The sequence below is a fragment of the Coregonus clupeaformis genome, chromosome 7 (assembly GCF_020615455.1).
Source record: "Coregonus clupeaformis isolate EN_2021a chromosome 7, ASM2061545v1, whole genome shotgun sequence".
Classification (NCBI taxonomy): Eukaryota; Metazoa; Chordata; class Actinopteri; order Salmoniformes; family Salmonidae; genus Coregonus; species Coregonus clupeaformis.
In genome coordinates this window covers 12,710,160-12,986,943 of record NC_059198.1, presented here as the reverse complement: position 1 = coordinate 12,986,943, position 276,784 = coordinate 12,710,160, and the positions used below count along the sequence as shown (strand labels likewise).

General features: G+C 44.2%; 10 protein-coding genes and 1 pseudogene across 22 annotated transcripts; 7 read left to right on the top strand and 4 right to left on the bottom strand.

The window, feature by feature from the left end:
• The first annotated feature begins 34,184 nt into the window (after positions 1–34,184).
• penkb (proenkephalin b) lies at positions 34,185–37,672 on the top strand. The gene is made up of 3 exons (XM_041880295.2): positions 34,185–34,511; positions 34,822–34,962; positions 36,465–37,672. Exons 2-3 carry the CDS (start codon positions 34,825–34,827, stop codon positions 37,098–37,100), a joined length of 774 nt encoding a protein of 257 aa, XP_041736229.1. The 5' UTR covers positions 34,185–34,511; positions 34,822–34,824; the 3' UTR covers positions 37,101–37,672.
• Positions 37,673–54,705: 17,033 nt separating this feature from the next.
• On the top strand, positions 54,706–72,444 carry sdr16c5b (short chain dehydrogenase/reductase family 16C, member 5b). Of its 2 annotated transcripts, none has more exons than XM_041880294.2 (7): positions 54,706–54,811; positions 55,498–55,838; positions 56,652–56,783; positions 60,673–60,772; positions 64,345–64,489; positions 65,637–65,762; positions 71,383–72,444. In XM_041880294.2, the coding sequence occupies exons 2-7, from the start codon at positions 55,518–55,520 to the stop codon at positions 71,474–71,476; spliced, it is 918 nt and encodes a 305-aa protein (XP_041736228.1). In that variant the 5' UTR covers positions 54,706–54,811; positions 55,498–55,517; the 3' UTR covers positions 71,477–72,444. The 2 variants fall into 2 exon arrangements, with proteins under 2 accessions (XP_041736228.1, XP_041736227.1); XM_041880293.2 differs by lacking the exon at positions 54,706–54,811 and adding an exon at positions 54,988–55,123.
• Positions 72,445–75,933: 3,489 nt separating this feature from the next.
• On the bottom strand, positions 75,934–78,537 carry chchd7 (coiled-coil-helix-coiled-coil-helix domain containing 7). 2 transcript variants are annotated; one of them, XM_041880301.2, is made up of 4 exons: positions 78,403–78,537; positions 77,353–77,420; positions 77,127–77,225; positions 75,934–76,488 (listed from the first exon to the last, which is right to left on the bottom strand). In XM_041880301.2, exons 2-4 carry the CDS (start codon positions 77,404–77,406, stop codon positions 76,384–76,386), a joined length of 258 nt encoding a protein of 85 aa, XP_041736235.2. In that variant the 5' UTR covers positions 77,407–77,420; positions 78,403–78,537; the 3' UTR covers positions 75,934–76,383. The 2 variants fall into 2 exon arrangements, with proteins under 2 accessions (XP_041736235.2, XP_041736236.2); XM_041880302.2 differs by lacking the exon at positions 78,403–78,537 and adding an exon at positions 77,642–77,924.
• Positions 78,538–78,858: 321 nt separating this feature from the next.
• Positions 78,859–87,212, top strand: plag1 (pleiomorphic adenoma gene 1). 2 transcript variants are annotated; one of them, XM_041880280.2, is made up of 3 exons: positions 78,859–78,981; positions 83,505–83,867; positions 84,094–87,212. In XM_041880280.2, the coding sequence occupies exons 2-3, from the start codon at positions 83,617–83,619 to the stop codon at positions 85,316–85,318; spliced, it is 1,476 nt and encodes a 491-aa protein (XP_041736214.1). In that variant the 5' UTR covers positions 78,859–78,981; positions 83,505–83,616; the 3' UTR covers positions 85,319–87,212. The 2 variants fall into 2 exon arrangements, with proteins under 2 accessions (XP_041736214.1, XP_041736215.1); XM_041880281.2 differs by lacking the exon at positions 78,859–78,981 and adding an exon at positions 82,748–83,146.
• Positions 87,213–91,651: 4,439 nt separating this feature from the next.
• On the top strand, positions 91,652–93,468 carry mos (v-mos Moloney murine sarcoma viral oncogene homolog). Its single transcript, XM_041880289.2, has one exon. It carries the CDS (start codon positions 91,818–91,820, stop codon positions 92,829–92,831), a length of 1,014 nt encoding a protein of 337 aa, XP_041736223.1. The 5' UTR covers positions 91,652–91,817; the 3' UTR covers positions 92,832–93,468.
• Positions 93,469–94,136: 668 nt separating this feature from the next.
• Positions 94,137–96,041, top strand: rps20 (ribosomal protein S20). The gene is made up of 4 exons (XM_041880300.2): positions 94,137–94,244; positions 95,072–95,171; positions 95,372–95,445; positions 95,820–96,041. Exons 1-4 carry the CDS (start codon positions 94,242–94,244, stop codon positions 96,000–96,002), a joined length of 360 nt encoding a protein of 119 aa, XP_041736234.1. The 5' UTR covers positions 94,137–94,241; the 3' UTR covers positions 96,003–96,041.
• A 104-nt stretch (positions 96,042–96,145) lies between these two features.
• On the top strand, positions 96,146–104,954 carry zgc:56231 (uncharacterized protein LOC406257 homolog). 3 transcript variants are annotated; one of them, XM_045221172.1, is made up of 19 exons: positions 96,146–97,717; positions 97,800–97,933; positions 98,126–98,233; positions 98,435–98,554; positions 98,705–98,843; positions 99,585–99,769; positions 99,901–99,997; positions 100,107–100,289; positions 100,429–100,540; positions 100,631–100,693; positions 101,558–101,704; positions 102,012–102,177; positions 102,528–102,704; positions 102,863–103,002; positions 103,289–103,454; positions 103,701–103,845; positions 104,042–104,148; positions 104,267–104,386; positions 104,467–104,954. In XM_045221172.1, exons 1-19 carry the CDS (start codon positions 97,702–97,704, stop codon positions 104,719–104,721), a joined length of 2,580 nt encoding a protein of 859 aa, XP_045077107.1. In that variant the 5' UTR covers positions 96,146–97,701; the 3' UTR covers positions 104,722–104,954. The 3 variants fall into 3 exon arrangements, with proteins under 3 accessions (XP_045077107.1, XP_041736207.1, XP_045077106.1); XM_041880273.2 differs by having other exon boundaries at positions 104,039–104,148; positions 104,488–104,954; XM_045221171.1 differs by having other exon boundaries at positions 104,039–104,148.
• Positions 104,955–109,581: 4,627 nt separating this feature from the next.
• Positions 109,582–219,467, bottom strand: LOC121569373 (rho GTPase-activating protein 21). Of its 4 annotated transcripts, XM_041880269.2 has the most exons (26): positions 219,054–219,467; positions 217,763–218,004; positions 170,451–170,642; positions 167,414–167,435; positions 148,230–148,322; positions 142,687–142,765; positions 142,067–142,121; positions 134,025–134,048; positions 130,109–132,137; positions 126,258–126,404; positions 125,940–126,033; positions 121,752–121,785; positions 120,725–120,847; positions 119,934–120,233; positions 119,319–119,383; positions 119,052–119,200; positions 118,723–118,865; positions 116,853–117,011; positions 116,597–116,675; positions 116,143–116,216; positions 115,973–116,062; positions 115,723–115,848; positions 115,533–115,574; positions 115,339–115,444; positions 113,114–113,145; positions 109,582–112,446 (listed from the first exon to the last, which is right to left on the bottom strand). In XM_041880269.2, exons 2-26 carry the CDS (start codon positions 217,835–217,837, stop codon positions 110,770–110,772), a joined length of 6,009 nt encoding a protein of 2,002 aa, XP_041736203.2. In that variant the 5' UTR covers positions 217,838–218,004; positions 219,054–219,467; the 3' UTR covers positions 109,582–110,769. The 4 variants fall into 4 exon arrangements, with proteins under 4 accessions (XP_041736203.2, XP_041736202.2, XP_041736200.2 ...); XM_041880268.2 differs by lacking the exons at positions 217,763–218,004; positions 219,054–219,467 and adding an exon at positions 208,740–208,914; XM_041880266.2 differs by lacking the exons at positions 217,763–218,004; positions 219,054–219,467 and adding an exon at positions 174,273–174,521.
• A 5,711-nt stretch (positions 219,468–225,178) lies between these two features.
• LOC121569390 (hypoxanthine-guanine phosphoribosyltransferase-like) lies at positions 225,179–241,309 on the bottom strand. Of its 3 annotated transcripts, none has more exons than XM_041880296.2 (10): positions 241,035–241,308; positions 240,812–240,918; positions 240,463–240,569; positions 239,723–239,906; positions 233,978–234,043; positions 230,894–230,911; positions 227,889–227,971; positions 227,424–227,470; positions 226,991–227,067; positions 225,179–225,628 (listed from the first exon to the last, which is right to left on the bottom strand). In XM_041880296.2, exons 2-10 carry the CDS (start codon positions 240,881–240,883, stop codon positions 225,581–225,583), a joined length of 702 nt encoding a protein of 233 aa, XP_041736230.1. In that variant the 5' UTR covers positions 240,884–240,918; positions 241,035–241,308; the 3' UTR covers positions 225,179–225,580. The 3 variants fall into 3 exon arrangements, with proteins under 3 accessions (XP_041736230.1, XP_041736232.1, XP_041736231.1); XM_041880298.2 differs by having other exon boundaries at positions 240,812–240,855; XM_041880297.2 differs by lacking the exon at positions 230,894–230,911 and having other exon boundaries at positions 241,035–241,309.
• A 108-nt stretch (positions 241,310–241,417) lies between these two features.
• LOC121570191 lies at positions 241,418–242,915 on the bottom strand (annotated as a pseudogene).
• Positions 242,916–244,374: 1,459 nt separating this feature from the next.
• Positions 244,375–249,414, top strand: LOC121569377 (threonine synthase-like 1). Of its 3 annotated transcripts, none has more exons than XM_041880275.1 (3): positions 244,375–244,468; positions 246,545–247,990; positions 248,301–249,414. In XM_041880275.1, the coding sequence occupies exons 2-3, from the start codon at positions 246,569–246,571 to the stop codon at positions 249,111–249,113; spliced, it is 2,235 nt and encodes a 744-aa protein (XP_041736209.1). In that variant the 5' UTR covers positions 244,375–244,468; positions 246,545–246,568; the 3' UTR covers positions 249,114–249,414. The 3 variants fall into 3 exon arrangements, with proteins under 3 accessions (XP_041736209.1, XP_041736210.1, XP_041736208.1); XM_041880276.1 differs by lacking the exon at positions 244,375–244,468 and adding an exon at positions 244,489–244,596; XM_041880274.1 differs by lacking the exon at positions 244,375–244,468 and adding an exon at positions 244,489–244,703.
• Positions 249,415–276,784: the final 27,370 nt, after the last annotated feature.

Sequence of the window (276,784 nt, the reverse complement as noted above, 5' to 3'; positions counted from 1 at the left end):
AATAAGTGGTAAAATACCATTTGCTTTTCTAAAAAAAAAGAGCATTTAATTTCTTTCTAGCATTAAAATAGATCACTGCAAAGTACTACCCAACCGATCTGATATGGCACATTTCATTTTGCTATGAATATGCACACAAACGTCAAATAGTCAAGAATACATGGTGTAAATGCAAAGACTATAAAGCAGGAAAAATTGAAAAATGGTTACGTCAGAATTGGGCCATAAATGTATTAGAAATGAGAATCAATAATGCCTCTTTGTATTTTCTGAACCATACGCAAGCCTCAGAAGGCTTTCACTTTGATCCTCATGTACTGTACATTTACATTTTAGTCATTTAGCAGACGCTCTTATCCAGAGCAATTAGGGTTAAGTGCCTTGCTTAAGGGCACATCGACAGATTTTTCACCTAGGAGGCTCGGGGATTAGAACCAGCGACCTTTCGGTTACTGGCACAACGCTCTTACCCACTACGCTACCTGCCGCCCTACATGCAGGGATGGAATATGAGAAGCCAAGCAAGACGATTCAATTTAATGGTAGTCCTTCTGTGCACAGCATGGTATTGAAAGAGTCAAATTAATGGTTTCCCATTGTTCACTTGACCAGTTGTTGTTTAAGTGGCAATTATTTCCTGCTGATTCAAGATTGAAATCCTGCCCCTGGAGTGATGGCCGGTCAGATTGGAGTGAACCCCCAGCCATGCATTTTCAATAGTCCATTTCTGGTTATAGTTTTAAAAAATCGGTAGGTCAACATTGACAAAAGGTGTGGAGGGTGGAACAAAATTAAGATTGAAGAGACATTAAGTGGAGTGTCAAGTTTTGCTTTATTAGTCAATGAAACAGTCTACTGAAGAGAGCTCTTTGGCTGGGTTGTGATCTGATCTCAAATCGTTTTCTCTACGTTGCATTTGTGGCTGACTGAATGTGTCAAAACACACTTTACCAAAGCAGCCATGACCTCTGTTACAACTTACACACCAGCTTGGCCCAACACACACACAAGGCCATTACCACCGTGAAGACCAAGTCTGTGCCTCCTAAGTGTCAAGAGATGAATTAGACATTTTTTCAGTAAACAAGGAGCGAGAGAGAAGGGAGAAACAGAGACTGAACAGTACTACCACAATAGCACCCGACCCACCATAGCCCACTGAGCCGACCAGCCAGACACCATGGAATAATGCATGCCAAAATGTCTTCATGTTGCCTGGCAACTAACTCACTGTGTTGTTTAGCAGTGCTTGAGGCAATAGATCCATGCAAATTGTTTTTTTTTACATGCCTCTCTCTATCTGTCCCCTAGCTGGCAGCGACAAATAAGCAGCAAGTGGATCTATTCTCACAAGTCAGCACCCTTCAGGGATTGTTGCTGTTATTGATTAATGTGACAGATTTACTTGTCAAAAGCTATTGCCCAAGTGTGAATTATAGCACATGCATCTCTGCGTTTAGACCTCACACTGCTTTCAACTACAGCTTGCGGACATCAGTAGTTGTTTCAGTGTGAGGTACAAGAAACATGTTCAGTGGATTGTACACAGCTGGTTCCTCTCAATAAGCATACCATGCATCGCCAGCCACCACCTATAGCCCTTGTATAGATAATTTCATTAAACCAAGTTTATCTTTCATTTTACCAGCTGTCAAAGCAATTGTAGGCTACTATGCAGACCCCTTATCACTAGTTTCCAAAGACACAAGTTGCCATTATGGTGTTTAATTTGTATTACGATGTATTTATCTATGTCAGTCACTTTGAGGATTACCTCTCTAAGTATTTAAAAGCATTTATTATAGATGGGGGAGAACGGGAATGAATATGTGTGTGTTCGCCGTGTATGTGTGTTTGTGTGTCTTGTCTCTGCAGGTTTATTTAATAGAAACATAGCCAACAGATGTTTCCCTCCTACGATGTAGGCCTATCTAAATAACTGACTCTGGTCCAATTATGAAAATGTCTCTGAACAGACCAACTGATGAAGCTGATATTTCGCCATTCTGTCTGTGAAAGTTGACTAAATGGATGATGAATTTACTTTCATTACTGCAAAACACTGTGTTGACAACCTGAACTTCATTGATTTACAGCAAATGTGAAATTAATTGTGTTGTTTTTATTTTGTTGTCTGAGTCAGTTGTTGGCTAGCCACATGTAACTGCATAACAATTACTTGATTGTGCTATTGTAAAAAAATATATATATAAGTATATTGTTTAGCAATGTTTCTTTTTTGCATCTTGCAGGCTGCCTATTTTTGGACTGCTGCCTATGTAAGGGGCCCATACCTAGGTTGTTTTCCTTCAAATACTCTAGCTGCACTTGACTGAGCCCAGCCTGGCACAATGGAACCAATGGAATAATCCCAAAAGTGCAAACCCTTCCCATCTATAATTTTTTTCTTATATAAACAGGACCACATTATTGACTGAAAATTACTGTATGCGCAAAGAAAAACGATTGCTTGTTGAAAATGCTCGACCTACCGTACAGAAGAACAAAGTGTGTCATTTCCACACAATGTTGAATGGACCAACCTGCAGTTAGCAGCTGTTTGACAGCATGACAAACAGAATAACCTATTTTCCTGTCCCTAAAAACCATTAATGTTCTGTAACAGGTTACCTCAGAAGTAAGGACATATTACATTCGAAATGTTGCGTAGTAGAGCAAACAAAAATTATAAATGTGAACCAGTTTTTCGATGGTATTTTCAATTTCTGGCAGTATTCATTCAGCAGGGTCACGGCATTGGGCCGTAAATGTATATTTTCCCAGTGGGTGTGCTGATTGGTCTATCCTAGCCACACTGACATTATGATTTTTAACCAAAGCTAGTTAGCTTAGTTAGCCAAATAGGTACGTATATGTTGGTACTAGCGCACGTTAACGTACTACAGGGTAATACTACTACTATTGAATTTACATTTACTTAGAAGATGTGTTCCAAGTTGCATACGATATATTAGCAACTACAGTGTAACTAGTCCCTCAACCTCACATGGGTGCTGGAGGGAGGGCTCTGGTCCTGGTAGCAATGCGTTACACATAAAGATATCTGAGTGTCAGGTGTTTGTTTCAACCCGTCAACCTCTATTAGTGTACCTCCAGGGCAGTGTGGCAAACTCAGACACCTGGTGTGTAGGTGGGGGTGGGGTGACAGGGTGAGAATGACTTGCCGTGACGAGGGTGCAGAGGTGAAACCTCTTGGGCCCAATCAGGACTGCTCCTACGGGCCCCATTGACGTCAATAGGTTAGGGACCCAATATCGTCAATAGGTTAGGCCACATCCAGACAGACATTTCGTCTTCCATTGTTCCTTAATGCGGTCGTGCTCGGTCTGTTGTCGTCGCTGTTGTTTTGACCACTGGCCCTCCAGGGTCGTCGTGTCTGAGTGTCTCACCCACAACCTGAATAATTACCCAGCCATCTGCTCAAATAATTCAAACAGACGGAAATAAGAAAGTACTCCATGCTCCAGTGTCATGCCCAGAGCTGCAGAACCGCGGAGGAATATGACCTCCCTCACGAAAAGAAACTATTAACTCGGAAAGATAGTCTCCTCACTTGCCTCCTGTGAAATATTGATGTTAGCTAAGATAGTGAGTATGTAGCTAGCAAGTACATATAGCGAGTTTGTGGCTAGGTATAGCTAGCTTGCGTATGAGAACTTGATCTTGGTAGCTAATATCAACTACAATTGTAGTTAGTTCTTGGCTACTGGTACCCTATAGTTAGCTAGCTTTCTCACCTACCTACCAAACAACTACAAAGAAGTTAGGAAAATTGGAGAGGAAGACAGTGTAATAAAATTAAAATAAAAGGTGTATTAAGAGAATTAAAAAGGCCAAAGGAGTAAGACAGAGACACATGCAAATCAAACCTTTGTGCTTTTATATTTTGAAATATAACACAATGTGGCCTCCTCGAAATCAATTGCAGTCACTTCTATCTGCTCAAGAGGATCAAGGTTGGTGTGCTTGAATTGATGAGTAATAACTTCTCCACATTTACCCTAGCTAGCTACACTTGTCAAAGGCAAAAATAGCCATATTACACAGAGCTGGAATTCTCCGTAGGCTGTCCCTGTGTCCTGTATTCAAAAAGCAATAGCACTGAAGACCGGACCGAAGGACAACTGCTCCTCTTTAGAAAATACCTTAAAATTAAGTTGGGTAGTTACAGGTAGCCCGGTAGCTAATGTAAATCATATGCGATTTCACTGCACAATAACCAGTTGAGCGAGGGGAGGTTTTGCAAGGTAACGTTCACATCCTGCTATTGGCTAAGAAAAATTCAGCATGCTGCTCGAAAGAAAACCCCCCACAAAGCAATCATTGGTGACTGAAATTAGCAGTGAGATTTGGAGATTACAGAGCAGTAGGGATGACATAGTAAAACCTAAACATTTGTGTTTCATTACTGGCAGAAGCCAGTGTGAGCTATTCAAGAATAGCATAAGTTAAAGGTAGTCTTAAAGGGGCAATCCGCAGTTCAAACAATAACAGTGGTTACCCCTCCGCTGTTTTGGTAAACAGCTGATGGATGGGGCTAGAGAAATGTAACCACTCTCAAATTCATAGATTAAGCTATGGATGCAACTGACCATCCATGATATACACAAAATAAAATAATAGCTTTATCGATGTTTTGAGGCTATACAGTGTTTGTTTATAATTGTGTTGTTTACAAACAAAGGTGTAAAACAAGCGTATATTTTGGGTTCTGATGGGGTATGACAGTTGAACTAAGCTCATGAGGCATTTACAAGTTATATTCTTCAATAATCAGTCAGTATATACGGTATCATATATTTTTTTTAAAGCAGATTGCCCCGTATATAGATATAGAACAATATTGTCTAATAAATCTCTATACAACAAAGACAAACTCCAGCAGCGATCCACATCAACAAGCACGAAAAATATGCCATCAATTTAATTGGAAATTACCTTGAGGACAAAAACATAATACCAGTGGCCCGCATTGTTAAGCAAACCCATTTATCCAAAGCTAGTAGATAGGTTAGTTGTTGGAATATTGCCATAAAGCAGTGTGATAACCAAATTAATTTAGAGTTTAGGAGGTTGTTTTGATCATTTCAAGGGTCTTTTTCTGGTCGGCTGTAAAATCTCTGTTCTCTGTAGTGAACTCCTCATGATATTACTTATATGCTACAATATTATGCTTATTTTTGACAAATGTCCAGCGTTTCTGTGTTCAACTGGTGTATGGTTTGTCTGTAATGTATTGAGTAAAAAGGACTACTATTCTGTCATTTGATATGACTGTATAGGAGCAGAAAGTCTGTTCTCATGCAAATGTTGACAGACCCCAGTATGTCTCAAATGATCAATTATGCACCTGACAAAAACCCTATTTACATTTCAAATTCCTTCCCCCATTTTGACGTGATGTCTGACGAGGCGTACTTCAAATCTTCAGTTCATTTTCGTAGCATGCGCGTATTAAGTAGAAAACCACACAGTGTCCATAAAACGTAAGCCGTTAAAGACATTATTTTATTTTAATTAATCACTGTGTTTGCAAATTCAATTAGCATTGTTGAGGATATTGGCTCAATATTAATTAACTTCTTCTATAGCTTAGACTTTATGTGAGGACATGCTTAATTGGAACTTTGTTATCTGTGTTAGCAGAGGATTAGCTTGCTAAGGGGATGTATTTTACAGGCTACACAATTACAGGCTCAGGAACTGGTTGATGTTATGTAGCAGTTAACCTATGACTTATTATTGTCATTATTATCCAGGCTCTGTTGTAGCCGACCGCGACCAGGAGACCCATGGGGCGGCGCACAATTGGCCCAGCGTCGTCCAGGGTAGGGGAGGGAATGGCCGGCAGGGATGTAGCTCAGTTGGTAGAGCATGGCGTTTGCAACGCCAGGGTTGTGGGTTCGATTCCCACGGGGGGCCAGTATGAAAAAAATACAAAAAATATGTATGCTCTCAGGATACGAGCGTCTGCTAAATGACTAAAATGTAAATGTAATTGTAAAAACCCATTGTACTGAAAACAAAAGCAAATGATCAAGAGGTAAACAAAATGGTGGTAAATTGTACAACATACAGTACATATTTCATAATTGTGTCATCTTTTATTTACCATGGAAGTAAATGTCACCTGTTTAGTGTTAAGAATTGTCTGAAATGCATGCCTAAATCTGGAATGTGTCAGTAGATGTGAACCTCTACTTCATTTACTTCAGAAATGTGTGTATGCGCGTGCGGGTCCACCATCTACACTTGCATTGAGACAAAGTGCTACTCAAGGAGGCAAGGTGTGACAGGGCTGGTCTCTGACTGTGAATCATAATGAGTTCATCTCCTGAAGAGGCCCTTGGGCCTGGAAATTAAGAGTGTACGCTGCTACCCTGCAGACCAGTTCACTATACTGAGTTAGAAAAGTCTGTTCATTCTCCCTGTTATAGTTCCCCTTGACCTTCCACAAACACACTGTGTCTCTGTCCCACATTCTCATGACTGTCTGCAAATGTCATGCAAAGGGTTACATGCACAAACTTTCTGTAAACCTGCCGTTAGTTTACCATCGTTTGTTCTTATCTATCCTTTGATGCACACAAAATAACATTTTTCACAGTGTTCATGTATGCACTCTCATTTTCAGTTTGAGAATGGCACGGAAGAAATGTCTGACATACAGTGATGTATACAGTGCCTTCAGAAAGTATTCACACCCCTTGACTTTTTCCACATTTTGTTGTATTACAAAGTGGGATTAAAATTGATTTAATTGTCATTTAACTGAGCTACATCCCTGCCGGCCATTCCCTCCCCTACCCTGGACGACGCTGGGCCAATTGTGCGCCGCCCCATGGGTCTCCTGGTCGCGGTCGGCTACGACAGAGCCTGGATAATAATGACAATAATAAGTCATAGGTTAACTGCTACATAACATCAACCAAAATACTCTGTAATGTCAAAGTGTAAGAAAAATTCTAACATTTGTAAAAAAATATATATATCAAAAATAAAACACTAAGATATCTTGATTAGATAAGTATTCAACCCCCCGAGTCAATACATGTTAAAATCACCTTTGGCAGCGATGACAGCTGTAAGTCTCTAAGAGCTTCCACACCTGGATTGTGCAACATTTGCACATTATTCTTTTCAAGATTCTTCAAGTTCTATCAAATTGATTGTTGATCATTGCTCGACAACCATTTTCAGCACTTGCCATAGATTTTCAAGCAGATTTAAGTCAAAACTGTAACATTCACTGTCTTCTTGCTAAGCAACTCAAATGTAGATTTGGCCTTGTGTTTTGGGTTATTGTCCTGAATTAATCTCCCAGTGTCTGGTGGAAAGCACACTGAACCAGGTTTTCCTCTAGGATTCTGCCTGTACTTAGCGCCATTCCGTTTATTTCTTATCCTGAAAAACTCCCCAGTCCTTAACAATTACAAGCATACCCATAACATACCCATGCAGCCACCACTATGCTTGAAAATATGGTCCCCAAAGAAAACACTTTGTATTCAGGACAAAAAGTTAATTGCTTCGCAGCCGGCCGCAACCAGGAGACCCATGAGGCGGCGCACAATTGGCCCAGCGTAGTCCGGGTTAGGGGAGGGTTTGGCCGGCAGGGATGTCCTTGTCCCATCGCGCTCTAGTGACTCCTTGTGGCGGGCCGGGCGCATGCACGCTGACTGCGGTCGCCAGTTGTGCTGTGTTTTCTCCGACAAATTGGTGCAGCCGACTTCCGGGTTAAACGAGCAGTGTGTCAAGAGGCAGTGCGGCTTGGCAGGGTCGTGTTTCGGAAGACACATGGCTCTCAACCTTTGTCTCTCCTGAGTCCGTACGGTAGTTGCAGCGATGGGACAAGACTGTAACAACCAATTGGATATCACGAAATTGGGGAGAAAACAGGGGTAAAAAAATATAAAGTTAATTGCTTTTCCACATTTAGTGCCTTGTTGCAAACAGGATACTTTTTATTCTGCACAGGCTTCCTTCTTTTCACTCTGTCAATTATGTTAGTATTGTGGCGTAACTACAATGTTGTTAATTCATCCTCAGTTTTATCCTATCACAGCCATTAAACTCTGTAACTGTTTTAAAGTCACCATTAGCCTCATGGTGAAATCCCTGAGCCGTTTCCTTCCTCTGTATCTTTGTAGTGACTGGGTGTATTGATGATACACCATCCAAATAGGTGCCCTTCTTTGAAAGGCATTGGAAAACCTCCCTGGTTTTTGTGGTTGAATCTGTGTTTGAAATTCACTGCACGACTGAGGGACCTTACAGATAATTGTATGTGTGGGGTACAGAGGTGAGGTAGTCATTCAAAAATCACATTAAATACTATTATTGCACACAGAGTGAGTCCATGCAACTTATTATGTGACTTGTTATTCACATTTTTACTCCTGAACTTATTTAGGCTTGCCATAACAATGGGGTTGATTACTTATTTACGAGACATATCAGCTTTTCATAATTTGTTAAAAAATAATCTCAAAAAATAATTCCACTTTCAAATTATAAGGTATTGTGTGTAGGCCAGTGACAGAAAAATCTACATTTTATCCATTTTAAATTCAGGCTGTAACACAACAAAATGTGGAAAAAGTCAAGAGGTGTGAATACTTTCTGAAGGCACTTATGGGTAAATATTGGTTTTGGACCGATATTGGAGGAGGCATCATCTTTGTATATTCAAGATTGTACACAGCAACTTGTCATTTAATTTAATCTTTGTCCTGACAGGACATGCTAGTGTCAAACAGAAAGATTGAAAAACTATTTTAGAACTTAGTCAATGACATGTGACATACTTGTAGGAATATCAGACCTGATTCATACTTTTGAGTATGTTACAAGCACTTCTTGTATTTGCAAATGCTTGAACAGTCAATTAATGGTTTTGATTGTATTTGCAAATACCTACAAATAATTAGTATTTCAAAATACATACTTCCTCATGTATTTGACCTATGTAGGTCTGCAGAATAGCTGTAACATAAACTCAGATACGATTATTGAGATCTAAAGAAAAAAATCATGACTTCTAGCATTTCCAAAGTGCTCTGCTCTACTGGTGGTGATCAACCCACTCCTTTGTGTGAGGTGATTATCATTGGGATTATTCCCATCTTCACAGTAGGTGAAATTGACATAATTGGATTTTCTGTGATGGTGCGGGAGGAGGAGGATAAAGAGGAAGCTGTTACATATTCATAGGGAGACAGGGAACAGGAGGAAGACACACTCCACTCCATTGTGGCGCCGGGTGGCAATCTTAAATTCCGCCCAAATCCAGTCACGAATCTCTTTATTTAAAAAATGAATGAAGTGAGATGAAAGAACAAAGGTGCATGGTCGGGGAAATTTCCTTTGATGGCTTTGAGGACGCAGGAGTATCTCAGGTTGACTTTCTCCATGATTAACTATTTTCTTCTCATGTCAAGAGTTAGAGACAAAGAGAGACTGTGGGAGAGATGACGTGTGCGATCGATGAGAGGAGGCTAAAGAGAGAGAGACAGAGCCAAACAACCCACTGGGCACACACTGGTTGAATCAACGTTGTTTCCACGTCATTTCAATGAAATGACGTGGAACCAACTTGGAATAGATGTTGAATTGACGTCTGTGGTCAGTGGGAAAGGTCTGACACCTGCATCTCCCTTTAGGCACAGCAAATTTCTACCAGCATGTTAAATGTGCAACCAGAGGAAAAATAACTCTAGACCACCTTTACTCCACACACAGAGACACATACAAAGCTCTCCCTCGCCCTCCATTTGGCAAATCTGACCATAACTCTATCCTCCTGATTCCTGCTTATAAGCAAAAACTAAAGCAGGAAGCACCAGTGACTCGGTTAATAAAAAAGTGCTCAGATGACGCAGATGCTAAGCTACAGGACTGTTTTGCTAGCACAGACTGGAACATGTTCCGGGATTCTTCAGATAGCATTGAGGAGTACACCACATCAGTCACTGGCTTCATCAATAAGTGCATCGATGATGTCGTCCCCACAGTGACCGTACGTACAAACCCTAACCAGAAGTCATGGATTACAGGAAACATCCGCACTGAGCTAAAGGGTAGAGCTGCCGCTTTCAAGGAGCGGGACTCTAACCCGGACACTTATAAGAAATCCCGCTATGCCCTCCGACGAACCATCAAACAGGCAAAGAGTAAATACAGGACTAAGATTGAATCGTACTACACCGGCTCTGACCCTCGTCGGATGTGACAGGGCTTGAAAACTATTACAGACTACAAAGGGAAGCACAGCCGCGAGCTGCCCAGTGACACAAGACTTCCAGACGAGCTAAACCACTTCTATGCTCGCTTCGAGGCAAGCAACACTGAAGCGTGCATGAGAGCACCAGCTGTTCCGGATGACTATGTGATCACGCTCTCCGTAGCCGATGTGAGTAAGACTTTTAAGCAGGTCAACATTCACAAGGCCGCAGGGCCAGACGGATTACCAGGACGTGTACTCCGAGCATGTGCTGACCAACTGGCAAGTGTCTTCACTGACATTTTCAACATATCCCTGACTAAGTCTGTAATACCAACATGTTTCAAGCAGACCACCATAGTCCCCGTGCCCAAGGACACTAAACATGTACATATTACTTCAACTACCTCAACTAGCCGGTGCCCCCGCACATTGACTCTGCACCGGTACCCCCCTGTATATATAGCCTCCCTACTGTTATTTTATTTTACTTCTGCTCTTTTTTTCTCAACACTTTTTTGTTGTTGTTTTATTTTACTTTTTTATTAAAAATAAATGCACTGTTGGTTAAGGGCTGTAAGTAAGCATTTCACTGTAATGTCTGCACCTGTTGTATTCGGAGCATGTGGCCAATACAATTTGATTTGATTTGATTTGAAAAGTCAGCACCACATTTTATGATGGACATTGACACAATTGACACAGTAAAGCATACACAAATATTTACTCACATAAGAGATTTTAACTGTAACCAATGAAACGTTTACATCTATCTGTGTAGATAACTTTTGTTAATATAATGCACAATTAGTTCTCACTAAGTAAATCTAATGAAATGACATTTTGAGACTGCATGGTGAAATTGGTAGCCATTATGCTCCCCATAGCAGTGCCTTTTGTTTGGATGAAAAATGTGCATTTGAATCAGTGAATGGGCATGGCCTACTAAACAGCCTAAACAGATGGAGACATAATTACTGTAAAGTCATTAGAGCTGAATTGGAATTGTGATTAATACTCTGTTACTCTCTGATCTCCATTTGGATGTATGGTTCTGTATCTTCATGCAGATGTCACATGGTAGATAAGTGACAGGTTCTAGGTCTGGGATTGAGCAGGAAGCGTGAAGCAGAGGCAGAACACAAAGTACCCTTTTCAACATTTACTTTGTAAGGCATGATTTTCAATCAGTCTCAACACAAAACAGTGTGGTTTAATTCAAAATCACATTATATTTTAATCAGCCAATGAGATCACTCGTTAAATTAAACATGTAAACAAGTCACACCTGTGACACAGACAATACAACACATGAAGTATCTAATTTATGAAGAACGACTGATAACAAATTGCAAAATGTATCCAAGGTAATGAAGACCAAGACTAGGTACCAAATATGTCCAAGAGCAGGAGGACGACGCGTTCATTTCAAAAGGATACAACGATCCTCTAAATGCACCACATTGCAATCTGTCTATCAGAACTGTGACTATCATCTAGCCGTCAGCTGCACATCTGCATTCATTCCTCTAGCACGTCCTTAACCGTAGCAACACACAAGGGCAGCAGGGGGAGGATATGTGACATGTCTTAACACGAGGAGCCAAACTCCTCTGCATGTCTCTTCCTACGCAGATAACGCTCGTTCTTCTGAAGGCCGCCAGTGCTTTGAAGTAGGTATGGAGACTATGGGGCTAAGTATAGAAGCAACCAACAAAAACCTAGAACATTGCATGGTTATCAATTGCCTTTAAAAGCCCAGTGAGGTCAAAAATGTGATTTTCCTGTGTTTTATATACACTCAGTTTATGAGGTACACCCATCTAGAACCGTGTTGGATCCCCCTTTGCCTCCAGAACAGCCTTAATTCTTCAGGGAATGGAAACGTTGCTGAATTGGTATCAAGGGACCTAACGTGTCCCAGGAAAACATTCCCCACACCATTACACCACCAGCCTGTACCGTTGATACCAGGCAGGCTGGGGCCATGGATTCATGCTGCTTATGTCAAATGCTGACTTGCTATCAGCATGACGCAACAGGAACCAGGATTCGTCGGACCAGGTGATGTTTTTCCACTCCTCAATTGTCCAGTGTTGGTGATTGCGTGCCCACTGGAGCCACTTCTTCTTGCTTTTAGCTGATAGGAGTGGAACCCGGTGTGGTCGTCTGCTGCAATAGCCCATCCATGACAAGCACCGACAAGTTGTGCGTTCCGAGATGTCGTTCTGCACACCACTGTTGTATTGCGCCGTTATTTGCCTGTTTGTGGCCCACCTGATAGCTTGCACGATTCTTGCCATTCTCCTTCAACCTCTCATCAACAAGCTGTTTTCGCCCACAGGACTGCTGATGACTGGATGTTTTTTGTTTGTCGCACCATTCTCGGTAAACCCTAGTGTCTAATTGTGCATGAAAAGCCCCGGAGGCCGGCCGTTTCTGAGATACTGGAACCGGCACGCCTGGCACCGACGATCATATCACGCGCAAAGTCCTTTTGCCCATTTTAACATTCAATTGAACAGCAACTGAATGCCTCAATACCTGTCTGTCTGCTTTATATAGCAAGCCACGTGACTGTCTGTAGGAGCGGCTATTTTTATGAAAGGGGCCACTGAGGCATTCGTGGAAGATCTGCGTTAAAATGTAAAGGTCATTTCTGATTGAACCGACATATGCAAGGTTTACCGTGAATGCACGAACCCAGGAACATTGCCTTTAAATTTCAATCGAGCTTGAGGTTGGAATAATACTGTGAAATTGTGAAAATGATGATAATGCCCTTTTAGTGTAAGAACTGTTTGAATAGACCGCCTGAAATTTCAGCCTGTTTTGGTGGGATGGCGTTTTGGCCTGCCTGGCATCATCACCAGGTGGTATGAGTTAATAGACCAATAACAAAGAGAGTTTCAAACCTCTCTGCCAATAACAGATCGTTTTCAGGTTACATATCCCTTCCATTAGGCTCGTCCAATTAAGCCCCTCACTCAGACCACTCTCAGACAGTACTAGCAAAATTCTTGCTTAAGAAATTGCTCTTTTGTAAGGGTAAGGTACTTAATTGTTACCCAGAAATGATTCGATATTGAGATTAAAACAGCTGCTTTGGGCCTTTAAATCATGCTAAATACAGTATTAGATTAGTGTTTCCTAAGCCTTGGTACAGGTACTAACAGGGGGTATGTAAGCTTTCTCCAGGGGGTACTTAGAGAGTGAGGTTGGTGTCTAATCCACTAATTCACTAATTCAATTCCCTTTCCCATGAAATGCAGTTCCATTCTGTAATTCACAATATATGGCATTTGCTTCAACTAACACCTAATTTCTCTTATTTTTCAATCTATCACCAGTGACTGTCCCACGTTAGGGGACATGAAGAAAATAAGATTATAGGACGCCAATTACGTGTATTTCGGGATGATCAGAACACTTCAAGGGAACAGCATTGTACCTCTGATAGGTGGGACTGTATTTCATTATCTGTAGCATCTGTCATTTGACATTTTATGATTCTAATCATCATTACTGATGTCACTCTTATTGAAAACCGCTCCAGGTTAAAAGAGCTCACCTAAGGAGTAATCAGCTCTCATCAATGTGGGAGGCAGATGGGCTGATGGAGAGAGGAAAGCAGAGCGAGGAGGGACACCTGCAGCGCTCCACTCTGTGGGATCCATACCAACGGGAAACGCATTTCAGCAAGCAGAACGATAGATAAAAAATATATTGGTTGGATAAATGTTGATTTCGGAAAATTGTATCTTCAATCATTTTTGGCTTATTCTACATGGGTGTTTTCATGTATTTCAACAAAAATTAGGAATACCTATTTTGATATTGGAAACATTGGACAATACCGAGACAAAGATCAAGTTATCATAAAACTATTGAGAGGTTGAGAATGATATAACTTTTTTTTGTCTAGACTGAAGAATATTCCAAGAAAGAGAAGGCTCATCTTTTGGTGGGCAAAGCTGAGCTCTCTCTGATTTAATGTATTTCTGTCTGAGAGGTAGTCTCCATCAGCAGTCAAGGGCATGAGGTAACTGCCTGACTTCTGTGCTGAGCTCAAAGTTTTGATCAGTTGTAACTTTGCTGAAAATTAGTCACTGGTCTATCTGTGGACACAGAGAATTCCAGAATGCACAGTATGCTTTTACAAGATCCTTTCTTTCTTAAATAAATATCTATACTCTACTTTTCATAGTTATATTGGGGTCAACGCATATGCCAATAGTGTAAAGCAATTCTACAACTGTCATTTCAGTTTTGTGATAAACACAGCTGTGTTTGAAATGACCGCAATATAACAGTCATGGTCTAACATGTAATGGAAAATAGCCTTCCTATCTCTGTCATCTACAATCGTTGGCTTTGATCCAACTATAAAGATGGAAGTAAGGCCTTGGGGGTAGAGTCATTGACTGGATTCACTGACCACTATAATAGCACCACTCACTTTAGCTGACAAATAAAAGTCTTGAGGCATATTTGAACATTTAAAAGTGGGGTAACAGTCTTTCATTAGCCATTGGAAAACCACTCTCGAGTTACATTAGAGCAAAACTTCTTGCCATTCTCCTTCAACCTCTCATCAACGAGCTGTTTTCACCCACAGGACTGCCACTGAATGGATGTTTTTTGTTTGTCGCACCATTCTCGGTAAATCCTAGGCACTGTTGTGCATGAAAAGCCCCGGAGGCCGGCCGTTTCTGAGATACTGGAACCTGCGTGCCTGGTATCGACGATAATACCACGCGCAAAGTCAGTTAGGTCATTCGTTTTGCCCATTCTAACATTCAATCGAACAGTAACTGAATGGCTCGATGCATGTCTGCCTGATTTATATAGCAACCCACGGCCACGTGACTGATTTTTGTGAAAGGGTACCTAATAAACTGGCCAATGAGTGTATATTTCCAAACTATGAGGTTCGCGGAAGATCCGCGTTAAAATGTAAAGGTAATTTCTGATTGACCCGACATACAGTGCACTTGGAAAGTATTCAGACCCCTTGACTTTTTCCACATTTTGTTACGTTACAGCCTTTTATTCTAAAATGGATTAAATTGTTTTTTTTCATCAATCTACACACAATACCTCACATTGACAAAGCAAAAACAGGTTTGTAGAATTTTCTGCAAATTTATAAAAATAAAAATAAACTACTTTTAAATAAGTATTCATACCCTTTACTCAGTACTTTGTTGAAGCACCTTTGGCAGTGATTACAGCCTCAAGTCTTCTTGGGTATGAAGCTACAAGCTTGGCACACCTGTATTTGGGGAGTTTCTCCCATTCTTCTCTGCAGATCCTCTCAGCTCTGCAGGTTGGATGTGGAGCATCGCTGCACAGCTATTTTCAGGTCTCTCCAGAGATGTTAGATTGGGTTCAAGTCCGGGCTCTGGCTGGGATACTCAAGGACATTCAGAGACTTGTCCCGAAGCCACTCCTGCGTTGTCTTGGCTGTGTGCTTAGGGTCGTTGTCCTGTTGGAAGGTGAACCTTCGCCCCAGTCTGAGGTCTTCAGCGCTCTGGAGCAGGTTTTCATCAAGGATCTCTCTGTACTTTGCTCCATTCATATTTTCCTCGATCCTGACTAGTCTCCCAGTCCCTGCCACTGAAAAACATCCCCACAGCATGATGCTGCCACCACCATGCTTCAACGTAGGGATGGTGCCAGGTTTCCTCCAGACGTGACTCTTGACATTCAGGCCAAAGAGTTCAATCTTGGTTTCATCAGACCAGAGAATCTTGTTTCTCATGGTCTGAGAGTCTTTAGGTACCTTTTGGCAAACTCCAAGCGGGTCTCATGTGCCTTTTACTGAGGAGTGGCTTATGTCTGGCCACTCTACCATAAAGGCCTGATTGGTGGAGTGCTGCAGAGGTGGTTGTCCTTCTGGAAGGTTCTCCCATCTCCACAGAAGAACTCTGGAGCTCTCTCAGAGTGACCATCGGGTTCTTGGTCACCTCCATGACCAAGGCCCTTCTCCCACGATTGCTCAGTTTGGCCGGGCGGCCAGCTCTAGGAAGAGTCTTGGTGGTTCCAAACTTCTTCCATTTAAGAATGATGGTGGCCACTGTGTTCTTGGGGACCTTCAATGCTGCAGACATTTTTTGGTACCCTTCCGCAGATCTGTGCCTCGAAACAATCCTGTCTCAGAGCTCTACGGACAATTCCTTCGACCTCATGTCTTGGTTTTTGCTCTGACATGCACTGTCAACTGAAGGACCTTGTATAGAGAGGTGTGTGCCTTTCCAAATCATGTCCAATCAATTGAATTTACCACAGGTGGACTCCAATCAAGTTGTAGAAACATCTCAAGGATGATAAATGGAAACAGGATGCACCAGAGCTCAATTTCAAATGTCATAGCAAAGGGTCTGAATGTTATTTAATTTTTTTCACCTTTATTTAACCAGGTAAGCCAGTTGAGAACAAGTTCTCATTTACAACTGTGACCTGGCCAAGATAAAGCAAAGCAGTGCGATAAAAACAACAACAACACAGAGTTACATATGGAATAAACAAAACGTACAGTCAATAACACAATAGAAAATCTATATACAGTGTGTGCAAATGTAGTAAGTTATGGAGGTAAGGCAATAAATAGGCCATAGTGCAAAATAATTATAATTTAGTATTAACACTGGAGTGATAGATGTGCAGAAGATGATGTGCAAATAGAGATACTGGGGTGCAAATGAGCAAAATTAATAACAATGTAAATAACAATATGGGGATGAGGTAGTTGGGTGGGCTAATTACAGATGGGCTGTGTACAGGTGCAGTGATCGGTAAGCTGCTCTGACAACTGATGCTTAAAGTTAGTGAGGGAGATAAGTGTCACCAGCTTCAGAGATTTTTGCAGTTCGTTCCAGTCATTTGCAGCAGAGAACTGAAAGGAATGGCGGCCAAAGGAGGTGTTGGCTTTGGGGATGACCAGTGAGATATACCTGCTGGAACGCATACTACGGGTGGGTGTTGCTATGGTGACCAGTGAGCTAAGATAATGCAGGGATTTGCCTAGAAGTGATTTATAGATGACCTGGAGACAGTGGGTTTGGCGACGAATATGTAGTGAGGGCCAGCCAACGAGAGCGTACAGGTCACAATGGTGGGTAGTATATGGGGCTTTGGTGACAAAACGGATGGCACTGTGATAGACTACATCCAATTTGCTGAGTAGAGTGTTGGAAGCTATTTTGTAAATGACATCGCCGAAGTCAAGGATCGGTAGGATAGTCAGTTTTATGAGGGCATGTTTAGCAGCATGAGTGAAGTTGCGAAATAGGAAGCCGATTCTAGATGTAACTTTGGATTGGAGATGCTTAATGAGAGTCTGGAAGGAGAGTTTACGGTCTAACCAGACACCTAGGTATTTTTAGTTGTCCACATATTCTAAGTCAGACCGGCCGAGAGTAGTGATTCTAGTCGGGCGGACGGGTGCAAGCAGCAGAATATTTATGTAAATAAGGTATTTCTGTTTTAAAAAATGTCTAAAAACCTGTTTTCGATTTGTCATTATGGGGTATTGTGTGTAGATTGATGAGGATTTTATTTATTTAATCCATTTTAGAATAAGGCTGTAACGTAACAAAATGTGGAAAAAGTCAAGGGGTCTGAATACTTTCCGAATGCACTGTATGCAGCATTCACCGTCAATGCAGTCTCCATGAACGCGGGAACATTGCCTTTAAATTTCCATTGAGCTTGAGGTTGGAATAAAACTATGAAATTGTGAAAATGATGATAATGGCAAAAAAAATTCTGATTGTCTCAGAAAGACAAATACAAACACAGACTAATAAAACCACAGTGACTGAAAAAACAACTGAGAAATGTTACTGCATTTCTCTCGCTGTGCTGGGAAAAATAGATTTCCAGCTATCCCTGGAAACCTGGTTAGCTACTGGTTTAGATTGAATAGGGCCATTGGCATGACCCCCTTTGTGCCTCCACTCTCACCACCTCAACTCCCCCCTCTGTAAAATCACTGTAATGGGATCACATTGGGCCTAATTGCCTCAAATTACCCCCCTTCATCTCTGCCTTCCTCCTCATTTTCCAAAACAAACACAGTCGGTTTAATTATGAGGCTGGTACACAGGTCTGGTAATGACAGGTGGGTTCCCTTTGTTCTCTCCTGCACCAAGATAACCCGCCTTTTAGATCAGCTTTTAGGATGATGTGACGGTCATTTGGGGAAAACCAGGGCTTTGAAAACCAGCATTTTAGGTATATGGTAGGATCGTCTGTGTCCAGAGGAGTGGGTACTAGACCAAGTTTTCATTTCTGTAGCATCATCTCTGTAACAGAGACCTTGCAACTATTCCAGAGTCAAAATCAAGTATTACCCTTTAGACTCTCCCACCAATTCATTCATTCAAATACCAATATTTCCTTTAAACAATATAGGCACAGCTATGGGGAGCATGATGGCTCCCAATTTTGCCTGGCAGGCTCAACACACCAAGCTAAAACTAAGTCTTATCAAAAGTATATAAAGATGGCATATCCTGTATAGCGCAAGTGGAGCGTGTTTTATAGATTTCATGGCACATAAAACGTTTAAATTAAAATAATAGACATTAAAAACTGGCATAATGCCAAGCAGCTACCTATATTTTTATGCTAGAAGCTTGGCAAATGGTAGTTGGTAATTCTGGGTTTTGCAGAGAGTGGTTCATTCACAGGCTAGACAGAAGACTTGAAACATACTTTTAAAAAACAAAAATAACTAGGTAAGTCAGTTAAGAACAAATTCTTATTTACAATGACGGCCTACACCGGCCAAACCCGGACAACGCTGGGCCAATTGTGCGCCGCCCTATGGGACTCCCAATCATGGCCGGTTGTGATACAGCCTGGAATTGAACCAGGGGGTCTGTAGTGACACCTCAAGCACTGAGATGCAGTGCCTTAGACCGCTGCGCCACTCAGGAGTATACCATGAAGGCAATCGCGTCAGTCTAAAACAATCACAGGAAATAAACACACTTCTTAATCCCTCCATCAGGAAAAAGTCAAACCCATAAAGCCAGCTTTAAAAAAAGCAATGACACTCGGACATAGATGTGACCCCATATTTCAACTATAACATACTGTATATGTTTAGAAGGCCAAATGATAGACTATTGTGACTGAAATGGCTATTGCACTGAATTGTATCAAAATACATTTGAATCCAATCCTGCGAGAACTGGTGAAAGTTTATTGAGAGTGGATTGAAGTTGATAGCAGCTGTATTGATGTTGACAAAGGAGATCTGCCTAATCATCCATACTCGTTCTCCTGATTGTAAGGAAGAGAGAGGAGAGAATGCTACAGTAGGTGTTAAAAAGCGGCAGTGACTGGCACAGCACACTGGGCACACACTGGTTGAATCAACGTTTTTTCCACGTCATTTCAATGAAATGATGTTGAACCAACATGGAATAGACATTGAATTGACGTCTGTTCCCAGTGGGAGGTTTCGTTCAGCAGCCTGTCTTTATGAGCTAGGCTAAATGGATCATGACTATACTAAGCTCTGACTATGCTGTGATACAAATACCTGAATGGTACTTGATCTTCTTCTTTCTTTCTCAGTGCAGTAGCACGTCACATCACACTCATTTGCTGTGACTTACATGCTGACCACTTACTTATTCAAAGTACACTGAACATAAATATAAATGCAACATGTAAAGTGTTGGTCCCATGTTTCATGAGCTGAAATAAAAGATCCCCAAAATGTTCCATACGCACAAAAAGCTTATTTCTCTCAAATTTTGTGCACACACTAACATCCCTGTTAGTGAGCATTTCTTCTGTGCCAAGACAATCTATCCACCTGACAGGTGTGGCATATCAAGAAGCTGATTAAACAGCATGATCATTACACAGGTGTACCTTGTGCTGGGGACATTAAAAGGCCACTCTATAAATGTGCAGTTTTGTCTCACAACACAATGCCACAGATGTCTCAAGTTTTGAGGGAGCGTGCAATTGGCATGCTGACTGCAGGAATGTCCACCAGAGCTGTTGCCAGAGAATTTAATATTAATTTCTCTAACATAAGCTGCCACCAACGTCGTTTTAGAGAATTTGGCAGTATCTCCAACCGGCCTCAAAACCGCAGACCACGTGTATGGCGTCGTGTGGGCAAACAGTTTGCTGATATCAACGTTGTGAACAGAGTGCCCCATGGTGGCGGTGGGGTTATGGTATGGGCAGGCATAAGCTTCAGACAACGAACACAATTGCATTTTATCAATGGCAATTTGAATGCAGAGATACCATGACGAGTTCCTGAGGGCCATTTTGAGGCCCATTTTATTAAAGGTATCTGTGACCAAAAGATGCATATCTGTATTCCCAGTCATTTGATATCCATAGATTAGGGCCTACTGAATTTAGTTAAATTGACTGATTTCGTTAAATGAACTGTAACTCAGTAAAATCTTTGAAATTGTTGCATGTTGTGTTTATATTTTTGTTCAGTATAATTACACGGCCACCTCGATAACTTGCTCCTCAATATGACACAGATTCCGATAACAAACTCATGGGTGTGGACATGTCTCCTAATTTCCCATAGGTATATTTCTAACCTGAAACACATTTAAGTATTCAAGTATTGCACTGAGGATAAAATGTTTCTTGTAGCAGCTTTTCTTGCCAAGGTGTCCATGAACCTGCAGCCCGAGGGTAATACTGTAACTCAGAAGAGATGTGGAGTGGGCGGGACTGGTCCTCCAAAACTTTGTCTGAGGTCCTGCTGACTGCTGTGAGTCTGTTGTGGTCCTGAGTTGGTTATGTCGTTGTCCTGTTATTTAATTTGCTTGGTTAACAGTCCTTCACAATCTCATCATGTTTTTGATGAGTTTGTTAAACCAGGAAACCGCATAAAAGTTGATGCTCTCAGTTGCTGTAATGATCTAGAATAGCGTGCAAATCTATTTTCTCAAGAGGCTTTGTTGAGCCTTTTAAAAACAGAAAAGTATGGTTTCATCCTCTACCCCATGATTGTCTGATAGTGGTTGTGATGTGCTGTCTGTCTCCTCCCAGGCAAATCTCTATTATCTTGGTAAAGCTCAGTTTAAAAGAAAACTAGTGTCCATAGTCAACAAATCTGTTTAAAGAAAGGTTATCAGAGGCATCCCACTAAAAGTCACATCATCTGCATATTTTATCAGAGTTAAACCATCTCCATTTCACATTATTCCATTTGTTTATATGGAAAATAATTTACAAGACGAGCCTATTGAAATTGCTACCAATCCTGCTGTATGCCGCATTGCAATGAAAGTTAATGTGGTCCTCTGTAGCTCAGCTGGTAGAGCACGGCGCTTGTAACGCCAAGGTAGTGGGTTCGATACCCGGGACCACCCATACACAAACATGTATGCACGCATGACTGTAAGTTGCTTTGGATAAAAGCGTCTGCTAAATGGCATATTATTATTATTAATAAAAGTTTATGGCTGAGATGGTGACTTTGCCATCACCTAGATGTGATTTCCTACATTCTGAACTCAGTGAGGGCATGCCCTGTATTGTGTTCCTGAACTATGCAGCTCAGTTTTATTATTAAATAGAGCTACGAATTAGGCTTTTTATTATCAGCCTTTATTCCCAGTTGTTCAATATTTTTCAATAAGTCGCACACCTCGCTAGCTTTTTTGATGGGCTATACAGCAGTTAGTATCATGGTGCTGGTGTATCATATAAAGGCCCATTCATTAAATGTTCAAGTCAGAGATAATCTTAAGTGTTCACACTTAGTATCTCAATTCTACACCAGTTTTTTGCCCAGTGGGATGTGGGTAAATCATTCAACCAAGTGCAATGGCTCTAACCAAGTGGGTGCTTGAAACCCTCTCAAAGTAATGTTGATGTTATTAAAGGATCAGGTTAGAGATGATCAAGTCATTAAGAGTGGCTTGAGTATAGGTACAACACTACTATTGATGTGACTGCTGAATTGTGAAAGGAACCAATAAAAACTCTAAAATAAAAAAAGTTATTTCAAAAAAGGGCCTGAAACCTGGATATCAAAGTATGCATTTATAACACGCTTAAAGGGAAACTTCATATTCATAATCTCCAGCATCACCCCAACATCAACATATGTGAAAATGGTACGTTTCTATGTTTTGTAGTGAAAATAAGATAGAGGAAGATAAGTGTTTCCAATGACATCGTCTGTGTGCATTGTGTGATTTTGACCAATTATGAGTAGGCATTGCCTACTAATTGTCTACTAATTGGTTGATGATGTCATTGGAAACACTTATCTTTATCTTTTTAACTACAAAACATAGGAACGCGCCGTTTTCTCATATGTTGATTTTGGGGTGGTGCTGGAGATGATGAATATGAAGTTGAATGTTTTATTTATTTGCCTTTCATTTGAGTTAGGCAACCTCATATATGTAAGCAAACAAACAAACAAACAAACAAACAAACAAATGTAAAATTATGACTATAACTACTGTTCCCTGAAGGAGGGAAACGAGGTACAACCGAACTATAGGGGGAGTCGCACTCTCACGACTTCGATTGAAGAACAAAAATCACGCCTGACAAAGCCAACGAAATACACGCCTCGCAGGAAGCCCCGCCTTCCAAAGGTTATAAACCTGAGGCTCGGATTCATTTATTCAATTCAGTACCGCTCTTCAACGAGCCCAGAACCAGTTGGCGTGGGGCCAAACAGGTGTTGTACCTCAATTCCCTCCTTCAGGGAACAGTAGTTATAGTCATAACATTCCCTCTCAGTTGGTACTCTCGGTACAACACAACAATGGGTAAATGGAATCCCGCCCCAAGTCTGCCCCAATGGATACCAAATGAAATGGCTCATTGCAGACCACCCAGATCTACACCCCACAAAATGTGGTAGTCTGGGTATTCCACACACAGCGCGCTGCCTAATGACCTTCTCCTGTCCCAGCTCTAAGCACAATGTGGGATACACTGGGAGCAGTGACATCTAAGCAATCTCGACACGGAGGACGAGACGCAGGACGATCCGGGTGGAGACGGTGAAACTCCTGCAGTAAGGAAGGGTCCAGGATGTCCTCCACCGGCACCCAGCCTCTCCTCCGGACCGTACCCCTCCCACTCCACGAGGTACTGAAGGCCCCTCGCCCGACGCCTTGAGTCCATGATGGCTCGCACAGTATATGCCGGGGCCCCCTCGATGTCCAGCGGGGGCGAAGGAACCTCCCGTACCTCAGACTGCTGGAGCGGACCAGCCACCACCGGCCTGAGGAGAGACACATGGAACGAGGTGTTAATACGGTAATCAGGGGGGAGCTGTACATCGAGGGTGTACAGCAGTCTCCTCTGGACTTTAAATGGCCCCACAAACCGCGGACCCAGCTTCTGGCAGGGCAGGTGAAGGGGCAGGTTTCGGGTCGAGAGCCAGACCCGGTCCCCCGGTGCATACACCGGGGCCTCACTGCAGTGGCGGTCGGCGCTCGCCTTCTGTCGCCTGATGGCCCGTTGCAGGCGCACATGGGCAGCGTCCCAGCTCTCCTCCGAGCGCCGAAACCATTCATCCACCACAGGTGCCTCGATCTGGCTCTGATGCCACGGTGCCAGGACCGGATGATACCGTAGTACACACTGAAATGGAGACATGTTAGTGGAGGAGTGGCGGAGGGAGTTTTGGGCCATCTCTGCCCAGGGCATGAAAGCCGCCCACTCCCCCGGCCGGTCCTGGCAATAGGACCGCAGAAACCTACCCACATCCTGGTTAACTCTCTCCACCTGCCCATTACTCTCGGGGTGAAAACCCGAGGTCAGGCTGACCGAGACCCCCAGACGTTCCATGAACGCCCTCCAGACCCTCGATGTGAACTGGGGACCCCGATCAGACACTATATCCTCAGGCACCCCGTAGTGCCGGAAGACGTGGGTAAACAGAGCCTCCGCAGTCTGTAGGGCCGTAGGGAGACCGGGCAAAGGAAGGAGACGGCAGGACTTAGAAAACCGATCCACAACGACCAGGATCGTGGTGTTACCTTGTGATGGAGGAAGATCCGTCACGAAGTCCACCGATAGGTGTGACCACGGCCGTTGTGGAACGGGTAGGGGTTGTAATTTCCCACTGGGCAGGTGTCTAGGTGCCTTGCACTGGGCGCACACCGAGCAGGAGGAAACATAAACCCTCACGTCCTTAGCTAAAGTGGGCCACCAGTACTTCCCACTAAGACAGCGCACTGTCCGACCGATGGCAGGATGACCAGAGGAGGGTGATGTGTGGGCCCAACAGATCAATCGATTGCGGACATCAAACGGAACGTACAGACACCCAACTGGACACTGGGTGGGAGTGGGCTCCGTACGTAACGTCCGCTTGATGTCCGCGTCAACCTCCCATACCACCGGTGCCACCAGGCAAGAAGCCGGAAGTATGGTAGTGGGATCCGTGGACCGCTCCTCTGTGTCATACATCCGGGACAGAGCGTCTGCCTTAGCGTTCTGGGAACCTGGTCTGTAGGATAGGGTGAAAACAAAACGGGTGAAAAACATGGCCCACCTTGCCTGGCGAGGGTTCAGTCTCCTCGCCGCCCGGATGTACTCCAGATTGCGGTGGTCAGTCCAAATGAGGAAAGGGTGTTTAGCCCCCTCAAGCCAATGTCTCCACGCCTTCAGAGCCTTGACAACAGCTAACAGCTCCCGGTCCCCCACATCATAGTTTCGCTTTGCCGGGCTGTGCTTCTTCGAAAAGAAAGCACAGGGGCGGAGCTTTGGTGGCGTACCCGAGCGCTGAGACAGCACAGCTCCTATCCCAGCCTCGGATGCGTCCACCTCTACTTTGAATGCCAAGGAGGGATCAGGGTGAGCCAGCACGGGAGCCGAGGTAAACAGAGGCTTCAGGTGACCAAAAGCCCTGTCCGCCCCAGCTGACCACTGCAGTCGCACCGGTCCCCCCTTCAGCAAGGAGGTAATGGGAGCCGCTACCTGACCAAAGCCCCGGATAAACCTCCGGTAGTAGTTGGCAAACCCTAAGAACCGCTGCACCTCCTTTACCGTGGTTGGAGTCGGCCAATTACGCACTGCTGAAATGCGGTCATTTTCCATCTCCACCCCTGACGCAGACAGGCGGTACCCCAGGAAGGAGACGGACTGTTGGAAGAACAGACATTTCTCAGCCTTGACGTACAGGTCATGCTCCAATAGTCGACCAAGCACCTTGCTCACCAGGGACACATGCTCGGCGCGTGTAGCGGAGTATATTAGAATGTCATCTATATACACCACTACACCCTGCCCGTGCAGGTCCCTGAAAATCTCATCTACAAAGGATTGGAAGACTGATGGAGCATTCATCAACCTGTACGGCATGACGAGGTACTCATAGTGCCCAGAGGTGGTACTAAATGCCGCCTGGTGCGTATCCCTCCCGGATACGTACCAGGTTGTACGCGCTCCTGAGATCCAATTTGGTGAAGAGGCGCGCCCTGTGCAATGACTCGGTCACACTGGCTATGAGAGGCAGCGGGTAACTGTACTTCACCGTGATCTGATTTATACCTCGATAGTCAATGCACGGGCATAAACCTCCATCCTTCTTCTTCACAAAAAAGAAACTCGAGGAGGCAGGTGAAGTGGAAGGCCGAATGTATCCCTGTCCCAGAGATTCAGAGACATATGTTTCCATAGCCGCCGTCTCCTCCTGTGACAGAGGATACACGTGACTCCTGGGAAGTGCTGTGTCTACCTGGAGATTTATCGCACAATCCCCCCTTCGATGGGGTGGTAATTGAGTCGCCTTCTTTTTACAAAAGGCGAGAGCCAAATCAGCATATTCGGGGGGGATGTGCATGGTGGAGACCTGGTTTGGACTCTCCACCGAAGTTGCACCTATGGAAACACCTAAACACCTCCCTGAGCACTGACGTGACCATCCCTTCAGAGCCCTCTGTTGCCACAAAATAGTGAGGTCATGATAGGCCAACCAGGGAAGCCCCAACACCACAAGAAACGCAGGAGAATCAATCAGGATCACGATCTCCTCATGACCCTCCTGCGTTATCATACATAGTGGAGCTGTGACCTCCCTAATCAGGCCCGACCCTAAAGGACGACTATCTAAGGCATGTACAGGAAAGGGCACATCAACAGGAACAATAGGGATCCCAAATCTAAGTGCAAGGAACGGTCAATAAAGTTCCCAGCTGCGCCTGAATCTACTAGCGCCTTATGCTGGGAATGTGAGGAAAACTCAGGAAACTCTATACAGACACACATGTGTGCAACAGGGAGCTCTGGGTGAGTCGGGTGCCTACTCACCTGGGATGATCCACCAGTGCCCTGCCTGCTGCCTCGACTCCCTGGGGAACCTCCCCAGAACCGACCAGCAGTGTGCCCTCTGCGGCCACAGGTGGTGCAGGAAACAGCCTTAGAGCAGCACCTCCGAGCTCCATAGGTGTAGACTCCATAGGTGTAGAGGTGCTAGGGGATGGAACGGACGGACCCCAATCCGAGCGTCCGCAGGTGGCCAACAGGTTATCCAGCCGGATGGATAAATCCACCAGTTGGTCGAGGGTTAGGGTGGTGTCCCTGCAGGCCAGCTCCCAATGAACGTCCTCCCTTAGACTACACCGGTAATAGTCGATCAGGGCCCTCTCGTTCCATCCCGCGCTGGCAGCCAGGGTCCTGAAGTCCAGTGCGAAGTCCTGTGCGCTGCTCTTCCCCTGTCTGAGATGGAACAAGCGTTCCCCCGCCGCTTTCCCCTCAGGCAGATGATCGAAGACCGCCTGGAAACGGCGGGTGAGATCCTCATAGCGAACCAACGTTGCGTCTATCCCTCCCCATTCGCCGTTGGCCCACTCCAGCGCTTTCTCCGACAAACAGGAGATGAGGGCGGACACTCTCTCGTATCCCGAGGGAGCCGGGTGGACGGTCGCCAGGTAGAGCTCCACCTGGAGCAGGAACCCCTGGCACCCGTCAGCCGTCCCTTCATAGGCCTTCGGGAGCGAGAGCCGGATCCCACTGGGTCCAGGTGACGGAGGGGTGGACAGCGGTGTGGGTTGAGGTGAAGTTGATGGGGGTGTGGGAAAACTCTCTCTCTCCCATCGCTCCATGGTGTGCAGCACGCGATCCATGGCTGTGCCCAGATTGTGGAGCATCTTCGCATGCTGCTGGACACGCTCCTCCACCGGTAACGGAGGACTGGGTGCACCTGCTGACTCCATATGGGGTGCGTGATTCTGTCAGGTGTCAGTGTGCAGCGATAGGATGGAGTCAGGCGCAGGACACAGAACTGAGTAACAGACAAACTTTACTCGGAAAGAAACAAATACTAATTCCACGCAGGGAAATACACCAGCTCACAGCAGTCATAAACACCAAACAAAGAACAATCATGCACAAAACCATGAGGGAACCAGAGGGTTAAATAGGGAAATAATCATAACGTGATGGGAACCAGGTGTGTACAATCAAGACAAAACAAATAGAACACAGAAACGTAGATCGGTGGCAGCTAGAAGACCGGTGACGACGATAGCCACCCGCACAAGGATAGGCACCAACTTCGGTGGAAGTCGTGACACCCAGCATCATCCTTGTTAGGGGAGGGTTTACTGGGGGGACTTTACTTGGCTCATCGCGCTCTAACGACTCCTTAAAAAAATACAAATACAAACAAAACTATATCCCATGGAGGTTACCCCCCTGACCAGTTGTAGGAACTGGCAACAAAGTGCCTTGTAACCTACCAGGAATGGGACAGACAGCTCTGAACAACGGACCCCTTCTGTGGTAACAGACAGGAATGAAAAGCGTTGAGCTTGAGACATTTAAACCCCAGAGACTGTGTGTGGGATAATAGCATGGTCGCGTCCAACTCTGCTCGTTCCCTAATCTCCGCTACCAACAACCAATCGCCTATATAGCCCATAACCTGTATCAATTGACGCCTCATAGGGACTGGTGAACAACAGGCTGGAATCAGCAATGTATAGGAACAGGGGGCTCTGGCAATGGCTGACGTAGTACCCCGTTTGGCCATAACCAAATGTGGGGGCACTGTTGTCACAGTAATGTTTTTGTGGAGGGGCGCATTGGTCGCTTAGACCCATTCTAAGGCCCCTCACTCTGGGGGTTACCCGAGCCAAGTGCTCGGGGCTGCTTCGTCATCAGAGGTGCATGCAAGCCCCACTTCCTCAACTCCCTCCAACTGGAATTGGAAATAGAAATGGGGTTGCCATAACACTGTGGGACAGCTAGTAAGCTTAATTCGCTGGAAGTTATGCAGGGGGGTGTACCCAACGAACCTGGGTGAGTCTGGCTGCCCTTTCTCTTCGAGTAGCCTCCCGTAACCGGAGGCAGAGTGCACAGGAGCCAGGTTGAGCATAGGCAGCTACCGCTTAAACCAATCCCAGGTAGACAAGACATTTGCTCCAACCAAAGACCCAATCCATCTCTGCGTCCCGCAACTCAGACGAGGTACAGGCACCCGGGAGAATGATAAACGATTATCAAGAGAACCTGCGCCATGGACTTGGGGAACAATGCCACCGTCCCCTAGTCCCGGGCACAAACTGATTCAAGCGAGGGCAGCCAGAGCACTGAGTCGAGACATACAATACAACAAGCCTGAGTATCTTTTCATTAATTTGGGCATGGTCGCAAACCCGAATCCAGCTTGTTAGCCTTCGTCGTTTCGGTCATGTTAGCCATCTTGCTCATTGCTACAGCCATGGCAAGCAATCCAAAGAATAACTAATTGGTTTGTGGTTAGGAGAACAATTACAAACTCCAGCATACAACATCAAGGGGGTGAGCAAGCTTTACCACAAAGGGACAGTTTAGTCGGTGCAAAGTCAAATGTTTGTTTTTGGCGTGAATCATTCCTGCTCACATCGAGGTGAAGAGCGGAAGAATTGAAGGAATGAATCCAAAGCTCATGGTTATCACCTGTGGAAGGTGGGGATTTCATTGGCCTTATCAGGCGTGATTTTAGTTCTTCAATCGAAGTTGCGAGAGTGCGACTCCGCCCTAGTTGTGTTGTACCGAGAGTATGACTGAAAGGGAACCACAACCTCTCCAGGAATATCAAACTGGTCTATAATTATGGTCATTCGCTGTTGCTTTTAACCCTGGTGGTCACTGACTCATGAATAGACTAAACAGAGCTCTACTTTAATATTATTGTGATTTCTGAGGTCGTTTTATGCAGAAAATGAAAACACCAGCAATACTATGACATAAGAGAGTTCGAGACACTGCGATTATTCAAAGATAAATACTTAGTTGTGGCATTTTATGTACAATGAGCTTGTTCTTTGCTCCTGTCCTGAAATACATATCTATGGCTTACAACCCTATTGTCCTTGCCTAGAAGGAATTGAGGCATGTATATGAATCTATCTACTCTCTCGTCCCATCATTCAAAGTGTTAACATTAAGGTTATAGTTTGAGTCACTGGAGCCCACATACAATGGAGTTTACATCAATTGCTGTGCATTGTATTGCACACCTTTTAAAACGGCATCTTAAATCAATATGGCATCTGAGTGGTCTATTATTTTCTCAGTGGTTGCTCTGACTGCAGGCTTTACTTCAGATGAGATTGATTTGGCGACATAAATGACTGCTCTATTACTAGAGGCTGGGCCATGTGGCGATGGCACTATCCACTCCGCGAACCACTATCTACCGTCATTGGTAATTTCAACTCCATCTACCCAAGCACCAAGCAATCAACAAACTTTTAGGGGACCTCTGTGGGCTGTGACTAGACCTCGAGGCTCAAGATATGCAGCTCAGATGATCCACAGTGATTATTCTATCTATCTATCCTATGTCTACGTCGTCCTCTCAGTATTCATAATAAAAAAATACAGTCTTCAGCATTAATCTACTTAATATGCTTTCTTTATTGAGATAAATTGAAGACATGTTTAATTAAAAGGGGCCTGTGTTAGAATTGGAGAACGTGATTGGAGAATTTGATTAGAGAACATGATTGGATGCTGAGATAATAGCTTTGCCCTATAGGAGTACAGTCACTGACATCTCTTTCCTGCCTGAGAGGACAGGTCAATATCCCTTATAGGGAAATGGAATGGAATTACGAATATTCATGTTATTACTCATTTAAAAATTAGTCTGGGCATCAGTGCTGTTTTGTCATATGTGTCACATTTGGAGATGCTATCTGCGCCAGGATAAAAAATTATTCTGATAGGGTCAGGCATTACATTGAACATTTACACATTGGTATTTGCCCTAGGGGAGATATACCACAGTATAGTCATAGACATAACTGGTTAGGCGAGTACTAAGCTAGACCGTGTTTGAGATGTGCTAAAAATTGGTTGTATTTCAACATATTATAAGACACTGACGGGATTACAAATTAACCAATTAATTCTAATTGGATAATTCAGTACATCAATAAGCAGCATACAGACTGTTCACCAATTCATTCTAATACATCATCAACTCTTAATACATGTGAGTACATGAACTTGATGCACCTTTGACATTTTACACATAAAGAGAAATGTTGAACCCTCTTTGGATTGTCAGGTAGTTCTGTTAGTTAATCAATCAATGTCCTCACCTTTTACAGTGAGGTTACTTTTTCTCCCGGAGGGGCTCTTGTACTGCCTGTTGTGTCTCTCCAACAAACACAATAGCAGTCTCCCGCTGAGCCAAACAAACTGCATTGCGTGAGCAGAATGCATTTGGAAATAGTTATTTCAATCCCCCCTACAGGAGAGTCTAGGTGGGATGTTGGAAATGTAGGTTGGACCAGCAGCCTTACAAAGTATTTATTTTTATATGACTTAGTACGGCTTCACCTATAGCTGTATAGAAAGTGTTTGCAAACACAGTGTGGTATGTTTCCAACTTTATTAGTCCTGAGATTATTATGGAATTACTTAAAGCTGGAATGCTTTATGGTGAAAGCCACATCCATTTGCGATATTACAACAATAAATAAGTTACTGCAAACAAAAAACACTGTTTTTTCCCCACAGACATCATTGCACGTGCGATAGAAGAGCACAATATGTACTGCCATTTTTTTTACCATGCTGCGCGATGCTCCACAGCTCAGGAACAAAAAGTATAACAACAGTCCCAATGGGCACACACTAGTTGAATCAACGTTGTTTCCATGTAATTTCAACGAAATTAAGTTGAACCAACGTGAAATGAAGTTGAATTGACGTCTGTGCCCAGTGGGGTGGGGGTGCGGCCAGTGGCACTTTTTCCCCGTACTGCGGATTCCATCTTTAAACCTTACAGACAAATCAATAGATATGTAGCACATGGTATTTAGGCAAAGGGACATACACTTTCTGAGGGCAAGCTTAAAATGGTATGTAGGGGAGAACGGGGTTGGTTGTCACACTTTTTACTCTTGTGTGTATTTCTCAAGTTGCATGGACTCACTCTATGAGCAAATATATACTGGAGTTACTTACCAAGACGGCATTGAATGTTCCCGAGTGGCCTATTTACAGTTTGACTTAAATCGGCATGAAAATCTATGGCAAGACTTGAAAATGTCTGTCTAGCAACCAACTTGCATGATCAACAACCAACTTGACAGAATAATAAATAAAATAAAAAAGTGCAAATATTGTACAATCCAGGTATGCAAACCTCTTAGAGACTAACCCAGAAAGACTCACAACTGTAATCACTGCCAAAGGTGATTGTCAGGGGTGTGAAAACATTTTAATTTCATTTTCAATTAATTTACAAAAATGTCTAAAAACATATTTAAACTTTGTCATTATGGGATATTTTGAATTCAGTCTGTAACACAACAAAATGTGGAAAAGTCAAAGGGTATGAATACTTTCTGTAGGCACTGTATACCAATGTGGATGATAATTCTGATTCTGATTATTATTATTAACTCCCAATTCTGCATTGTCACTCAATATTAGATGTCGAAATAGCAACCTCTAGCATGCTAGTGCTCAACCATGCCAAAAATATAATAAATGAAACTAATGTAAGCAATTTAGAAGCAGCTTTAGAAGCCTACGATCATGATTGTTGTAGTGTTTCCAAAACCAATCTATGCAAAGCATCAACAACGGTCTGCTTACTAAACAAATGTACTGTACTGTAGATTGTAATACTTATCACCATTATGCTCTGAACAAACAGAACTCAAGGCTAAAACTAAAACATTACCAAAGTATAGGCTTTAAAAAAAAAAATTTGGGGGGGGTATTTTCCTTGCCGAATTCCCTGCTGATATAATATAAAAGCTATTCATGAAATCTACAAAATGCTTTAGAGCATGTACTGTAGGGGAGCAAAGAAATCAATATTGCTATTTGGAATTTATAGAAATCACAGCCATGGAGCAAGTACCACACGAAGAGCGGAATGCTTTTAAATGTCGAGTTGCACTCACTCCCACTTTAGTCAATTTTAAACCAGTACTTGATTTGTATGGTTATCTAAAGGGCCCATGCAGTCCCCGTTGCCTTCCAAGTAAAAATTGTTCAGATATCACCATGTCTACCTGGCATTTTGCTTAGAAATGATACAAGGACTTGTAAAGCAAGGTATTATGGCTACAGTATTTGAAAGCTGTTTATCATGTAAGGTAGATTGGGGTTGGTTGTCTCACAGGTTGGTTGTATCAGTGCTTATTACACCCGATCTACACCATGCTCAAAAGGATATTCAATGTCTGCTTTTTGTTATTTATTTATTTTCATCTACCAATAGGTGCCCTTTTTTGCAAGGCATTGGAAAACCTCCCTGGTCTTTGTGGTTGAATCTGTGTTTGAAATTTACTACTCGACTGAGGGACCTTACAGATAATTGTATGTGTGGGGTACAGAGATGAGGTAGTCATTCAAAAATCATGTTAATCACTATTTTTGCACACAGAGTGAGTCCATGCAACTTATTATGTGACTTGCTAAGCACATTTTTACTCCTAAACTTATTTAGGCTTGCCATAACAAAGGGGTTGAATACTTATTGACTCAAGCTTTTCATTTGTAATTAATTTGTAAAGATTTCAAAAAACATAATTCCACTTTGACATTATGGGGTATTGTGTGTAGGCCAGTGACACAAAATCAAAATGTAATCCATTTTACATTTTGTCTGTAACACAACAAAATGTGGAAAAAGTCAAGAGGTGTGAATACTTTCTGTAGGCACTGTAAGTAGTATGGTTATGTGGAATTTGCATGATTCCCTGCTGCTGTTAGCTAATCCAGGTAATTCCTAGGCCCTCACATTTTAGAAAGAGTTGCTTCTGCTGCCCTGTATTGTAAATCAGATCAATGCATTGTCACAGCACAGGATGCTGTCCAGGCACCACTAGGCTGTGGTGTGGAGGGGTGATTCAGTTAACTTTGTGTCGTGACTTAGTCACTTGTGTAAGGTCCGATGGCGCAAAAGTAGGCCTACACAAACAAGCTGAGATTCAGCACCACATGACAGTGAACACAGCGACCATCTCAGGTGCAGCCACTCCAGTAACTCCACACTGGGAGAATCCCTGGAAATAAATTATCCAGGGGGTTAAGGCCTAAACCTACTCTATGGATATTGTGGATGGTTTACTTTGGCTGAGGCTTAGATCAGTTAGTGGTTAAATACAAGAACAAGTAACTGGCACTTTTGGAAACTAAACTCATGGACTGTGTTTATAAACACAATTATCCATTGACATGGCAATGAAAATTTTTTGCATACTCAGCCTGTAGGCCTACAGTATTGTGTAATCTGGCACAACTACATCACATCTATAAACATACAATGCAATATAAGTGGGAGATCCCACTCACCTTGAAAAATATTAGTTCCAGTACTTATCCCCATAAATGTTACTTACCATTATGCTGAGCACCTCACTTGATGTTGTGTGCGTCATTCATCATACGTCAGGAGGAGCTTTCCCGTGACAACGAGGGATCACTTCACGGTTGTTGGCGGGTCTCCTATAGTACAGCATTTAAGGGGTGTCTTGATCGCACAAGCAAGACAGAGAAGTCCGCGCACTTATAACAAGCCCACATTGAAACGTTTCGATGCTGCTATAGTGACTGAAGTGGCAGGTGCTTTGCCTGCGTTCTCTTCCAAGATTCGAACTCAGAAATTAAAGTGATCAAGTTTGTTTTAGGGATATACTAGCCACGCAGTGACTGACTATATAGTAGTTTGCTAAATCCAACCGTTTTTTTCCTCGCTACAACTGCAACAGAAGAACTTGGAACATCAGTATTATTTTGAATTAGTAGGAGGCTACACGACAAAACGAGAAAGGTGAGTTAATAATTGTATTCATTTTATTTTGTCCCTGACCCATAACAGTTTAATGTTGGACTTGAAGATACTTCCATTAATGTGTCTAATATGTCTATTCATTTGTCTAATATGTTCATGCCTAATTTGTTTAGGCTAGTTCATGTCAAATGTCTAACAAAACTAGAAGAAAATTTTTTATCCTTTGTGAATTAGGCTAATATCTTCTGCATTTAGTTTATAATTCATATAAGCCAACATAGTTTAGACGCGCAAACTTCATGATTTGGAAAGCATCGATCATTTCATTGCTGACTCTCTTGTTTCGCAGCCCATGGCGGTATCTATGCGTTCCTGCTGGACGCTGGCTCTGAGCGCGTGCCTTGTGTTGACGGTGAGTGCGGACTGCGGGGCAGACTGCGCATATTGTATTCATCACCTACAACTTCAAAAGACAGACATCAACTCTCTCGTAAGTAGGCCTACAACTACAACACCCTTTTTGTTCCTTTTTCATGACATGAAGTTTGTATTAATAGGGGATTACTGAATGTTCGCTCTCTATTAGGCTATCTGCACGCGGGTTTCTCAGAACTTTTTTCGTAGAGCCGCTTAGATTTCCAAGAATTTGCTACTACCACACAATAGATTTCATACCAGAGATGAATGCGCATCACAATCATTCGCTGGTTTTGTGATTTGGCTACTTCCACTGTATTGATCACTTGGGAATTGAATAAATAGATGTATGATTTAATTATGACACCTACAAACTATAAGTTGATTAATTAAATTACAAAAATTATGAGAAGCAGCTGTAAAATAGATTTTGGGGCCAATACACTAACTAGAGCGAGTCAAAAACAGTGGGCAAGGACTTGTCAGGAAAAAACGACTTGAACCACAAACCACCGTTGACTAAACATTTGGCAAATTGTGTTTCTGCTGATAGCATTGATGGCTATTATTTTGTAGCCTACAAAGAAATATATTGTTTTGTAAATGCATATTTATTTGCCAAGGGAATCTCGGCATGCCTATAATTATTTTGGAAACAATGCAAGTCTGGTTTAAAAAGTTTACATTTAGGAAAATGTTGATTTAAAAACAGTATGGCTACTGTAAGTGTACAGAGCAACCTAAAGCATATGCTTAATTTTTGTTCAATTATTTGGGTCTAAATTGTGCCAAGAATGACATGCAAACTTGCATGATTTCTCAAGAGAAACCCTAAATCATTTGAATAGGAGAGTATGGACCGCCTAGTTTGAAATAGTGTACTTTCTATTTTCCACCACTAGATTGCAGTTAAGTATCAGATTTGATCACATGAATATGGCTCACTTTGACTGACTCTGTAGAAACTATTATCTGCATTATGTCATAATGTTGTTTTAAATTCACCAAAGTAGAATTATAGCAGATGGGGAATACCCTCCCCAATCGCCTCCTAAAGCTTTGCCTGAGGCAAAGGAGGGGGTTGATGGTGGTGAGAAGCAATGTCACAGACCATTAGAGATTGAGCTTTCTAGATGCTCAGGATTGATTTGCTTCTGGTAAATATACTACATGGAACGATGAAACACCCAAGGCACTGTGGTGTTTGTGTGGAGCCCCCAGCCTCCCAACTCCCACGACCAATGGCACTGTGCTGGCGGATTTAGAGTGACATTTATCACCCAACAGAGAGCACTTAACGTCTGATTGGCTGTGATCACTGGGTCTCTCTCCATCAAGCGTACTGTAGTTCTACCGCAAACCTGAGCATTGTGCTTTTCAAGTGGATAATGAGATTTATGGGTTATTGGAAAGGAGAACCACAAAGAGACAAATAGATTTCAAGGGTGGACAGTTGAAATATTGGATAGAGGAATAACCTGGTTTATCATCCTATGTGATCAATTTAAATGTAAAGAAAATAGTTTCATAACACTGATATTGCCTTATGACTTCTGATCTCAATCTCTCCCCCAGACATGTACGTTAGAGTGTGAAGGAGCTCTTAGCCCCAAGAAGTCCTGGGAGCTGTGTGAGGATGTCCTGCAGGCTAGAAATGCCGACAGTCCAACAGAGGAAGACAAGGCTACCACAGAGACCTCCAAGCTGGACAACAACGACCCACATCAACTAGTAAAGAAGTATGGCGGCTTCATGAAACGCTATGGGGGCTTCATGAAGAAAACGGCAGAACTGTACGGTCCTGAACCCGACGATGTCGACCACGGCAGGGAGATCCTGTTCAAACGCTACGGCGGGTTCATGAAGAAGAGTGGCGAGCCAGAAGACACACTGAGTCTGCTCCGGGAACTGATGAGGAATGTGGATGGCGGCGATGGCGGGGTGGAGAAACGCTACGGAGGCTTTCTCAGGAGCGCTAGACAGAGCTCTGACTTAGAGAATGGTATCCAAGAGCTGCAGAAGCGCTACGGCGGCTTCATGAGGAGGGTGGGCAGGCCCAAGTGGAGGGAGGAGCAGAAACGCTATGGAGGCTTCCTCAACAAGCGAGCCTGGGGGGAGGAAGAGGAGGACGAGATGGAAAAGGAGCGTGTGGAGTTGGAAGATGTTCCTGACGTGGTAGAGAAGAGATACGGAGGCTTCCTGGGATACTGACCTTCCTAAATACCTACCACTGCTCAGTCATGTTCTGTTTTCTTGTCTTGCCTGCATTTTTACTGATTGGCTGTAGTAAACATACTGAAGCCTAAATGGTTATTTTAGTGGTGTGACATACTGTAACATTCACTCTCCATCTCTAAGAGACTTCCCTAAGCACTTCTATGACCTTTGATCTCTGTGTGCAGTAGGCTTTATGAGACTCATTTTCTCACATGCATACACACAAACAAACACACACACACACACACACATACACACACACGCACACACACATTCAGTTATTCTATGAATTGGAAAAGCACTAATCTGCTGATATGGGGACTGTTTTCATTGTAGTGACTGAGAAACCTAGATGTTCCCAAAATAAAGGCTTCTCAGGCTTATCAAACAGAAGAAATAGCCTACAGTCAGAATAAGATATTTGATAGACTGGAATACTTTTTCACACATCTTGCTTTACTGTAGTTAACAGCTGTCGATTTTCTAGATGCATCTATTTATTTCATTTTATTGAAATCATTGTAAACACCTGCTTATCTGTATGTAGAATAAATAAATTGCTCTAACTGCAGAATAATGTGTTTGTCATTAATAAAATGTCTAATTGCTCTGAATCGATGTCCAATTTTTCACTTTCTTGCCGCAATCATCCACTTAAGTGTATGCAATCATTTGAAGTATGCTACATTTCTAGCACTGCACATATCTCGTATTAGTTCTCTATAAGGTTAAAGGGATAGTGTGAGATTCTGGTAATTTTATTGTACTGCACATCACATGTACTTTGTACACAAAAAAATATCCTATAATTTTTACAGTAATTTACTGGCAGCACCATAGCCAGTAGGTTACTGTACGTGTACAGAACCTTTACTGAAGCACACATTTAGAGCATATTACTGGAACACCTGACTACAGCAACATGCTGTATTTCTAGAATTTACAGAGCATTACTGGAAGCACAGTGGTTAAACTAAACTGTTGCAGGCAGCTAGTGCCAACAATGCGCAGTATTTGTTGTATTTGACATAGGTATTTCAATAGTTTTGATACCTATTTTGTCATTTGTATTTCACTGACCTGAAGTACAATTAATGTATTTGAAAACAGTTTAATTAGAATACATGTATTTTGTTTTTTTCTAATACAAAAAACGAAACTTGCAAGTAGCCGGCTTAACTACAACAACATTCACGGTAACAATCTTTTTACTTAACAGTAAAGGTTTAAGGTACATTTATTTGGTTGTTCCAACATTTCAAATCAATTTAGTTACAATTTAAAACAAACAATTCAAACAATAAGTAATCAATCCAACTTACGCTAAACAAATCAAAAGAAAAACAAACAACAAAGAATCTAATGCATTCAATAAAAAAAACGGTAATCAGTCCATCAATTAGTTAATCAGTCAGTCAGTCATGGTTGGTCTGGTAGAGTGGTTGTTGGTGTGTTAGTGTCTTTGTGTTGGGGAAGGTGAAGCGGTAGGGGAAGTGGTGGGGTCTGGGCTGGCAGCTGCTGGATGGAGGTGGCAGTTGTGGTTGGTCGGTGCTGTGTCCAGGGTTGGTGCTGGTGTTGGGTCTGGGACTGGGAAAACCTGTGTTGGTTTTGGGGCCAGGTTGGAAATTGTGCTGGTACCAGGGCTGTAACCAGGGGTTGGTGCTGGGTCTGGGACTGGGGACCTGGGAAAAAATAGGAACTTGGAAACGGCTGCTGTGGGTGCTGTGTTGGGATCTGTAGAGGGGAGGAAAGACAGCCTGAGGAGCAAGCAGACACACAAGGGAGCCCTAGACCCAGAGGTCAATGGTGGTACTTCCCTGTGGCCTGCTTGCTCCGGGTGAAGGTGTGATCTTTGGTCCCTCATCGGCGTCTCATCTGGTGGTATTGTGCTGGGACTGGTCCTGGAAACCGGGATCTGGATTGGTGCTGGATCTGCAGAGGGGAGGAAGGACAACCTGAGGAGCAAGCAGACACGCAATTGAACCCTAGACCCGGAGGTCAATTGTGGCACTCCCCTGTGGTCCGCTCGCTTCAGGTGAAGGTCTGGTGTTTGGTCCCTCCTCCGCGCCTCTTCCTGTGTTCTGGTGCTGTGATTGTGTCTGGTACTGGAACTGTGTCTGGTGCTGGATCTTGGACTGGTGTTGGATCTGCAGAAGAAAGGAAGGACAACCTGAGGAGCGGGCAGACGCACCTGGAAGCCAAAGACCCGGATGTCAGTTATGGTACTTTGCTCGTTCCGGGTGTAGGTCTAGATATTTGGTCCTTCCTCTGCACCTCTTCTGGTGTGGTGATGAAAGGTTCCTAGTTCTGGTCTGGTTCTGTGAGAGGGATACGTTTAGAGGGAGCAGGGGGGTGGGGTGGTATGTCCATTGGCCTGGGCTGGTGTTGGAGGAGGAGCGATGCGGCAGCAAGGCTGGACACTGGAGGCTGGAGGACAGAGGGAACAAACAGGGCACAGACCCACCTAGCCAAGGAGCACTCAGTTGGTAGGTGTGTTCAGTGCGAGTGCCTCCGTGGGGACAGTTCTCTGTACGAACCTTGTGCCATCTATAGATGGATTTACTAGTGGGGAGGCGACTATGAACAGCCGTCTGAGGAAAGTCCTTCTGTTCAGAGTGTGTTGTCAGGGTCATGACAATGGGTTATTGGTCGGGGGCCATGTCTGATTATTTCATTGCGGATTTGGATGAGGGCCTCTAGCGCGTCATTTGTGTTGTTGGGTGGTTCTTGGCTGTTCACAGGTCTTGACATGCCTCCCCACTGACTGCCTGGTGGCCCCCTGTACTGACTTGGTAGTGGATTGGAGGGTGCTGGGAGGGGTAAAGGCGGTTCGGAGGGTCCGGACTGAGGCTGGCTTGCTGCTGTGCGGGATCAGGGGCAGGTAGGGCTAAGGGGGGGTGGATCTGGGTCGATAAGGAGCAGGGGGGATGAGTCAGGGGCAGTAAGGGGTATGGTAGGTGGGGGTCAAGGGCAGTTGGTGGTGGTGGGAGTGGGGAATCAGGGACAGTAAGGGGCAGGGAGGAGCGATCAGAGGAAGTAATGGACTGGGTGGGGGAAGGGGGTGGTATGGTGAGGGGTCTAGGAGGGGGAGATTGTTTCTCAGAGGGGATAGGGGGTTTTGCAGGTCGTGTTTGCTGGAGTCTGGGTTTGGGTTCTGGGGTGTTCTTCTGGTCTGGTCTCTTGTTGGTCTGTTGTTTGTCTGGTCTTTTCCGTTTGGTAATTTTTGTCCAGTTTGGGTCTTCATCATCTAAGGACTGGAGTTGTGAGGCGAGGGGGTTCTTCCGGTTGTATGGCCTCTCTCGAAACTGGCTCCCCTTTGACCAGGGGTTTGGAGGGGGTGGAGGTGGCAAGGGAGGAATTTGTTGGGGGGGCAAAGGTGGAGGAGCAGGCAGGGGTGGGGGCTATTTCTGGGACGTCTTGATGGTGGCTGCTAATGGTGGCTGCATCATGTTATGGGTATGCTTGTCATCGGCAAGGACTAGGGAGTTTTTTAGGATAAAAATAAATGGAATAGAGCTAAGCTCGGGCAAAATCCTAGAGGAAAACCTGGTTCAGTCTGTTTTACAACAGACTGGGAGAGAAATTCACCTTTCAGCAGGACAATAACCTAAAACATAAGGCCAAATATACACTGGAGTTGCTTACCAAATCAAATCAAATCAAATTTTATTTGTCACATACACGTGTTTAGCAGATGTGCTTGTGCTTCTAGCTCCGACAGTGCAGTAATATCTAAGAATTTCACAACATATATCCAATACACACAAAACTGGTAAGGAATGGGATTTAAGAATATATACATATATGGACAAGCAATGACAGAGCGGCATGGACTAAGATACAGTAGAATATTATAGAATAGAATGCAGTATATACATATGAGATGAGTAGTGCAAGATATGTAAACATTATTAAAGTGACTAGTGTTCCATTTCTTAAAGTGGCCAGTGATTTCAATAGGCAGCAGCAGCCTCTAATGTGCTAGTGAAGGCTATTTAACAGTCTGATGGCCTTGAGATAGAAGCTGTTTTTTATTCTCTCGGTCCCAGCTTTGATGCACCTGTACTGACCTCGCCTTCTGGATGATAGTGGGGTGAACAGGCAGTGACTCGGGTGGTTGATGTCCTTGATGATCTTTTTGGCCTTCCTGTGACATCGGGTGTTGTATGTGTCTTGGAGGGCGGGTAGTTTGCCCCCGGTAATGCGTTCGGCAGATCGCACCACCCTCTGGAGAGCCCTGCGGTTGTGGGTGGTGCAGTTGCCGTACCAGGCGGTGATACAGCCCGACAGGATGCTCTCAATGTTGCATCTGTAAATGTTTGTGAGGGTTTTAGGTGCTAAGCCGAATTTCTTCAGCCTCCTGAGATTGAAGAGGCTCTGTTGCGCCTTCTTCACCACACTGTCTGCGTGGGTGGACCATTTCAGTTTGTTGGTGATGTGTACGCCAAGGAACTTGAAGCTTTCTACCTTCTCCACTGCGGTCCCGTCGATTGGGTCTTTTCGGGGGTCGACCCAGAGGTCGGGGAGCATGAACATCCGGACGGTTACGGTGGAATGCCTGAATCATCTCTGGGTCAAGGATGTCCTGGTCGGGGACCCAGGACCGGTCTTCAGGCCCATAACCTTCCCAGTCCACTAGATAGTGGATGCGACCCCTCAGGCGTTTGGAATCAAGGATGGCCTGAATGGCGTAGGCAGGTTCCCCTCCAACGTTCATCGGTGGGGGCGCACTGCGGGTTGAGACTGGAGGATGAAGAGGACTGTAGGTGACTGGTTTTAACAGAGACACATGGAAGGACGAGGAGATCTTATACTGACGGGGTAACTGGAGGCGGTACGTGACAGGGTTGATGCGATGGGTTATCTTGAAGGGACCAATGAAGCGAGGACATAACTTTTTGCAGGGGATCAGGATGTCTCTGGTAGAGAGCCACACACGCTGTCCTAGGTGAAAGAGTGGCGTAGGTCGGCGGCGTCTGTCGGCAAAGCATTTCTGGGTATTAGAGGCTTCCTACAGATGCCGGTGAGCGGTCTCCCATACCCGCTCACTATGCCAAAACCAGTCGTCAACAGCTGGGATAGTACCAGGCTCCGCTTCCCAGGGAAACATGGGGGGTTGGTAACCAAGGAGACACTGAAACGGAGTAAGGCAGAGGGATGAATGCATGAGTGAGTTCTGAGCGTATTCGGCCCAGGCCATATACCGACTCCAGTCTTGTGGAGAGGCAGAACATTGTTGGCGAAGGTACTTCGACTGGGTGGTCCTCTGTAGCTCAGCTGGTAGAGCACGGCGCTTGTAACACCAAGGTAGTGGGTTCGATCCCCGGGACCACCCATACACAAAAAAATGTATGCACGCATGACTGTAAGTCGCTTTGGATAAAAGCGTCTGCTAAATGGCTTATTATTATTGGTTCAGGCGTTTACGTCTGCCCGCTGGTCTGGGGATGGTACCCGGAGGACAGGCTGAGGGCGACCCCCAGTCGGTCACAGAAGGCTCGCCACACCCGGGAGACAAACTGGGGCCCGCGGTCAGAGACGATGTCCTCCGGAATCCCATACAGACGGAACACCTGTTGGAACATACACTCAGCCAATTCCATGGTGTTAGGTAAATGAGGAAGAGGAACCAGACTACACATTTTTGAAAAACGGTCTACTATGACAAGGATGGTGGTGTTACCAGAGGATTCAGGAAGGTCTGTGATGAAGTCAACAGCTATGTGGGACCAGGGTCTGTGAGGGATTGGCAAAGGTTGAAGCTTACCGGAAGGGAGATGACGAGTGCTTTTGGTTTGGGCGCAGACTGGACAGGAGAGTACGTAATCCCTGACGTCGGATGCCAGTGAGGACCACCAGAATTTACGGGTTAGAAGTTCGGTGGTTCGTGTAATGCCCGGATGTCCTGACCCCAAGGACGTGTGACACCATTGCATCAGTTGGGGTCTAACAGCGGCTGGTACGTAACTCTTCCCAGCTGGTGTCTCAGAAGGAGCCGGGTCTGAGGTTAGGGCTTCTTGTATGGCAGAGTGAACCTCCCACTGTACCGGTCCCATAATGCAAGAATGGGGTCTGAGTTACTGGTCGGAAGGTCAAACTGGCGGGAGAGAGCATCAGCTTTTACGTTTGTCTTTCCAAGGATGTAAGTAAAATGAAAATGGAAGTGTGTGAAGAGAGCCCAGCGGGCTTGTCTGGAGTTTAACCTCTTGGCCCCTGTGATATATTCCAGATTATGATGATATGTTAGGACGTGAAAGGGATGTTGTGCGCCCTCCAACCAGTGGCGCCACTCCTCGAGGGCCAGCTTGATGGTGAGGAGTTCTCTGTTCCCCACATCATAATTCCTCTCAGCAAGGGATAACTTCCTGGAGAAGAAGGCACAAGGATGTGATTTTGGAGGTGTTCCCACCCGCTGAGAGAGTATGGCTCCTATTCCTACTTCGGAGGCATCCACCTCCAGGGTGAAAGGAAGGGTCGGATCAGGTTGGCGAAGGACAGGAGCTGAGGTGAAGAGGCATTTCAAGGTGTTGAAAGCAGTCAGTGCGGTATCTGTCCATTGAAGGGTCCGGGTTTTTTGGCTGGTAAGGGCAGTGAGGGGAGCGGCAGTAGAACTGAAGTTCCGAATGAACCGGCGATAGAAGTTGGAGAACCCAATGAAACGTTGGAGTTCCTTAACGGTGGTGGGTTTTGGCCAGTTACTGATGGCGGTGACTTTGTTCTCATCCATGCTGACCCCTCCAGGTGTCAGTACGAAACCGAGGAAGTTTACTGAGGTTACATGGAAGGTGCTCTTTTCAGTCTTCATATAAAGGTTATGGTCAAGGAGCCGTTGAAGAACCCTTTGTACATGCTGTATGTGTTCCTTCAGGGAGTGGGAGTAAATCAGGATGTCATCAATGTAGACGATGAGAAAGCGGTTGATCATATCCTGGAAAAACTAGTTCATAAAGGATTGGAAGACGGCGGGGGCATTAGTAAGGCCGTAGGGCATGACCAGGTATTTGTAGTGCCCTCATGCGGTGATAAAGGCCATCTTTCATTTGTCGCCTTCACGTATACGGACAAGGTTAGAAGCACTCCGCAGGTCGAGTTTTGTATAGATGTTGGCGTGGCCCACTTGTTCAAGGGTCGCTGGGATCAGAGGAAAATGGTTCTTGACCGTAACGTCATTCAGGGAACGGTAATCAATACATGGACAAAGACCACAGTCCTTTTTTCCAACGAAGAAGAAGCTGGACGCAGCCGGGGAAGACGAAGGACGAATGAAACCGTTTGAGTGCTTCATCAATGTAGTTCTCCATTGCCTCATTTTCCGGGATAGATAGGGGGTAAACACGGCCCTTCGGTGGGAACACTCCAGGGAGTAAGTCAATAGCACAGTCCCCTGGGTGAAGTGGTGGCAGAGTGGAGGCCTTGATTTTGCTGAAGACATTGCTGTACTGGGCATATTCAGATGGTATGGTGGGTGGCACTACAGAGGCAGAGTCCTCAATGGTGGTGGCTCTGCAGGGTAGGCTGAGACAACTGGTGAAGCAGGTAGAAGACCAGGAAAGTAGTTCACCTTGTCGCCACGAGATGGCAGGGTCGTGACGACAAAGCCAGGGGTGTCTGAGGATGAGTGGCTGTTTGGGAGATGAGAGTTCCATGAGTTGAAGGGTTTCGGTGTGGAAGACTCCAATCTGGAGGGTAACGCTCTGCGTCAGGTGCGTAATGAAGCCTGTGCCCAATGGCTGCCCGTCCAGGGTGTTAATCCTTAAGGGAGGGGTGACAGGTGTAAGATCAATGTCAAGCTCTTATACTAGCTAGTGATCGATAAAACTACCTGCTGCTCCCAAATCTATCAAGCCCTCTACGTACTTCGTAACCCCCTTCACGGTTATCAATACTGGGATGGAGAATTGCTTCTGGGAGATATTTAGAAATACGGACTCGCCTACCTGCATGGCAGCGTAGGGACCGTTCTCATCTCCGTGGGGGGCGAACAGGGCAATGGCTGAGTAGATTATCTTTCCCTCCACAGTATAGGCAGAGCCCTTCTTGGATCTGCCTCTTTGAAGAGGGTGTGGAAATGGGTTCTGTGCTGTTGGCAGTCCATATAGCGGTGGCCCAATCCAGGGCTTTGCCTTTGAGTAGAGACAACAAAATCCACCCTGCTCTTGCCGGTGGTGAAGTTAGTGGGGTTGTGCTCAATGTATTTGCTGCATTGCATCAGAAATCCCTGACATTTCCCAGGTGAACCGTCATATTTTCCAGGCATGGATATGAATGAAGGAGGGCTATGGGTTACGATACCTGGCATCGGAGGAGTAGGGATAGGTTGGCGGAGAAGATGGCCGATTACCTCCATACGCTCCTCTTGGCGGGTTAGGCGCCACTGTAGCTCCGCTGAATCCATTCCATTTTAGGTGAGGTATTCTGTAATGAATACTCAGGGAGAAAAATGTATAGATTCACGCGCAGAGTGCGGCAGGTGTTTATTACGCCTTCGCAGAAGGCAGGAATCGTGGTCACAGGCAGGCAATGGTCATACACAGGTAGGCAAACAGGCAGGTGAAACAAAACTAGGACTGAAGGCTAAACTGGTTCTCACAAACGAGCTAGGAAAAGGCTTAGTAGAGTCAAAACTAACAATACCTCACAAGGCACAAACAGAAAGAACTGAACTAAATAAGGAGCTGATGAGACCAGGTGAGTAACTAACACAGGTGAAATCAATGAACAAAAATGAAAGACAGGGCTACGTTCAAGAACACAAAGAAACAGGGCTACGTACAAGAACACAAGGTGAACTAAGAAAACAAATACAGAACCTTACAGATTGTGTGTAGATGGGTGAGTAAAAAATTTTTTTTAATCCATTTTGAATTCAGGCTGTAACACAACAAAATGTGGAATAACTCAATTTTTTTATTTTATTTTATTTAACCTTTATTTAACCAGGTAAGCCAGTTGAGAACAAGTTCTCATTTACAACTGCGACCTGGCCAAGATAAAGCAAAGCAGTGCGATAAAAACAACAACACAGAGTTACATATGGGGTAAAAAAACATAAAGTCAAAAAATACAACAGAAAATATATATACAGTGTGTGCAAATGTAGCAAGTTATGGAGGTAAGGCAAGAAATAGGCTATAGTGCAAAATAATTACAATTAGAATGCTAGATGTGCAAATTAGAGATACTGGGGTGCAAAAGAGCAAAATAAATAACAATATAGGGATGAGGTAGTTGGGTGGGCTAATTTCAGATGGGCTGTGTACAGGTGCAGTGATCGGTAAGGTGCTTTGACAACTGATGCTTAAAGTTAGTGAGGGAGATAAGAGTCTCCAGCTTCAGTGATTTTTGCAATTCGTTCCAGTCATTGGCAGCAGAGAACTGGAAGGAATGGCGGCCAAAGGAGGTGTTGGCTTTGGGAATGACCAGTGAGATATACCTGCTGGAGCGCAGACTACGGGTGGGTGCTGCTATGGTGACCAATGAGCTAAGATAAGGCGGGGATTTGCCTAGCAGTGATTTATAGATAGCCTGGACTCAGTGGGTTTGACGACGAACATGTAGTGAGGACCAGCCAACAAGAGCGTACAGGTCACAGTGGTGGGTAGTGTATGGGGCTTTGGAGACAAAACGGATGGCACTGTGATAGACTACATCCAATTTGCTGAGTAGAGTGTTGGAGGCTATTTTGTAAATGACATCGCCGAAGTCAAGGATCGGTAGGATAGTCAGTTTTACGAGGGCATGTTTGGCAGCATGAGTGAAGGAGGCTTTGTTGCGAAATAGGAAGCCGATTCTAGATTTAACTTTGGATTGGAGATTCTTAATGTGAGTCTGGAAGGAGAGTTTACAGTCTAACCAGACACCTAGGTATTTGTAGTTGTCCACATACTCTAGGTCAGACCCGTCGAGAGTGGTGATTCTAGTCGGGTGGGCGGGTGCCAGCAGCGTTCGATTGAAGAGCATGCATTTAGTTTTACTAGTGTTTAAGAGCAGTTGGAGGCTACTGAAGGAGTGTTGTATGGCATTGAAGCTCGTTTGGAGGTTAGTTAACACAGTGTCCAATGAAGCGCCAGATGTATACAAAATGGTGTCGTCTGCGTAGAGGTGGATCTGAGAGTCACCAGCAGCAAGAGCGACATCATTGATATACACGGAGAAAAGAGTCGGCCCAAGAATTGAACCCTGTGGCACCCCCATAGAGACTGCCATAGGTCCAGACAACAGGCCCTCCGATTTGACACATTGAACTCTATCTGAGAAGTAGTTGGTGAACCAGGCGAGGCAGTCATTTGAGAAACCAAGGCTATTTAGTCTGCCAATAAGAATGCGGTGGTTGACAGAGTCGAAAGCCTTGGCCAGGTCGATGAAGACGGCTGCACAGTACTGTCTATTATCGATCGCGGTTATAATATCGTTTAGGACCTTGAGCGTGGCTGAAGTGCACCCATGACCAGCTCGAAACCGGATTGCATAGCGGAGAAGGTACGGTGGGATTCGAAATGGTCGGTGATCTGTTTGTTAACTTGGCTTTCAAATACTTTCGAAAGGCAGGGCAGGATGGATATAGGTCTGTAACAGTTTGGATCTAGAGTGTCACCCCCTTTGAAGAGGGGGATGACCGCGGCAGCTTTCCAATCTCTGGGGATCTCAGACGTTACGAAAGAGAGGTTGAACAGGCTAGTAATAGGGGTTGCGACAATTTCGGCGGCTAGTTTTAGAAAGAAAGGGTCCAGATTGTCTAGCCCAGCTGATTTGTAGGGGTCCAGATTTTGCAGCTCTTTCAGAACATCAGCTGTCTGAATTTGTGTGAAGGAGAAGCGGGGGGGCATGGGTATGAATACTTTCTGAAGGCACTGTATATTTGTATTAGAAAATGTATTCTAATTAAACTGTCATGAAATAGTAGAATTGTATATAGTTCAGGCCAGTGAAATACAAATTACAAAATAGGTATTGAAAGTGTTGAAATACATATATCAAATACATGTAACAGAAATACTGCCCGTCGTTCGCACTAGCCAACTGCACTGTAAACCTGCAACAGTTTACTAACCATGTCACGAATTCCGCCGAGACTGCTCCTCCTCCTTGTTCGGGCAGGCTTCGGCGTTCGTCGTCCCCGGAGTACTAGCTGCTACCGCTTGATGTTCTCTATGTTTGTTTGGTTTTGTCTTGTTGGTGCACCTGTTTCGTATTATGTATTGATTAGGTCACCTATAAGTTTCCTTTGGTTTTGTTTGCAGTTGTGTGTTGTTGAACGCCTGTCCGTTGGTGTATGTTTATTGTTTTCTAGTGTTAAGTGTTTTATGCGTTATGTGTTTTGAGGCCCGTTATTTTGTATTTGTCTTTGTGACAATTAAAGTCGGTTCGACTAAGCTTCTGTGTCCTGCGCCTGACTCCAACACTGCATCCACATCAGCACGTGACAGAACAACACACCAGAATATGGAGTCAGCAGGAGCAGCAGCGGCGACCGAGTCGCTGGAGGATCGGGTCAGCTGCCAGGACGCCAGGATCCAGCAACTCGGCTCCGCCATGCAGGAGGTTATGAACACCCTGCGCCGATGGGAAAGGGGAGGCGTGCCCACACCTCCTCCTACATTACCACCACCATCGGCCAGCCCCACCAGACCAGCTCCAGAATCCAGTGGGATTCGGCTCTCGCTCCCGAGGGCGTATGATGGCACCGCAGCCGGGTGTCAGGGGTTCCTCCTTCAGGTGGAACTCTACCTGGCCACCATACACCCGGCGCCCTCGGGATACGAGAGCGTTTCCGCCCTTATCTCCTGTCTCTCCGGCAAGGCATTGGAGTGGGCCAACGCCGAATGGAGGGGAATAGACGCCGCCACCATCAGCTACGCGGAGTTCTCCCGCCGCTTCAGGGCTGTTTTCGATCACCCTCCTGAGGGTAAAGCGGCGGGGGAGCGTCTGTTCCACCTCCGACAGGGGAAGAGGAGCGCACAGGAGTTCGCCCTGGATTTCCGGACTCTAGCGGCGGATGCGGGGTGGAATGAGAGGGCCCTCATCGACCACTATCGGTGTAGCCTGCGTGAGGACGTTCGTCGAGAGCTGGCCTGCAGGGACACCAACCTGTCCTTCGACCAGCTAGTGGACATGTCCATTCGTCTGGATACCCTGCTGGCCACCCGCGGATGTCCCGAGTTGGGGCCGTCCATTCCATCCCCCAGCACCTCCGAGCCGAGCCCTATGGAGCTCGGGGGTGCTGGCGCTAGAGAGAGAAGGAGAGAGAACCCGAGGGGGCCGTCCCCTGCACCAGCTGTGGCCGTGGAGGACACACTGCGGCTAGGTGCTGGGGAGGGTCTCCAGGGAATCGGGGCAACAGGTCGCGCACTGGGGAGTCATTTCAGGTGAGTAGGCGCCCCACTCACCCAGAGCTCTCTGTTGTTCACTTGTGTATACCTGTGGTATTTCCTCAGGTTGCATCTCATTCCCAGCATAAGGCGCTAGTCGATTCAGGCGCAGCTGGGAATTTTATTGATCGTAAGTTTTGTTCTAAGTTAGGGATTCCCCTCCTGCCCGTTGATGCACCCTTTCCTGTCCATGCCCTAGATAGCCGCCCGTTGGGATCTGGGTTGATTAGGGAGGTCACAGCGCCACTAAAGATGAAGACGCAGGGGGGTCATGAGGAGATTATTCAGTTGTACCTAATTGACTCCCCTGCGTATCCCGTGGTGCTGGGGCTTCCTTGGTTAATCACCCATGACCCCACCATTTCGTGGCAACAGAGGGCTCTCAAGGAATGGTCTGGCCAGTGTGTTGGGCGATGTTTAGGTGTTTCCGTTGGGGCGACCACGGTGGAGAGTCCGAACCAAGTGCCCGCAATGCACATTCCCCCTGAGTATGAGGATTTGGCACTCGTGTTCAGCAAGACGAGGGCGACGCGATTGCCACCTCATAGACAGGGAGATTGTGCGATAAACCTCCAGACAGGTGCGGCACTCCCGCGGAGCCATGTGTATCCTCTGTCTCAAGAGGAGACGGCGGCTATGGAGACATACATAGCTGAGTCCCTGAGACAGGGATACATACGGCCCTCCACTTCCCCTGCGTCCTCGAGTTTCTTTTTTGTGAAGAAGAAGGATGGAGGGTTGCGCCCGTGTATTGATTAACGTAGTCTCAATCAGATCACTGTGAAATACAGTTACCCTCTTCCTCTGATTGCGAGTATGACTGAATCATTAAGTGGAGCGCGTTTCTTCACAAAACTGGATCTCAGGAGCGCTTATAACTTGGTGCGCATTAGGGAGGGAGATGAATGGAAGACGGCATTTAGTACCACCTCAGGTCATTATGAGTATCTTGTCATGCCATACGGGTTAATGAATGCTCCTTCAGTCTTCCAATCCTTTGTGGACGAGATCTTCCGGGACCTGCATGGGCAGGGAGTGGTAGTGTACATTGACGACATCCTAGTGTACTCTGCTACACGAGCCGAGCATGTAGCCCTGGTGCGCCGAGTGTTGGGGAGGCTGTTGGAGCGTGACTTGTATGTCAAGGCAGAGAAATTTCTGTTTTTCCAGGAGTCCATCTCCTTCTTGGGTCATCGGTTGTCAGTGTCAGGGGTGAAGATGGAGATTGACCGTGTGTCAGCCGTGCGTAACTAGCAAACCCCAACCACTGTTAAAGAGGTGCAGCAGTTTTTGGATTTTGCCAATTACTACCGGAGGTTTATCCGGGGTTTTGGACAGGTAGCAGCTCCCATTACTTCCCTGCTGAAGGGGGGCCCGGTGCGTTTGAAGTGGTCGGCTGAAGCGGACAGGGCGTTTTGTAAACTGAAGGACCTGTTCACTTCGGCTCCGGTGCTGGCGCACCCGGACCCCGCTTTAGCGTTCCAGGTAGAGGTGGACGCGTCAGAGGCCGGTATTGGGGCAGTACTGTCGCAACGCTCCGGCACGCCTCCTACTATTCTAAAAAGCTCAGCCCGGCGGAACGTAATTATGACGTAGGGGACAGGGAGCTGTTAGCCGTGGTTCAAGCCCTAAAGGTGTGGAGGCATTGGCTTGAGGGGGCTCAACACCCTTTTCTCATTCTGACTGACCATCGTAACCTGGAGTACATCCGGGCAGCTAGGAGATTGAACCCTCGTCAGGCTAGGTGGAACATGTTTCTGACCCGGTTCGTTTTTAAGATCACTTACATCCCAGGGTCCCAGAACGGTAAGGCAGACACCCTGTCCCGGCGGTATGACACAGAGGAGAGGTCCATTGAGCCCACTCCCATACTGCCGGAGTCTTGTCTGGTGGCACCGGTGGTATGGGAGGTCGATGCGGAAATTGAGCGGGCGTTACGCACCGACCCTACTCCCCCAGAGTGTCCAGTGGGTCGGACGTACGTGCCGCTCGAGGTCCGTGATCGTCTCATCTATTGGGCTCATACGTCACCCTCCTCTGGACATCCAGGTATTGGCTGGACAGTGCACTGCCTTAGTGTTAAGTACTGGTGGCCAACATTGGCTAGGGACGTGAGGGCTTATGTCTCCTCCTGCTCGGTGTGCGCTCAGTGTAAGGCGCCTAGACACCTGCCCAGGGGGAAGTTACAACCCCTGCCCGTTCCACAACGGCCGTGGTCTCACCTCTCGGTGGACTTTGTCACGGACCTTCCCCCCTCTCAGGGGAATACCACTATTCTGGTCGTTGTGGATCGGTTCTCTAAGGCCTGTCATCTCATTCCAATGCCGGGTCTCCCTACTGCCCTACAGACCGCTGAGGCTTTGTTCACCCACGTCTTCCGGCACTACGGGGTTCCCGAGGATATAGTGTCTGATCGGGGTCCCCAATTCACCTCTAGAGTCTGGAGGGCGTTCATGGAACGCTTGGGGGTCTCGGTTAGCCTTACCTCGGGTTACCACCCTGAGAGTAATGGGCAGGTGGAGAGAGTGAACCAGGATGTGGGTAGGTTTCTGAGATCATATTGCCAGGGCCGGCAGGAGGAGTGGTTGGGGTATATCCCCTGGGCAGAGATGGCTCAGAACTCTCTTCGCCACTCCTCTACTAACCTGACCCCTTTTCAGTGTGTGTTAGGGTATCAGCCGGTTCTGGCACCATGGCATCAGAGCCAGATCGAGGCTCCTGCGGTGGATGAGTGGTTTCGGCGCTCGGAGGAGACGTGGAACGCTGCACACGTACATCTGCAGCGGGCCATCCGCAGGCAGAAGGCGAGCGCCGATCTCCACCGCAGTGAGGGTCCAGTATACGCCCCTGGAGATCGCGTCTGGCTCTCGACTCGAAACCTGCCCCTTCGCCTGCCCTGCCGGAAGCTTGGCCGGCGGTTTGTGGGGCCATTTAAAGTCCTGAGGAGATTGAACGAGGTGTGTTACAAGTTGCAACTGCCTAATGACTATCACATTAACCCCTCGTTCCATGTGTCTCTCCTCAGGCCGGTGGTAGCTGGTCCACTCCAGGAGAGTGAGATAAGAGAGACCCCTCAGCCCCCACTGGACATCGAGGGGGCTCTGGAGTACTCAGTCCGGTCCATCGTGGATTCGAGACGTCGGATGGGGGGTCTACAATATCTCGTGGAGTGGGAGGGGTACGGTCCGGAGGAACGGTGCTGGGTGCCTAGGAGGGACATTTTAGATCCATCCCTCCTGACTGAGTTCCACCGGAGTCATCCTACGCGCCCTGCTCCACGTCCTCCTGGCCGTCCCCGAGGCCGGGGTCGGCGCACGGCTGGAGCCGCGCGTCAAGGGGGGGGTACTGTCACGAATTCCGCAGAGACTGCTCCTCCTCCTTGTTCGGGCAGGCTTCGGCGTTCGTCGTCCCCGGAGTACTAGCTGCTACCGCTTGTTGTTCTCTATGTTTGTTTGGTTTTGTCTTGTTGGTGCACCTGTTTCGTGTTATGTATTGATTAGGTCACCTATAAGTTTCCTTTGGTTTTGTTTGCAGTTGTGTGTTGTTGAACGCCTGTCCGTTGGTGTATGTTTATTGTTTTCTAGTGTTTAGTGTTTTACGCACCGTTTGCGTAATCGCTCGCCTCCTGTGTTTTGAGGCCCGTTATTTTGTATTTGTCTTTGTGACAATTAAAGTCGGTTCGACTAAGCTTCTGTGTCCTGCGCCTGACTCCAACACCGCATCCACATCAGCCCGTGACAAACCACTGTACTTCCAGTAATGCACTGTAAATTCTAGAAATACAGCATGTTGCTGTAGTTAGGTGATCCAGCAATATGCTGTAAATTTGTGTTACAGTAAAGGTCCTGTAAATCTACAGTAATATGCTGGCTTCTGTACTGCCAGTTTTACTGTAAATGTACAGTAACCTACTGGGTATTGTGCTGCCAGTCATTTACTGAAATAATGACAGGCTTTTTTTTTTTTTTTTTTTTTTTTTACAGTGTATGGCTCCACAAAAGCCACGGCTTCAAGATATTAGAGCGAGTAACATCACAGATTGAAACGTTACAAGCGTGCACCATGGCAAGATTAAAAGACAAAGCCCTAATGGAGATGAATACCTTGTGTCAACATTTGATGGCAGAACAGATGGCTTCTTCCTCAAATTAGCTGTTTGAGGGATTTGACATGTTCGACTCATTTAGTCAAAATTGTAACAATGGAAGTTGAAAGGCAAATGTTTCTTTATTGTTGAGAACTAAAGAAGCCTTTTCCTCCATCCAACTTCCATTGTCTTCCAAGAGTTCTGCAGTAGTGGGAATAAATAGTCAACCAACACTCATCTACAATTATTTAATATTTTTAAAACGTTATAGATGAATAAACTATGCAGTATTAGTTAACAGTTTATCAACTACTTGTAAACACCTTCATGTAAAGTGTTACCGAGGTCCCCCACATCTCCCAACACCCACTGACCTTGCATATTACCAGCACAGTTGAGTAGCCTAAACATCTAGGACTTGGCAATACAACAGCAAGGTACGGGGAGGCCAGTCCGGCTCAACATGCAATCAATAAATCAATAGATGTTCTCACAAAGAAACCTCAAACTACACACTAGTAAATATTATTGAAATACATTTAAAATAATAAAAATCAAACCGTCAATCTTTATTGTCCCCAAACATGGTCTAGGCTCCTGCTTTATACCATAAAGACACACTTTTTTCACGCCACTTTGATATTTTCCCTAACCCTTTTCCTAACATTAACCTCAGTCTCCTAACCTGCTATGTTGCATCTCCTAACCTGCTCCATAAATTATCCTAACCTACTACTTGAAGTGGCGTGAAAAGATTGTTTCCCTTATACCGCAGTCATAAATGAGATCATCATCACAAACATCACATTGCTTCCTGTGTCATGATTATTGTCTTGGTTTTAGGATACGAATAGATCTTAATTGTCTGGGCAGTGAAGATAAAAGCACTTGATTTATTAATGTTAATTTATTTAATTAATAATTCAGTTATTTTGTAAGTGGACCACGGATTTGAAGTGGACACTGGACAGCGGTTCCTTTTGACCGTAGTTATACACTGATTTCCTAATGCATGAATCATTAGGAAATCCTCAGGGCATCATCATGGCTTATCTTACCAATGGCTTATCTTACCAATGATTCGCACGAATGAGTCGCGTGTAGGAAAATCGACGTCTCCCCACAATGCCTCTTACTAGGTCAAAGTTAAAAGGTAGCCGCGACTGGCTGTGGCGATTTGGATGCGTTTCGCGCGCAGAACACAGACAGTGTTTCAAGAAAGGGAACCAATATATAGCCTATAGATTAAGGTAAGTGTATCTTTCCGTTAAACTGAATGACAACTGATTAAACGGGCCGTTTCTAAATAGAGGCTACTTCCATCAACTCATCACACAGAGAATGCAGAGCAAATGGTGCATAGGAGACGCGCCCTGTGTGTGGTTAAAGCCATAGCCTGCCATATAATATTGAACTTTGTCCAGAGGTAAACACGGTGTCGGTCACTACTACCTCATTGTGCAAAGGTCGGAAAAATTATCCTATAATAGGATAAGCGCTATAATTTGTTATACTTTGATGCTCAGTATCGGTTTCTAACACTTGTTCTCGTAAGGAAAGGGGTAAGTTAAACGCTGTGTAGCCTTATTTGAAGCGATAAACTGAATTAGGAAACGTAGTATTTGTCAACATGCTATTATTGACGTTTGAATCCTTATTAGTTTTCTTATTCTAAACCGATTCTGACAGTGAAGACAGAGGGAACGAAAACAATCAACATAGAGGGGAAGAAAACAATCAATTGAAATGGTTCTACTTTTATTAATTCAGAATAAGACCTATGGAAACCAATAGCCTAACAACAGGCCTGACAATGCTATATCATTTTGGGAAATGAGAGACAGTTGCCTTGAACCATACCACCAGAATAGATTATAGCCTATGCATAACGCATCATTTTCATTTTAACCCAACTTTAATCCATGCGGTTTGATAGGTCCTCTACTTCTATTCAAGATGAACTTCGCTCTGGAGACGCTTCAGGTGCTGGCCATGTCTATATATTATAACCTGGAGGCACTTGTAAAACTCTTCATCCCTTCGCGGAAGAAGAGTGTTGCGGGAGAAACTATCCTCATCACAGGGGCGGGTAGCGGCATCGGCAGGCTGATTGCGCTTGAGTTCGCCTCCATGGGCGTCACGCTGGTGCTGTGGGACATTAGCCAGGATGGCAACAAGGAAACTGTTCGACTGGTGAAGGAAAAGGGCGCTGCCAGGGTGCACTCATACATCTGTGACTGCAGCAACAAGGCAGAGGTGTACTCAGTGGCTGACCAGGTGAGTTTATATGGTCTATATACCTGGCCAGGTATGGATGTTATCAACCATGTTCTACCACTTTCCTACAGCAGGTAATAGTTTGAAGGTCTGTAGTATTAAGCCTACAGTACTGTATTTTCCGAACATACACTGATCTTCGTAGTTGTAATTTGAGCTGTTGCAAATATACCGCAAAGCTCCTTCCTGAAACCATGCAAATGTATGTGAGAGGGAAGATATTTACATAAATGAATGATCAACCCAATGTCTATTATACTGTACAACAACTCAAAGGGCCTCCATGCTTTTGGGGCAAATGCTGAAAGACTCCCACACATTCCATGTATGCTCTGTTCAGGTCCACTTCATGACTACAGCTCCTTGTAAACCAGGAGATTCCTAACACCACTGTGTTAGGGTATAATTAGGCCCTCAAATAAAGGCCTTATGATATATGTAATGTATTGTCATAAATAATTACATTTTAAAGTAAGGCTGGTGGAACCGTTCATAGAGGATTCTAGGAAGAACCCTCCAAAGATAAAAGGGTTCCCGGTAGAACCGTTCACAGACGGTTCTAGGAAGAACCTTTAGATGATAAAATGGTTCTTGGTAGAACCCTTCATAGAGGGTTCCCTATGGGGACAAACCGAAGAATCCTGTATGGTTCTACTTAGCACCTTTTTTTCTAAGAGTGTAGAGGGCCTGCAGAGATTAGTTGTAATCTGTGTGACCTCTGTGCTCCTTGTATGGTATATTTAGGCCCAGTTCCATTTCTGTTCTTAGCCTGTTACTTCTATACAACATGCTATATTATGTGTTGATTGACAGGTGAAAAGGGAAGTGGGAGACGTGACAATCCTTATAAACAATGCAGGCATTGTCACAGGGAGGAAGTTCATGGATGCTCCCGACAGCCTGATTGAGAAGTCTATGGAGGTCAACTCCAATGCTCACTTCTGGGTGAGTTGGAATTTTTATCATGAACATTTTGGCTTTTTACACGACAAGTCAAATCAAAATCTAATCTAATCTAATTTTATTTGTCAAATGCCTCGTATACAATAGGTGGAGACTAACAGTGAAATGCTTAAGGGTCCTTTTCCAACAATGCAGAGTTAAAGATAAATCTAAAAAATATAAATAGTGACACAAGGAATAAATACACAGTGAATAACAAAAAACAATAACATGGCTATATACAGGGAGTACCAGTACCGAGTCGATATGCAGGGGTGCGAGGCAATTGAGGTAGCTATGTACATATAGGTAGGGGTAAAGTGACATAGATAATAGACTGAGCTGTAGCAGCAGCGTATGTGGACCAGTAGCAGCAGTGTATGTGGTGAGTGTGTGTGTGTGTGTGTGTGTGTGTGAGAGAGTGTGTGTGTGGTGTCAGTATGCATGTGTGCGCATGTAATGTGTGTGTGGGCATATATAGTGTGGGTATGTGTGTGTTGGGGTGTAAGAGGAAGTATGTGTGAGTGTGTGGGTATAGACCAGTGTGTGTGCATAGAGTCAGTGCAAGAGAGTTAGTAAAAAAAAGGGTCAATGCAGGTAGTCCAGGTAACCATTTGGTTAGCTATTTAGCGGCCTTATGGCTTGGGGGTTGAAGCTGTTCAGGGTCCTGTTGGTTCCAGACTTGGTGCACTAGTACCGCATGCCATGCAGTAGCAGAGAGAACAGTCTATGGCTTGGGTGTCTGGAATCTTTGAAAATGTTTTGGGCCTGACACCGCCTGATATAGGGGTCCTGGATGGCAGGGAGCTTGGCCCAGCGATGTTCTGTGCCGTACTCACCACCCTGTGTAGCGCCTTGCGGAATGGGTGTCTTGCAGTTGCCGTACCAAACGGTGATGCAGCCAGTCAAGATGCTCTCAATGGTGTAGCTGTATAACTTTTTGAGGATCTGAGGACCCATGCCAAAAAGTTTCAGCCTCCTGAGGGGGAAGAGGTGCTGTTGTGCCCTCTTCACAACTGTGTGGGTGTGTGTCAACCATGTTAATTCCTTAGTGATGTGGACACAGAGGAACTTGAAGCTCTCGACCTGCTCCACTACAGCCCCATTGATGTGGATGGGGGCGTGCTCGCCCCTCCGTTTCCTATAGTCCACGATCAGCTCCTTTGTCTTGCTAATGTTGAGGGAGAGGTTGTTGTCCTGGCACCACACTGCCAGGTCTCTGACCTCCTCCATATAGGCTGCCTCATTGTCGTCGATGGTTAGCTCTACCAACGTCGTGTCGTCAGCAAACTTGACGATGATGTTGGAGTCGTGCGCGGCCACGCAGTCGTGGGTGAACAGGGAGTACAGAGGGGGACTTAGCACACATCCCTGAGGGGCCCCCGTGTTGATGGTTAGCGTGATGTTGCCTACCTCCACCGCCTGGGGGGGCGGCCCGTCAGGAAGTCCAGTATCCAGTTGCAGAGGGAGGTGTTCAGTGCCAGGATCCTGAGCTTGGTGATGAGCTTGGAGGGGACTATGGTGTTGAATGCTGAGCTGCAGTCAGTGAACAGCCTTCTTACATAGGTATTCCTTTTGTCCAGGTGGGTGAGGGCAGTGTGGAGTGCAATAGAGATTGCGTCTTCTGTGGAACTGTTGGGGCTGTATGCGAATTGGAGTAGGTCCATGCTCACGTCGCTGGGCAGCTCGCGGCTGGGTTACCCTTTGTATTCTGTGATGGTATGCAAGCTCTGCCACATCCGTCGAGCGTCAGAGCTGGCGTAGTAGGATTTGATCTTAGTCCTGTATTGACGCTTTGCCTGTTTGATGGCTCGGCGGAGGTCATAGTGGGATTTAATTTAAGGTTCCAGATTAGTGTCCCGCTCCTTGAAAGTGGCAGCACTAGCCTTTAGGTCAGTGCGGATGTTGACTGTAATCCATGGCTTCTGGTTGGGGTATGTACGTATGGTCACTGTGGGAATGATGTTGTCGATGCATTTATTAATGAAGCCAGTGACTGATGTGGTAAACTCCTCAATGTTATCGGATGAATGCCGGAACATATTCCAATCTGTGCTAGCGAAACAGTCCTGGTAGCTTAGCATCTGCTTCATCTGACCACTTCGGTATTGAGCGCATCACTGGTACTTCCTGTTTGAGCTTTTGGTTTTTTAAGCAAGAACCAGGAAGATAGAATTATGGTCTGATTTGCCAAAGGAAGAGCAAGGGAGGGCCTTGTATGCGTTTCTGTGTGTGGAGTAAAGGTGATCTAGAGTTTTGTCACCGCTAGTTGCACAGAGGTGCTGGTAAAAATGAGGTCAAACGGATTCCAGTTTCCCTGCATTAATGAAAACTCATTTGGTAAATAGTATGGTCTGCAGCTTATCATGAGGTATTTTAACTCAGGCGAGCAAAAACTTGAGACTTCCTTAACATTAGAGACTGCGCACCAGCTTTTGTTAACAAAGAGACACACCCCTCCTCCCTTCATCTTACCTGAGTCTGCCGTGCGGTCTAGACGATGCATAGAAAAACCAGCGAGATTTATATTCATGACCTCGGTCAGCCAAGACTCTGAGAAACATAGGATATTACAGTTTTTCAGGTCCTGATGATAGGATAGTCTCGAACGGAGCTCATCCAGTTTGTTCTCCAGTGATTGCACGTTCACCAATAGAACAGAGGATAATGGGGGTCTATTTGCTCGCCAACGTAGTCTCGTCAGGGTACCAGGTACATTTTGTTTGTGACATGCGTCAAATACAACAGGTGTAGACTTTATTGTGAAATGCTTACTTACGAGCCCTTTCCCCAAATTCCTAAAAAGTAAGAACATTTGCACACAAAATAAGGAAATAGTAACACAATAAAATAACAATATCGAGGCTATATACAAGGAGTACCGGTACCGAGTCATTGTGCTGGGGTACGAGGTAGTTGAGGTGATTGAGGTAATATGTACATATACTGTAGGTAGGGGTAAAAGCGACTAGGCAATCAGGATAGATAATAAACAGATAATAAACAGAGTAGCAGCATCGTGTGTGAAGAGTGAAAGAGTGTGAAAGTGTGTCTATGTGTGAGAGTGTGTGTGTGTGTGTGGCGTCAATATGCATGTGTGTGTGTTTTGTGTGTTTGAGTGTGTGTGTGTATGTATTGGACTATCGGTGTAGTAGGTGTGAGTGTGTGGGTAGAGAGAGTCGAGTGAGTGTGCATAGAGTCGGTGCAAGAGAGTCAGTGCAACAACAAAAAAAGAGGTCAAATAGTCTGGGTAGCCATTTGATTAACTGTTCAGTAGTCTTATGGCTTGGGGGTAGAAGCTGTTCAGGAGCCTTTTGGTCCCAGACTTGACACTCCGGTACCGATTGCCGTGCGATAGCAGAGAGAACAGTCAATGACTTGGTTGGCTGGAGTCTTTCACAGTTTTTAGGGCCTTCCTCTGACACCGCCTGGTATAGAGGTCCTGGATGGTAGGGAACTCGGCCCCAGTGATGTACTGGGCCGTACACACTACCCTCTGTAGCGCCTTGCACTTGGATGTCAATTATTTACCATACCAAGCGGTGATGCAGCCAGTCAAGATACTCTCAGTGGTACAGCTGTATAACTTTTTGAGGATCTGCAGCACCATCTTTTCAAGTCTAAGAGTAAAAGAGTAGCATAGGGAATGATAGATGGCCCAAGGCCGCAGGATGTGCCAGACCAGCCTATGGAAATAACTCTAAACACAACACAACATGCTTGTATCAATATAGGTGTAAGATAAACATAAAAGACTTAGACAAGGAGAGACGAAGAACATGTTCAAATATCAGTGCCCATGGGGTATTTTTACTTCCAATGTGATTAAATGATATGCATAGCATGTCACCAGCAAAGTAATTCTCAACAATGATCATCTGTTTTCCCCCAGACTTACAAGGCGTTTCTCCCTGCAATGGTAGCCAGTAACCATGGTCACCTGGTGAGCATCGCCAGCTCTGCTGGACTGATTGGAGTCAACGGCTTGGCAGGTTAGATATACTCATCTCACTCACTGCCCCTCTAAAGTGGGATTTAAATGTTTTACCCAACATCACTTACCCATGTACTGGTTATTTTGTGATAGCAAAAACAGGTTATTTTGTGATAACAAAAACAGGTTATTTTGTGATAACAAAAAACGCTAAACCCCATAACTATGCAATTACTATATAACACCATGTCATTAGATACATTAGATACAAGAGGAACTTAATGTTAGGTGGAAGTTTTGGTGAGGGAGGCCCTACTCTCTCCTTTGCCAGATGTTTAGTTCATTTCATTCCGATCTCCTCTGCATTATTGTAGCCATTTGCTACAGCCTGTCAACTATGTCTCTGCCTATCCCTGTTCTCTCCTCTCCGCACAGGCTACACAAACGCCTCACACCGCGTGGCTGCTGCCTCTCTAACCTGGTGGTCCCTGCACGCACCCCACACCTGGAGTTCCAGGTCTCAGGCAGCCTCTGGAACTGCCGTTCTGCTGCCAACAAAGCTGACTTCATCCCAGCCTATGCTAACCTCCAGTCCCTCGACTTCCTGGCGCTGACGGAAACATGGATTACCACTGAAAACACTGCTACTCCTACTGCTCTCTCCTCGTCTGACCATGTGTTCTCGCATACCCCGAGAGCATCTGGTCAGAGGGGTGGTGGCACAGGAATCCTCATCTCTCCCAAGTGGACATTCTCAATTTTTCCCCCTAACCCATCTGTCTATCTCCTCATTTGAATTCCATGCTGTCACAGTCACTAGCCCATTTAAGCTTAATATCCTTGTCATCTATCGCCCTCCAGGGTCCCTTGGAGAGTTCATCAATGAGCTTGACGCCTTGATAAGTTCCTTTCCTGAGGATGGCTCACCCCTCACAGTTTTGGGGGATTTCAACCTCCCTACGTCTACATTTGACTCATTTCTCTCTGCCTCCTTCTTTCCACTCCTCTCCTCTTTTGACCTCACCCTCTCACCGTCCCCCCCTACTCACAAGGCAGGCAATACGCTTGACCTCATCTTTACTAGATGATGCTCTTCTACTAATCTCACTGCAACTCCCCTCCATGTCTCCGACCACTACTTTGTTTCCTTTTCTCTCTCGCTCTCCTCCAACACTACTCACTCTGCCCCTACACAGATGGTAATGCGCCGCCGCAACCTTCGCTCTCTCTCTCCCACTACTCTCTCCTCTTCCATCCTATCATCTCTTCCCTCTGCTCAATCCTTCTCTCTCCAATCTCCTGATTCTGCCTCCTCAACCCTCCTCTCCTCCCTTTCTGCATCCTTTGACTCTCTGTGTCCCCTAACCTCCCGGCCGGCTCGGTCCTCCCCTCCAGCTCCGTGGCTTGATGACTCATTGCGAGCTCACATAACAGAGCTCCGGGCAGCGGAGCGGAAATGGAAGAAAACTAAACTCCCTGCCGACCTGGCATCTTTTCACTCCCTCCTCTCTACATTTTCTTCATCTGTTTCTGCTGCTAAGGCCACTTTCTACCACTCTAAATTCCAAGCATCTGCCTCTAACCCTAGGAAGCTCTTTGCCACATTCTCCTCCCTGCTGAATCCCCCCCCCCTCCTCTCTGTGGATGACTTCGTCAACCACTTTGAAAAGAAGGTTGACGACATCCGATCCTCGTTTGTTAAGTCTAATGACACTGCTGGTCCTACTCACACTGCCCTACCCTATGCTTTGACTTCTTTCTCCCCTCTCTCTCCAGATCAAATCCTGCGACTTGTGACTGCAGGCCGCCCAACAACCTGCCCGCTTGACCCCATCCCCTCCTCTCTTCTCCAGACCATCTCCGGTGACCTTCTCCCCTACCTCACCTCGCTGATCAACTCATCCTTGACCGCTGGCTATGTCCCTTCCGTCTTCAAGAGAGCGAGAGTTGCACCCCTTCTCAAAAAACCAACACTCGATCCCACTGATGTCAACAACTACAGACCAGTATCCCTTCTTTCTTTTCTTTCCAAAACTATTGAGCGTGCCGTCTTTAGCCAACTCTCTTGCTATCTCTCTCAGAATGACCTTCTTGATCCAAACCAGTCAGGTTTCAGGACTGGTCATTCAACTGAGACTGCTCTTCTCTGTGTCACGGAGGCTCTCCGCACTGCTAAAGCTAACTCTCTCTCCTCTGCTCTTGTCCTTCTAGACCTGTCTGCTGCCTTTGATACTGTGAACCATCAGATCCTCCTCTCCACCCTCTCCGAGCTGGGCATCTCCGGCGCGGCTCACTCCTGGATTGCGTCCTACCTGACCGGTCGCTCCTACCAAGTGGCGTGGCGAGAAGCTGTCTCCGCACCACGTGCTCTCACCACTGGTGTCCCCCAGGGCTCAGTTCTAGGCCCTCTCCTATTCTCCCTATACACCAAGTCACTTGGCTCTGTCATATCCTCACATGGCCTCTCCTATCATTGCTACGCTGACGATACACAACTAATCTTCTCCTTTCCCCCTTCTGATAACCAGGTGGCGAATCGCATCTCTGCATGTCTGGCAGACATATCAGTATGGATGACGGATCACCACCTCAAGCTGAACCCTGGCAAGACGGAGCTGCTCTTCCTCCCGGGGAAGGACTGCCCGTTCCATGATCTCGCCATCACGGTTGACAACTCCGTTGTGTCCTCCTCCCAGAGTGCGAAGAGCCTTGGCGTGACCCTGGACAACACCCTGTCGTTCTCCGCTAACATCAAGGCGGTGACCCGATCCTGCAGGTTCATGCTCTACAACATTCGGAGAGTACGACCCTGCCTTACACAGGAAGCGGCACAGGTCCTAATCCAGGCACTTGTCATCTCCCGTCTGGATTACTGCAACTCGCTGTTGGCTGGCCTCCCTGCCTGTGCCATTAAACCCCTACAACTCATCCAGAATGCCGCAGCCCGTCTGGTGTTCAACCTTCCCAAGTTCTCTCACGTCACCCCCCCTCCTCCGCACACTCCACTGGCTTCCAGTTGAAGCTCGCATCCGTTACAAGACCATGGTGCTTGCCTATGGAGCAGTGAGGGGAACGGCACCTCCGTACCTTCAGGCTCTGATCAGTCCCTACACCCAAACGAGGGCATTGCGTTCATCCACCTCTGGCCTGCTGGCTCCCCTTCCTCTGCGGAAGCATAGTTCCTGCTCAGCCCAGTCAAAACTGTTCGCTGCTCTGGCACCCCAATGGTGGAACAAGCTCCCTCACGACGCCAGGACAGCGGAGTCACTCACCACCTTCCGGAGACATTTGAAACCCCCCCCCCCCCAAAAAAAATAAAATAAAAATAAAAAATAAAAATAAAATATTGGTCAAGTGGTTATCCCACTGGCTATAGGGTGAATGCACCAATTTGTAAGTCGCTCTGGATAAGAGCGTCTGCTAAATGACGTAAATGTGCCCTTGAGCAAGGCACTTAACCCTAATTGCTCCTGTAAGTCGCTCTGGATAAGAGCGTCTGCTAAATGACTAAAATGTAAAAATGTAAAATGTCATTGCCCGATGTCCATTAAGGGAAGGCAATCATTGATTCTCTGCTGTGAACACTCAGAGTAATGCATTCCCATTCCTCTACTCTCTGTCTGTGCTCAGATTACTGTGCCAGTAAGTTTGCAGCTGTGGGCTTCGCTGAGTCTGTGGCGCTGGAGCTGCTAGCAACAAAGAAAAATGGAGTGAAGACCACCATTGTGTGTCCCTTCTTCATTAACACGGGGATGTTTGACGGCGCAATCACCAAGTGGGTCCACCATTCTGACGTACACACACACATACCCACACACGTTTTGCTACCAAAAGCTTTGTTAGAGGAAGTGCTGCCACAGTAGACACAATATGGAAATGTGTACAATGTTGCACTGTGCTATGTGTAGCTAGGCAATCAAATGCAATCTCTGCTTCACTTTGCTAGGCAGTGAAATTGTACTTTGTCAGTCTGTCTTGAGCAGTAGATTAAATACGATTTAGACCAGGGAGTGGAAATACAATTAATGGCAGTATACCATGGTGTGTAGATGACCTTCGATCATTGTCTAGGGGCAACCTCGCCCTACTACTTCTGTGACACCATCATAGACGCCATTGAGCCAGCTCTACCTGGACTGCCTAGGGCCATGTCCTTAGACGTCACTAGTGATCATGGTCGTTTGAGTGGCGTGTGTGTGTGTGTGTGTGTGTGTGTGTGTGTGTGTGTGTGTGTGTGTGTGTGTGTGTGTGTGTGTGTGTGTGTGTGTGTGTGTGTGTGTGTGTGTGTGTGTGTGTGTGTGTGTGTGTGTGTGTGTGTGTGATGTCAGAATGAGTTACAATGCTAGCATCGCTCAGTCTTCCTCTTTAACTATTTGGGCCCTTCCGTTTTTTCACTTAATTATTCATGCTGCTTGGTTCAATTCTTTACTGGCCACAGAGCAGAACAATGCCTACCACATCCTGTTACACACACACACACACTCTGTAGAATTTCAGAACGCAAATCAGGACCTAATCACAATAAGATTTGAATGAGATTGTGATGCTCTGATGTTGAAAGTTCCCACACAAAAGTCCTATGTTTTTATCACGTTGCTACGATGGTTTTTAAAAATTGATGGGTTCCTTTGAAAAAGTAACAGCCCTTGATTTCCAAAGAGATATTTGTTCTCCAAAGTTTATGGGTTTTATGTATTTTAAGGAACAGACTGAAGGCAGAAACTGATTACAAAGTGCAATGTTCATAGTGGCATAACATTTTAATGATTTGATCCATGAAGTGAAATGAAAAAGGGGCTTAGACAATCCTTTTTGAAGGCGTCAGTGCATGCAGTGTGTTTTTAGATGTAGATTCACACCATTACTTTGAACTGCTGATCAGTGAGAGAAATGTTTGTTTTTGTTTTGGGTGCTTCCTGCAGATGGCCAATTATCATGCCCATCCTGGAACCTGACTATGTGGCCAAAAAGATCATCCGTGCTATCCAAACTGACCAAGTGTACCTGTATATGCCTCGGATCCTCTACCTCGTCCTCGCCCTCAAGAAGTAAGAACTGTACCAAACACTATACATGATTTACATGAACCCCCAGGCCCTAGCCGCTACCTCCCCAGCCCAAGTCGTGTCTTAGGTTTAGATGTAATCAAACAGGTTTTCCATATATATATGCAGCATCTTTGTTTACACAACAGGGGCTCTACCTGCCTCTAGTACCCAAAAGCATTCTGCATTTTTGTTTGACTACTGGGTAAAACGGATACATTATATTCTACGTTAAATATACTAACTGAGGACTCCGAAAGAAAAGGGAAAGGGGGATACCTAGTCAAATGTGTCTTAAAAGTGTATTTATTTGTATTTATTAAGGCGTTATTATGATCCAACCAACACTGACTTTCAAACCTTTGTAATCAGCAATGATCTAGATTGGTGACACAGAAATAATGTATGGAGAGGACGAAACAGAGAAAACTGTTGACACTGGACTGAGAACAGTGGTGTAGTGAAGGGTAAACCTTTTTTATTTTGGCAAGCGGATACCCAACTTTTGCGCAGAAATGCATTGAAAGTATAGGGAGTGTTACTTTAATCACTGGGCTCAATTCAACCAAATCCACATTGCAGGATTTTCACAGCAAAATATAAACATAGTGGTTAAATAAAACAGCAGAATGGTTTAGGGACCTATGTGTGTGCAGAAGCGGGAGTTGTGTAAATAAAGCCACTACATGCATAAACATTGTTGTTTGTCCCTAAACTGGACAGACACCAACCAAATTGATCTGGTACTACATTGTGTCAAATGGTGTGGGGGCTATAAGCAAAGGTGCAATTAGTTATATCACAGTGAGTGAGTGAGTGAGTGAGTGAGTGAGTGAGTGAGTGAGTGAGTGAGAGAGAGAGAGAGAGAGAGAGAGAGAGAGAGAGAGAGAGAGAGAGAGAGAGAGAGAGAGAGAGAGAGAGAACATGTTTGTGGTGGTGCTTGTCTAAACACTACAGATTGCTCTGAGTGATTCATGCAGGCCTGCCACAGAGGGTACTTGACCTGACAGCTGCCTAGGTGGAGAGGTGCATGTGTAAACAAAGAGTGGAGAGGTGGTTGCGCGAGGGACAGAGAGTCGAAGGCAGGTCACGGGCACAAGCGCACATGCAAACACACAAATAAATGCACACGCATCGCACACATACTTACAGTACACTCGACCGCACGCACATACACAAACACCTTTCCGACATGTACATGAACTCGTATACACCCACCCATGTGTACTTATTTCACACAATAAACATGAACATGCTCACAAAAACAAGGTGACACACACCACACGATTCAATGTCAAAATAACTGTCTATGTACCTCTAGCCATTATGTCATGTTTATTTAGTGTTAAAGGATTTACATTTTACATATTTAGCAGACGCTCTTATCCAGAGCGATTTACAGTTAGTGAGTGCATACATTTTCATACTGGTCCCCCGTGGGAAACAAACCCACAACCCTGGCGTTCCAAGCGCCATGCTCTACCAACTGAGCTACACGAATGCTTTGGATAGTGGTTCATGTTAATAATTTATATCACAAACATATCAACACACAGGCATTGCCTTCAGAGGTGGTAGGGGAAGTTCATAACACGTGAGTGATTACAACACAGCCTAGACAGGAACTGGGAATGTAGACAGATATTTTCTCTACCACAGACTCTGCTTCTCTGCTGTAACACTGGGACATAGTTTAACTTTTTAGTAGGACTATTACCCCATTGCAAGAGGGGATTAATATTTCAACACACACCCACACCCACACTTACTAATCTGAGCACACTGATTCATCTAAGGATTCACTGACATTAATTCTAAACTGCATTTGAGCCCTTCATACAGGCCTAAAACTCCCACTCTTAATGCTGCATTTTTAAATAAATCCTATTGCTAATTGCAACTAATTTAATGAAAATGTATTCCTTGAATTTGATTGAAGTGCCAAAAATGCATAAATTGGAGAGATGATTAACTCACATAAGAGAACCTGGATTCTAAGGTGGACATTTAGTCAGTTGGGCTTTAGCTGGAAAGCTCTCCATGAAAGAAAGAGAGAGAGAGAGAGAGAGAGAGAGAGAGAGAGAGAGAGAGAGAGAGAGAGAAAGAGAGAGAGATGACTCACCTATTCCTCCACCTTCTTTATTTTTACTATTAATAATAGTGAAGACATCAAAACTATGAAATAAGGTATACAGAAGATAGCCCTATTTGGTAAAAGACCAAGTCCATATTATGGCAAGAACTGCTCAAATAAGCAAAGAGAAATGACAGTCCATCATTACTTTAAGACATGAAGGTCAGTCAATACGGAAAATTTCAAGAACTTTTAAAGTTTCTTCAAGTGCAGTCGCAAAAACCTTTAAGCGCTATGATGAAACTGGCTCTCATAAGGACTGCCACAGGAATGGAAGACCCAGAGTTACCCAGAGAGGATAAGTTCATTAGAGATACCAGCCTCAGAAATTGCAGCCCAAATAAATGCTTCACAGAGTTCAAGTAACAGACACATCCCAACATCAACTGTTCAGAGGAGACTGTGTGAATCAGGCCTTCATGGTCGAATTGCTGCAAAGAAACCACTACTAAAGGACACCAATAATAATAAGAGACTTGCTTGGGCCAAGAAACAATGGACATTAGACTGGTGAAAATTTGTCCTTTGGTCTGGAGTACAAATTTGAGATTTTTGGTTCCAACCGCCGTGTCTTTGTGAGACGTGGTGTGGGTGAACAGAAGATCACTGCATGTGTATTTCCCACCGTAAAGCATGGAGGAGGAGGTGTAATGGTGTGGGGATGCTTTGCTGGTTACACCGTCTGTGATTTATTTAGAATTCAAGGCACACTTAACCAGCATGGCTACCACAGCATTCTGCAATGATACGCAATCCCATCTGGTTTTGGCTTAGTGGGACTATCATTAGTTTTTCAACAGGACAATGACCCAACATACCTCCAGGCTGTGTAAGGGCTATTTTACCAAGAAGGAGAGTGATAGAGTGCTGCATCAGATGACCTGGCCTCCACAATCCCCCGACCTCAACCCAATTGAGATGGTTTGGGATGAGTCGGACCGCAGAGTGAAGGAAAAGCAGCCAACAAGTGCTCAGCATATGTGGGAACTCCTTCAAGACTGTTGGAAAAGCATTCCAGGTGAAGCTGGTTGAGAGAATGGCAAGAGCGTGCAAAGCTGTCATCAAGGCAAAGGGTGGCTATTTGAAGAATCTCAAATATAAAATATATTTTGATTTGTTTAACACTTTTTTGGTTACTACATGATTCCATGTGTTATTTCATAGTTTGATGTCTTCACTGTTATTCTACAAAAATAGTAAAAATAAAGAAGAACCCTTGAATGAGTAGGTGTTCTAAAACTTTTGACCGGTAGTGTACTTTATACCGAAAATGATTGTACAGTGAGGGAAAAAAGTATTTGATCCCCTGCTGATTTTGTACGTTTGCCCACTGACAAAGACATGATCAGTCTATAATTTTAATGGTAGGTTTATTTGAACAGTGAGAGACAGAATAACAACAACAAAAATCCAGAAAAACGCATGTCAAAAATGTTAGAAATTGATTTGCATTTTAATGAGGGAAATAAGTATTTGACCCCTCTGCAAAACATGACTTAGTACTTGGTGGCAAAACCCTTGTTGGCAATCACAGAGGTCAGACGTTTCTTGTAGTTGGCCACCAGGTTTGCACACATCTCAGGAGGGATTTTGTCCCACTCCTCTTTGCAGATCTTCTCCAAGTCATTAAGGTTTCGAGGCTGACGTTTGGCAACTCGAACCTTCAGCTCCCCCCACAGATTTTCTATGGGATTAAGGTCTGGAGACTGGCTAGGCCACTCCAGGACCTTAATGTGCCTCTTCTTGAGTCACTCCTTTGTTGCCTTGGCCGTGTGTTTTGGGTCATTGTCATGCTGGAATACCCATCCACGACCCATTATCAATTCCCTGGCTGAGGGAAGGAGGTTCTCAACCAAGATTTGACGGTACATGGCCCCGTCCATCGTCCCTTTGATGCGGTGAAGTTGTCCTGTCCCCTTAGCAGAAAAACACCCCCAAAGCATAATGTTTCCACCTCCATGTTTGACAGTGGGGATGGTGTTCTTGGGGTCATAGGCAGCATTCCTCCTCCTCCAAACACGGCGAGTTGAGTTGATGCCAAAGAGCTCCATTTTGGTCTCATCTGACCACAACAATTTCACCCAGTTCTTCTCTGAATCATTCAGATGTTCATTGGCAAACTTCAGACGGGCCTGTATATGTGCTTTCTTGAGCAGGGGGACCTTGCGGGCACTGCAGGATTTCAGTCCTTGACGGCGTAGTGTGTTACCAATTGTTTTCTTGGTGACTATGGTCCCAGCTGCCTTGAGATCATTGACAAGAGCCTCCCGTGTACATTTTACATTTTATTCATTTAGCAGACGCTCTTATCCAGAGCGACTTACAGTTAGTGAATACATTTTTTTTTTAATACTGGCCCCCCGTGGGAATCGAACCCACAACCCTGGCGTTGCAAACGCCATGCTCTATCAACTGAGCTACATCCCTGCCGGCCATTCCCTCCCCTACCCTGGACGACGCTGGGCCAATTGTGCGCCGCCCATGAGTCTCCCGGTCGCGGCCGGCTGCGACAGAGCCTGGATTCGAACCAGGATCTCTAGTGGCACAGTTAGCACTGCGATGCAGTGCCTTAGACCACTGCGCCACTCAGTTCTGGGCTGATTCCTCACCGTTCTCATGATCATTGCAACTCCACGAGGTGAGATCTTGCATGGAGCCCCAGGCCGAGGGAGATTGACAGTTATTTTGTGTTTCTTCCATTTGCGAATAATCGCACCAACTGTTGTCACCTTCTCACCAAGCTGCTTGGCGATGGTCTTGTAGCCCATTCCAGCCTTGAGTAGGTCTACAATCTTGTCCCTGACATCCTTGGAGAGCTCTTTGGTCTTGGCCATGGTGGAGAGTTTGGAATCTGATTGATTGATTGCTTCTGTGGACAGGTGTCTTTTATACAGGTAACAAGCTGAGATTATGAGCACTCCCTTTAAGAGTGTGCTCCTAATCTCAGCTCGTTACCTGTATAAAAGACACCTGGGAGCCAGAAATCTTTCTGATTGAGAGGGGGGTCAAATACTTATTTCCCTCATTAAAATGCAAATCAATTTATAACATTTTTTACATGCGTTTTTCTGGATTTTTTTGTTGTTATTCTGTCTCTCACTGTTCAAATAAACCTACCATTAAAATTATAGACAGATCATTTCTTTGTCAGTGGGCAAACATACAAAATCAGCAGGGGATCAAATACTGTTTTCCCTCACTGTAAAAGTTAATGTGGTGCATGATCATATGGAGTCCCTAGCATTTATGTCAGTCATAAAGACAATTTATGTTTGATTATTGATGTTTGAAGTGCAGCAGTTCTTCACATAATGGCTTTACTGCACATATACATGACGTACAGTATATGTACATGATTATTCAATTATTTTGTTCAGTATTTATTGGGTTTTGTGCATTGAGGAAAAAATAGGTCAATAATTTACAGCTACTGTGAAGTTGAATAAATAACCCCTGTCTCTTTTTATCAAGTGTGTTCTCTTCTCACAGCATTTTGCCCACTAAGATCGGGCTCCTATTGGGAGACTACCTGGGGGCATTCAATTTCATGGATGCATTCAAAGGCCATGGGAAGAAGGACTGAAGCATCCAATAAGTGCTCAGGAGGGGGGGCTCAATCCATTTCCCGCATGAAGTGCTGCAGTTAACAACCCTCTGTGAATCTAGACTACATTTTAAAAAGCTTTTCTGGCTTTTATAATGAAAGTAATATGTATATCCTACATACCGGTGCCTAACTACCTATATACAAATATGAAATACATTGTAGAATTTAATTGTTAGTGCACAAATAATTATTGACTATGAAGGATGTTTTAAAGAGCCATTAACAGTATACAGAGATGAAACAGTATACAGAGATGATGCACTCGTATGAAACTATGGTTACTAATTCTACCATATATGTTGTTAACTCTTTTGTTTTATAATAATAATAATAATATGCCATTTAGCAGACGCTTTTATCCAAAGCAACTTACAGTCATGCGTGCATACATTTTTGTGTATTTTACTATTGTGTGGGGATACAGTATGAAGTAAATGTCTGCTATTTTATGTCCAATGAGATTTCTCTCCAGAGTCACTTGAAATGTATTCATTTTTTACAAAAGCTACTGCCTTAAAGCAGTTGTTGAATGATTTCTTGCTTTTATGCATTTTATTTGAAGTATATGTATTGTTAGCCTTAATTATGTTATTGTCTTATGTAGCTTGTTTGTCAGTATCCACATCAAAAATTTAGTTGGGATATATTGCCATGGCAATAAAGCTGTTAAGAAACTTTAATAATTTAATTTAATATGCCAAAGTACACTTTGAAGGTTGCTGTTGTTTCAACTTGTTATGTGATAGTGTGAAATAATGGCACATATCATCATTATTCATTTACAGGTGCAGCCATGGTTATCTTTTTATATAATCCCAATCGTACATCATTTCTTAATGATTTACCATGTATGCCTCATATTAATCTTTGCTTGCTGGAAAGTTAAATGTTTGGAAAGCCTTACAACTGTCTGATCGCATAATAAATACATGATCTCAAATGAACATACCACATGGTTTATCTTCTTTATGCCATTGAAAAAAAGTAGGACATCTGTTCAAAGTAATAGATTGACACTGAGTAAGAGACATTATTTGCTTGATTGCTTGTTTGATACTGATTGCAACTCTTAATCTGTGTTCTGAGAGCCACAATGTTGTAGTGCACATCTGCTGTTGGCATCATCTCAACATTTGCCATGGAAAAACACACTCTAGTAATCAGCAGAGTGGGTGTATCCTCACAATCTGACAGTGGTCAGTCACCATTAAAACATTTAACAACCCTACTTATCATTCGCCGATTAGAGGGGAACACTGAAAACCAACATTGCTGCAGACCTCTATAGCCAGATTTGAGAAAGCAGGGTAATGTGTGGGTGGCTCAGTCAGTAAAGCAACACCACCACCTAGTGTAAATGGCTCTGAAACACTAATGCAAAGCAATAGCGCTCTCTGCTGGCATACAACCTACACTACATTACATTATAAAAATGTGTCGGAATACTATAGAACTGAAGCTTTTCAGATGTGTTTTATTGTATCAAGTCATAGGCTATTACCTTACATAATGCATGCACTTGAAACAATCCGTACAAAGTTAAATATTTTCCCTTTGGGGTCCAAATTAGTCTGGTCCCAGATGTGCATGTGCTCTCAGAGTATGTGATTCAAAATACTAGCCAAGTGAAATTCCAATGGATTTGGCTAGCTAACTGCATATACTGTATGTGCTGGTGTAAACACCGCGGCAGCATGGATTATTGAATCAGAATATGGCCCACTCTACTCCTTGCGCTCATTTATTTAAAATTGCCCAACAGAGTAGACGTTTACATTGCAAGACTGTTTAGCATAACAACGAATCAGATGTTGGCCAAAGCACATACAGATCTGGGATCAGGCTTGGTGCCAATATGTTATGGTTTTTCTCAGCAGTGATCAAATGCTCAAATAAATGTACTGAAGTTATTATCATTTTCTTGTCTTTGTGCCTGACTTGCATATCATAGACCACCTTTTGCAAAACTTTAAATACAAATGTCATCAGTGAATACAAAATTCACCGTAGTGTTTTATTCACAGAATATGAATACATTGTTTTCATCAGAAGGGAAATGTGTGCAATTGCGTTCACTGTTTCATGCAACCAGTAAATACTACTGCACTGAATTCTAATTCAACCCCATCAGTGTAATACCATGTACAATATCGGGAAAGATCTAAGCAATAGGGACTAATTTGTATGATTCTGTACAATATTGTAGACATGCAGAGAATGAAGTTGGGTTACTTCTACAGTGGGGAGAACAAGTATTTGATACACTGCCGATTTTGCAGGTTTTCCTACTTACAAAGCATGTAGAGGTCTGACATTTTTATCATAGGTACACTTCAACTGTGAGAGACGGAATCTAAAACTAAAATCCAGAATATCACATTGTATGATTTTTAAGTAATTAATTTGCATTTTATTGCATGACATAAGTATTTGATCACCTACCAACCAGTAAGAATTCCAGCTCTCACAGACCTGTTAGTTTTTCTTTAAGAAGCCCTCCTGTTCTCCACTCATTACCTGTATTAACTGCACCTGTTTGAACTCGTTACCTGTATAAAAGACACCTGTCCACACACTCAATCAAACAAACTCCAACCTCTCCACAATGGCCAAGACCAGAGAGCTGTGTAAGGACATCAGGGATAAAATTGTAGACCAGCACAAGGCTGGGATGGCCTACAGGACAAAAGGCAAGCAGCTTGGTGAGAAGGCAACAACTGTTGGCGCAATTATTAGAAAATTGAAAAAGTTCAAGATGACGGTCAATCACCCTCGGTCTGGGGCTCCATGCAAGATCTCACCTCGTGGGGCATCAATGATCATGAGGAAGGTGAGGGATCAGCCCAGAACTACACGGCAGGACCTGGTCAATGACCTGAAGAGAGCTGGGACCACAGTCTCAAAGAAAACCATTAGTAACACACTACGCCGTCATGGATTAAAATCCTGCAGCGCACGCAAGGTCCCCCTGCTCAAGCCAGCGCATGTCCAGGCCCGTCTGAAGTTTGCCAATGACCATCTGGATGATCCAGAGGAGGAATGGGAGAAGGTAATGTGGTCTGATGAGACAAAAATAGAGCTTTTTGGTCTAAACTCCACTCGCCATGTTTGGAGGAAGAAGAAGGAGGAGTACAACCCCAAGAACACCATCCCAACCGTGAAGCATGGAGGTGGAAACATCATTCTTTGGGGATGCTTTTCTGCAAAGGGGACAGGACGACTGCACCGTATTGAGGGGAGGATGGATTGGGCCATGTATCGCGAGATCTTGGCCAACAACCTCCTTCCCTCAGTAAGAGCATTGAAGATGGGTCGTGGCTGGGTCTTCCAGCATGACAACAACCCGAAACACACAGCCAGGGCAACTAAAGAGTGGCTCTGTAAGAAGCATCTCAAGGTCCTGGAGTGGCCTAGCCAGTCTCCAGACCTGAACCCAATAGAAAATTTTTGGAGGGAGCTGAAAGTCTGTATTGCTCAGCGACAGCCCCAAAACCTGAAGGATCTGGAGAAGGTCTGTATGGAGGAGTGGGCCAAAATCCCTGCTGCAGTGTGTGCAAACCTGGTCAAGACCTACAGGAAACATATGATCTCTGTAATTGCAAACAAAGGTTTCTGTACCAAATATTAAGTTCTGCTTTTCTGATGTATCAAATACTTATGTCATGCAATAAAATGCAAATTAATTACTTAAAAATCATACAATGTGATTTTCTGGATTTTTACAGACCTCTACAGACCTCTACATGCTTTAAGTAGGAAAACCTGCAAAAATCGGCAGTTCTCCAACAAGTAAGTACATTTGGGTTACTCCTAAATCATCATCTCCAACATGGTGAACTTCCATTATAGAGCTTTGCTCTGGTGTGGATTGAGGCTATACATTCACCTTTCCTTATTTCCTATTCTGTGCAACAAAGGAAAGTCTACAAAACTATGAGCAAACCAGCCTATGTATTGAATACAAGGAATTAGATTGATGATAGCGATGAATGAATCCTGCACACAATGTGCTTATTTTAAAAATGTTTGTTTTTTAAAATCAGGAATAATATTTGTGTATGAAATCGTTTGGTGAAATATGCATAAAAGGAGAGTAATCGCCCATAATTCTGAACCTTTGAATGGTTGTTGGCTACTTCCAATTTTGATAATTTAGTGACTGCAAATAAATACTAACTTTCTGTTTTGTCTGCTTGGACTCCAGAGATAAATATGGTTGCGTTAATGTTTATGCAGGCAATCCTTTTATTTTTGTAATTGCAATTTTGACTGTATAATAGTTTTGATGAACGTATGCGTTTTAAGAAGGCAATTACATTTTGAAAACACATTTACTGTTTTGCAAAAGGCCAGAGTTTTTTTTTTTTTTAAACCGACAACATTGTTCCAAAAAATGCTTTTATGCGATTGAGAAAAAAAGTGCCCTAAATAAGTAACTTTTTACAAATACACATTGTTTATTTTCAGAGATGCTGGCAAGGCTTGCAAATAAAGGTGAGTAAGTCCAGTCTTTCCAGTTCTTTCTTTAAAGACTATTAAAATACTTGATTTGTCAAGGCAACTTGCAGTGCTTCTCCATATAGCTCCACTCATACTTACCAGCTATGCACATTCATTGCCAGATTGCAGCATTAGGCATACTGTAGTGATTTGATCATTGATATCGGTATTTGACACAGGTTTCAGCACCCCCATCAGCCTTCAGTGGCAAGCAGCACACAGTGTGGCAGAGGCACCTCTTGGGGCACGGTCAGCTTCATAATGGTGAGGTGTGTGGAGGAACTCTCAGACCTTCATAAAGAAAGTGTCTGTTCCAGAGCTTTACTGGAAAGTATGGTCTACACCCCGCTCCAGTGTTTCCTTCTGCTGGTCTTGCCACTGCCTCAGTAGGGCTTGCCTCCAATGGCAGCTAGTATCTGCTGGCGCTCCTCAGCAGTGGGCATGTCAGGCTTCACGCCGTCTTGTCTCCGATTCACCATGATGTTGTGCTGAAAAAAATTACAGAAAAAGCAACATGACTCCAGTGTTAAGTCCATTCTTTGCTCATCGTGCTCTAGTGACTCCTTGTGGCGGGCTAGGCACCTGCAGGCTGACCTCGGTCGTCAGTTGAACAGTGTTTCCTCCGACACATTGGTGCGGCTGGCTTCCGGGTTAAGCGGGCGGGTGTTAAGAAGCGGGGTTTGGCGGGTCATGTTTTGGAGGACGCATGACTCGACCTTCGCCTCCCGAGCCCGTTGGGGAGTTGCAGCGATGAGACAAGATCGAAATTGGGGAGAAAAGGGGGGTAACATACAAAAATAATAAAGTGGTGGCCTCTCTTCAGCAGGTGCTAATCAATTAAGCTGATTCCATAATTTAAAGACTGGCACAGAATAACTCTACAGGGAACGAGCTTTGAATGCAGGGAGGCATGCTGCTGGTCCTTCCAATTTCAGTTTGATGTGATTTGAGTATATTGTGTTTTATTTTTTAGCATTAAACATTCCCTTTGGACCATCCCTAAGTTTGAATTGTTAATCTTTGCCTCATGTTGGCCTACATGCAATACTTAATATCTATTTTAGATCTCGCAATGCATTAGGCTACATTAGATTGGTACTCATGGATTGCTCCAACGCATACTCACCCAGTATTTTCTGCAGTTTTTGTATCTCAGAAAATATGCAGAACACATGTTCTTATCATAGTTATTGGCATCCAAACATTTCTGAGAGCCATCGCTTTCCTGGAAAAGAGCAATGTCATATGTGGTTGAATTCGACAGAAATGACATCAACATTCAAACCAGTATAGATCTCAAATGTAGCAGGCATAATCTCATTCAAACATGTAGCCTGCATACTAACACATACTTCAATGCATGGGTTTATATCTTTACTTCGAAGCTTCCGCACGTTTTTGTCCATTTCTTGTTGCGTCTCTGAAAAAAAAAGTGCAATACATTTAAGTCGATACATTGTCTCGTGCAATTAAACAATTCATCAAGATATGATCACGGTTGGCTACAATAAAACATAAGGTCAGGGATGGACCCATTGACCTATGCATTCTCAAGTGCGGCAACATCAATGACTGGATAAACATCTGATACAAAAAAACTTCCATTTCATAATTTCAGGAACAGCAAACTCATAATTGCACCTTGCGTCGTTGCAACAGCTCGAGCTACAAAATTGAACGTCAGAGAAGAGAAGACGAGGCGAAGCGAGTGTTTAGGCCGCCCAAAATGTGTCCACGAAAATAAGACCACGACGTGATTTTTTTTGTATGGAAGTCGGTGTTGAATTTGTCCAACAGAAAATGTAATCGTTAATTTCCTTCGTGAGGCTTATTTGATCTAATAGAAGTTTCGTAATGGTTAGGTTGTTACGAATGAACTGACAGTGGACGCACGTGGCATTTAGGCAACTTTGGAAAAAACAACTTTAAATCTGAGTTGAGCCCGTTCACACGCATATCTGCTCTCTCATTGGCTAGAATGGTCCCACCTGATCTCGTCTACCTTCCATCTTTGAGGACATATTTCCATTGTTATAGCCGTCACTCGACTATCTTGTCAATATAATCGATCTTTGTCATTGACCTTCGAATGAGTGGACTAGCTAGCTACTGCAACTATAGCAGCTAGCTAGTAAAAAAAATAAGCCCGCAAGAGGGTAACGAGGCTTTCTGCTAACTGATGTGACAAAAAGCGACACTGCAAAGGCAAAAGGTTACCACAAAAGTGTTGTATGACTTTCCAAGTTGTCTAATAGTGCCGTTGCTAGCATAGCTAGCTAGTAAGGAAGTCGAATCGTTTGGTAATGATGTTTTCCAACACGCGACATCGAACCTTTCGCAAATCACTGTGCGCTTTGTGTTTGGTCAAATCTAAATGACTGCCCACCGCGCGCCGCACTTACTTTTCTTGATGTTATGGGGAAATCTTGGTTGAATTCGTGTGCATCTATTCCCTCATGTCAGTTCGAACGTCATTTAATAACATCGCACTACGACGTTCATGACGTCTGCAACAAACTGACAGCAAAACTGACCAACAGGACAAAATACAGAAACGACGACTGTGTACTTTTCAATAAACGGACAGGTCGATAAGCCAATAGGACGGTTCTAATGTAATCCTTAGTCCACCTACTGTTAAGAATAAAACCAAAACGAAGTCAATACGATTGACAGTATCACTAGCGAGTCCGAAAATTGAGCTTTATTAAAAGGGACAAACAATGACACTGAAATATAAAAGTGACAAGACGTTACACAAATCAAAAATAAGAGGTGGGCGGGATATTGAGTAGGCGTGGCTAAAATGTATGTTTGGTTGCATCGCAGCGCATACACAATGGCTGCTGGAAAGAGGGGAAAGCAAACAATTTTCAGGCCCGCCGCGTCTAGCAAAAAATATGAGAAAAAAATTATAAAAAATTCGGAAAATAGTTGAAAGTCAAGAAAAACTACGTAGAAAGGATGTTAAGGCTCCTGGGGTGAGTTTGACGTAATTTAAGTAAATTGTTACGGAGTTCTTCAATTAAAATATCGGGGTTATTCAAATTATGAGAGAGGGGTGAGCTAGAGAAAAAAGTTTGTGTTAATCAGCACCCAGTTTGGGACCTCAGAGGAAACCAAAAGAAGACAGAAATATTAAGAACATTTTAATAAATGGTGTCATTAGCGCTAGTCATGGCACGTTGCGTGATAGTGAATGTCAACAACCATGGGAAACAGTTGAATTGAGAAAAGTTAAGAAAAGTTTAGCAATTTTGTTTCGTTTAAGTTTTTCCCGAATATAATAACAACAGTGATGCGAGGACAGCCGACAGGAACACACGCGCACTTAGATATATCAAAATTATTTTAAAATGCATGCTGTGCGCATACCGTTTTTATTTTTACTCACATGTAGGCTACACCAGAAACCACTGTAAACATACCCTTATCGATAGAAGCATTTTGCCGAAACTTGAAAACACGACATTTAATATGTGAATTGTGATTTTATTATCTCTGTATTATGTTATGTTTTCATCCAGAATGTAGGCCATATAGACAGAACACGTCTTTGACTAAAATCAGAGATGACAGTGCAACTTTGAGTTAGTTTAAATAGACAAGTATCGAAGAGAAGAAGTTGCTTGTCAATACCATAAACAACCAAAATGGAGGGAGAACTGCGGGCAAACTAATTAGGCGATGCTAAACATTTGATTATGCATGTGTTCATGTCCGTCTATTTTGTACAGAGAGTTATACTAAGTTTAACAACATGCATTGGATGCTGTTACAAGCTGCTGCTGCTATGTTATATCAAAATCACGTCCCATTGATGCGATTAATTAAAATGTTTATATTTGCATGTTGCGTATATTATCATATTCAGATTGGACATGATGATCAGTAGCATTGCATGGATGATGCACTGATATAGTAGGCTATCTGTTTTTTATGTGTCGTGTATAAAGCTATTCCCAGGTTATTGTTAGCCATAGCATTGAGCCCCTGCTATCTGACTGCTGCTGCTCATGGCTATAGGACGCACGAGGAGCCTATAGCAACATGGCAGAACCTCTACAAGGGAACTCGAGATGGGTTCACACTGCTGTTTGGCTTGGGTTTTACAGTCATGTAGGCTATTGGTCGTTTTGGGGAGGTTTCTCTTGAATGGCACAATTGCGCTATGGATATCCAATTGTGCATGTTCAGCCAATATGTGGATGTTGTCTCCTATGTAATAACTATTTGGCTTATATGGTGAATGGCAAGATGGGTAAACCTTGCTTTTGAAGTGGGTGCTTTGCTCTCCTAAATTGGTTTTCACATGGGGACAAGTTTTGCATCTTAAAGAGACAGGCTTTCCCTTGCCTTTCGTTTTATCGTTTTATGAACGGGTTCGATTGGCATTTACATGACTGTAAACATGTCAGATGCAGCTGTAAAAAAAAACTTTAAATGAAATGCTAATTATATATTGTTACGTAATGTCACAGAAGTGTGTGCAAGTCATTGCATTCTTATAATCTGAGTTAGGCTAACTGTGGTCCACATATTTTTCTATTCATATTGTAATAACTTGACTATATGCATTAATTTTTGGGGTGCATTATATTGTATTACAGATAAACTTTTTGTTTATTTTATATATTTTATTAGTTTTTATTCTAGAAGCCTTTGCACCAGAAGATGATGAGGAAAAAAGTAACTTTGTTACTATGACATTTATAATGTGAAATTGATCTAAATACAATGAATCTGTTGCATTGAAACACTTGTTTTCATGCAACTTTTATGTCTTAGATGGTGGGATAATACCAGTTTTTGAGAAGATCTTTAAAAACTGTACAGTTACATTGAACAAATTAGGTTACATTTTCTTGTTGGTATAAGGTAGAATGGAGTCAACAATTGAAGAGTTTCATTCCAAAATGCTACATATCAATTTTCAGAAATGTTGGTAAATTAGCTTTTATTGTTTAAATAAATGATTGAAGAGATTGGTGTGTTTTTTCATGATCTAATCATGGCATGGGGTTGTTCAATGACAGATTTTTCTCAAATCTATCACTTGATGGTTTCATTTTAGAGAGACAAATAATGTTTTTTTGCAAAATGCTATATATCCGCCTCACTCTCAGAGAAATAAGTAGTAGCCTACTGCTAGGTTTTACACAGTCAAATGTAACAAATAACTACAGTTTTAATAAAGAACAAATTATACTTTTGTGATATCAATATAAAATATATATATATAATAATTAATTACAGTAATAAGAGATCTGTATGTAAAACATTTTACATTTGACATTTTAGTCATTTAGCAGATGCTCTTATGCAGAGTGACGTACAGTAAGTGCATTCATCTTAAGATAGCTAGGTGAGACAACCACATATCACAGTCAAATATACAGGATATGAACATCCCATTCCAGCTCAACAATGGATATATAGCATTTTGCAAAAAAAACTAAACATTTTCATAAACATCTCAAATCTAATGATACAAAATCTGAGATCAGTAATATTTTACACACACATGAAGGTACCCATAAGCAATCATTTCTGATGAAAAAACACAAATGTGAAAAATAGGTGGATATAGCGTTTTGGAAATAAACTCTTCAATTGGCTCTAAAGTTTTGATATTGATATAGTATTTGATATACTTAATATCTTTACATTATTGATGTAGTGTCTTTTTCATCTGTTCACATCAGAAGACATGCTATTGACCTAACAATTCACATTTTAATTGACCTATTCCAGTGATCCAGTCTCTTTTGGAATACTCAAGGCAGATGGCCTCTGGTATTGTCTAGGTTTTATGTATAATGTCATATTTTATAGTTTAATCATTGGTTAATGTTTGAATTTGGAGTACTCCAATGAGGCTAGAGCTCAAATGCTCACCGATTGTAAGATGTATCAAATACAATTGTATACGCTTACCAACTTGTCTCTCTGAGATTGTTTTTTCATGTTTTTTCTGTGTATGAATATCAAGAGAATTGTGTCAGAGTTACAGTCATTCTGTTACCAAACTTTGCATCTGCACTGTTCTTCAAGTAACTGTGTTTTTGCAAAATATTCAGTGGAAATTGTTAAAAGAAGTCCTTGTGCATAGAGTTGTATGGTTTATTTAAATTAGCAATCATTGGTTTTTGTTCGATGACATTTTAAAGTGTCACTCTGTTACTGTGGAATTACCCTTATCTAACAGAAATGATCAAATATATGTCTATAAAGTCATGTTCTTAAACAGATAGTGAGAGGGTTGAGAAAGAGACAAACGTTTGTTTTAATGTTGCATTAAGAAAGAGGTTTTGTCTTAACGAGAAGCATGGTCATTTTGAGATGATTTGCAAACCTCATTATCAGTTATCAAAGACAGTTCTAATCAATCCAAACATCAATGTGTAAACCCTGTTGAAATTCTAATTACCTGATTTGAACTGCTTTAATTAGTCAGTTTATAGAATTGTGCATTGTGAATACAGATCACCAGAAAGGATTTTGATAATAATTAGATCAGAAAGTGTTATTTTTTTATTTCATAACATTTTAAAGATGAAGGTTAACGGCCAGAAAACCTCAAAAACATTTTTTATAGCATTATAATACATGTTTATGTGACTAAATGTATCACAACCATTTAATATTGTTTTTGGATAATTAATTCAACTATCACTTTTCAGTATGATTTGCTCACCTTATCATTAATTGTATAAGGCTGCTTTGACTGTTTTCCTTACAAAGATGGTTTAATGTGCAGCCTCAGAGTTTTTAAGCAAGGCATCAGAGAAGTGACCTTACAAAGCTTTTACCATACATATAGCTTGAGAAAAAAAACCTTTACACAACATGACCTATGTATTGAATAGCGTAGAGCAAGGAAAAATGACAAATGCTTTAGCTCTATCTAAAGACATAACTATCAAGCTATGGATGCCTGTCTTAACACACCTGAGCTTGGTATTAATAACCGTCTCCAATAATTTTGTACATTACAAAACATGTATGCTCTCCCCATATTCTTTAATGAGAGCTCCTGTGTACTTCCTTTGCTCCCTGTTTCCTGCACACTTCCCTTCCCGGCTTGCATCTGGAGTCGTGACTAGTTGCTCCAGGTCCGGGATGATCCAACTTGAGAGGACATGGGTAATTAGCCATGCGGGTTTGGCAGAAGCTGCATTCCTGTTGCTGTGGGAATGTTACACTGGAAGCCTTCTGAATCATGTCCCGATAGTGGAGAAATACAGGATCAAGATGGATTGAATTCCATATTTAAACGCAATGGCTTGATTACTTTTTTTAGAACCTTTTCTGGGCCATTCATACGTCTAATCTATGAATGGCCCATACAGGGTTTCTCATCAGTACTGGTCTGTAATACAAATTATAAACGTATTCCCCTACTTGTAGAATGGTATGGAATTGCAGTAGAACTCTTCTTACACTTTTGAATGTGAACATTAACCTTTTTCCTTCCCCTTCTCTCTCTCACACACATCTTCAGGCGCCTGAGTCCTGGCGGTGTTGAGCACATAAAACTGGATAGAGAACAAGCGTCGTTGACAATAGGTGGGCACCGCGTCCCTGTCCAACCAGCCGTGCTGCCCTAGGGTGCCATGGCCACGGGAACCCAGGGGCACCTAGACCACGTTCCGGATAAAGCCAGGCTCGCGGCGGCCACAGGGAGGCGCAAGAGAGTGGAGGGGGGCAAGCCCAGGAAGAACTTCCCCTGTCAGCTGTGCGAGAAGGCTTTCAACAGTGTGGAGAAGCTAAAGGTGCACTCCTACTCACACACAGGAGAGAGACCGTACCGGTGCTCCCATCAGGACTGCACCAAGGCCTTTGTCTCCAAATACAAGCTGCAACGGTAACAGAACAAACACCTGTTATCTTCTAGTAGGCCATACTGTATTCATATGTACAACACTTACTGTAATATGTAGTTGTTATCTTTAGTAGTCTATCATTTTATACATTAATGTGTTATTGAAGTGTTAAAATCACACTAGTCCTCCTGACTAGCATGCCTACATAAGCTGAAAGAGTTATTGCTGAAATATAATGTGTTGATGGAATGTCATCTGTGTTCAAAGGCATATGGCGACACACTCGTCGGAGAAAACCCACAAGTGTACTTACTGTGAGAAAATGTTCCACCGCAAGGATCATTTGAAGAACCACCTGCACACTCACGACCCCAACAAGGAGGCCTTCGCCTGCCAGGAGTGCGGCAAGAGCTACAACACTAAGCTGGGCTTCAAGCGTCACCTGGCCCTTCACGCGGCCAACAGCGGAGACCTCACCTGCCAGGTGTGCCTGCAGCCATTCGCCAGCACCGGCCTGCTCCTGGAGCACCTTAAGACCCATGCCGGCAAGTCCTCGGGCGGCACCAAAGAGAAGAAACACCGGTGCGAGCATTGTGAGCGCCGCTTCTACACGCGCAAGGATGTGCGCCGCCACATGGTGGTGCACACGGGCCGCAAGGACTTCCTGTGCCAGTACTGCGCCCAGCGCTTTGGCAGGAAGGACCACCTTACGCGCCACATGAAGAAGAGCCACGCCCGCGAGCTGCTGAGGGTCAAGACGGAGCCGGCCGATTCGCTGGATTTGCCCTTCTCCTGCGGGCTAGCCGGAGGCGTCAAGGGCGAGCTGGCCACCATATCAGCGCCGCACAGGCAGCTCCAGCTCAACCTGTACGGCAGCCCTCTCCTGCCCCAGCACCACTGCCCCACCATGCCTCCCCTGGACACAGAGCCCAACCCCCCAAACCCCTTCTCCCTAAAGTACCAGCTGGGTTCTAACCTTACCTCATACTCCGTCTCCACTCTGGAGAGGGAGCAGCATCTAAAGGGAGAACTGGAGACGTATCTGATGGAACTGCAGAGCGGCATGCCCTCCTCCTCGGCCGAGGGGGCTCAGCTATCCTCCGCCTCCAAACTGGAGTTGGACTCCCAGGTGGGCTCATTGGACGAGACCTCGCCCGACGAGGCGTCTCTGTCCAAAATCTCGGCAGCGGCGGCAGTGGGCGAGTCGCTGGCCTCCTCCTCGTTGCTCGACTTCTCACAGCTCTTCAACTTCCTGCCCTTGAACAGCCCTCCTTATGGGCACCAGGTGACAGCTGGCGGGGGTCTAGGCGGAGTCCCCTTCCCGCCAGAGGAGGCGCTGTCACTCGTCCAGCTGCCGCCCCAGTCCCCGGATTCCCACGAGGCGACAGGGAGCGGGGAGGATGTAAGCCCCCTCCACAGCCTCTCTTCCTCCTACACCTCTAACCTGAGCACAACCACCACGCTGCCCCGCTTTCACCAGGCCTTCCAGTGACACGACAACACACACACGCATGCACACAATTACACACGTACAGTACACACACAGGCTGATAAAAATTGATATTCTGCAAATTATTATTTTTATGCCAGTAACACATTTTTTGATGTCTGCACAAAACTACGACGTAATAGCACTTCTGTTCAACAGTTATGGGATTCTACACATACAGATACTGATACAGTGTAGTAGATGTATGGGTGTGTATCAGCACTGACATATATCACATACACAAGTGGTTTAGCTCAACCACATAGCTCAAGCCATGGGATAATGGTTGACATTTCATGTGGTTAGTGTCAACGATGCTATATCTTCACCGCCCTTGCAAATTCACCACTATAATGCTGATGACCAACACAGTCCATTTTAGTACCAACAACAATTAAACATGACTAGGGTTTTGGAGTTTTACATAGAGGAATTTATCTAGGAATGTGATTGCAGTGATGTATTTCTACCTATCTATATTCTTAACCCCCTTTGCCTTGGAATAGATTGAACCTAGTATGTCGATTTAACCATATTTTCATATAGAACTTTGTACTTTTGTGTGATGTTGAATGTCCTCACCGCTAACCATTTTTAAAATGTCTTTATCTCTTTGTTTTGTTTTAAGATTTCAAGCAATGCAATCATACATTTTTAGACATAAGGTACTGAAAAGCCCCTTGTGGAATGTAGTGTGAGAACCATCCATTTTCCCCATCAAAACCAAAGTCAACCAAATATCGACTGAGTTGCCAGGCAGAATAGTGTCATGGTATCGCTGATGGTTGTAAATGTTGCTGCTGCCTAGTAGTTCCCCTATAGGCCCATGGAATACCTCCGCTATAGATAGACTAAGTTGTTCTTCTTCAAGTAATTTTATCTCATATAAAAGGGACAAGATAATTTTTACTTTTATGGCAAGAATGTAAACATAGGCCTGATCCCATTTTGGCCCCTAGCCCTTTGCTGCCACCTACCCCTTGGTCTTATGGACTGGATTTGAAAGCAAAATTGCTGAAGGACCGAAATGGAACCAGACAGTAGAAACAACATTAAAGCACTGCCACGTAACTAGGGGCAATTTGTCTTTCCACATTCTACCGGTTTTAGTACCGGATATGAGGTTAGAAACTCCTTTCTCCGGCCAAACGCTACGCCATGCCAACGGACATTAGTTTCTTCTCCGCAATGAGTCTGGGTCTGAGTACCTCCCCGACGATTTCTAGAACGCAAACGCACTCTAACCGTTCTGATTGGTCCCAGAAACCGAGTTGGGCCAGAGCCAGAACACACGTGGGTAAAGCGGCGTTTAGAAAATGTGTCATTGACTTTGATCTTCTGATTGGTTAGAGATTATCCAATCGCTGATGACTGTTTTGTACAACAGCCCTCATTCTGACGTCACCACAAACGACTTCAACGATGGCAGTCTCAGACTAAAGTACGTAGCGAACATAGAGCAGTGGAAGAATTCAGTTTGAGTCATCAGGCAAACCCAAACATGCATAAAATCAAGGATAATGTTAGCAATATTTAAACCGCAGGAAACAGTGAAGTAGAGACACCAGTTGCAAAGAAAACTATGTCCAGTGTGCAGTTTGATGAGCTAGATGGGTATCTTTAAACAGATATCTGGACACTTTGTATGCACAGGTTTGTGTGAGCCTACATCACGTGTTTGTGTTTCCAGTCAAGGGCTAGTATGTGATTGCAGAGGAGAGGACCCTCACATAGAAAATCTGGGAGGCTGTGTAGAGGGGTCAGAACAGAACTGCCTGTTACAACTCATCTAGGTGGTGTGATGGATTAGTCATGTCTGAATGGTAGATAATAATATATATAATATGCCATTTAGCAGACACTTTTATCCAAAGCGACTTACAGTCATGTGTGCATACATTTTTACGTATGGGTGGTCCCGGGGATCGAACCCACTACCCTGGCGTTACAAGCGCCATGCTCTACCAATTGAGCTACAGAGGACCACGTAGATGTTTGCCTCACACATGCAGACATTCAGAGTAGTGAATGCAAAAGCACTTTTAATGTCATATGTGACAAATTGTTCATTCACTCAGAGCAAAGGGATGTCCCAACTTTACATTTCAAGTCAGGATCCAGTAATCCAAGATTATCTTCAAGGCCCATAATAATACAATTACAATATTTTATTTTTTATTTTGTGAAAATGACATAAGCTCGTATACTTATGACATAAGTTATCTTTAGAGGTTTAACTACAAAAGTCATCAGTTTGACAGGTGAAGACAGAGCACATTTTTTATTAACAGGTAGAGAATGTAAATACAATATTACAGCCTGCCAGATTCCTCTTGTTATATTATTCACAAAGAAGGAACCCTCTCAAATAGAAGTATACCAACCAACGGCAACCAGCATATCAGCTCAGTACAGAAAATGCTTCTCCACAAATGCTGAAACAGAAACATAGCTACTTTAGCTTACCAGTCCCTGAAGTAGCTCCTTAGCGCCAATTTAGATAGCAGTTGTTTTGACATTGTAGGTAAAGTTTAGATAAAGTACTGTATTCTACACCTCTGCATGATACAAACCCGGCTGGAGTCCGTACTAGGCTGCCACGGTTGAAGAGTGTTCATGAAGGATTTGGTTTTTAGTGTCTCAAAAGGATCTTGTCAATTTTGTACGATGTGTTATATAGTGCTGTATGATATAGAAACTAGAGGAAAATCCCAGCAATGATTATGGATGACTGGTCTGGTCTGGTCAAGAAGTGACATTCCCAGAATTGTCTCTGAGCGAGATGCTGTGACACTGTGCTGAGAGACAGTGACCCTGCTGCCGTCAAACAGTTCCTGAACAACTATGTCAGACGAAACAGCGTAGGTCACTGCCAGAATAATGTCAGTCTTTAGGAACTTGTGTACTTGGCACTGTGTGTGTGCATGTATGCATGCGTGTGCATCTGTAAATCTAAACGCCTATGTTTCTGCTTTATTCAGTGATAGTGTATGGAAGATATTTTCAGTTACAACTGAGATCTTAGTTGCCAGATCAATTCTATCCCATCATTGAAGGAATTATATTGATACCCCTGGGATGTAATGCTATGATGATAGAGGTTTGGTTTCAGATAAAAGTCAACCTTTGGCCTTAATGGATATATATTACAGTATTTTTTACCCTCGTTAGAGAAGTGCCATTTATAAGTGTCTTTGCCTCACTCAAAGGGAGATGTTCTGAAAATGAGGACCTCACAGACACCTTTCAACCTCGTTCATTTCAGTATAGCAGGGCTGATTACAAGCAAGCCTATAGCGTTTTGATCAATAGCTGCAACAAACTGCATATCCAGTTGAATTAATCAAGTTTTACTATTTCATTCTCTCATGTAAACCATAATTGTGTCTCCTGAGTGGCGCAGTGGTCTAAGGCACTGCATCGCAGTGCTAACTGTGCCACTAGAGATCCTGGTTCGAATCCAGGCTCTGTCGCAGCCGGCCGCGACCGGGAGACTCATGGGCGGCGCACAATTGGCCCAGCGTCGTCCAGGGTAGGGGAGGGAATGGCCGGCAGGGATGTAGCTCAGTTGATAGAGCATGGCGTTTGCAACGCCAGGGTTGTGGGTTCGATTCCCACGGGGGGGCAGTATAAAAATAAAACAAATGTATTCACTAACTGTAAGTCGCTCTGGATAAGAGCGTCTGCTAAATGACTAAAATGTAAAATGTATAATCAGTTTTATACATAGATCCAATTGAAATAGGTATATATTATATTAAAAACATTTGTCTTAGGGGATGAACTATTTGGATATATTTATACTAAATCTTAAACACTCAATTCTCATGTAGACCAACTCTGTAAGTTCATGTAACCAATGGGAGTGGATATTGATTTGATTGATCATAATGACTGAAAAAGTACAGTAGCTGGGCTGTTCATTTACAGTGAGGTCCACTTTAGGTTGCAACTTCAGCTTTATCTCCAACTTGTATGTTTCAAAAAAGACTATGCTCAGTTTGTACTGTATATCACAACCTTTCAAATGGTGTGAATGTATTTAACATAACACAGACTGTCCAGCAGTGTTTTCCCTTGGAGCAAAACATTTGCAAACTCACATTGTTTTACTCTGTTAAAAATAATCATTAAGGCAGAAAACTGCTTTGAATCCTCCATGTTCCTTCAAACATTTCTTGAATGAAAATATCACTTTAGTAAGGGCCACGGGATGTCATTGAAAGGGGAAGCTGAATGCCTGTATAATGTTTTCAAGTGTTATGGGGGTGTGTGCTATCAATGTATCTTGAAGGTTTGTGGTTTTACATAAAATGTTTGGTAAGCCTCTATATAGGGCAGGTTCTTCTATAATCGTAGCACTTTGGGAAAATGTTATGCCTTTGTTTCCTCCAGTACTTTTTTTTCTTGTTTAAAATACCTTTATTACATAAAGTATAGATGTCATATTTAGCTCTTTAGAAAAAGTTAATGTGTAAATACAATATTAAATGTTTTATTTTTTACAGGTACAGTTTTTACTGTGTTTTACTATCATTAAGTGTCATTTTTGCTTTACTTGCACAAATGTTCTGTGTGTCTCATTGAGGGATCTATCTGTCGGATAGTAAAGATATCATTGCTGCCATTTCAAATATGCCACATTTCTTACCATCTATATCTACGCTGGCAATTTGTTTGACTTTTAACCCTTGATAAAGTATTCAGAGAGCTAGTGTATATAGCTATCCCAGTATTTACACTTAAACACACTTAGTTGACTTAACCATTATTTTTTTAATTGACAGGTTGGACTAAATGTATTGGAGTAACTTATAAGGCTCAAGTGCTTGGGACACTGATATTTTCATATACTTTTTAACCCCAATATTTTACACTTTTATTGTTCCCTGATGGATGACCGAGGATCTGGTTGGAGGGGTTTCTTCAGTGAGAGACACAGACCTTTAGCAATTCATGTCAACCTTCATTATAAGCTTCAGTGGTGCCAGTGAACCATGTTGAATGTGTATGTAAGAAACACTGCAATATTGCAATATTTTGGTATTGGATCAAGCTGCTAACTGATACTTCTAAAGCTCCTTAAGGTGCTACAGACCTCTTTTCTAGTTCTTTGTTTTGTTTTTACAAAAATATAAAATTGAGCTGAATGGTCGGCATGTGTGTCTGGTTGTTTTCATATACATTTATTTTTTGTACTGTGACTTTTTGTGGTCTTGTATGGACTTGCCTGTAATGTCACATGCTTCTCTCCTTCACTTTGTATGGTGGTGTGATGGGGGAACCTTTGTCATCCTGGTGATTGACATGAAAGGGCTTGGGAGAGTGTTCACTTGTTGCCTCAGTATAAAATCAGGCTGAGATTACCTTGATGAAGATAAAGAAGATCTTGACTCCACGATAGGGGACAAATTTTTTGAAAGGACTAGTAGTACTTATACCGAGGGATTTGTTCAGAGGCAAACTGCATTCCAGCCATGTTGGTTTTGTTGTTCATTGCAATGCCATCCTGTGAGAATGGACTCATGTTGCTAATCATGTATATTTTACTTAAAATCTATTTTACAAACTACTGTTGTACTTGTATAAATATAGGCAAAATAATTCATATATTTGTGTATAAGTTGTGTAAAATAGAAATTAACGCTGCAGCTTTTTATAAATTTTCTAACATTGACATCGCCCAAAGAGACAGAATATTTATTGTCTGGCTGAGTAACCTGATTTGTTTTCATAATACCTTGCTGCTATGAGAGAGAAGAGCTGCAGTCTTCAACTCCAGTGTTATTACACAGTGTAATGAAAGCTCAATAAACATAAAAGAAGGATTCATGCAAAAGTCCACAATTGTTTGTCCATTTTTAAGTGTGTGTCAGTATGTGTGTAAAATGAGTACTGAAACAAATTATGTTTATAGTGAAACAAGTGCATGAGAATTGTCCTGGAGTTTTATTTATTTTTATGTTATATTTTAATTGACTTTCTTGGTAATTTTCAAGTTCTACAAGCTAAAAGAATGTATAATTAATACATTTTAAGGAAAGATAAGCCTATGCATATTGAACCAATTTGTACTTTTAGCCACTGGTTCTGTTAGATGTGCAGATCAACAAAGAAGGTTACTGACAGAAAATCTATTCATCCAATGACATTTTTACATGCAGCACTTGATTTATATTATATACAGTGCTCAAGGAATGGCATTCAATGAGAGCAACATTTACCTTTTCAAACATGATTGAAGTCTCTCCCATAAAAAAAACGATGGAGTAGCCTATAGATCTTCAAAAGTTGTATTATTCAAAAAATCAAAGGGTAGACGTATATTTCATTATTGAAATGACTGGAAAATTGACAGACTGTGACTTTAAATATGAGAGGCTATTCCTCATTAGGGCTTCCTCTTGGTCCAGCAATCAACTGATCTAATGACAGCTGTGTGAATAGACAGCCAACACGCGCAAGCTCTCGTTTTACAGCAAGCGCACAAGGTGGTCCGAACATGCCATCCCCAATTCCCCCGACACGCTTGTTGCCTAAAGACCTTTATCCATCTCTCGATTTTGGAGCTTGCAGCAGTCCACTGGCAAAGTATTCCAACGATTCCACCCTACGAGTCCCAACTCAACGGTTCCATGGCAAGGTTGCAACCAGGCTATGGTCGTCCACCATTGATTGGAAGGAACTACAATCCATGCAGCCCATCGGATCTGGGGGGTTTGGGTCCGTTTACAGAGGTGTGTACTTTGGAGAGACTGTCGCTGTCAAAAAAGTGAAGAAGTGCGTCAAGAATAAGCTCGCATCCAGGCAAAGTTTTTGGGCTGAGCTAAATGCAGCTCATTTACGCCATGAGAACATTGTGCGCATTATAGCAGCTACCACGTGCATACCGGCGAATTTAGAAAACGGGGACAACATTGGCACAATAGTGATGGAATACGCTGGTGAACGAAATCTCCACCAGGTCATCTACGGTTGCGCCGAGACGCTCGAAGTGGACAGGTGGATTAAGTTTTCCAAAAACATTGCGCATGGTCTTCGGTTCCTGCATTCCCATGGTATTGTCCATTTGGATATCAAACCGGCCAATGTATTGGTCTCGAGGGAGGATGTGTGTAAGATTGTTGACTTTGGCTGTTCACTGAAATTGGAGCTCGGGGGGGATCTGTCCAGCCTCACGCCCCAAATGAGTCATGGCGGGGGCACCTACACCCACCGAGCGCCTGAGCTGTTGAAGGGGGAAGACGTGTCTCCAAAATCAGACATCTACTCCCTTGGCATCACTCTTTGGCAAATGATCACCAGAGAGCAGCCCTATACAGGCGACAGGCAGCATGTTTTATATGCAGTGGTTGCATACGATTTACGCCCCTCGGTCACTGAGTCCTTCTTCAACTCACACCAAGGGGACCTTTGCCGATCCATTGTGTCCAAGTGCTGGAGCGGCGAGCCAAGCTGGAGACCAAGCGCTCAAGATGTAATCACAGATCTGGACAAGATCCGGTCCGAACCTTAATCTTTTTATTTGTCATTATCAAGCCAGCCTATTCATGGTGTGATCCGTCAGTTGTGTCCATACATTTTTACACATTTTAAATTTACGCACAGCTTTTACGCACAGCCAGTTAGACTCCCATGTTTTACTGAATTTAAGTGAATTGTGAATGGCAAGCCCCAATGGAACACCACAGATTAGTTTGATGCTGTCATTCTTCTGCCAATACTGCTTAAGTGTATTATAACACATGCCACCTAATCTACTCATTTTTTAAACGCAGAACGTCGAACGATTTAAATGTCTGATACTGAAGTTGGTTTTGCACTGTGGACTAAATTGTTTTACTTGTTTACTTGATTTATAAGGATTTAAAAATGTTTAAATGTCAAATAAATTTTAATGTCGGCAGCAGTCTGTGCGTGCAACACATCTGAAATGTATGTAAAGTTCTAGATATTTGATGAGTTTTCATTAAACATCCTTGATTTGTACTGGAATGGTGTTTCTAGTATTGCAACTGAATTAGTGGGATGACTTCTACAGTATCAACAGAAAAACAGCTTAACCTGTGTTGCTCATGTTGAAATGATTTGTTTGGTAATTGTGTGTTTAGGCTTACACTTACAAATTAAAACTTAAGTTGACTGATCTATGGTCTAACCTACAACAATGTATACAACGGGTGTGTCATGTCTCAGAAGAAAATGAAACAAATTTTATTTTCATAAGGGGGGAAAAAATATAATCATAGCTGCAAATGTGCCTGGTTTAGGCTATGAAATGGCTGATCTTCAGCTAGATGTAGGTGGTTTAAACAGCAGAACATAAAAAGAAATAACAGGCCTACATAGCAGGCAAAAATCACATATCAGACAAGGCAGAAAAGTTGATGTTGGCCACAGCACCATACTCCACACAACAGAGACAATACAGGCTTATTCAGGTGGAAGGTGGAAAGTTAGGTCCCTTGGAAGAACTGATTTTATTTGACCCCCAAAAAATACACACAGTACATTTTTAAAACTTTACAGGGATAACACAAAGTCAATGATTTATTTCCATTGTGGTCCAGTGCAATACATTACATAGAAACATACATTACATTACTCAATAGAAAACATGGATAATAAAGTCTCTATTATATTTTATTCTATTCAAGTGTTCAAAGTAGGGAGTACAGGAGGATAGGTGCCCTTTCAAATAATTCGAACGGGGCCTTTAGGGGTGATTTGGTTCAGATACGCCTCCTTGGTGTTCAGGCTATTCTATTGGCACAAAGGTCACGTGGTGCCATGATGTAGTGTGTATATAAACGGAAGCAGGCCTCTCTTATGCCCTTTCGCGAAGAACTGATAGTGAGGACAGGTTCCTGACTCACCGCTGTTCGCTTGGAACTTACGAATAAGTCGGTCAGGAATATAAAGAAAAATGGTAAATTTATTTTTCTTGAACTATACGCAAAAATCATCATATAACTAGCTCACAATGCGGAGACGGTAGATGGACGAACAGTCCGGTAGCGTTGGTCGCTCTGAATCCGGGCAGTTGCACGTGTAGTAGCTAGCGAAGATGGCTAGGTAGCGATTCATTTTGGGGGATGGCTTTCTGCCAATTAATGGGTGTAATCAGATCATGTTGAAGTAGTTCTGCGTTGTCTTGATGTGAGGAGGTATAGTTGGGTAGCTTCTAAATGAGACAAGGAACTGAAGTATGACCCAATCTGCCTGATTTTTGGCTTTGCCTAGTTGGCTAACGAACTAACGTTAGCTTGTTAGCCAACAGGACATTTCCCTCCCTTTTCAGTATTGCTTCCCCCATATGCTAAATAACTTTTTTTTGACATGAAGGCTTGGCTAACGGACTTTGAATCCTTAAGTGTAGATTGTTTATACATCTTGTCACCAAACCATGGCATTGTACATTTTAATATTTCAGTTAGCACTAGTTAGGTAGTTAACTATTGATTCTCTTTACATTTAAAGTGGCCATTGAAACAGTAGGATGTATCCCAGATGGTGCAGTTACTGAAATAATCATTCATCCCTCACTTTATTTCTGGAGCTTGGATTTAGAACCGTCAGAATTGGCTACCTTGCATGCATGCATTCATTGCTTCAACACTTATGGCTGAGGATACAAACGTGCTATGACAAATTCTGATTCATAATACGCTATTCTGAGCAGGACTACACATTGAAGCACACATTCAACTTAGTTGCCCTCTTTTTACATGCATCATTCTTTCCTTGCACCTGTAGGCGTTCAAGGACACCGGTAAAGCCCCTGTTGAGTCGGAGGTTGCCATCCATCGCATCCGTATCACACTCACCAGCCGCAACGTCAAGTCTCTGGAAAAGGGTAAGCTTATTTTAAATACTATATTAACTTTGTCAACATCTTTGGCTATGAGGATAAACACTTGATATGACATAGCTTAAGCTATGACAAATTCTGATTCATAATACGCTATTCTGAGCAATGTGGGCCCATTGATAGCACGTTGACGCGCACAATGTCGCCCTCTTTTGACATGCAGCCATTTTACTTTGTGTCCTTAGTATGCGCAGACCTTATCCGTGGAGCTAAGGAGAAGAACCTCAAGGTGAAGGGACCCGTCCGTATGCCCACCAAGGTATGTATACCAGATATATACAATGGACTAGACTTTTCCGCATCCTTGACAGCCTGGGACTCCCATCTGTGGTCTACCCCGGGTCTCTATAGAGGTGATGCCAAATCAATGACCCTTCGCTTTCTGCCCGTTCCCCCAGTGGCGGCTCGGATTGAATAGGGGACGACATGACAATTTGTTAAGAAAACAAAACGGTCACTAGGACTAAACTGGAATGAGGGGAAATGGTAGTTTGTTTTCCACCAGATGGCATTAAGCTCCAGGGAAAGGTGTTAAGAAGGTGTGCTGGTGTTAACTTAGTCAAAATATTTAATGACTCTTCCTCTCACCATTTGATGGGTGGCATCCTGTTTTATTTTCTAATCTCATTTCAGACTCTGCGCATCACCACCAGGAAGACCCCCTGTGGAGAGGGTTCCAAGACCTGGGATCGTTTCCAGATGCGGATCCACAAGCGTCTGATCGACCTGCACAGTCCCTCTGAGATTGTCAAGCAGATCACCTCCATCAGCATTGAGCCTGGTGTAGAGGTTGAGGTCACCATCGCTGACGCATAAGCTGTTTTGTACCCCATGCAATAAAACCTGGAAACAGAATTGTGTGGATGTCTTGGCTTATTATTCAATGTCGAGGGATTTTAAATGTTGCAGTGGTTACTTGTACTACTCATGAGGAGATGGATGCTTTTATTGGAAAATGGAGTGTTATTCTATGGAATTGGCACAATCAATGTAGGACTATTTCATCAACAATGGCTTTTCTCCTAACTTGACTGAGCCTGGTCCTCATAACATAAGTGGGGTTGCAGTACAGGATGTTTAGTCATTGGTGGATTTACATTTTTAATAAGAGTAACACTTGATGGTTATGATGTGAACTCAAATTTGTTGATAATGGGAAACCAGTAAGCCCTCCAATGCTACCACTGAGGAAAGGGGAAGCCTTATTGGGTTGGTTATCATAGTCTTTGATGGCAGCCCCCTTTTCATACCTGTAATAGACCTTGTTGCAAAATGTTTAGAACTAAGTTGAACTGACCATTCTGTGGCGTTCGCTTCCTCTCGCATCCTCCCTCACCTAAAACAAAGAAATGCAATTCATTCTGCGTACATCTCAATAGTTAAGCGGTCTAGTCGATATGAAAATGGAATACCAACAGATTCTTTCACCTGTCAATTTCTTATATCTAACCAGAACGTTTCATTAATTTTGAATTGGCTTATTTAACCCGGGTGCCACCTACTGGCTGGATTAAGTCTCACATGTTAGAGACTTAATGCATTCCTTGTAAATCAATATAGTGCCTATGAAATGGACTTCAAGCCCCTACCCTAGACACGTGAAGATGTCTGAAAGGCGTGAATACAATATGGCTGACATTCTACATAGCCTATCAGAGGGTAAGGTGGAACTATTACCATACTAACTCTATAACGGAGTTCGATAACTGATGTATCTGGTTTTCAGGGATACAGCTAATTCAATCTAGCTTCCTTTTCTGCTGATAACCGGGTGTGGGAACTCCGCTCAGTCGTTTACTTTTACACCAACTACATTAGGTTAGCTTAAGCCAGGACAATCCTTTAAAGGCAAGTGCAGTCAAAATCCTATTTTTCCTGTGTTGTGTATCATATTGTACAACATCGGATTAAACGAACACTGTAAAAGTGTGAAAAATACAATATAGACAGAACCTTCTAATCAGCTGGTTTGAATGGGCGGGAATTTCGGCTTGCCTGGTGACATCACCAATTGGTGAATTGACCAATAACAAAGAGTTCCAAACCTCTGCAAATAACAGTTTTCAGTTTTCCCCTCAGACCACTCACAGACAGTCCTAGCAAAATTCTTGGTTGAGAATTTTTTGTTACTAAAGAAGCTATTTTTGTCTATTTTAATGGACAACTATTACAGTAAAGTACTTAATTGTTACAAAAAAATTATTTGATATTTATATTTAAAAAACCATCTACATCCCTAGGTAGTAGGTAGGGCCTAGGGGCCAATTAGAGGTTGTGCAAACCTTCTGAAAAGTGATTGGTTAACCCAGGATTCCACCTGTTCTCAATTAAGTAGTGATTTTAACTTGAAGTTGTTTGGTCCTCAGTAGAGTATTTTGGCTTACTGATATTGGAAACGCTGACTGCATGTTATCTTGTGTTGAGGTTCATAAACAATACTTTTAGTTTTATCAATTTTTTTGTTGGAGTGTATTTTTCCTGACTCGTAAACCATCAATCTATTTCATTCAGTACTATGGCTTCCTCCGGTCGTAAGTAAACGTGAAATCCTAATACAGCAAAATTATTGGTTCTCACATACATTTGAGTCCCTAACGTCTGTTTCTTGCTTAGACATGGCAACGATCATTGATTTGACCCATGATGACACAGTACTTGATGCAATGGAGTCTACGTGCAATGATCTCCATGCGTGTAATCCCCATCGAGACGTGCTCTCAGAACTCTCCTCTATTGCTTCCATGCAGGTACTCCCTATGTTAAATGTTACAATGGCCTATTGATTGACAGTTTGAGTAATGAATAGTATAGTTGTCCCAAATGGTACCCTATTCCCTGTATAGTGCACTACTTTTGACCACTACAGAGAGAATAGGGTTCCATTTAGGATGCAACCCATGATTGTATTGACTCATAATGGATCTTTGTCTCCTGGCCAGAGTGAGGTGTTGGACACTGCAGAGCGGCAGCAGAAACACCAGCAGTTGAGGGTCTACCTAAGGGTGAGGCCCTTTTCCAAGGATGAGATCTCCAACAATGAGGACCAGGTATATATGTGGCCATTTTTAAATGCCAATCCTAATCTAAACAGTCATATTTCAGTGTATACGGTCAGGTTTCAAATGTACCATATACGTAATTGTCTTGACCCCAGGTCTACAAACTATTTGAAGGTGCCATTTCCTAATGTCCTATAAACTATCTTCCCTGATCCACACCTCTCCCACGTTCTCCTCGTCTCTCTGCAGGGTTGTGTGGTTCTTGAGAATGCCAGCACGGTAATGTTACATGCGCCCAAAGGCTCTGCTACCATGAAAAGCAGTGAGAAGGGCATTGGCCAGGCGACGCATCAATTCTCATTCTCTCAGGTTTGGCTAACATGTAATGTGATTTAATGCCTTGTTTGTTTAGGAAGGATTGGGCAGTTCCTGATCCTGACTGTATGTCGCTCTGGATAAGAGTGCCTCTTAAATGACTCAAATGTAATGTTATTGGTGTCATGTTTTAATTTCACTCAGATCTTTGGGCCTGAGACGAAGCAGGCAGATCTCTTCGACGGCACCATCAAAAGCCAAGTAAACGATTATCTGGAGGGGAAGAATGCTCTGGTCTTCAGCTATGGTGTGACCAATGCAGGCAAGACCCACACAATTCAAGGTAAGTCCACTAGTAAGTAACCTCCCTGCTCATAGTAATCTTCCTGCTTATCAAAGCTAATTATTCCTCCCAACTTCTGTTTGGATAGGATTAGCTGTGTTGGGGTTGTTTGTGTTAGGTTCTTGCATTTTGTATATTGGAGGACAAGTAAGAGCGAGAGAACCTCACACTTGAAAAACATAGGATTTTTGCCCCATATCCTGTGTACTTCTCTATCCTTCTGAGTTGACCTGTTGAAACCAATGATGTTAATGCTATGTGTTGGCCAATTAGAGGCTTTGAAGCCACCCGACACAATACTGGTGGTACTCAGAAGAAGCAGTTCTCCATAGGAATTAATGGAATTCTACAGTATTTCAATAAGAGAAAATTGCGTCTATTTGACTTTCTTTGTAGTGGGGACCATAGCATTGGTACTCCCCCAAAAAAGTTCAGGAATGTTTTTATTTTGTGTTCAGTTCACATATGATTTCAAAATATGCATTAAGGTGTCTGTAATAGAACATACTTGTCAAATGACTGTAAACATTAATACATTAATTTATATAGCTTCCTAAATATTTTTTACAATGGAGGAGTACCACAATGGCTGTGCAGTAGCTTCAATACAGCGCCCCCTCTCAGTCATCCAGGGTTTATACACATCGGTTGAAATCTATGCACCTGGCTGTGACTGATAGTAGTCAATGAAGGACTGGTCGCAAGGGACAGACAATCTTCTGTTTTTTTGGTATGTTGCAGGATCCCAGAAAGACCCTGGTATTCTCCCCCAGGCGTTGGATGTCATCTTCAGACGCATCAAAGGGAGACAGTATGAGAACATGGATCTGAAGCCGTACCTCAGTAGCGACGCTCAGTACCTAGGGCCTGACCAGGTCAAACAGGAAAGAAACACCAAAGCAGCTGTATTTGCTCTACTCAAAGAGGTGAACATGGACGCATAATATGGAGTAGCCTAATTAGTTGATGGGTCATGTAAAGAAGATGTCATCTTACTGTCTGTTTGTTTTACCCTAATCTCTTAACCCCCTTATCTTCATTATTCACCCCCACATAGGAAAATGAACCCCCACGAGTCAGTGGAGTTTCATCCTACTCGTCCTCTACGGGAAGCCTCTCCTTCTCAGTCTCCTATGATAACACTGATAACACAGGTACATCACATCTGTAAGCCCATCTCTGTTGAAGTCAGACATCTGTATTCTGGAATGGCTAATGATAAAAATGCCTAAACTGGATCCTATGTGGTTCTCTGCATCCTAGTTGAGTTTGTGGATGCGTCGTCTGGTGAGCGGGACCGGAGCCTGTTCGCCATGTGGGTGTCGTTCTACGAGATCTACAACGAGAGTGTGTATGACCTGCTGCAGGCGTCGCCTACCTTCAAGACAAAGAGACGCACAGCCCTCCGTGTGTGTGAGGACAGTGCGGGCAACTCGTATGTCAGAGGTGTGTGTAGGCAGTGGGATGTCATGCCCATTAAAACGAAGTACCCACAAGTTCCCTTCAGTTTTATTCAATGGTTGCTTTGATGCAGACCATAGCTCATGTAGTCCTGAAATGGATGGTAATATTTTTCCCCTTTCAGATCTAAAGTGGATCAATGTTCACAACTTAGAGGAGGCATGCAAAATTCTCAGAGTTGGAAATAAAAACCGAAGTGCTGCTTCCACTAAGATGAACCATTCATCAAGCAGAAGGCATGTTCACTCATGTTTATTTTATACTCTGTGGATTGCTGAGATGCATAAAATAATTGTAGTAATCTTTTAATTTTTCTCCTATCACAGCCACAGCATATTTACCATCAAATTACTGAGAATTGATGGAACTGTGGTTCAGAGTATGTCAGAGTGAGTATTGACTTTCATCCATATTGTACCTGGTGTTAGGTTCTAAACAGAGAAACTCAAATGGATGACTAGGAAAAGCTCAAACCAAGTTTATTCACCCACTGGGTCAAACAGCTGCAAAAACAAAGACATGTTTCCATAAACACATATATTTATACCCTCCTACTAGGAGTCACCTCCTTGCACATCTAGATAGCCAACACATCTCTGTTGCTAGTCAGGACCTTAATTGGTTCCACACACTGGTGTAGTTATGGCCCCGCCTCCTATTAGAACCTTCGTGGGCATGTAAGCATGTGTGTAACAGGACTGTTCCTCACTTCATCTGACCTGACCTCGGGCCAAATTCCTTACTCATCCCTAATCCACAGCTGTCCTACCTTATCAGTGACTAAAAGCAGACTGTTGCCCTTTGCCTCCCGCCATAGGATCCACTGATTAACTTTCCATACACTTAGTCTTATCCACCCTCCATTGACCCCAACATATACATTCATTATACAAGTAATCAATAAGTTCTAATATGGTGACATGAATAAGTGTATTTCAAGCTAGAATCAACACTGGCAAACAATGGTTGTCACCATAAGTGCTTTATACATAAAATCCAGCCAATGGTTCACTCATCTAACTGCAGTTAGCAGAAATCTAATCTTCCATTATCCTTAATTTGTCAGCTTCAGTGTTTGAGTAAATTCATAATGCAGTTTTAGGATGAACTACAATGCTGTGCTGCAACTTGTCAAGACTCCACGCTTTGTCCAAGTCTGAATAAGCTGCAAGACCATAGAGCCATGTGACACCAACCCATCCTTGTGAGATTTCATACTCCGAATGGGATTATTTTGTCTTTTTCCACCCCAGACTCTCTCTGTGTGACCTGGCTGGCTCGGAAAGATGCGGCAAAACTAAGACATTTGGGGAGAGGCTGAAGGAAGCAGGGAACATCAACAACTCTCTGCTCATCCTGGGGAAATGCATCGCTGCCCTGCGCAGCAACCAGAGTGATGGGTACAGAAGAAGTACCACTGCCATTGATTACCAGAATGACCGTATAAACACCACTGCCATTGATTACCAGAATGACCGTATAAACACCACTGCCATTGATTACCAGAATGACCGTATAAACACCACTGCTAAAAAAACCACCTTGACAAATTTGATGAAATGTTGCACACAAACCTGATTTGTCAGGTAAATGTATTGTATCTACAAGACTAATAAAAATACATGTTTCCAAACCATGAATAAAACTGATTGGAAAGCTGATATTTGAGAAACTCACAGGTTGTCGTCCTTTCCTCTTCTCTATTAGGATGAAGAACGGCTATATTCCCTTCAGGGAGAGCAAACTGACCCGTCTCTTCCAGTCCATCTTCTGTGGGAAGGGCCGAGCCTCCATGATTGTGAACATCAATCAGTGTGCATCCACATATGACGAAACTCTCCACGTCATGAAGTTCTCTGCCATCGCCAAGCAGGTTGGTCTCTCTCGCCCACCATGTCAACATGCCCCTCCATCTAGGTTTAGAGTTGAGTCTATGATTTTCGCACTTGTCTCTATGGTTGAAAAATGTAGTGGTCAGTTGCAATGCCCTTCATCACCCTATAGGTGTCACGGTCAACAATTCCATTTGTCAAAATGTCTAGCAAAAGTGCACTTGTTCACTCGCCCTCATTGATGAGGATTAGTGTGAGAAATATGGTAGGGGGAGTAAACAAGTGTGACACCCTTCACTTAGAAGTGTTTTCTAAATGGCACCCTATTCCCTATATAGTGCACTATTTTTGGCCAGAGCCCTATGGGTACTAATCTCCTTTGTTGTCCCAGGTGGTCCAACTGATCCCAACAAAGTCTCTAGAGTCTCTAACCCCGCGGCTGGTGGGGCGCGATGGGAAGCCTCTGCTGAAGAACGGGGTCATCGACGACCAGGCTCTAGAGCACTACCTGTCTGAAGAAGAGCTGCTGGATGAAGATGAAGCAGACATGTCCATTTTACCCCAGGAGGTATTTGCCATCCAAAGTCTAAAATATTTTGCCATTGTTCTGCTATTTCTGATTTATTTTATAGGGACGGATGCAATTAAAATAGTGCAATTACATTTAATATGTTAATTTCCAGAATCACTGGTGTCTGACTACTTTGAACTACTCCCATTTTCTAGGATCTCCTGAATGTGATCGAGAATCTCAGGACCAAGCTCCTGGCTGAGCGACGGAAGAACTTGGTCCAGGAGATTGACATCCGCAAGGAGATGGGAGACGCTATGCTGCAGCAACTCATGGAGAGCGAGGAACTCAGGAAGTGAGTGTTCCCCGAGCTTCACATTGGGCACAATCACACCTTCCCCCTTTCCACTATGTTAGTGTTCTCATGCAAAATGGCTGCCATGCAACACCCATGTCAGTGCTACACATTGGTGGTGGATGGGGTGCATTGTTGCACTATAGTTTACAATTAATTTAAGATCTAATGAATACCATTCATGTAGTTTTCACTTCAATTATAATTCACTGTTTGTGCATTTGCCCACACCCATAAGCTGTCTTCCAAATGACATTATGAAAGGACAGTGTAAATGTTTCTCTAGTCGTCAGGTGGCTGAGCTGAAGGAGAGCTACCAGGAGAAGCTGGAGAACACATTTGAGATGTACAAGGATGCCCTAAAGGACCATGCCTACCAGCGGGCGCTGGAGCGCGTAGAGGATGATTACGTACCCCTTGATGAGTTCATCGCTGAGCAGGAGAAAGTAGAGGTATTAGACACTGACTTTAGGTGACTGACAAGGTCCTGCTACAACCACCTGCTCAAATGGTCAGATATTAATTCTGTCAATTTAGACCAATGTGTTCTGTTTCGTATCATTTAGGGCCAGATCTTCCAAGTGTTTGCACCCGTTTTATAATAAGTTTTATATGGTTTATTTCCTCTGGGAAGTAAACAACTAGTACTAGGTGCAAAGGGTTGATAAATCTGGCCCATGAACTCATAATCCCTTTAGGCACTAGAACAGAAGCTGTCTGAGATGGAACGGAAGCTGTCAGGTTCCACAGTGGGTTCATTTATGGTTCCAACCAAAGATAACTCGAGCCAGACAGAGAGCATCTCACCACCACCACCTGTGGCTATGGAGGAAGGGTCAACGGGTCAGTACACCATCTCCCTTGCCTCAGTATTGTAACTATTATTTCATTAACATAAACTGTCAATCTGATTGTGTAAAGTGAGCCTATATTCTATACCATAAACTTAAACTGCAAATCACTGTGCGCACAATAAGCCTATATCAATTTAAATGACAGGAAAGGCTGGATATTAATATCTACCTATTGATTTCAGAAGTCTCAGCAGGTGATGTCATCACAGCTGTTTCCAAAGATGCAGAGAGATGCAAACTCCTTTTGAAAGAAAAAAGTGCAGTGGAGAAACTCTGTGAGCAGAAACAAGCGGTAAGGAAACCTGAAGGCATAACTTATAGTCAGTGTTTTTATAAGGGAAAACGGTGTAATACATTTTGAAACCCAGGTGTTGGAACTCAAACCTGGCATGTCTCTTGCTTATTTCCAGCTGATTGTGTCTTTGGAAAAAAGGATAACAGTTCTGAATGATGCACTACGTGAGGCCGGAGACTGCTTCTTTGAAAAAACGGCAGAAATAGAGACTTTACATAAGAAGCTAGCTGACCAGGTAAAGACTATGAACCTGTGTGCATGTACAAATTAAGCCTAGTTTGTCAGTGGTCACTTAGGAAAACCTGATGTGCACAGCGTCATATCTCTGTTTCTCAGGCACAGGATCTGGAGAGTATAGGTAAGGGCAATCTGGAGAAGGACAAAGAACTGGCGGCGTTAAAAGAAGAGCTGGCCAAGCTATCCCAGAAGTCCCCTGTCCAGTCCAAGCCCAAGCGTGGTTTCATGGCCAACATTAGGCAATCTGTGACGTCGCCACGAACAAGCACCATTGCCAGGACACTGAGGAAATCTGTCAGGACCACACCCTTGCTGAAAAAGCCCTTCCACTAACTACAGTCTTCCCCACGTTTTAAATGTTTTAGGGCACTATACAATCTGTATCGCTGAAGCGTTACAGATTGCGTGATAGAAATATAAAGGTAATTTCCAATTGATCCGACATGAATGCGGTCTCTGCAACTCGGGAACATTTCCATCACACTAACGCTGAACTTCAGCGATGCGGATTGAAAAGCGCTCTTAGTTCTCTGTTTTTCTAACTCTTAAATAAAATGTATATTGAATATTTCTGATGCATTTCATTGGAAGACCATATCTGAAAGAATATGACCATTTATACGGCTTTCAAGTGTAGTTTTAATTTCTCATGGAATGCCTAACAATACTAAGTACATTTTGCAGCTCTTTTGCTATGTTTAAAGTTGGTTCGTCAAAGTGGAGAAAGCTGGACATCTCTTTGACATTCAGGTGTCATACAAATGGTATTTAGTCACAAGTTCTCTTCCTCCAGTACCTTTGCTCCAGGGCCTTGCACAGACCTTTTGGGGGGCATGTGCTCAAACTTAAAGGGCAACCCAATTATTATTTTTTTTACTGCAGTCATACTTGTTGAGCAATTACAAGGGGGAAAGCAGCACAATCTGAGTGAAGTATTATGCACAACTCGTAAGTCACCTTGTCCTAGAGACATGGTTATCAAAACGTCAAGCCAGGGTAAGCCTACACGAAACAGCCCTTATTTTAAGTGTTTCTAAAACCACCCATGTTGAAACAATTTCCCTGTTTGATCACTAGGTTTTATGGGTATTATGACTCATACTGTGGTACTCTATTGAAGATTCTAATAAATACTGTAGCCTACCATTACTATATTCAACTCCATTTGTTGCCACTATCATGTATCCCAGTGGTTTTTGATCAGCGACCCACAGCCTACAACATTATTTATATTATTAAAGCCATAAATGGTGATGCATTTTCAAAACGCAAGATGGGCTACAGAACTGTCCTGCCTCCCTCCCCCCAGGTGCACGTTTTGGTGTAGCCACTCAAAGGCCTATATGAAAATGATCACTCAAATCGCCAGGTAGCCTATTCTGGCAAAGATTAGTTGGTAATAGATTTGACATGGATGATAAACGTAGACCTGTTTTTGCCAGGCAAATCTGGAGGAAATGAAAAAAAAAAAGTTATTTTAGGTCACTAATCTGGATCTTTGCACGATATTGCTGATGACTGGTCATTGGTCAACAATCAAGACTTGCAACTTTTTGGTCTGAAGCATAGTGCATACTGGCTATCTTTAGGCAAATACATTTTGAAGGGAAATAAGCGGGCAGAATTGTTTTGTTATTCAATAAAAACAAACTTTAGAATGGGGGCATTTTGCCCCACTAGCAGGACAAAATGCCCCCCGGAGATTAGTGTGGTAAAATCCATTTTATACATTTTATTTAGGCATTTATGAGAAATTGATTCTTAAAAGCTGAAGTCTAGGTTTCTTATTTTAAATCAAAAGTGAAACCAAATGAAACTGCACATCTCACTAAATATCCTCACTGTTAGTTTTGCACTTTCTATCCAAATCATCTTAAAGTATCTCAAAATGTATTGTGTAACTAAATGAAGTTACTTATCGATAATTTGGACATGATTAGGAAAATGCTAATATAGGTGCCATTGACTTGCATTGGATTGCCCTGGGGGCATTTTGCCTGACTGGTTGGGGTGTGTTTTGCCCCAAACATACTCACTTTAAGTTTGACTATTTTATTAACTGATTAAAATGTTTCTCTCTAACCAAGTGGATTATTTATATTTAGGTTCTCCTAATGGTGTATATAAAACGTTTTTAGATCTAACTTCATTAGATTATAACTTTTCTAAATGACATATTAGATCAAAGTACCTCAATCATTTTGTTGGAGTGACAGTTGAGATTTTTTAATTTAGTTGAGCAAGACTAGTGGCATCCAGGGAAAGTGTAAAAATACAATAGGGGACAGTGGTTTCTGTGAGAATTACAGGAGGGGGACGTTTACCCCCAAGTTACCATATACAGTGCCTTCCGAAAGTATTCACACCCCTTGACTTGTTACACATCCTGAATTCAAAATTTATTAAATATTTTTTTTCACCCATCTACAACCAATACATCATAATGACAAAGTGAAAACATGTTTTTAGAAATTTTTGCAAATGTATTAAATGAAATACAGAAATGTCTCATTTACGCAAGTATTCACACCCCTGAGTTAATAGTTTGTAGAAGCACCTTTGATTCTTTCTAGTTAAGTCTCGCTAAGAGCATTCCTCGCCTGGATTGTGCAACATTTTCCCAGTATTATTTTCAAAATTCTTCAAACTCTGTCAAATTGGTTGTTCATTGCTAGACAACCATTGTCAGGTCTTGCCATAGATTTTCAAGTAGATTTAAGTCAAAACTGTAACTCAGCCACTCAGGATCGTTCTCTGTGTTCTTGGTAAGCAACTCCATTGTAGATTTGCCCATGTGTTTTAGGTTATTCTCCTGCTGAAAGGTAAATTCATCTCCCAGTGTCGGGTGGAAAGCAAACTGAACCAGGTTTTCCTCTAGGATTTTGCCTGTGCTTAGGTCCATTCTGTTTCTTTTTTATCCTGAAATTCCACAGTCCTTAACAATTATGAGCATGCGCATAACACGATGCAGCCACGATCCCGGGCTGTGTCGCAGCCTGGCCCGACCGGGAGACCCATAATTGGCCCAGTGTCGTCCGGATTAGGGGAGGGTTTGGCCTTGTCCCATCGCGCTCTAGCGACTCCTTGTGGCGGCCGGGCGCATTGCACGCTGACTTCGGTCGCCAGCTGTACAGTGTTTCCTCCGACACATTGGTGCGGCTGGCTTCCGGGTTAAGCGAGCGGCGTGTCAAGAAGCCGTGCGGCTTGGCTCTCGACCTTCGCCTCTCCCGAGTCCGTGCGGGAGTTGCAGCGATGGGACAAGACTGACTACCAATTGGATATCACGAAATTGGGGAGGAAAAAGTGGTAAACAAAACATGAAGCAGCCACCATTATGCTTGAAAATATGGAGAGTGGTACTCAGTGATGTTGTATTGGATTTGCCCCAAACATGACACTTTGCATTCAGGACAAAAAGTTAATTGCTTTGCCACATTTATTTCAGTATTGCTTTAGAGCCTTGTTGCAAACAGGATGCATGTTTTGGAATATTTTTTATGTACAGGCTTCTTTTCACTGTCAATTAGGTTAGTATTATGGCGTAAATACAATGTTGTTGATCCATCCTCAGTTTTTTTTCCTATCACAGCCATTAAACGCTGTTTTAAAGTCACGATTGGCTTCATAGTGAAATCCCAGAGCGGTTTCTTTCCTATCCAGCAACTGAGTTAGGAAGAACACCTGTATCTGTAGTGACTGGGTGTATTGATACACCATTCAAAGTGTAATTAATAACTACATCTTGCTCAAAGGGATATTCAGTGTCAGCTTTTTATTTTATTTTGACCCATCTACCAGTAGGTGCCCTTCTTTGCGAGGCATTGGAAAACCTCCCTGGTCTTTGTGGTTGAATCTGTGTTTGAAATTCACTGCCCAACTGAGGGACCTTACAGAACTGTGTGGGGCCCCGTGTAGCTCAGTTGGTAGAGCATGGCGCTTGCAACGCCAGGGTTGTGGGTTCGTTTCCCACGGGGGCCAGTATGAAAAAATGTATGCACTCACTAACTGTAAGCCACTCTGGATAAGAGCGTCCGCTAAATGACTAAAATGGGGTACAGAGATGAGTCAGTAATTCAAAAATCATGTTAAATACTATTATTGCACACAGTGATTCCATGCAACTTATGTGGCTTGTTAAGCAAATTTTTACTCCTGAACTTATTTATGCTTGCCATAAAATGGGTTGAATACTTATTGACTCAAGACATTTCAGCTTTTCATTTGTAATTAATTTGTAGAAATTTCAAAAAACATAATTCCACTTTGCCAGTGACAAATAAATCACCATTTAAATGTTCAGGGGTGTGAATACTTTCTGAAGGCACTGTAAATAAATAAAATAAAACCTTTTTTGGGAAATAATACCGCCACCAAAAAGGGCACTTTGGAGACTGATAGGGCAAACGGGCATGTGCTCTGGTAGAACCCTATCTGTGCACATACCTGCTTTGGTCAGCTGCTTTCTGGTGGTTGAGGTTGGACTGCAATTCCGATGACACACAGCAGCTGGTAATCCCATCCATGACTTACAAATGCCATACTATTACCACTTTGTATTACTCCTTGAGTAGCAAGCTCAAGGCTCATATTACCTTTCATCACTTGTGGTGTTAGAATTGTCAGGGAACCTCCCCCAAACTAATCATTTTAGCCAGCAATTCACTTTTCACCATCTATATCAGTGGACCATTAACTATTTAAGGGCTCGATTCCCAATCTGTAGCACTGAAGATGGTCCTCTGTAGCTCAGCTGGTAGAGCACGGCGCTTGTAACGCCAAGGTAGTGGGTTCGATCCCCGGGACCACCCATACACAAAAATTTATGCACGCATGACTGTAAGTCGCTTTGGATAAAAGCATCTGCTAAATGGCATATTATTATTATATTATTAAGATCTGTGCTGTAGTGCAATTTAAAGGTTATTTCCGATTGAGCCAACATACAGTATACAGCGCTTACAGCGAATGCAGTTGCCACAAACATTTCCTTTACATTTATATTGCACTGTGGCGCAGGTCTTCAGTGCCACGGATTGAATGAAACCCTAAATGTATTTTTAGATTAAATGAGCCCAAATCAACCAAACTAAACATTATATAAAGGTTGCACATGGTATAGTGCTCCATTGGCTTTCCTTTGCAAATCGGGAAAACTAAGTCTAAAGTAAAACAACCTGGACAGGACAAACAGAATCAAATAAAGATTATTTATTTCCAGTGTTTCTTGAGGGAGGGTGTTGCACCCTTGTTTTGCTGTACACAGGCAAGCTGTTCACTGTCCAGGAAGCATTGTTTCATACAGTTTTCAGAGATGAACATTTCTCCCAGGTCATAAGTAACCATGCTTTTTTACTGCACTTGAAAAATACAAAGAGAAAAAAATAATATATACATTGAAATATGAACTTAATAGGACCCAAAAAACAACAAGACCGGAATGCCTTAGAATTGGAAGCTTGGATTTTTGCATGTTACTTTTTTAAAACAGTAAAATAATTGTGTTTCCTTGATACAATTAAGTAATTAAACAAAATATTGTGTTTACAAGTGTGGGAAAAAACATGGCACCCTATCTATTCCCATAAATCAATTCAAGAGGCACTTTTTCTTTAATAAAGAATCAAACATGATTACTAAAGTTTTTTTAAAATGTGGACTTGAATTGTACAGAGGGTTCCGAATACCAAGCGTACCAAGCATCTATCATACATTACACTACATTTTTTTTATTTGATAAAAACAACCATAATTCTGTCCCTCAAGCAAATATGTCTGTTATGATGCACTGTAAAAAATAACTCCCCACAGTACACAGCTCAGAAAGCAGCCCTCAGAAATGAGCATACTTCAAGTACTGATTTTTTAAAAATGTAATTCTAACAAGCAACTGTGTTAGTCAACATAATTAAGAATATACATTGAAAACGTAATTTCCTTAAATGTCTACCTCTTGTAGAATTAGTTATGTATTCTTTAGTAATACTCAAGTTAATGCATCACAGTCCAGGCTTTCACGTCCCATTGATGTGTGTGCTGTCGATCACACAAAACCACCTATGAATGTTCTTGTATTACTGGGATTTGAGCACAAGGATGGAAGTGAATTTTTAATGTCTGTTCCAGTACAAAGTCACCAAGTCAACTAAAGCGATGACACACAAACAAACCTGTTTAACTTGACTCCAGTTACATTTCTTATGAGCCTATACACATATGTACAGTAGATATATATATATATATATATATACAAAATATATATATTTTGTAAAAAAAAAAAAAAGAAGTGCAGTAACCCTTGGTAAGGTATCTTAATACATACGTAAACCCGTTCTGTCTTATCTCATGCACTCACTCTTGTACACTCAACACACCCTTGCTGTTTCATAGATACTGATAGAATCGTGAGCGGACGACTTGTGCTCCTGACAGTTTGTGTGGGTGCGCGTCGTCAGCCGCCAGGTTGAGGCTGGCTTTGTTTTTGCCTTGCGGCCCACCTCCGTTCACTTGCTCCCCCACCATAGGCTGTAGGCCTGGGGAGCCAGAGGGCCTCTCTGGGGTGGTGCCCTGTGCTTGTGCCCTGTTCCCCTCTGGGACAACTTTGGGTGGGGTGTCCATGCTGAACTCTGACACTCCGGCCCGACAGCGCTCGCGGGCGATCCAGTCCCGAATGGAGAAGTCCTGAGAGGAGCACTTTGGCTTGAGGCGGTCCATGGCTGACAGCTCAGCCGCCTGGTCCACCCCTCCTTGCTCCCTCCAGTCGTTGATGACGGCCAGTTCTGCAAAGTCCCGCTGGCCCCCCATGGTGTGCCTACGCCGGATGTTTTTCTTCTTGCTGCGGGTCTCCGGGGAAGACTGGCTCTTTTGGGCACCCACGCCAAACATGTCATCAGCAGATGTGCGCAGACGGAACTTGAGCCTTTCTGTGATATTGAGGTGCAAGGCGGGCTCGGGAGGGCGCTCTGACTCACTGCGGGAGGAAGAGTTGAGGCTGCCGGTAGACCGCCCCTTCTTCATCACCTCTAAGACACGAGACAGTCGTGTTGACTCCGACCTACCCTCGACGCGTTCCCCGCTGCCAGTCCCACCCTCTATTGATGACTCGCTATCCGTCTTCTGTCGCAGGGACCGCCTCCTGGAGAGTGTGTCACACTCAATCAGTCTGTGGGACGGAAAGAGGCGACGGGGTTCCAGTTTGGGAGTCGTGCTCCCGTCAGCTGCTGCAGGATCAGGCTTTTCTGGTCCATGCCCAGTCTGGTTCTGCACTAAGGCAGGCATGGTTTGGACATTTCCACCCCCTGTGGCGAACACAGGGAAGTCGCTCTCGCTGTCAGTCTCCATGGGCCGGCCTTCACTGATAAGCTCGCTGCGCTCGTCATCTGCCTCGTCCCCACCAAGAACCTCTGGACTGAGTGCGCTAGAGTCTGCTGCAGTCAGGAAGGTGATGGACGAGGTGGTGGAATAGTCAGAGGTGATGGAACTCACCTCTGCCCCAGCTGATGCCCCAGGTCCAGCCGCTGATAGATCAGGAGCAGCAGCTCCAGACACCCACTTCTTAGGTCGTGCCCTGGGCATGGAAGCCCCAGAGCTCATGGTGCCCAGATCAGAAGTAGGCTCATCCAGCTGGGACAGGGGGTCCGATAAGGAGGGCTTTCCAAGCGGGGCTGTGCGGTAACTGAGTCTGGGGGAGACTGAGTTTTTGGGTGAGGGGGCAGGTGAGGGCTGCCTTGACGAGGGCTTCTCCCTTATAAAGAAAGAGTTCCTGTGCTCCTTTTTGTTTTGGGGTGTGAGCTCGATACCTCTCCCATTCTCCTTCTTCTCTCCTGTTCTTGCTTGCTCTTTTGCTTCAGGGCTGACACTGATCCCTTGCTCCACCTCGAGGCTGTGATTCTGCTTCTGGCCAGGGAGCTCCTTCTTAGGGAACACTGAGTCTAGGTCATCATCAGAGCTGCTAAGCTGCGGCTTGTCCTTGGGCTTCTTTCTTTTGCGGTTGGCTGCAGCAAAGATCGAGGAGACCAGGTGCTCGCGGCTGCACTGGTCCTTCCCGGACCCCCAGGAACCCTATAGAGAGGGAGAGAAACAAGTCAGAACCTGTACCACAGAAACCCCCCTTGGGAGAACAACGCACAGAAAAACCCTCTAACCGCTGCCTGAGTTCTTGGCCAACCAGTACTCCACCTGTTCCTCTGAAAATGCCACAAACCAAAAGGGTGGACAGAGAGTAGGAACATTAGTGACAGGACGACAACTACAACTGAACCATGCCAGCCTTGCAGCAACAGCAGAAGCAGCAACAGCAGCACACTTAAGCAGCCCAGCACGGGAAGCTTGATGTTCTGCATGAATTCATGTGTTCTGAGCCAAAGCTGAGAGAGGCAGCCAGATGACAGCAGTGCAGTAATGGTAAGCACCAGTTCCTGCACTGTCTATGGTGTGAGTGTTCCTTTTGTTGAAGTAAAATGTCCCAGTAAAGATTGGACAGACTTGTGAAGTTTGGACCCAACACAGTTTAATGTTTGACATGAAAGGCTGTGTTTATACTGTTGCTTGTTTGTTTTGTTAGTGTTCAGTATTCACAGACTAAACTCCACCTGGCCTACTGTCACACATGGGGGAATCAGTGCTTTGATCTTGCCTTGTGACCTGACCTTTGTTCTGCTCACCTACCAATTTTTTCCTCCCCACACTACATTAAGCTGGAGAGAGCAGACACTGGGCACACACTCACCTTCGATTTAGCAGAGTCACTAGTGGGTGAATCTGTAAGAAAAAGGGAGAGGAGAGAGGAACATGTTAGATTATCCACCAATTATTCAAAACAACATGTGGGACAACCAGACAACATCCACAATAGTGCAATATGAAAAAGCCAGTGAGAGAGAGAAGAAACAGAGAGAACCATGACGAGGATAGTACCCACAGATGAGACACTGTGCTTGATGTAAAGAGCCTGGCATATAAGTGGACAGAAGGATGACAGAAACACGAAGAGGAGGCAAGCCATGCAGTGAGCACTATGTTACACTCAGATCCACATCCACCCGGGTGGGGTGTTCTTTCATGGAAACATAGAAACCTCAGTACATGCAAAACTGAAAGTCATTCTGGATAAAAGATAAGTAGGACTGAGCACAGAAGATGCTAGGGCCAGGTAAGTCCTTCCAACTTGTCTAAAACAATAATACCCAAATATATCAGGATACTGAGTGAAACTGTGGTAATGGGAAATATATCCAAGGTGCATTTCACAACAGCAGGCCAATGAGACAACAATGAAAATATGCCATGCAGGAAGTCAATGGATTCCCTCTGTGTGGTCTATGCTATACAGCAAACCAAAGCCTCCAATTACTGATCAAAAGAGCTCTAGCACAATCTCTTGTTTTTGCCTGAAATGATAGTCAAATTACAAACCTAGCACATCTGACTAGTGATGAATGTTACTTCATTGAGGAGACTTTGTTAACATGTAATTACTCTAGTATTACCTTAACTATTGACTCAACGAACACATAGGATTATGGTTCTAAGAAAGAGTAGTCTATAAATGTGTGAAGTCTTATGGCTTCAGTTAGAGGCTAACAAAAAGAGAGAGTATATTCAGTCTAGTTGAGCCGAGGAGGGGATGGACTGAATGAAAAGTACGGGGGAATATATTGCCATGACAACAGTGACGACGACCATGAAATGAACCATGAGGCTAAGACATGAGAGGGGGGTCACAGAGGGGCTAGCTATGAACAGAGAGGACACTACATGAGAAAGAATGCCAGCAAGGAAAATATTTATCCACTGCTGCCTAGTTGATCTTGTATTGATCTTTGACTGACTATACTTTTTTACATAGCCAAGCCCCCCTACACACCCCTTGAAGACAGATGGTGGCACAGTATGCGAGTGCACATTGACTGGTGAGGTAGAAACCTGGGGACCATACCATGCTATCTCTCCTGTTGCGAGAAGCTTGCGAGACAGTGAGGAGAGACAGTGGAGAGCCTTTCAGACAGTAGCACCTGTCTGTGTTAGGTATACTCAGATACAAAACGGACACCACCGGATGTCCAGTACCATGTGGCCGCTGCTCTGCTTCCCTTTCACATTTTCTTTGTCAAACGGTTTCATCACGTTTCTCTTATGACGGTTTTCTCGAGCTTACAAGAAACGAGGGTTTCTGCAGACTAGACAGCTACACTGGGGGCAACAATCCTCCTTCTTCCTACAGTTCCAGCTGTCCATCACGGATATTATAGAGGCCATCAGTGACATCATGGTGTGATAGACACCTCCCACTTGGCCTGTGTCAAGATCAGTATGTGTGAATGCTGGGAAATCCTTTAGGACACCCGACAGAGTGGCACTAGAGACAGAGGGATCAGAGTTCACCTGTTGCTTTTTTTTCTCGTGTTGTCTTTGGGAGAGAACATGCCGTGTTAGTGCAACAGTAGGCAGGATTAATAACAGGAGGAGAGGAAAAACCGACAGCCCAGTGGAGTTTGAATAAAGACACTAAAGATGGAGGGATGGTCAAAAAAAAGTTAAAGAACCTCATCATTTTGAGGCAAAGAAATTTAGCTGAAAATTGGAAACCAAGGAAGGAAAATCTAAAAGAAAGGAAAATGTATAGATCAGACAAATTATTTTGTCCTTTCTCCTTTGTGTCATGGAGAAGAGGCAAGAATAATTTGCCCTCGCAAACCCACACAGGCTTCTGGAGTCATGACTAGGCATGGACATTTCTATCTTATGGTACAGCAAATGAAGCAAAGAAGGATCTCTTAGGAAGAAAGCAGCACTATCCATCAACACTCTCCAGACTTAATTACACTGAACCTCACACGCTCCTAGACTAAAAGACATTGGTCTCACCAGCGATAGACACAGTGGTTAGCAGGGAAAAGTAGTAAAAGGTTGACCCACCACCACAGAGTCGGTCTGGTCCAGGGAACACGTTACCTGAGACTTCCCCCTGTGTGGAGGCCGTGCGGCCGATGTTATTGAGCAGGTGGTCGATGTTGGGCACAGGCTGAGACTCCACCGCGTTCTCATATCGGGCCATTGTCTGAAAGGAACACAGTCAGGCAACAGGATGAACACTCTACAAGTTTCTCAAAAAATAGCAAATAGGGCAGCAACGTGCTTGTACCCACCACTGGCTCCCCATTGCCTTCCTCTGTGAAAAACCAGTCGTACTAGAAGGGAGCAAAGGAAAGGGAGCTTTATCTTTAGGGGATTCACATCACTTTTTTGATACATTTCTCAAATTAGTTCAAGTAGAAATGGTTTGATTTGCAGATTATGCACAAACAGTCTGCAATTAAGATGGTAAGTGGGACTCACATGCTGAATGAGAGTCTCTACGATCTTATACTGGTCGGGCATGTGGGTGACCATGTGGGTCATGTTGTCCTCTGAAGTGCGCACCAGAGTGGGACCAAACACAATGGCCAGGTTCCTAGGTTCCATCTAACACATAGGATTGTTAGGAACATACACATGCTTTACACATACATACCCTCACTACAATCACAGGTTCTCTAAGTTGAAAGTGAGGGCTGCCAGCCACTATTCAAGATGGAAATTACAAGACCTTATTTTTATCAGAGTTGTCAGCCACTGTTTTCAGATGAGCCGAGAGGAACTTGAGGGTCTCATAGTGATGATCTGGCAACTCGTGAAGCTGCAGTGAGAAGTAGGATAAGTATAAGGTACCATGCAATAATGTCAGTTAAGTTCACAATGAATGTCACATGAACCCACCATCCTCTTCAACAATTTCAGTCTTTCCACTGGATCCACTGTCCTGTTGGCCTCTATGAAGTCTGCATACTTCTCTACAGGGCACAAAGGAAACTGACATTGGTTTTACAGAAGAAGACAAAGGGTCTTGGTGTTATGAAAGTGAACACTAAACATAATATGTAATTAAGTGTTGGTTTCACACTCAACCACTAGGTGGCATAGTGACCCCTTAATCCAGCATTTTCCCAAACTCGGTCATGGGGACCCCAAGGGGTGCACGTTTAGATTTTTGCCCTAGCACTACACAGCTGATTAAAACAATCAAAGTTTGATGATGAGTTCATTATTTGACTCAGCTGTGTAATGCTAGGGCAAAAAACAAAACGTGCACCCCTTGGGGTCCCCAGGACCGAGTTTGGGAAACATTGCCTTAATGTATAGGCTATTGGTGGGAATCCTTGAATATTCTTACCATTAGTGAACAGAGGCTCTGGAAGTTTACGGAAGAAGGATTTAAGTAAACTGCTGATCACATTCAGATCCCTCCATTTCTGTCAAAGGCAGGTAAAAAAGTGATTTTAGACTAGAGGAAAGAAAAGACCATGGAAAAGGTGAGTGAAGAGAGGAGTGAAAAAAAGGATAGAACCAACATAAAGAAAGAGGATGAGCCAAAGACAATTGGAGAGAGGGAGAGAAAGTGGCATAATGTGTTGTGTTGAGTCACTCACGTCATCCTGGATGTCGATGTCGTTCATGCCTTTGTTGTTGAGCTCCTCCTGCATGTTGGAGATGGCTGCGTTGTTCCCTGGGACTCTGTAGATCCCTGTGTACTCCAGCCCTCTCTCCTCCACCAGGTTACAGCACACCTCCACGATGAGGGGAACAAACTACAACACCACACACAATGTGGACTCATCAATTGCCATTGCACCTTGGCAGCACCCTCAGAAAGGTGTGTGACAATGTGTTGAGAAGGCACTTTCTGATAAACCATTCCAATAAACATGAATGAGGAGATGGAGAGAGTATGTACAGTCGTGGTCAAAAGTTTTGAGAATGACAAGTATTGGTGTTATGAGATATTTTTGTCAGATGTTACTATGGTATACTGAAGTATAATTACAAGCATTCCATAAGTGTCAAAGGCTTTTATTGACAATTACATTAAGTTTATGCAAAGAGTCAATATTTGCAGTGTTGACCCTTCTTTTTCAAGACCTCTGCAATCCACCCTGGCATGCTGTCAATTAACTTCTGGGCCACATCCTGACTGATGGCAGCCCATTCTTGCATAATCAATGCTTGGAGTCTGTCAGAATTTGTGGGTTATTGTTTGTCCACCCGCCTCTTGAGGATCGACCACAGTTCTCAATGGGATTTAGGTCTGGGGAGTTTCCTGGCCATGGACCCAACATTTCGATGTTTTGTTCCCCGAGCCACTTAGTTATCACTTTTGCCTTATGGCAAGGTGCTCCATCATGCTGGAAAAGGCATTGGTCGTCACCAAACTGTTCTTGGATGGTTGGGAGAAGTTTCTCTCGTAGGATGTGTTGATACCATTCTTTATTCATGGCTGTGTTCTTAGGCAGAATTGTGAGTGAGCCCACTCCCTTCGCTGAGAAGCAACCCCACACATGAATGGTCTCAGGATGCTTTACTGTTGGCATGACACAGGACTGATGGTAGCGCTTACCTTGTCTTCTCCGGACAAGGTGTTTTCCAGATGCCCCAAACAACCAGAAAGGGGATTCATCAGAGAAAATGACTTTACCCCAGTCCTCAGCAGTCCAATCCCTGTACCTTTTGCAGAATATCAGTCTGTCCCTGATGTTTTTCCTGGAGAGAAGTGGCTTCTTTGCTGCCCTTCTTGACACCAGGCCATCCTCCAAAAGTCTTCGCCTCACTGTGCGTGCAGATGCACTCACACCTGCCTGCTGCCATTCCTGAGCAAGCGCTGCACTGGTGGTTCCCCGATCCCGCAGCTGAATCAACGTTAGGAGACAGTCCTGGTGCTTGCTAGACTTTCTTGGGCGCCCTGACGCCTTCTTCACAACAATTTAACCTCTCTCCTTGAAGTTCTTGATGATCCGAAAAATGGTTGATTTAGGTGCAATCTTACTAGCAGCAATATCCTTGCCTGTGAAGCCCTTTTTGTGCAAAGCAATGATGACGGCACGTGTTTCCTTGCAGGTAACCATGGTTAACAGAGGAAGAACAATGATTTCAAGCACCACCCTCCTTTTAAAGCTTCCAGTCTGTTATTCTGACTCAATCAGCATGACAGAGTGATCTCCAGCCTTGTCCTCGTCAACACTCTCACCTGTATTAACGAAAGAATCACTGACATGATGGCAGCTGGTCCTTTTGTGGCAGGGCTGAAATGCAGTGGAAATGTTTTTTGGGGATTAAGTTCATTTTCATGGCAAAGAGGGACTTTGCAATTAATTGCAATTCATCTGATCACTCTTCATGACATTCTGGAGTGTATGCAAATTGCCATCATCAAAACTGAGGCAGCAGACTTTGTGAAAATTAGTATTTGTGTCATTCTCAAAACTTTTGACCACGACTGTACTGTAGGTGTGAGTTTAATCTTACCCTGTTGGTGACAGCTGGGGGGCAGTCGTCCAGCCTCACCCCGAAAGTGATGCCTGGAGAAGGCTTCCTCTCAAAGGGCTTCCTCATCAGCCCTGGGATACCTTTCCTCCACATCCCCTTGTCTTTGGGTGGACTGGTGTCATCTGAAGGGTTAACACACGAAACATGAGGATAGTCTCACACGAGAATCAACACACACATACTGTATATATGGAGCAAAAAGCAATGGAATATTCAAAGCCTTGCTCAAAGATCAATCAGACATTCACAATACTCAAGTAAATGAATTGTTGAGAGCTAAGTGAAATGTTTTATCCCCTGGCTCTCACCTTTGTGCATGTTTTTCCTCTCCTGCTCTGCTTTGGGTAAGTGTGGACTTAGAGATTTGGTCTCCCCCTTCCCTCCCAGTAACGTCTGTCTGATGCTCAGCGACTGGCGTGACGGTTTGGGTGACGGTTCAGTCTTACTGCCTGTCGGGCTGGGTCACACACACAATACGTTTTGATGTCGTACGTCCAATAGGAGCCATCCACACAGGTCTCAATCTCCCTCTGTACTGCAGAGACTTTCTTTCTCTGTGGCCCCGCCCTGCTTACCTCATCAAGGTGTTGTACTCCTTGATCTTTCGGCTGATGAGGTCCCGACTGGTAAAGGCTGCGTTCTAAAACAAGAAAAAAGGCGGAAGGGGGAAAGGGAAGAAAAGGATAGCAGACGATGTTAACTCATCAGATGCAATATGACTCCCCTCCCCCTAGAAGACCCCATAAACTAGAGGTTCTACATAACCCACTGCTATCAGATGGCATAGGTAAAGCCAAATAAATATACCATAGTACCATAGTGGTTAAGGTCCTAATGGAGGGGAAAGAAGAGCTTCGGTTTCTAATAGAGGGGAGAACCTGTGGTAACGTTAGCCTATTTTAAGGTACAGTAGACCAGGGACGGGTCATTTGTGTGTGTATTATGTGACCTATGACCCGCAGCCAATCACTGTTAGCTGATCCTTATCAAGGGAGGGTTAGTGACAAAGTATACTTTATCTACATTTGTGTAATTAATGAAGTATTGGCTTTCCATGAGGTTGATCTTGTGTTTTCTACCATCACAGAAAGGGTTTGATTTCACTTTGCCACACATTTCTGTAAATCCTGGAGAACTTGATAGGATTTCATCTCCTGTATGGTGTGTGTGTGTGTGTGTGTCCCCCTCACCTCCTCGTCCAGGTTGCTGTTGTCCTGTATGACTCTGATCCAGGCCAGCATGTCTTCTCTGTCCTCTGCCTGGAACAGGTACTCACAGTCCGACGTGGTCAGCCGCAGGACATTCTTGCGTTTCGTGTCGCTGTAGGAGATGTCAATCAGACAGGCCTTGATGCTGATTGGCTGGGGCTCATCCTCCACCTGGGAGTTGGCATGAGCCTGTCCCTCCTTTTTGTCCTTATATAGGCAGAGGAAGTGGCCTCGCAGCACTGCGTACATCTGTTTCCAGGGGCGCATTCCCCCTCCAACACGCTGCAGAGAGAGAGGAGAGGCACAAACAATGATATTACTTAATGACAAGTATGAGAAATATGAGAAGTATGTCAGACACATAACACGGCAGTGAGGTAGACAGGCACTAATAAAGACATGGTCCTCTCTTGTAATTTGACACCGGCATTGCACATGAAATATCTCCACATCCTTGATGCATCTCATCTAAAATGGTTTGCCAAGAAAGTATGAGCTGCCATCATGTCCAGTGTAACCCACTAGAGGGGGAGTCATTTCCTCAAGGCAAACATGACAGAGTCAGGAATCTCAAACACATTTAGGTCAAAGCCAAGCTGGTCTGACAAGTGCAATGCACACAAAAACCGACACATTACTGTTACTAAATATCTAAAAGAGGAAGAGGATTATGCACCACTCTTTCTAAACCATGTCACAGGTGATAAAATGGACCGCCTTGACCCCCTATGTGTGTGGCGTGTGGATGTGTGTGGGTAACACTGTACACACACCTTGCTCTTGTCCGTGTTGATCTGTCGGAAGTGGAGCATGCCCTCCTTGGTAGCATCACTGAAGACATCTGATGAGGAATCTCTCCTGGATCCGGAATCTTCTGAAGACCTGTCCACCGTCGCCTTTAACACAACAAACACATGAGTTACCTCACTACAGTCTCATACATACACAATACTGCAAAATGGTGTACTTGGCTTTGTAAGCTGCTAATCAGGTCATAACTTCCATTCAGTCTGCCTCTGGGGCCATTCAGCAGGCTGGATAATGAGGACGGGTCATGTGGAGTCCCTCCAGTGGACAGTTCGCTGATTGGATGACCCTTGCCTGACTTCTATTATATGGCCCAGTATCTGACATTATGGCCCATTCCAGTGAGCAGACAGACAGAAATAGCAAAGCTGGGTCTTTAGAGCTCATTTGGTTTTATAGTCTCACTCATTATCCATTTTACAACCACTATTGACTAACATCAATGCTAGCCGTTCAGAGGAGTGACTCTTATCTTTATGCTGTGAACCTCTGGGCAGCATATGCAGGTAAAACAAATTATAATGATGCAGTCGAGTCTGATAGCCAGTAGGCACATCAACATTTCTGTGGAAAGTGACCAGAGGGTTCGTCCATACTCCCTATTACATTTACATTTTAGTCATTTAGCAGACGCTCTTATCCAGAGCGACTTACAGTTAGTGCATACATTTTCATACTGTTCATACTATTACAGTTTGTTGTTACGTGGGCTGATGTTAGGTAACACTTTATTTGGATAGTCCATCTGGAGATGCTCTACAGACAGTAACATTTAAACTATCTACAAACCCTAGCTCTAACCCTAACCCTTATCTTAACCCTTACCCTAGCCCTTACCCTTATTCTTAACCTAACCCTAACCTTAGTAAGTAGTTGCTTATCAACATACAGTTGGTTGATAGTATGACCATCTGTAGAGCATCTACAGATGGAAAATCTGGACTATCCAAATGTAACCTGATAATGATATTACTGTGTTGAGGTTGGACTCACCTTTCTACGGCCCTTTAGACCAGGTATGTCTCTCCTACAAGGAACATAGAAATACGAAAATAGAAAGATTAATCACAAGTTAGTCTTAAATGAAAATGACTAAAATGTACAGTGCATATAGAAATTACACACCCCCTTCACATTTTGTTGCATTACAAAGTGGGATTGAAATATATTTAATTGAGTTACAGTTCATAAGGAAATCAGTTAATTGAAATAAATTCATCAGGCCCTAATCTATGGATTTACATTTGACATTTTAGTCATTTAGATTTCACATGACTGGAAATACAGATATGAATGTTGGTCACAGATACCTTAAAAAAAAAAGTAGGGGCATGGATCAGAAAACCATTCAGTATCTGGTGTGACCACCATTTGCTTCATGCAGCGCGACACATCTCCTTCCCAGAGTGTTGATCAGGCTGTTGATTGTGGCCTGTGGAATGTTGTCCAACTCCTATTCAATGACTGTGAGAAGTTGCTGGATATTGGCGGGAACTGGACCACGCTGTCGTACACATCAATCCAGAGCATCCCAAACATGCTCAATGGGTGACATATCTGGTGAGTATGCAGGCCATGGAAGAACTGGTACATTTTCAGCTTCCAGGAATTGTGTACAGATCCTTGCGACATGGGGCCGTGCATTATCATGCTGAAACATGAGATGAGGCGGTGTATGAATGGCACGACAAAGGCCTCAGGATCTCGTCATGGTTTCTCTGCACATTCAAATTGCCATCAATAAAATGCAATTGGGTTCGTTGTCCGTAGCTTATGCCTTCCCATACCATAACCCCACCGCCACCATGGGGCACTCTGTTCACAACGTTGACATAAGCAAACCACTCGCCCACACGACGCCATACACGTGGTCTGTGGTTGTGAGGCCGGTTGGATGTACTGCCAAATTCTCTAAAATGGAAGTTGGAGGTGGCTTATGGTAGAGAAATGAACATTCAATTTTCTGGCAACAGCTCTGGTGGAAATTCCTGCAGTCAGCATGCCAATTGCACGCTCCCTCAAAACTTGAGACATCTGTGGCATTGTGTTGTTTATGTATTTACGCCATGTTTGTGAAACAAGTTTAAACAAATCTGTGCCCATAATTTCAGAGAAAAGCTTTTTGTGCATATGGAACATTTCTGGGATCTTTTATTTCAGCTCATTAAACATGGGACCAACACTTTACATGTTGCGTTTATATTTATGTTCAGTTTATATGGACACACTGTGTGTAATAATAGGGGTTGACATGATTTTTGAATGACTACCCCTTCCTCTGTCCCTCATATATACAACATATGTAAGGTCCCTCAGTCAAGTACTACTTCAAGCACAGATTCAACTACAAAGACCAGGGAGCTTTTTGAAATCAAATCAAATTGTATTTGTCACATGCGCCGAATACAACAGGTGTAGACCTTACAGTGAAATGCTTACTTACAAACCCTTAACCAACAATGCAGTTTTTAAGAAAAATAAGTGTTAAGTAAAAAATAGATAAGTAAAAAATATAAATAACAAATAATTAAAGAGCAGCAGTAAAATCACATTAGTGAGGCTATATAAAAGGGGTACCGATACAGAGTCAATGTGTGGGGGCACAGGTTAGTCGAGGTAATTGAGGTAATATGTACATGTAGGTAGAGTTAAATTGACTATGCATAGATAATAAACAGAGTAGCAGCAGCGTAAAAGAGGGGGTGGGGGGGTGGGGGGTAGAAGCTGTTCAGGAGTCTTGTGGCTTGGGGGTAGAAGCTGTTAAGAAGCCTTTTGGACCTAGACTTGGCGCTCCGGTAACACGCTTGCCGTGCGGTAGCAGAGATAATTTTTAGGGCCTTCCTCTGACACCGCCTGGTATAGATGTCCTGGATGGCAGGAAGCTTCGGCCCAGTGATGTACTAGGCCGTACGCACTACCCTCTGTAGTGCCTTGCGGTCGGAGGCAGTGCAGTTGCCATACCAGGCAGTGATGCAACCAGTCAGGATGCTCTCGATGGTGCAGCTGTAGAATATTTTGAGGATCTGAGGACCCATTCCAAATCTTTTCAGTCTCCTGAGAGGGAATAGGCTTTGTCGTGCCCTCTTCACGACTGTCTTGGTGTGTTTGGACCATGATAGTTTGTTGGTGATGTGGACACCAGGGAACTTGAAGCTCTCAACCTGCTCCACTACATCCCTGTCGATGGGAATGGGGGCGTGCTCGGTCCTCTTCTTTTTGCTGTAGTCCACAATCATCTCCTTTGTCTTGATCACGTTGAGGGAGAGGTTGTTATCCTGGCACCACACGGCCAGGTCTCTGACCTCCTCCCTATAGGCTGTCTTATCGTTGTCGGTGATCAGGCTGTTGTGTCGTCGGCAAACTTAATGATGGTGTTGGAGTCGTGTCTGGCCATGCAGTCATGGGTGAACAGGGAGTACAGGAGGGGACTGAGGACACACCCCTGAGGGGCCCCCGTGTTGAGGATCAGTGTGGCGGATGTGTTGTTACCTACCCTTACCACCTGGGGGCGGCCCATCAGGAAGGCCAGGATCCAGTTGCAGAGGGAGGTGTTTGGTCCCAGGGTGCTTAGCTTAGTGATGAGCTTTGAGGGCACTATGCTGTTGAACGCTGAGCTGTAGTCAATGAATAGCATTCTCACGTAGGTGTTCCTTTTGTCCAGGCTACGGAGAGCGTGATCACACAGTCGTCCGGAACAGCTGATGCTCTCATGCATGCTTCAGTGTTGCTTGCCTCGAAGCAAGCATAGAAGTGATTTAGCTCGTCTGGTAGGCTCGTGTCACTGGGCAGCTCGCGGCTGTGCTTCCCTTTGTAGTCTGTAATAGTTTGCAAGACCTGCCACATCCGACGAGCGTCGGAGCCGGTGTAGTACTATTCAATCTTAGTCCTGTAGACGCTTTGCCTGTTTGATGGTTCGTCAGAGGGCATAGCGGGATTTCTTATTAGCGTCCGGGTTAGAGTCCAGCTCTTTGAAAGAGGCAGCTCTACCCTTTAGCTCAGTGCGGATGTTGGCTGTAATCCATGGCTTCTGGTTGGGGTATGTACGTACGGTCACTGTGGGGACGACGTCATCGATGCACTTATTGATGAAGCCAGTGACTGATGTGGTTTACTCCTCAATGTCATCGGAACAATCCCGGAACATATTCCAGTCTGTGCTAGCAAAACAGTCCTGTAGCTTAGCATCATAAAGAAGGGCAGTGATTGGTAGATGGGTAACAATAACAAACAATAGATCTTTGAGCATGGTCAAGTTAATAATTATGCTGTGGATTATGTAATAAACCTCCCAGACACATCAAAGATGCAGTTGTCCTTCTGAACTGAGCTGCAGGACAGGAAACTGCTTAGGGATGTTACCATGAGGCTATTGGTGATTTTAAAACTTTTAAAACAGCTACAGTGTTCAAAGGCTGTGATAGGAGAAAACTGAAGATGGATCATCAACATTGTAGTGACTCGGCAAAGGAATACACTTTTTGGCCTAAATGCAAAGCCCTATGTTTGATGCAATTCCAACACAACACATGCCTCCTTATTTTCAAGCATGGTGGTGGCTGCATCATGGTATGGGTATGCTTGACATCGGCAAAGAATGGGGAGTTTTCAGGATGAAAAGAAATGGGATGGAGCTAGCCACAGGCAAAATCCTAGAGGAAAACCTGCTTCAGTCTGTTTTACACCAGACACTGCGAGAGGAATTCATCTTTCAGCACGACAATAACCTACAACACAAGGCCACATCTACACTGGAGTTGCTTACCAAGAAGACAGTGAATGTTCCTGAGTGGCCAAGTTACAGTTTTGACTTAAATCTGCTTGAAATTCTATGGCAAGTCATGATCCCCAACACCTTGACAGAGCTTGAAGAATTTTGAAAAGAATAATGCACAAATATTGCACAATACAGGTGTGCAAAGCTCTTATGAGACTTACCCATGAAGACTCACTGCTGTATTCGCTGCCAAACGTGTTTCTAACAGGTATATTAGTGTTTTATTTTTCATTAAATCGTTACAAAATGTTAGAATTCTTCTTGCGCTGACAGAGTATTTTGTGTAGATCGTTGACAAAAAATGACAATTAAATCAATTTTAATCCCACTTTGTAACAAATAAAATGTGAAGAAAAAAGGGGGCGTAGACTGCACTGGTCCACCATTTTAGGCCAAATGATACTCACCCTTCCCTGTAGTTATCCAGACCCTCATCGTAGGATTTGGACCGCTCCGTTTTGGTACCAGAATCCGACTCAATAGTTGTGAGCCGAAAATAATCTTTAAAAATAAAAGCCAAATGATTATCAAACAAGAAATAAGCCAAAGAACAAACTTTGAATAGGAATTTCCTAGCTCAAGGCTGTAAGTGTCCCAAGCTTGTTTGTGGATCAAGTATTCAAATTCAGCCATCAACTAATACTAATACACAATTTTTAAAGCATGCATATTGTTGCTGTCAGTACCTGCACAGCTTGTTTTTTCTAAAAAGGGGGTAACCTTACCGTGGTCATGTGACCGCTGTCGTCGAATGAGAGGAGATGGAGAGGTGGGGCTGGGTGGGATGGTGGTGACAATTGGAGTAACAGATATTACAGCTGAAGCGGGAATGTGACTGGTGTCCTGATCGATACTTGGACTGGATGGCTCATCTGGAAATGAAGTGAGGAGAACCAAAGTGAAACAAGAGTAGAGACGATTCCTGTTCTACTCCAAACAAAACATTGAATAAAAATAGATTAATTGTAAATCCCGGTAAAAGTAGGCTGTCTCATACTTAACATCACTAATGAAGTCTACTGTGGCATAAAGACACAGTCACGCATCAGCGCTCAGGACTGAGTGAAACTCATACTGAAGCAGTCTATGTTATCTCCGTTTGAGACCAATTTACAGACTGCAATAAACCATAAATGCCATGATGGCGAAATATAGGCATACACAGCTAAACACACAGTCTGGTTATGAGAGTACATGACACTTATTCAGAGACAGCCAGGCATATTCATGGAGCCGGCATGGCCACTAGAGATAACCCAGTCCACACCTGCCACAATCAACAAACACACAGGAAGGGAAAGTGAGCTGATGTTTCATCACCGTTCTCAGTCTGATCAGGTAAGCAGACATAACCAAGGTGCAGGCTACACCCAGGCAAGTCATAATGTTACCGAGTACTGTGAGTAACCCTGCCTTTGCCATTCTGTCCCAGGCAGCAGGTGACACAAGGTACAGGATGGAAGTGACTGGCAATAATAAGGAGAGTGCCATGAATACTAACAGGGCACACAGAAATGTATCACTACCAAAAGCATTTAATTATAATGCATTTTTACATTGACATTTTTGTCCTTTAGCAGACACTCTTATCCAGAGCGACTTACGGCAGATTTAGGGTTAAGAGCCTTGCTCAAGGGCACAGACAGATTTTTTCACTTAGTTGGTTCGGGGATTCGAACCAGCCCTTTCAGTTACTGGCCCAGGCTACCTGCCGTCAAAAACAAAGTGTTTCACAGATGTATCTGTATCATCCATATAATACCATTGTATTACTCTCTCTGTGAACTGGTCCAACCCAAACCAGAGTACAATCAGCCAATATGTCAGCCAAATATTTTATTAGAAGGAAAATAAAACATAGACCTGAGCAATCCGAAAGCTTACATTCATATGTGTGCCTAAGCAAAACATTTCCCATTTAATAGTGCACATTAACATGAAACATCTGACCTGTTTCTTCGGCTGCAGAGATTGTTACAGTGAAATTCCCCAACATAACCTCACAGATCGTTTCCATGATACGGCTGCCAAATCGAGACAGATGTTCCCTATTTCATGTGTTTGTGAAAACAGCAACAAACAGTGTTGTTCGACACATGTACTTGAAACACCTCGCGTTGTCAGTTCAAGCCATCAAGTTTAAAATGGAACAGCTGCCAAAATGTAAGACTACCCAAAACAGAGCAATATGGCTGGGGATTGAATCAGTGAGTGATAGTACAAACATTGTTGCTCAGCTAATAGTATACATCATAAACTGGGTGGTTCGAGCCCTGAAGGCTGATTGGCTGAAAGCCGTGGTATATCAGACCGTATACCACGGGTATGACAAAACATTTTCTTTCTAATTACGTTGGTAACCAGTTTATAATAGCAATAAGGCACCTCGGGGGTTTGTGGTATATGGCCAATATACAACGGCTAAAGGCTGTATCCAGGCACTCCGCGTTGCGTCATGCATAATCCAGGCTCTGTCGTAGCTGGCCGCGACCGGGAGACCCATGGGGCGGCGCACAATTGGCCCAGCATCGTCCAGGGTAGGGGAGGGATGTAGCTCAGTTGGTAGAGCATGGCGTTTGCAACGCCAGGGTTGTGGGTTCGATTCCCACAGGGGGGCCAGTATGAGAAATAAAAAAATTATGTATGCACTCACTAACTGTAAGTCGCTCTGGATAAGAGTGTCTGCTAAATGACTAAAATGTAAAATGTAATGCATAAGAACAGCCCTTAGCCGTGGTATATTGGCCATATACCACACCCCCTCGGGTCTTATTGCTTAAGTATAGCATGCGACCACTACACAGGTAGGCTGCTGATTTATGCATGAGGCAGACTGAAGCTTATGAGCCACTGTGAGTGTTTGATTGAGTGAGTAGGTGCGTGTGAGAGAGAGCATGTAAAGGTGTGTGTGTGTGTGTGTGGTGTGAGTGTAAGAGGATATGATTAACCCATGTGGGCTCTAGGCTACTGGTGTCTGTCTGAGTAAAAGGTGCCCTGATTGGTGGATGATGGCTCATGTCATGTGGGGCCAGGTCAAGTTCAAGATCCTTCGGTCTCGTCAATGAAACTATTCAAACTATTCAAACCCAGAGCAGATCAAATCCACCTCAGACTAGCTTAAAAAAAACAACACCCTCAAATACTAAATACATGATATTAAGTCTACCAAAAAACAGTTCCATTCCGATCTGACAGCTGAAAAGTGCAGTGCTAATTGTGAACGCTTAAGATACTCCTACAATGCATTTCAAGCATATTTGCTCTAGGAAAACACAAGCAGGAACGGGACATTTGCATGTACTGAACCATATCGTATGTTCTGTCTTGTTCTCAGTACAAAATGACTGTCTGCCAGACACAATGCACAACAGTTGTTGGACAGTTGGATTGAATGGTAATTGTTGAACTGTGTAATGTCTAAATGAAGACAGGGTATTTGTTGGTATTGGTGCATTTAAGCATACTGGCAACAATGAATGTACTCTCTTCTCTTGTTAGATGTTTTGTTTAGGCATAGAACTTAATACGGGGATATACCTAGCTGACTGACACTTTCAACATATCTGCTAAATGAAATGGCAATGTATCAACAGTAATAATATCAGAATAAAATGGAATGTTATACAATTTCCCCATTTCAGAGAGACTTGTCCTGCCCTGACCCTGCATTACGACATACCTCAACAACAAATCTAGCTCTGTTCAAACAGCCAATAACCCCTGCCAAAAAAACTGTTATAGCCCAAATCCCTCTATCAATATGTACATTGGTGATATACTCTATCCAGATTATTTCACTGTATAGCACCAAGGAAACCATTTCTACAGTGTAAAGAAGTTGCACTAGAGCGATAACTGACAACTCACCATATTAGCTATGTTGACATTGAGAGATACAGGTTGGCATTTATTGTCATGGAGGCAGTTCTGCAGAGTAGTCACTAACTGGCACAGCCACAAAGTCATACATGATTTTAAACTTAATGCTAACCTTAACCACACTGCTAACCCTAATGCCTAAACCTAACCTTAAAGTATGACCAAAAAGCTCATTGTTGTTTTCATACATTTTTACTATATAGCCAATTGTGACTTTGCAGCTGGCCTATCTAGAGGAAATCGCTCAGTTCTGCCTCCAGGGCAAGATTCAAGACAATAAACATTAACCTGCTTGAGTGATGTTGAGGACATTTCTGACAGCAGCTAGTCTGAGCATCAGGACTTTTACATCATTCCAATTTCCACCTGCTAAGACTTGAGAGCAGGAACTGATAACATCAAAACCCTTACATTACCTCCCCACCCAAGAGATATTACATGCTCTACCAGGCACATTAAGCGAATCGATCTACACACGCCCACACAAAACACATTCTCTCTCACACTCCTCAAGCAAGCCGAAACTGGAGCAACAGGAACTCCTGATACTAAGGGTTACAGTGTGTTATAAATGTGTTACCTAATTAAAGTTGATGCTTGACACACACACACCCCTTCCCAGGATTTTCCATCTCTGTAAGGAGTTGCTATGGTAACAAAGGAGATGAGAGAGTGAGAACAGAAACGTGTTTCTTACCGATGAAGGGGATGGAGTCGAGCGAGTCGTCCAGGTTGCTGGTGCACGAGGCCTTGTGCTGCTCTCCCAGCCTTCTCATGGTCACCTCTCGCTGGACGTCGTTGGATAGCCAGCACCCCGATCCCCTCTTGGCTGCTAGAGTCCCCACCTCCGTTGGAGACTCCACGTCGGTGTCGTTTACAGCCAGGATGTAGGAGGGGTGGCGGATAGGCTGGGGTCCCGAGTTTTTATCCCTTCTCAGGACCACCACTGTGGCGTCCGGCCCCTCTACGCCCTCCACCGGTCTCCCGTTAGTCTGCACCAGGGCGGGGACCTTTGACCTGAGGGTCACAGTACCGTTAACAGTGGAGGAGGAAGTGGAGGTAGAGGAGGAGGAGATGGCCTGCTGTCTCTGAACGGGGACTTTGGAGGGGCCGGAGCAGGACGAGGACCTGGCACCCAGCCCCACCTCCCTCCCGCTCTCCTCCCTCAGGCTGTCGGCCCGCCCCCGGAGCTGTAGTTGCTGCAGGGGTGAGGAGGAGTAGCCCAGGTGGTTACCCACCATCACGGCTCTTTGGTCTTTGAGCAGGTCCATAGCACTGTTACTGGGGCCCTGGGTGGAAGGTAAGGAGAGAGGCGATGGGTCCGAGGTGGAGTTTTTAACAGGCAACCGCGAGGGCCTACTGAGGGCTGTCTGTGCAAGGCTGTCTGTCCTAGAGGGGAGCAACGGCTCCGTCGTACCTTTAGTGAACATAGGGGCAATGATGGGCATGCCTGTAAGGCTGGTACTGTGATGTTGGGGTAGTTGTTTCAGCGCTGCCCCGTGTCTGCTGGATCTGGCCTCCTCGCCCCTGTACAGTAGCAGCCTGTCCTCCAGCTCTGCCCTGCTGTACCCTCCCACTCCCCTCTCTGTAGATACCACCGCCGCTGGGTCGCCTTGCCGGCCCAGGTAGTCGCAGGAGCGTGCCCGGGGCTTGGCCACTCCCATGAGGGCTGAGGAGGGTAGGGCATCCTGGGAGGCACTTCGGGGCCAGTCCCTGGGCATGGCTGTCCTCTCGGGCCCTCCCCCGCCTAGCCTCTCCTGGGAGGCACTGCGCAGTGGAGCCACAGTGGCCCCCTGGTAGGATCCCCGGTCGTGGGACGTGCTCCTGCGTCTAATCTGGGACCCCCCCAGGCCTCGTTGGGAGGAGGCGCTGGCGCTGGCACTGGGAGGGCCAGGCTGCAGTGCGTAAGCGGCGTTGGGGTTGGCCGCCGCCCGCAGGCTGTCCAGACGCTCCTGGATGGTGCGGCAGCCATAGGTGTGCAGCCGCTTGGCGTCGATGTAGTCCTTGTAGGTGGTGTAGTTGCGCCAGTCGATGTTCTGGTGAGGGGAGGTGGAAGTGGCAGGGGAGGAGGGTGAGGGGGTGTAGTGGTTGGGCGTGGTGGGGGAGGGTAAGGTGTCGCCGGCCGTGGTTCGAGGGGAGGGGGTGAGGTGGTGTGTGTCAGGGTAGATTGGGGAAGGCCTAGAGCCAGAAGGGGAGAAGACTGAGGACTCTGTGGGCCAGGTGGGGATGGGGGTATATTGTAGCTGTGACCCTCCAGGGGGGCCAGGGGTCACGAGGATTCTAGGTTTGGTTGAGAGGCCCAGGGGACTTCCGAACCGGTTCTCGTCAGTCCTGTGGCTGGGGCCAGCCCGAGCCACACAACGGGGTCCCCGATCTGCTACTGGGTCAGGCGGCACCACCAATGTCCTCACACTCTCGTTGCACACACAAACCACCGTCTGGGTTTTAGGGACCTGCGGGGGTGGAGGAGAAGGGGGGACAGGGATCTCCAACCGGTAGCCCATGTCTGTGTGGCCTGGCGTGGAGGTGCCCTGTCTCCCTGTCCCTGCCTGGGCCGGCCTGCCGCTCCGGGAGGCCTCTGTGGAGGGGGATGGGTCCAGGGCCTGGGCCATCCCTGGGGCTTTAGGCTCTATCCTCGGGTAGCATATGGGAGGAGGCTCCGGGATGTGCAGGGCGTTTCCGCTGTATGCTTCGTTTCCTTTGAGGTATGCATCTTGGGAATAGGCCTGCAAGAGATTATGGGACATTATGTCTCTTCAACTGCATTGGACAAAAATAGGTCACATAAAACCTCTGTAGTGTGCCATTGCGCCAAACTGAAGCGATCTTCTGGGTACTGCTTAAGTTTTCCGCCATGCCCATAAAGAAACAGCTACGCTACAGCACAATTACCAGAAAAAAGCATATGATGAATGATAAAGAAAAAGATGACCCATATACTCCTCAAAATTATTTTGCAAGGACGATGAATTTCAGTACACAGTAAATGACAGACGAACAATTGAACACACGTTTGTACATGTTATAAAAACTGTCAACAAAGACATTTCACTAAAAGATGACACAGTATTGCTCTCTTAGTCAAAGTCAACAACCAGCCCTTCCCCACCCCGGCGGAGCCTGAATCCTGAAGCGACACTGGGAGTGTGAGTTTGGGTCAGATGACCTCTTCCAACGGAAAGCGCTGGAAAAAGCAACAGATGAATCCAGGAGAGAGTAAAAAAGGGGAGAGTGAGAGGAAAAATGCCAGGGCCCAGAATAAAGCCTGGTAAGAGCTGGATTTCAATCTACTAAATTAAAATGTCTTCAGTTCAGAGATGTGTATTGAGTCAGGTATTTGATGTATATCTCCCCATCCTTGCAGTGCGAGAACTCACTGAAGGGAAAGCAAGAGTTGGACTTTAAATCGATGAGCGCTCTATCTGTGGTGTCGGGTTACGTTTGTACAGTGACTCCAGCATGCCTGCTGCCCCGCCCCTAACTCTAGATTTGCATAAGTCAAGTGATGTTGTAAAAACAAATGTACTGGTCCTCTGTAGCTCAGTAGGTAGATCATGGCGCATTGGCACTTGCTATGCCAGGATAGTGGGTTCGATTCCCGGGACCACCCATACTTAAAATGTATGCACGCATGACTAAGTTGCTTTGGACAAAAGCTTCTGCAAAAAATGGCACATATTATATTATTATATTACTACTAACTTAAAAGCTTCTTTCCCTAATGTGAGCAGAGAGCGGGAGACACAGATATTTGAATGGGGAAACTACAATACCTTTCCTGTCAATATTTAGCATGCTCTAAAACAGGGGTTCACAAACTCTTTGGGTCCGGGGACCCCTTTCGTAATAGAAAGTTAATCAGGGACCCCCTCATAATCAGAACACAACTCGAGTGAAATAATTGTACTATTACTTAGGCAGTGCATGGCCGGATGAACCAAGTCTCGGGCCCTGGCAACAAATGTTGCAGTTTAAGCTAATTGGCAGCAATTCTACAGATTTTGTCATGTGGAAGATTATTTTTTGTTGTATTTGCAGCTTTAAAGCTAATATCCTGCAATTCAAAATATTTTTCCATGAGGCAGAGAGAGAACTTTGCAGTTCTCTCTCTAAAAACAGGGGGGAATACAAAAAGTATTGAGTTGAAAAAATTATAATTGGTGGAGTACTGTGGATAGCAATATCCCTGTGAGCCTCCCAGGCCCATGTTGCCAGGGTTAAGAACATAAATTGTAGATTAATAATATTACATTGTATTACACCCTCTAAACTTATTCCACGGATCCCTTGGCCAAAATGTGTTTAATCTGTTGTTAGTAATATTCATTAATACAAATTAAATATTGTTTTTATATTTTGAGATCTGGCCGCGGACCCCCTGCAGTACCTCGGACCCCACTTTGAGAACCCCTGCTCTAAAACACACAAATACATTATAACAATTAAAGGCACAAGGTGCTAAGGAGACAATACAAAATCCAGTAGAGATGACACGATTCTAGCTAAGGGAAGGTACAAAAACATTACACTGTTGATACCAGCTTTAAAAAAGGTCTGAAGCCACATTCACACAGGAAGAAATGACAAAGGAGTTAGTAAGTTTCCCTTCTTACCAGAGCAGTGATATCCCTGGAAAACTGCCAGCCGACAGGTAAGAGGCAGGCAGGAGAAGAGAAGAAGGAGAGGGGAGAAAGAGGAGTAAAGATGTGCAATAGAGAAAAAGAGGCTGGAACTGTTGAGGCTGGATTGGTCATGGCTACGGTCGCTGTGTGAATGCTGTAGGGATGCACCACAAAGGCAGAGGGCAAGAGAAGTGCAGCGAAAAAAGAAGACAGGAGCAGGAACAGATAGGAGGAAAGTCACAGTCATGTTTGCGCTGCCACCTGCTTGTACCTCTTCCACCTGGGGACCTAGAAACCAGGCTGCCTCTGACCGTCGTCCCCATAATGACCTCCTCTCACCCCGGTGGACAACACTGCCTGATAGATTACCCTGAGCTTGTGACTACTGACCGACTACCGCTGCTGCTGTTCACTAGCTGCCTCGGTATCCCTTTCTTACCCACTCAGCATCTCCCTATACTCTCCTCGCTCTCTGTAGCCATTCATATGACGAGAGCAGCTACTTGCTTATACATTCAGTTCTGGCGGTAGAGTACTCTTCCTTTGCCTCATCCCACCCTCCAACTCTCTCTCCCCCTCACCCTCTCTTACCCTTTGTCAGCCCGCCTTCTGCAGCGAAGCAATATGAACGTGAAGCTGAGGGCAGTCAGCTGACTGCAGCTGCTGATTGTGTGCACACGCCCCTGCTATGTACTGATTCAGAAGTAGGCACTCTAAGTGGACACACACACAGCAGACCCACGTTCCACATAGCCTCTTTGCCTACACTTACATTGAATCCTTTCCATTTCCTTCACGCATCACTGCTACAGAAAATGCACACTGATGTGTGACACTGACTATGTTGAGTGGGATGAGGAGCTCATTGGCACTGCTCCTCTAACTATAGATATGGAGAGCAGTGACAGAGTATCAGTCCAAAATGGATTCTTTACATTTACAGGATACGTCTTTATCTTCAATTCTGAATGAATTACATATACTCTCCATTTTAGAGAAATAATTTGGGACCAGATTTATGAGCGATTTGCACCAGTTTAATGGGCTGTGTATAATTTGTACTTCCCTCAAAAACTACAAACTGGTAGTAAATCTCATGGTGTCTTAAATGTGTAATTTGTTGAGCAAAAATATTTGTGGGCAGATTTTGCTGGGATTGTTAGGTGAATTTTGTTTCAATTGCTAACACTTATTGCTGTGTACTGCCTAATTTACAAAGAATGCCCTCAGGCTTCAACAGTGCTCCGACACATTCCTAAATGGCAAAATATGTTTGTGTGGCTTTGGCAAGCTATGGCCTATCCATCTAGCTATGTGTGGAATTTAGCATGACACTAGGGGCTGGAGTCGGTTCAGTTCCTTACTCCAGATGAGAGAACATGTGGAAGTGAATAACAGGATGTGACTGGGGTTGTGGGCTGGTGTGGTCTGGCATAGCGTTATCGACTGCTGGGCTCTGGACCCTGACGGGTGGCGTTGGTTTGCTGTGCAGATCACTGAGCCGGGCAGGAATATGGGTAGGTGAAGCGAGGGGCCCTGGCAGGCTGGCACCCCGTGGCACCACAGAGGCTCTCGTCCTCTGGTCCTTAAAGCGCTCTGTTCTCTTTCTCATCACTCTCTCTTTCTTTCCATGCTACTGGGCTCATCCTTCACTTTTACTCTGTGTTTCTTTCCATCTCGGCCAATACTACTCAGTCCTCTTCCTAACACACTTTCAAGCCCACAGCCAATACTCTTCACCTGCTGTCAACAGTCAACCGCTGGTCGGTAATCCATGAGAAATGGACTGGAGTTTTAGCTAACCTAAGGGACAGTGCATGAAAACCTTAATGTTCAAAACAATGCTGAGTGAATTATCAAATCAATCAATCAAATGTATTTATAAAGCCCTTTTTCCATCAGCAGATGTCACAAAGTGCTTATACAGAAATCCAGCCTAAAATGGTGGCTACTCTTCCCTCTGTTCATGGCAGGGAGTCTGCTGGATGCTAAGCCCTGCACAGAGAGCCCAGTGCATTGTGTCTATTTGTGGGGAGGAAATGCTGAGTGCCTTTAACCTAAGGGGGACAGTAGTATTATGAGAGTGGATATTATGTGATGCTACATTCCTCTTAGATCTAAAGTCCCCTGTTTAGGGGAGCTGCATGGTTCTGGTACCGGTTCCGACCGTCATTTTTGCTTATAAATCGATATGTGGACACTGTAGATCGGGCGATAGCCCTGGTCCCCACGGACACAGTAGTATGTTTTCTGAGCCTGTGTGACGTAGAATGTGAAATCTGAAACCACTTGAAGCTGGGATGTCCCTTCGATCATTTAATTTCCCTTCCGACTGGCCATCAACTTCTGGCTGAACCCTACGTCACAGCCACTGACATGCACAAGCCTGCAATCCTTACATCATACATCACTGTAGCACATTCAGAGATTGATTTATACAGTTGAAGTCGGAAGCTTACATACACTTAGGTTGGAGTCATTAAAAGTAGTTTTTCAACCACTCCACACATTTCTTGTTAACAAACTACAGTTTTGGAAAGTTGGTTAGGACATCTACTTTGTGCATGACACAAGTCATTTTTCCAACAATTGTTTACAGACAGATTATTTCACTTATAATTCCCTGTATCACAATTCCAGTGGGTCAGAAGTTTACATACACTAAGTTGACTGTGCCTTTAAACAGCTTGGAAAATTCCAGAAAATGATGTCATGTCTTTAGAAGCTTCTGATAGGCTAATTGACATCAATTGATTCAATTGGAGGTGCACCTGTGGATGTATTTCAAGGCCTACATTCAAACTCAGTGCCTCTTTGCTTGACATCATGGGAAAAATCCAAAGAAATCAGCCAAGACCTCAGAAAAAACATTGTAGACCTCCACAAGTCTGGTTCATCCTTGGGAGCAATTTCCAAACGCCTGAAGGTACCACGTTCATCTGTACAAACAATAGTAAGCAAGTATAAACACCATGGGACCACGCAGCCGTCATACCGCTCAGGAAGGAGACGCATTCGGTCTCCTAGAGATGAACGTACTTTGGTGCGAAAAGTGCAAATCAATCACAGAACAACAGCAAAGGACCTTGTGAAGATGCTGGAGGAAACAGCAACAAAGGTATATACAGTGGGGGAAAAAAGTATTTAGTCAGCCACCAATTGTGCAAGTTCTCCCACTTAAAAAGATGAGAGAGGCCTGTAATTTTCATCATAGGTACACGTCAAATATGACAGACAAAATCAGGAAAAAAAATCCAGAAAATCACATTGTAGGATTTTTTATGAATTTATTTGCATATTATGGTGGAAAATAAGTATTTGGTCAATAACAAAAGTTTCTCAATACTTTGTTATATACCCTTTGTTGGCAATGACACAGGTCAAACGTTTTCTGTAAGTCTTCACAAGGTTTTCACACACTGTTGCTGGTATTTTGGCCCATTCCTCCATGCAGATCTCCTCTAGAGCAGTGATGTTTTGGGGCTGTCGCTGGGCAACACGGACTTTCAACTCCCTCCAAAGATTTTCTATGGGGTTGAGATCTGGAGACTGGCTAGGCCACTCCAGGACCTTGAAATGCTTCTTACGAAGCCACTCCTTCGTTGCCCGGGCGGTGTGTTTGGGATCATTGTCATGCTGAAAGACCCAGCCACGTTTCATCTTCAATGCCCTTGCTGATGGAAGGAGGTTTTCACTCAAAATCTCACGATACATGGCCCCATTCATTCTTTCCTTTACACGGATCAGTCGTCCTGGTCCCTTTGCAGAAAAACAGCCCCAAAGCATGATGTTTCCACCCCCATGCTTCACAGTAGGTATGGTGTTCTTTGGATGCAACTCAGCATTCTATGTCCTCCAAACACGACGAGTTGAGTTTTTACCAAAAAGTTATATTTTGGTTTCATCTGACCATATGACATTCTCCCAATCCTCTTCTGGATGTACTCTAGCAAACTTCAGACGGGCCTGGACATGTACTGGCTTAAGCAGGGGGACACGTCTGGCATTGCAGGATTTGAGTCCCTGGCGGCGTAGTGTGTTACTGATGGTAGGCTTTGTTACTTTGGTCCCAGCTCTCTGCAGGTCATTCACTAGGTCCCCCCGTGTGGTTCTGGGATTTTGATCACCGTTCTTGTGATCATTTTGACCCCACGGGGGTGAGATCTTGCGTGGAGCCCCAGATCGAGGGAGATTATCAGTGGTCTTGTATGTCTTCCATTTCCTAATATTTGCTCCCACAGTTGATTTCTTCAAACCAAGCTGCTTACCTATTGCAGATTCTGTCTTCCCAGCCTGGTGCAGGTCTACAATTTTGTTCCTGGTGTCCTTTGACAGCTCTTTGGTCTTGGCCATAGTGGAGTTTGGAGTGTGACTGTTTGAGGTTGTGGACAGGTGTCTTTTATACTGATAACAAGTTCAAACAGGTGCCATTAATACAGGTAACGACTGGAGGACAGAGGAGCCTCTTAAAGAAGAAGTTACAGGTCTGTGAGAGCCAGAAATCTTGCTTGTTTGTAGGTGACCAAATACTTATTTTCCACCATAATTTGCAAATCAATTCATTAAAAATCCTACAATGTGATCTTCTGGAATTTTTTTTCTCATTTTGTCTGTCATAGTTGACGTGTACCTATGATGAAAATTACAGGCCTCTCTCATCTTTTTAAGTGGGAGAACTTGCACAATTGGTGGCTGACTAAATACTTTTTTCCCCCACTGTATATCCACAGTAAAACGAGTCCTATATCGACATAACCTGAAAGGCCGCTCAGCAAGGAAGAAGCCAATGCTCCAAAACCGCCATAAAAAAGCCAGACTACGGTTTGCAACTGCACATGGGGACAAAGATTGTACTTTTTGGAGAAATGTCCTCTGGTCTGATGAAACAAAAATAGAACTGTTTGGCCATAATGACCATCGTTATGTTTGGAGGAAAAAGGGGGTGCCTTGCAAGCCGAAGAACACCATCCCAACCGTGAAGCATGGGGGTGGCAGCATCATGCTGTGGGGGTGCTTCGCTGCAGGAGGGACTGGTGCACTTCACAAAATAGATGGCATCATGAGGAAGGAAAATGATGTGGATATATTGAAGCAACATCTCAAGACATCAGTCAGGAAGTTAAAGCTTGGTCGCAAATGGGTCTTCCAAATGCACAACAACCCCAAGCATATTTCCAAAGTTGTGGCAAAATGACTTAAGGACAACAAAGTCAAGGTATTGGAGTGGCCATCACAAATCACTGAACTCAATCCTATAGAAAATGTGTGGGCAGAACTGAAAAAGCGTGTGCGAGCAAGGAGGCCTACAAACCTGACTCATTTACACCAGCTCTGTCAGAAGGAATGGGCCAAGATTCACCCAACTTATTGTGGGAAGCTTGTGGAAGGCTACCCGAAACGTTTGACCCAAGTTAAACAATTTAAAGGCAATGCTACCAAATACTAATTGAGTGTATGTAAACTTCTGACCCACTGGGAATGTGATGAAATAAATAAAAGCTGAAATAAATCTCTCTCTACTATCATTCTGACATTTCACATTCTTAAAATAAAGTGGTGATCCTAACTGAACTAAGACAGGGAATTCTTACTAGGATTAAATGTCAGGAATTGTGAAAAACTGAGTTTAAATGTATTTGGCTAAGGTGTATGTAAACTTCCGACTTCAACTGTAGCCATTAATCAAAAATAAAAACAAAACATTAAAACAAAAAACATTAATATGAGATTAAAGGTGAGTTCCTAACGAGTTCAGGAAGCCAAGCTAGAGCTCTGTGAGATGATCACAGCGATGGAGGCAGACGTTTTGATCGAGAGACCTTTAAAAAAAAATATGCACATTTTCTCTAACACTAAACATACAAATATGTATTTTACAGTTATAAGGAAGGTGAAATCTTATAGTTAGTTGTTTTATAATTTGATTATACTATATTTAGAAAGCATATACAGTGAGGGAAAAAAGTATTTGATCCCCTGCTGATTTTGTATGTTTGCCCACTGACAAAGACATGATCAGTCTATAATTTTAATGGTAGGTTTATTTGAACAGTGAGAGACAAAATAACAACAAAGAAATCCAGAAAAACGCATGTCAAAAATGTTATAAATTGATTTGCATTTTAATGAGGGAAGTAAGTATTTGACCCCTCTGCAAAACATGACTTAGTACTTGGTGGCAAAACCCTTGTTGGCAATCACAGAGGTCAGACGTTTCAAGTAGTTGGCCACCAGGTTTGCACACATCTCAGGAGGGATTTTGTCCCACTCCTCTTTGCAGATCTTCTCCAAGTCATTAAGGTTGAGGCTGACGTTTGGCAACTCGAACCTTCAGCTCCCTCCACAGATTTTCTATGGGATTAAGGTCTGGAGACTGGCTAGGCCACTCCAGGACCTTCATGTGCTTCTTCTTGAGCCACTCCTTTGTTGCCTTTGGCCGTGTGTTTTGGGTCATTGTCATGCTGGAATACCCATCCACGACCCATTTTCAATGCCCTGGCTGAGGGAAGGAGGATCTCACCCAAGATTTGATGGTCCATCGTCCCTTTGATGCGGTGAAGTTGTCCTGTCCCCTTAGCAGAAAAACTCCCCCAAAGCATAATGTTTCCACCTCCATGTTTGAAGGTGGGGATGGTGTTCTTGGGGTCATAGGCAGCATTCCTCCTCCTCCAAACACAGCAAGTTGAGTTGATGCCAAAGAGTTCCATTTTGGTCTCATCTGACCACAACACTTTCACCCAGTTCTCCTCTGAATCATTCAGATGTTCATTGGCAAACTTCAGATGGGCCTGTATATGTGCTTTCTTGAGCAGGGGGACCTTGCGGGCGCTGCAGGATTTCAGTCCTTCACGGCGTAGTGTGTTACCAATTGTTTTCATGGTGACTATGGTCCCAGCTGCCTTGAGATCATTGACAAGATCCTCCCGTGTAGTTCTGGGCTGATTCCTCACCGTTCTCATGATCATTGCAACTCCACGAGGTGAGATCTTGCATGGAGCCCCAGGCCGAGGGAGATTGACAGTTATTTTGTGTTTCTTCCATTTGCGAATAATCACACCAACTGTTGTCACCTTCTCACCAAGCTGCTTGGCGATGGTCTTGTAGCCCATTCCAGCCTTGAGTAGGTCTACAATCTTGTCCCTGACATCCTTGGAGAGCTCTTTGGTCTTGGCCATGGTGGAGAGTTTGGAATCTGATTGATTGATTGCTTCTGTGGACAGGTGTCTTTTATACAGGTAACAAGCTGAGATTAGGAGCACTCCCTTTAAGAGTGTGCTCCTAATCTCAGTTTGTTACCTGTATAAAAGACACCTGGGAGCCAGAAATCTTTCTGATTGAGAGGGGGGTCAAATACTTATTTCCCTCATTAAAATGCAAATCAATTTATAACATTTTTGACATGCGTTTTTCTGGATTTTTTTGTTGTTATTCTGTCTCTCACTGTTCAAATAAACCTACCATTAAAATTAGACTGATCATTTCTTTTGTCAGTGGGCAAACTTACAAAATCAGCAGGGGATCAAATACTTTTTTCCCTCACTGTAAGTCATTTCAAGCCTTATTCATATAGTTTTGTTGAATATGAAATACGTCATACAACATATTTGTACTGTGTACTTGAGCTTGTGTCCTCACAGGTGACTACACCTTAGCAATTTATAACTATTTTTACCAGAAAGGTGAGATTTGAACTTTTCTTGGAGTATGCAGTATTACTAATTATTGTTTATGGCCCTCTCATGATAAATGATTACTTTTGGGGATTATGTGGATTACATTTTTGATTACATTTAACTGGTTAACAATCCCTACTCTGTTCATTGTCTAGCACTAGGATATGGGAAAGAGTAAAAAACAACTACCTTGTGAGAAAGAGTAAAAAGTAACTACCCATCCCACTTTATGCACATACAAAGATCAAATAAAGATTACCCTAAACCTTCACACGGGCGTTCAGTTCTCTAGTCAACAATAATCAAGGAAGATATTCAAGCACAAAGTTAGGAGGACGGTCTTAAATTAATTGTACTTACCAACTGCAAAATGTCCTCATCTTTTGGCATCACACATAGTTCCAACGAGGTGTCGCTGTGAGAAGGACAAAAGTAGTAGAGATTCCACTTATGAGTTGGAGCAGTAGTGTGCACAATCAACATAGTTAATGTAAAAACTAAACCTTTTTTTGTATAGTTTAGGCTTGGCTTTAAGGTTCGCGTTAAGTTATGTTCATGATTAGGAGGGTAACTGTTCAGTAACATTGGGAATAGAGTTATATACGCCATGGGCACATGGATTGCTCAACAATGTCTGCTTGCCAATTTCCAAGGAATGCTGAAGTGGCTGGAAAAATCTTATTTTAGTGACACCACATAGCTCCCTTTGAATTTCCAGAGAAGGAAATGGTTTACGTTTCATTTGAAATATTTTGTTTGAATGATTGGAATAACAAAGGCCGTTAATTTTCACTTAATCTACTATCGATAGCACCAAAACGAGACAAGGTTTTCGAAATGTGCACAGCCTTAAATACTTTAATAAGGCACTTCCTGGTAAGGTTTCCTGCAAACTATTAGCATTGTTTAAAAATAACCCCCCTTCTTCATGTAAAACTCCATGAGAGTGAGATGTATAAGAGAAGCAGGCAGTCCCTTACCTGTTCTGTATCAAGGCGATCACTTGGGAGTACGTCTTTCCAATGATACTTTCTCTGTTCACCTTTACAATCCGGTCCCCTGAAGGGAAGAGAATTCACATTTAAAACACATTGAATATGTCTCCAATGGATATGTAGCATATGAAAGAAAAACACAATCATTGACAGTGCATGGTTGCAATGCCACATGACAATTTAAAAATGTGTTGCTCAGTGTGCCCCATGTTCCCTCATCTTGGGTAAGGATGTAGCTCCCAGTACCATAGCATTTCCCCTCAGACAGATAAGACTGTTGGGATCAAAGGGGAATAGCGACACTGCATAAATGTGTTTACTACAGTCAACCCTACTGTACGTTGGGCTCTTTGGCTACGTCCCAAATCAAATGGCACCCTATACTCTATATAGCACACCCCCATAGGGTTCTGGTCAAAAGTAGTGCACTTTATAGGGAATAGGGTGCCATTGAGGACTCAGGCTTTTTCATTCAAGTTTTCTGAAGAGGAGATCTACAGGAAGCTGGTTAGAGGGAGTTATGGACAAAGTGGAGATAATTGTGGGAAAACCAGTACATTCCCCTTTCCCAGGAAAGGAGTTATTCAGTGAAAAAAAGAGAACGCTAGGCTCCGTCTGTCCAGGGTTGAATAGTGGGAACCGGGGTACCTAGATTAACCGCCCAAACCCACTCCCTTTTCCCAGTATAAATAACTGTGAGAAACCAGTAAATTATAATAAATAATTCCTATGAACAGCATGACGTGAAATAGAACTGTTAAATTACATGCGATGTCTAAATCTGGCATCTCTACAGGCCATGGCCTATCCTCTGCTATCTGCATGATCAATCATCAATGCTCAGGGTGGGGACGGACAGCGCATCTCAGTATGGAGGGCAGTTCACAATGAGTGTACACTACACAAAAGTATGTGGACACCCCTTCAAATTACTGGATTCGGCTATTTCAGCCACACCCGTTGCTGACAGGTGTATAAAATAGAGCACACAACCATGCAATCTCCACAGACAAACACTGGCAGTAGAATGGACCATACTGAAGAGCTCAGTGACTTTCAACGTGGTACCGTCATAGGATGCCACCTTTCCAACAAGTCAGTTCATCACATTTCTGCCCCGCTAGAGCTGCCCCGGTCACCTGTAAGTGCTGTTATTGTGAAGTGGAAATGTCTAGGAACAACAACGGCTCAGCTGCGAAGTGGTAGGCCACACAAACTCACAGAACGGGACTGCCAAGTGCTGAAGCGCGTAGCACACGGTTGCAACACTCACTACCGAGTTTCAAACTGCCTTTGGAAGCAACTTCAGCACAATAACTGTTAGTCGGGAGCTTAATGAAATGGGTTTCATGGCCGAGCAGCCGCACACAAGCCTAAGATCACTATGTGCAATGCCAAGCATCGGCTGGAGTGTGTAAAGCTCGCCGCCATTGGACTGGACTCGTTCTCTGGAGTGATAAATCACGCTTCACCATCTGGCAGTCCGACGGACGAATCTGGGTTTGGCGGATGCCAGGAGAACGCTACCTGCCCAAATGCATAGTGCCAACTGTAAAGTTTGGTGGAGGAGGAATAAAGGTCTGGGGCTGTTTTTCATCGTTCGGGCTAGGTTCCAGTTAAGGGAAATCTTAACGTTACAGCATACAATGACATTCTAGAAGACTCTGTGCTTCCAACTTTGTGGCAACAGTTTGGGGAAGGTCCTTTCCTGTTTCAGCATGCCCCTGTGCACAATGGGAGGTCCATACAGAAATGGTTTGTCGAGATTGGTGTGGAAGAACTTGACTGGCCTGCACAGAGCCCTGACCTCAACCCCATCGAACACCTTTGGGATGAATTGGAACGCCGACTGCGAGCCAGGCCTAATCGCCCAACATCAGAGTTTGCAAATAAATAAAATAAGTATATATATCTTTTTGTTATTTAATTAAAGTTATGCAACACCTAATTCCCCTGTGTGAAAAAGTAATTGCCCCCTTACACTCAATAACTGGTTGTGCCACCTTTAGCTGCAATGAATGCAACCAAATGATTCCTGTAGTTGTTGATCAGTCTCTCACATCGCTGTGGAGGAACTTTGGCCCACTCTTGCATGCAGAACTGCTATAACTCAGCGACATTTGTGGGTTTTCAAGCATGAACTGCTTGTTTCAAGTCCTTCCACAACATCTCAATTGGGATTAGGTCTGGACTTTGACTAGGCCATTCCAAAACGTCACCACTGTGCCTTTTTAAACATGTTCATGTAGACTTGATTGTGTGTTTTGGATCATTGTCTTGCTGCACGACCCAGCTGCGCTTCAGCTTCAGCTCACAGACAGATGACCTGACATTCTCCTGTATAATTCTCTGATACAGAGCAGAATTCATGGTTCCTTCTATTAAGGCAAGTCGTCCAGGTCCTGAGCATCCCCTAACCATCAAACTACCACCACCATGCTTGACCGTTGGTATGAGGTTCTTACTGTCGAATACAGTGTTAGGTTTTCGCCAGACATAATGGGACCCATCTCGTCCAAAAAGTTGACTCAAGTTTGCCAAAATGCACCTGGAAGCACCTGGATGATCATCAAGATTCTTGGAAGAATGTTCTATGGACAGATGAGTCAAAAGTATACACATTTTTGGATGACATCGGTCCCATTATGATTGGTGAAACACACATAACCAGTCAATCTTCGTGAAAAGAAGTAATAGCCTTCTGCATCTTATTCTAGTCCTATATTATTCAAGCATGTCATTACAATGATGAAGATAAAGACAACAAAACGTTTTTCATTTACCTGTTGAACGCGAGGAAGGAATGAAGAAACAATAGAGGAAGAGGAGGTAGGCTAATACGCACATTGCACAACATTAGGGGAAATATTATGAAAGGTATATATGCGTCAGCCTACTAATTATACAAATGCAAAATAGACCCTATTATACACTGCTCAAAAAAATAAAGGGAACACTAAAATAACACATCCTAGATCTGAATGAATGAAATAATCTTATTCAATAATTTTTTCTTTACATAGTTGAATGTGCTGACAACAAAATCACACAAAAATTATCAATGGAAATCAAATGTATCAACCCATGGAGGTCTGGATTTGGAGTCACCCTCAAAATTAAAGTGGAAAACCACACTACAGGCTGATCCAACTTTGATGTAATGTCCTTAAAACAAGTCAAAATGTGGCTCAGTAGTGTGTGTGGCCTCCACGTGCCTGTATGACCTCCCTACAACGCCTGGGCATGCTCCTGATGAGGTGGCGGATGGTCTCCTGAGGGATCTCCTCCCAGACCTGGACTAAAGCATCCGCCAACTCCTGGACAGTCTGTGGTGCAACGTGGCGTTGGTGGATGGAGCGAGACATGATGTCCCAGATGTGCTCAATTGGATTCAGGTCTGGGGAACGGGCGGGCTAGTCCATAGCATCAATGCCTTCCTCTTGCAGGAACTGCTGACACACTCCAGCCACATGAGGTCTAGCATTGTCTCGCATTAGGAGGAACCCAGGGCCAACCGCACCAGCATATGGTCTCACAAGGGGTCTGAGGATCTCATCTCGGTACCTAATGGCAGTCAGGCTACCTCTGGCGAGCACATGGAAGGCTGTGCAGCCCCCCAAAGAAAAGCCACCCCACACCATGACTGACCCACCGCCAAACCGGTCATGCTGGAGGATGTTGCAGGCAGCAGAACGTTCTCCACGGCGTCTCCAGACTCTGTCACGTGCTCAGTGTGAACCTGCTTTCATCTGTGAAGAGCACAGGGCGCCAGTGGCGAATTTGCCAATCTTGGTGTTCTCTGGCAAATGCCAAACGTCCTGCACGGTGTTGGGCTGTAAGCACAACCCCCACCTGTGGACGTCAGGCCCTCATACCACCCTCATGGAGTCTGTTTCTGACCGTTTGAGCAGACACATGCACATTTGTGGCCTGCTGGAGGTCATTTTGCAGGGCTCTGGCAGTGCTCCTCCTGCTCCTCCTTGCACAAAGGTGGAGGTAGCAGTCCTGCTGCTGGGTTGTTGCCCTCCTACGGCCTCCTCCACATCTCCTGATGTACTGGCCTGTTCCTGGTAGCGCCTCCATGCTCTGGACACTATGCTGACAGACACAGCAAACCTTCTTGCCACAGCTCGCATTGATGTGCCATCCTGGATAAGCTGCACTACCTGAGCCACTTGTGTGGGTTGTAGACACCGTCTCATGCTACCACTAGAGTGAAAGCACCGCCAGCATTCAAAAGTGACCAAAACATCAGCCAGGAAGCATAGGAACTGAGAAGTGGTCTGTGGTCACCACCTGCAAAACCAGTCCTTTATTGGGGGTGTCTTGCTAATTGCCTATAATTTCCACCTGTTGTCTATTCGATTTGCACAACAGCATGTGAAATTTATTGTCAATCAGTGTTGCTTCCTAAGTGGACAGTTTGATTTCACAGAAGTGTGATTGACTTGGAGTTACATTGTGTTGTTTAAGTGTTCCCTTTATTTTTTTGAGCAGTGTATTTCAAAATTAAATCAAATTCACTAGCCTATCATTTAAACTTTGTAGGCCACGTCCTGCACCAGCATCGCATGTTCTCTCCCACCTTCATGGTTTGAATGAGGTCCGTATTTCCAATCCATATAATACATTATAATACAATACAGTACAGTAATACAGTCCACACTCAAAAAGATTAGACTACTGGAGCTTGTTTCATTTATTACCCAAGAGAGCACAGCGACATCTATGGGCTTTTTCTGTCGTGCGTAATGTGCGATAGCCTATATCACAGGCTATGTATTGGATAACGGCTTGGGATCATAAAATGTTGTTACTGTATCATCAGGCTCTGGTAGCATCAGGCTTGAATTTTCATGTCGATCAAAGCTCTAATCAAATCCAGATATATTTATATGCTTTAGAATGACACTTCCGGTTTTGGCGGTAAATAACAGGTTACCAGGGAGAAAAGTGATTTATTCTTGGATGGAACATTTGTAAAATACCTGGGAAATATTCAACCCCATCCTGTGCCACGTAGCAGATCCTGCCATGTAGCCAACCAACAGCGCTGAGAGTACAGTGGCATTGCATGCGTATATAGTGACCACATTCTCTGATTTGGTTTTAATTAAAATTAGATGACATGACAAACCTTTGTTTTGACAACAAGCAATTGACATAGAAGTGAATGTAGTCTTGAGAATCCACAAGCGTCAGGGAAATGTATCTATATTGTGTGGTCAAATCAGGGGCAGAGGGTAGCCTAGCGGTTAAGAGCACTGGGCCAGTAACCGAAAGGTCGGCAAGGTGGAAAAATCTGCTGTCCTTGAGCAAGGCAGTTAACCCCCAATAATAACTGCTCCCCGGGCGCCAATGACGTGGATGTCGATTAAGGCAGCCCCTCGCACCTCTCGGATTCAGAGGGGTTGGGTTACATGTGGAAAACACATTTCGGTTGAATGCATTCAGTTGTGCAACTGACTAGGTATCCCCCTTCCCTTTCCCAAATCAGTGGTACAAAACATGAGTCATGCGGTTGTTACCTGTACAGAGTCCAGCTCCGTGGGCGGGGCCTCCCTCCTTCACTTGTTTGACGAAGATGGTGTCCATTGGTTCCAGCCTGTTCCTCTGTCTCCCTGGAAACGGCAGAAGCACACAGGGGGTCATATCCCATGCTTGGCAGAGTCAAGGGAATATCACTACTAGGATTAGCGCTAGCTACATCACTAGCATTACAGCTTGCTGGCACTTTAAAATGTTAGCATAGGTACACATCTAACATATGAAAACATGGTCTAGGGAGGGAGAAATAGTGTTATCATTTAAAGAAGAGGGAGAGCCCTCTTTTCAGATTAACACAGCAGGGTTACTCAGGTGGAACCACTAAATTGCACGCCTCAATATGTAAAAAAGATTGCATCATTACACATTAACATAGGCTTCTCCACACAGACCCCTACTTTTAGTGGTCAGTGTCCCGAATATGGGGTGAACCCTGAATTGCGCTTAATGCTTATTTGAACTTAAAATAGTCTCCCATTACATCAATGCATGACTAAGTAAAAATGTTACGTAAATGCCTCGAGGTTAGGATTCATCCCTCTACCTATAGCAGGGATCATCAACTAGATTCAGTCGCGGGCCAATTCTTTCTTGAGCGGATGGTCGGGGGGCTGGAACATAATTACAAATAATTTGTAGACTGCAAATGAACAGCAAGAAGCCCAAACAGATATAATGTTTGACTAAAACATAATAATTTCAAACCTTGCTTACATTTGTATACGATCACGTGTCTCTCTATTATGAGTGGGAATACAGATTTCTTAAATGAACATTTAAATAGGCCTACATAAATTTTAGGATAATTTTTTTTTTTTTGTATTAACTTTATTTTCATGTAGATAAACTTTCCCTAATAGCGGGACTATTTTCTAATGATTATAAGCAATTGTTTTACTAACTTAGTCTGTCTATTAAACTTTCTATATCTCCTCTTTCCAACTGTCCTTTGATGCTCAAACAGCTAATCCCTAGATGCGCGGGTGTGTAGAGCGCTATAGGCTTTGACACTTGCTTACCAAGACGACATTGAATGTTCCTGAGTGACCTAGTTACAGTTTTTACTTAAATCAGCTTGAAAATCTATGGCAAGAAATGAAAATGGCTGTCTAGCAATGATCAACAACCAACTTGACAGAGTTTAAACAATTGTAAAAAGAATAAATGTGCAAATATTGTACAATCCAGGTGTGCCAAGCTCTTAGAGACTTACCCAAAAAGATTCATAGCTGTAATCGCTGCCAATGGTGATTCTAACATTTATTAACTCAGGGGTGTGAACACTTATGTAAATGAGATATTTCATTTTCATTAAATTTACAAACATTTCTAAAAACATGTTTTCATTTTGTCATTATGGGGTATTGTGTAGATGGGTGAGAAAAAACATACATTTTAAATTCAGGCTGTAACATCAAAATGTGGAATAAATTAAGGGGTATGAATACTTTCTGAAGGCACTGTACAAGCACCACTGTGTGTTTGTGTGTGTGAAAAGGGTAGGGTGTCATCATTGCGTGTGAGATAGAAAGTCAAAGTGAAAGCTATAGGAAGAGATGAGAGTAGGGAAGTGTGTGGGTGTGGTAATGTATTCCTATGTGTCTATTTGTTTGTCTGAGCGGGTGAGACAAGAGATTGAGGGAGATTTTCTCAAATGTCCGTAAATTGAAATGCTGCCGGTCAAATGTCCGGCGACACATTTCATAACCGGTGGGTGGGTGCGTGAGTCCCTGGGCTGTGTGCCACCCTGTCAGTTTAAACACAGTACTCTGGACAGGCAGTAGAGACTAGGAAGCTTTGTCCTCTTTAAAGCCCTTTATTACGAGTAGAGTGTCAGAACCAAAGGAGAAGGCAAGCACAACAAACAGTCAGCTTCTGACCTTAACATAACCCTGAACAACTGTCATTTTCACTATCATTACGGACAGAGAGAAAAACAGAACTCTGTAAGACCCACGTGGCGAGACATGCAAATACAAACATCAAAGTGTATCGCTCTTGCATAATCATGTGCCACTTTAGGAAAGATGTGCATTTTGCTGACCTAAACTCCCTCTTGTGGTGGAAAGTGCTATTCCAGAGGATCAATGCTTCTGATGAGTGAAGAAATGCTCTGAATACTGTATCGGCCAACACTGGTCTTATAGATCTACTCTATTGGTGTCGAATTGTCTATTTATTTATTTATTTTGCCAAAGCCTTTGCCTACAACAAATTAACACTATTCTGGTGTATTTAGGGCAGGCCTATAGCATATCTGCAGTATAGGCCTACTGTAGCTACAGTAAAATGGCAGAAATGACCAAGGTGAGCACATAACAGACTAAACCTAACCTGCAATGTGACAATTTGTGCACGTTATCCTGTTTTAACTACAACTTGAATTCCACCATAACAGAGCGACACCTTTATTCCAGTAGATGGCACTAGACGGCATACAATCAGGAACAATGCCATTGCTTACAATGTTACTTACATGATGAGAACTGTAATAATCCTAAGGGTAAAACTGCATTACGCTTCACCTTCATGCTATTTCACTATTCAACACTTTCAAAACGGATGACAAGTGTGTCATCATAATTTGTCTGAAGGATGCCATGGAATCCAAGTTCAAAAGGAGAAGGCTACACGGCTACTTCCATTTGAATGTAAAATGGTTGTAATATAATGTCCAAAAAGGGTATCTAATGTGCCCTAAGGTTAAATAAACTGACTGACAATACTGCTTAAAAAAGAAAGAGATACAGTGAGGGAAAAAAGTATTTGATCCCCTGCTGATTTTGTACGTTTGCCCACTGACAAAGAAATGATCAGTCTATAATTTTAATGGTAGGTTTATTTGAACAGTGAGAGACAGAATAACAACAAAAAAATCCAGAAAAACGCATGTCAAAAATGTTATAAATTGATTTGCATTTTAATGAGGTAAATAAGTATTTGACCCCCTCTCAACCAGAAAGATTTCTGGCTCCCAGGTGTCTTTTATACAGGTAACGAGCTGAGATTAGGAGCACACTCTTAAAGGGAGTGCTTCTAATCTCAGCTTGTTACCTGTATAAAAGACACGTGTCCACAGAAGCAATCAATCAATCCGATTCCAAACTCTCCACCATGGCCAAGACCAAAGAGCTCTCCAAGGATGTCAGGGACAAGATTGTAGACATACACAAGGCTGGAATGGGCTACAAGACCATCGCCAAGCAGCGTGGTGAGAAGGTGACAACAGTTGGTGCGATTATTTGCAAATGGAAGAAACACAAAATACCTGTCAATCTCCCTCGGCCTGGGGCTCCATGCAAGATCTCACCTCGTGGAGTTGCAATGATCATGAGAACGGTGAGGAATCAGCCCAGAACTACACAGGAGGATCTTGTCAATGATCTCAAGGCAGCTGGGACCATAGTCACCAAGAAAACAATTGGTAACACACTACGCCGTGAAGGACTGAAATACTGCAGCGCCCGCAAGGTCCCCCTGCTCAAGAAAGCACATATACAGGCCCATCTGAAGTTTGCCAATGAACATCTGAATGATTCAGAGGAGAACTGGGTGAAAGTGTTGTGGTCAGATGAGACCAAAATGGAGCTCTTTGGCATCAACTCAACTCGCCGTGTTTGGAGGAGGAGGAATGCTGCCTATGACCCCAAGAACACCATCCCCAGCGTCAAACATGGAGGTGGAAACATTATGCTTTGGGGGTGTTTTTCTGCTAAGGGGACAGGACAACTTCACCGCATCAAAGGGATGATGGACGTGGCCATGTACCGTCAAATCTTGGGTGAGAACCTCCTTCCCTCAGCCAGGGCATTGAAAATGGGTCGTGGATGGGTATTCCAGCATGATAATGACCCAAAACACACAGCCAAGGCAACAAAGGAGTGACTCAAGAAGAAGCACATTAAGGTCCTGGAGTGGCCTAGCCAGTCTCCAGACCTTAATCCCATAGAAAATCTGTGGAGGGAGCTGAAGGTTCGAGTTGCCAAACATCAGTCTCGAAACCTTAATGACTTAATGATCTGCAAAGAGGAGTGGGACAAAATCCCTCCTGAGATGTGTGCAAACCTGGTGGCCAACTACAAGAAACGTCTGACGCCAACAAGGGTTTTGCCACCAAGTACTAAGTAATGTTTTGCAGAGGGGTCAAATACTTATTTCCCTCATTAAAATGCAAATCAATTTATAACATTTTTGACATGCGTTTTTCTGGATGTTTTTGTTGTTATTCTGTCTCTCACTGTTCAAATAAACCTACCATTAAAATGAAAGACAGATAATTTCTTTGTCAGTGGGCAAACGTACAAAATCAGCAGGGGATCAAATACTTTTTTCCCTCACTGTAGTTACAGAGGACAAAAACGCCTCTCTTGCAGAGAGAGAAATCCAAAAGCCTGCTCCTCCCTGCTACATCAAGAGAAACCTCTCCACATCCCAATCCAACATCAATCCGACAACACTCTGACTACTGTACAAATTTGATTCTGGAAGTTTCCAGCCCTGCAGCTGGATGAGCGAGATTAAATCAGGGAATCAACAGCTTTGGATATTTTTTATGTCCCTATCCTACTAAAGTAGAATGACAGTTGAGATTGATGATGAAATAGGACAATGTTACATATTTGACCTTTTTAATTCGCAGACAGCTGTTGGCTGGATAAGGATAATCATGAAATAAAATGTAATTTTTTTACTTAGATAAACATTGCTACAGCCAGATGTAAATATTAGAATCAGATTTGTTTAATCAAGCAGACCAATAGGCTTTTAGCTGTAGTGTTACAGCAGCACTTACAGTAGGTGGCTTTCCCTCCAAACTACTACTTGAAAACTAATACAGTTGTTGAAGCATTCTACTAGAGGACATTGTACTGTAATGAACACGGCTCCAGACAGTGGTCTTGTTTCCAACTGCCAATAACCTGCTGAAAATCTTAAATGTTTCTTTTGTGGAAGAAGTTCCACTCCTTTTGTACTTTTATTGAACAGATAGGACAGTAGAGAGAGGTAGGAGAGGTCGAGTCAAAGGGCAGTGGGCTGGATTCGAACCCATGCTGACTCTGGCATAATATATTTTTTCCGGGGTCAGCGTGGCTCTAACCGCTGGACCACACAGGCCACAAACTGCTTCAAATCGAAAAACCCATCATAACATGTTATTTTTAACATAATAAAAAGGATAACCTTGCATAAGGCCTTAGGAGTATGTGCTAACATCCTAACCTGGTGGAGCTCTCTCTCGCTCTCTCTAGAGTACTGTTTTCCAGGCAGGGCTGGTCTACAGTGTAAAGCCCCGTTGGTTTGGCTGGGCTTCAGCGCTGCGTTAGCTGGTTTGGCTGCGCTCCCTGCATGCGCAGCTGGGCCTGGTTGTGTGGGCTGGCTCCATCACTCTCCCGTTGTTTTGGGTTAGATAATGTTATTCTACAGAGGGGCTGGGACCAGCGCCCGTCGCCCGCTCACTCGCCTGCATTAGCCCAGACAGAATGCAACAGGGCCTTCTATAATAATTTTCTCTCCCTCTTTCTCTTGCACAGTTACATAGGGCACAATGCACACAAACAATCACATAGGCACATGTGGATGTACACGCACTCATGCCTTCTCTTCATCTCACACGCCCCCCTTGTTCCCTCTCTCTGTCCCTTTCGCTTGCAGAGAGGGACAGGCCTCTGCTTGCCAACACTTAAAAAACAACCAACAGAGAGGACTGTGTGTGGAGATGGTAATCTGTGACTCTCTGGTACAACATAAATTATGAAAATAGGAGGTGCATGATCTCTAGTTTCTATATAAACACTAAGAGTGATTCTGCCCCAGCCCATGGTGTGGGAAAGTCTGGGAAATAGGCAGAGATCATAAACCAATAATAATCTAGCAAACCGCTTTCAGTCACGGTGCATCAACTTTTAATAGGTGGGGAGCAGTGGTGAACAGCAATCTTCAAGTCTTTCCACAGAATTTCAATGAGATTCAAGTATGGGCTTTGGCCGGGCCACTCAAGGGCTTTCACATTATTGTTCTGAAGCTATTCCAGCATTGCTTTGGCCATTGTCCTGTTGGAACATACATATTCACCCCCAGTCTAAGGTTGTTTGCACTGAAGCAGGTTCTCATCAAGGATTTGCCTGTATTTGGTGCCATTCATTGTTCCCTTACCAGTCTCCCAGTCCCTGCCGTTGAAAAGCATCCCCATTACATGATGCTGCCACCACCATGCTTCACGGTAGGGATGGTGTTAGATGGGTGATGAGCTGTGCCTGGTTCTCAGACTTAGCGCTTTGCAGTCAGGCCAATTTTTGTCTCCTCAGACCACAGAATCCTTTGCCTTGTGCTCCGTCTTTCACATGCCTTTTTTTTTTGCAAACTCCAGGCTTGCTGTCATGTGCCTTTTTCTCAGGAGTGGCTTCCATCTGGCCACTCTCCCATAAAGCCCAGATTGGTGAAGTGCTGTAGAGACTGTTGTCCTTCTGGCAGGTTCTCCCATCTCAGCCAAGAAACTGTAGTTATGTCAGAGTGGTCATTGGGTTCTTGGTCACCTCCCTGACCAAGGTCCTTCTTGCCCGTTTGCTCAGTTTGGTAGGACGGCCAGCTTTAGGCAGTTCCATATTTTTTCAATTTCCCAATGATGGAGACCACTGTGCTCTTGGAAACTTTCAATCTAGAAATTGTTTTATACCCTTCCCCAGATATATCTCGGAGACAGTTCCTTGGACTTCATGGTATAGTTTCTGCTCTGACATGTACGGTCAACTGTGGGACCTTATATAGACATGTGTTTTTCTTTCTAAATCATGTCCAAAAAATTGAATTTGCCACAGGTGGACTCCAATCAAGTTGTAGTGACATCTCAAAGATGATCAAAGGAAATGTAATGCACCTGGGCTCAATTTGGTGTGTCATAGCAAAGGGGTGTGAACACTTATGTAAATTAGATTTCTGTATTTCATTTTCAATACATTTGCAAAAAATGTATAAAAACATGTTTTCACTTTGTCATTATGGGGTATTGTGTGTAGATGGTTGAGACATGTTTTATTAAATCAATTTTGAATTCAGGATGTAACAAAAAAATTTGGAATAAGTCAAGGGGTATGAATACTTTCTGAAGGCGCTGTAGGTTTCATCCACTAAATCACTAGAACCTCCCAAACCATGTACTCAAAACAAGTGCACAGATGGGGCTCTACCAGAGCACACGCCCCTTTGCCCTTCCAGTCTCCAAAGTGCCCTTTTCAGTGGTGGTATAATTTCTCAAAAAATGTTATTTTTTTGTTGTTGTTGTTCTGAACCCACTGCCCGCAAGTCGTCATTCAATTCTCATCTATGCTTCAGAACCAAAAAGTTGTGCGTCTTGATTGTTGACCAATGACCAGTCATCAGCATTGACACGCAAAGGCGGGCGTCATTTCCTCCAGGTTCGCCTGGCAAAAACAGAGTAGGTCTATGTTTATATTATCCATAGTTTAGAAATCTCCTACTGACTCATCATTGACAGAACAATAGGCTACCTGGCGATTTGATTGATATTGTTTTATATAGGCCTAGTTTGGGTGGCTACTGGCTATAGCCTATGTCTAAAGATAAGCAGCTGTAACATTGCACTGCCTTCAATATTATGGGATGAAGATGTAACATATTCTGGCAAATGTATTACGATATTTGTGAGGAAGAACAGGGCTACCCGGCTGGCAACGAGCACTCTGCAGGCAGGCTGCCCTCCAAAGCGATGGCGCGGTGCAGACAACCTCTGCTAGAAGTAGGCCGTATGATTTGCTCTCTCTGGACTCCAGAGAAGTTACATGATATATCCTTAGTTGCTATTGGCTGGTAACAATGACTTTCAGCTCCAAATGCAGTTGTAAAACACTGTTTATTTCTGTAACCTATCTGGGTTGGGTTGGATATAGTAATGGTAGGCTACAGTATTCGTACAATCTTCTATTTTGACTGGAATTGTGTTGGTCATTTTTGGGGTGCCCTTTTTTTAAGTTTGAGAACATGCCCCCCAAAAGGTCTGTACATGGCCCTGAATGTACTCCTAACTGTCAATCAACTCAGGCTGGAGTGTTCACCTGCCTTAACCCCCTGAAGGTCTTGTCAGTCATTCAGATACAGTATCAGTGTGTGTGTGTGTGTGTGTGTGTGTAAAAGCCCATGGCACAACATTCCACTGAGCTTACGTTGATCACTGGGTCATTCCTAAACAAGTAATTTCTATGACTGTTACACTCATGACCCATGCGAAACATACCAGCATCAGACCTGTCAACCTTGAATAATTTTTTATGAGTACCACTTCAGTGTGGCGGCAGCACCACCGGCCCCTATGACGGCGTGTGTGCGACACCCACACAGCTCAAATCATAGGCAAATGCTTTTCTAGACTAATAATGATGTTGGTAGAAGACTGCCTCAGTAGGAATGGTAGGCTATAGATTGTTATGGGTACTTGGTAATTGGCTACTCTTCAGTACCTAACTAGAAATACATTTAAATGTACAATCAGGGCTCTCCCTACGATTTTCTGACAAGGTGGTGCTGATGTAGGCCTAAAGGTTGGGTAGGGGGAGGTCCGGGGGGTCAGTCAACTTCTCCCTCAGGAAGTTGGAGCATTTAGCTTTTTTTTTTCTTCCTGTAACTGCCATTTCCTGAAACCTAGAGTCTTAAATTATATCAACCAATGTAGCCAACACAGAAGTATTGTACTTGATACTAAATTAAATTAACTAGGTTTAATTTAGGGGTAATTATTATTTTAATTAATAGGTGCCTTGATGTGGATAGTCTAGTGAAAATGTAAACTGGCTTCTTAATTTTGTTTGAGGAGAAAATTCTGAATAATTAAATTACTGGATGCAATGTAGTAGTCTAGCTTACTCAAGGCTATGGAATTTGAAACAATTGAACTAGGCATATGTGAGCTTGTTTCAGATCTCTATCCCTGACCTAATCCATCAATTTAGGTCTGACTACTAGGCTACCATTCATTCCAACATGCCTTGTGGTCATTAGTGAACTGACTATTATCACATCATTAGCAGCCTACTGTTGACATACAGCTAAATCAAGAGGCCAGATCAAGAACTGATTAATTAAGATACTGTTAAAGATTAGTAGGCCTAACATAACTTTCTGTTAAGGACAGCTCTCTCTGTCATGTCTGTTTCCATCGACATGCACTGAACTACCTCAACACTGCACGTTTCCTTGCTCGTCAATGCTCTTGTGCCTACTACCGTTGCGGAGATCAAAGCAAGAAAGTGTTCTTCCTTAATTGACTAAACGCTGCATCTAACTTCCTTTCATAATGATGCCTAAAGCTTACCATATGCTTCCCAGTCAAAACAGTTTGCCCATATTTTGACTACTTTGTGAAATTTTTGTCGTTTTGGTGTTTGGCAGTAAAAAAAAAAAAAAGGCTAGTCGAAGTCTTCGCCTCTTTGTCAATGATTGGTCAACACTAGGGATCCTTCAATTAAGTAGTTGTTGTCATTCAACGACAAAACAACTAGTTTTCATGCAAATTTTTCACTTGAGAAATACTGCACCAAACATCTTATTTAGATGTAAAATTGCACGACTAAGACCTCCTCGGCAAAAACACCTAAATTAATTATGTACAAAAAAAAATCTGAGCAGTAGACCTCGGGCTTGCTTTTTGACTCCGAAAATGACCTCGAATCAGAAAAGGCTGGTGACCACTGCTTTAAGGGAAGAGTTAGGGGATTTAAAGCCCACCAGAGAATATTGGAGAATTATATTTGCTTGTGCTATTGCTCCCTCTGCAATCTTTATGGAGGCCAACCAAAATCTGCCAGAAATGAAATAAAAATCAGACATCTCCTGTGAAGACCTCCACACAGAACAAAAACAAATATTTTAACAGATGTAGATTTGTATGTTTCTGGAGCGCTTTTTTGTCCCCGAAGTATCACAGCTTCACAAGCATAATACAATACATCTCATGTGTATATATCCTCTTCAACAGCTAAGGAAAATACACAGCCAGAGAGAGAAAGACCCAACAGAAAAAAAAATGAGCGCGAGAGAGAGGGGGAGGAAACGAGTTAGAAGACTATTTGAAATAACAGCCATTCGATATGTATACAATCATTGTGAAAAGCAATAAACTGAGATCAACACTTCTAAACACAATTCCACAAACACACACAAACGTGAACATGCACACACACAGGCATTCATCATTCCCCGTCTGCATGTTTAGATTGTGTCGAGATTCCTCCATCCCAGGCAGGCTGTGTGTGTGTGTGTGTGTGTGCGCGCGCGTTCCTGGGGTTTGAAGGGGTTCCAGCGGCAACACCCAGATAGTCAACATGGGGTGAGGCGAGGGGAGCAGGCCCCCTCTATCCAAACAGCAACAGCCTCATCACACATTGGCCCAGAGTCAAGCAAATAAACTCCACTGCTGCTCCGGAGGGAATATGGGACCGCATGACACAGGCTAAAAGGGCTGTCTAGGGCTGAAAGAGTAAAAACTGTGGGTGGATCTCAATACCTTAAAGTGTCTTTCCTGCCTGTGTCCAATCTAATACACTTAGCTACTGATCTGAAAGAGCAATATAGTGGGACCCTACCAGTAGGTCGTCGGAGGTGAAATATATCATATTGAAGTACTGACGATGAAACCAAACAAGAATATCACCACTTCATACTGAGGTCCAGTCGATGTTAGAGAAAGCGTGTGGGAGGAAAGCTGAGAGGGAGAGTCTTGCGAAACCGAGTCTTACATGAAGTAACATTAAACACTTGTGAATCTTGCAGGGAAAATCTAACTGTTACAGAGCAGGACTCAACGTGGCTCCATTTACGAGCGTGGTATGAAACATAGGAGGATTTACAGGATCTGGGCCAAGGGGGCATTAGGGGCTCTCCAGGCAGGAGGGAACGTTATTCATCTTCTATTGCGGAGTGATGAATGGTATATGCATATGTGGGCGCACACGCATAGAAACACAAACTCGCTCACACACACAAACTCACACACACAAACTCACACAATACCCCTAAGGACTTCCTGATGTCACAGTGGGGGCTCTGTGTGTGTTGTTTTATGTTTCGGGCCCCGTGCCGAGCCTGCGGAATGCGACACGGAGATGGCCAACAAGATGCTTACAGGAATTCTCGCCGATTCTCAATTTCCCTTTTGTAACACCAGAATCTGTCTCCTCATGAGCGGACTGTTCCCTCCCTCTCTACTCATCACTTCACTTGTCCAGTCATACCATAACCAGGGGTTGGAAATTATTTTCCAATCGTTTCGTTCTGAACAGAAACACAATTTGTTGCGTTTCATTCCACTGTTCCGACCAGCAAGTACCGGTTTATATCATTCCTTTCTGTTCCTTTTTAAACCTGAGAAATCAACCGTTTTTTACATTTAGCTCATTAAATTACTTCACCAATCAGTGCGGATAGAGCAGGCAAGCTAGTTGTTTACATTAAATTACTTCACCTATGGCGCAAGATTCAACTGAAATTTTGCGGGTGGGTAGAGAGTGAGGGTTGAGGCTTAAAGTGGAACTGACAGCGTTTTAACTGCAGATATGAAACAAACAGACAATCATAAGATATGAAACAAACAGACAATCATAAGTCAAAAATATCAAATTCCCAGTATGTGCTTCAAAACCAACTTCATAAGAGGTTTTAAAAATAGGTTATATTTGACTCAAAATTCCATGACGTACAGTAAGGCATTGTTGGCAGAATAGATCAATGCAGTTCAATGCATGATTAATATAATTCACCAATACATTTCTTGGTAGTCCCAAAAATATTGCTATAAGGTTGTAAATCACAGCTGGCCTGGTACATTGTGTGCGTTCGAAAATTCACTCTGGCTATCTACTTCGATTTCAGAGCACTCGTCTGAGTGTGCAAGAGCGCAGAATAACTGATGAATTTACGAATGCGCAACACCCGCTGAATATGACCGGTGTCAGTAAAAGTGTTTCAATTGTTGGCAGCAGCACAGTTAGTCACTAACGCTCTAGATAACATGAAAACAGCCTAACCAGCTCTCCTAGGGCGAGTAAAATGGTCAGAGTGAGGTGTTCTCTCATTTGTGTCAGTGTGCGCTCTGAACGCACCAAGAGCAAAACACTGAATTTATGAACAGAATCTGACAACGCTCTGAATTTACAAACCACCCAGAGCGCACTCTGACACACTGGAGGAAATTTCAAAATGAACCCATTGTTGGCTGCCTCCACCCAGTGGGGATGCACTGTTTAAGTTTCAATTACTCAATATTTTGAACAAAAATGGGTGACTGTAACTAAGGCTGGGAATGTCAATATAATCAAACTAGCAAGTCAACAGTTGAGTCATTTGCACTGCTTTCTTGTGTCCCGTTACAGCACGCAGCGGAGGGAAAGTTTACAGACACATGCTACAGTCCTAGCTAGGCTACTTAGGCAGGTAGCCTAAATACGCACACACACTGGCAAAGATGTGCAGCTTGCAGGCAGACACTGGAATACGTTTCTGAGTGACAGAGTGAGGGCTTTGCATAGGCGCTTTGTTGCATTTTTTGGTGGGACAAGAAAAAAAATGCCTGGAACATAAATTAACGTTATTAACCGGTTCCTATGCTTTAAAATAACGGTTCTGTTCCGGGACAGCATGGATCACTTTCGTTCCTGGTTCCGTTTGTTTTCCTTGAAAAATGAAACAGTTCCAACCCCTGACCATAACTATCCTCTGAATCATAACTTGGATCACTATCAAGAACAAGACAAACAGATCACTCCCAGGTCATGAAATATGTTCTGTACTAAATACATGAAATAGTGATGTTGGTAATGTACTACAAAAAGCATGAAAACAAAATAAAAGGCCGATGCAGTCAGTGAAGGAGTTGCATTTCCACTGCAGCACAGAATTGATGTCATGCCAGTTCAATGAGGAAGCAGAGATTTTGCCTTGTCCACTGTCGATCCCACCTTCAGCCTAAACAACCTTTGTGGTAGAGTAGTGGAATGTTACTTGTAACTAAGGGTAGCAGTCACACTGTGCAGCATCCCAATCAAAATTGCAACATAAACAATGATTGATATCTTTATATGAATGAGCAGCCTGTGACGTGTGCGAATGTTACTGATTCAGTTTGTGTGTGCTGTATGCATGTGTGTATCTGTGTGTGTACACTGTGCTATAAAATGTGTGTGTATACACTGCACAGTCGTGTATTTCCGGGAGCTGCAGATCAGATGGAACTCGGCATCCCCGCTGTCACGCTGCAGCACTCCCAGACATGAGGAAAAGAGAGAGAGGACAGGATGCACTGTGGGATAGGGAGGACTTGCCAAGTTCACTTCCATCTCTGCCGCACTACACAGAGCTACAACACTGACAAGCTTACTGCAGAAAATAGCTTCTACCTGCAGCTTTATAGACTGCAGCTGCTATTGATCTCTGTCTATCTCAAATGCAGATTCAAGTAATCACTGTATATTTAAGTAATAAGGCCAGAGGAGGTGTGTGGTACAGTGCATTCAGAAAGTATTCAGACCCCTTCACTTTTTCCATATTTTGTTAAGTTGCAGCCTTACTCTAAAATTGATTAAATAGTTTTTCCCCTCATCAATCTACACGCAATACCCCATAATGACAAAGCAAAAACAGGTTTTTAGAATTGTTTGCAAATTTATAAAAAATAGAAAACTGAAATAACACATTTACATAAGCATTCAGACCCTTTACTCAGTACTTTGTTGAAGCACCTTTGGCAGCGATTACAGCCTTGAGTCTTCATGGGTATGACGCTATAGCTTGGCACACCTGTATTTGGGGAGTTTCTCCCATTCTTCTCTGTAGAGAATGTGCAGCTATTTTCAGGTCTCTCCAGAGATGGTTGATCGGGTTCAAGTCCGGGCTCTGGCTGGGCAACTCAAGGACATTCAGAGACTTGTCCCGAAGCCACTCCTGCATTGTCTTGGCTGTGTGCTTAGGGTCGTTGTCCTGTTGTAAGGTGAACCTTCCCCCAAATCTGAGGTCCTGAGCGCTCTGGAGCAGGTTTCATCAAGGATCTCTCTGTACTTTGCTCCGTTCATCTTTCCCTCGATCATGACTAGTCCCTACCGCTAAAAACATAACCACAGCATGATGCTGGCACCATCATGCTTCACCGTAGGGATGGTATTGGCCAGGTGATGAGCGGTGCCTGGTTTCCTCTAGGCTTCGCATTCTGGGCAAAGAGTTCAATCTTGGTTTCATCAGACAAGAGAATCTTGTTTCTTTAGGTGCCTTTTGGCAAACTTCAAGTGGGCGGTCATGTGCCTTTTACTGAGGAGTGGCTTCCCTCTGGCCACTCTACCATAAAGGCCTGATTGGTGGAGTGCTGCAGAGATGGTTGTCCTTCTGGAAGGTTCTCCCATCTCCACAGAGGAACTCTGGAGCTCTGTCAGAGTGACCATCGGGTTATTGGTTACCTCCCTGACCAAGGCCCTTCTCCCCTGAATTCTCAGTTTGGCCGGGAGGCCAGCTCTAGGAAGAGTCTTGGTGGTTCCAAACTTCTTCCATTTAAGAATGATGGAGGCCACTGTGTTCTTGGGGACCTTCAATGCTGCAGACATTTTATGGTACCCTTCCCCAGATCTGTGCCTCAACACAATTCTGTCTTGGAGCTCTACGCACAATTCCTTCAACCTCATGGCTTGGTTTTTGCTCTGACATGCACTGTCAACTGCGGGACCTTATATAGACAGGTGTATGCCTTTCCAAATCATGTCCAATCAATAGAATCGACCACAGGTGGACTCCAATCAAGTCGTAGAAACATCAAGGATGATCAATGGAAACAGGATGCACCTGAACTCAATTTCGAGTCTCATAGCAAAGGGTCTGAATACTTATGTAAATAAGGTATTTCAATTTTTAATAAATGTAAAAAAAAATTTAAAAAACTGTTGTCGCTTTGTCATTATGGGGTATTGAGTGTAGATTGCTGAGGGAATATATTAATCCATTTTAGAATAAGGCTGTAACGTAACAACATGTAGAAAAAGTGAAGGGGTCTGAATATTTTCTGAATGCACTGTATATGGCCAATATACCACGGCTAACGCGGAGTGCCTGGATACAGCCCATAAGCCAGGTGGACACTACACGACTTTCAAAATCCTAACACAGTTGAGCCTCTCACATTAAACAACCGTCTTTCCTGCAGTTTTTTTGTGTTGCCAACGTAGTGGTGCGCATACTAAACGATGTGGCACAGACGGTGGTCACACAGTACTAGATTCTACACTTGGTCGTGAGGATTCTCCATACCACATTGTCTCGTGAAAACTATGTGATTAGATTGTAATGTAGCTACGAGCTGTGGCTCAAAGCAGCCTCCAACATTCAGTCAGACATTCACGCTCGCCATACAGAGTTGAAATATCTAGCCACATTTTTTTATTGAATAACATTGCTTGTAACATTTTGACACTTTACCTTTGGTTAAAGGCAAGTACAAACTAACTACACTGCTCAAAAAAATAAAGGGAACACTTAAACAACACAATGTAACTCCAAGTCAATCACACTTCTGTGAAATCAAACTGTCCACTTAGGAAGCAACACTGATTGACAATACATTTCACATGCTGTTGTGCAAATGGAATAGACAACAGGTGGAAATTATAGGCAATTAGCAAGACACCCCCAATAAAGAAGTGGTTCTGCAAGTGGTGACCACAGACCACTTCTCAGTTCCTATGCTTCCTGGCTGATGTTTTGGTCACTTTTGAATGCTGGCGGTGCTTTCACTCTAGTGGTAGCATGAGACGGAGTCTACAACCCACACAAGTGGCTCAGGTAGTGCAGCTTATCCAGGATGGCACATCAATGCGAGCTGTGGCAAGAAGGTTTGCTGTGTCTGTCAGCGTAGTGTCCAGAGCATGGAGGCGCTACCAGGAGACAGGCCAGTACATCAGGAGACGTGGAGGAGGCCGTAGGAGTGCAACAACCCAGCAGCAGGACCGCTACCTCCGCCTTTGTGCAAGGAGGAGCAGGAGGAGCACTGCCAGAGCCCTGCAAAAAGACCTCCAGCAGGCCACAAATGTGCATGTGTCTGCTCAAACGGTCAGAAACAGACTCCATGAGGGTGGTATGAGGGCCCGACGTCCACAGGTGGGGGTTGTGCTTACAGCCCAACACCATGCAGGATGTTTGGCATTTGCCAGAGAACACCAAGATTGGCAAATTCGCCAATGGCGCCCTGGTAGCCTGACTGCCATTAGGTACCGAGATGAGATCCTCAGACCCCTTGTGAGTCCATATGCTGGTGCGGTTGGCCCTGGGTTCCTCCTAATGCAAGACAATGCTAGACCTCATGTGGCTGGAGTGTGTCAGCAGTTCCTGCAAGAGGAAGGCATTGATGCTATGGACCGCCCGTTCCCCAGACCTGAATCCAATTGAGCACATCTGGGACATCATGTCTCGCTCCATCCACCAACGCCACGTTGCACCACAGACTCAAAGACGAGATCGGTAGCGCTCAGATTGCGTCTTTGACCCGCTAACATTAGAACGAGACAGCCGCGCGCCCCGAGTAGGCAATGACATGGGGATTTTGTCTCCGATCACAAATACTTGTCTGGGACAGCTAAATTGTGGCAAAAACCGTGTAGTGTACCCCTGGCTTCAGCCGTGGTATATTGGCCATATACCACAAACCCCAGAGGTGCCTTATTGCTATTATAAACTGGTTACCAATGTACAGTGAGGGAAAAAAGTATTTGATCCCCTGCTGATTTTGTACGTTTGCCCACTGACAAAGAAATGATCAGTCTAGAATTTTAATGGTAGGTTTATTTGAACAGTGAGAGACAGAATAACAACAAAAAAATCCAGAAAAACGCATGTCAAAAATGTTATAAATTGATTTGCATTTTAATGAGGGAAATAAGTATTTGACCTCCTCTCAATCAGAAAGATTTCTGGCTCCCAGGTGTCTTTTATACAGGTAACGAGCTGAGATTAGGAGCACACTCTTAAAGGGAGTGCTCCTAATCTCAGTTTGTTACCTGTATAAAAGACACCTGTCCACAGAAGCAATCAATCAATCAGATTCCAAACTCTCCTCCAAGGCCAAGACCAAAGAGCTCAGCGACAAGATTGTAGACCTACACAAGGCTGGAATGGGCTACAAGACCATCGGCAAGCAGCTTGGTGAGAAGGTGACAACTGTTGGTGCGATTATTCGCAAATGGAAGAAACACAAAATAACTGTCAATCTCCCTCGGCCTGGGGCTCCATGCAAGATCTCACCTCGTGGAGTTTGCAATGATCATGAGAACGGTGAGGAATCAGCCAGAACTACACGGGAGGATCTTGTCAATGATCTCAAGGCAGCTGGGACCATAGTCACCAAGAAAACAATTGATAACACACTACGCCATGAAGGACTGAAATCCTGCAGCGCCCGCAAGGTCCCACTGCTCAAGAAAGCACATATACAGGCCCATCTGAAGTTTGCCAATGAACATCTGAATGATTCAGAGGAGAACTGGGTGAAAGTGTTGTAGTCAGATGAGACCAAAATCGAGCTCTTTGGCATCAACTCAACTCGCCGTGTTTGGAGGAGGAGGAATGCTGCCTATGACCCCAAGAACACCATCCCCACCGTCAAACATGGAGGTGGAAACATTATGCTTTGGGGGTGTTTTTCTGCTAAGGGGACAGGACAACTTCACCGAATCAAAGGGACGATGGATGGGGCCATGTACCATCAAATCTTGGGTGAGAACCTCCTTCCCTCAGCCAGGGCATTGAAAATGGGTCGTGGATGGGTATTCCAGCATGACAATGACACAAAACACACGGCAAAGGCAACAAAGGAGTGGCTCAAGAAGAAGCACATTAAGGTCCTGGAGTGGCCTAGCCAGTCTCCAGACCTTAATCCCATAGAAAATCTGTGGAGGGAGCTGAAGGTTCGAGTTGCCAAACGTCAGCCTCGAAACATTAATGACTTGGAGAACATCTGCAAAGAGGAGTGGGACAAAATCCCTGCTGAGATATGTGCAAACCTGGTGGCCAACTACAAGAAACGTCTGACCTCTGTGATTGCCAACAAGGGTTTTGCCACAAAGTACTAAGTCATGTTTTGCAGAGGGGTCAAATACTTATTTCCCTCATTAAAATGGAAATCAATTCATAACATTTTTTACATGCGTTTTTCTGGATTTTTGTTGTTATTCTGTCTCTCACTGTTCAAATAAACCTACCATTAAAATTATAGACTGATCATTTCTTTGTCAGTGGGCAAATGTACAAAATCAGCAGGGGATCAAATACTTTTTTCCCTCACTGTAATTAGAACAGTACAAATAAATGTTTTGTCACACCCGTGGTATACGGTCTGATATAACACGGCTTTTAGCCAATCAGCATTAAGGGCTGAAACCACCAGGTTTATAATCATATTTAACCCCTATAAAGAATACTGTCCATACCGTATTGATGGATTTTGTATAGCTCAACGAAGATAGACCATTGGGAAAGCTGATTGCCGGATCAAATTTGGTTATAAACTACTTGATCAGTCATCAGTCCTACTTGAAACTGGTTATTTTGTATGCTGAAATGGTTCAACACTGATTAATCTGAAGCAGTGAAGGTTAAACAAGCATTAAGATGATTTTCTACTTCCTTTTAATCTGGAGTTAATGGAGAGTGAAGAACAGTACATTGGCCCTACTACATCAATTGCAGGTTTCAATCTAGCTTGAGAGGTCTGCTGTTATCACTCCACTCGGAGTACTAGGAATGTGATCGCACAGCAATCCTCAGAGTGCACTACACTACACTAGAGGAGTAACCAAACACCTGTCTAGGATTGGTCAGGAGCCACAGTGAGTGGTGCAGTGGCTGCTGAAGGTTTTCTCCTGTGTAAGAGCGGGGCGTGACTCTTCGTTGATACGGTGAGGAATGAAGTGCATTCAAGAGTGCAGTGTTTTGTCTCGTTGCAAAATTCTTTGTTGTTGAATGGGAAGGTTTATCTGAATGGTTTGTGAGTGACCATGTGTAACACTGAAGAGATGAGGCTTGCTTACTGATCAGTGACTATCAGTCTTCTTCTATATATGTTCTATTCAAAGCCTGGAGGGAGTAGAGCTACAAATTCAACAAGAATGTGATATACATGCTGTCCACTTACCTCGACTGCCATTGTCTTCATCCTAGAAGAGAGAAGAAAGAGAGAAAAGATAGTCAGACATTTTTTGCATTCACATTTCTTTTTATCCAGGGTTTTCCTCAACGAAGATAAAGTGAATGAGTGTAGTAGACTCTGGAAGAAAAGACAAGATGGCTTTCACTGTCATTAAAACAAGACTAATTGATAGAAGCCACAATCTGCAATATTAAAGTTGATTCAAACAAACATGACAGGGGACACAAGGGACAAAGGCGGAATTATTCTACGTGTCGCCGTCACTGAAAATGTTGATTAGAAAAAACTACTTGAGATTTGTTTGTTTTTATCTGATATACTTCACGCTTAAATACTTCATTTCCTTCAAGTCCGGGTTCAAAACACCCACGAGTGTTCTAATCCCATACTCCCGCAGCAACACATATGTTCTCCACATATTCTTTAAGACTCCCAAGTTTCCCTTGGCGATCCTTTAAGACAGGCTGACCCTCTTCAAGCTAACCCAGTTTCAAAAAGACTGGGACTGTGATTACTCAAGAGCTCCGAAAAGTAATTAGAATACATGATCATGGCATCTTGGATGGAATTCTGTGAATTTTATAAAGATCATATTTCTCCAAAGTTACAGGGTTTATTTTGTTATGTTAGGAAAGACTTTGTATAAAATCACTGTCTGGAATCTAAGGTTGACATTTTAATTTGAGTATTTCCCAGAAGCTCTTAGCTGCATCTTACTGTAAGAGGGGTATTAGAAAGCCTCAGCTAAAAGCTGGACAAGACTTGGCCTTGCCAGCTCTGCCAACTCTAATGCCATTTCTGGGAGCATTAGAAAAGAGCATCACGGCCAAGTGCCAACTGTTATTGATGGAGACATATTGCTTTTTATTTCTTAATGCACTGAGAACCCATAAACTCTCAATGAAGTTAAGGTTCCGTTTTTCCAGATAAGAGTTGAACTGTGATTATACAGAAACACAAAGCAACCCAATTCTACTTGAAAGAAGAAAATAGGCCAACACCGTACAGTGTCACAAGGGAGGGCCTTTGTACCAGTACTGCTGGATATAACTCTGCAGCATCTAGGCCGGAGTGCTTCAGCTTTGAATTTAAATGTCAGTGCCATAGCAAAATCTGACCGAGAAGAGGAGTGCTCCGTGTAAGATCTCTTTTAACACAGTGAAAAGTGTCAAAATACACTTGCAAACGTAAACACAAAACACAACGCACTATTCTACAAATTGATTTATAGTTAGAAAAATCCCAAATGGAGACAACAGTAAATCCCTTAAAAAACATAGCTTGAAACGATCAGATGGAGGCATCGGAAGCACTATCCCATTAGAAGAGGTTGAGTATTCCAGTATTTACTGAAAATCATGGAATGGCGGCCCATTAAGAGCGGAAATGCTGGGACAGCAGGATTAATGCTAGGAGCAGCATAATGTTGATGTTATTCAGTGGGTGTTTCTGGCTCCTTTCCCAGGTAAGATGACAACAACTGAGATTACACTACAAAACACTGTACACTACCATATATTAGTGAATTTCAGTGTTGTAGGAAACTGACAACTGTAACCCATAGTCTTCCTCTAAACAAACTACAATTGGTCCATATTAGTTGATGATTAATATGATAGAAATATGGTTGAATGTTAGTATTACAGTATTATTATTGTCTATGAATTGTATGTGCAGGGCTGCCTTGTGAAAGAGACCATGGTCTCAATGGTGACTCCCTCTTTAAATAAAAGTAAAATAAAAATATAGTATGTGAGGAATATTCAATAGTTAAACAACTAGTACTAAAACTGCTACAGCTGTCATACAATACATGGCCAATGCTCGTTGAAGATCTCATTCCAAAATCATGGGAATTAATATGGAGTTGGTCCCCCCTTTTCTGCTATAACAGCCACCACTCTTCTGGTAAGGCTTTCCACTAGATGTTGGAACATTGCTGCGGGGACTTGCTTCCATTCAGTCACAAAGCATTTGTGAGGTCAGGCACTGATGTTGGGCAATTAGGCCTGGCTCACACTTGGCGTTCCAATTCATCCCAAAGGTGTTCGATGGGGTTTAGGTCAGGGCTCTGTGCAGGCCAGTCAAGTTATTCCACACTGATCTCGACAAACCATTTCTGTATGGACCTCGCTTTGTGCATGGGGGCAATGTCATGGTGAAACAGGAAAGAGCCTTCCCCAAACTGTTGCCACAAAGTTGAAAGCACAGAATCTAGAATGTCATGCTGTAGCGTTAAGAATTCCCTTCACTGGAACTAAGGGGCCTAGCCCGAACCATGAAAAACAGACCCAGACCATTAATTCCTCCTCCAATAAACTTTACAGTTGGCACTATGCGTTCGAGCAGGTAGCGTTCTCCTGGCATCCGCCAAACCCAGATTCGTCCGTCGGACTGCCAGATGGTGAAGCGTGATTCATCACTCCAGAGAACGCGTTTCCACTGCTCCAGAGTCCAATGTTTGAGAGCTTTACACCACTCCAGTCGACGCTTGGCATTGCACATGGTGATCTTAGGCTTGTATGCGGCTGCTCGGCCATGGAAACCCATTTCATGAAGCTCCCGAAGAACAGTTATTGTGCTGATGTTCCTTCCAGAGGCAGTTTGTAACTCGGTAGTGAGTGTTGCAACCGAGGACAGACAATTTTTACGTGCTTCAGCACTCGCCGGTCCCGTACTGTGCGCTTGTATGGCCTACGACTTCGTGGCTGAGTAGTTGTTGCTCCTAGACGTTTCCACTTCACAATAACAGTACTTACAGAAATTTGACAAACTGACTTGTTGGAAAGGTGGCATCCTATGACGGTACCATGTTGAAAGTCACGGAGCTCTTCAGTACGGGCCATTCTACTGCCAATGTTTGTCTATGGAGATTGCATGGCTGTATGCTTGATTTTATACACCTGTCAGCAACGGGTGTGGTTGAAATAGCCAAATCCACTAATTCTAAGGGGTGTACACATACTTTTGTAATGTATCTATGCTCACTAATGTTGACTGAGTGCGGTCATGATGTTCTCACCTTGAGGGAAGAGTGGACAGCTGACTCTGGCGGGTAGACGATGAAGTGGCGCAGCGTGAAGCCAAAGCCCTGCGATGTGCGCTGCAGCCGGAGTGTCTTAGGGCCCGGCCAGGAGAAGGGCTCCTCCTCCGCCCCAACCGGGGACCCCATCGCAGACGCCTCGCTCTGGTCACGCCCATCCTTCTGTTTAGCCTGAGAGAAACAGAGAGAGGGAGAGATAGACTTTTAATGTGGTTATTGTTACCTTTGAGATAATCCACTAAAAATGTAGGACAGGTAGATTCACATGTTTTCCTCTTACATACCTATGTTAGTGTAATGTAAGCTCATTACCAATTCAGTCACAGAAGAAAACATTATCTGGAAGTGGCCTTAGACTACTCTTTTCATCTATTGTCCTCCTAGAGGGAGAAGGTGCTTTGAGTGGATTGAAACCGTGAAGGACGCAACAGAAAGGCAGAGAGAGAGAAATGGCAACACAGTCAGACATGACATCAGAAGCACACCCATAAGATTTAGACATAAGGGCCTGGTCAGATAGGAGAACATGAACATGTCTAGTGTCATTCCGGTCTCCCAATAGGATATCTTCAGTAGTGATGACACAATCAATCTTAACAGTACAGTCATCAGATTCACAAGGCCACAATTTACAAGTGATGAGAACATGGCATCAAATCCCCATTACATAAAGACAGTAAAGAAGCTTTATTCAAACAAAGAGTTCTCTGTTTTCTAAGAAAACACATGTATCTTCTTCTTCACCTTGTTTATCTGACAGAGTGAGAGTTCCTTTGGCTAAATCAAGCGGAGTTACGTGAAATGGAATAAAGATTCCGTTTGTTGACATGGCTACGGTTCTACCAAGCGCTCAGGAAGGTAAGAAAGTAAACAAAAGAGTTCATTCAAGGACAGGGCATAGCTTTGGTGTTTTAAAGGAGGCCTGGTTAAGTCTAATTGTAATAAATATTCCAACTTTGATAAATTATGCTTTTAGATACAAATATACAGTATGTCAACAATCGTTTCTCCAAAGAACTATTCTATGGATTATATTTTGTGTAAATCCCCAAAATCATGGTATTTTTTGGTCTAGGTTTAGTGAGGAATCACTTGTATACTTTGTGTTCAGTGCTCTCAGAGAACGGCTAAGCATATTCCAATTGAATTCATGGTAGGCTAATATATCACAACTTGATGCAACAAGAGTTTGGTGCTGGCTGGGTTGAAAAGCAGTGAAATGCCATTTTGTATAATGACAAACTTCTGGATGCTGTTGAGTTTGAGACAGAGCTCCAACATCCAAGAACACTGAAAAGGCTCACATCCTGTTCAACACACTGTTTATTTTCTCATAACAGAGCCTGTTGTCAGATGCATTAAGGCTAAGTGCCACAGCTCCGTCCACAACGAATCATTCGTACACTGTTGTAGATGGAACTAAGCTGTGTACAAGAAACAGGGATTTCCGCTAGTCTCAAATATATATCATGGCAACAGTAACCACAGAGAAAACAATGATTCACCCCAGCCTACTTATAAGACCCTCTTTTCCTGAACGTGACACACAATAACGTCACACAGAGATAGACATCTAGACACTGTAATCTATCCTGCCTGGTATGTATCACAGGCATGTACAACACCACATAAAGAATCACCTGACCTTATCACATAAATTCCACTCGCTGGGGAAAAGCGCTACAGTATTTCACAACCCAACGTCAATGAGAAAGCCACACGATATCCTCCTGCCTCTCGTATACTGTCTGCGCCGTAAGACTTATGTCATATTCATTATCAAACTGATGGTTCGCTCAGCCCACACCACCACAGGGTGTGCGTTAGTGGTCACCATTGACAGCACCACAGCGACTATGGGCCAACCATGGGCCTGCCAAACAGTCCTCGCTGCAGCCTCATCCCAGCTTTCTCCACAGGTTATGAGCAGAGGTTGTTTTTTTTCCTTCTTCTTCAGAATAATATGTCTTCAGTGCGAAAACACTGCCTCCCATCTTTCTCTAAGCTTTCCCCACTCTCTCTCTCTCTCTCTCTCTCTTTGTCTGTCCTCCCTTACGCTCTCTCCCCCTCTCTTTCGCTCTCCCCACAACACCTCTCTCTCTGTGTGTGTGTGTGTGTGTGTCTCTACAGCAGATGTAGGAGCCTCAAGAGAATGGGCTGGGCCTGTATAACTGTGGGCCTGGTGAGATCACTGCGACCCCGCAGCTCTGCTTAGAAACACTTGCGGACACTCACACCAACACACACTTGTTTTTCTATCCTCATGGGGACCTAACATTTATTTCCATTCAAAATCCCATTTTCCCTAACCCCAACCCTAACCTTAATCCCTAAATGTAACCCTAACGCTTATCCCTAATTCTAACCTTAAACCTAAACCCTAAGCTTAAAATAGCCTTTGTCCTCGTGGGGACGTGGGAAATGTCCAAACGAGGGACAATATTCCTTGTTTTACTATCCTTGTGGGGACTTTTGGGGATTTCAGGTCCCCATAACGATAGAAGAACAAGACCACACACACATACTTTTCCAGCTCTATATTTAATATGATGAATTATAGAAAAGTAGAGGAGAGGCAGCAATGCAGAACAGGGAGCAGGGTGTCCAGGACTGTGGCTGACACTGCAGTCATAGTCAGTGAAAGAAACAAAAGCAATGAGGATTAGCTAACCCTCAAACAACTAATCAGGCTAATTCCAAAGTTCTTTGCACGCAGCTTTACACACCTTGCTGACTGGCATTTTGAGTGAAGAGTTGAGGGTAGTTGCAGGAATGGGGATCACATTCATGAGGTATTATAGCGTCCCACCACACCCTGAAAAAAAGTGTCACTAGGGACTAGTGGGCTAAGGACTCCCCTCCATATCCTACACAGTCATGTGAGGCATCTACACTGGCATTCCCCATCAGCACAGGTTCAACACTGTCAACACCTCCGCTTTGGAATCCCTCTCTGCTGCACCAAGCAGCAACAGCCATTAAATATAGATTTGAATGTGATGTCCGAAAATAGCTGCCTATAGTTACTTGCCATGTGGGTGCTGTGCACTTGTATGTCAGTTGTGTAGTTGTGTGTCCAATACCTGTCGACTCAGTCTCTCCTCACAGTCCTTCTTGGCCATAGTGAGTCACTCTGGTGCTGTTGGCTTCATGGCTTGCCCTCTCTCTGACCACAGGCCATTGCAATTACACATGAGATTATTCACTCCCATTCACATCATAGGAAAATATGGCGTTGTGCTCCCCTTGCCCAAAACAATAATGACTGAATTACTCCAACTAAGCACATTAATAATCATTATAAAAATCTAAAATAAATAACTATATTTATGAAATAAATATCTGTAAAAGTACAGATCCAAAAATAAATCCATGCCGCATTTTAACAGCTGGTGGAAATACAGCTATTATCCCCTAAATATATCCCTGTCCTTTCAGTCTTTCAGAATTGACCATAGGGAGCATTACAAAAGACCGGTCAGTGAAACAGTACTACCCTGCCACTGGAGCAAGGGATGAGGCTCACGACATTCCTGAGACAACACACAAAGTGTTGCACCCCCACCCCTCACAAATCCTTACTATGTTACGCAATATGCTTAGCTGCAAGCCACTGATACTGCCTGGGCACATATTTCAGCACAGGTCAACGTTTTACAACTCAACAATGCACTGCCAACGGTTCTCTACTAAAAGAGCCTACTACTTGCTTTTAACACATGATTTGTGATCAAGCTCTTTGTACAATCCGAAAGGCATTAGGGTGAACTCGAAAATTCCTCCGAAAGCTTGGCGCCTTACCCTGGATCGAACACAGTTCCTCCTGGATGCTTCTTGGAGTCTGCCCCAGGACACTCTCCTGTCTGTCTCCCCCCTGAGGCCTAGCTCCACGTCCCCCCAGTAAGCCTGGGCTAGCAGCTGGAACCACAGGCAGTAGGGCTCCGACAGGCAGCCTTCAAACCCGGCCAGACGAGCCCAGGGACAGTCCCCCGTCGAGGGAGAGCAGCCCACCTCAACATCCAGCAGATCCACCAGGTCAGGGCAATCTTTCAGGGGCACCGTAGTCACACAGCTCCCGGCGGAGACGCCCCCATTCCTCTGGGCCAGCATGGCATAGCCAGTAATACGGCTTTATATCCGTCAAGGAAAAATAAGAAAGGAAGCCAGGCAGTAGCGCTTTCTTCTTCTGCTCTGAGATCTCCGTTTCACTAGCTTCTCAGTCTTTGTTACTCTCTGAGTTTCTCTTTTTACTTCTCCCTGTTCTCTCTCTCGCCCAGTCTGTTCTCAGTGTTGGGAAGCTGGGCTGTTCCTCTGTGCTTCCCACAGCCACATGATGTTTCCACTCAGTGGAAGAGCTGGGGCAGACTGACGCACCAGCACATCCACCCACCTCACACTCTCTTACAAGCACACACATCTGGCTGGGCGGCCAGATGAGTTCTCTTTTAACCCTCCCTTCTCCTTTTGCGCTCTTTTTCACCTGATTCTGAATCAACTAAACATACACACACGCTTGTGCACACACAGGTTAAGCGCTAGAGAAATTCAACAAACTACACATTCTAGCATAGGGGGGACAAGCCTGCTATCTGGGGGACAGGGACAGAAATAGCTGGGATTGTTTTCTAGGTCCATGGGTGGACATAGTTAAGTTGGGCCACACAGATAAGGCAGCCACCACCTATTCTCTGAATCTGTAGGCCATTTGGACACAATGTCTAAAAGCATGCCCTTTCCACACAGACATAGTGCTCACATGACAGTACTGAGATGCTTTCAATCTATCTATATCTCCTCTTAAGTCAGCACCTAACTACAAAGGCTGTGTGCTTATTCCATCGGCTTTACAAGCTCTATTTTCACACCCCATCCAAACCCGTTTTCCCTTCATCTTTCCCCCAGTGGGATTACATAAGAGGAGAGCCGGGTGCCATGCGGACACTTTTTTAATGGGTTATGGTAAACAAACCCACAGGAGGCTTGGCAAGGGCTTTATCTTAAGTGCAGTGTGCTGGATAGGATGGACTCTGCCTGGATACTGCTTAGCAAAGCTCTCTGATTGGGGGAACGGGCCACAGAGTTCAATATTTAATTGGATTTGGAATCAGGTGATCGAAGAAATGGAACTCTGCTCCAAAAGGAAAAGAAACGCAGCAGTCATTTTGGACAACTCACACTGCTTGTCTAGTGAATCTGGTGGAATTTTCAGATATTGCCATTTGGTGAAAACATAAATGAGAACACCTCTGAAAAATGCTACTTCATATAAAGTCAACTAAAACAAAAATGGCAGATCAAAATTGTCAGTCTATCAGCCGGTCAGATAAGTGTTCATATTTTGGGTCTGATATATTTGAAGCAAAGTCTTTCTAATCTACTATGCCAGCAGCGACCAAGAAAATAAAAGGAAACCAGTGATGGAATGTTCCCTCCAACCATGCATTGCTGATGACCCTCTTATTACCACATTCATTCCACTGAATATGGCCTGCACCATTCGAGACGTCCATGTTATGCAAGTAGCTAGACGAAAGCTCGCAAAGACTGTCTGGATGCAAGTCTCGTCTCAAGCGCCACAAACACAAGCAAAGTCGAGGGGGACTACTTTTCATGGGACTACTTTTACAGTTGCTATGGCGATACAGTGCCACAACAGTCAGGCATTGGGACAGGGTTTTTTCCCCTGGCCACGGCGGCATGTGAAACCAGCCATTCAGAGCCTTAGGGTGCAGGACAAAACTCAGTGGAGAGGTGTGTGATATTTGCTGAACCTGGCCTTCATCCATCTCACTTTCTCTAGCCTGCTTTGAAACGCTGAACTAAGCAGTTATAACCGAGGACCTATTCTCAACATAGAGCCACAATTTACCGGAACATGTATGCTATAGATCAACGTGCAAACGTAGGAACTACATTTTGAAAAGCAGGAGTGGTGTAGTGTTCTAATCCTTTGTTTTGCTTTGTTTGGTTGACTTTGTGCGGATGTAGGTCGTGTTTTAATGCCTGGGCTAGTTGAGCGCTAGCCTGGATACCAAAGGAGTTGCTGGGTCCAGGCTAGTTGAGTGCAGTAGTAAGGATACTATTCAGATCATCTCAGGAAGCTGTAGAGCAACGAGAGCATGGGAGTGATGTGTAGACATGCCTTTCACTGATTCTCAGACTGTCCATACTTGCTTTAATAGGTCACTAACGCACACATCCAAACAATACGCTTCAAAGCCATGACACCAAACAGACACAGAACAGTGAACGTGGCCTGGGGCAATGCAGGTGCTGCCTTCCACAAAACAGATCCACTCCCTCAGGTATTTACCTGTACGAGACAAATACTTTAGAATCCTCCCATAACATCTATTCCTACCCATTGCAGACAGAAGACGTGGTATAACTTTAGGTTTATATGACCCCTTTTCAAACAGCCCCTTATTTACCACTTTCCTGCAGGTATACCCCCTTTTATACGTATCAGTTTGTAACTGGACATTTTACACATTACCCCTTTCAGATATAAACAAAATATGGTATAAGGAAGATGATATGGTCAAAAAGTAGGATTTCTGTCTGTATATGAAAGGGGTAATAATACAAATTGGAATGCCAACTTAGGTGCCTCAGAAAAGGGCTCAACATTCATTTCCAATTTCAAACCTACAATCTTCAAAATTAGGCTTTTTTTATTGCAACCAATCACACAATGAAAAAGCTGACTGAAGTACCAGGTTCTCAGCAGTTGGGCATACAAACAGGTGCCTGTATGTGTCCATACTAGAACAAACTATAAAACTGACATGGCTATTAACACCTTCTCATAGGAGCATTTTCAGTATTTATGGGACCATGGGAGAAGAGAAAACAGTAGTGCTGTCAATTCACACAAAAACAACAAAGTCTGCTTCCCTTTGGACCAGCCCACAAAATTAACTCCAAGTGCAGCCATGGTCTGTGAAATTCTAACTACTGGTGCGAAAGGTTCTCCTCTCACCTACTGACCAGCAAAGCAGGACTCAGGCTTGTTTGTTTTATAATTTATAATAGGTCTTTACACATAGGGCTGCTGTTATTTCCCTGTCCCATCCTACTCCTCTCTCTCGCTCCGGACCCTTCATACTACAGCTGTGAGTGAAGTGTGAGTCCCCCTGCCAACAGCTCTGCCAATGGCCTTGTGGGTTCACGCAACATCGCACCAGGGGCCAAGGGAAATACCAGACGGGTGTTGGAGGGGATAAGACAAGGATGTAAAAAAGGGGTTTAGATGTTGTTGTGAGTTCTCCCCCCTTTATGGGTTTGTAAGCCCGGCCAATATGTGGATTTGGATTTGTTGCAGGCGGTCAAAATAAGAGGGCCAAAAGAAAGTTGCTAAAATGAGTTCCATTTCTGATGACTGAAATATTCTGCTTTTACAAAATGTTATGCTGTTTTCAAATGAAACACAATACCTTGCTCTTGTTAAAGCTTTAAGAATTGATTTGTTTGTACAGCCTATTACCACCGGCTGTAGCAAGTGCAGAGAATAAAAAAATAACCATCTTAGGTGTCGTGTGGTTGCAACTTCTTTCAGATGTTTACATTTCAACATCCTCTCAAACCATCTAGCTGGAAAACAAATATTTTTACGGCACTGTTTTGTTTATCCATTCAAATTTCAGAAGCCTAGGATTTAGTACCCGATTATCTGGAGGTTTGATGTGCAACAATGTGAACGAGGTCAGTGTTCTAAAACATAGAGAACAAGAAAGCAAATCGGGGCTCAAGAACAAAAACAATTAATTTGAGAAGGGGGGAGTGTGGTGTGGAGGGAAGAAAAGAAAAAGACAAAGTCTGCAAGAGGATTAGGGTCCATTCAAGGGAGCTTTTCAAGACTCCTTGTGGGAAGGGAGATTTAATCTAGACATGCTGCATCTGGGCTCCGTGAGGTATTGCTTACTGTAACAAAGGAGGAGCTAATGAGGGCCAAGGAACAGCCTGCCCTCAAACACACCCACACCACTAAAAGCCTTCGTACAGCCCTAGTGGGGCACCAGGGGGCATTGGCCCCATAATAAAATGTCCAACCTGGCATCCCAGGAGAAAGATCTGCCGATATTGTTGCCAGATTTTGTTTTGTTGTAAGGCCAAGATAAGCGTCTAAGCCTGCTTGATCTTAGGGGGTATTGGCGGAGTCAGGTACTGTATATGGGGATATAATTTATCAGTCATATGCCAGGGCTGGGAGTGTGTATTACAGGCTACTTGGAAATACTCTACTTTCCTCAAGGGGAGGAGAGAGGGGGATCTAGCTGGGACTAGTCAGAGAGAGACCTGCTCCGAGCTGTTTGTAAATGAGAATGCTGCTAATTACCTGCTTATGTAATGGGAAACAGTAGTGTTAGCCAAGTCTATAAAAACTCGCAAATGGCACTTCGGCAATCCGGGTTTTCCCCTTCTGCTGGTGTTTACGTGACAAAATAATTTGGTGGCAAGTGATACTAAAAACATACTGATGAAAAGTCCACAACATTTTCAGAAAACGACTATTTTAAAAAGACTGCATTTGCCTTGGTAGGAAAGAGGAAGAGATTGCTGGCAATGCCAACTTTATTTTAAAGAGAAATTCCAAATTCCAAATTCCAAGTAATGATGTAACAACTCTAAAAACTGACATTTCCCCTTGGCATGACTCATCTGTATGACACATTTATGCACTTGAGCATCATGTCTTTTCCACTGGCAACAACAACCACAACTCCCAGCCTTGGATACGATCTGAGTTGTCCACAAGACAACACAGCGGCTAACTTCCACAGTCTAGGCCTGTTGAAGAAGAAATGGGGATTTCCTTAAAGACGGCGGTAGGGTAGGCTGGAGAGAGGCTGCATGGGCGGACATTGGCTCTGAAAGAGGGAAGAACAAAGACCTCCAGCCAGGGGAGGCTCACGTGAGGAAGCTGTATTAGCAAGCTTGGTTCCATAGAACCCCCTGCTTGATCTGGCTGATTGTCTCTCGGGCTCCCCAGACACCTCCTGACAAATGCCTCTGCCAATCATGCATTCAGTCGGCCGCTCATTCACTCCATGGCAGCAGCTGCTCTCGTCCAGAAAATAGGCAAATATGTTTCTGATGACACCCCCCTTGTCAAAAAAAAAAAAAAAAAAGCACTGGCAGACGAGGTTTAATTATTACGTTCTCGTTCAGACAGTTGCACCCGAGGGATATGCCACACAATGAGGGAGAGAGGTGAAAGAATGAGGAAAAGGGTCTGGAACGGAGTCTACTGCTTATGAAGTGAAAGTAACATGTATTCAGCACTTACGGTAGGGGAATTCCAAAGAAACATAGACCCTTTCAATGGCAATATGTCTTGATAGAAATACACCATGGAGCGTAAGTACAAATATTCCCCAGTGGAGAAGCTCTGCAGATATCATCAATCAAGAGATTGACGTATACACAAACGTCTGATTCAAGCAGCTAGAGCACTCCGACAGACCCAAAGAGAGAATGTATGGATGTGGCTTTCCTGTGTATACTAACTGACTCAGGTTTTCCAGGAGCCTGAAAGACCTGGCTATGAAGGTTTCCTCCCTGTTACCATTAGTTAACGTGTGCTTCATAAAGGGCCTATATAGCAGCCATGTAAGATGACCTGGAATCCCTGATGCATTTTTGCATAGCTGGGGGAGGAGGGAGAGACAGGGAGGGAGGGGTCCACCCATTCTAGACGCATGCTTGACGGATGTGTAATTATAGAGGAATGGTGACAACACTTTCAGAGAGGAAAAACATGCAGCCATCTCCATTGCTCTGATCAGTTCCAAATGAGTCCTTATTTATTTGGGAGCAAGGTTTTACAGACAGGCCTTCGACCCTCATCAATCAAATTCAATCAAATGTATTTATAAAGCCCTTTTTACATCAGCAGATGTCACAAAGTGCTCATCTCTCTATATAGACCTAAGGTTAATCTAGTCTAATTGATTAATCTACATGGAGGCAAAGCTATCGGAAAAATTGACACTTATTTAGTAGCCAAATATAAAAAGGTTCCCTGATATATACAATCAGGACAGTCAGCCTCCCTTATACTTTTCCTACACGGACTCACTCACACATACGCACAGAAGAGAAATGCCATCCATGTTACCCGCTGTGTCTTGGGTGTCTATTTTGGTAACCGGGTGAAATATTTACGACCGCAATTCAAAATTCATGAGTGGTTGGAGCGAGACATTCCTCAGCTCAAAAAATATGCCCCATGATGGTGTGTTAAATATTCATATTGACATGAAGCCCTTCCTGTGTCTGGCCCTCCGTGCTGTCTCACGTGAGGGCCTATGGCCAGGGCTTTAGCCGAATGTGCAGCAGCAACTTGTAATCTTTTGAATGAAGTCATTAGGGCTGAAAGTCATCTCACATGATAGAGAGAACTTGCAAAATCCAGCAGGGGCAGTGGCCTGCATGTCAGTCTGTTTCAGAGTTGGACAGGGCCCACAGAGCTACGCTAAGCCTCTGCTCTACCTACCTACCAGACCTCTTTCAGTAGATATGAGATTCCAAACAATGGTCCACTGAAAATAGAAAAATTGGTACATGACATAACTTCTCAAAATAGTTAATACCTGAATTAAATGGGCAAAAAGTGACTATAAAATTTAAATCATGTAGTGGACTGAATTCAACAAAGGGGCTAAAGAAAAGCTTAGGGGCTGGTTCTGATTAGATGCAGGCTCTGGGATAGACCAAACTGGAGCCAACACACACAGCCTTTAAACAACACAGAGAGCCTGGAGCTGTACATTACACTGGTATTATAGGAGAGGGAAGAGAAAAATAGAGAGGGAGAGAGAGAGATGGATGAAGAGGCCATACCCAGCGAGCCAGCTCCAACAGAGACATTACTCTGATGATCACCAGGGATTGAGTCATTAATAATGTCAGAAGTGTCTAATAGAGGAATTAACTTCTCTGTAAAAGACCATGGTGTTTCTTCCTGTGTAAACAAAGCCTGGGCAAGAGCACATGGAACAGTCTTCCCTCCTCCTCCACTCTGAGCTCTCGTGTCCAATGGGTGTGCACTAATTTATGTCTTCTCTAGTCACTTTTCATATTGCTCTGCTTCCAATCTCTCAGTCTTAAATCGAATTGTCTTAAACACTGATGCTGTTGATTTGCATGCGTAGACAACGCCCAGTGATCACATCACTTGGAATTTGTTGGACAATTGGTGTTGGAGGGATTTATGGTGAAGGCAGGCACGCAATCAAAGTAAATGGCCTTTCAAAAACGTCTAAAGACTTGAAATGCATACTCTTCACCAAAGCATAAAAACAATGCTAATCTAAGTGACTACTTCTTATTAGTTGCCGTGTCAATAACATCACAGACCGAGATAGGTGGGGGGGATGAAAACTGAACTAGAACCATTCTCTCTGTAGCCTACTTACCATTGATAAAATAATAACTGGATACAATCATTACTCTGCATTTATCAATGACTTTCAATGAGAAGTGCAGACTGGCACGTTTCCCTCTCTCTGATCTAACACTGCCTCCTTGTTGCTGCGTTCTCAGCATTCCTCCAGGGTTGAGTAGGCTGACTAGAGGCTTCCTGGGGTGGATACAGGTCTGATTTATAGCCTGTGTGTTGTTAACTAGCTGCGCTGTAATCAGTGGGTTTTTGCGTCATGTCTGCGCTGCCGTCTGCTGGCGCTACTCACTGCAGGAAAGAGTTCCTTTGAAGACAAGGGGATGGAGCTCGGCCAGAGGCTGGGGAAGTGGTGATCCAACTGGGGGGGCTTGGGAGTGGTGGAGGAGGACGCAGCCGACTTTGGGGACTGACTGATGATTCCACCAAGGGATTCCCACAGACTAGCAGAGTTCTGGCAAACCCAACAAAGCCATGAATCCTATTTATGACGCGAAGAATAGTGAAACATTTGGTCACCTCATTGAATTCAGGGTTTAAAGATCAGCCAGGTATTAAAGTACAAGTAAAACTAGAGGGGGATAACTATGGGAAAGGCTGCAGCCTTGGGGCTGGAGCCAGGGGTGGGGCTGTGTAGAGGCCAGGGTGGAGCAGGAGGAGCTGCCTGAGAGATGGTGTCTGTTCTGTTGTTGCAGAGAGCTGAAGGTTTTGGCCATGGTGAACCAGAAGTTGGATAGGATTGTTCATAGCTATATGAGCTAAAGCCAGCCAAGACTGCAGTTCATTGAAGGGTTCACGAGGTTCATGTAAAATACTGCAGACAGGAAGACAAACGAAAGTGGGGGAGTTTTAAAGGGTGGGGGCAGCTCTGACCAAACCGTAATGTCCTATATGAGCCAAGGAGAGAAGAATGTCGTCTTTCACCAGAGGTTCTGCGTCTTACTGTGGAGGTGCTGGGGGAGAGGTGCTCCCTGCTGATGAGCAGATGAAGCCATGGTCAAAGCATGACAGTGAGTGAGTGTGAATGTGTGTTCTGGATATAGGAGCATAATGGTTTGCAGAAGGGTGTCAATGAATACACCATACACAACATTTCCCCTGCATGAATCAACGCTCACCTCAAAGACACCACAAAAACATACCTTACACATCCATGTCGTACAACCCTTTTATTAACCCCACATAAGAAGCCATCTCCTCCATTCACCCCCACAATAGAAGCATAGGCTTCCTTTCCCAGACTGTGTTCTGTGTGTGTCTGTTCAACAAGCCCTGGTTATGTAATCAGGACCTGGGCCAGCTGAGCTGAAGAAAATGCCATTTAATCTCTCCCCACCTCCTTCCCCACGGTGCACAGGGATGATTCACTTGAACGTTTGCTCCGCTGTTTGACCAGGGGGCGTATTCTCCCGACCGTAGGGCCGGCGAGTCATTACCCTGTGCGTGTCGTGTTTTCCGAAAACAAATGTTTATTACAAAAAATATTTATTACATTATTTGCACAGCTACTACTCTTTATTTCTCTTTCTCATGTTTAATGATGACACGATGCCAGTCAGTCATGATGGTCAGTCAGTCAAAGCACACTGAGCCTTACATGGGATATCTGACCAAACAATACTGTCATTGTGCTAGTACAATAAATGTACTGTTTCGAATGAGTAATTATTGTGGGAATGCACCTGCTGAAAGTCCAGCTCACTCACCAGCTGAGATTGCTACTCACCTGGCTGCAATACAGTGGGTACCAGGCTTATGTTGCAAACCAAGAAATGTCCCCCTCTAATACATGAACTCGACAGTGGCAGAAAGAGTGTTTATTACGGCTTAGTTGGTGTATGTATTCAATAAGCAGGGGGTGAAACTATAGCTTTCAATTGCTTCAGGTACAATACATTTGTGGTTGACAAGCTCTTTATCTCTTGAAGAAGCACACTGGGAGGGTGAGAGAAGGACAACTTCCTCAGACGGGGGTTTGATGCACTGAGAGAGACTGTACTGTGCCATGGTGAAGGTATGAATGGAAGGAGAAGTTTAGTAGTCAGACTCAATCGCACAACAACCCATCTCATCCTCACCCTCAAACAAGACCTCCAGAGAGGACAGGAACAAATAATTAACAAATAAATCAATATTCTAGTCCTGTGATTGACTTTCAACTCCTCCAGCCTTGATTAGGACCTCTCCAAGGATCTCCCAGACTGATATGAGGAGGAGGAGAGGACATAGCAGGAGGCAGGCAGGGCAGGCATCAGAGCTGCTCTCCACTGTGGGATTATGGTCTTCCAGTCACTGATCTGGTTAAGCCCCCTCCTCACGGGGGATGATGGGAGAAAGGGAATCCTCCTTACGCCAGGTAACACCATTCTCCCTGGGGTTACTTATTTGATCTTTAGGCAGGGTTGATAGATGGTCAATTCCATTGGAATTCAGTCAGATAGATAAGGAAATCCACTATATTGGTAAAAGAGAAGGGCTGGAGTAAGCCACACATTTGTGCTGCCATTCCATCCAGTCCCCAAGTAGCTGCTCACAGTAGTAAGTGACCACTGTTGTGACTCAGCAATGAGACAGACAGAGAGACAGAGAGACAGAGAGACAGAGAGACAGAGAGACAGAGAGACAGAGAGACAGAGAGACAGAGAGACAGAGAGACAGAGAGACAGAGAGACAGAGAGAGAGAGCAACAGAGAGAGAGACAGAGACACACACAAAGACAGACAGAGAGAGCTGTTGGTTGTCCTGCAGCCCCAGATTGAGGCCCAGATGGCTCCACCAGCTCACTCTACTGAGAGCCACTCACTCGTGTGGAGAGAGGGGGAGGGGTGTGTGTATATGAAATGGGGGGGCTGAGCGAGAGCAACTGATTAAGCATCACATCTGCCTTTAATCAATCTGGTGGCAGAGAGAGTGGATGAAGACTGGACAGAAAGGGCTGGAGAGAGAGAGAGACTGGGTTAAACCCACGCATCTAACACCAGCAAACTTTCAAACGCTCCCTCTGGGCAGAGAAGCAGGGCGGAAAGGGGATGTAGGGTTAGGGTTTAGGGGGCATGTGTTGGGGCTGGGTGGGGCTAGTCTAGACTAAAAGGATAAGACCTGCTTCCTTCTTTACAGTGGGTTGTAGCACAGTGAGGTGTTTCTCGATGACTGGACATCACTGATGGCACTCTACTTCTGTCCTCATAGGACAAGTTCCACTTCACAAACACAGAGCTGCTAAGCCAATGCCGTGCTTCAGCCAGAAAATAGATGCAAGCATAGTTATGCACTTAACAAATGTAAGTCTATCATGATTTAAAGTTATTGCATAACTATACTGCAATTCAAAGCGTTAAAAGGCAAATGTGGACTTGAGATTTGTACTTCTGTGTACTGTAAAATACAGAGCATGCTATCAGCAATAAAATATTATCGCAGTGTGAATCCATTATTAAACTAGGCTACCGAAAGCATGAAAAACGACTAATGAAACTTTAAACAGTTTCCACACTCACTCAGACTAGTATGTCTGCTTGGAACATAAAATGTTGCTAAGATACAAAATCCTCTACTAAACATGTGACATTGGAGAATTACAGTAACCAGTACATTAATGAGTGGTGTTGTCCACCCTGGGGGCTATGAAACGTTTAGACAAAGGTTTGGGAGAGAGAGATTCCAACATTTCACTAAATTTGACAAAATATGTGCCAACCTATTCAAGACTACAGCTTTCCATTAAGCAAAATGCCACACACTTATGGAAATACATGAATGTCCACTAGTAGTTGGCATGTTCTCATCCCACTAAGCACATTCAGGTCTTCAACTTGCTTGACTGGGGAAGGAGGTGGAGGAGATTAAGGAGGAGAGAGCAGTGACCTTGGTCACAGTCTATAACAGGGCTTGTGGGGTAACAGTGCCAACAGCTTCTTTGACCTAGGCAGTGTGCATGCTAACACACGTGGAGCTACCGTAACAGGAGTTAGCCTGGAGTTAGCAGGGCAAGCTCAGCAGGTGGTAGCAGTGGGGGTTGTTATACTGGTTACCGGGAATGGAGTCAGGATAAGTGGCTAAAGAGGAGAGAGTATAAGCAGATAGAGAAAGTGACAAGGAGAGAGGATTGTGCTCCGAGAAGGAGAGAGCATTCCGAGATCAAACCGGTAGAATGAGAGAGGGGTAGAATAGGGTGAGATTCAGAAGGAGCGAGTGATGTAGAGTTGTGATGATAAAAAGGGAGAAAATGCAGGTAAACGCATGGTGGATGGACGGAAGCTGGACAAAAGATAGCAGATGGACAGAGTAGATCACTAAGCTTGATGACACGCTGCTGGCAAAAGGGACACGGGATGCCATGCTTACTGTATCCTACCACTGTAATCCTTTTAGAACAGAGGGCAGCAGGGCTATATGACTGCTCAAAACAGCAAACCGTACCAATTAGTAAATTGGGTTGGGTTACCTATCTAAGATCTCGTGCCTGCTTGGGCATTTACACTCTCTAGAGGAAATCTAGGGAAAACACAGAGTAGGCTCCTATATCCTGACTGAGCAACATAGTGTGTATGCAGCTGTATACAGCTTACGGCCTATAGTCTACACGGGCGACGTCAGCCCGTCTAACGTTAGACCTCCAGGGGAGCCAGAGGATAGGTGGTGGAGAGTGGAGGAAGAGGGAGTTAGTACTATGGTATCCAGGTAACGCTCACAAACATTGGTAAATCAATGCTAAGCATGGTGGGAATTAAGGTTTGAGACATCCCTAAACTATATACAGATTATAATAATAATGATTGTGCACTTAGAGCAACTTAAGGGGGAATTTTTCTCTCTCCCATTTGTTGTCCTTTGTGCTTTTTACATCCTATTAAGGGTGATAAGCCGACCCTAGATTAAGATAACGGTGATAAGCCAACCCTAGATCTGTGCTTAGGGGCAACAAACATCTGCAGCCCTACTTGCACACAAACTAACTGACATTATTGCTAGGAGCCAAGGTAAAATAGTAAATTCAGAAGTCCCCCAAACAAATGCAGGTGAACATCAAACCTGAAGGGAAGTTATGGTGACAAATGGACAGCATCTCCCCATTTGGGTTCCTGTTTGCTCCTCCCCCTTCTTCACACCAGGTCAGCTGTGCTTTTCCTAAACAAACTGCCACAGTGATTCTATGAAGCCAGTGCAACACCAACCAGCTGATAGACGTGGAGCCTGACTTTGCAATGAGGCCAGGGAGCTTCGCCGTGAGCTGTGCAATTCAGCATACAAAATATGTGGCTTTGTAGGCCTGCCATTCAACACATGGTAAACACTGTACACAACAGACACTCGAAGGAAAGCTTTTCATACAAGAGCTGGCTGAATTACAAATCACCATTTTGGTCTATAAAGAAAAAGGACCATCTCTGGTTGCACCTGCCCATACACCTATGCTAAAGTCATAGAACTATTCAAAACAGGAAACACTGGGCAAGTACATCTCTATAGACTGTGTTCAGAGTCTCTGAAAGCACACAGCACTCCTTTCAAAAATATTCATGACACACTGTATGATGAAAAGTATTAGCAGAAGCTGGAAAGTATAGAAATGCATTGTGTCATGTGGTGAAAACACAGGTCCAGTATGTGTAAGCCAGCCAACGCTGCTCTCAGAGGAGGATGACGCAATGCAGAGGAGGGGAGAGGAAAGGGGGTACAAATATGTAGAATTTTAGGAGTCTCTCCCCTCCTCTCCTCTCGGGTCCCAAAGCTAGCTAAGGCATCTGGAGCGCCTCGTGACCCAGCTGATTAAAAGCAGTTGGGGCCCTCTGTGAGATACGGCCAGTGGAATGTTGTGACTGGAAACGCAGGCCCAGAATATAGCGTAGTGCGTGTGTGTGTATATACTGTGTGCCTACGAATGCGCACATGCAAATGTCATGCGTCCATCATTGTAAGGCTTCCAGTGATCAATCAGATCAGATCAGATCAGATCAAGCACTCCTGATGGATCTACCCACTGGGACTCGGACATGGCTTTTACTGTCCCTGCTGCACCTGCATCCCAACTTGAACTTGCAGCCCTAACTGACCTCATTATCCTTAACGAACCTATTATCCTCATCCCATCTAAAGCCCAGTGCTTCATGCACCCTCATTCTATTTAGGTTGCAATACAGATAAGTCAGGCGTGTTCTACACTTTAACGCTTTGCAATGCATTGAAATGTCCTAAGACACACAGCCTTTAAGAGTGGCGATATCCCTTAAAATTCCACTTAAAACCTCCTCACAGACCAGCTGGGCTCACTGGTTCCAAACCTGTAATCCTCCAGCCTCCCAGAGATCACGCTCCTCTCCAAACGGCTAGACTAACTGTAGCAGGGGAGGTATTTACAGGCAGCACCCAGCGAGCAGAACCATCCACGTCCACTGAAGGTATAAATGGAAACCAGATTAGACATTGCAGACTACCGATGGAGCGTGATACAAGAGCCGCGGTGGTGATCTTTACGGTTTCACAACAGGAGATGATATGTACGCTCTTTATGTTTGTTTAGCGTTGTGTTTTACAGCTTAATGAAATAATTCAGGGATAAAGAAGAGAAACCGCATTAGCCAATTACACCGCAGGACGGCAAGAGTCAGACTGGTTCCTCCACTGGTTCCTCCACCGCAGTACCAAAAGTTTGTTATAGGGCTTGGGCAAGTAGTGCATTGGTTGAGTTGTGTGACCATAAAAGTGAGCTGCTGCATTGCGGAGCGATTTTAACGAGCATAGCCACAATGAGAGGAGAAATTCAGGTCCATGGATACCTTGAGCACGTGAAAAAGCAGACCTAGAAAGTAAACAAAACTGTAAAATTGTGTGAGGTAGCAACAGCTTCAGCTCTCCCCTATATGTTTTTTGAATCGATTACCATCATAATCAAGTGAGCTACACTGAACAAAAATATAAACGCAACATGCAACAATTTCAAAGATTTTACTGAGTTACTGTTCATATAAGGAAATCAGTCAATATAAATAAATTATTTAGGCCCTAATCTATGGATTTCACATGACTGGGCAGGGGCACAGCCATGGATGGGCCTGGGAGGGCATAGACCTACCCACTTGGGAGCCAGGCCCAGCCAAATCAGAATTAGGTTTTCCCCCACAAAAGGGCTTTATTACAGACATTAATACTCCTCAGCACCCGCAAGTGAAGAAGTCGGATGTGGAGGTCCTGGGGTGGGGTGGTCTGCGGTTGTGAGGCCGGATGGACGTACTGACAAATTCTCTAAAATGACGTTGGAGGCGACTTATGGTAGAGAAATGAACATTAAATTCTCTGGCAACAGCTCTGGTGGACATTCCTACCGTCAGCATGCCAACTGCACGCTCCCTCAAAACTTGAGACATCTGTGGCATTGTGTTGTATGACAAAACTGCACATTTTAGAGTGACCTTTTATTGTCCCTAGCACAAGGTGCACCTGTGTAATGATCATGCTGTTTAATCAGCTTCATGATATGACACACCTGTCAGATGGATGGATTATCTTGGCAAAGTAGAAATGCTCACTAAAAGGGATATAAACAAATGTGTGCACAACATTTGAGAGAAATAAGCTTTTTGTGCGTATAGAACATTTCTGGGATCTTTTATGTCAGCTCGTGAAATAATAATAATAATAATATGCCGTTTAGCAGACGCTTTTATCCAAAGCGACTTACAGTCATGCGTGCATACATTATTTTATTTTTTTGTGTATGGTGGGGGTGGATTTCATATAGCATCAGGTCTAATGGGACGAGGACGTTCGCTCAATGAAAGAACATTTTCGCAGAGCTGCATAGCGGCAGTTATTGTAGAGTCAACATTTGTCAGCGGTGAGGGAGAGGCTCTCTCCAGCAGACAGGGCTCAGTGTAAACGTGTCTGATGTCTAAGGCTGCCTTTTTACTTTCTGACTGACAGGCAGCCTCCGAGACGTCTCTCTGCCTCACAAATGACAGCTTAGATTGAAAGAAGGCAGAGCTGCTATTCCATTTTCCGTGTCGTTCTGTTGAGAGTTCAGTTGAGCGGCTCTCATAGCAGAAACCTTTATAAGCCCATTATGGATTTCAGGAAGTCAGAGGAGCTGCCAGTCTGGACAACACCTTGCAAACAGCTCTGGCCAGTACCATTCACTCTGAGGCAGGACTCTGCTTTGGATGATTTCCACTTCTGTCTGTGGCACCTGTGGTTTACAGGAATTAGCAGTTTTCCCACTGGCTTTGGCTTTACCTGCTTGAAAAGCTGCACTGGGACTCATCTGGTAGGTACCAGTCAATGGGGAGTAGTTTCTGTCTGGTGCAGGTCTCTTGGCTGGTGTGTTGTCCTTGTCCTCCAAACGGAGTGTTCTTTTGACTGGCATTTCTGTTGATAGTTGACAAACAACTTCTGAGAGGCCCAGTCCAATGGTTACAAATTTAGCGCGTATAGCGTTTGTGAAACATGGGACCAACACTTTACATGTTGCGTTTATATTTTTGTTCAGTATAATATAAAACAATTCAAGCCATGTTAACAGGCGCTTTCACAAATTGTTATTTTTAACAGGCCATGTGGCTGCCTGCATGATTCCCACAGCCATAACGAGGGAGGTACTCTGTGGCAAGCCTTAATGTGCACTGTATTAATTTAATAAAGAAATGAATAAATATCGCTTCACTTATCTACACACCTCTAATGTTATGAGTAGTGACAGAACACACGCACCCATGCATGCACACACAAACATTCATGTGCGGAGGTCAGGGGATAACAGGGTGTCAGCAGGATGGGGTCCTGCTCCAGTTCAGAAGGCAAATATGAGCCCGGTTGTACTGGATCACAACAGCTGAAGGGACTACGCCATCCATGTCACTCTACCTCGAGTGACCCTCAGAGAGAGGACAAACAGCAAAGTACACACAAAAACAAAGCCCAGAGAGCACTTCAATATAGAACAGGAGCAAACATGCAAAGCACGCTCATTCAAAATATCAAGCACTCAAAACACACACAACGCAAACATGAAATACACACAACACACACATGCACGCATCACAAACACACTCAAATCACACACACAGAGTTATTTGGCAGATAGGTCAGAAACTGAATATCTGGGCTCTAAACTGCAGGCTGAGCCACAGCAGGTCCCCAGGCCCATAATGACCACACCCAGGCTCAGCTGGAAAGAATAAACCCTCCTCCTCCTCCTCTCTTCCTCTCTAGTCCCTCACTATTCCCCCTCGTTCTGCCTCTCTCTTTCTAGTACAGTGAAGGAAAAAAGTATTTGATCCCCTGCTGATTTTGTATGTTTGCCCACTGACAAAGACATGATCAGTCTATAATTTTAATGGTAGGTTTGTTTGAACAGTGAGAGACAGAATAACAACAACAAAATCCAGAAAAACGCATGTCAAAAATGTTATAAATTGATTTGCATTTTAATGAGGGAAATAAGTATTTGACCCCTCTGCAAAACATGACTTAGTACTTGGTGGCAAAACCCTTGTTGGCAATCAGAGGTCAGACGTTTCTTGTAGTTGGCCACCAGGTTTGCACACATCTCAGGAGGGATTTTGTCCCACTCCTCTTTGCAGATCTTCTCCAAGTCATTAAGGTTTCGAGGCTGACGTTTGGCAACTCGAACCTTCAGCTCCCTCCACAGATTTTCTATGGGATTAAGGTCTGGAGACTGGCTAGGCCACTCCAGGAACTTAATGTGCTTCTTCTTGAGCCACTCCTTTGTTGCCTTGGCCGTGTGTTTTGGGTCATTGTCATGCTGGAATACCCATCCACGACCCATTTTCAATGCCCTGGCTGAGGGAAGGATGTAAACCAAGATGGCGTAGCAGTGCAGTCCTGTTTTTGTCGTGTGTCTGTAAATAGCCTGTAAATACCCTGTTTCTTAGTATTTTTCGTACATATTTCCCTATCAGACTTTTCATCCTTCTACAAAATATACTTTCCTGCAACCCGCCTCACTCAATGTGGAACGGATTCTATTATTGACTTACCTTTTATCTAGAATCTCCAGTTGAAACTAGCTAGCCAGCTAACTAGCTACTTGCTATTAGCCACAGTTAGCGGTATTTCACCCAGAACATTGGATTTTTCTGCCGAAATAATCACCGGATCGCAACTAGCTAGCCACAACCGAATGGATGTTGCTGTTTGGCTAATCACCACTGCCCCCGATGCAAGCACCAGTTAGCCTCGAGCTAGCCTAGAGACAGGCCCATATCCCGGCTATCTACCTCTCGGTCTACCGGACGGGAGTAGCCAGCTAACTAGCTACTTGCTACCGTTAGCGGTTTTTCACAATTGTCCGTGGCCTGCACCACCTACCAGCCAGCTCTAGCCTGGACTATTATTCGGCCAGTCTGCACTGTCTGCACAGCGCGTTATCGACCCAGAATATATCAGTTTTTCTGCCGGAATCACTGAATCACTGGACCTTCAACACCGGATTCATCGCTACCAGCTAGCTGCAACAAAATGGACGTTGTGGTTTGGCTAATCAGCCTGAGTTAGCTTTGAGCCAGGCCCATCTCCCGGCTATCTACCCCTCTGTCAACCGGACGGGACCACCTAGTGTTGACACGGAGCCCCGCCGATCCAACACGACTGGTCTGCCGACGAAATTGTCTGATGTGGTTACAACAGGCTTCCCGTTACGACGTCGACCACGAAGATTCCATCTGCAGGCCCCGGCCCGCTAGCACACGCTAGCCGTGGCCTCTTGCTCGCTAGTGCTTTACCCGAACTACCTCCGAACTATCCTATTGCTGTTCACCGGACCTTATGATAACTCAGCTATACAGCTGATGCCTGCTGGACTGTTCCTTTTTACGGTACCGCATCCTGTTTATGTTTAGCCTCAGCCCAAACTGTCGCCATTACCAGCTGTTGTCTTAGCTCTCTCAAATTACACCTGTGATTGCTTTATGCCTCTCTCCCATGTCAATATGGTTTGCTTATTGCTGTTTCGGTCATTTCTTATTGTACTATTTCACTGTAGATCCCCCAGCCCAGCTAAACCTGCCTTAGATAGCTCCTTTGTCCCACCCCCCATACACGCGGAGACCGACTCAATCGGTGCCTCCAGTGATGCTATCTCTTTCATTGTTACCCAACGCTTAGGTTTACCTCCACTTTACTCATATCCTTCCATATCCTTGTCTGTACATAATGCCCTGAATCTTTTCTACAACGCCCGGAAATCTGCCCCCTTTATTCTATGTACCCAACGCACTAGAAGACCAGTTCTTAAAGCCTTTAGCCGTATCCTTATTCTAGTCCTCCTCTGTTCCTCTGGTGATGTAGAGGCTAACCCAGGCCCTGCAGCCCTCAGTATCACTCCTACTCCCCAGGCGCTATCATTTGTTGACTTCTGTATCCGTAAAAACCTTGGTTTCTTGCATGTTAATATCAGAAGTCTCCTTCCTAAGTTTGAGTTATTCACTGCATTAGCACACTCCGCCAACCCTGATGTTCTAGCAGTGTCTGAATCCTGGCTTAGGAAGGCCACCAAAAATTCTGAAATTTCCATCCCCAACTATAACATTTTCCGTCTAGATAGAACTGCCAAAGGGGGTGGAGTTGCAATCTACTGTAGAGATAGCCTGCAGAGCTCTATCATACTATCCAGGTCTGTGCCCAAACAGTTTGAGCTTCTACTTCTAAAAATCCACCTTTCCAGAAATAAGTCTCTCACTGTTGCCGCTTGCTACAGACCCCCCTCAGCCCCCAGCTGTGCCCTGGACACCATATGTGAATTGATTGCCCCTCATTTATCCTCAGAGTTCGTACTGCTTGGTGACCTAAATTGGGATATGCTTAACACCCCGGCCATCCTACAATCCAAACTAGATGCCCTCAATCTCACACAAATTATCAAGGAACCTACCAGGTACAACCCTAAATCCGTAAACATGGGTACCCTCATAGATATCATCCTGACTAACTTAACCGCTAAATACACCTCCGCTGTCTTCAACCAGGATCTCAGCGATCACTGCCTTATTGCCTGCGTCCGTAACGGGTCCGCGGTCAAACGACCACCCCTCATCACTGTCAAACGCTCCCTAAAACACTTTAGCGAGCAGGCCTTCCTAATTGACCTGGCCCAGGTATCCTGGATGGATATAGATCTCATTCCGTCAGTAGAGGATGCCTGGTTGTTCTTTAAAAGTAATTTCCTCTCAATCTTAAATAAACATGCCCCATTCAAAAAATACAGAACTAAGAACAGATATAGCCCCTGGTTCTCCTCAGACTTGACTGCCCTTGACCAGCACAAAAACATCCTGTGGCCTACTGCATTAGCATCAAATAGCCCCCGCGATATGCAACTTTTCAGGGAAGTTAGGAACCAATATACACAAGCAGTCAGGAAAGCAAAGGCTAACTTTTTCAAACAGTAATTAGCATCCTGTAGCACTAACTCCAAAAAGTTTTGGGACACTGTAAAGTCCATGGAGAATAAGAGCACTTCCTCCCAGCTGCCCACTGCACTGAGGCTAGGAAACACTATCACCACCGATAAATCTACAATAATTGAGAATTTCAACAAGCATTTTGCTACGGCTGGCCATGCGTTCCACCTGGCTATCACTACCCCGGCCACCAGCTCTGCACCCTCCGCTGCAACTTGCCCATGCCCCCCCCCTTCTCCTTCACACAAATTCAGACAGCTGATGTTCTGAAAGAGCTGCAAAATCTGGACCCCTACAAATCAGCTGGGCTAGACAATCTGGACCCTTTCTTTCTAAAACTAGCCGCCGAAATTGTCGCAACCTCTATTACTAGCCTGTTCAACCTCTCTTTCGTAACGTCTGAGATCCCCAGAGATTGGAAAGCTGCCGCGGTCATCCCCCTCTTCAAAGGGGGTGACACTCTAGATCCAAACTGTTACAGACCTACAGTGGGGAGAACAAGTATTTGATACGCTGCCGATTTAGCAGGATTTCCTACTTACAAAGCATGTAGACTTCTGTAATTTTTTATCATAGGTACACTTCAACTGTGAGAGACGGAATCTAAAACAAAAATCCAGAAAATCACATTGTATGATTTTTAAGTAATTAATTTGCATTTTATTGCATGACATAAGTATTTGATACATATGAAAAGCAGAACTTAATATTTGGTACAGAAACCTTTGTTTGCAATTACAGAGATCATACGTTTCCTGTAGGTCTTGACCAGGTTTGCACACACTGCAGCAGGGATGTTGGCCCTACAGACCTTCTCCAGATCCTTCAGGTTTCGGGGCTGTCGCTGGGCAATACGGACTTTCAGCTCCCTCCAAAGATTTTCTATTGGGTTCAGGTCTGGAGAGTGGCTAGGCCACTCCAGGACCTTGAGATGCTTCTTACGGAGCCACTCCTTAGTTGCCCTGGCTGTGTGTTTCGGATCTATACATGGCCCCATCCATCCTCCCCTCAATACGGTGCAGTCGTCCTGTCCCCTTTGCAGAAAAGCATCCCCAAAGAATGATGTTTCCACCTCCATGCTTCACGGTTGGGATGGTGTTCTTGGGGTTGTACTCATCCTTCTTCTTCCTCCAAACACGGCGAGTGGAGTTTAGACCAAAAAGCTCTATTTTTGTCTCATCAGACCACATGACCTTCTCCCATTCCTCCTCTGGATCATCCAGATGGTCATTGGCAAACTTCAGACGGGCCTGGACATGTGCTGGCTTGAGCAGGGGGACCTTGCGTGCGCTGCAGGATTTTAATCCATGACGGCGTAGTGTGTTACTAATGGTTTTCTTTGAGACTGTGGTCCCAGCTCTCTTCAGGTCATTGACCATTACATTTACATTTTAGTCATTTAGCAGACGCTCTTATCCAGAGCGACTTACAGGAGCAATTAGGGTTAAGTGCCTTGCTTAAGGGCACATCGACAGATTTTTCACCTAGTCGGCTCGGGGATTAGAACCAGCAACCTTTCGGTTACTGGCACAACGCTCTTACCCACTAAGCTACCTGCCGCAGGTCCTGCTGTGTAGTTCTGGGCTGATCCCTCACCTTCCTCATGATCATTGATGCCCCACGAGGTGAGATCTTGCATGGAGCCTCAGACCGAGGTGATTGACCGTCATCTTGAACTTCTTCCATTTTCTAATAATTGCGCCAACAGTTGTTGCCTTCTCACCAAGCTGCTTGCCTATTGTCCTGTAGCCCATCCCAGCCTTGTGCAGGTCTACAATTTTATCCCTGATGTCCTTACACAGCTCTCTGGTCTTGGCCATTGTGGAGAGGTTGGAGTCTGTTTGATTGAGTGTGTGGACAGGTGTCTTTTATACAGGTAACGAGTTCAAACAGGTGCAGTTAATACAGGTAATGAGTGGAGAACAGGAGGGCTTCTTAAAGAAAAACTAACAGGTCTGTGAGAGCCGGAATTCTTACTGGTTGGTAGGTGATCAAATACTTATGTCATGCAATACTATGCAAATGAATTACTTAAAAATCATACAATGTGATTTTCTGGATTTTTGTTTTAGATTCCGTCTCTCACAGTTGAAGTGTACATATGATAAGAATTACAGACCTCTACATGCTTTGTAAGTAGGAAAACCTGCAAAATCGGCAGTGTATCAAATACTTGTTCTCCCCACTGTATATCCATCCTTCCCTGCCTTTCGAAAGTATTTGAAAGCCAAGTTAACAAACAGATCACCGACCATTTCGAATCCCACCGTACCTTCTCCGCTATGCAATCCGGTTTCCGAGCTGGTCATGGGTGCACTTCAGCCACGCTCAAGGTCCTAAACGATATTATAACCGCGATCGATAATAGACAGTACTGTGCAGCCGTCTTCATCGACCTGGCCAAGGCTTTCGACTCTGTCAACCACCGCATTCTTATTGGCAGACTAAATAGCCTTGGTTTCTCAAATGACTGCCTCGCCTGGTTCACCAACTACTTCTCAGATAGAGTTCAATGTGTCAAATCTTTTCTCTGTGTATATCAATGATGTCGCACTTGCTGCTGGTGACTCTCATATCCACCTCTACGCAGACGACACCATTTTGTATACATCTGGCCCTTCATTGGACACTTTGTTAACAAACCTCCAAACGAGCTTCAATGCCATACAACACTCCTTCAGTAGCCTCCAACTGCTCTTAAACACTAGTAAAACTAAATGCATGCTCTTCAATCGAACGCTGCTGGCACCCGCCCACCCGACTAGAATCACTACTCTCGACGGGTCTGACCTAGAGTATGTGGACAACTACAAATACCTAGGTGTCTGGTTAGACTGTAAACTCTCCTTCCAGACTCAGATTAAGAATCTCCAATCCAAAGTTAAATCTAGAATCGGCTTCCTATTTCGCAACAAAGCCTCCTTCACTCATGCTGCCAAACATGCCCTCGTAAAACGGACTATCCTACCGATCCTTGACTTCGGCGATGTCATTTACAAAATAGCCTCCAACACTCTACTCAGCAAATTGGATGTAGTCTATCACAGTGCCATCCGTTTTGTCTCCAAAGCCCCATACACTACCCACCACTGTGACCTGTACGCTCTTGTTGGCTGGTCCTCACTACATGTTCGTCGTCAAACCCACTGGCTCCAGGCCATCTATAAATCACTGCTAGGCAAATCCCGCCTTATCTTAGCTCATTGGTCACCATAGCAGCACCCACCCGTAGTCTGCGCTCCAGCAGGTATATCTCACTGGTCATCCCCAAAGCCAACACCTCCTTTGGCCGCCATTCCTTCCAGTTCTCTGCTGCCAATGACTGGAACGAATTGCAAAAATCTCTGAAGCTGGAGACTCTTTCTCCCTCACTAACTTTAAGCATCAGTTGTCAGAGCACCTTACCGATCACTGCACCTGTACACAGCCCATCTGAAATTAGCCCACCCAACTACCACCCCAGTATCTCTATTTGCACATAATCTCTTGCACATCTATCATTCCAGTGTTAATACTAATTGTAATTATTTTGCACTATAGCCTATTTATTGCCTTACCGCCATAACTTGCTACATTTGCACACACTGTATATATATTTTCTGTATTTTTTTGACTTTATGTATTTTTTTACCCCATATGTAACTCTGTGTTGTTGTTTTTAAATCGCACTGCTTTGCTTTATCTTGGCCAGGTCGCAGTTGTAAATGAGAACTTGTTCAACTGGCTTACCTGGTTAAATAAAGGTGAAAAAAAAAAAAAAAAGGTTCTCACCCAAGATTTGACGGTACATGGCCCCGTCCATCATCCCTTTGATGCAGTGAAGTTGTCCTGTCCCCTTAGCAGAAAAACACCCCCAAAGCATAAATGTTTCCACCTCCATGTTTCCGGCTTCCAGTTGAAGCTCGCATCTGCTACAAGACCATGGTGCTTGCCTACGGAGCTGTGAGGGGAACGGCACCTCCGTACCTTCAGGCTCTGATCAGTCCCTACACCCAAACGAGGGCACTGCGTTCATCCACCTCTGGCCTGCTGGCTCCCCTACCTCTGCGGAAGCATAGTTCCCGCTCAGCCCAGTCAAAACTGTTCGCTGCTCTGGCACCCCAATGGTGGAACAAGCTTCCGGAGACATTTGAAACCCCACCTCTTTAAGGAATACCTGGGATAGGATAAAGTAATCCTTCTACCCCCCCCCCAAAAAATAAAAAAAATTGTAAAGTGGTTATCCCACTGGCTATAAGGTGAATGCACCTATTTGTAAGTCGCTCTGGATAAGAGCGTCTGCTAAATGACGTAAATGTAAATGTAAATGTTTGACGGTGGGGATGGTGTTCTTGGGGTCATAGGCAGCATTCCTCCTCCTCCAAACACGGCGAGTTGAGTTGATGCCAAAGAGCTCAATTTTGGTCTCATCTGACCACAACATTTTCACCAAGTTCTCATCTGAATAATTCAGATGTTCATTGGCAAACTTCAGACGGGCCTGTATGTGTGCTTTCTTGAGCAGGGGGACCTTGCGGGCGCTGCAGGATTTCAGTCCTTCACGGCGTAGTGTGTTACCAATTGTTTTATTGGTGTCTATGGTCCCAGCTGCCTTGAGATCATTGACCAGATCCTCCCGTGTAGTTCTGGGCTGATTCCTCACCGTTCTCATGATCATTGCAACTCCACGAGGTGAGATCTTGCATGGAGCCCCAGGCCGAGGGAGATTGACAGTTCTTTTGTGTTTCCTTCATTTGCGAATAATCGCACCAACTGTTGTCACCTTCTCACCAAGCTGCTTGGCGATGGTCTTGTAGCCCATTCCAGCCTTGTGTAGGTCTACAATCTTGTCCCTGACATCCTTGGAGAGCTCTTTGGTCTTGGCCATGGTGGAGAGTTTGGAATCTGATTGATTGATTGCTTCTGTGGACAGGTGTCTTTTATACAGGTAACAAACTGAGATTAGGAGCACTCCCTTTAAGAGTGTGCTCCTAATCTCAGCTCGTTACCTGTATAAAAAGACACCTGGGAGCCAGAAATCTTTCTGATTGAGAGGGGGTCAAATACTTATTTCCCTCATTAAAATGCAAATCAATTTATAACATTTTTGACATGCGTTTTTCTGGATTTTGTTGTTGTTATTCTGTCTCTCACTGTTCAAATAAACCTACCATTAAAATTATAGACTGATCATTTCTTTGTCAGTGGGCAAACGTACAAAATCTGCAGGGGATCAAATACTTTTTTCCCCCTCACTGTATCTTATTCTCTCAACCCTGACTTGCCTCCTCTTGACTCTGTTTGCACTCTCTCCATCTCTCATTCTTAAAATCTCCCTCGCTCTCATCCCTGAACTCTGCCCCTCTATCAACCCATCCTCAATGTTTCCCCTCTTTCGACGTGCTCTCCGGTCTTCCTCCCATCTCGTGTCCCAGAGCCTTGCGTGTCTGTGAGGGAGGGTCCGCAGCAGTCTGCACAGAGACAGTAAATACTCATTTTGATATTGTCCCATTGGTTTTGCTAGCAATTAGTCACTCTAGATGAACCGTCCATCTCCATCACAGTCAGAGGAGCATGTGTCAAATTGTCAAAGACTCCAGCCACCCTAGTTATAGACTGTTCTCTCTGCTACCGCACGGCAAGCGGTACCGGAGCACCAAGTCTAGGTCCAAAAGGCATCTCAACAGCTTCTACCCCCAAGCCATAAGACTCCTGAACAGCTAATCATGGCTACCCGGACTATTTGCACCCCCACCCCATCTTTTTACGCTGCTGCTACTCTGTTAATTATTTATGCATAGTCACTTTAACTCTACCCACATGTACATATTACCTCAACTAGCCGGTGCCCCCGCACAGACTCTGCACCGGTACCCCCCCCGTATATAGCCTCCCTACTGTTATTTTATTTTACTTCTGCTCTTTTTTTCTTAACACTTTTTAGATGTTTTATTTTACTTTTTTATTAAGAAATAAATGCATTGTTGGTTAAGGGCTGTAAGTAAGCGTTTCACGGTAATGTCTACACCTGTTGTATTCGGCGCATGTGGCAAATACAATTTGATTTGATGTCTGTACCTGTATAACTGGCGGCCATTCGTCCCACGTGTGATTTGATTAAAGCTTTCTGAGCAAAATAATACAAATACCTAATAATAATAATAATAATAATAATAATAATAGTTGGATTAGGGATGTTAACGGTTAACTGTTAATCGGTTAGCTGCCGAAAAGACATTTGACCGGTCATGCTTATCGGTATATAGGTTAATTGTAATAATTTTGTGGAATTAAATTTGCGCGTGTGTATTTTCGTTAGTCATTATGTATCTTATTTATCACAGGCGCACAGCATACAAAGCCTGAGGAGCGGAATAGCCTATCACCTGTCAGACAGCGCCAGAGTAGCTCCTCAAAAAGCCTGTAGGCTACTGGAGTGAAACCTGCTTTTGCAAGCCCAGTCATTGCGCAACAAACAACAATTCTGAATGCAATCGCGTATTAAAAACTTTGGTGGCTACAATTAAAAAATGAGCTATTTTTATTTCTCAATCTGAACTTGTAAAGCGCGCCTCCCATTCGCCATTCGGATGCATATACTTTAGCCTGCCTACCGTTGACTATCAGCGCGTGACCCACCACTTTGCAATGTGAGCTTGAGGCAGTAGAATTGTTTGAAACCTGAACGTTTTACTTTACTTCAAATAATGAGGCAAGTATTCCCACACTTAGAGATATAAAGTGTATGTGATTGTATACAAAAGTAAGGAAGGTTTGAAATGATTATGTTTTAGTCAAATATTTATCTGTTTGGGCTTCTTGCGATCAATTTGCAGTCTACAAATTATTTGTAATTATGCTCCGGCCCCCTGACCATCCGCTCAATTTTTTTTTACAAATAATAATAATAATAGAATTGGCCCGCAGCTGAATCTAGTTGAACACCCCTGCTGTATGCCATCTGAATGTTAATAGGGGTGACGTCCCCTTGAACAAAGCAGATAGACAGATAGAGAACAGAGTGCATTATTCCCCTTGTTTGTCTCTGCTTTTCTTTACGCCGAGGCCAATAGCGTGCTCTGACACTGAGCAGACAACCAATTAACACCTCCTTTACTGGGATGCCTCAAGGCTGTGTGAGGAAAACAGACAGGAAAATATGCCCGTCACACCCCATTCCCTCCCCTCTCTGCTTAGGCATGGAGCTAAACGGGAGAGGACTTTGTGATGAAGGGCAAGCAAAGCATTATCATAAACTGTATAGAAAATACTCTAATATATATACTGTATTGCATAAAATTTGTCAAAGGTCATGTATATATCTCTTGTTTACTGACAAACCAACATACTAACAACTAACATGAGTATGATTGGTGCGTTCTCTAGCAGCCCAGCACTGTTACCAAGGAGGGGCAGTTGTTCCCTTTTTCATGACCCTCTCGCATGACGCAACCACACACACACTCTGCAGGTGATGTTCTGTGCAAGGGCAGAGCTCACATTCACTCTCTCTACAGACTAACACAGCCGTAAAACACCACACACACACACACACACACACACACACACACGCGCGTACACACACACACACACACACACACACACACACACACACGTACACACAGTCACACTAAATAGGTCCAACCCATTCCAAATAGCTCCTCCCAGTCCGCCTGCATTGCACCAAAGAGAGCTGCATCTTTTCAAGGGAGGTTTTCGTTGCCCAGCTAGCATACCTCAGCAGCATCGTCGGGCTACTTCTCATTCAGAGCCCGTGCTTCCCTCTCTGACAGGCAGCGATGCAGACATTTTCTCCACTCAGCATTATTCAGTGAAAGGATAGGACCAATGTGTAGGCTACAACAAACACAATGCATTATTATACAGTTGAAGGAATACACAGCTCCAGGGATAGGTGAGACAGGGAATCTTAAAGATGTGTTATGGTGGACCTGAGCTTGATGAGTTCATTACAGTACGCTCAAGCACCCAGCTAGGTCTTCCGCTACCACTACTACCACCACTACTACACTGACAACCTCCACCATAACTCCCTCTCTCTCCATCTGAAGAGGGAATGGAGAGTGAGGGATGTTGGAGGGGGAAAAACGGAAGGTGAATCAGCATTCTGTGCACCCTCCTTCCCCACACACAGATGTTGAGATGGATGGTTCCTATTATGACAGGCACGCAGAGATCCAGGGCAGTCAAACTGACAGTCAGTCAAATGCACAGATACAGCAGTGTCTTGGGAGTGAGAATATCATGTCATCCAGATGGTAGCATGATGAGATGAGTAATCTATTATGTTACGGTTGGGTAATAACTAGTGATGGGGGAAAAAATAGATAGTTACATATTTTGACTCAAAGTTTTGTAAAAAAATATATACACAAACACACATTTCTCTATTTTTGCTAGTTACCGTTAGCTAGCACTAGTCTGCTGTACCTGCGCCAAAACTCTGGTATTTTTCATCCTATCGCTTATTTTCAGCACTTTTATTTCCATGACTGATCAAACTCATTTTCTCATGCTCTCTCGTCTCTCTGCATTAAACATACACTGAGCAATATGTTTGGAACGTCAAATTACAATAAAATCGCAGTATCTAATCACAATACATATAGAATCGTGAGAATAGCAACACATATCATATCGGCACTTAAGTATCCTGATAAAATCGTATAGTGAGGTCCCTGGCAATTCCCCATTTTTTATCAGACTTAAATACCACACAATAAAAGAAATTGCAACAAATATTTTTGTACATAGCAGAGTGTTTTACGATGGAGGTTGTAGTGTTTATCAATTAGCGCCTAAACAATTACTAGTGGCAGCCTACGTGTAGGTAGTGTGTGTAGGAACAATAAAGTACAGACTGACACATTAAAAGCAGTCAACTGGTAGAGTTTATCCTGATATCCTTAATACTTTAAACACCTTGTACCTTGTATGCCTTGTATTTTAATGTGGAGCGCTTAGATACAGAACAGTTAAAGGGCCTGCCATTCACAGAGATTAGAAATGGGTTTGGAGCTCAGGTGCCTTCTCTTACAACCAGCATATTTGTTTCATGGTGCTTTAAAAAACAGACACGCACTTGTCTGGTAAACGCAAAGCTCAGCCGCACAGCAGGGGGTATCACTACAGCGTTATACGCTTGGGTAAACTGCTTTTAATCATTCACACACACAGTACAAACACACTCAAAACAGGAGCTATTCTGTAGCACACACACACATACTCGACTCAAAACTCTACCACTGACACATGAAGTCAAAGCAGGCTACAGTCAGTGTCTATTGGGTTTCCAACCTTTCAATCAGGTATTCATTCAGGATCTAGCTAACGAGGTTCTCAACAAATCAATAACTTCAATTGATTGATTATGTCCCATGTGAAAAAATGCATGGATGACTGACTAAGTCACTTTGGAAAAAAGTGTCTGCTAAATGGCATTACTACTACTACTACTACTACTACTATAGTACATTGGGGTCTTATTCATGGAGTGCCTGGAACATGGGCACTTGGCCTGGACCAGGGCTGAAGAAGCCAGTGGCCATGTCTGAATACCCGTACTAGCGTACTACATAGTTAAACTGCATAGTATGCACTCATTGTCGCATACCATTTAGCACGTACCGTTTAGTAAAAAGTATGCAGTATGACACGGCCTGACCGGCTGAGTAGGTTATACATTTTACATTTTAGTCATTTAGCAGACGCTCTTATCCAGAGCGACTTACAGTTATAGGCAGACTATCACATTCGACCAACACCGTAACCCATATAAGCCCATCTATCCCATTTAAAAATGACTAAAGATAGAAACAGATAATTTGGTTCCATTTCAACATATTTATTAGTGAAACCAAAGTGCTGTAACATACACTACCAGCCAAAAGTTTGGACACACCTACTCATTCAAGGGTTTTTCTTTACTTTTACATTGTAGAATAATAGTGAAGACATCAAAACTATGAAATAACACATGGAATCATGTTGTAACCAAAAAAGTGTTAAACAAATCAAAATATATTCAAATAGCCACCCTTTGCCTTGATGACAGCTTTGCACACTCATGAAATTCTCTCAACCAGCTTCATGAGGTAGTCACCTGGAATGCATTTCAATTAACAGGTGTGCCTTCTTAAAAGTTAATTTGAGGAATTTCTTTCCGTCTTAATGCGTTTAAGCCAATCAGTTGTGTTGTGACAAGGTAGGGCGGGGTATACAGAAGATAGCCCTATTTGGTAAAGGACCAAGTCCATATTATGGCAAGAACAGCTCAAATAAGCAAAGAGAAACGACAGTCCATCATTACTTTAAGACATGAAGGTCTGTCAATACGACAAAATTTCAAGAACTTCTTCAAGCGCAGTCGCAAAAACCATCAAGCACTATGATGAAACTGGCTCTCATGAGGACCGCCACAGGAATGGAAGACCCAGAGTTACCTCTGCTGCAGAGGATAAGTTCATTAGAGTTACCAGCCTCAGAAATTGCAGCCCAAATAAATGCTTCACAGAGTTCAAGTCACAGACACACCTCAACATCAACTGTTCAGAGGAGACTGTGTGAATCAGGCCTTCATGGTCGAATTGCTGCAAAGAAACCACTACTAAAGGACACCAATAAGAAGAAGAGACCTGCTTGGGCCAAGAAACACGAGCAATGAACATTAGACTGGTGGAAATGTGTTCTTTGGTCTGAGGTCCCAATTGGAGCTTTTTGGTTCCAACCACCGTCTTTGGGAGATGCGGTTTGGGTGAACAGTTGATCTCTGCATGTGTAGTTCCCACCGTAAAGCATGGAGGAGGTGTTATGGTGTGGGGGTGCTTTGCTTGTGACACTGTCTGATTTATTTAGAATTCAAGGCACACTTAACCAGCAAGGCTACCACAGCATTCTGCAGCGATACGCCATCCCATCTGGTTTGGGCTTAGTGGGACTATAATTTGTTTTTCAACAGGACAATGACCCAACACACCTCCAGGCTGTGTAAGGGCTATTTGACCAAGAAGGAGAGTGATGGAGTGCCGCATCAGATGACCTGGCCTCCACAATCCCCCGACCTCAATCCAATTGAGATGGTTTGGGATGAGTCGGACGGCAGAGTGAAGGAAAATCAGCCAACAAGAGCTTAGCATATGTGGGAACTCCTTCAAGACGGTTGGAAAAGCATTCCAGGTGAAGCTGGTTGAGAGAATGGCAAGAGTGTGCAAAGCTGTCATCAAGGCAAAGGGTGGCTATTTGAAGAATCTCAAATATAAAATATATTTTGATTTGTTTAACACTTTTTTGGTTACTACATGATTCCATGTGTTATTTCATAGTTTTGATGTCTTCACTATTATTCTACAATGTAGAAAATAGTAAAAAATAAAGAAAAAAAAACTTTGAATAAGTAGGTGTTCTAAAACTTTTGACAGGTAGTGTAGAAAATAATAAATATAAATAAAAAACCTTGAATGAGTAGGTGTGTACAAACTTTTGACTGGTACTGTATATAAATTCTATCAAATAGTCTAGTACACACACCAAAACTTTTCAAATGTTCAAATAAAAAGCCTATTGCACAGAAGAATGTGGACAGTCGGTTGCATCACAAATTCAGAACCACTGGACAGCAACATTATAAACTAAAGCACTGATCACTGGGAACGAGATCAGAATGACTGCGAAGGCTTGATCCATAAATTAAATAATGAAATACGTAGCCTAGCCTACAAAACTAAAACAATCAATTTGCTCAAATCAAAAGGCCTGATTAACATGACATCAATAAACACTGCCACTTTCCGAGTCCCTGGTGCAGACACATTCAGAAATCTAAACATGGTTTAGTATTTAGTTTAAATGCTCTGATGAAGGTCAAGAGAACAAGACACATTAATGAGAAAACACAAAGATGTAGCCTACGATGCAATACTCGTGATAATTTTAAGGAGAACAAAAACTACTTAGCCTACATTTGAACACCACTGTAAAAGCGTCGCTATTTGACATCTTCCCAATTAAGTAGCCTAGTTTTGTTGTTTGGCTACTTGAAGAGAACTAGGGACTATCACTCGCAGCCCACCTCTTCCAATGCATTGTGGAAAGTGTGCATCGAATTCTACTTGATGAAAAGCTGAGATAAGTATAACATCCTGGCATTTACATACTATAAAACATGATATTTTTGAATACTGAGAACGGGTCATGATCGATTGCGTTGTTTCCCGCTATTCGTTGATTTCGGTAGCACATCCCCATATCTAATTGATCAGCTGCTGTCAAAGCTGAAATCAGTATGACATCTGGGCATTTAAAGTATACTACATTTTCGAAAGACGCATACTATTAAACGTTCTTTTTTTCACACTCAAAATTGCCTACTATTTAGGGCACAAGTATGGGTATTCTGACACGGCCAGTGTCTGTTCAGTGTGTTGCGACCGATTTGGAACTTTTATGACTCCCCCCTCCTCCCCCCCTTGTGCTCACTTCCCCGAAGCAGCTTTCATATGCTAATAGTTGGGTGATTGTGCAGGCCAGTGGCCTGGAATTCCTCTCCACAAAGAGAGGGGAGAGAGAGAGCCAGGCCAGTGCAAATCACAGACTAGGCGCAGAGTCAGGGGCTGCACAGTCATAGAACCTGATGTGGGCTCACCAACAGAGTGGGGAGGAGTCTCCCCCAATGTTTGTTTGTTTGGAATGTTATCCTAGTTTGTCATGTTGACTAGAATCCCGCCTGGTCTGATGTATTGCTTTCACTTCCCTTTGTTTTTAATTACTCCCTCACATTTTTCTCTCTATCTACTTGCACCAGAGGGCATCATCTTCCCCTCCCTCCACTGAGGGTGTGGTCCTGGGGGTGTATGGGTAGGTAGTGTGAAGAATATCCTCCAGAGAGGTCCAGACAAAGACCCAGCCCATCACACACACACACACACACACACACACACACATCCTCATCCCCCTCTCTCACACACGAGACAGAGAGCAGGTGGGACAATTCTGATACCAGGGCCCCCCCCAGATGCAACGGAAGCTAATTGGGCTCCTCACTGCTGGGCTCCACTATTAATTATTAATCCACCTCCTCTATCAGAGATCAGAGGTTTGACAGAGCAGGGCTGTGACAGGGTGCACTGTGACACACACACACTCCCACAATGCTGTTTAACCCTGCACACTGTGTTAACTAAGGTGAAAGAAGGCATACACGTGCAGATGGACAACAAAAAGGCAAAATGTATCTGTTGTATTTCAATATGTCGTCGGCTGATGAAAAGAGTTGTGTGTCTCCTTGGAACTTTATCTCTTATGAGATATTCCAAGTTTTGGTTTTGCAGTGTGGTCTTGAATATTCAACAAAAGAAGCAGGCCCCCCATACAAACATGGAGCAGCCTAATCCCCATCTAGCAGGAAGGGAGCAGAGCGAGGGAACAGAAAACCTGCACTAGAGAGGATGAAAGGAATCACTCTTTCTATTGAACTCCACTGTACACTGGAACGTTGTCTGGCCGTCCGGCAAAGAAAGAAAGACAAGTTCAAAGCCGGAGTTTGTGACTAATCTTCTTTTAAGTGGCCAACATATTGAAATACCACACAGGGGATATTTGCCTTTTGTAACCACAGATCAACGTTATGTTGTTACGTATTATTCCCTGGTCTTTGAAGAGACTAAGAGGGAGAGTTAGTGGAGTGATAAGATGGGGATGGGGCTCCTCTATCTGCTCCCTTCATGGCCAGGTGCCTGACTGTGAATATTTCATGAAGCCGGTACACAAAGGCCGTTTTCAGAGCCGTAGCCAGCAGCACCACACAGCAAACAGAGGGCTATCAGATCGGCGTGGGACGCAAACAGTTTTCAGCGCAGCTAAAATTAAATTAGCGGACGGGGTGAGAGAGAGCAACCCTGCTGTGTCGCTCCACAAGGGAGAGGGCACAATTTTTGGAACAATAGGTACAGTGTTTGCTTTTACAGTGAGAAGACTGAAGTAGGAAAGGAATAGCCTACAGCAGATCAAGCATGCACACACACACAGTCGTTGCACATAGGGGAAGTACATAACTGTAGTCTGCAGTGCTGCTCCCAAAATAGAAACAGACCTCCCATATAAATACTGCAGAACTCAATGTAACTAACTATGCAGCGCTACGAGCTACAGTCCAGGGCAACAGTCCAGAGGTCACCATGCCAGTGGTTTACTGTTTCCCATGCCACGCTGGAGTAGTGAATAGAGCTATAAATGCGCAAGGTGTCAGGGGTACCGGTAGAGGAGACGGTACAGACAGGAGAGTAAAGCAGGGAGGAGAAAGGGGGTATAAACCATGCCACACTGCATCAAAGCTGCTTTCTCAATGGACTTTAACAGATAACCTTTGCTAAATCATTTAAAGAAGTAACGTCGCAATGCCACATTGTCGACTTCACAGAACATCTAAGGAAGGCGAGAGCTGAGAGAGTTAGGACAGACCTGATTGCTCCAGGCGCAGTACAGGTCACAGAGAGCGCTCCAGTTGTTGTTCATCACACAGTCCAGCACCTTGAGGTGAGCCATGATTTGTTACAGGGGGAACGGGCACTGCAACAGCGCTGCCTGTCAGTGTCAGCTGGGTATCCCCAACACTGCGGTACCCACTGGTACTCTGGCTGTTGCCAATCGTGCTCCGATGTCCTGGCACAGAAGGGGGTAGGGACAGGGTGGACGACACGTTGTCAGGAGGCGGCACAGCGGGTAGCATCCCTATGCCCATCTGTGCGCCCAGCGGGCATTCTGCCAGCTGTGGGCATCCCCTCCAAAGCTCATTAACACTATCTTAATAATACATAGTACTCTGCAGGACCAATGAACACCTAAACACACCACAAAAAAAGACAGGATGCAGGAGATCCTCAGAGACTTTGGTGTCTGTTGCCGTGACAAGAGAGACGTCAATGCTCCTTGGTTATGGTCCAATTCTAAGTTGATGGACAGGAGTTGCCACAGTTACCTAAGAGTGACAGGATTGGGAGCTACACCTGCAGAGTAAGGGGAGGAAGATTCTCCCTCTCTCTCTCCCCCCCCTCTTCTCCTTTTCCTCTCACTCCTTGCAACAGTCTTCCCAGGCTGTGCTGTGCCTCTCGGTGCCGGTGTCTGCAGCCGTGCCAGGCAGTCAGAGGAGCTGTGATAGCTCGCTCCGATCGGAAGGGGTGCTGCGTCAGAGAGGGGCACCAAACCGACCAGGAGGCACAAATCCTCTACCTCCCCCCGCTGCTGACAGTCCCGAAACCAACTCTACTCCAGCAAGACGAGAACAGGTAAGAGTCACTGCAACTGCGCCCACTCACCTATACTGTCAGATATCAAAGTCATTATGAAAGATAGTCAAGTCTTAAGAAGCTGTGTTGTCTTGGGTGAGATGGGGAGGATTCTGCAGTGCATCTGCCTCCACAGCGGAGTCCTGAATGACTCTGCAGTTTGCAGGCAATGCGGGTACTCTCACCGGCTTCCTTCCTTTATATATTTATTTACTAATTTTAGCATAAATCTTCACTTTCTTCGCAGGAGGAAGACTCCCTAGATGAGAGCAAAAGAGAGGAGTGACGCAGCCCCACCCTCGAAACAGACGGGGCACGTCCAAAATTTCTCCCACGGGTAAAAAATAAACATCCCGTCAAACCCGCCTTTTCTTAACAGTCTCTTATCTCAGGATCTCAAAAACAAAGCAATAAAACCCAAGAGACTGGATTAGCTAAAAGAATATGAGAGCACTGGATTACTGAAGGGTGAATATGCAGAGTTGTGTGCTGCTGGAACCCTTGATGTTCTATCATATCCAGAGGGTTATTATTTTGCGACATTAAGAGTTATCACTGAAATCTCTGAAGCTCACATCAGAACCCAAATTACCTAGGCCATGACCAATTACCAGCCTAACAATGCCAGATAATACGTTTGAGGAAAGGGCTATAGGGCCTTCATGCATTTTTAATACTACCTTACTACGCTCACACACATACACACCCACACATACGTACAATAATTAGAGACCCACAGGATGTCAGCTTGCCACTGCTGAAGGGAAATGCTCAATGATCCAATAGCCTGTGTGCATAGGGACAGCTAAAACCAACACACACTAACACTGCCAACCCATACCTCTAGCCCCTCACTAATGCATTGGTGCAGACTTTAGGCCTATGTGAAACAAAGACTAGTCAGCACTCCTGAGCATTCTATCTAGCATGTTTAGGCTAGAATCAGCTTATGAAACCCTAACCCATCTTACTATTGTTAGATATAATTGTGACAATAACTCAATGTGGAATGGATCTAGGTGACAGATGGATAGGTTTGGGGATCAACATATATCAGAGGTGGCTGACGGTGTAGGCAGCAGTACGTTCAGAGGACACTGTGGGTCAGGCTACATACACACTGGTGTCAGGCAGGTCACACTGGCCACACACAATGTCCAGACTGGATGACCCCTCGGGCCCCATCCACCGTCCACGGCACTGCATTAACAAAGTGGGAGGATTCATAGCCATTGCCCCCTATAACCACCACAATCTCTCCCCAGTACACAATCACCTACCCATGCCTGTATTTGGAAACGAGTGCTTTGCTCATGAGCATAACCCTTCTAAATAGCCAATTGGCTTACTGTCAAAATCTGAAATGGGATGTGACCAATGAAAAGCTGTTGTTTTGTCAATGTATTTCATGCAAAAGATCAAAGATTACAAAGGCTGTGGAAGGCATGATGGGGACTAAGCTAATCCAGACAAATCTGTCAGTCAATCTCATACATGCAGCAACGCATAATGTGTCCAAAACATCTAGAAAGAGGAGAGATGAAAAGGGCAAACAACAAAGAATTAGGAAAATACCTCGTGTGGGCCTCGCTCTGCCTATAAATAGCAGCTCAACAACATGCTGTCGTAACATCCTGCTAAACGTGGCTGTGCACTTCCCCCATCCTCCCACTGCCAGGAATAGGCTGGTCCGGAGCACATCACCCCATTCCCCACCAATCCAATCAATCCTGAGTTATGGATCGTGTGGTGCAGATGTGCAGTTCCATCGCTCGTCCCCCAAACACACACAGGCTTACATACACCGAATCAATGCCCAACGCACACGCCCTGTTGCTCAGAACAACACACACAGCATGCGTGTGCCATGGTGGGACAGAGACATGGTAAACAGAGGCATGGTATTTTATCACAGTATAAGCTATACGTACTCCAAATAGCTTAATATATGTGAACTGAACTGTGAACTGACATACAGTGGGATTTGGTGTCAGGTCAACTATTGGTCTTGATTTCTAAGAATTCCTAATACATTGGCCAAAGGATATCATACAAAAACACCAAACATCGGCCTCCGGCATTAGGAGAAGAACAACATTTGCTCTACCGTTCCCTCATTCTGCCGTTCATTCATGAAATCATTCATTCATCGGGGTGCCCTTGCTCATTTCCAGTGCTGACGCCGACAGGAAATAATGTGGTTTCCTGCCAATAACCTCAAAGCCCCTACTAACACCAGAGCTCAAGATATGACCCCGATAACAACCTTACGTAAGCGTTCATTGAAAAACACACAGGAAAAGAAGTGAAAGTGCTTTTGGAAGTACATTTGCCACAGTCAGGAGAAAAGCTTGTATACAGGAAATTACTGGTAGGGAAATGAAACGATGGGCAATTTCTCCCCATTAGTTTTGCGGTCTGAGATCTATGTACATCAAAGGCTAAGATGCCACTGCCAATAATTGAGAGGAATGTGTCTTTATGGGGATGGGTTTGGTATAATAACTGCATGTAGCCTATCAGTGGAAGAGGAGATGGAAGTTGACGCAATCATAAATCAAAAGGAACCATATTTCCAAGGCAATTTCTGTTATGGAGGGACATAACAGTGAAAGAGAGGGAGGGAGGGGAGGGTTGACAGAATGGCTGATCAGGCTCATAGCCGGAGTTGGCAGCCGGTCACCATTTGGCATGACAATGCCCGTCCCTCTGTCCGCACATTCATCCATCTCTACCAACAGTGTTTATCTGTGACTTGATGAAAAAAACTAGAAGGAAACAAATGAAAAAATAAAAAAAGGAGAAACTGAGAAACAGAGAGAGTATGACGGCAATGTAAGGTGGGCGAAGTTGCATCCTTGTACTACATACTACTACATATCAGCCTCAGTGTAGCGTGTCTTGAGATACAGAGCGAGAGAGCGACAGAGAGAGACGCCTTGGGCATATGTAATGGACACCACCTCGGCTTCAATGAGCATTAGGCTGGTGCTGCAGTGTCTGTCTGCCCCCTTTCCCCTCCTCCTCTTCTTTCTACCCCATCCCTTTATCTTCCAGAAGGACGGGGGCATCCAGGCAGAAGAAGCTGTGACAGTGAGCCAGTTGGAGTAAAAAAAAAAAAAAAAAAAGAAGAGGGAAAGAGAAAGAAAAGGGCTGGCCTGTTTTCCACCAGCAAATCCCTCTTCTTCCTGACCCCCTCCCCTCTTCATCCATCCGACCCGCTCTCCAATGGCATAATGGCATTCAGCTCATAGCTAGTTTGAGAGAGAGAGAGATAACATCCAGGAGGGCCATGTCGTGTGGGGATGTCATCCCTCGACCAGAGGAAAAGATGGGGCATGGTCAGTGCGTGGTAGATAACGACAACACATACATACACACCACTGCAAAGTAGCTATGAATGTGACCTTCAGTCCAACGAGGCCACATGTCAGAGCTTCCCTTTGTCTCTTCCAGGGAAAAAAGGGCCAATTGATGGCAGGCTTGATCCAGATAAGGAATGCCCAAAAACACATTGGACACACACACAGACGTGACAATAACAGGCTGAGGGCCTTTTTGTGTTTGCATACCGGGAAAGCCCTTAAAGTGGACACTCCTGGTAAAACCCCAAAGACAGGGTGTGTGTGTTTCTTGTACGGGGGGCATAATGACCTTTCCCTGGGTGGAGTTCAGGTCAGGGGCTTGTGTTGAGGACTTGTTTATATGAAGAAACCTTGACCAAAGTGCACTCAGAGGGCATTGAGCTGCAGACGAGGGAGACGCAGGGCAAAATAGTTTTTCAAATCCGGCTCATTTGCATTTGCAACTTAAGCATTGATAAATGACAAAACATAATGAAAGGAAATACTTACTAAGGATGAGATTAAATCGCAAACAGAAAATGGGACAAAAACAACTTCAGCTCATCGTTACAGTGAGTTCATTATGGCGTAATTGAGACTGGGACTTAACAATGAAAATGTGTCTTCTTTTGACACGAGGAGTGTGGTGTTGGGATAGACTGCGGGAAAGTCTTTCACTTCGAGTTTCCACCCAAACCGGACAGCATTCGCATGGACACCCCACAGTCCACATGGAGAGCACTGACCACAGAACATCAAACTCACTGTTAAAAAGAGCGCTTTCTGGACACTCGCATTCTGGCTTTAAGCAGAATGTCAGGGAGGGAATACGTGAGGAAAGAACATGTTTTTTTCTTCTCCCACTCCAACCCTCCTTTCGTCGTTCCAGGGGGTAAATATAGCGTTGCAGAAAACATGTCGGATAGAGGGCGAGTGAAAGACAAGCGCACCAGGGAAAAAGAGCAGGATTTATGGGGGAAGGAGAGGCTACGTCTAGTGGAAAGAGGAGTGCATGAAAAGCACTCAAAAACACGTCTCTCTCTCTCTCTCTGATCGAGACATGTCGGAAAGAGGAAACACAGATAGCCATCGGGGGGGTACAATGACAACTGGCACTGAACTAGTGCAGGAATGCACACCCCCGCATCAACATGAACATGGTGGAATGGTTTGAACCATCATAGTCAGAGGTAGTTGGTTAGGGAGGGATAGCAACAGACCCCTTCCTCACTTTAACATCCTTTTATAACTGCTCAATACAACAATGTCACAGATTCTGAGCAAACAGCTCAACGGCCATAGTATTATGTGAATGAAAGGGTAGTCAACAGGACCAGAGAGGTCATTTTAAATGTGGATTGAGCATCATGTTTGGGTTAGTGAAGTGTGGTAAGAGGAGGGGATCACCCAGGATGAACCCCAGAGCCAGACACTCACGAGGAGAGAGGCCTCAGCTGGTCATGCTGGACCCAGCCCTGAATACAGGGGGGTTGAGGAGTGGGGTGTGTATGTGGAGTGTTTTTCTCCTAATGACTGGGAGCAGCTGTGCCTAAATTACCCCTGCGTGGCTACCGTCACTTTGCTCACAGCCGGGGAGAGGGGGTTAGGAGAAGACAGGCCTTGAAATCTCCCTCATTAAGGAGATGGGAGTAAATGGGACAGAGAAGCAGCTCCACTACAACCCCCCCACACCCAGCCTCTGTCCTGCCCTGGTTGCCTGGGGCCTGAACTCTCATTAGACCCAGGGGAATGGGATTTCATAAGCAGTGGAGCTTGGGTAAGAGACAAGGGATGGAAGTGTGTGTGTTAGCAGGTACAGAGTAGCACCTGCCCAGTTCCCACGTCAGGCCGCAGGTGCTGATTATTGCTCACAAAGGGAGCTTCAGGCATAAAGAGCACAGTGCTGACACACATGGCTACATCTTTGCATTTCCATCTACCTCCATGTTTGAAAGGAGACATTTTGAAATAAGAGGGGCATTTGTTCTTCAGATCCTACATTAACCTCTGGAGGACCTCCCCTTTCACCGCTGTCATTTTTCAAATAGTGGACTGGGACATAGGCCTTTGTGCAGAGCAGTCCTGCAATGTCATCTGTGGGGTCTTTAGCTGCCCTCAGCTGCAATTGTGGACATTTATCATCCAAAAACTTTACAGAAAAAAAGTATATTGAAGTTTGAGATGGGCAATTCCATGGAATCACATTCAAATGTATACCAAACAAAAACTATTTATTTCAAAGTTTAACAAACAATAGAACTCTATGCACAAGGACTACTTGTAACAATTTCCACTAAACATTTTACAAAAACACATTTACAGGAAGAACTGTGCAGATACAAAGTTTGGTAACATAATAAAACTGTGGGAGATTTTACCGTAATTCTGTTAGCAAACTTTGCATCTGCACAGTTTTCCAGTAAATGTTTTTTTTTTTTTACTATGTAAATTGTTCAAAGTAGTCATTTTGCATAGAGTTGTATGGTTTGTTAAACTTGGTTTTTGTTTGGCATACATTTTAAAGCGAAAAATCTGAGTCTTAGCGTAATTCTGTTACCGTGGTATCACCCAGCAGCACAGCGTAAAAGTAAGGCACAGACAAGTGAAACAGCAACGAAATCGGGAAAAAGTGGGACTGTGAGTATCTGTTTGCTCGCAGTAGTAAGTACCGGGAAAGATGGGGAAAGGGAGAAATAAGAGGGGACATTGTACTAAAACATGATAGATGCATTATTTATGTGTCTGCTGAAGGATTCAGAATCACCTGCTGTGAAACTGTGGTTATAGTTTAATTTAGTGAAGAGGAAATCTTTAGGTGGCTTGAGAGGTACTAGTCTGGAACAACTGCTGGGAGTAAAACCAAACCGCAACGCTACTTCACAGATTTACATCCATGCCTGGCTATAAAGTAATAGCCTACCAGAATATGAAACCAAGTATGCTGTCATTTTTGGGTGTCATTCCACCTCCATGCTTTCTTCCTACTGTATTATAGGGCTTTATGTCTGCTTCGAGCTTAGATTTCTGCACTGCTTCGAACTCGGACCTCAGACAACTTCCGACCGCCAACGATCACACATGCACACCTCAGTCTCCCTTTCCATGCCCCCTCCCTCCCTCCAACACTCCCCTGCCATCTACCCCTTGCCTGCCCTGCTCCCAAAGATTTGACATCCCATACAGTACACACTCCTGCACTGGGTAAAAGGATTACGCTGTAGTGGTTTTGCCATTTCTGATGATGGGTTAATCCAAAACATGCCGCTGCTATACTGTTATGAAATGCATCCAGCCAGCCAGCCAGCCTCTGATGATGATGATGTAACTGTGGATGCCACCGTGCGTGTGGGGGCTTGGGATGAGGTTAGAGATGTGTTCTAGAATGTTGTGTCATTTATCTGAGCTTGGCATGGGGCTGGCCAGAAAATGGACAGTAAGATTATTATATTTGGATGCTGTTTGCACTCAGAAAGTGGTTATAAAAAAGAGAAGCGAACTCTGTCACCTCACACGCTGGCAGATGTGAATGCCATTGCGTTGCTCTGCAACACTTAAGTCACTCAGTGGGAGTTTGTACATAGACACTTTGCCCCAGGATCCACAGCAGCGCAACATGTCATGGGTTTATGAAAGTGAAGATCATTGAGACTTTTTAAAAGCATTCAGCAAGTGTTGGTGACGGTCAGCATCAAGTGTACCCAGTAGCCTGAAATAACAGATGTCATGAGCCAACACACACACCACCTTGTATTACAGACATAGGCCTACTGATGTACAGGTAACTGCCAAAATAATGGAAACACTTGAGTAAATGAGGGATACAAAGTATGTTGAAAGCAGGCCCTTCCACACAGGTGTGGATCCTGAGTTAATTAATTAAGCAATCCCATGTATAAAAGGGTCATGTATAAAAATGCTAGGCAGGACATTATTTTGGCTACCATGGCTATGCCCCTATAGGATGACAATGCCCCCATCCACACAAGAGTGGTCACTGAATGGTTTGATGAGAATGAAAATGATGTAAACCATATGCCATGGCCATCTCAGTCACCAGATCTCAACCCAATTGAACACTTATGGGAAATTCTGGAGCAGCGCCCAAGACAGTGTTTTACACCACCATCAACAAAACACCAAATGATGGAATTTCTTGTGGAAGAATTGAGTTCCAGATACTTGTAGAATCTATGCCAAGGTGCATTGAAGCTGTTCTGGCTCGTGGTGGCCCAACACCCTATTAAGACACTTTATGTTGGTGTTAGCTTTATTTTGGCAGTTACCTGTACATTGCTAACAACAAGCATGGCATCAAGTCCTCTACGCATCACAATCCAATTGTGTGGGTTACAAAACAATGAAAGCATTACAAGTCTGACCTATATTAGTCATTGGGTTTGAGGTAAATGCAATAGTCTCAAATGTATTGCTGTACCAACAGGTGGTGTGCATTGTGCTTGTTTCCAGCATAATTGTCAATCCCTAGTGAGCGTGAACCACCTTACAAACACTGTGTAGCAAGTAACACAGTGCCAGTGTTGCTAAAAAGGATCACACTTAAATGATGCCATCAAGAGTAGAGAATCTCCATTGAATTGGTTCAGGAACTCGAATCAAAGGCTGACGTGGGCAAATTCCCTTCAGGTACCCATGTTGATTGACGCCCCAGTGATAGACAGCTGTTCTCTCTAGACTACATTGGTGATTAAAATGCATTCCTAGGATTTGTGTCTATGCAAATGTAACAAGCACAATATTACACACCATTTTACAGCTGTTGGGCTGCAATCTAGAGTCTGTGGGGTTTTGTCACATTCTCTGCCTTACTACACCTAAAATGTGGGAAAAGTCTTACCTCACAACTTGGAGATACGTCTCTGTGTTTATTCTCTTCATCGTCTTGCGGTGAATCAGTCCAACGTGTCGCCATTATTTCATTTCAAACCACCAAGGCAAAAGTCCTTTGGAGCCCACATTGAGAAAGGGGGAGAGATCCAAAACAAAGTGATAGGCTACTCCGTCCAGCCACAGTGAAAGCAGAAAGGGTTTTAATCCACACCACAGTCCTCCCTCTTCATTTTCGTCAATTGTAAAACTCTACATGGAATAAACACAGTAGAAAGTTAAAAGATGACGTAATGAATACATGCACCCTATCCTTGACTCGCCCCGAGCTTGGAGAAAGGACACCTTCCCAGTAGGCCATATGAATGACTGGGTCTTGTGCTTCTTGGTCTCAGCAAAAAAAAAGTTTATTAGGCTACATTGACATAAATGTTTACACACTGGTGGGGTAACCATGGGCCTTCAAATATACTCTGTCACATTGTAAACTTTAGTTCATACAACTTCGTTTATGGAAGCAGGCTATTATGCAACGAAAGACCAACACCATAACACATTCAATAGAGGCCATCTCTAGACAAATGTAATTGTTCTTGAATTCCACATTAAGTTGCCCATCAGCCCAGGATCCAATTGTGTTGAGTGAACTTCGGCAGGAGAGGGCTACTTGTACTGTATAACACTACTACTGCTTGTAAATAATGAACTGTATTATCATATTCCTGCATGGTCCGATCTCAGTTGCCATGAGCTGCACTGAAGTGCGTTGTTGTCATTGTGTTATCCACTAGTTTGACCTAAATCGAGATACGGACCGCAGTCGACAGCTGGGTTGCATGCCTTTTTATATGTGCATTAACGACCAAGTAGTTTAGTGTTGTTGTTTTTTACTTTGTTGCAATGCTTGACCGATAGGCCAATGCCAAATGGTGAGGTGTAGATAAGCATAATAAAATGTATATTAATCAAAATATAATTCTGTTTAGAGACACGAATGGATTGCATACGTACAGTATAGTAGCCTAAGATTGACGCTCCAGAGGTTGCTAATGAAAGCACGAGCAAATATCAGCCATCATGCGCCCAAAGCCACACAACGAACTACCACAGAGAACGTTCAATGGAACTATAGTTTACAGTTTTCGCAAAATAGCCTAATAATTCGCTCCAGTTCTCAATTGAAACGGTCTCGGCGAATGTGTTTCCAAAAACAACAACATTGTATCACAACACAACATTATATCAAACAAACAGCAACTGAAGCTGTCGGTAAGGGCAGTGCATCTGCATGAGCAACCTACCTGTTACAAATTCATGGAAAACTCCGTAACACAAAATGATACATTGTCCTCGTTTTAGAAGAAGAAAAATGACTGTTGTTCATAGAAGTATTTCAAAAGCCATAGGTAATGTGTCAAATGCAAGCGTGTTCGCTGACTACCATTAACGTTACCAAAGACCACAACAAGCGGGCTATTTTTTTTGAGTACCACTGGATAGCTACCTGTTAGGAAACCCACGATGAAAACCAAGGTAAACGCCCATTACAATACATTTACTCTTTTGACCATGCGATACATTTCACAGAGTTGTGTTTCATTAAAATTCATAAAATCCTAGAGGGTTCTTCAACCACATTTTACAACAGAATTGAAACAAAAAGTAATTCGTCGTATTCCTATATGATCCCTGTTGGCGGCGCGCGACAGAATAGCTTGAAGGATGGACGAAGCTATGATTCTCTAGAAACACCGCCCCTCTGCTACCCTCCGGTCTATTATCCAATCACATTCAACGTTTAAATTCGTGTTTTTAAACCCAGCCAACTGGACAGGTTCTTACATAAGATGTCCAGGAATATTAGTGGTCACTTCAGCGACACATAACTAAGCGTTCGATCAGGGTGATTTTTATTTATTTACATGTCAATCAAGTGCCTTTTTACAGGATCATTGACGCAAAGGCTTTGACCTATAGGCCTAATTGAACAATCTTAAGGTCATTTGGTGAGCTGTGGAAGCCAGCTAAAAACGTTGGTGTGTGTGTGTGTGATGGGCATAGCTGAGCTGGAATTCCTGTTCTCCTCTGGCTCTTTGACAAATAGCTTCCTGCATAGTCTGTAAAGAGCAACACAATACATATTATCTAGAGAACCTCTTTCCCTGTTCATATTGTGCTAAGCTATCAGAACCTTTTTGTATAGGCCTATTTCCACGTCACAGCGTATTTTCCTTGGCATGTCATAGATAGTATTAGCTCTTTGAGCAAGATCCATACATTGTTTTCTATACTCAGCTATTCTAAATATTCCAGTATGATGTGAGATACCAAAACACGCAGTGATAGATGTTTTTCAACAGAAGTCATGTACGTAGGATTACGTAGTAGGGGCCACATTCACACATTTCCCCCTCCTTCAGTTCTTGAATGGTTCCAAAGTGTTCCTTGAGTTGTAAAATGCCACTTACCATTCACTGGCTGGATCCCTAACTGTATTATTGTGACATGTAGGGCATGGCGGACACATGGGACTCCATAGTGCATGAAAAAGGCTCCACAGCTGATCCAGGCAAAGACAAAGGGGGATAGTGTTCTGTTTGCAGGCCACTCCAACAGAACAATAGAAGTGGGACAATAGGAGGACTCTTTTGACCCATTCTGTGTTGAGGGCTCCCTAGCTTCAGAGAAAATCCATTGTTTAAAGAGCCGCTGCACCCTCAACCACACAGTGCAGGCTTGAGCTTTATTTATGAGGGGTTTGCATACTATGGTAGCAAAAAAATATTAGTTTGTATGCTGTTTACTAATACACAATATGTATGGGACATTCATGATAGGCTTAGCAATATGAAATAGTATCACAGAGTTATACTGTGGGCATAGCAGCTTTACTTACTGCAGCCAAATTGATTTACAGCAACATTTTGTAGACTGAGCAATTGCTATGACTACTGAAGAAACACTGGTGCTTTTCCCTCACAAACAACAAATGGCATTCCATTTCTAAATTTGTTAAATGGAATGACATTTGACTGCTATAAAATGTTGAGTTACAAGGCAGCAATAAAAGTGTAGTGCTGAAATTTACCATCTCACAAAGTAAATGCAAACTGTGATGTTTTCTAGGGCACGCTTCCAAAGAACACTTAGCATTACCTGAATTAGTATAGCTTCATGGCTTCCTATTATCCCGTTAAAGGTTGAAACAGAATCAGGTGCTGAAGTCAGGCTTGTATATAACCCTAATTTCTACCCAAAGAAGAGGGATATGAGGAGGTACATGATACATATAATCTTGAAATGAATAACTCCTGTCAGAGAAAGTTTTATTCTTGGAGACATGCGTTTAGACAGCCTATCAAAACAGTATTAGCCCATGAAGCTTACAGTTCTTCCTTATCCCGCACACTCCATAATGTGTGGTGGCTAAACACTGTTTTATTGAGTTTGTTCATCAATGAATAAGTAAAAGGCTTTAGGTAGGTGATAGCAACACTGCTACAAGTATTGGAAGAGCCGATGTAAAGGTTGCACAAGGAGAGTTGGAGCTGACCCACTGGGCACAAACTGGTTGAATCAACCTTGTTTCCACGTCATTTCAACAAAACAATCCAATGTGATGACGTTGAATCAACGTGTAAAACTGATTGGATTTGCCAAAAGTCATCAACATAAAGGAATTTCAGGATAAAAAAAACCTAACTTTGACCCTAAATCCAAAGAATTCAATGGATTTTACCCTTTGAATTAACATTAGTTGACAACTCGATCAAACATAAACCAAAACTAGACATTGAAATGACGTCTGTGACCACTGGGGAGTTGCACAATTGAATGAAACCCAACAGGAACCAATCGATGAAGCCCCCTGGCTACCTCTATTTAGAGCACAATGTACAGTAAACAAAGTACAATCACAGTGTGTGTGTCAATCAATGTACATTTACAGTGTTTATCTGTCTGTCAAAGTGTAACATTTTAAAGGTAGAGTGGACCAGCTGGTTTAAAGCCTACGACTCAGCTAGAAAGAAGTGAGGCATGGCTTTATGGGGAGGCAACAAAAAAGAGTTGTGTCATTTAGCAGACACTCTTATCCAGAGCAACTTACAGGAGCAATTAGGGTTAAGTGCTTTACTGAATCAACATATTTTTCACCTAGTCGGCTCAGGGATTCGAACTAGCAACCTTTCAGTTACTTAACCGACACTCTTAAACGCTAGGCTACCTGCCACCCTAGGCTAAACTTGACTTTGACACTGAGGTGGTCTTACCTCTCAAAAGGAAGAACAAAGAAACAATAAGCTAGGGAGTAAACAAGTTCTATCTGTTGGCCAGGTAATTTGAAATCAAATCCATGCCGCTCTGTTTAAACGCTGACTCGGAGGCTTCGTATGTCAAGCGCATACATGTGTGGCCATTCACAGGACCCATTTTGCTCCCTTTGTACTCTCCCAGTCTACCTGTAGCCTGCTTTCTCTGCACGGCCCTGTCCTCTGTTTCCTCAGCGGAGCACTACAAAGCCCCAGCATGAGAACCCTGGCCGCCTCTTTGTTCCCTCTCCCTCTTACCGGATCCCGCTCCAAGGTGACAGACAATGCCTTGCAGGTTCTCAGGGTGGCGTGGGGGACATTTAGCGCAGGGGGTAAGTTAACCGACGTCCCCAAGTGCTGATGTTCGATAAGGGACATAGAGTCACAGCACAATGGTGGCCATTGATCCTTCTATATGACACATACACAGGCGAGCCAAAATGCCCTGTAGTTCAGTGGAAGGGTGGCCTCCTACTAATCCCAACCTAAGAGAATTGGGATAACTGATACTCTTAGTGAAAGAGGAGTGTTTATCAGGCTGGAGTTCAGTTTGTATTTCAGGACCCACTCAAAGCCTGTGTTTCACAGATGTATAGTGGAAAAAAGCTAAAAAGGGGATGTGGATGTATAGGTGGGTCTTCTGAGTGTGTAAGCCAATCTCACCACCACACAACCTGCCACCTGGATTCTTAACAGTCTTCTCCACCTCCCTCTTTCTATCTTTCTTCTCTGTTTCCAGGCTTGTTAATCAGGTCACCCATCCAGGAGAGGGCCATTGACTGCAGGTGATCCATTACGTTTTACCCGGCATAACCTTGTTTCAGTCAAGTGCTGAAAACTTTCCCAGCAGATGCCACATTGTCAGATGGCACACATTTTTCAACAGAGTGTGTTTGAAAGTACAGGCCTACAGCATTCACAATGCTCACAGAACTCAGTAGTTGTACTGTATGTCAACAATCCTACCACAGACTATGGTGGTCTGCAAATGGAGAATTACAAAAGAGATCGAAGGGGACGGGGTTAAAGGGTGAAGTCAATGATTCCTGAAATACCTGAGAGAAGTAACGTGATGGTCAGTGAAAGGAGAGGTCACCGACAGCCTGTATGGTCTCTCATTCTTTCAGTTGGAGGCCCATCATGCTGTGGTAATGACAGAGCAGCTGAGTGCCTGGAATTCTTCTACATTAAGCCAATGTTTTTCTTAGATGTGTGTGTGTGTGTGTGTGTGTGGCGGTCAGGCGGGGGGGGGGGGTCATTGGAGGTCTGTGTGTGGGGGTCACGTTCGTATGTTTATGTGGTGTCTGTTTAGTTTTTCAAGTGATTAAGAGGCAAGTGTGCATGGCCACATGACATGTCTCCCCAAGTGCACGCTGTGTGAAGTGAAGCATGTTGGGAAGCGTAGTCCAGTGACATGCACAATTTACTTTTAGTCACCCAGAGGCAAATACACATCCCAGGAGAATATGGGGAGCCTTGTAAAACCAACACCACGGGTGGAGCACAGATTTCCTTTGAACATCTTGTACTCTATGCGTTAGTTGGGAGATTAAAAGCATCCAACAGAAAAGCCTAAAGATATGAGGAACAGCCTTATTACTGTAAACAACCTTCCAAATATATAATTTCCCACAATGCAACAGTGTAAGACAGGTCACAACCTCACAATTGTAAAAAAATAACATTAATTAATTAATTAATATGCCATTTAGCAGACGCTTTTATCCAAAGCGACTTACAGTCATGAGTGCATACATTTTTGTGTATGGGTGGTCCCGGGGATCGAACCCACTACCTTGGCGTTACAAGCGCCGTGCTCTACCAGCTGAGCTACAGAGGACCACAATATGATGAATGTATGAACCGAATAGCCAAACACACAACTAAGCAAATAAATGAGTGGACTAATAAATAACTAAATGGCTCAGAACAGGAGGAGAACTAACTGGTGACAGATGGCGAGAGAGAGAGTCCTGGCATTTGCATCCAAGCGTCCAGCTGACGCCCACACTGACTCATGGAACACAGGGTTGGAGCAGCAAAGAGAACCATTTGGCTCTCTAGTTTCCACCACACCATCATACAGCTGTCTGTCTCCAAGCTCCAACCGACCGTTGTGTTCTTTATGATTAGTGCTGATGACAGATTATTTGAGTTTAACAGCACTTTCAGATCTGTCAAGGGCTGTCAGTGGGTGAAATGGGTGAAACCATAAAAGGAATTTTAGTTTTTATTTGAATTATTTTATGATTATTTATTGATGGCTTGATGTTTGGATAGAATATGTGCATAGTTTTTTGTCATAAGCTATTAGGGTTTCTTAGTACATTCATTATCCATATAAATCTGACAACACCGCACTGCAATACTGTTTAAAAGATTCTGAAAGCCATGTCAGTTACTGGTTCAAATTGTTTGAGTTCAGCTACATTTGTGCTGTTGGAAGCTATTGTAAAATCATTGTGGAAAATAAATAGGTCCACTGCATTGCTATTCGTTAGATGGAAGTGCTTGGTGAGTACTGTATCTGGATATACAGTTCCTTTGTGATGTTCTTTTCCCTCTCTTTGCTCTCTGGGCAGGAACACTCTGTTCCTATTACTCGACCCCTCATGTACCCCTCTACACAACACACACACAAACACCCACCCAACCACCCACACATTAGAGAGAAAACCAGGGGTCTGGCTTGCACTAAAATCTACCTAATGGATATTTATTTTCCTGTTTCATGGTATATACTGTATAGCAAAATAAATGTTTGGATAGTTGTTGCCTCCTTGCATGGTTGAGCTAACTTTGAGCTAATACAAACCATGTCTTGTGGCTTGCCAGGATGGTTTCATGTTTGATTCCAAATTTGTTCATAACATATTATGAATTACTAAAATAAAAGACAGAAAGACAAAGAGAGAGAAAGCCAGCTTATGCCAAATAATAAACTTAGTTAGCACAAATGACACTGAAGCTAAACAGGCAGTGTTGTTTTGGATAAACAGCTGGGTAAAATAGACAGTCAGAACATACATTTCAGGCTGGGGTGCTCCCTCTTTAGGCCAACATTCAACTCCTTCTTTCAACCTCTTCTCTTTCAATCAAAAGCACTCGGCCACTGATAACCCAGACTCTTTCTTGTTTTATTTTTTGTGCTTGGCACATATTAGATAATTGGTGACAACATTAGTATTTTACATATAAAGTTATAGATGCATATTACGTTAAAGCATATTCTGTCAACACTGTAATATGATGTTTACAAAAACAATAGCATATGAAAAAAAAAATGAAAAAAATAATTCACTGTGTGACTGTCTTAAAATTTGGAAATCAAGGTTGTATGTAACTTGAATAACTCAGAACTTATATGTTTTGCATAAAGCACATGCAAGGTGTCTCTTATTATGAAATGAATAAACCAACAATAATCCACAACAGAGCACGAACGAAGATATGAGAAGGGAAGGCACTTGTCATGCTGCCACAAGTTGAAAACTCTGAACAACCCATGTGACTTCTCTTCAAATCTTGTACTTCACTTTTCCAATCTCACTTATGACACAGATATGCTAGAGGGAGGAAGAGAAAGAGAGTTGTTCCGCTCAGTCAGATGTTAAATCAAGCGAGCAACACTTTGATCGTTTATAGAACGTCACTGAAATATGTTTTAATCCCCCATGTTTACAGAACATAAATTAGTTATCTGTTGTGTTTTATCTGCTGGAGTGTTGAAATACCACGGTGACGACGAGCCCTCAGAAGATAAATGTTTTGAGTTGATTAGAGATTGTGGAGGGATGTGAATTTGGGAAAGCAAGGTCAGACTTTCCCCATATGACAGGAATCATCTCGCCTCTCCATTATGCTAGCGCACTGAACTTTACATAATTTAAAGATTCAGGGTTCAAAGGTCATCGAAGGTCAATCTCAAACTGATAAATGAACACTTCCTTGATAACAATCATATGATTGTACTGATATGTAGCATGTGCTAACTGGTATTACTAATAGTCGTTAAGTGGGGAATTAAGATGTCTAAGATGAGAAGGGAAGCCCTCACTCTGCCAGATAAGCAGATCCTAACCGTTACATTCCTGGTTTGACCTTCCTTCCAATTTCTGTAATGAATACCACACACACACACACACACACACACACACACACACACACAAACACACACACACGCAAACACACGCAAACACACACAAAACACACACAGGCCAAAGGTGTGGGTGTGAGTTTGGGGTGCTGTGTTTCAGACAAATCTGAGTATCTCCTTGATACAGGTATTCATAATAGAGGTAAGGGCAGTACATTTAAAATAAGAACACTGTAACTCAATTTAACATAGGAGTGTTGGCATGGGGCACAGTGCAAGAGGTCAGGAAAACATACAGGTATTCCAAAACATACAGTGCACACATACACACCCCCGAACGCGCACACACTCGAAGGCCCATGCGCCCCAACGAGCACCCGCACACACACACACGCACGCACGCACGCACACACACACACACACACACACACACACACACACACACACACACACACACACACACACACACACACACACACACACACACACACACACACACACACACACACACAGAGAGAGAGAGAGAGAGAGACACCCACACACACAGAGACACACACACACAGAGAGACACACAGAGAGAGACACACAGAGAGACACACACACACACAGAGAGAGAGAGAGACACCCACACACACAGAGACACACACACAGAGAGAGACACACAGGGATACACACAAACACACACCGAGGATACCTGGGTGAGTTTAGATTTCAGGGAGAGAAGTGTCTCTTTGACTATGTTTACTCTCAGCTCCCGGCTCTTTCATCCCTTTCAAACAGCTCTTTAAACTAAAAGGTCATGTGTAGTTCAGAAGTAAAAGTAGGGTCTTACATTCAGGTCACGGAAATATTCGTTGTAGTCCAAGGCATAGCCCACGACAAAACGGTTGGGAATTTCAAACCCCACATCTGTTAAAACATATACAGACACAGAAAATTTGATATGCTAAATATGTAGAGATGGTCTGAATAAACCATAAATTCAAACTTGAGTCAATGTCAGGTGTTATATTAGGTCTGTATAGCAGAAAATCTTCTCGAAATGTCTCACGATCAAATACCAACCTCAAACAAAGCACCTTGTAATGTATTAAACATACAACATTTAAAATACAAGCTCATTCAATATTCGAAACCACCTGGGCTTTAGACTGAGATATCAGTAACATGACATGTACAGTATAAATCTTGTTCTGAAGGATGAATGAAGGATGAGTGAAATCCTGGATGGCATCATGGATGACATTAAATAGAGATGCACTTACAGTCTGGAAGGCTTCCAACCACATTAGGGACCCTTTTCACCAGCAGACTGAAACAGACATGACAGTACAACCATTAACGAAGCTAATCTCCACAATCATTTGCAATGAATCATGCAGAAGAGATTTGATCTCAGATTAAAACAATTTACAGTGATACTACATAAGCAGTTCATGCCTAGATTATAGTGAAGATGGCGATAGGGTAGCTATTCTTATCATTCAGACAGGAACAACACTGATTACGGAAGCTTCAAAGTGGAAACTAAGGGCATACAGTACAGTACCTATGCCATTCTAAATCTAAAATATATTGGGGTATACATAAGGATTGATTTATTAAAACAATTATATACTAACATAGTTGAATTCAAGCAATGAAACACAATTGCAAACTTTACATTGTTCCTGTGGCTGTCACAGGCTCGGCATTCCGTGGACATGGAGAGCTCTGACAGACTGACTCACCCGGCGACCTTGACCATCTTGGGTTCAAAGGCCTCCACATGCTTCAGAAGGGCCTTCATGGTCTTTCCTGTGTCGACTATAGCCTAGAGACATGGGAAAGAAGAGGGATAGAGGAAGGGAGGGCCATGAATGTGGACTGCTCTCAGAAGAGAATGGATCGCAATAGCAACCGATAACATGAATCCACAGATTTTTTACAGATATCAATGACAATGTTTTGCTTTGCTTTGAAATTGTTCCTTGAAATCTCTGATTAACAATTACACGAGTTATATAGAAGTGCAGAATGCAATGTGACAAAATTCATGCAGTTGTGTATGTGTGTGTATATCACACAGCCTATCTAGAATGTTGATTGGATCTCAGATGCTGTTTTTCCTCTAGAGTGTTGGCTAAACAGCCATCATGTGGTGAAGGCCTAGTGTTTATGCATGGATGACTTCAGTCTGGAAACTTTCACATCTGAAACATCTCAAAGGGGGAAAAAAATACAAAAAAGAGAGGTCTGGCCTATGTGCACCAGGAGCTTGGAGGGTAGCAGGAAAACTATTAATTTAAAGCAATTATTGCCTGTATGCAATGATAGGCATGTTATATGTTATGATGTAATCTATGCAATTTATCGATCCCTTGCCGTTTGGTTGTTATTGCATTATTTAAGACCTGATTATCAAAATAGTAAATCAGAATAAGTGAAGAAATTCAATATTTTTGTATATTACATTTCATATTTATTCATAAGCAGGAGGGAATATGGCATATTTATAGGCCTACTGTATAATATAATAAGCCTGCATATAGATCAAACCAAATCAAATTGTATTCCTCACATACAGTGCTGTGAAAAAGTATTTGCCCCTTTCTAATTTTCTCTACATATTTTTCATACGGAATGTTAACAGATTTTCAACCAAAACCTAATGTTAGTTGAAGGGAACCTGAGTGAAGAAATAACACAACAATTACAAACTTATTTTATTTATTTCATAAACAAAATAATGCCATCACCAAACGCCCCTGTTTGAAAATGTAATTGCCCCCCTTATACTCAATAACTAGTGCCACCTTTAGCTACAATGACGCCAACAAAACACTTTCTGTAGTTGTTGATCAGCCTCTCACGTCGCTGTGGAGGAATTTTGGCACAATCTTCTATGCAGAACTGCTTTAACTCAGCAACATTTGTGGGTTTTCAAGTATGAACTGCTCGTTTCAAGTCCTGCCACAACATCTCAATTGGGATTAGGTCTGGACTTTGACTAAGCCATTCCAAAACTTCAAATTTGTTGCTTTTTAACCATTTTCATGTAGACTTGATTTTGTGTTTTGGATCATTGTCTTGCTGCATGACCCAGTTGCCCTTCAGCTTCAGCTCACAGACAGATAGCCTGACATTATCCTGTAAAAAGCTCTGATACAGAGCAGAATTAATGGTTCCTTCTATTAAGGAAAGTCGTCCAGGTCCTGAAGCAGCAAAGCATCTCCAAACCATCACACTACCACCACCATGCTTGACCGTTGGTATAAGGTTCTTACTGTGGAATGCAGTGTTTGGTTTTTGACAGGCATAATGGGACCCATCTCGTCCAAAAAGTAATAATTTTGACTCATCTGTCCATAGAACATTCTTCCAAGAGTCTTGATGATCATCCAGGTGCTTCCAGGTGCTTTTTGGCAAACTTGAGTCAACTTTTTGGACAAGACGGGTCCCATTATGTCACTGCATTCAACAGTAAGAACATCATACCAACGGTCAAGCATGGTGGTGGTAGTGTGATGGTTTGGGGATGCTTCACTGCCTCAGGATCTGGACGACTTGCCTTAATAGAAGGAACCATGTATTCTGCTCTGTATCAGAGCTTTTTACAGGAGAATGTCAGGCCATCCGTCTGTGAGCTGAAGCTGAATCGCAACTGGGTCATGCAGCAAGACAATGATCCAAAACACACAATCAAGTCTACACGAAAATGGTCAAAAAGCAACACATTTGAAGTTTTGGAATGGCCTAGTCAAAGTCCAGACCTAATCCCAATTGAGATGTTGTGGCAGGACTTGAAACGAGCAGTTCATGCTTGAAAACCCACAAATGTTATAGCAGTTATAGCAGTTCTGCATGCAAGTGGGTCAAAATTCTTCCACAGTGATGTGAGAGACTGATCAACAACTACAGGAAGCGTTTGGTTGGAGTCATTGCAGCTAAAGGTGGCACAACCAGTTATTGAGTGTAAGGGGGCAATTACTTTTTCACACAGGGGAATTGGATGTTGCATAACTTTGTTAATTAAATAAATTAAATAAGTATCAATTTTTAAAATATTGTTTTACTCAGGTTCCCTAATATTAGGTTTTGGTTGAAGATCTGATAACATTCGGTATAAAAAACATGTAAAAACAGAGAAAATAAGAAAGGGGGCAAATACTTTTTCATGGCACTGTACTTCATAAACAACAGGTGTGGACTAACAGTGAAATGCTTACTTAAGGGCCCTTCCCAACAATGCAGAGAAAAAGAAAATAGATAGATAATAGAAAAGTAAAACACGTAATAATGAAAGTAATAATAGTTACACAATGAGTAACAATAACTTGGTTATGTACAAGTGGTACCAGTACCAAGTCGATGTGCAGGGGTACAAGGTAATTGAGGTAGATACTGTATGTACATATAACTAGGAATAAAGTGACAGATAATAAACAGTAGCAGCTTATGTGATGAGTCAATAAAGTTAGTGCATAAAGGGTCAATACAGATAGTCCGGGTAGCTATTTGGTTAACTGTTTAACTAACTATTTATCAGTCTTATGGCTTGGGGATGGAAGCTGTTCAGGGTCCTGTTGGTTCCAGACTTGGTGCACCGGTACCGCTTGCCGTGCGGTAGCAGAGAGAACAGTCTATGACTTGGGTGGCTGGAGTCTTTGACAATTTTTATCAACTTTATTCAAGGCATCAAGGCAAATTCAAGGCATTTGCAATACTGTACCATGAGATGATGCAAGTCACTTACCTCTACAATCAAGACATTCTTTGTGCCATGTAAAAAAAAGAGAGAAACCCATCTTTAACATCTCTGAACTGCAACATCACAACAACTTCCATTCAAACATAGGGGCAAATACTTGGGAGTTTGACTTCACACTTGTTAGACTGTAGCTATAGTGACAATCTTGGATCTAATTTTAGTCCCAAAGAGACACACAGACATGTCATTATACTCCCTCATAATGTACAGTTGTTCCTAACACTGAGCCAAATGCACTTCCAAATGTCTTAGACAGAAAGATAATTACAGTTGGACTCTTTCTCTGGTGCAGGGGTTCAAATGACAGCTTTCCCCCCTTGGCTGTGTATGAGGCTCTTTGTCTGGCTGGTGGAGTGTATCTATGGTTTGAGGCGAGTGCTCTGAGAGAATGCAGGCAGGAGGCCAATGTTGTGGGCCTACACGCTACACCTGAACCGTGTTATGTAAAACTATGAATAGGGAGTAAGGACATGTAACTATGCTGAGCAAAGATATTAGTTACAGTTCATATTACATTTACGTCATTTAGCAGACGCTCTTATCCAGAGCGACTTACATTATTATTATTATTTTTCATACCCCCTGTGGGAATCGAACCCACAACCCTGGCGTTGCAAACGCCATGCTCTATCAACTGAGCTACATCCCTGCCGGCCATTCCCTCCCCTACGCTGGACGATGCTGGGCCAATTGCACGCCGTCCCATGGGTCTCCCGGTCACGGCCGGCTACAACAGAGCCTGGATTCGAACCAGGATCTCTAGTGGCACAGCTAGCACTGCGATGCAGTGCCTTAGACCACTGCGCCACTCAGGAGACTATGAGGAAATCAGTCAATTGAAATAAATTAATTAGTCCCTAATCTATGGATTTCAGGACTGGGAATATAGATATGAATCTGTTGGTCACAGATACCTTTAAAAAAATGGGCCTCACAATGGGCCTCAGGATCTCGTCACAGTATTTTTGCCATCGATAAAATGCAATTGTGTTCGTAGTCTGTAGTTTATGCCTTCCCATACCATAACCCCATCGTGTAATGATCATGCTGTTTAATCATCTTCTTGATATGCCACACCTGTCAGGTGGATGGATTATCTTGGCAAAGGAGAAATGCTTACTAACAGGGATGTAAACAACTTGGTGTACAACATTTGAGAGAAATAAGCTTTTTGTGAGTATGGAACATTTCTGGGATCTTTTATTTTAGCTCATGAAACATGAGACCAACAGTTTACATGTTGCGTTTATATTTTTGTTTAGTGTAGTAGAGAGAGAGAAAACATGGAAACCTTGAGCAGAACTAACCTGCTTTGCCACATGAAAAAGAGGTAAACAAAACAGCCTCAAAAAACCACATCAGTGGCTTTTATATGACCTTATTCAATATGGATTACATTTCCCCTCAAGAATGTTAAAGATACGAAACACAAATGCTTGGAGGTAATTGGTGTATTATTCTACCAGACAATGTGTTACATCATTCTAACCCCCTCCACTACACCCAAAGGCTTTTGCCCTCATTCCGCTATCTGTCCTATTGCTAAAATCCCAAATAAAATCCTGTACTTGCCTCCCTTCTGCTGATGATGGACTGGGAAAGGAGGTAAGCTATAGAAACTCGACCCCATGCAGAGAATCCTGCAAAATCAAGTCATTTGACAGATCTGTTCTTGAACCTATCCAGCCAGCCTCCCCCACTTACATATTTGCAACAGTGTTATGCATTTGAACTTTAACACACCTCGACTTTCCATGATGACATTTGGGATTAGGAAAAGCAAGTGCTATAAATGGTATGCCATTGCCAATAATGCTAGTTGACGGTTGGCCAGAGTCCACGCCCCTAATAACTGGCACCCCTTATGACTGGCACATGCCCCAATGACTGGCACCACTCAGCTGTGCCATGGGATGACGGCATGACGCTGAGATGGCAGCCATTTAGTGAAGATTGATGGCAGCCATCTAGTTACCCATGGTGAAGATTAATGTTCCTGACTTGCGCAAATTTGCTGGGTTAGACAGACAGCTATTCTTGTTGACCTCCTAACCCTGAGCAAAAACAAATCTTAGTTAAGGTTTTTGCCTGTTCAGTTGTATGTTAAAAAAAACTTTGCATGACATTGCCGGTGTCCTCTTCTGACTCCTAAAATATACCTTGCTACTGAGATAGAGACAGTAACTCTGTGCTGTAAGACTACATTCTATCTAGATGGGGGCATCACTCCCAACACCACTCACATACCATCATCTTGAGCACCGTTGACATAAACTCCATCAAATCTTTCAATGGTACTGTGTGGGGTGGATGATGATCCACCAAAACCCTATTTTTCATCGTCAAGTATTTCCTTAGGAAGAGGATAGGACTAGATGAGTGATTCATTCTCAACCTGGTGATGGCTGCAACACACTGACAAAGTTACACTTATGAAGGGTACACAAAGAGGACGGTTGTCAGGGAAAACCCCAAAATGTATGACCAGCCGAATGAACGCAGGATGACACTGGGTTCACTCTCTTCGCTCCAGTCCAGAAATGTAGTTTAGTAGACACAATTTTACGCAGGAATGTCTTAAACTGTCTGTCTCTTATGGAAGGACCTAAACCTTGCCTCATGCCATAGAGTCAAAATATGTATTTTCATTATATGGATCTACTATGCCTTGTGGTGATTCGTTGGGCCCACTCCTTAGACATAGAGGGCCACACCTATGTGAAATATACCAGGGGTAGTTCATTCTTCAGCTCAATCTTCTTATTTCTTCTTATAGATCGTATACCTTATCTGAATTTGTCTTAAAAGTGTGTGTGTCTTTCTCTTTCTTCCTTTACCACCCAAATGAGCACACTGATACATTTCCAAGAGCCCTGTCAACACTCAACAGCAGAGCTGAGTGCGCCCCCTTGTGGCTAGTTATGACCTTATATCAAAAACGTTCTTCACGCTCAAATTCTTTAGAACAAAGGGTATCTGACAGCATAGAATCTAAATTCCCAGAGGGATAGCAATGGAAAGATTATTTACAGAAAGAAATCATTCCAATTTATTTAAGCATGTACATACCTTGCCTCGTAGAACAGATAGATCTTGACTTCCTATTATGTGCAGGTCCTCTGTTGATTGGTCATTCTAGAGAAGAAGAAAAAAACGGTCTTGAGTGTGTGAACAGTCACCATTCTGTCCTGGACAGAGGCAAGACACAGATAACCTCACAGAGATGTCCCCAAACATGACATCCAGGATGACTATGCTGCACAGATCAGTGAAATGTCCATGATGGTGACTGTCTAGTGTCTACATAATCACTATCATTTAGACAGTGAGGCTTTAGATGGAATGGAAAAGGGCCAGAATAAAGGACAGTGACAATGGAGCTAATACAGACACTGTCATTCAGGTCAGCTCAATTCTACAATCATGCTGGAGTCAGATATTTCAGATGCTGAGTTAGCCAAAATACAAAATCCCAAGTGAAAGGGGATATCTAGTCAGTTGCACAACTGAATGCATTCAACCGAAATTGGTCTTGCGCATTTAACCCAACCCCTCTGAATCAGAAATGTGCGGGGGGCTGCCTTAATCGATGTGACAGAAATTCATGACCTTTCATAGGAGTATAGCGCACAATGAGGAGACTGAAAAAGTTATCATTTCCAATAATTTCTCATTTCACGTTTAATTTCCTTAAGCTAATTTCCTAACGCTCATATCGAACCATCCTAAAGTACACTACACACACAAAAGTATGTGGACACCCCTTCAAATGAGTGGATTCGGCTATTTCAGCCACACCCGTTGCTGACAGGTATATAAATTGAGCACACAGCCATGCAATCTCCATAGACAAACATTGGCAGTAGAATGGCCCTTACTGAAGGACTCAGTGACTTGCAACGTGGCACCGTCATAGGATAACACCTTTCCAACAAGTCATTTTGTCAAATTTCTGCCCTGCTAGAGCTGCCCCGGTCAACTGCCGAGTGCTGAAGTGTGTAGCGCGTAAAAATTGTCTGTCCACGGTTGCAACACTCACTACCAAGTTCCAAACTGCCTCTGGAAGCAACATCAGCACAATAACTGTTTTTGGGAGCTTCATGAAATGGGTTTCCATGGCCGAGCAGCCGCACATAAGCCTAAGATCACCATGTGCAATGCCAAGCGTCGGCTGGAGTGGTGTAAAGCCCGCCGCCATTGGACTCTGGAGCAGTGGAAACGCGTTCTCTGCAGTGAGGAATCACGCTTCACCATCTGGCAGTCCGACGGACGTATCTGGGTTTGGCGGATGCCAGGAGAACGCTACCTGCCCAAATGCATAGTGCCAACTGTAAAGTTTGGTGGAGGAGGAATAATGGTTTGGGGCAGTTTTTCATGGTTCGGGTTAGACCCCTTAGTTCAAGTGAAGGGAAATCTTAACGCTAAGCATACAATGACATTATAGACGATTCTGTGCTTCCAAATTTGTGGTGACAGTTTGGGGAAGGCCCTTTCTGGTTTCAGCATGAAAATGCCCCTGTGCACAAAGCAAGGTCCATACAGAAATGGTTTGTCGAGATCAGTGTGGAAGAACTTGACTGGCCTGCACAGAGCCCAGACCTCAACCCCATCGAACACCTTTGGGATGAATTGACACACCGAATGCGAGCCAGGCCTAATTGCCCAACATCAGTGCCTGACCTCACTAATGCTCGTGGCTGAATGGAAGCAAGTCCACGCAGCAATGTTCCAACATCTAGTAGAAAGCCTTCCCAGAAGAGTGGAGGCTGTTATAGCAGCAAAGGGGGGACCAACTCCGAGCAGGTGTCCACATACACTACTACATTACCAAAAGTCTCTCAAATTGATTGTGTAGCTCAACAAAGTCACACACACATACACATACACATTCACACACACACACACACACACACACACACACACACACACACACACACACACACACACACACACACTCAGACAGACTATATACTCTTCCATCTCCAAACATGAACCAATTATTAATAACAGAAATAACAGGTTGCTTCTATTTCTATTCAACTCAAGTATTTTCCTGAATGTTCTGAAGTCAGTGCTAAAATATGACCATTTCGAGATTTGAATGTTATACATTGACGATACAGCATCTGAACAGGCCTCCCAGTTGCTCTGGTGAAGAGAAGCCCAGCTGCATAAACAATACATGCAGAAGATTTCAAAGGACAAATAAATAGTAGGATATTGTGTTATTGGATGCTAGCATGCTAGTTAGCTATGGTGTCATAGATAGCTAGCTGAATAAAGTGGGTTGAGTCTATTCCTTTAAACATTGGACCGCTGTGGTTCACAACAATTCTGAATTCTAAAGGTGGAAGTTGGGAGAGTTTTTGTTTGGGTGGTTCAGTGAAACAATTATAGTTTCTGAGGTGGAAGTTTTGGTGAGGGAGGCCCTGCTCTCTCCTCTCCCAGATGTTTAGTTCATTTCATTCCGATCTCCTCTGCATTATTGTAGCCATTTGCTACAGCCTGTCAACTATGCCTCTGCCTATCCCTGTTCTCTCCTCTCTGCACAGGCTACACAAACGCCTCACACCGCGTGGCTGCTGCCTCTCTAACCTGGTGGTCCCTGCACGCACCCCACACCTGGAGTTCCAGGTCTCAGGCAGCCTCTGGAACTGCCGTTCTGCTGCCAACAAAGCTGACTTCATCCCCGCCTATGCTAACCTCCAGTCCCTCGACTTCCTGGCGCTGACGGAAACATGGATTACCACTGAAAACACTGCTACTCCTACTGCTCTCTCCTCGTCTGACCATGTGTTCTCGCATACCCCCGAGAGCATCTGGTCAGAGGGGTGGTGGCACAGGAATCCTCATCTCTCCCAAGTGGACATTCTCTATTTTTCCCCTAACCCACCTGTCTATCTCCTCATTTGAATTCCATGCTGTCACAGTCACTAGCCCATTTAAGCTTAATATCCTTGTCATCTATCGCCCTCCAGGTTCCCTTGGAGAGTACATCAATGAGCTTGACGCCTTGATAAGTTCCTTTCCTGAGGATGGCTCACCCCTCACAGTTTTTGGGGGATTTCAACCTCCCTATGTCCACATTTGACTCATTTCTCTCTGCCTCCTTCTTTCCACTCCTCTCCTCTTTTGACCTCACCCTCTCACCGTCCCCCTACTCACAAGGCAGGCAATACGCTTGACCTCATCTTTACTAGATGCTGCTCTTCTACTAATCTCACTGCAACTCCCCTCCATGTCTCCGACCACTACTTTGTTTCCTTTTCTCTCTCGCTCTCCTCCAACACTACTCACTCTGCCCCTACACAGATGGTAATGCGCCGCCGCAACCTTCGCTCTCTCTCTCCCACTACTCTCTCCTCTTCCATCCTATCATCTCTTCCCTCTGCTCAATCCTTCTCCCTCCAATCTCCTGATTCTGCCTCCTCAACCCTCCTCTCCTCCCTTTCTGCATCCTTTGACTCTCTGTGTCCCCTATCCTCCCGGCCGGCTCGGTCCTCCCCCTCCAGCTCCGTGGCTTGATGACTCATTGCGAGCTCACAGAACAGAGCTCCGGGCAGCGGAGCGGAAATGGAAGAAAACTAAACTCCCTGCCGACCTGGCATCTTTTCACTCCCTCCTCTCTACATTTTCTTCATCTGTTTCTGCTGCTAAGGCCACTTTCTACCACTCTAAATTCCAAGCATCTGCCTCTAACCCTAGGAAGCTCTTTGCCACATTTTCCTCCCTCCTGAATTCCCCCTCTCTCTCTGTGGATGACTTCGTCAACCACTTTGAAAAGAAGGTTGACGACATCCGATCCTCGTTTGTTAAGTCTAATGACACTGCTGGTCCTACTCACACTGCCCTACCCTATGCTTTGACTTCTTTCTCCCCTCTCTCTCCAGATAAAATCCTGCGACTTGTGACTGCAGGCCGCCCAACTACCTGCCCGCTTGACCCCATCCCCTCCTCTCTTCTCCAGACCATCTCCGGTGACCTTCTCCCCTACCTCACCTCGCTGATCAACTCATCCTTGACCGCTGGCCATGTCCCTTCCGTCTTCAAGAGAGCGAGAGTTGCTCCCCTTCTCAAAAAAACCAACACTCGATCCCACTGATGTCAACAACTACAGACCAGTATCCCTTCTTTCTTTTCTTTCCAAAACTATTGAGCGTGCCGTCTTTAGCCAACTCTCTTGCTATCTCTCTCAGAATGACCTTCTTGATCCAAACCAGTCAGGTTTCAGGACTGGTCATTCAACTGAGACTGCTCTTCTCTGTGTCACGGAGGCTCTCCGCACTGCTAAAGCTAACTCTCTCTCCTCTGCTCTTGTCCTTCTAGACCTGTCTGCTGCCTTTGATACTGTGAACCATCAGATCCTCCTCTCCACCCTCTCCGAGCTGGGCATCTCCGGCGCGGCTCACTCCTGGATTGCGTCCTACCTGACCGGTCGCTCCTACCAAGTGGCGTGGCGAGAAGCTGTCTCCGCACCACGTGCTCTCACCACTGGTGTCCCCCAGGGCTCAGTTCTAGGCCCTCTCCTTTTCTCCCTATACACCAAGTCACTTGGCTCTGTCATATCCTCACATGGCCTCTCCTATCATTGCTACGCTGACGATACACAACTAATCTTCTCCTTTCCCCCTTCTGATAACCAGGTGGCGAATCGCATCTCTGCATGTCTGGCAGACATATCAGTATGGATGACGGATCACCACCTCAAGCTGAACCCTGGCAAGACGGAGCTGCTCTTCCTCCCGGGGAAGGACTGCCCGTTCCATGATCTCGCCATCACGGTTGACAACTCCGTTGTGTCCTCCTCCCAGAGTGCGAAGAGCCTTGGCGTGACCCTGGACAACACCCTGTCGTTCTCCGCTAACATCAAGGCGGTGACCCGCTCCTGCAGGTTCATGCTCTACAACATTCGGAGAGTACGACCCTGCCTTACACAGGAAGCGGCACAGGTCCTAATCCAGGCACTTGTCATCTCCCGTCTGGATTACTGCAACTCGCTGTTGGCTGGCCTCCCTGCCTGTGCCATTAAACCCCTACAACTCATCCAGAATGCCGCAGCCCGTCTGGTGTTCAACCTTCCCAAGTTCTCTCACGTCACCCCCTCCTCCGCACACTCCACTGGCTTCCAGTTGAAGCTCGCATCCGTTACAAGACCATGGTGCTTGCCTATGGAGCAGTGAGGGGAACGGCACCTCTGTACCTTCGGGCTCTGATCAGTCCCTACACCCAAACGAGGGCATTGCGTTCATCCACCTCTGGCCTGCTGGCTCCCTTCCTCTGCAGATGCATAGTTCCCGCTCAGCCCAGTCAAAACTGTTCGCTGCTCTGGCACCCCAATGGTGGAACAAGCTCCCTCACGACGCCAGGACAGCGGAGTCACTCACCACCTTCCGGAGACATTTGAAACCCCACCTCTTTAAGGAATACCTGGGATAGGATAAAGTAATCCTTCTACCCCCCAAAAAAAAAATTGTAAAGTGGTTATCCCACTGGCTATAGGGGTGAATGCACCAATTTGTGAGTCGCTCTGGATAAGAGCGTCTGCTAAATGACGTAAATGTGCCCTTGAGCAAGGCACTTAACCCTAATTGCTCCTGTAAGTCGCTCTGGATAAGAGCGTCTGCTAAATGACTAAAATGTAATGTAATGTAAATGTAATATTGTGGCACCAACCAAGCAGCTCCTCAACTACATGAAACTAGAGAACCTCATATTCACTACTATGTTTATCTCTAACTTCATCACAAGCGACTGATAAATGATGTGATGATACAGCCTTTTCAAAAGACTTTAAAAGAACTTGATGTTACTTACCAGGTAGCTCTTCAGCCTAATAAACTCCACTCTGGTCTCCAGGTGCTTGTTGGAGTTGCGGCATTGTACCTTAATGAACTCCACCAGGTCAGAACAGAACTTGTACCCTCCCTTCAGTACACACAGCACCACCATGTCATGATCCCCAATGTCATCCATGATGTGTCGGGCCAGGCGCTCCGTCCTACAGTACAAATCATGTTAAACCTCCCCAGAAAATCACAATTACACAAACAGAGCAGTGTGTGTGTGTGTGTGATTAAATTTTGAGGTCACATGATACCATAGAGTTGACGCTTTATCACTAATTGCCAAGGCATTCAGTGTGTATGACGCACGCACACGCGCACACACAATGGTATAGTTTATTGTGTACTTTCAATACACAGTTCTCAACTCAATGACTTCTTGAAGTCCTCCAAGCCTCCCTGGTTGGTAGAAATGTGGCACGCACCAGCATTCCTTTCCACATGAGGTAGAAAATCAGAGCTGTGAACCCAGGCCAATGAGTGCACCAGGAGAAGACCAATAAAGTGGGTCAAGTCCAGTGATAAGGATTTTTAAAAAGGGGGTGATATTCCTATTTAAGAGCATCCTTTAAAGCACAGTACTGTAGTAATGTATGTTCCATATTGTAACTACAATAACATAAATAGAATAGTACATTGGCTTCTGATCACCTCAGCAAGTTGGTGAAAAGGTTTGTATGAATTTCCTCCAGATTATAAAATAAATTTTACCTGTCCATGATAACCCCATGTGGAATGTAGACACTCTCTATATCTTCACGGTAATGCTCTGGATAAGTGAAGAGCTCTAAACTGTATCCGGGCCAATCATCTTTAATCTAAGATATGATAAACAAAGATAAGGAACACTTGCAAAGTTATGATCAATTCATTAATGCAATATTCCAATTGGCTATATCTGTAAGTAGCCTATCAATTTAAAAAGTCCATGATCAGAAGACAGTGCTTGATCAGCTGAAATCAGCTGCAACAAGTTACTCAAGAAAACAAACCACAGATAGGATAAATATTGGTATATAACAATAGTCTACTACAAAACAAAAAGTTTGAAACTATTTACCACAATTCCTCCTTCCATTCCCGTGGCTCTGGATGGAACGCATTCTGCCATGATGTTTTTCCGCGATAACATACAGTTGATGTAAAAATGCAGTTAGCAGACAAGGACTGAAGGGGAACGAACAAATTACAACAATTACATGCAAGATAATAATGAAGTAGTGTTCTTCGAAGTTAACCCTCCCTGTAATATGACAACTTTTCGGCTTTATTCTGTCCCTTACCTTTTCCACTTTTTAAGGAGAGATTCTTTGTGCAATTTTAGGCTGAAACTCAAAACTAGCCAACAAGTCAAGCATGCTGTGGTCATGCTGAAGTCATTAGTGTGACTAAAAAGAGGTGGTTGTTGTATTCCAGTCCTTCTGAATAAACCACCGAATGGTACAATTAGATCCACAGGGGTGGATAATCAGCTGCATGTGATTTCCTGTAGTAGTTTTCCTGTAAGCACGGTTACTTGCTAAAAAGGAAAAGTGACTAATTTGGTTCAAGAAACTGTGGCAAAGGACCAGATAAGTATAGTCTAATTTAGGCTCTCGTATAATGAACTACAAGATTACATCATGACGTAGTATGTAGTAATGTTTATAAACGGTTTGTAAGCAGATTTAAAAAATTAAAAAATAATTGCATTTACCACATGAAATTACCAAATAAACAAAAGCACCACATAAAATACTGACATGTTATGTTTGAGATTAAATGACATCAAAATATCTTCAAATATAGTGCAGAGAGTTGATTTAGTTTCCCAAAACAATGTGAAATCATAGACAGGGACAGTGAGAGGGACATGACAATTTGCCAGGAAATTTCATATCTAGCACTCAGGGCATATGTTTTTTTCCTCACTGAATATCTGTTTACAATGTTGGCATTTGCCATTGAGACTTAAGAGGTGTCATGTGTGTTAGTTGTTGTTGGCGATGTAGATGGTCTTGTATCGCTCGATGAGGTCAATGTCCCTCTCCAGCTGCTTCATCTCCAGCTCCAGACGCTCCTTGCAGTACTTCTTGGGGGTGGTGTCCATGACAACAGAGAGTTCCTGGTACTGATGGTGCAGCTCCCCCCAGTTCTTCTTCAAGCCCTGGAAAGAGGATGACCCATCAAAAACACAGGCAAGGGAGATGAGCTTTCCATTCTTGCTCAAGAACAATTCATTATCAATAAGCCCATGTATGTCAGCGTAATGGGAATGTCTTTCTGGGAAATGTCTCTCTCAAACCCTTTGAATGTATGCTGGTGCTTAACAGAATTTGTAAGCCTATTCATCATTTGATACATTGATCTAATATTGAACCTTATCTAACTGACTGATCAGCTAAAACACATACATTAATGTAATGTATCATTATGATCTATTCTAGGACAGATTCTATTGGCTTGGTTCTAAGGACCTATGTGGTTTACCTGTATGATGTTGTTTCACTCATCCTCAGAGAGCTGTTTCATGGCGCTCTGTTTCATGCACTCCTTGACATAGCTTTCATACTTGTCCTGAGGCCTCCTCACCTCAGCGCGCTGCTGCAGGTACTCAGGGGTCTTTCCGAAGTCCTGGGAGGGGATGGGAAAATAGTTATGTTGGGATCCTCTTCAGTTCAGTTCACATTGATTGAGTGTCCAGTCTTGGTGCAATAAGCATATAAGCGTCTTTCTTTGAATAGCAAGTCAATATCTTGGACAAATTCACTACCTGCTTGACAGACAAAGCAAAAGCAGTCTTTTCATATGTAGTGGTAAGTTCACGTTTTTCTTGATGTACTTTGGGACCAGTCCTGAATTTTCCAGGAGCTGTTTGTTTCCAGTTTTAGTGTCGGCGTAGATAGGCTGTGGCTTCCTTGGCACTGCCATGATGTTCTCAAAGGCATATGTCTTTACAAAGTACTTTTTGGAGTGAATACTGGTATTTGTGTTTTCTTGACAGTATCATCATACAAATATGAAATAAGTTTCTCTAGTGGTGTAAAAATATATAAACACAGAATTAGAGTTAGGAAATTACCTCCAAAGTGATATTGAGATGTAATCTCGCCCTATTGCTTACTTTCAGTAAATGTGGGTTCCTTGGAGTGCTTGAGCAGATATTTCTCTGGGGAGGGCACAACAAAGTATCCCCACACATTCCCAATCCCCACACAGAAACATAGGTTTAAGAAATAGATTCATCTAGCTAGCTAGCTAGCTTTTACATAGTTTACATAGCTAGCTAGCTAACGTTACACGGTTACTTTGTTAGCTAACATTAGCTAATTAGCTAGCTAGTTATTTGTAGTTCACAGTGTGGGAAGAATATTTATCTTGTTTCTACCTTTCCTGATAAAGTGAGAGATAAAATCATCCATCTTCTAAGATTTGTGGTTATCACATCAATTAATTTGGTATAATTCGTGTTATACAGATCCTCAAGAGAGGTAGGAATAGTAATGCCTAGATATTTTATTCCCTTGTCAGGCCACCTGAAAATTGGCAGACAGGGTACCTGATGGGGGGTGGACCCATTCATAGCGTAGGCTTCAATTTTACATACATTAAGTTTATATCCTGAGTAAATCCCATATGTTTTTATACATTTCATCAAGCATGGCACAGAGTTGCGTACATCAGACATAATATCTACTTTAACCTCTTCCCTTGGAATAAGGTTATATATGCTTTCTGGTGGATACATAGCTAGCTAGTGGTCAACATAATTTACATAGCTAGCTAGTGGTCAACATAATTTGTGTTGCCAAACATGCACCAAAAGAATACAAAATCACGCAACTCTAACTAGCTCTGCGTGAATGTTTTGTTTGACAACAAGCTTCCTGTGCAACAGTTGCTGGGCAACTGCCGGGGAATGATTTTGACAGCACCAGTGTGGTACAATCTAAGAATTCCACTGCTGCTACATTGTATCACCTCTGAAATGGCTCATTGGGCATAGAGGACAGTATTAGAAAATAGTTTTTATAGATCTGTGGTATTACCAAAGATGCTAATTGTTCTATCTGTAGTATTATTACATTGTGTCGCAACTTGAATGCAATCTGCGTCTTGTCTGTTTTGCCTTCTCTCAGTTTACATGTAATACGGTACTTACGAAATACAGTTTGTTCCTTTACTTTTCCTGTAAAATGTGTCAAGACAATGCGAAAACTATGCCATATACAGTGATTCGCATTGTGGCCGCCAATGGAATGGGTGGAGAAAAAGGCCAGCAACACTCAGTATTATTCAGAGCTCCATGAAATGACACCATATATACATTCTACAGACCCTACTGAGTATTCCCTACAGATTCGTTTTTGCTCTATAAGCCAATATATTACATATACAGTGATTCGCATTGGGGGCATTTATTTGACCTTGGAACATGTTTTAAAACATACATTTAATGCAAATGTCACTTAAATATTAACGAATATGAATCATTGTTAATGTTTTGACAACAATTTGTAATATACAGTATCATGAATAAATACAGGTTATTGACACTTTTTTACTATTACGTGGGGACTTTTATTCCGAAAACGTCTGAAATTCCGTGACCCGGAAGTACTTTTTTAGTGTTGCTGACGAGAAGCTGATGTCAACAAGCCAATGTCGAATGTGGCTGACATTGATTTACTTTCATCAGCTGTTTCTTTACTACAATAATTAAAAGTTACTAGCTAAGGTACTGTAAAATATTATCCAGCTAGGCCTAGTGTATAAAATAAATGAAAAGTCATTATCGAGTGACGCATACGTCACATGATAACAGAGAGCAATCTCTTGATGACAAAGGTTGCTGTAGCAAGCTAGGTACAGTAGCTATCTAAAATGACCTATCAAGCTAGAAACAGTAGATATGTCAACGAAATTATTTCCTAAAATATGTGTTAAACAGAATAGTATTTTAGAAGACAAATGTAAGTATGAGCCCTATGGGTTCTATTTAGCCATTGATCATGACTCCGTTCCATTACATGACACATAAGTTATTGGACAAAGGCGTCTTCTGTAGGGGGGTGTTTTGTTAAGATCCCTGACGCTAGATCTGAACATTAACACGCATCGCTTGCGGTACGGTATTGGAAGCATAAGGACCTTCTCTTTCATATCAGCGAGCCAGGGTGGTTTGTGTTCCCATACGGCCATATCACCATGTTACAGCACTTGTTTACGGAAAACAGACAGAAGACAAGAGGCGACCACCTGTGCTAATTAGCTATCTAGCATGCCCAGAACAGCTGTGCATAAGCATAATTCACGAAGTCTAGCAAGAAATGTAGTTTCGTTGGATGGAGGCATCCATAGCTGTATGGATCTATGCAAAACTGCTACAGTAATTTTATTCGAAGGATTCTTTCTCGCTGATGAAAGATACTGGCTATATGTTTCGAAAGCCTTATCACAAGCGATGATTATTTACGTTTCTAAACGTTAAATATGCACTATGCAGACAACGCTCCACAATTTCCTGGTTGCTAACAGTCTAATAGTTTGCCTAATTTCAGTTTATGTGACAAAACAAGCTAGTATAGTGTAGACTATCATTGTACCATCTAAACTGCTGTGAAATATCTGTTCCATAACCAAAAATATTGTATTTTCAGCTGTTTGAAGCTGGTGTACAAAACCAAAAGTAAAATATGCAAAAACGAAACTTAAGAACAGGGAGCATAGAAATAGCACACATAGAACATATCTACCATTTTGCAGACTTGCTTTCAATGAGAATGACAGATCTATAACACACATTTCTATGCGAATTTCGTTGGGTCCCCCAAAAAGTTACATATTGCAGCTTTAACCCAGCATTGGGATTGTAGTTGTGGGCAAAGCTAATTGAGTAGCACAGTATGAGTCATACAACCTGGAGATGGTTCCAATTGTTTTTTCACCATAAATTTTTCCATCTGGGATTTTAGAACTACTTCATATAAGGTCTGTGTTTTGTGTAGGCTTACCCTGGCTTGACGTTTTGATAACCGCACAAATCTCTCTAGGACAAGGTCACTTTTATCAGTAATTAGCTTTGCTCATTTTTTTTGAGTAAATAATATATTGATAAAACTCAACTTGTCCGAGAAATAATTACACGGCTAGCAAAACATCACAAGGTAAGCCTACACCAAACACACATTTCATTTGAATTTTTTGTTAAATGAATGGCGGAAAACCCATTGGAACCATTTCCGTGTTTTTATGGGTATTATGGCGCGTCCATTGTGGAGGACTATGGCTGAGAACTGTAGGGAGAAGGCAGAATGCCACCTAGAGTTTGAGAGCTAGGGTCTATTCATCTTTTTTAATAAAAAAAAAAATCATATTCTTCATCAACCATCTCCCTGACCACCTTCCTCTATTCAAGCCATGAACTGTCCCTCTCCATTTTTGGCACTCAAAGACTTGGCCTGTATTGGTTGATGTAACTATACAGTAGCTAGGCTACTCATGATGATGTATTGCTTGTTTGTTTTTTGCTTTTGAAGCACTTTGTGATTGTTATGAAAAGGGCAATAGAAAATTTATAAATTATACATTATTATTCACACTGGTCAAGTAACTTAGCAAAGGCTAATCTTAGTATCTGCTAAAATGCTGTAGCTATAACCAGGATATATTATGTTATCAACATGTACAGTAGCTACATAAATTAGACATTTCAACAGCTCCTGACAAGGAATTTACATCAATTAATGTATTGCCTGTTATTATTTGATGTCATTAGCCCTGTACAATCAATCTTATCTTATCTGTCTTACAGATCTGACATAACAACCACATCAAAATGCTTCCAGTAGCCTACTGTCAAAGGGTGAAAATGTTTATAGCGATGGGAGTGTTGAACAACACACGGCAGCTTGCTCTGAAAGCTGTGAGATGGCAGACTAGCACAAGCCCTTTCTCAATATCCAGATCATGGCTATCTACTGTACCCCAGATAGGGGACCAAAACATCCTGCTAATGGGTCCGCCTGGAGCAGGAAAAACCTCAGTGGGGCGTGTTGTTGCTCAAAGACTAGGAGTGCCTGTCATTGACGTGGACGACCATGTCCTGGAGGTGACATGGAAGATGCCGGTGGCTGACAAGCTGGCTGAGGTCGGAGGTGAACGTTTCCTGGAAGAAGAGGGTCAGGCTCTGTGCAAATTCTCCACCTCTGGTAGTGTCATCTCCCTAACAGGATCCAACCCACTCCACTCTGGGGCTATGCAGCACCTCAAACGCACTGGACTGGTAGTGTATCTGGATGTAGCCACCGATGACATCATACAGAGGCTCTCCAGGATGAAGGTGAACAGGATTGTGGGCCAGGAGGCTGGGGTCCCCATGAGGCAGATTCTACACTACAGGAAGCAGTTTTATGAGAAATGGCTTGACACTAGAGTGCTCTGTGGGACTGGAGATACTGTTGAGGAGATTGCAGAGAAGGTGCTTCAGGCTGTGGAGAGATACCAGAACTCGGATTCGGAGACCTTTGTGTCAACCAGGAGTGATAACGGATCATCTAGTGATTCAAAATACTTCAGTGACGTTGTTTTAGAGGGGTTAGCTCCTGATGGTGGACTATACGTGCCCCAAAAAGGCTTTCCAAAGCTCGACGCACGAGAATGGCTAAGACTAGCAGAAATGTCCTATCCTGAACGAGCCTTAGCCATCCTTGAAAAGTGCATACACCCCATGGATATCCCTGGTACCGAGCTCAGAAGAATGGTGTTCAGAGCTTACGGGGTTAACTTTGCCAGCGAGGCCATTGCACCGGTGAAACACCTTATTCATAACCAGTTTGTGCAGGAGCTCTTCCACGGCCCCACTGCTTCGTTTAAAGACCTGGCATTGCAGTTGATGCCTCAGCTCTTTGCCTATTGTCTCCCACAAATGTGCAACTACCTCATCCTTGTGGCAACATCCGGTGATACCGGCAGTGCAGTGCTGAGTGGGTTCGGCAGCCTGAATGACCTGGACCGGCAGAGGGTCGGCGTGCTGGTGTTCTTCCCAGAGGAAGGAGTGAGTGAGATCCAGAAGCTACAGTTGACAGCCTACATAAAGGCCAATGCCAGGGCTGTCAGTGTCCTATCCGACTTTGACTTCTGCCAGAGGGCCATTAAGACCATGTTTGGGGATTCAGGTCTGACAGGACATTTGGCTATGGAGTATGGCACTGTCCTCAGCACAGCTAACTCCATCAATTGGGCAAGGCTGCTACCACAGGTGAGGTCATGCTGTAAGATGACATGGTAGTACTTGTGTTATTACGACTCACAAAATGTGCTTGATATATGAACTGTAAACTGATTATTTCTTATTTGTATTATAGGGGATTAACAAACCCTTCTTAATTCTATACAGGGGTGGGGGTGAATACATTCTAAATTAACATGAATTACATATAGCTATCCTAAACAATTCATTATTGTTTGATTTATTCATTTCATTTCATTCAGTCTAGGCTACTTAATATCTCGGTATGTTGTTGTACAGCTCAAGTAGCATTACTTCATTACCTCCTGTTTCTCCCCAGGTGGTCTATCACGCCTCAGCATATCTAGATCTTTTCAAAGATGGGGTTGTCAAGTTCGGAGAGCCCATTGATGTATGCATCCCTACCGGTAACTTTGGCAATGCCATGGCAGCCCTGTACGCTAAGCAAATGGGTATCCCAATAAGAAAAATCATCTGCGCTTCCAACCAAAACCGAATAGTTTCCGACTTTATTACGACAGGGGTGTGTGATCTCCGAAACCAGCCTCTCATTGCCTCGCACTCCCCAGCCATAGACATCCTTAAATCCTCCAACCTGGAGAGATTTCTCTACCACACCTCAGGTGGTGATGGCCATCTTGTTAGAGATCTGTTCACACGCTTAGAGAAAGACCAGTACTTCAAAGTCTCTGAGTCATTGCTTCAAAAGATACAGGAGGATGTGGTGGCTGGCTGGTGCTCTGAAGAGGAATGTCTGGCTGCCATCCAAAATGTTCACACCAAAACTGGTTACGTGATGGACACACACACCGCCGTTGCCAAGGCGGTTGCTGACCGGCTACAGGACCCGTGGTGTCCAGTGGTGATCTGTTCCACGGCGCACCACGGGAAGTTTGCCCCCGCAGTCCTCAAAGCGCTGCAGTGCCCGAACACTCATTACAACACCTCAGATCCTCTGGACCAGCTGAGGGAGCTGGCCTCTGTAGCGTCCACACCTCGGATGCACCAAAAAATGCTTCAGTGCCTGAAGGAAAACAGTAGAGGAGAACATACAGTGTGTCAAGCTGATTTCAGTGTGTTAGTGGAGGAGGTGGAATCCATGATTCAAGACTCTTTCTTGAAAGTTCATTAGGTCTCTTTCAGATAAACAAACAGTTAATGACTCTGGACCAGGTGTAGTGTGGTAGTGTGGTACATTTTATTTTCATTCAGTCTGTTGAGGGCAGTTGAACATGAAAGTCAATTCATGAATTGATAAACCATTATATGAATTCATGTGGGGTTTTTTTGTCTTATGAATTGTGCAATTGATCTCCTTATTTGACAGAATTTTGGTTTAGATTATGTTTCTACAGCGACTGGAGATGTCCTAACCACATACAGTGCCTTCAGAAAGTATTCAGACCACTTGACTTTTTCCACATTTTGTTACATTACAGCCTTATTCTAAAATTTATTAAATACACTGCTCAAAAAAATAAAGGGAACACTTAAACAACACAATGTAACTCCAAGTCAATCACACTTCTGTGAAATCAAACTGTCCACTTAGGAAGCAACACTGATTGACAATACATTTCACATGCTGTTGTGCAAATGGAATAGACAACAGGTGGAAATTATAGGCAATTAGCAAGACACCCCCAATAATGGACTGGTTTTGCAGGTGGTGACCACAGACCACTTCTCAGTTCCTATGCTTCCTGGCTGATGTTTTGGTCACTTTTGAATGCTGGTGGTGCTTTCACTCTAGTGGTAGCATGAGACGGAGTCTACAACCCACACAAGTGGCTCAGGTAGTGCAGCTCATCCAGGATGGCACATCAATGCGAGCTGTGGCAAGAAGGTTTGCTGTGTCTGTCAGCGTAGTGTCCAGAGCATGGAGGCGCTACCAGGAGACAGGCCAGTACATCAGGAGACGTGGAGGAGGCCGTAGGAGGGCAACAACCCAGCAGCAGGACTGCTACCTCCGCCTTTGTGCAAGGAGGAGCAGGAGGAGCACTGCCAGAGCCCTGCAAAATGACCTCCAGCAGGCCACAAATGTGCATGTGTCTGCTCAAAAACAGACTCCATGAGGGTGGCATGAGGGCCCGACGTCCACAGGTGGGGGTTGTGCTTACAGCCCAACACCATGCAGGACGTTTGGCATTTGCCAGAGAACACCAAGATTGGCAAATTCGCCACTGGCGTCCTGTGCTCTTCACAGATGAAAGCAGGTTCACACTGAGCACATGTGACAGACGTGACAGAGTCTGGAGACGCCGTGGAGAACGTTCTGCTGCCTGCAATATCCTCCAGCATGACCGGTTTGGCGGTGGGTTAGTCATGGTGTGGGGTGGCTTTTCTTTGGGGGGCCGCACAGCCCTCCATGTGCTCGCCAGAGGTAGCCTGACTGCCATTAGGTACCGAGATGAGATCCTCAGACCCCTTGTGAGACCATATGCTGGTGCGGTTGGCCCTGGGTTCCTCCTAATGCAAGACAATGCTAGACCTCATGTGGCTGGAGTGTGTCAGCAGTTCCTGCAAGAGGAAGGCATTGATGCTATGGACTGGCCCGCCCGTTCCCCAGACCTGAATCCAATTGAGCACATCTGGGACATCATGTCTCGCTCCATCCACCAACGCCACGTTGCACCACAGACTGTCCAGGAGTTGGCGGATGCTTTAGTCCAGGTCTGGGAGGAGATCCCTCAGGAGACCATCCGCCACCTCATCAGGAGCATGCCCAGGCGTTGTAGGGAGGTCATACAGGCACGTGGAGGCCACACACACTACTGAGCCTAATTTTGACTTGTTTTAAGGGCATTACATCAAAGTTGGATCAGCCTGTAGTGTGGTTTTCCACTTTAATTTTGTGGGTGACTCCAAATCCAGACCTCCATGGGTTGATAAATTTGATTTCCATTGATAATTTTTGTGTGATTTTGTTGTCAGCACATTCAACTATGTAAAGAAAAAAATATTTAATAAGATTATTTCATTCATTCAGATCTAGGATGTGTTATTTTAGTGTTCCCTTTATTTATTTGAGCAGTGTAGTTTTTTCCCCTCAGCAATCTACACACAATACCTCATAATAACAAAAAACAAATTTTTTTTTGTGCTAATTTATTCAACATAAAAAACGGAAATACCACATTTACATAAGTATTCAGATCTTTTACTCAGTACTTTGTTGAAGCACCTTTGGCAGCGATTACAGCATAATCTTCTTGGGAATGACGCTACAAGCTTGGCACACCTGTATTTGGGGAGTTTCTCCCATTCTTCTCTGCAGATCCTCTCAAGTTCTGTCAGGTTGGATGGGGAGCGTTGCTATCTTCAGGTCTCTCCAGAGATGTTCGATCGGGTTCAAGTCCGGGCTCTGGCTGGGCCACTCAAGGACATTCAGAGACTTTTCCCGAAGCCACTCCTGCGTTGTCTTGGCTGTCTGCTTAGGGTTGTTGTCCTGTTAGAAGGTGAACCTTCACCCCAGTCTGAGGTCCTGAGCACTCTGGAGCAGGTTTTCATCAAGGATCTCTCTGTACTTTGCTCCGTTCATCTTTGCCTCGATCCTGACTAGTCTCCCTCTCCCTGCTTAGCATTCAGGCCAAAGAGTTCAATCTTGGTTTCATCAGACCAGAGAATCGTTAGGTGCCTTTTGTCAAACTCCAAGCGGGCTGTCATGTGCCTTTTACTGAGGAGTGGCTTTCGTCTGCCCACTCTACCATAAAGGCCTGATTGGTAGAGTGCTGCAGAGATGGTTGTCCTTCTGGAAGGTTCTCCCATCTCCACAGAGGAACTCTAGAGCTCTGTCAGAGTGACCATCAGGTTCTTGGTCACCTCCCTGACCAAGGCCCTTCTCGCCCGATTGCTCAGTTTGGGCGGGCGGCCAGAGTCTTGGTGGTTCCAAACTTCTTCCATTTAAGAATGATGGAGGCCACTGTGTTCTTGGGGACCTTCAATGCTGCGGACATTTTTTGGTACCCTTTCCCAGATCTGTGCCTCGACACAATCATGTCTCTGAGCTTTACGGACAATTCCTTCGATCTCATGGCTTGGTTTTTGCTCTGACATGCACTGTCAACTGTGGGACCTTATATAGACAGGTGTGTGCCTTTCCAAATCATGTCCAATCAATTGAATTTACCACAGGTGGACTCCACTCAAGTTGTAGAAACATCTCAAGGATGATCAATGGAAACAGAATGCACCTGAGCTAAATTTAGAGTCTCATAGCAAAGGTTCTGAATACTTATGTAAAGAAGGTATTTCTGTTTTTTATTTCTAAAAACCTGTTTTCGCTTTGTCATTATGGGGTATTGTGTGTAGATTGCTGAGAAACAAATAAATATTTAATCCATTTTAGAATAAGGCTGTAACGTAACAAAATGTGGAAAAAGTCAAGGGGTCTGAATACTTTCCGAAGGCACTGTAAGTCTTCTGTACCCACTAGATGGTGATATTTACCACATGGCTCCTATGCAGCCAAGAGGTCCCCTCAGGTTTCATGATCGGTAGTCGTGGTTCAGAACAGTATGAGGAAGCAGCCCTGCTGTTAGTAGCTCCTAACTAGTCCCAAAGGCCCAATACATGAGACTGAATTGTGGAGTCATTACCTTGTGCCAAAGGAATAACTATATATAGAACTAAATATGCTTGTTCATGTTTGTCATGTAGGATGGTTTAACCCAGATGTGCTGTTTCTGATCTTGTTTATTTTTTACAAATGTATGTTCATTACCCTTCTTTTGGATGTACTATTTTATGTAACTGTCAGAACTGTCATATTACAATCCTAATCAACACGAAGGATATACTCCGGTTGATATTTATCTGGTCATTGGTAGTAAATGTTTTTTTTTGTGTAAAGTCATTATTCTCTTTTGATATGAATGGTTTTGAATATAGGTTCATCCACTGAACAACAGTTCCACATCAGACAGTCATAGTGATCCATAAATAAGAAATACAACTTTTGCTGGGAAAATATTTTTCTCTAATAAACAAACCAAATAGCTCTCTGAGAATGAGTGCAATTGTATCCAGAACCAGAAGTTCCAGAACCCCCCACATCCTCCACTTCTGCCAGAGAAGTGAAGAGAATAGCTGAGGTGCTGATAAAGCAAAATGGCGAATCTCTCCTCGTGACATTAAAACCTGGCTAATTGATCTCGTCAAGGTTCACGGTCCAGTAATTGCTGGGCAAAGTTGGAGAGGCAGTGAGACAGGCGAGATGTGAGAACCTCCTATCAATGTCCACACACTCATTAACTAGGCTTCTACTAACACAGCTGGCCTTTATTGCTGCACATCCTTTTACTGTTTGCACTATCCCTCAGATCTGTCATACTAGTAGATTAGCTATCAAACCAAGAAATAAGAAGCAGGTTTCAAAGCAATTTACATTTCTATTAAAATGTTAAGCCTATTTTTCTGTCATTGTTAGTCTCTCTTTTGTCTCTACCATATATATTTTCATGCCCATACCGAAATTGGTTGTGATAGCATAGTATTTCATCATGACACATGAAGAGGTTGAACAATAGGGCCCCACAAGGAAGTGACTTTGCTTTTACTGTTCAGGTGGAAGGGCATCAGTATTTCCCCCCAAACACCTAAAAGATTAGTAGAAGATAAGTTAGTATGATGTTCAAGGTTTCAAAGTCAACTGTGCTATCAGTATGACCTCATTATCAGAAGTAAATCTAGGTCCAACAACGCATGTATATTCAACCTAGGAGTGAACCAGGAAATGATCTGAAAATAGAGTATGGAACATGGCATTTGCAACTGTACTATTCAAGCCTCCAAATCCTCTCCCACTGTGCTGCTAACATTCAACCAGCTTAAAATAGAACTGTTCACCACTCTGGAAGGCGACACGCAATGAATGGTCATTTCATGCTGGGGGACTTTCTCCTACCTGTCTCCATCTACGGTGATAGAGGACAGAAATGAATCCGTCTCTGCATATCAATGCAGTCATTTAAATCCATGCAGGTGCTGCCTCAGCAGCTGGAGGGGGAGGGAAAACATACGTTTCATAGATCTCCAGGATTGCTTATGACTGCAGTTGTTAAAATAGATCGAGGTTCAGGCCACGTTAGATGAAACACTTCTCCGGTGTGCCTTCTCGTTTGGATCACTGTCTCTCTGGCAGAATAGTGAAGAGCTTGTTTGTTTTTTTGCCTTGTCTACATTTATTCAGCTGTAGAATACAGTTTGCCTTACGTTATGCGTTTTCTTATCATTACACAGATGCATGATAGTTAAAATGAGTCTGGTTTTTGTCTACTAAGAAATCTTTATGCCCTATTCTGCGGCTAACCAATTAAAATGTCAAAATGATGCCACAATGCACGTTATATGGAAACATCTGGCAAGTTCCCTCTGTAGAGTTCTATCATTCTCCCACATGAATTCTGGCTATGTCTTCACAACAGTACTGTATGTGTTTGTGTGTGTGTGTTTGAATGTGCGAGATATAAAGAGAGATAAGAGAGGGCCCTGGTTTAAGGTGATCTATTTGTCACAATGAAAGGCTTCTGCACCTGGGTTATTGGGCCTGAGGCAGACAGATAGAGAGAAAAGGACTGGGGACATTAGGATAAATTATGAGTTAGACTGTGTGTGTGTTACGTGCATGCGCACCTGTGTGTGTGTCTCTGTCCACATTATTTGTGAGTGTGCCATTGTATCTATCCTCGCTGTCTTTTTGTTAGTGTGCACTGTGATTGTGCACTGAAGGGTGTGTGTGTAACCGTACTATATGTCTACCTATAGCAATAAATGTGTTGGTGATGCATGCATGTTTACATCTGTGCCTGTGTGTGTGTGTGTGTGTGTGTGTGTGTGTGTGTGTGTGCATGTGTGTGTACACAGAAACCCACACAGTGCTGCAGTCTTATTAATCAGGCTCTTTGGCAGGTGTGTGAGGAGTGTGGGGGGAGGTGTGTTTGTGACTGAGAGAGAGTGAGAGAGAGAGAGAGAGAGAACTGTTCCTCAGCACCTAACGGCCCATGGCTGGGTGAGCAGGGATAATTGCAGGTGCCAGCCTGTTTCCATCTCCTTAACGTGGACCTGTGGCATAATGGAAACTGCTCATTCGCCATGAAGGAGGGAGGAAAAACGAAAAGAAAGGAGAGAGAGGTTAGGAAATGAGAGAGGGGGTTGCTAAGGTTCTGTGATAGAAGTTCTCCCATAAATATGTTATATTTGATTCATACATTTGTGTTATTCCTTCTTTTAATGTTATTCAATTGGAATCGAAGGTTCCATGAGATGTATAGGCTGTACGGAAACGGTACTGTACTGAACGACCAGTTGAAGAACGGTGTGATTATGGAGGCCCAGAGAGTGAAACGGATTCATTTCTGTCCTCTATCACCGTAGATTGAACGTTTCCCCAAAACAGTGTGCCGATTCTTTCTAACAGCCTTTGAGGTACGTTTGCTCCTGTATGGTGTGTGCTGCACGAGTTTAGCATTTTTAAACTGTCACACCCATAATGATCAGGCCACACCCACCAAACAGGAGCAAACGTACCTCAAAAGGCTGTTATAAAGAATCGGCACACCGTTTTGGGGAAACGTTTCATTCAATACAAACCGTCACGCAACGTAGCAAACATTGAATTGAACTGAACGCACCCTTGGTTTGAGAGAGTGGGTGTGTCAGGATGGGTGAAGCCATCTTGACTGTCTGTGATGGTCAGAAATGTTTGTAACTGGGCAATTCCACAGTAACAGAATGATGCTGATACTCAGAATTCTCTCTTTAAAATGTATTCCAAACAAAAACCAATGATTGCAAAGTTAAACAAACCATACAACTCTATGTACAAGGACTACTTTTAACAATTTCTACAGAAAATTTTACAAAAACACCTTTACTTGAACAACAGTGCAAATGCAAAGTTTGGTATCAGAATGACGGTTTGTGCTGTCTTTCTGTTAGGGGTTAACCCACTTGATGGAAATTGTAATGTGGCTCATATAGCGAGGATCGATACACTGCCCTCTCAGAAAAGAGTCCCTGTTGCCCTCACACGTCAAGGGCAGTGTGTTCCGATGGCTCCACGGCCGCCATCCCACTTCTGATACCAACATAGCGAACAGTGGGACAGGGAAGCGAACTCAGGTTTTTGGCGTGAAAGAAAAACACCCTACGCATCACGCCAATAGGGATAACCCACTTAATGGGAATTGTAAAATGGCTCAAATAGCGAGGATTGCTACAATATCATACGAAATGCATGATAGACAACCGTACATATCATACTAAATGGAGGGACACAAATCTAACTTTAGAAGATGATCGTCAACCCGATCAGAAACATCTTGGTCACAACTTTTATTCCCTAAATGGTGTAGACATGTATTCACTGATGTATTTATGGCTGAATTTTGTAGTACATTTGCGGGAAATATTATACGAGAATCCACCCATAGCCTGTCCACTCCGGGACACAAAACAACGTTTGATGCACTTGTGAAATGTAGGCTACACAAGCACTGTTGTTTTCATCCACTCACGAGACAAAAATATTGTAACGACCCGGTATTGTGTTCTGTGTTCGTGGGTGTGTTATCGTTCTCATGGGTGCTAGCAGGGGTTAAATATGCCAGGACAGATGGAAAGGTTGGGGGGGTATGATGGGTAATCCCGCGGGGTTTTGGAATGCTTAAATAGGGGTTACGGTCTCATCTCTCTCTCTTCTGTTTTGGGACCCTTGACTTAACATGTTATATTTGTGTATGTTCGAGGTTTAGCGGCGTGGGCTGTGGCCTGAACAATAGCCCATTCAGGAATAAACCTGTGTTCTGCCTGTACACCTGGTGCCTGTCTCTCTTTTACTTTATGACCCAGCTGGGTCATTACATTGGTGTCAGAAGTGCTTTCGAACGACGGGATCGATCGAGATTAGGCGAGTTAGCTGTTTCAGTATAGGCCGTGGTTAGCTTTAGCGTGACTCGCATCTACGGTCAAGATGATCGGGGCGAGGCGGAAAATTAAGGAAGAGTCGGACAAAGTGTCCGTTGTGGGCTCGGGTGTACCCGGTCGGGAGGGTCAGGCGACGACGGCTGTAGAAGAGCTGGAGTGCCACATGGCGGAAGTTAAATTGTCAGTCAGCAAGATGGCAGAACGGGCGGGTTTTCCTTCAAACCGCTCGACCAGAACAGACGTCACGGCGACGGAGATATCGATGTCACCGCGTGCGGAAATGGCTGGGCCTCCTTATGTAAACAGAGATGGCAGCGCCCTATTGCCATTAGCCACGGTAGCGGCTAAACTTCCAAAGTTCAATGGACAAGGTAAATGGGAAGTTTTTTTCACTCAATTCGAGTTGTTGGCTAGAGCCGGGAGCAGTGGCGGCTCCTGAAAAAATTCTCAGGAGGGGCAATTTTTCTGATGATTTAGGTGACCTACACACATTTTAAAAAAGATATGTCCAGCAACAACATGAAGACAGGGGCAGCATATAAGTCAATACCAGAAGCATTTATTGACTGATCTGGGGAGATGGATTCCAGTTTCTGTGACAGATTATAAATAATCTCTGATGCCTTTGTTATATTAGCTTTTGGTTGAATGTACTGTCGTAGTAAATATATAATGTTATAGCTTGGTCTGACTAAAATCTTGTGCATGACCCATTTTGTGTTGGGCGTTTGTTTTCAATCAATGCTGTTCCTATCCTATAACAATGGACAAAAGAGTCCTATCTTGTCAGCCTTGTCAGCAGGTGGCCAAGGACAACACCCACGCCATAGGTCTCTCAGTTCTTCCAACTCACGAGTTCTTGCTCTGAGGACACACACACACACACACACACACACACACACACATCATCACTGATAACACACACACACACACACATCATCACTGTTAAACACACACACACACACACACAAAAATCCCCTCTCTTTAGGCTGAACATTTGAAGACAGAGAACCCGACTCAGAGCCAATGCAACAGTGGAGGGGACCTCGCCCAACTCATCAGGACCAATCAGAAGATCAGAACTACTAGATTCAACCTACATCATTTATTGTATAAAATGTCTGCACACAATGTTTTCGGGGCTCTCTTCAGATAGCTCCCTAAGAGTTTGACGAACGAGTCCGTGCACGCGATTCCAGATATCTTTACCTCTGAATAAACTGCCTTTATTATACCATATCCACCCTGTCCAAAGTCTCTACTTGGTCTCAGTTCTCCAGTAAACTTGTGATTATCAACAGTACACAACGGTAACAAACAATTGGGGGAACTCACGGGGCAGATAGTAAGGTCGCAGTGACACAGAAAGCAGTTCAATGTCGGGGGTACAGAGTCGCTCTCTTACCAGGATCGATTTTCCCTGTGACTGTCAGATCGCGGTCCGCTCTGACCAGGGTGAAGCCGGCCGGCTCCACTTCTCTGTCCGGGACTCTGTCATCCAGCCAAGTCTCCCAGCTGTATTGGATTCCGCTGCCAGCAGCGTTTTCATTATTTAGTCCGTTCGTAGCGGGTATGTACACGATCAACAAGATCAGTCCAAAACCCACCACTGGAAATCCATGGTTGGCAGAATGTTTGTAAACTAAGTGTACAAATTAAAAACATAAAATAACGCCACTAAGTGTACAAATTAAAAACATAAGATAACGCCACACTGCAGGTCGCAACAGAGACGCTGCTAGCCGCTATTTTCTTAGTTACGTTCATGGTTACGTCACGTATGACGAAAGCGTAAGTGCAAGCCCTCAGACACCCATAGAGATTGTATTGAAAGCTTTGAAATTTGAAAAAAATTGATTTTACATGAGAGTCTATGACAGACTTCTGGGCGATTTTCAACCTGACTGAAATCGCCCCAAAAACGGGCGGGGCCATTTGAAGCACGACTTTAGCCTGATTTGACATTTAGTGGCAGTCAGATCAGATTAGAACACTGATAACTACTGTTGCCGTGATATAATTGATTAGAAAAAAAATCCCTTCCTTTTCCCGTTTGGCAGTGCGTCGCCCATATCGCCCTATTGAACACACCGCCCCTGGCCGGGAGGTGGTCTGACGAGACGAAAGGGTTACAGCTTGCCCTGAGCTGGCCCACCCCTCCGCCCCCAAACCCACAGTAAGCAGAAGAGGTACCCAGCAGCGCAGGCAAGAGGGTGGGGACCTGCTTCCCCAGGGTGTAGCTGCCACCGTGTTTCCTAGTCCGGTAGTTGTGGTGGGACGTACCACCATTGGGGACTTCTGCAATGTCATCGTCAAGGTAGAGGGGGTGGAATGTTTGGCCCTGGTCGACACGGGCTCTACAGTAACCCTGGTGAGACCAGACATACTACCTGTTGGGGTGCGGGTGGAGCCGACCCTTGTCCAGCTACGGACTGTCACGGGAGAGCTAGCCCCCATGTTAGGGAAGTGTCGGTTGTCTGTGACTGTGGGGGGGAGAACTGTGGGGTGTCCGGTGTGGGTAGCAGCGGTACAGGACCCCTGTATACTGGGAATGGACTTTTTGAAAAACTGTGGGGCTCAGTTGGACTTAGCTTCGGGCACTTTGAGGCTGTCGGGGGGGGGCCACAGTGGGAATGTCGTCTTCGGGAGGGCCAGCAGGGGGCAGGGCTGTCCCTCCGTCTTCCTCCAAGCTTGCCGAAACTCCACTGGTCGTCCCGGCTGCTCCCTTGGTCGTTGTGCCATCCCAGCAGCTGTCTCCGGCGGCAATGACCTTCACTCCCCATAATGGTGCAAGCACAGGCAGCCCAGTAGCCCAAAACACACGGGCTCCTTCACCCCATCAGCCCGACGGGGGGAAGGAGGAAGTTATCGACGCCGTTGAGGCTGTGTGGCTGAAAAACTGTCAAGGTCTGGATGAGAGACAACAGAGACAGTTAAAGCAGCTGCTGTTTGACTTTAAAGATAGCTTCGCTTGGGGGGAAGATGAGGTAGGGCAAACGCACCTGGTTCAGCACGACATCGACACTGGGGACAACCAACCCATTAAAATTCGGCCCCGTCGCATTCCCCTTGCCAAGAGGGAAGCAGCAGCCACAGCTATTGCTGACATGTTGCGGGCTGATTTCATTGAGCCGTCAGATAGCCCATGGTCCGCGCCGGTCGTCATGGTGCCTAAGAAAGGGGGTAAACTTAGGTTTTGTGCGGACTACAGGGGCCTAAATTCTGTCACCACTAAAGACTCTTACCCCATACCGACAATCGATGAGTCGCTAGACCACGTCAGAGGGTCCTCGTGGTTCTCTTCCCTTGATCTGCGCAGTGGCTACTGGCAGGTGCCCCTCTCGCCTGGGGCACGTGAAAAAACTGCCTTCTCCACGGATAGGGGCCATTGGCAGTTCAAGGTGCTGTGCTCCGGGCTTTGTAATACTCCTGCCACCTTTGAGAGGCTCATGGACAGAGTGCTGGCGGGGGTTCCGAGAGACGAGTGTGTCGTGTACCTAGACGACATATTGGTGCACGGCACATCGTTTGAGGGGGCACTGGGGGCACTTAGGCGAGTGCTGGAGAGGATCTCGGGGGCGGGGCTAAAATTACACCCGGAAAAGTGCCATTTCATGCAAAGGGAGGTGGCGTTCCTGGTTCATCAGCTGGGTGGTGAGGGCATCAGCACGATGCCAGACAAAGTGGAGGCTGTGAGGGGGTGGCCAATTCCAAGGGGGAAAAAAGAGGTTAAGAGCTTCCTGGGTCTGGCATCCTACTATCGTAGGTTTGTGAAAGGGTTTGCGGGGATAGCAGCTCCTTTGAACCACCTTCTCAAGAAGGACACTGTTTTTCAGTGGACCGAAGAGCACCAGCGGGCGTTTGAGGCCCTCAAACGTGCCCTGGTGGAGGCCCCTGTCCTGTCCTCACCAGACCCGAACCGTCCGTTTATCCTGGACACCGACGCAAGCAATGAGGGCTTGGGGGCTGTGCTGGCTCAGCGTGGTTCTGACGGGGAGCACGTAGTAGCTTATTACAGCAGAACTTTTGATAAGGCTGAAAAACGCTACTGCGTGACAAGGAGGGAGCTTTTGGCTGTTGTGGCAGCAGTACGCCATTTCAAGTACTACCTGGGGGGCCTGCCGTTTGTGGTGCGGACGGATCACTCCGCCCTGCAGTGGTTTCTCTCCTTCAAGGAGCCAGAGGGTCAGATCGCCCGCTGGTTGGAGGAGCTGCAACCCTACGACTTCCAGGTGGAGCACAGGGCCGGCCTTCGCCACAGCAATGCAGACGCCTTGTCCAGCTGCCCGTGTGCTGAGGACGGCTGTGGGTACTGCGCCAAACGGGTGGAGCGAGAGAGGGAACTGTGCATGGAGGAGGGAGTCACCGCCACGATGAGTCAGCTGAGGGTGACAGAGTGCCGGGAGCTTGAGGCTGTGGACGTCGGGGAGTGGAGGCGTCGCCAGGAGGAGGACGCAGAGCTGCGTCCTGTGCTGGGGTGGGTGGAAGAGAGAAGACGACCGCCGTGGGGGGAAGTAGCCCCTCTATCACCAGTCACCAAAGGACTGTGGGCTAAATTCTCAGTCCTTAGAGTGGCTGAGGGAGTGCTCCAGAGGGGGTGGAAAAAGCCAGCTACTGGAGAAATTACGTGGCAGGTAGTGGTTCCCAAAAGGCTGCAAGGGAGCGTGTTACAGCAGCTTCACGGGGGAGTAGGCGCAGGGCGTTTTGGGGTCTCCAAAACGTTAAAGCGCGTACGTAAAGGCTTCTATTGGGCCAGGCACAGGAGGGATGTGGAGGACTTTTTGCAGGCAGTGCGACGAGTGTGCTGCTAAGAAAGGACCTCCAGGTCAGTCACGCCCTCCTACAACAATTCCCAGTAGGGGAGCCCATGGAGAGACAGGGGTAGACATAGTTGGACCGTTTCCAACCACAGACAGCGGTAACAGGTGGATTCTAACTGCTATGGACTACTTCACCAAGTGGCCAGAGGCTTACGCTCTCCCAGACCAGGAGGCAGAAACAGTGGCTGATGCGTTGGTAGGGGGAATAATCAGTCGGTTTGGGGTGCCACAGTCTATACACAGCGACCAGGGGAGAAACTTTGAGTCACGGGTGTTCTCAGAGTTGTGTAGACGGTTAGGCGCGGAGAAGACGCGCACTACTCTGCTTCACCCCCAGAGTGATGGGCTGGTGGAAAGATTTAACAGAACATTAGCACAACAGCTGGCTATCGTTACCTCAAAACACCAGAGAGATTGGGACACCCACTTACCGTTTATTCTTATGGCATGTAGGTCGGCTGTTCAAGAATCGACTGCGTGCTCCCCAGCGCTACTAATGTTAGGTCGTGAGTTGCGCACCCCAGCCGAACTGACGTTTGGCCACCCTCCTGATAACGACGACAGGGTTTTGCCTGGCCCAAACTATGTTCGTCGTCTGCAGAACCGGTTAGAAGCGGCTCACACCTTCACAAGAGAGCAACTCGAGAACGCAGGAATGCGCCAAAAGCGCCACTATGACTCACGCGCTAGGGGGAGGCACTTTGGAGCGGGAGAACGCGTGTGGCTTCACAACCCCACGCGCAAGAAGGGGCGGTGCCCAAAGCTGGACAGTGCCTGGGTGGGGCCGTGCCTGGTGATAGAGAGAGTGGGGGAGGTGACGTACCGGGTGGAGGTTCCCCACGGAGCAGGAAGGTGGTGGTCCACCGGGACCGATTGGCGCCCTACAGAGGGAGGAAAACGGTAAGGAATGGAAGTGAGGACTCTGATGTGAGCACACGGGGACAGTCTAGCGAGGAGACTCTAGCGCAACCTGAGCCTGGAACGGGGGCTGCCTCTTCGGAGGGCGCTGGAAATGACATTGGGGCAGATGAGTGTTCTGGGGGTCCACCAGTGAGAGTCAAGGGCAGGCACAAGAGACTGATGCGACCTCCGGGTCGTTTTAAGGATTTTGTTTTGTAACCCTAGGGGCTAGGGTTTAGAAAGGGGGGGGCTATGTAACGACCCGGTATTGTGTTCTGTGTTCGTGGGTGTGTTATCGTTCTCATGGGTGCTAGCAGGGGTTAAATATGCCAGGACAGATGGAAAGGTTGGGGGGGTATGATGGATAATCCCGCGGGGTTTTGGAATGCTTAAATAGGGGATACGGTCTCATCTCTCTCTCTTCTGTTTTGGGACCCTTGACTTGACATGTTATATTTGTGTATGTTCGAGGTTTAGCGGCGTGGGCTGTGGCCTGAACAATAGCCCATTCAGGAATAAACCTGTGTTCTGCCTGTACACCTGGTGCCCGTCTCTCTTTTACTTTATGACCCCGCTGGGTCATTACAATATATTGGCCTACCTTTCTGTAATGCCAACCAAACATATTACCCTACCTTTCTGTAATGCCAACCATCTAAATCAATAATTCCATGTCTCCTCCTTTGGCATGATGGCACACAGGTTGTCCTAATTGTAGTGCTGAGCGACTAGGGTTTTCTGAGGTCGGTTCGGTTTTCGATTTCGGTTTCATTAATGTTTTCAACATTAAATGCACTATGTATTATGTGGGTTGAATGCTGTAACAACATAGAATAAAACTATAAATAAAAGTCCCATGATGGTAGTGACTGCCCATTATTGCTTATCGTGTATTAACCATAATTTCACATTATTTTAATAAAATATTTCAGTTGTTGTGTAGCCTATATTACATTTGTTTTATGTGATGACTATTATTTCATTCCAAGTCATCATCTAATCTCTACAGAGCTGCTGCCTATGCTGTCTGACAAAATCACTATTTTGTAGTTCTTCAACTGACTGCTGAATACCAACTATGAATCACTTAGATCATGTATTTCCAGGTAGAGATACAGTGCATTCGGAAAGTATTCAGACCCCTTGACTTTTTCCACATTTTGTTAAGTTACAGCCTTGTTTTTTTTTTTTATGTCCTCATCAATCTACACACAATACCCCACAATGACAAAACGAAAACAGGTTTTTATAAATGATGTTTTAAAGAAAACAGAAATACCTTATTTACATAAGTATTCAGACCCTTTGCTATAAGACCAAGAACCCGATGGTCCCTCTGACAGACTTCCAGAGTTCCTCTGTGGAGATGGGAGAACCTTCTAGAAGGACAACCATCTCTGCAGCAACCCACCAATCAGGCCTTTATGGTAGAGGGGGCCAGACGGAAGCCAGTCCTCAGTAAAAAGCACATGACAGCCCAGCCAGAGCCCGGACTTGGAACCCAATCGAACATCTCTGGAGAGACCTGAAAATAGCTGTGCAGCGACGCTCCCCATCCAACCTGACTGAGCTTGAGAGGATCTGCAGAGAAGAATGGGAGAAACTCCCTATATACAGATGTGCCAAGCTTGTAGTGTCATACCCAAGAAGACTCAAGGCTGTAATCTCTGCCAAAGGTGCTTCAACAAAGTACTGAGTAAAGGATCTGAATACTTATTTAAATGTAACATTTAAGTTTTTTATTTCTTATAAATTAGCAAAAATGTCTAAAAACCTGTTTTCGCTTTGTCATTATGGGATATTGTGTGTAGATTGATGAGGGGAAAAAATAATTTAATCAATTTTAGAATAAGGCTGTAACTTAACAAAATGTGGAAAAAGGGAAAGGGTCTGAATACTTTCCGAATGCACTGTATATATATATATACATATATACACTGCTCAAAAAAATTAAGGGAACACTAAAATAACACATCCTAGATCTGAATGAATGAAATAATCTTATTCAATACTTTTTTCTTTACATAGTTGAATGTGCTGACAACAAAATCACACAAAAATTATCAATGGAAATCAAATTTATCAACCCATGGAGGTCTGGATTTGGAGTCACCCTCAAAATTAAAGTGGAAAACCACACTACAGGCTGATCCAACTTTGATGTAATGTCCTTAAAACAAGTCAAAATGAGGCTCAGTAGTGTGTGTGGCCTCCACGTGCCTGTATGACCTCCCTACAACGCCTGGGCATGCTCCTGATGAGGTGGCGGATGGTCTCCTGAGGGATCTCCTCCCAGACCTGGACTAAAGCATCCGCCAACTCCTGGACAGTCTGTGGTGCAACGTGGCGTTGGTGGATGGAGCGAGACATGATGTCCCAGATGTGCTCAATTGGATTCAGGTCTGGGGAACGGGCGAGCCAGTCCATAGCATCAATGCATTCCTCTTGCAGGAACTGCTGACACACTCCAGCCACATGAGGTCTAGCATTGTCTTGCATTAGAAGGAACCCAGGGCCAACCGCACCAGCATATGGTCTCACAAGGGGTCTGAGGATCTCATCTCGGTACCTAATGGCAGTCAGGCTACCTCTGGCGAACACATGGAGGGCTGTGCGGCCCCCCAAAGAAATACCACCCCACACCATGACTGACCCACCGCCAAACCGGTCATGCTGGAGGATGTTGCAGGCAGCAGAACGTTTTCCACGGCGTCTCCAGACTCTGTCACGTCTGTCACATGTGCTCAGTGTGAACCTGCTTTCGTCTGTGAAAAGTACAGGGCGCCAGTGGCGAATTTGCCAATCTTGGTGTTCTCTGGCAAATGCCAAACGTCCTGCACGGTGTTGGGCTGTAAGCACAACCCCCACCTGTGGACGTCGGGCCCTCATACCACCCTCATGGAGTCTTTTTCTGACCGTTTGAGCAGACACGTGCACATTTGTGGCCTGCTGGAGGTCATTTTGCAGGGCTCTGGCAGTGCTCCTCCTTGCTCCTCCTTGCACAAAGGCGGAGGTAGCAGTCCTGCTGCTGGGTTGTTGCCCTCCTAAGGCCTCCTCCACGTCTCCTAATATACTGGCCTGTCTCCTGGTAGCGCCTCCATGCTCTGGACACTACGCTGACAGACACAGCAAACCTTCTTGCCACAGCTCGCATTGATGTGCCATCCTGGATGAGCTGCACTACCTGAGCCACTTGTGTGGGTTGTAGACTCCGTCTCATGCTACCACTAGAGTGAAAGCACCGCCAGCATTCAAAAGTGACCAAAACATCAGCCAGGAAGCATAGGAACTGAGAAGTGGTCTGTGGTCACCACCTGCAAAACCAGTCCTTTATTGGGGGTGTCTTGCTAATTGCCTATAATTTCCACCTGTTGTCTATTCCATTTGCACAACAGCATGTGAAATGTATTGTCAATCAGTGTTGCTTCCTAAGTGGACAGTTTGATTTCACAGAAGTGTGATTGACTTGGAATTACATTGTGTTGTTTAAGTGTTCCCTTAATTTTTTTGAGCAGTGTATATATACACACTACCATTCAAAAGTTTGGGGTCACTCAGAAATGTCCTTGTTTTTGAAAGAAAAGCAATTTTTTTGTCCATTAAAATAACACCAAATTGATCAGAAATACAGTGTAGACATTGTTAATGTTGTAAATGGCTATTGTAGCTGGAAACGGCTGATTTTTTATAGAATATCTACATAGACGTACAGAGGCCCATTATCAGCAACCATCAGTCCTGTGTTCCAATGGCACGTTGTGTTTGCTAATCCAAGTTTATCATTTTAAAAGGCTAATTGATCATTAGAAAACCCTTTTGCAATTATGTTAGCACAGCTGAAAACTGTTGTGCTGATTAAAGAAGCAATAAAACTGGCCTTCTTGAGATTAGTTGAGTATCTGGAGCATCAGCAATTGTGGGTTCGATTACAGGCTCAAAATGGGCAGAAACAAATAACTTTCTTCTGAAACTCATCAGTCTATTCTTGTTCTGAGAAATGAAGGCTATTCCATGCGAGAAATTTCCAAGAAACTGAAGATCTCGTACAACACTGTGTACTACTCCCTTCAGAGAACAGCGCAAACTGGCTCTAACCAGAATAGAAAGAGGAGTGGGAGGCCCCGGTGCACAACTGAGCAAGAGGACAAATACATTAGAGTGTCTAGTTTGAGAAACAGGTGTCTCACAGGTCCTCAACTGGCAGTTTCATTAAATAGTACCCGCAAAACACCAGTCTCAACGTCAACAATGAAGAGGCGACTCCGGGATGTTGACCTTCTAGGCAGAAAAAGCCATATCTCAGACTGCCCATCTTAATCTTTTATTTTTATTGGCCAGTCTGAGAGATGGCTTTTTCTTTGCAACTCTGCCTAGAAGGTCAGCATCCCGGAGTCGCCTCTTCACTGTAGACGTTGAGACTGGTGTTTTGCGGGTACTATTTAATGAAGCTGCCAGTTCAGGACCTGTTAGGTGCCTGTTTCTCAAACTAGACACTCTAATGTATTCTTTCGAAAACAAGGACATTTCTAAGTGACCCCAAACTTTTGTATGGTAGTGTATATGTATACATATGTATAATTATTATTTTATTTATTTTCTCTTACAAAAGTAGTGCCTTACAAAATAGCCCTCTGTAGTGCAAGGTTTTTTTTCTGCACTGTATGCGCTAAACTGTAGAATATTGGCCTGTTGGAAACTACAACTCCCTACTACATCGTACAGTTCAGGCTGGATCTGATTTTCTAGAGAAACTGTGCAATGTGCGCATTGAGTTCACTGAAAAAAAACGATCGAAATGGAATTCAAATAATTTAACCGATGTCTGTCTGTCATTAGTTGTTTAGAAAACCGTCTCTTTACAATGCGTTATGATAATGTATAATCTATATGAATAGGCATACACAATTAGGAGTAGACAAGGCTATTTGATGCAAATTTATAAGTATAACTTTTCTATTGTCTTAAATCACATCAGACATTGACAGTTCAGTCCTGCTCGCTCGCTGGAGAAAGCTTGTCTTGCTTGCTCGAAGGCAGCTTGTAAAAAGATACAACTGTTACTAATTTAGTCTATCACGTTTATAATTTTGAAAATAAAAACGTTATATTAGAACATTATGCCTATCCCAATCACAAATTGGTCAGGGAGCACAAATCGCATTTCTATAGTTGCATGGGATAATTTGGAACGGGGAAGTTATTTTCCGAGGGTCTGATAGCTGTCAGAAGTTCCCTCGCGGTGGGAAAGTTAGACCAATGAAAAATAAGGGTAATATATTTTTTTCTATAGAAAATCCCTTTAGCCTATACTTATGTGTCATCCTATGAAGTGGGACGTTATGCTGCACATCCCTATCTGATATAATTTTATTTTGCCATACTAATCTGATGAGACCATGCATGCAACAACGGGAAGTATGCTGCGTTCATGTACTACACGGAACTAGGAAACTCCTACATGTTTAATTTGTTAACAGGTTGTAGTTATACACGTGACGCGTTCAATCAGTTAGCAAGTCGAAAATTACCCATTGAAAAAACATGGTTTTAATTGAAGAGGGCAGTCTATAAGCGCATTCAAACGATATCAAGGATCTCAAAGGATTCTGTATGGAGGAATGGTTTAATATTCCTCCCAATGTGTTGTCCAGCTCATAAAACATTTTAGAAAAAGGCTCAGTGCCGTTATTCTTGCAAGGTGAGGTATTGAAAGGTATTGAAAACAGGAGTGTCAATAATGTTGACCTCTACCTTTTTGTAGAAAAAAAATATTACTTGTTAAACAAAATCTCTTTCTCTGAACAATTGTATTAGTATAAAATAATATAATTTTCCCTAAAAATGTGAGCATACAATATACTGTAGCTCAGTATTTGAATTATTTATTTTATACAGTTATTTTTGCTCATCTTTATCAATGGTGTCAATAATTTCGGACCCCACTGTAACTTCAATTTACTTAGACAGATTAAGTTCTTCACAACATTATTCTACATATGTACCTGAAGCTTCAAGGTCATGGGGTTCATCATTATGTGGGTTCTATGAGACACTGCTATCAGTTCCACTTCAAAGGGAAGTTCACCATCAAAATAGTATTTGGCATACTCAAAGAGCCACTCTGATCCCTCGTTAGGGCCTCGCAGATCAATTAAACTGTGTTATTGTCGTATCGGGTGAATGGTGGCAATTATTGCTGATAAACAAAGGAGTCCGCTCATACTGAACTTTGATCATAAGGTTTATTCAGATCACAAGCTTTCAGCATAAGTTACAGGTGACATGCCCACCCGGAGAGCGACGCCTCAGAATGGCCGCTCTGCCTTCTTCTTCGTTTAGCCCCTACTTATAAACAATGCAAAAAGATGCTCCCTCTTCTGGCCAATCACCAGTCTCCCCTGTCTACAACACACTTCCTGTCTGTTGTATGTGGCGTTACACTAAAACATTCCCTCTTGATACTAAAATTAACGTCCTCTCTGGTTCCACTTAAAACATTTAACAAAGGCATAATCCTAATACACGACATTTCCCCCCTTCGAGACGAACTAAAAATCTCGAAAACAAACAGAATAGGATTATGACAAGTGACAATTTATCTTATTGAGTATCTTTAACATTAAACCAAAAAACATTCTTCTCTAGAGTGTATATACCTTTCTATGAAATATGAATAACTGTTTATGAAGTGTGAATACATTACTATGAAATATGAACAAATCTTTATGGAGTGTAAGAGCGAAAAACTGTCCGGCAACCTTCGTTCCAAATCCATCCATCAATCAAGACAGTAAAATTCTCTCACGGTCCCTCTGCCCCAGGCAACCACCTCGGTACTCCCGATAAACTCATAAACAATGTAAATGCATTTGAAACTATGATGCAATTAAATACACATGTAAGCCCCTGCAAACAAAATCCTATCCAAAAAATATCCACTCTAAGGCTGGTCAACCCATTGGACCCTATAGTGGACCTCTCCCTGCCTAGACTCCCTGTCCCTAAGCATCAACGAAATAAACAAAAACATCTAAGATCCTCACATGTATTCAAAAACATCAAATATCATTCTACAAAACGTAATACCTAAGAATATGACACAATTATGTATTACACATCAAATATGTCTATATTTCATTGCAGACACTGGAATGTAGTCCACTACACTTCATCTCCCCGTAGTCTCGACTTCCAATGTATTGTTGATGATGGAATCGGAATCTTTCCACACCCTCCTTGTTTCATCTCCTCCAGTCATATTGTCCCTTCATATTGTCCTTGTTTGAGTATTTCAATCTCCACATGTTCCCCCAAATGCTTCTGAAAGAAAAGGAAAGACCAAACAGTATCTTTTGCAAAACAACACTTTCAAATTAAACATCAATATCAACTAAGAATATAAAAATGATATATAAATGATGTATGAATCACATTAACCCACTTCCCCCCTTTGATTCATAAAATCATACTAAAATCACCCTAATATTGAAAAAAAAATTGAAAAATGATCAAATAATCAAAAAGGATATTTATCCATCCAGTTCTACTTGTCCATCTTCATCCAGATCAGGAACAGTCAACATCGGCATCTGAGTGTTGTCTCCAGGCATCACTCTCCAACCTATCTCAATCTCATAGCTTTCTCAAAGGTCAGTAACAAATTACAAACCTCACACACAGTGCTATCAAAGCTGCCATTAAAATCTGAACCATCACTGCCCCTACTGGGCCTACCTGATCTTGCAACCAAGTCTTCGCTGACTTCCGCTCCTTCAGATCTACCAAATGCATCCCTTATATTCTTCAATGCATATATAACCCTAGTGATAATATCTGAACTATCTGGACTCAAAGTATAACTAACATTATCAATAGGATCTTCCCAAATGTCACACCATACCATGGAAAAAGTCCCCCCTTCTCCCTTAGATTTATCCTTCAATGATAGACTTGAAGACTATGACATGTCTCCATGTCTCTTTTCATCCTATTTCCAACCCTAGATTTATCTGTGTCCGGTGGTACCCCTCTTTTAATGGTAGAAACCTCATATGGAAGCTTCAACGTTGATATGTAACAACATCCTATCCATCAATAGGGTAAGAATATATACGCTTTATCACCACAAACCCTCCAAATATCTCTAAAATTCCCAATAGTCACATTGTCAGGCAAAAGCTAATCTTTTAACCATCAAAGTCCTGCTCTTCTTACTAACTGGTACATAAAAAGTTACATTATATTTGTCCTCTCTAACCTTATGTTCGTGCTTATCCAAAGTCATCATATAATCATCACAATCTGATATTCCCATAAACATACCCCCTTACCTCATATGTTTTATTAGAACCAAAACAACTTTTAGCCCTCAATGGTTTCACCTCAAATGCTTCAGGGCTCGCTGTTACCTGATTTTACTTCCCATCTAACAAATGCACACAAGTTAATTCACTTAACCCAATACCACCTAACCCTAGGCTTAAACAAATGTTTTGACAACGACATTATTTTATCGGTTACTGATTGTTGTTGCTGATACAACAGCCATGACAACGCATAATACTGACACACACTTGATAGAGGTCGAGCGACCGTCTCTAAAATGTTTGACTGGAATTCTCAACAGACATGGACCCTCAAGATTCCTCACTGATCTTACAGAATGAGCCGTTGGAACCAAAGATTCCTACCTGCTATCTTTAATTTTTCACAACAGAAGAATCAAACCCATCCATTTAGTTTCTCTCTTCCCTAACGAGCGGTACTGATCAGATACCTCTCCTTGTCTGTTCATTAAAATCAAAGACCTCATCCTGTACCACCATGATAGTATCCTTCACTATTTCAAATGAATCTATATTGACAGCACTCTCTATCCGTATCATAAACCCCTGAGTCTCTCTTGCTACCTCCTTTAATTTCAGAAAAGTTGTTGTCGGTGTCATACTTCCTACATTTGCTATTGCCATCGTATCATTAATCCCTTCCAAAGTTACCATTAAAGTAGTTGATCTAGTTGATGTATTAACACTCTTAACTACTTCTAGTGCGAAAGTTCCCGATATCCTCTGTGTATTATTTACTGTTGGAGTGGCTACTGTAATCTACTCCTCCTGAACTCCCTCAATGACTGTGGAGGCTACAACAGACCTCAACTCTTCCATTATAAGCGTTACTTTATGAATTACATAGCCTTTTAACCAATAATTCTTAACCGGAACAAATTTTAATGCTTGCACTAGATAAGTACACATATATTCTCCCTGACCTTTCTCTGTAACATTACGCAACATAAGTGAACAGTCACTCATAACCCTCTTCCAAACTATACCTCCTTTGATTAGGTGCAACAGCTTCTACTCTTGGTCCTGATAACAATACTTCTTCTCCATAATTATCTCTCCATGTGGGAGGAACGTCCCCATCCTAACCCTAATAAGTATTTTTCCTCTAAAATTGGTGCTGGAGCCATTGGCTCCCTTATAATCAAATGCGATATATTTATGGCTTTAATAACTATCAATGTTGAAAGAGTTAAATTGCTTCTCACTGTTGTTTTAATAGACTGAAGTGTTAATGTCCTTAGTTACTTCATCCATTTTCCCCAAAGATTTGAACTCTTTGCTTGTACTTCCATCTATCACCACTAGTGTCAAATGACGTAAATGTAACTTACATTCACTCTCTCTCTCTACTCTAAACCCTAACTTTCAAACTTTTGATTATAAAAATACACCTATAATTACCTTGATCTCCCTACTCTAAAGTGTCCTTCACCATTGTTCTCTCTCTTACTACTAACTTTGAAACTTAGCTTACTGTCTTAGAGTTCCTTCAACCTAGTTCTCCTAACTTATTTTAATCTAATCTTTTCTCCTAACCTTTAAAAACCTTTTCCCACTGATCTATTCACAAAATCCTTTTACCACCAATTTTTAGAATATGTGATTGGGAAAGTCCCCACCTGCTTCTGACTTCTTTACACACAGACTTGGCAAACGACTAAACACCCTTTTGTAACGATCCCGGCTGTCTGAGTCGGGTCCTGTCTGGTGACTAGTGTTCCGGTTCGTAATCTCCAGTTTCCCGAGGGTTCGGGAACGCTCCGGGGAGCGCTCTTGTTTTCCGCACCTGCATCCCATCAGCAATCTGCACACCTGGTCCTGATCATCACCCTTCTTAGGCTCTGGCCTAACATCCAGTTCCTGCCGGATCGTTAGCTATGAACAGTATGTTTGTCAGCGTATCAGCTTCTGAGCCATTAGTGTTAGTTTTGTTGTTTTGCACCTTGTGACTTGCTGTGTACTGACCTCCGTTTTTGTTCTGTCTGCAGCCTTTTCACCCGGAACCTTCACCCAACCTCTGCCTGATGGTCGGCGGCTGCCGAGCCAGTACCGGACCAACCACTGCACCCTCAACAACCCATCCACGCCACCCGCTCTGTTCCCTGGATTATTCAGCCTCACTCGGAATCTATTTAATAAACACTCACCTTTCTCTCTACGTACCTTGTCCTGGTCTGCTTCTGGGTTCTGGCATAGTAAACCGTGACAGAACGATCCGGCCAGTATGAACCCAGCGGACCTGGACTCTGTTCGCCATGCTATTACCCAGCAGGAGAAGATGTTGGGCCATCATAGCACGGTACTACAGGAGATCGCGTTGTCAGTTCGGAACCTTTCTACCGGTCTGACGGAGGTCCAGAACCAACGTAAGTGTCCGGTGGAGGATCCACTACCGGTTTCACCCATCTCGCCTGCCGCTTCTGAAGCTGTGTCCATCCGTGAGCCCAAGGTTCCGACGCCGGATAAATATGAGGGGGAGCTGGGAAGATGCCGTTCCTTCCTTATGCAGTGTGGATTAGTGTTCGATCTACAGCCCTACTCTTATGCCACAGACAAGGCTAGGATAGCCTTTGTGATTGAGTTGCTGCGTGGTCGAGCGCTGGAGTGGGCTTCAGCCGTTTGGGAACGACAGGATCCCTGCATGGCTTCATACCAGGGGTTCACGGCCGAGATGAGGAAGCTCTTCGACCATTCCGTCCGAGGGAGGGACGCAGCTAGGCGCCTGTTTTCGCTTCGCCAAGGAACTGCATAGCGTGGCCGACTTCGTGATCGAGTTCAAGACGTTGGCTGTGGAGAGTGGGTGGAACGAGGAGTCTCTGCAAGCGGCCTTTTACCAGGGTCTGTCGGAGCAGCTCAAGGATGAGTTGATCTCCTATCCGAGCCTAGTGACCTGGACAGCTTGGTAGCCTTGTCTATTCGGGTGGATAATCGAGTCCGAGAGCGAAGGAGGGAGAAGCAATGGGGTCCGTCCAATCGATCAGCTTCTCAGTTCCCAGTCGGGTCGGGTGGTGGACCAGAACACGTCGATCATTCTCCACCACAATGGATTAGTGGAGAGGTCCTCCCTCCCGATTCTGAACCCATGCAAGTGGGGGCGGCACGGGTTAACCAAGGAGGAGCGTCAACATAGACGTAGGACCAACTGCTGCCTCTACTGTGGTAGCTCGGGACATTACATCTCCACTTGTTCCCGGCGGTCGTCAAACTGCCCGGCTCGCTAAAGTTGGGAGGACTTTTAGCGAGCCAGTTTCAACCTCTCAGTACCTCTGTCAGACCCCGTTTCCGGCTACCCTTGTGAACAGGAATCAGAGCTTAGCGCTTAACGCTTTATCGATTCAGGTGCCGATGGAAGCTTTCTTGATGCCGAGTTGGTGGAACAGCTGGGGCTTTCCAAGGAGCAATTGCCGGAAGCCATTGAAGCGACCACTTTGAACGGCAGTAGTCTGGCACGTATCGCGATGAGGACTGAACCCGGTTAAGATGCGGTTGTCGGGGAATCATTCTGAGATGATTTCATTCTTCATTCTGCCGTCTTCCCATGTTCCTCTGGTCCTTGGATACCCCTGGCTGAAGGAACACAATCCCACGTTCGATTGGGTGACGGGCAAGGTAACGAGTTGGAGCCTTGATTGTCATGCTAACTGTCTCAAGACTGCCTGCCCCCATTCGGTTCCCAGTCAGGTGATTGAGGCTAAACCCCCAGATTTGTCCCTGGTTCCCGAGACATATCACGATTTGGGGAAGTTTTCAGTAAGCAGAAGGCTCTGTCACTCCCTCCCCACCGACCATATGATTGTGCCATCAACCTGATCCCTGGAGCTGTCTACCCCAAGGGAAGGTTATACAGTATCTCCCGACCTGAACGTGAGGCGTTGGAGACCTACATCAAGGAGTCCCTAGCTGCTGGTCTCGTTCGTCCCTCGTCATCACCCCTGGGGGGCAGGATTCTTCTTTGTGGGTAAGAAGGATGGCTCTCTTCGACCGTGTATTGATTATCGGGGGTTGAATGACATCACGGTCAAGAACAAGTATCCCCTGCCCTTGATGAGTTCTGCCTTCGACTCCTTACAGGGTGCTACGGTGTTCACCAAGCTAGACCTACGCAATGCGTATCACCTGGTCCGGATCAGAGAGGGGGACGAGTGGTTGACGGGTTTCAATACACCGATGGGTCACTTCGAGTATCAGGTGATGCCGTTTGGACTGACCAATGCTCCAGCGGTATTCCAGAGTATGGTGAACGACGTCCTGAGAGATATGATCGGTCTCTTTGTGTTTGTTTACCTGGATGACATTCTGATCTTCTCGAAGGAACCTTCCGACCACGTCCAGCATGTCCGGCAGGTTCTGCAGCGGATTGTTGGAGAATCGCCTGTTCGTGAAGGCCGAGAAGTGCGGAGTTTCACGCCCACCACGACATCCTTTCTCGGGTACATCATCTCCAGGGGAGAGATTAGGATGGACCAGGAGAAGGTTAGAGCGGTTCTGGAATGGGCCCAGCCCGGTACGAGATTGCAGCTCCAGAGATTTTTGGGGTTTGCGAATTTCTACCGCAGATTCATCCGGGATTACAGCCGTGTGGCCGCTCCGTTAACTGCCTTGACTTCCAGTATCAGGACCTTCAAGTGGAATCCGGAGGCGGATCGAGCGTTTCTGGATTTGAAGAGGCGATTCACCAACGCACCGATTCTCTCTCAACCGGACACGGCCCGTCAGTTCGTCGTTGAAGTGGACGCGTCTGATGTGGGAGTTGGCGCCATCCTGTCGCAGCGATGCTCCACGGACAGTAAACTCCATCCCTGCGCCTACTACTCTCGTCGCCTTTCGCCTGCGGAGAGGAATTACGATGTGGGTAACCGGGAGCTTCTCGCGGTGAAACTTGCCTTGGAGGAGTGGCGCCACTGGTTGGAGGGGCGGAGCAACCGTTTATTGTCTGGACTGACCACAAGAATCTTGCTTACGTGCAATCGGCTAAACGTCTCAACTCCCCGTCCAGGCCAGGTGGGCGTTGTTTTTCGGACGATTCAAGTTTGCCCTGACGTTCCGACCTGGATCTAAGAACGGCAAGGCGGACGCCTTGTCCCGGATGTTCTCCAAGACGGAGGAGAGTGGGTCCAAGACCGAGACAATCCTCCCCCGGAACTGCGTCGTGGGAGCAGTTATGTGGAAGATTGAGGAGGAGGTGCTGGCGGCCCTTCGGACTCAGCCCGGTCCCGGTAACGGTCCACCCGGTCGGTTGTTTGTGCCTGAGTCGGTTCGTCCTGCTGTCCTCAAATGGTCCCACGCCAGCAAGATGGCTTGTCACCCTGGCGTGGCTCGGACAATGGCGTTTCTTCGCAGACGTTTTTGGTGGCCTGCCATGGCCGAGGATACTCGGGGGTTTGTTGCTGCCTGTCCAGTGTGTGCGCAGAATAAGAGTACCAATCGGCCCAGCTCTGGACTACTTCACCCCCTTCCTATTCCCCGGCGACCATGGTCGCATCTGGCCCTGGACTTCGTCACTGGGTTGCCCGCTTCTGAGGGGAACACGGTCGTTCTGACTATCGTGGACAGATTCAGCAAGTTCGCCCACTTTGTGCCTATTGCCAAGCTTCCCTCTGCCTCGGAGACGTCCGAGATCCTGGTTAGGGAGGTTTTCAGGGTCCACGGTTTGCCCAGTGATATCGTTTCCGACCGTGGCCCTCAGTTTACCTCTGCTGTCTGGAAGTCCTTCTGTTTGGCCATTGGAGCTACAGTCAGTCTCACATCTGGTTTTCACCCCCAATCCAATGGTCAGGCGGAGAGAGCCAACCAGAAGATGGAATCCACGCTAC

Coding starts and splice junctions, on each gene's coding strand:
- LOC121569390 (XM_041880296.2), bottom strand. CDS start 240,883: ATGTTATCGCGGAAAAACATCATGGCAGAATGCGTTCCATCCAGAGCC. Junction 234,044..239,722: donor TTAGGCTGAAGAGCTACCTG/GTAAGTAACATC, acceptor CTTCTTCTCTAG/AATGACCAATCAACAGAGGA. Junction 227,471..227,888: donor AAGATGGTCAAGGTCGCCGG/GTGAGTCAGTCT, acceptor TGTCTGTTTCAG/TCTGCTGGTGAAAAGGGTCC.
- mos (XM_041880289.2), top strand. CDS start 91,818: ATGCCATCCCCAATTCCCCCGACACGCTTGTTGCCTAAAGACCTTTAT.
- LOC121569373 (XM_041880268.2), bottom strand. CDS start 208,823: ATGGCTCACCTCAAGGTGCTGGACTGTGTGATGAACAACAACTGGAGC. Junction 118,866..119,051: donor GAGGAAAAACATGCACAAAG/GTGAGAGCCAGG, acceptor TTAACCCTTCAG/ATGACACCAGTCCACCCAAA. Junction 113,146..115,338: donor CACACAGGGGGAAGTCTCAG/GTAACGTGTTCC, acceptor TTTTTCTTACAG/ATTCACCCACTAGTGACTCT.
- plag1 (XM_041880280.2), top strand. CDS start 83,617: ATGGCCACGGGAACCCAGGGGCACCTAGACCACGTTCCGGATAAAGCC. Junction 83,868..84,093: donor TCCAAATACAAGCTGCAACG/GTAACAGAACAA, acceptor CTGTGTTCAAAG/GCATATGGCGACACACTCGT.
- sdr16c5b (XM_041880294.2), top strand. CDS start 55,518: ATGAACTTCGCTCTGGAGACGCTTCAGGTGCTGGCCATGTCTATATAT. Junction 56,784..60,672: donor ACTCCAATGCTCACTTCTGG/GTGAGTTGGAAT, acceptor GTTTTCCCCCAG/ACTTACAAGGCGTTTCTCCC. Junction 65,763..71,382: donor CTCGTCCTCGCCCTCAAGAA/GTAAGAACTGTA, acceptor CTCTTCTCACAG/CATTTTGCCCACTAAGATCG.
- penkb (XM_041880295.2), top strand. CDS start 34,825: ATGGCGGTATCTATGCGTTCCTGCTGGACGCTGGCTCTGAGCGCGTGC. Junction 34,963..36,464: donor AGACAGACATCAACTCTCTC/GTAAGTAGGCCT, acceptor TCTCTCCCCCAG/ACATGTACGTTAGAGTGTGA.
- chchd7 (XM_041880301.2), bottom strand. CDS start 77,406: ATGGACAAAAACGTGCGGAAGCTTCGAAGTAAAGATATAAACCCATGC. Junction 77,226..77,352: donor ATATAAACCCATGCATTGAA/GTATGTGTTAGT, acceptor GCTCTTTTCCAG/GAAAGCGATGGCTCTCAGAA. Junction 76,489..77,126: donor AAAACTGCAGAAAATACTGG/GTGAGTATGCGT, acceptor AATTTTTTTCAG/CACAACATCATGGTGAATCG.
- rps20 (XM_041880300.2), top strand. Junction 95,172..95,371: donor CGTCAAGTCTCTGGAAAAGG/GTAAGCTTATTT, acceptor TTGTGTCCTTAG/TATGCGCAGACCTTATCCGT. Junction 95,446..95,819: donor CCGTCCGTATGCCCACCAAG/GTATGTATACCA, acceptor ATCTCATTTCAG/ACTCTGCGCATCACCACCAG.
- zgc:56231 (XM_045221171.1), top strand. Junction 100,694..101,557: donor GTGGTTCAGAGTATGTCAGA/GTGAGTATTGAC, acceptor TTTCCACCCCAG/ACTCTCTCTGTGTGACCTGG. Junction 103,455..103,700: donor CTGAGCAGGAGAAAGTAGAG/GTATTAGACACT, acceptor TAATCCCTTTAG/GCACTAGAACAGAAGCTGTC.
- LOC121569377 (XM_041880275.1), top strand. CDS start 246,569: ATGCTTCCAGTAGCCTACTGTCAAAGGGTGAAAATGTTTATAGCGATG. Junction 247,991..248,300: donor GGGCAAGGCTGCTACCACAG/GTGAGGTCATGC, acceptor GTTTCTCCCCAG/GTGGTCTATCACGCCTCAGC.